The sequence below is a fragment of the Scyliorhinus canicula genome, chromosome 16 (genome assembly GCF_902713615.1).
Source record: "Scyliorhinus canicula chromosome 16, sScyCan1.1, whole genome shotgun sequence".
NCBI lineage: Eukaryota > Metazoa > Chordata > Chondrichthyes > Carcharhiniformes > Scyliorhinidae > Scyliorhinus > Scyliorhinus canicula.
The window spans coordinates 79,581,994-79,870,351 of record NC_052161.1 but is presented as its reverse complement, the minus strand read 5'-3'; the positions used below and the strand labels follow the sequence as shown (position 1 = coordinate 79,870,351).

The 288,358-nt window shown below is 47.2% G+C and overlaps 1 protein-coding gene across 3 annotated transcripts; it reads left to right on the top strand.

The window, feature by feature from the left end:
* Positions 1-85,961: 85,961 nt before the first annotated feature.
* On the top strand, positions 85,962-254,847 carry tspan15 (tetraspanin 15). 3 transcript variants are annotated; one of them, XM_038821706.1, is made up of 8 exons: positions 85,962-86,127; positions 138,259-138,444; positions 156,595-156,669; positions 161,562-161,657; positions 185,268-185,390; positions 209,465-209,512; positions 212,170-212,286; positions 253,439-254,847. In XM_038821706.1, exons 1-8 carry the CDS (start codon positions 86,020-86,022, stop codon positions 253,598-253,600), a joined length of 915 nt encoding a protein of 304 aa, XP_038677634.1. In that variant the 5' UTR covers positions 85,962-86,019; the 3' UTR covers positions 253,601-254,847. The 3 variants fall into 3 exon arrangements, with proteins under 3 accessions (XP_038677634.1, XP_038677636.1, XP_038677635.1); XM_038821708.1 differs by lacking the exon at positions 253,439-254,847 and adding an exon at positions 249,960-250,176; XM_038821707.1 differs by lacking the exon at positions 85,962-86,127 and adding an exon at positions 86,184-86,251.
* Positions 254,848-288,358: the final 33,511 nt, after the last annotated feature.

The following is a 288,358-nucleotide window of genomic DNA, read 5'->3' as shown; positions in this document are numbered from 1 at the left end:
CCCCGTGTGTGCGTGGGTTTCCTCCAGGTGCTCCTGTTTCCTCCCACAGTCCAAAGATGTGCGGGTTAGGTGGATTGGCCATGATAAATTGCCCGTAGTGTCCTAAAAAAGTAAGATTAAGGGGGGGGGGGGTGGGGTTGTTGGGTTACGGGTGTAGGGTAACCTATACGTGGGTGATCATTGTTCGGCACAACAGCGAGGGCCGAAGGGCCTGTTCTGTGCTGTACTGTTCTATTTTCTAAGTGCGGCTTGCACTCTGCGCAGACTTGGCAGTCTCTGGTGACGGTCCTGACCTCCTCAATGGAGTAGGGCATGTTGCGAGCCTTGACAAAATGTAAGAACCGGGTGACCCCCGGGTGACAAAGGTCATAGTGGAGAGCCCGGAGTCGGTCCACTTGTGCACTGGCACATGTACCGTGGGATAGGGCATCAGGGGGTTCAATGAGTTTCCGCGGACGATACAAGATCTCATAATTATAGGTGGAGAGCTCAATCCTCCACCTCAAGATCTTGTCATTTTTGATCTTGCTCTGCAGTGTATTATTAAACATGAAGGCAACTGACCGTTAGTCAGTAAGAAGATTGAATCCCCTGCCAGCCAGGTAATGCCTCCAATGGCGCACAGCTTCAACGATCGCTTGGGCCTCCTTTTCGACAGAGGAATGCCGAATTTCGGAGGCATGGAGGGTGCGAGAAAAGAAGGCCACGGGTCTGCCTGCCTGGTTGAGGGTGGCGGCCAGAGCTACGTCCGATGCATCGCTCTCCACCTGAAAGGGGAGTGACTTGTTGATCGCGTGCATCGTGGCCTTTACGATGTCCGCCTTGATGTGGTTGAAGGCCTGGCGGGCCTCAGCCGTCAGTGGAAAAACTGTGGAGTTAATGAGTGGGCGGACCTTGTCCGCATAATTAGGGACCCACTGGGCGTAAATGGAGAAAAACCCCAGGCATCGTTTCAGGGCCTTGGGGCAGTGGGGGAGAGGGAGTTCCAGGAGGGGCGCATGCGGTCGGTGTCGGGCCCTAGGACTCAATTTTCCACTATGTAGCCAAGGGTGGCTAAGCGGTTGGTGCGGATCACGCATTTCTCCTTATTGTATGTGAGGTTAAGGAGTTTGGCAGTATGGAGGAATTTTTGGCGGTTTGCGTCGTGGTCCTGCTGATCACGGCTGCAGATGGTGACGTTATCTAGGTACAGGATGGTGGCCCGTAGCTCGTACTGGTCAATCATTTGGTCCATCTCTCACTAGAAGACCGAGACCCCATTGGTGATGCCGAAGGGAACTCTGAGGAAGTGATAGAGGCGGCCGTTTGCTTAGTAGGCAGTGTATTGGCTGTCCTCCGGGCGGATGGGGAGCCGGTGCTAGGCGGACTTCAAGTCAACTGTGGAGAGGACTCAATACTGCGCAATCTGATTGACTATGTCAGATATGCGTGGGAGTGGGATGCGTCGAGCTGCGTGTACCGGTTGATGGTCTGACTGTCATCACTGATTATCCTGTGCTTCTCCCCAGTCTTCACCACCACTACTTGAGCTCTCCAGGGGCTGTTGCTGGCCTCAATGATCCCCTCCCGCAGAAGCCATTGGACCTCCGACCTAATGAAGGTCCTGTCCTGGGCACTGTACTGTCTGCTCCTAGTGGCAACAGGTTTGCAGTCCGGGGTGACGTTCGCAAACAGGGAAGGTGGATCGACCTTAAGGGTCATGAGGCTGCTGACGGTGAGGTGGGGTAGGGGTCCGCCGAATTTCAAAGTCAGGCTTTGGAGATGGCATTGAAAATCCAGGCCGAGCAACAGGGCAGCTCAGAGGTGGGGGAGGACGTAGAGCCTTAAGTTGCTGAACTCTACACCCTGGACAGTGAGGGTCGTGATATAAAAGACAGACAGAGAGCGCACACAGTAAGCGAGCACTTTTCCAGGAGACTCATCCGGAGTGAGACTCATACAGAGTGGGAGATTGAAACTTGGTAATTTGGTGCAGTGAGGTAAATCAGCAAAGGTAAGTGGAAAATCTAATTCTGCTGTTTTTCAGTTAAAAGTGCAGTGTGGAGCTTAGTGTCTGATTGGTTGAAGCTGCCCCCACCCTAATTGCTGAGAGGTAGTTATCTGTCAATCACCTGAGGCCTGTTTAGGGGCACATTGAATTATTCTCTTTGAAGTTAAGATTTTTTTTTTGAGTCATCGGTTAGCTGAGGTCTGTATAAAAGACAGACAGAGAGCGCACACAGTAAGCGAGCACTTTTCCAGGAGACTCATCCGGAGTGAGACTCATACAGAGTGGGAGATTGAAACTTGGTAATTTGGTGCAGTGAGGTAATTCGGTGCAGAGTGTGAGGAGGTGCTTTTTAACCCTGGTAAGTGACTGGTAAGTAGTCTCTCTTTTTCTTTTCATTGTCTAATTTATTTATTTTTATTTTGAAATTCTAGTTGTTTAAGTTTACCAAGGGTTTAAGACATGGCAGGAGATCCCAGACCCGTGTCATGCTCCTCGTGTGCGATGTGGGAGCTCAGGGACACGTCCACTGCCCCTGGCTCCTTCACGTGCAAGAAGTGTGTTCAGTTGCAGCTCTTGTTAGACCGCTTGACGGCTCTGGAGCTGCGGATGGACTCACTTTGGAGCATCCGCAATGCTGAGGAGGTCGTGGATAGCACGTTTAGCGAGTTGGTCACACCGCAGGTGAAGGTTACTGAGGGAGATAGAAAATGGGTGACCAAAAGAAAGAGCAAGAGTAGGAAGGCAGTGCAGGTGTCCCCTGCGGTCATCTCCCTGCAAAACAGATATACCGCTTTGGATACTGTTGAGGAAGATGGCTCACTAGGGGAAGGCAGCAGCAGCCAGGTTCATGGCACCGTGGCTGGCTCTGCTGCACAGCAGGGCAGGAAGAAAAATGGCAGGGCTATAGTGATAGGGGACTCGATCGTAAGGGGAATAGATAGGCGGTTCTGTGGACGCAATCGAGACTCCAGGATGGTATGTTACCTCCCTGGTGCAAGGGTCAAGGATGAGTCGGAGCGGCTGCAGGACATTCTGGGGGGGGAGGGTGAACAGCAAGCTGTCGTGGTGCACATAGGCACCAACGATATAGGTAAAAAACGGGATGAGGTCCTACAAGCGGAATTCAGGGAGTTAGGAGTTAAACTAAAAAGTAGGACCTCAAAGGTAGTAATCTCAGGATTGCTACCAGTGCCACGAGCTAGTCAGAGTAGGAATGTCAGGATAGATAGGATGAATGCGTGGCTCGAGAGATGGTGCAAGAGGGAGGGATTCAAATTCCTGGGGCATTGGGACCGGTTCTGGGGGAGGTGGGACCAGTACAAACCGGACGGTCTGCACTTGGGCAGGACTGGAACCGATGTCCTGGGGGGGTGTTTTCTAGAGCTGTTGGGGAGGGTTTAAACTAATGTGGCAGGGGGATGGGAACCAATGCTGGAAGTTGGAAGGTAGTAAAACAGGGACAGAAACAAAAGGAAGTAAGGGGAAAAGTGCAAGGCAGAGAAGACATAGTCAGAAATCCATAAGGGCGACAGTACAAGGTACAGTGACTGAGGGGAGCACAGTGAATAGGCCCAGTAATAACAAAAGGAATAAAACTGGAGATGTTAAGATTCAAAACAGAGGTAAAAAAACCAACATAAGTGTACTTTACCTGAATGCTCGTAGTATTCGGAATAAAGTAAATGAGTTGGTGGCACAAATCATCGTAAATGACTATGATTTAGTGGCCATTACTGAAACATGGTTAAAGGATGGTCATGACTGGGAGTTAAATATCCGAGGGTATCAAACTATTCGGAAGGACAGAGTGGATGGTAAGGGAGGTGATGTTGCTCTGTTATTTAAGGATGACATCCGGGCAATAGTAAGGGATGACATCGGTGCTATGGAGGATAAGGTTGAATCCATTTGGGTGGAAATCAGGAATAGTAAGGCGAAAAAGTCACTGATAGGAGTAGTCTATCGGCCACCAAATAGTAACGAGATGGTGGGGCAGGCAATAAACAAAGAAATAACTGATGCATGTAGAAATGGTACAGCAGTTATCATGGGAGATTTTAATCTACATGTCGATTGGTTTAACCAGGTCGGTCAAGGCAACCGTGAGGAGGAGTTTATAGAATGTATCCGCGATAGTTTCCTAGAACAGTATGTAATGGAACCTACGAGGGAACAAGCGGTCCTAGATCTTGTCCTGTGTAATGAGACAGGATTGATTCATGATCTCATAGTTAGGGATCCTCTCGGAAGGAGCGATCACAATATGGTGGAATTTAAAATACAGATGGAGGGTGAGAAAGTAAAATCAAATACTAGTGTTTTGTGTTTAAACAAAGGAGATTACAAGGGGATGAGAGAAGAACTAGCTAAGGTAGACTGGGAGCTAAGACTTTATGGTGGAACAGTTGAGGAACAGTGGAGAACCTTCCAAGCGATTTTTCACAGTGCTCAGCAAAGGTTTATACCAACAAAAAGGAAGGACGGAAGAAAGAGGGAAAATCGACCGTGGATATCTAAGGAAATAAGGGAGAGTATCAAATTGAAGGAAAAAGCATATAAAGTGGCAAAGATTGCTGGGAGATTAGAGGACTGGGAAATCTTTAGGGGGCAACAGAAAGCTACTAAAAAAGCTATAAAGAAGAGTAAGATAGAGTATGAGAGTAAACTTGCTCAGAATATAAAAACAGACAGTAAAAGTTTTTACAAATATATAAGACAAAAAAGAGTGGCTAAGGTAAATATTGGTCCTTTAGAGGATGAGAAGGGAGTTTTAATAATGGGAAATGAGGAAATGGCTGAGGAACTGAACAGGTTTTTTGGGTCGGTCTTCACAGTGGAAGACACAAATAACATGCCAGCGACTGATAGAAATGAGGCTATGACAGGTGAGGACCTTGAGAGGATTGTTATCACTAAGGAGGGAGTGATGGGCAAGCTAATGGGGCTAAAGGTAGACAAGTCTCCTGGCCCTGATGGAATGCATCCCAGAGTGCTAAAAGAGATGGCTAGGGTAATTGCAGATGCACTAGTGATAATTTACCGAAATTCACTAGACTCTGGGGTGGTCCCGGTGGACTGGAAATTAGCAAACGTGACGCCACTGTTTAAAAAAGGAGGTAGGCAGAAAGCAGGAAATTATAGGCCAGTGAGTTTAACTTCGGTAATAGGGAAGATGCTGGAATCTATCATCAAGGAAGAAATTGCGAGGCATCTGGATAGAAATTGTCCCATTGGGAAGACGCAGCATGGGTTCGTAAAAGGCAGGTCATGCCTAACTAATTTAGTGGAATTTTTTGAGGACATTACCAGTGCAGTAGATAACGGGGAGCCGATGGATGTGGTATATCTGGATTTCCAGAAAGCCTTTGACAAGGTGCCACACAAAAGGTTGCTACATAAGATAAAGATGCATGGCATTAAGGGTAAAGTAGTAGCATGGATAGAGGATTGGTTAATTAATAGAAAGCAAAGAGTTGGGATAAATGGGTGTTTCTCTGGTTGGCAATCAGTAGCTAGTGGTGTCCCTCAGGGATCCGTGTTGGGCCCACAATTGTTCACAATTTACATTGATGATTTGGAGTTGGGGACCAAGGGCAATGTGTCCAAATTTGCAGATGACACTAAGATGAGTGGTAAAGCGAAAAGTGCAGAAGATACTGGAAGTCTGCAGAGGGATTTGGATAGGTTAAGTGAATGGGCTCGGGTCTGGCAGATGGAATACAATGTTGACAAATGTGAGGTTATCCATTTTGGTAGGAATAACAGCAAACGGGATTATTATTTAAACGATAAAATATTAAAGCATGCCGCTGTTCAAAGAGACTTGGGTGTGCTAGTGCATAAGTCACAGAAGGTTGGTTTACAAGTGCAACAGGTGATTAAGAAGGCAAATGGAATTTTGTCCTTCATTGCTAGAGGGATGGAGTTTAAGACTAGGGAGGTTATGTTGCAATTGTATAAGGTGTTAGTGCGGCCACACCTGGAGTATTGTGTTCAGTTTTGGTCTCCTTACTTGAGAAAGGACGTACTGGCGCTGGAGGGTGTGCAGAGGAGATTTACTAGGTTAATCCCAGAGCTGAAGGGGTTGGATTATGAGGAGAGGTTGAGTAGACTGGGACTGTACTCGTTGGAATTTAGAAGGATGAGGGGGGATCTTATAGAAACATTTAAAATTATGAAGGGAATAGATAGGATAGATGCGGGCAGGTTGTTTCCACTGGCGGGTGACAGCAGAACTAGGGGGCATAGCCTCAAAATAAGGGGAAGTAGATTTAGGACTGAGTTTAGGAGGAACTTCTTCACCCAAAGGGTTGTGAATCTATGGAATTCCTTGCCCAGTGAAGCAGTTGAGGCTCCTTCATTACATGTTTTAAGGTAAAGATTGATAGTTTTTTGAAGAATAAAGGGATTAAGGGTTATGGTGTTCGGGCCGGAAAGTGGAGCTGAGTCCACAGAAGATCAGCCATGATCTAATTGAATGGCGGAGCAGGCTCGAGGGGCCAGATGGCCTACTCCTGCTCCTAGTTCTTATGTTCTTATGTGATACAGTATCCCCGGATTTCAACGGAATGGGATTTGGAGGCCAAGGAGATTTTCTGGGTGACGGGGTGTACCAGGAGTGAGCAGCACCTTATCGTAGTGGGGTGGATGAAACTCTCTGTGCACCCAGAGTCAAAGAGGCAGGTCGCCTCGTGCCCGTTGATCTTCACCGTCATTATGGCGGTTGCGAAGTTGCGGGGCCGAGACTGATCCAGGGTGATGGAGGCGAGCTGCGGACGATGCTGGGAGGTCCCAGGCTGATCAGCAGTGGCAGAGGTAGCAGTAGGCGGAGAACGGCCGGATGAACAGGGGTCCTGAGGTGCTGTCCAAGGTGGCGGCGCCCACGGGCCTCACGTGGCTTGCGGATGTGAAGATGGCCGTGTCCCTGGGTCGCACGTGGGGGGTGCAGAAATGCCAGGCCTGGAAACAGCGGTGACCGACCGGACCTGGCAAACGGAAACAAAGTGCCCTTTCCCACACCTGTTGCAGGTCACGCTCCGTGCCGGACAGTGCTGCCTGGGGTGTTTGCTTTGCCCACAAAAATAACACTTGGACCCCCCAGAGTTGGCTGGCTGCCACGCGGTGCAGGCTTGCAGTGAGCCGGAGTCGGCAGCTGGTGGGAACCACGATGCCCACGAGGGTGCTGCCCAGTGGGGGTGTAGGACTCCAGGTTACGGAAAGCCACTTTTAATGAATGAGCAAGATCAAGTGTACCCCCTTCCAATAGTCGTTGGCGGACGTACGTAGACTTCATGCCCATGACATAAGCATCTCTAATTAAAGGATCGGTGTGTTAGAATATAGAACATAGAACATAGAACATTACAGCGCAGTACGGGCCCTTCGGCCCTCGATGTTGCGCCGACCTGTGAAACCATCTGAAGCCTATCTGACCTGCACTATTCCATTTTCATCCATGTGTCTATCCAGTGACCAATTAAATGCCCTTAAAGTTGGCGAGTCTACTACTGTTGCAGTGTTGGACTGCCGAAACTGCCTGGCAGTCACAGTTCCTACCGAGGATCAGTAGAGCCCATCCAGAGTATCCACGGGGAGTTTCTGTCTCGTGGCCTGGAGGTGCATGGCATACACCTGATTCACTGGTTTAACATAATGTCCCTTCAGGAGCGTCATCGCTTCGGAGTACTTGGGCGCATCCCGGATAAGGGGAAAAATGTCCGGGCTCACCCGTGAGTAGAGGACTTGGAGCTTCTGCGAGTCCGAGGGTTCTTTGGTGGCTGCTCTGAAGTAGCCTTCGAAACAGGCTGGCCAGTGGTCAAAGGTGAACGAGGCGTTGGCTGCGTGAGGGCTGAGCTGCAGGCGATCAGGCTCGATGAGGAAATCCATCTTTTAAAATCTTGTGCAATAAATTGATGTACCGTCAATTACCACGAGACGAGAATGGTGGAACAATCGAGGCATTATTGAACAAGATCTTGTGCCTCCTGTAGCTGGAACCAGAATGGCTGCAATGCAGGAGAGTACACACTTTTATATGCAGTCTGCTGGGCAGAGCCAGCAGGCAGGGATTTACCGTTGTATCTAATATACGGGCAGTGCCATAACACATACAATAGACCACTAGTGATGTTTACCACAACAACGACCTACATGTCCGAGGTTGAATGTTCCGTCCTCACAAAGGTGATGACGGCACAAAGGAACTGGCTGAATCCTGCACCCAATATACGCATAGCCCTCTCCTCCTGTGAACCTGATTGGAGTGAGATCATGAGGACCAAGCAGGCTCACCTCTCACATTAAAGGTAAGACAAAATAGTGGGTCACGAATGTCAGCCGGAGTGGGTCTCAAAGGTTGGCCAGCGTGGGTCGCAGAGGTCGAGGAGAGGGTCCTGAAGATCAACCGGCAGGGTTCGCAAAAGTTGAGTGGCATGTGTCGCAAAGCTCGAGGCGCGTGGGCGCGACGGTTGAGCGGTATGGGTCGCGAAAGTCGACCACCGTGGGCTGTAAATGTCGAGCACTGTGAGTCGCAAAGGTCAGCCGGCATGGGTCCCAAAGCTTGGCCGTTTGCAAAAATGGGTCCCTGAAAAAAAAGTTTGAAAAACACTGCTTTCGGGTATTTCCCCAGTATGTCGTACAGATTCCCAGTGTCTATCCAAAAACACCCTTGTCAGTTGAAACGAAGGAATCGCAACCAGTCAAGCCCCCAGCAAATTGGGCCCCAGTCCTCCGATCACAACCAAGGGAAGTTGGATTGTAAGGATCCTTCCTGTTTAGAACATAGAACGATACAGCGCAGTACAGGCCCTTCGGCCCTCGATGTTGCACCGACATGGAAAAAATCTAAAGGCCATCTAACCTACACTATGCCCTTATCATCCATATGCTTATCCAATAAATTTTTTTATGCCCTCAATGTTGGCGTGTTCACTACTGTTGCAGGTAGGGCATTCCACGGCCTCACCACTCTTTGCGTAAAAAACCCACCTCTGACCTCTGTCCTATATCTATTACCCCTCAATTTAAGGCTATGTCCCCTCGTGTTTGTTCTTGTTATTCATGTTTATTCCCTTTTTTCCCCTTTCTTTTATTTTTGCCATTAGATTTTTGATCCATGGATGTTTAATGGACCTGTGATGTTCAGGCAAAGCATCCTGTACCTTTAATTCAAACAGAAGGGTCCAGGGGGCTGTGCTATTTTAGGCTGGAAATTACAGTTTAGATGACATCAGTGATGACTTGGTTTGATTGATTTGGCTAGTGGCCACTGAATTGGCCCTAAAGGCTGTGCTCTTCCATGCAACAGGTGGTGATCCTATCTGATCCCACTTGATCAAAATGTTCAGCGACCAACATGACCAGTTCGTCAAATGATTTGGAATCTGGTACGACTGGATGAGTTAGACTTTTATAGTTCCAAAACCCGGGGCCCTACAGGCAACCAGGAAGATGGCTTTCTGACGGTCTTCCCCAAAAATGCCATTAGCCTGGGAGAAGTGCCTCATGCATTCAGCATACTGGCTCCAGTTTTCCAGGCCTGCCTCAATGGCTTCTAACTTACTGGATTGTGGCATCTTGAACTTTTATGTCCACAGGTTCCAGGATAATAATCATCCTGTGCAGTTCCACAAGCAAGTCCGGAGTCCCCTTTGACCATGGTGCCACTTTAGTAACTTGAGGAATCCAGCAGTAGTGAAACAAGGACTAATTGAACTATGAACAATGCTCTGCCAATGGCAGTTATTCTCTCCCAATTCAGTTTCTGTTGGGACAACCAACAGTTCTGGGCCGATTTAGACTGACTTTTATATGTCGGTCTAACAAGCTCAACTGGCTGGCCTCCACCCCCTACCTGGAAAGGTGGCACTCCACGAGTCCTACAGGGAGATTGACAATGGTTTCCCGGTGGTTCTTGTGGGGGTTATTGAAGGGAGGGAGGTTCAGGGATGATACCTCTTAAAACTGAGTCATTACTTCTATAGTAAATTATATGAGTCAGAATCCCCGGCTGGGGTGGAGGGAATGAGGCAGATTCTGGATCAGTTGAGGTTCACGAGGGTGGAGTAGGACCTGGTGGAGGGGCTGGGAGCCCCAATTGAGATTGTGGAAATAATCAAGGGGCTGTGAGGGCATGCAGTCGGGCAAGGCCCCGGGGCCTGACGGCTATCTGGTGGAATTCTATAAGAAGTTTTCAGAGATATTGAGCCCACTACTGGTGAGGACATTTAATGAAGCAAGAGAGAAGGCAGTCCTCCCCCCAACAATGTTGCAGGCCTCGATTTCATTGATCCTGAAATGGGAGAAGGATCCGAAGCAATGTGGGTCATACAGGCCAATTTCTCTACTGAGTGTGGATGCCAAACTGCTAGCTAAGATACTGGCCACAAGGATAGAAGATTATGTCCCAGGGGTGATAGGGGAAGACCAGACGGGATTTGTAAAGGGCAGGCAACTCAAGACCAATGTTCGAAGGCTGCTCAATGTTATTTTGATGCCCTCAGAAGGAGAGGAGGCGGAGGTAGTGGTAGCGATGGATGCGGAGAAGGCTTTTGATCGGGTGGAGTGGAATTACCTGTGGGAGGCGCTGGGAAGGTTTGGGAGGGCTTTATTGACTGGGTGTGGTTGCTCTATCAGGCACCAGTAGCGAGTGTGCGTACGAACCGGCTGAGGTCGGGGTATTTTAAACTACGCCGAGTAACGAGGCAAGGGTGTCCCCTCTCTCTGTTACTGTTTGCTCTGGCCATAGAACCATTGACCGTGGCATTTAAAATCTCTAGAAACTGGAAAGGGCTGGTTCGGTGGGTGGGGGGGGAATGGAGCACCGGGTCTCACTCTACGCAGATGTCCCGCTCTTGTATATTTCAGACCCGCTGGAGGGGATGGGGGAAGTAATGTGAATCTTGGGGGAATTTGGCAATTTTTTGGGGTATAAATTGAACATAGGGAAAAGCGAGATGTTTGCGATGCAGGCAAGAGGACAGGAGAAGAGACTGGGAGAGCTGCCGCTCAAAATGGTAAGGAAGAGCTTTCGGTCTCTGGGAATCCAGATGGCCAGGGACTGGGAGGTACTGCACAAGTTAAACCTATCCCGGTTGGTAGAACAAATGGAAGGGGACTTTAAGAGATGGGACATGCTCCCGCTATCATTGGCGGGGAGGGTACAGACCGTGAAAATGACGGTCCTCCCCAGATTTCTGTTTGTCTTTCAGTGCCTCCCCATCTTAATCCCAAAGGCCTTTTTCAAGCAGGTGAATAAGTTTATTTTGGGCTTTGTGTGGGCTAATAAAACACCGCGAGTGAAGAAAGTGTTGCTGGATGATTATAAAGTGGGTAGTGGGGGAGGTGTCAGCATAGGAGCGGATGGAGGCGACGTCATGTAAAGACACCAGTGTGGGAGCACCGATAACGGCACATCTTCCATTCTCACCGGCCTGATACTCCACAAGTCCGGTGGTGGTGGCGGCTCTGAGAATCTGGGGGCAGTAGAGGAGATATAAGAGAGTGGTGGTACCCCGATTTATAATAACCATAGGTTTGTACCGAGCAGGCAAGGTGGCGGGTTCCGGAGTTGGCAAAATGTAAGAAGTAGAAGGGTGGGGGATCTATTTATAGATGGGAGCTTTCCCAGCTTGAATGACTTGGAGGATAAATTTAGATTGCTCGCAGGGAATGGTTTGAGGTATTTGCAGGTGCGAGACTTCCTGACAAAACAGGTGCCAGCCTTTCCGCTGCTGCCGCCACAAGGGATGCAGGATAGAGTAGTTTCCAGTACATGAGTGGGAGAGGGGAAGATATTGTATATTCACCAGGAGCTTTCGGAGGCAGAGGAAACAGCGGTAGAAAGGACGCTTGAGGACTCGTCTACTGAGGCAGTATGGGCCGAGGTTAGGAACAGTAGAGGAGAGGTCACCCTTTTGGGAGTTGTCTATAGACCTCCGAATAGTTCCAGAGATGTAGAGGAAAGGATTGCAAAGATGATTCTTGACAGGAGCGAGAGTAACAGGGTAGTTGTTATGGGGGACTTTAACTTTCCAAATATTGACTGGAAATACTATAGTTCGAGTACTATAGATGGGTCAGGTTTTGTGCAGTGTGTGCAGGAGGGTTTTCTGACACAGTATGTAGACAGGCCAACAAGGGGTGAGGCCACATTGGATTTGGTACTGGGTAATGAACCCGGCCAGGTGTTAGATTTAGATGTAGGTGAGCACTTTGGTGATAGTGATCACAACTCGGTTATGTTTACTTTAGCAATGGGCAGGGATAGGTATATACCGCAAGGCAAGAATTATAGCTGGGGGAAAGGCAATTATGATGCTATTCGGCAAGATTTAGGATGTATAGGATGGGGAAGGAAACTGCAGGGGATGGGTACAATCGAAATGTGGAGCTTTTTCAAGGAACAGCTACTGCGTGTACCTGTCAGGCAGGGAGGAAGTTGTCGAGCAAGGGAACCGTGGTTTACTAAGGAAGTTGAAGCACTTGTCAAAAGGAAGAAGAAGGCTTATGTTAGGATGAGACATGAAGGCTCAGTTAGGGCACTTGAGAGTTACAAGTTAGCCAGGAAGGACCTAAAGGGAGAGTTAAGAAGAGCGAGGAGAGGACACGAAAAGTCGTTGGCGGATAGGATCAAGGAAAACCCTAAAGCTTTCTATAGGTATATCAGGAACAAAAGAATGACTAGAGTAAGATTAGGGCCAATCAAGGATAGTAGTGGAAAGTTGTGTGTGGAATCAGAGGAGATAGGGGAAGCATTAAATGGATATTTTTCGTCAGTGTTTACACTGGAGAAAGACAATGTTGTCGAGGAGAACACTCAGGTTCAGTCGACCAGGCTAGATGGAATTGAGGTTCAAAAGGAGGAGGTGTTAGCAATTTTAGAAAATGTCAAAATAGATAAGTCCCCTGGGCCAGATGGGATTTATCCTAGGATTCTCTGGGAAGCCAGGGAGGAGATTGCAGAGCCTTTGTCCTTGATGTTTATGTCGTCTTTGTCGACAGGAATAGTGCCGGAAGACTGGAGGATAGCAAATGTTGTCCCCTTGTTCAAGAAGGGGAGTAGAGACAACCCTGGTAATTATAGACCTGTGAGCCTTACTTCGGTTGTGGGTAAAATGTTGGAAAAGGTTATAAGAGAGAGGGTTTATAATCATCTTGAAAAGAACAAGTTGATTAGCGATACTCAACACGGTTTTGTGAAGGGTAGGTCATGTCTCACAAACCTTATTGAGTTTTTTGAGAAGGTGACCAAACAGGTGGATCAGGGTAAAGCTGTTGATGTGGTGTATATGGATTTCAGTAAGGCGTTTGATAAGGTTCCCCACGGTAGGCTATTGCAGAAAATAAGGAAGTATGGAATTGAAGGTGATTTAGCGGTTTGGATCAGTAATTGGCTAGCTGAAAGAAGACAGAGGGTGGTGGTTGATGGCAAATGTTCATCCTGGAGTTCAGTTACTAGTGGTGTACCGCAAGGATCTGTTTTGGGGCCACTGCTGTTTGTCATTTTTATAAATGACCTGGAAGAGGGTGTAGAAGGATGGGTTAGTAAATTTGCAGATGACACGAAGGTCGGTGGAGTTGTGGATAGTGCTGAAGGATGTTATAGGATACAGAGGGACATAGATAAGCTGCAGAGCTGGGCTGAGAGGTGGCAGATGGAGTTTAATGCGGAAAAGTGTGAGGTGGTTCACTTTGGAAGGAGTAACAGTGTAGAAGTGGATTTCATTTGGAACTTAACTGATAGGGTTAATATAACAGTTCTGAAAAGCTCTGTGAAAGAGATGTCAACAGGTCAAGGGATGAAATAAAGGGAGTGTGTCTGACCGTATCTGTAAAAGCAAAGATGTCAGAAGGTTATGGGATGGAATATAGGGAGTGTGGCATTGGTACTAATTAATGTTCTGACCCGTATCTGTAAAAGCAGAGAGGTCAAAAAGGCAAAGAATGGAATGAATGGGAACCGTTACTTTATTTCAGAGATAAACATAATTAAGCTCGTTTGACCAGTTGGAACAATTAAACATTGAAATGTAAGGGGGACTGTCTTTGGAGTGAGTTGAGCCATATGGCCATGGGATACAAAAACCTTTGTATTAATATTGATAGTGACTTGTGCTAATGATTATGTCAAAAATAACCTCCCGACCTCGAAGAATAATTCCATATATGTACATGTTCTGGATCCTTGCAAAATCATAGGTGTATCTAGGAATTTAAAGGGACCACCTCTAAGCTGTGATTGTATAAAGATACCGTCCATATTTTGGACTTTGGCACTTCTCGAAGGTGGTTACCCGACTGCTTAGAGATTTGTCCCGGCCGTAAATAAACGAATATTCGTTACTGACGTGTTCGAGTGTTTTACTTCTGGACTGACGATCAGATACGTGAAAGCGCAATTCACATTTGGTGGCCCGTACGGGGATCTCCAGAGGGGTCTGCGCAACTAACCGGCGTAATTGACTGAGCTCGTTCAAAGTAGAGGACGAATTTGGCCCCCAACGTGAGTAAAAATTTCTTTTCCACCTTGGTATTCGCCTACTACTAGTTTGATCGTTGCTCAGCCTTGCCGTTGGTTTGTCGAGAAGCCTCTGCGAGATCCAGGTCAGTCCAGCGAACCCGTTTTAAAGAGGGTAAGTGAGTGAACCCTGTGGTTATCGTCTCTAGGGGCAGCCTGGGACTGCCGCCGTGATTCCAGGCAGCGTTCGCTGGAGTTACGGGCGGGGTTGCCAGGACTGCTAGAGGCAGCCTGAGGAGCCGCCGTGATTCCAGGCAGCGTTCGCTGGAGTTACGGGCGGGGTTCTCAAGATTGCTAGGGGACGGTTAACGGGCTGTGGGCTCCGGACGGGACTGCCGCCGTGATTCCAGGCAGCGTTCTCTGGAAGTTACGGGCGGGGTTCTCGGAGCCTATCCCCCGGTGTAACCCATACCTTCACTGAAGAATTTTACCTACTTACCCCTTAATAGCATTGGTGTCCTGGGTCCTGTGTTATTAAGGAAGTAAAGTAAGCTAATAACCACTTAAAATCTGGTCTTCTTGAGTTGTATTAGCTGTTTAAACTCGGCTGCTTTCCTTGTCTTTCTCCAGCAGGCTGTGTCTCTCTCTCTCTCTCTCTCTCTCTCTCTCTCTCCTGTTGCTGTTGCAGAGTGCTGGTGCTTCTGCTCCCTGGGTTTATATTCTCTTTCGAAGAGTTATTAAGTTTTAACGACTGTATTGTATATGGGCTTGTTTCACTTTGATAGTTTAAAAGTATCTTTGATGTAAACATCTTACTACAACTCGATTCATTTCAGGCATATCGTCTCCTCTCAGATTTGATTTAAAAAATGCTTTTGTTTCAATAGTTAACTTTTATTTCTGTGATTTCAAATCGTTTAATTTTCCAATTGTCCCCAGTTCATAACTTTGCCTTTGATTTTGACTTAAATGATGTTTCTCGTAGCCAGGTCATCTCCAATTTTCTTTTAATTAACTTGATGTTTGTAGAATTTTACCCCTTAAATTGACACTAAATTCGACTGAGCATCTTCCATTCTTTCCAGCTGTTTACTAAGAGAGTTTATTTCAATTAAGGTGTGAAACTTTGCTCTTAGCTGTATGCTAAAATTTAACTTGGTTGTGACATGAAAGACTTGCCTGTTTTAAACATTCGTCACTTAATGCAATTGAAACTCTCATCCATGCTTTTTCAGATGCTTTCTGAGATAGTTACATTCCATGAAGGTGTGAGCCATTGTTTTAGCTTACCACATGAAGCCTGTGTGTCTGCTGAAGCCTGCTTGTGAGCAGGAATCTGCATTTTATAACCCTGCTCTTTGCAGCTGCTATTAACCTTTTGTGGGCTCTTAAACCAGATATTGCCAGACTTTCATGTTTCAAATGACACATTTTTCTGTATTATCAAGAACCCACCGCAAAGAAATTAATTGCCTTGTGGAGGGAATACTGTCAGTTAATGAAAGATGCATCTATACTGGCTAGCTGGCAGGAAAATGCCTCAAAATTGGGTATTGGCCTCACTGAAGGGGGAATTGTTAGAACAGTAGAGGTCTTAAAAAGGGAATGTAAAGAATATAAGAAACGTAAGAATGCTAATCCTACCCTGGCGCCGGTCAGCAATGCGAAGCAAGGTTGGGAGGAGGGGGACGATGGGGATGAGGAACATCTGTTCAATTGCGGGGGACGTCAGAAGCCTCCACAGCCCCCACAGCCACCTCCGCCACCGCCCCTGGAATGTGATCAGTATTATGAGTAACTCAGTTCAGAACTACATTGGTCTCAGAATAAACAGATAAAGGATTTGTGCTGGGCAGTTTCGAAACTGCTGCGTTGAAATTGACACTACATGGCTCCGCAGGGTCCTAGTGCCCGCTGATCACAAACAGTCACTAGCAGAACCGCCTCAAGGAGGCACTCCTGCAGGCCCCTGCCCTTGGTCGACCCTTATATGACGCCACGGCGACCGCTGTCGCCCGGTTGCATACTACTCCTCTAAACTCGATCCGGTGGCCCTTGGCTATCCTATCTGTACCCAAATTCTTGCAGCTATCTACAACAGCCTGCAATCGGCTGCTAATATTACCCTCCAACAAGATATCACTGTCTGTAGTTCCCATTCTGTTACGGCCCTTTTGGGACAGCTACAGACTCAGCATTTCACGATGGCTCGTCAGAATAACTATGAGATTGCTCTCCTTAATAACCCGAAAGTCCAGTTTGCCCACTGCACCACTATCAACCCTGCTGACTTTTTGACGCATCCTCCCACAGACATGCTCGACCCAACTCATGACTGTCTGCAACTGTTGCAGGAAGTCTCCTCGGTTCGAGACGACCTCTCCGATATACCCATCCCGAGTGCAGATTGTTCCTTTTTCACCGATGGAAGTTCTTCCGTCGGCGAAAGGGGGGATAGACAATCTGGCTATGCAATCATCAATCAAGACGGTGACGTAGTAGAAGCAGCAGCATTTGAAGTTCCCTTTTCTGCCCAACAGGCAGAATTGTTTGCGTTAATACGAGCATGCATATTGGCACAGGGGAGGAAGGTTAATATTTATACAGATTCCCGATACGCCTTCGGGGTAGTACATGATTTCGGGCAATTATGGAAAAACAGAGGATTTCTAACCTCCGCTGGTACACCCATCTCACACCAGCAGTTAGTAACCCAGTTATTGCAGGCCCTTATGCTCCCAGACAAGATAGCGGTGATAAAATGCGCAGCGCATACAAAAGGCACAGGACTGGTGGAAACGGGCAACAGGAGAGCGGACGAGAAGGCAAAAGAAATTTCTAAATCTGGCAAACTAATGGTGCCTAGAATGATGAGGCAGACTAAAACCCCCTCGGGAAAGTCCCCCTCTGAAAAACCTATGCCAACCATTGCTGACATAATCCAAATGCAGGAGGACGCTCCTGCAACTGCTGTAAATATGTGGAAAAACTTAGGATGTATATATGATATCGAAAATAAGCTGTGGGTCACCCCGGTAGGACAAACATGTATGACCGATGCATTAGCAGCCTGGGTGACCGAATGTGTACACTTTGCAACTCACTGTGGAGCTCGTGCCACAGGGGACATATTGTTAAAAAGCTGGTGGCACCCACGACTGCAAGAAATGGCCCAACAAATTAGCAGTCGGTGCCTAATCTGTCAACAGCACAACCCCGGTAAGGCCGTCCCCTGTGATCCTGGCACAACCCCCTTACCTGAGGGTCCATTTGAGACCCTGCAAATGGATTACATTGAGTTGGAAAGATGTCAATGCTATAAATATGTGTTAGTCATTGTGGACACTTTTAGCAAATGGATCGAGGCCTACCCGACTACGGATAACAAGGCCTCGACAGTAGTTAAGGTGTTAATGCGAGAAATTGTTCCGCGATTCGGAATTCCAGCCCGGCTGAGCTCTGACAATGGTCCCCACTTCATAGGTCAAATCAATAAGGAATTCTGTGCTCTGCTAGGAATAAAGCAACAGTTTCATTGTGCCTACAGACCACAAGCCGCTGGAGTGGTGGAAAGGGCTAATCAGACTCTAAAGACTAAACTCGCTAAACTACAAGCAGACACTGGGGCCACTTGGCTCAAACTCCTGCCTTTAGCACTCTTCCAGCTACGTGCCAACCCCGCATGAAAAACTCGCCTAAGCCCAGCAGAAATACTATATGGCAGACCCTTTCGAACGCCTTGGGACAGCAGTGTTCCACGGAATGTTCAATTCCATTACATGACTACCGAGATGGCTAATTATATATTAACACTAACTAGAATTTTGAAAGGATTACACTCCCGAGTTCGTGCCACCCAGGAAGAAGTCCCATCCATTACTCATGACGTCTCCATCAACCCTGGGGATTATGTCCTAATTCGAAATTGGACACGTAAGGGTTTGGAACCTCGATGGGAGGGTCCCCTACAGGTTCTACTCACTACCCCCACTGCAGTAAAAGTGGAGGGCCGGAATGCATGGGTACATATGCACCATTGTAAGTTAATTAAGTATCCATGATGTTCTAAACTTTTCCTTTAAGTCCTAGGAACACGAGTACCAGGATGCAGTCCCTCTTCACCGTCACAATACTCGCCACCCTGCTCTCTCTCGCTGCATCCAGAAGAAGGAGATGCCCGTATGGAAGCCGACGTCCACCCCTGTGCCGAGAAGGGACCCCACGATGTGGAACAACGACAGATCTCCGATGGATCACCACGGCTATCAAAACCTGCCCAACCACCGTTCATCCCGACGACCAGAAGCCCCGATTCCGGACTACGTACATGGTTCTGATCTACGATCGCCGCACATGCCGGTGGAACCACCGGTGCATTGATAAGGACAGGGTACAAATTTTACCATCAAGGACTACTCACCCCTACTCGCCTTCCAGAAGGAAGCGGGCAACGCACCATGTAACGGCAAATTCTTTTCTGTTTATGTCCTATGTCTATGCTAAGAAAGTGGGTGTCTCCTCTTGCTGGGTATGTACACAGGTCCCGACCCATGCCCATGGAGGCATTCCCTTGATATCTGTTCCTTTCTCGATCGAACAGACGGCTGCATGGGTTATATTCCAGACAGTTCAGAGAATATCACGCGTCTGGTAACCCATATCAGAGATGGAGTACAGCGCTTGCGACTCGCCGGTCAGGCTGACTGGTGGAGCTGGATGTGGTCCAATTCTTGGGCCACTTACCTATTCCATGGGCTCATTATCTTCGTTACCATCTGTTTGTTGCTCTGTATCATAGCTACTGGTGTGAAATGCCTATGCAACCGTTTGGGTGCCACTGCATTACCACAGATGCTTCAGAGATCCGCCCTAGACGAAAGAGAAAAACTGGTTCCACCTACCCCTGACCTATATGAGGAAGTGGCATCCTGCCGGAGCCTAGTAGAGGAGGAGTACCTCCGCCTCGCTCTTATTTCCATCTAAAGTATCCTGAGTGTTATGTGATCATGGAATGATCAAAGGGGGGAATGTAGAAGTGGATTTCATTTGGAACTTAACTGATAGGGTTAATATAACAGTTCTGAAAAGCTCTGTGAAAGAGATGTCAACAGGTCAAGGGATGAAATAAAGGGAGTGTGTCTGACCGTATCTGTAAAAGCAAAGATGTCAGAAGGTTATGGGATGGAATATAGGGAGTGTGGCATTGGTACTAATTAATGTTCTGACCCGTATCTGTAAAAGCAGAGAGGTCAAAAAGGCAAAGAATGGAATGAATGGGAACCGTTACTTTATTGCAGAGATAAACATAATTAAGCTCGTTTGACCAGTTGGAACAATTAAACATTGAAATGTAAGGGGGACTGTCTTTGGAGTGAGTTGAGCCATATGGCCATGGGATACAAAAACCTTTGTATTAATATTGATAGTGACTTGTGCTAATGATTATGTCAAAAATAACCTCCCGACCTCGAAGAATAATTCCATATATGTACATGTTCTGGATCCTTGCAAAATCATAGGTGTATCTAGGAATTTAAAGGGACCACCTCTAAGCTGTGATTGTATAAAGATACCGTCCATATTTTGGACTTTGGCACTTCTCGAAGGTGGTTACCCGACTGCTTAGAGATTTGTCCCGGCCGTAAATAAACGAATATTCGTTACTGACGTGTTCGAGTGTTTTACTTCTGGACTGACGATCAGATACGTGAAAGCGCAATTCACAACAGGAATGCAGAGTACTGGGCTAATGGCAAGATTCTTGGTAGTGTAGATGAACAGAGAGATCTCGGATCCAGGTACATAAATCCCTGAAAGTTGCCACCCAGGTTAATAGGGCTGTTAAGAAGGCATATGGTGTGCTAGCCTTTATAAGCAGGGGGATTGAGTTTCGGAACCACAAGGTCATGCTGCAGCTGTACATAACTCTGGTGCGGCCACACCTGGAGTACTACATGCAGTTCTGGTCACCACATTATAGGAAGGATGTGGAAGCTTTGGAAAGGGTTCAGAGGAGATTTACTAGGATATTGCCTGGTATGGAGGGAAGGTCTTACGAGGAAAGGCTCAGGGAATTGAGGTTGTTTTCGTTAGAGAGGAGAAGGCTGAGAGGTGACTTAATAGAGACATATAGATAGTCAGAGGGTTAGATAGGGTGGACAGTGAGAGTCTTTTTCCTCGGATGGTGATGACCAACACGAGGGGACATAGCTTTAAATTGAGGGGTGATAGATATAGGACAGATGTCAGAGGCAGTTTCTTTACTCAGAGAGTAGTAGGGGTGTGGAACGCCCTGCCTACAATAGTAGTAGACTCGCCAACTTTAAGGGCATTTAAGTGGTCACTGGATAGACATATGGATGAAAATGGAATAGTGTAGGTCAGATATGCTTCAGATGGTTTCACAGGTCGGTGCAACATTGAGGGCCGAAGGGCCCATACTGCGCTGTAGTGTTCTATGTTCTATGAAACCCCGGTGGAGGAGCTTAAGGGCAAGTGGGAGGATGGGTTAAGAGGAGAGATGGAGGCGAGTCTGTGGGCAGAGGCCCTAAGCAGCTTTAATACATCCTCATCATGTGCCAGGCTTAGCCTGATACAATTGAAGGTAGTCCACTGGGCACACATGACAGCGGTTAGGATGAGCAAGTTTTTCGGGGTTGAGGATAGGTGTGCGAGTTGCGCGGGAAGCCCAGCAAATCATGTCCACATGTTTTGGCCAAGCCCGAAGCTTAGAGGGTTTTGGTAGGATTTTGCTAAAGCAATGCCCATGGTGCTAAAAACACGGGTGGTGCCGAGTCCGGAGCCAGCGATCTTTGGAGTGTCGGAAGATCCAGGAGTTCAGTGGGCGAAAGGGGCTGACGTCTTGGCCTTTGCTTCTCTGGTAGCCCGGAGACAAATCGTGTTAGTGTGGAGGGAATCGAAGCCCCCGTGTGTAGAGACCTGGGTTAGTGAAAATGCTGGGTTTCTCAGTCTTGAGAAAATAAAGTTTGCCTCAAGAGGGTCAATGTTAGGGTTCCAGCCTTTCATCGACTTTCTCGGGAAAAATTAAAATGTCTTACGGTAGCCTCACGGTAGCATGGTGGTTAGCATCAATGCTTCACAGCTCCAGGGTCCCAGGTTCGATTCCCGGCTGGGTCACTGTCTGTGTGGAGTCTGCACGTCCTCCCCGTGTGTGCGTGGGTTTCCTCCGGGTGCTCCGGTTTCCTCCCACAGTCCAAAGATGTGCGGGTTAGGTGGATTGGCCATGCTAAATTGCCCGTAGTGTAAGGTTAATGGGGGGATTGTTGGGTTGCGGGTTACGTGGGTTTAAGTGGGGTGATCATGGCTCGGCACAACATTGAGGGCCGAAGGGCCTGTTCTGTGCTGTACTGTTCTATGTTCTATGTCAGCAGATACAGTATTCCAAGGGGGGGGAGCAGATTGTTGTTGTATGGTTGAGGTGTGTGAAGATTGGGCTGGGGGGGGAAATGTTTATTTTACCATGTGGATGTCATTGTTTATTTACTGTTATAAATTTATTTTAAATACCTCAATAAAATATAATTTTTTTAAAACTGAATCGTTAGTATGCCACTAGAGTAGTTTTACATAAGTTATTTTATTAAGGATTGAGATGAATCATAGAACTGAGTAATCATTATTAACCATTAAACTTGTATTTTTAGGACATAGCAGTAACAAGTAATAAAATGGGATTTGGGATAGCTAACTTGACGAAAAGGACATTACTTCTGACATCTTGTCTTTGTGAGGGTGCTGGTTCTGTTGTTCTGTTTCTCACAGACAGTCAGTGCAAGCAGCTGTCAGGATGAGGATCAAACATGCGCTGCTTGCGATTCTATTGGGTGAAGTTTAAACACTGCTTGCCTTTCTATTGGATGAGTTTAAAAGTAACAGCTTCAGGGATCGGATCGTGTCCAACTGGGGTGGGCTATTGAATTTTGAACGTTGTATAATTACTGTGTTCGGGTCTTTGTTCGGCAGAACAGGTCTTGGCCGATATCCAGTCTGTTCTCCGTGTACACATAACAAGCTTGATTAAATAAGCCATCATGTCCAGGTTGTGGTGTTTTGTTCCTCTCTGTACTGAGTTGAGCCACAGGGAATAACCCCACATGGAAGCTGACTCAATACACAGGTCTTGAAACCGCTCCTACAGTTATGACAGTATATAAATATGAAATGTCCCAAGATGTCTCACAGGAGTGTTAAAAAACCATGAGTGACACAAAGCCACATTAGGAGACAAAGTTATCGAAACATAGAGTTTTACAGCTCAAAAAGAGGCCAATCTGCCCATCATGTATCAGGTGAAATGATCGAGAGCTTTGTCTTAGAGGTCAGTTTTCAAGAATGTCGTAAAGGAGGAAAGTGAGATCAAATGGCAGAGACGTTTCAGGGGAATTCTTCATCTGCGCCCAGTCAATTGAAGGCACGGTCAACCAATGAATGAGCAATTATAATTGGGAATGCACAAGAGACCAGGATTGGAAGAGATTGCAGGGAAAGGAAGGGGGAGGCTATGGAGAGATTTATAAACAAGGATGGGAAATTTTAAATCAAGATGTTGCTTTACCAGGAGCCAAGATAGGTCAGCGAGAGTGACACGGGAATGGAACTTTCACAGGAAGCAGAGTTTATGAACGGTAGGAGTAGGTGTTCAGCCAGGAGTACATTCCTATTGATGGTCTTGAGGTAACAAAGGCATGGATGAGGGTTTCAGCAGAGGATAATTTAATGATATGAAGCACGAGTTGGTTACGATGTTTTTTACACAGAGGATGGTGAGTGCCTGGAATTCGCTGCTGGGGGAGGTGGTGGAAGCAGGTACGTTAGTGACATTTAAGAGGCATCTTGACAAAACACAAATAGGATGGATATAAAGCAGGCATTTTCAAAGTGGGGGTCGGGACCTGCAGGTGGGTCACGGGCGAGTGTCGGGAGGATCACGGAGCCGTCCATCACGATGTTCCCGATCACGTGAATTCACACGCAAGAACCACAGCAGCCAGAGCCACAGCAGCCGGCTTTTAACATGCCGACTGCGAGCGACTTTAAAAATGGCGGCCGCAACCAGCTTAAAAAAATGCGGGCACACTGCGCATGCGTGCCCGCTTATCAGTGCGCTTGCGGTCCGAGAGAGATGGGACCTGATCCTGGGGTCAAAGTGCTATCATGGCACGCTGGCGGCGGACTGCATGGTGGTCACCAATGATGAACAAGGCTATGACCTCGATCTGTTTTGCACCCCTAAACATTACTCAAATGATCTGGATATATTCTTCTTGGTTTAATCACGCACAGAACTGAACGTTGGCAAGGGATATAATGAAAGCCACGGAAAATCATCACATTGTCGCCCTCTGTGTACTGAAGGGTGGGCATATGTTTTGCTGACCTTTTAGACTACATTAAAGCATTGAATCGAAACAGTGACCAGTCAATACCAATGATGGTGGACTTCATCTGTTTGAAGAGTTACTGTCGTGATCAGTCAACAGGGGAAATACTCAGAGTTTACGAACTGAGGTACGAAATTCACGCTTTCCTGCTTGAGAAATTGTCCTCTCTGGCTGATTTGTTTCCTGATGAACCTTTGATGCTAACTATGTCTTACCTTACAGACATATTTTCAATTCTAAATGAACTGAACCTCAAATTGCAAGGGAAGGATGATGATTGCTTTCGGCACTGTGAAGAAATCGCAGCTTTCCAAAACTCATGGAAAGTTTGGCAATTGTGAGTGCAAAGCCAAAACTACTCCATGTTCCACATACTGCTACAACTCATCGAAGAAATCAGCATTAGTAAGGAAACTGTAAAAGAACTGGGAAGCCTGACTCCAAATGAAGCTGACTGAACGTTTGCATCTCAGCTTTTACAGCTCATTAAAAACACTACAAAAGTCAATGAAACTGTTAGCATTCAGAGTAGTGTCTTAGAGGAGTATCCGGAGCTGAGTAAAACAAGCATTCTGTTGCTTTTGTCCTTCACAACGACCTCCATATCCGAGGTTGGATGTTCCATCCTCACAAAGATGAAGATGGCACAAAGGAACTGGCTGAATCCTGCACCCGATATGTGCATAGCCCTCTCCTCCTGTGAACCTGATTGGAGTGAGATCATGAGGACCAAGTAGGCTCACCTCTCACATTAAATGTAAGACAAAATAGTGGGTCACGAATGTCGGTTGGCATGGGTCTCGAAGGTTGACCATTGTAGGTCGCAAAGGTTGAGGCGTGGGCCTGAAGATCAACCGGCAGGGGTCGCAAAGGCCAAGTGGCACGTGTCACAAATCTCGAGCCGCATGGACGCGAAGGTTGAGCGGCGTGGGCCACGAAGGTCGACCGCCATGGGCTGTGGGTCGCAAAGGTCAGCCGGCATGGATCCCAAAGTTTGGCCGGTTGTAAAGATGGGTTCCCAGAAAAAAAGTTTGAAAAACACTGACATAAAGGGCTACAGACCCCGGAAGTGCAGAAGGTTTTAGTTTAGACAGGCAGCATAGTGTAGGCTTGAAGGGCCAAAGGGTCTGTTCCTGTGTTGTACTGTTCTTTGTCAGTGACTGACACAGAGCGCAGATATGCTCAAATAGAAAAAGAATGCTTGGGCTAGATAAATGGATTCACCAAATTCCATGATTGTGTATGGCCCACTGACATTCTTAGTGGAAACTGACCATAGACCACTTGTGGCGATAGTAAAGAAAAATCTAAATGAATTGTCACAAAGAACACAACGTATGATGATGAAGTTACAAAGGTAAGATTTCAATCTTATCTAAACACCAGGTAAACATCCCGTAGTAGCTGATGCACTAGCCCATACTACGGACATGAAGGAAGAACAACGTATGGATGAGGATGTGCAAGCCCATGTGAATCTTGTGGCAGAATCCCTTCCGGCATCCGACGAAAAGTCAAAATTAGTCAGAGACGAAACCATCAAGGACGAAATCTTATAGAAGATAACAAAACATCTCACTGAGGGATGGCCAAAAGGATCCTGTTCCAAATATTATATCATTAGAGCAGAGCTAAGTGCAGCCAATGGGTTTTTGCTCAGGCAAAATAGGATTGCCATACCGCAATCTTTATGATCCATGATTCTAAAGAAGATTCCTGAAGGGCACTTAAGCATCCAAAAATGTAAGCATAGAGCCAGAGAAACGGTATACTGGACAGGCATCAATCAAGACATTCAAATCATGATGGAAAACTGCAACTTGCCAGAAATTTCAGTACAAACAACGGTAAGAACCAATGCAAATGGGTGAAACAATTGTGACTCCATGGCAGAAAGTGGGAATGGGTCTGTTCTATCCAGCAGGAAAAGAATATCTGTTAGTGATTGATTATTTCTCTAACTTTCCAGAAATGGTACAATGAGCAACCATCAGCTCGGTGTGTAATCAAGCACACCAAAGACATTTGTGCTCACCATGGAATACCTCAAATTGTCATGAGCAGACAGAGTTCGCACAGAGATATGGGGTGAGATTCTCTGTTCCCCAATGATTCTGTAATGAATGATCGGACGGAGAATCCATTATTAGGACTGGGTCGGGTGGGCGCCTGTTTTACACAGGTTGCACATGCTCTTCCCCCTCCAAACGGACGTCACCTGAAGGCCCTCTCCGATGCTCCGCCCCCGATGAGTCAAGTTCACGACTGTTCAGTCATGGACCCAGCCATATGGGAATCTGGCGTGGCGGCTGCAGACTGTGCCCAGCGTCGTCACAGTCGGGCGGGAGCCGTACTGCTGGTCGGGGGGGCTTCCACGAGGACTGGGGACTGGTGGGGGGGTGGCCTGGGGGTGACCAGGCGGCGCACTATCTGGCAGGTCGGGTCCGCACACAGCCGGCGTGACCGCTGCAGGTTGTCACCGTGCGCATGCACGGCCATGGACCTAGCAATTCTCTGGTCGTTTATTTAGTGGAGGCCACGCATTTTATGTGGCGCGGCTGCTAGCCCCTCACCGGTTGGAGGATCGGTGCTGGGACGCTGCCGACGTTTCCCACGTAAAACGCCACGGATCCTCCGGACACAGACTCAAAATCCGAGTATTTAGCCCATGATCTTCGGCATATTATGTCTCGTCCTATGAATCCTCAATCCAATGGGAAGGCTGAAAAAGGTCTTCACATTTGAAGTGGCTACTCAAAAAAGCTATGGCCAGCCAGGAAGATGCATATCTCACATTACGTAACTATAGAGCAGCTCCATTGATTAATGGACTATCACCGTCACAGTTGTTGGTGAATCGACTGCTCAGAACAATCTTGCCATACATTCCAAAGGAACAAAATAATCAAATACTGATGAAGAAACTCACCTTTTAAAAAAGGAGGCAGAAGAGGTTTATGATAAATCCATAAGAAGTTTGCAACCATTGGCAAAGAATGACACCATCAGGGTAGAAGATCCCGATGGAAATGGATGGTTGAAGTGTACAACGGTAATACAGGTCCTCAGTCATATATCATCGTCATCGATGACGGGAAAGTTTAAGGTGTAACAGGAGAGCTTTGCTGGAGGTTCAGCAACCCTTTGTTTTAGAAGCACAGGATGATATTGAAAGCAATCTAAGAACAATTGAACAAATGCTTCCTCAGCTACAGAAACAGAACAAGCTGAAAATGTATAGAACACAGAAACACTGCAGGGACCACCTTCAATAACAATTGAAAATCAAGCAAACTCACAAGTTCAACAATGCTTAGAAGGTCGACAAGATACAGAAGAAAGCTAGAGAGACTGAATTTGTGATGGACTGTAGACATGTAAATAATCAAAGCAATATGCATATCATGTGTATTGAAATAATCTATGTAAATATTATACATTTCCAAAAGAAAGGGGAAGTGATGATATGCATAAGCAATCATGTAAAAAGTAGCGTATATGACCTCCAATGTCCAGGTGGCAGTGGAGATCAACCACATGTCACTGTTAGGGAGTCTGGAGATAGTCGCAGCAGTAGATCGTCATATCTGTAGTAGCTCTTACATTATTTATAATCGTTAGTAGTTTTTGATCATTCTTTCATGTTCATCTAACCCCGTAATTATTTAACAATAAATATTTAACATGTCAAGAACTAGATGTTCTCTAGTGCATGATTCTTACCAGCCAAGCACCAGAACGCAACAGCCTCCTCCTCCTCCTATTTTCTATGCATGTTTCTATGTATAAGCTGAGACAGGGACAAAGTCAACCAGTAGGTGGAAATAGGCAGACTTAGTGATTGCACGAACATGAAGCTGGAAGCTCATTTCAGGATCAGATATGACAACAAAGTTGCAAACAGAGTGAGTTAATTTTAGACTGTTGCCAGGGAGATATACAAAGGTCATTTAAGAGGTCCACTTTGATTCAGCAGAAGTGACTACAAATAACAGGAAGCCTTTCACTGAAACTGCCTCTGGCATTGTGAGTAATCAAACCAATTTTTAATCTGATTCAACTTTTCTCTATTGCATCCTCGGTGTGCCTGGCTGAGTAGTCTCAAGTTCTTGCCTCATGTCTCTTAAAAACCTCTCTCCCGACATACCTCTACCTTCATCATCACTGCCAACAAGTACAAAGGACTGATGAATTTCTTTGTTAGTAACAATGTGAACGGGGATACGGCAGGGGAGTGGGATTAGATACAATGCTCTTCCAGTGAACCAGTGCAGCCTCCTTCTGCACTCTGAAGATTCTGTGAAGCTGGAGACAATCTTATTAGCTGCCTCAGCCATTTCTCTCCTTGCTCATCGCCCACCAAACTTCTTCCAATGCTCCCGCTTCCCCTAATCCTGAATTATATCTTTTCCAGTTTCTCTCCTATCTTCTCTCATTCCCTCTCAAAGATGACCTTGTCCATAAGATCCACCTCTTGCTCCTTGATCTGATTCTCATTAAACCAATGACTACTTAAATTTCCCTGCTTAACCCATGTTAGTTGATATTATTAATGGTTCTCTCTTCTCATGTACTGTCTCCTTCCCTCAAAATACATCATCATCAGCTCTCCTCAAAAAACCAACCCTGTAATATCTCCATCCTTGCAAGCTTTTGCTGCATTTCCAATCTCCCTTTCCTTTGCAAAGTCCTCGATTGTGTTGTAACCTCAAAAACACGTGACCATCTTCCCGAGAATTCCTTGTTTAAATCCCTCCAATCAGGTTTCTGACCCACCACAGTAGTGAAAAGTCACAGATCAAATAATGTGACCACAACAAAGACTGTCCCTCTTCATCCTTCTCTTCAGAGACCTCGGAGGATAAATCAGCACAAGGGGGAGTGCCTGAGCGAGGAGACTCTGGAAGATAAATCAGTGCGCGAAGTGGAGAGAGTGAGAGCAGCGAGACCTCGGATGATAAATCAGCATGAGAAGAAGAGAGAGAGCCCACATACCATACTGTAGTTAATACTCTTGTCACAAACAGGAGAATGATAAAGATAAATTGCCTTGATTGCCCCACTCTCCCCTTCCATTAGCAGGAAGGTGTTTTTTCATTCTGATTTCCCCCTTTACGATGGTGGCATATTTTCCTCAAACCTTAAATTTGGACATGTTCCAATCCGCTATTAATACCTTACATAGCAAACTCAAGGTAAGAGGAAAATAAAAGGGCTGGTTTATTTTTAAACACACAAACAAACGCAATCACTCACAAACACACTCACATAAACACTCACACATAGACACACACACACACTCCCACAAACACACTCATACAAATACTCATACATACACATCCTCACACAGAGACAGTCACACAAATAAACACACAAACACACTCACGCAAACACATTCATGCAAACATATACACACACAAACTCACACATACTCATACAAACACAAACATACACACACATAGAACATAGAACATAGTACAGTACAGCACAGTACAGGCCCTTCGGCCCACGATGTGCTGACCATTTATCTGAATCTAAGATCAACCTAACATAAGAACATAAGAACTAGGAGCAGGAGTAGGCCATCTGGCCCCTCGAGCCTGCTCCGCCATTCAATGAGATCATGGCTGATCTTTTGTGGACTCAGCTCCACTTTCCGGCCCAAACACCATAACCCTTAATCCCTTTATTCTTCAAAAAACTATCTATCTTTACCTTAAAAACATGTAATGAAGGAGCCTCAACTGCTTCACTGGGCAAGGAATTCCATAGATTCACAACCCTTTGGGTGAAGAAGTTCCTCCTAAACTCAGTTCTAAATCTACTTCCCCTTATTTTGAGGCTATGCCCCCTAGTTCTGCTGTCACCCGCCAGTGGAAACAACCTGCCCGCATCTATCCTATCTATTCCCTTCATAATTTTAAATGTTTCTATAAGATCCCCCCTCATCCTTCTAAATTCCAACGAGTACAGTCCCAGTCTACTCAACCTCTCCTCATAATCCAACCCCTTCAGCTCTGGGATTAACCTAGTGAATCTCCTCTGCACACCCTCCAGCGCCAGTACGTCCTTTCTCAAGTAAGGAGACCAAAACTGAACACAATACTCCAGGTGTGGCCGCACTAACACCTTATACAATTGCAACATAACCTCCCTAGTCTTAAACTCCATCCCTCTAGCAATGAAGGACAAAATTCCATTTGCCTTCTTAATCACCTGTTGCACTTGTGAAGGCAAATGGAATTTTGTCCTTCATTGCTAGAGGACCCCTTCAATTTACTGCTGTCCATGTGCCTGTCCAAGAGTCGCTTAAATGTCCCGAAAGACTCTGACTCCACCACTTCCATGGCAGTGCATTCCACACACCCACCATTCTCTGTGTAAAGAACAAACATCCGACATCTCCCCTATACCTTTCTCCAATCACCTTAAAACTGCGACTCCTTGTGACAGCCATTTCAGCCCTGGGGAAAAGTCTCTGGCTGTCCACTCTATCCATGCTTCTCATCACCTTGTAAACCTCTATCAAGTCACCTCTCTGCCTTCTTCGCTCCAGTGAGAAAACCCCTAAGTCCCTCAATCTTTCTTCATAAGAGATGCCCTCCAGTCCTGCCTGCATCCTGGTAAATCTCCTCTGCACCCTCTCCAAAGCATCCACATCCTTCCTATAATGAGGCGACCAGAACTGGGCACAATATTCCAAGTGTGGTCTAACCAGGGTTTTATAAAGCTGCAGCAAAACCTCGTGGCTCTTAAACTCAGTCCCTCTGTTAATGAAAGCCAACACACCATACGCCTTCTTAACAACCCTATCAACCTGGGTGGCAACTTTGAGGGATCTATGTACGTGGACCCCAAGATCCCTCTGTTCCTCCACACTTCCAAGAATCCTGCCATTAACCCTATATTCAGCATTCAAATTCAACCTTCCAAAATAAATCACTTCACATTTATCTAGATTGAACTCCATCTGTCACTTCCCAGCCCAGCTCTGCATCCTGTCAATGTCCTGTTGTAACCTGCAACAGCCCTCAACACTATCTACAACTCCACCAACCTTTGTGCCATCAGCAAACTTACTAACCCACCCTTCCACTTCCTCATCCAAGTCATTTATAAAAACCACAAAGAGCAGAGGTCCCAGAACAGATCCTTGCGGGACACCACTGGTCACCAACCTCCAGGCGGAATACTTTCCATCCACTGCCACTCGCTGTCTTCTTTCGGCCAGCCAATTCTGTATCCAGACAGCCAAATTTCCCTGTATCCCTGTCTCCCATGCCCCCTAACTTTCTGAATGAACCTACCATGGAAGCTTTGTGCAAGTCGAGAAGACACAGCCAGAGTAAGACACAGCCAGAGTGAGGCACATCCAGAGTGGGAAGTTGGAACTTGGTAATTTGGTGCAGTGAGGTAATTCGGTGCAGAGTGGGAGAAGGTGCTTTTTCTCTACTGTTTTGTTCTCTTTCTTTTGGCCTGTAACTTTTAATCTGCAGGGAGAGAACTAGGGAGCATCTGAAACCCTGGGTGAGTTCTCCCAGTGAGACAGAGAAGACACAGCCAGAGTAAGGCACAACCAAGAGTGAGTTTGGGAATTTGAAGCTAGGTGGGAATTCGAAGCTGGGTGAGGAGGAGGTGCTTTCTAACCCTGGTAAGTGACTGGTAAGTAGTTTTTCTTTTCATTGTCTATTTTATTTATTTTTCTTTCGTTGTTTTTTTAAAAAATTGTAGTTGTATAAGTTTACCTAAGGTTTAAGACATGGCAGGAGATCCCAGACCCGTTTCATGCTCCTCGTGTGCGATGTGGGAGCTCAGGGACATGTCCACTGTCCCTGGCTCCTTCACGTGCAAGAAGTGTGTTCAGTTGCAGCTCCTGTTAGACCACTTGATGGCTCTGGAGCTGCGGATGGACTCACTTTGGAGCATCCGCGATGCTGAGGACGTGGTGGATAGCACGTTTAGCGAGTTAGTCACACCGCAGGTGAAAGTTACTGAGGGCGATAGAAAATGGGTGACCAAAAGACAGAGCAAGAGTAGGAGGGCAGTGCCCTGTGGTCATCTCCCTGCAAAACAGATATAGCGCTTTGGATACTGCTGAGGGAGTTGGCTCACCAGGGGAAGGCAGCAGCAGCCAGGTTCATGGCACGGTGGCTGGCTCTGGAAGAAAAATGGGCAGGAAGAAAAATGGCAGGGCTATAGTGATAGGGGATTCGATCGTAAGGGGAATAGACAGGCGGTTCTGCAGACGCAATCGAGACTCCAGGATGGTATGTTGCCTCCCTGGTGCAAGGGTCAAGGATGTTCTGGAGCGGCTGCAGGACATTCTGGTGGAGGGAGGGTGAACAGCCAGCTGTTGTGGTGCACATAGGCACCAACGATATAGGTAAAAAATGGGATGAGGTCCTACAAACTGAATTCAGGGAATTAGGAGTTAAACTAAAAAGTAGGACCTCAAAGGTAGTAATCTCAGGATTGCTACCAGTGCCACGAGCTAGTCACAGTAGGAATGTCAGGATAGATAGGATGAATGCGTGGCTCGAGAGATGGTGCAAGAGGGAGGGATTCAAATTCCGGGGGCATTGGAACTGGTTCTGGGGGAGGTTGGGACCAGTACAGACCGGACGGTCTGCACCTGGGCAGGACTGGAACAGATGTCCTAGGTGGGGTGATTGTTAGAGCTGTTGGGGAGGGTTTAAACTAATGTGGCAGGGGGATGGGAACCAATGCAGGAAGTTGGAAGGTAGTAAAACAGGGACAGAAGCAAAAGGAAGTAAGGGGGAAAGTGTAAGGCAGAGAAGCCATAGTCAAAAATCAAAAAGGGTGACAGTACAAGGTACAGTGACTGAGGGGAGCTCAGTGAATAGGCCCAGTAATACTAAAAGGAATAAAACTGGAAGCAAAAACATTAATGGTAAGCGAGGCGGCAGGTTGTTACATGAAAATATGGGTTCAATGACAAGGAAAATAAGGAGAAAAGTTAAGAGGAAATATAACTTAGGAGAGGTTACTGATCGAGATGTTAAGATTCAAAACAGAGGTAAAAAAACCAGCATAAAAGTGTACTTAACTTGAATGCTTGTAGTATTCGGAATAAAGTAAATGAGTTAATGGTGCAAATCATCGTGAATAACTATGATTTAGTGGCCATTACTGAAACATGTTAAAGAATAGTCACGACTGGGAGTTAAATATCCGAGGGTATCAAACTATTCGGAAGGACAGAGTGGATGGTAAGGGAGGTGGTGTAGCTCTGTTATTTAAGGATGACATCCAGGCAATAGTAAGGGATGACATTGGTGCTATGGTTGAATCCATTTGGGTGGAAATCAGGAATAGTGAGGCGAAAAAGTCACTGATAGGAGTAGTCTATAGGCCACCAAATAGTAACATTATGGTGGGGCAGGCAATAAACAAAGAAATGACTGATGCATGTAGAAATGGTACAGCAGTTATCATGGGGGATTTTAATCTACATGTCGATTGGTTTAACATAAGAACTATGAGCAGGAGTAGGCCATCTGGCCCCTTGAGCCTGCTCCACCATTCAATCAGATCATGGCTGATCTTTTGTGGACTCAGCTCCACTTTCCGGCCCGACCACCATAACCCTTAATCCCTTTATTCTTCAAAAAACTATCAATCTTTACCTTAAAAAAAAATAATGAAGGAGCCTCAACTGCTTCACTGGGCTAGGAATTCTATAGATTCACAACCCTTTGGGTGAAGAAGTTCCTCCTAAACTCAGTCCTAAATCTACTTCCCCTTATTTTGAGGCTATGCCCCCTAGTTCTGCTTTCACCCGCCAGTGGAAACAACCTGCCCGCATCTATCCTATCTTCCCTTCATGATTTATGTTTCTATAAGATCCCAGGTTTAACCAGGTCGGTCAAGGCAGCCTTGAGGAGGAGTTTATAGAATGTATCCGCGATAGTTTCCTAGAACAGTATGTAATGGAACCTACGAGGGAACAAGCGGTCCTAGATCTTGTTCTGTGTAATGAGACAGGATTGATTCATGATCTCATAGTTAGGGATCCTCTCGGAAGGAGCGATCACAATGTGGTGGAATTTAAAATACAGATGGAGGGTGGGAAGGTGAAATCAAATACTAGTGTTTCGTGCTTAAACAAAGCAGATTACAATGGGATGAGAGAAGAACTAGCTAAGGTAGACTGGGAGCAAAGACTTTATGGTGGAACAGTTGAGGAACAGTGGAGAACCTTCCAAGCGATTTTTCACAGTACTCAGCAAAGGTTTATACCAACAAAAAGGAAGAATGGTAGAAAGAGGGAAAATCGACAGTGGATAGCTAAGGAAATAAAGGAGAGTATCAAATTGAAGGAAAAAGCATAGAATGTGGCAAAGATTGGTGGGAGACTAGAGGACTGGGAAATCTTTACGGGGCAACAGAAAGCTACTAAAAAAGCTACAAAGAAGAGTAAAATAGATTATGAGAGTAAACGTGCTCAGAATATAAAAACAGATAGTAAAAGTTTCTACAAATATATAAAACAAAAAAGAGTGGCTAAGGTAAATATTGGCCCTTTAGAGGATGAGAAGGGAGTTTTAATAATGGGAGATGAGGAAACGGCTGAGGAACTGAACAGGTTTTTTGGGTCGGTCTTCACAGTGGAAGACACAAATAACATGCCAGTGACTGATAGAAATGATGCTATGACAGGTGAGGACCTTGAGAGGATTGTTATCACTAAGGAGGTAGTGATGGGCAAGCTAATAGGGCGAAAGGTAGACAAATCTCCTGGCCCTGATGGAATGCATACCAAAGTGCTAAAAAAGATGGCTAGGGAAATTGCAAATGCACTCGTGATAATTTACCAAAATTCACTTGACTCTGGGGTGGTCCCGGTGGATTGGAAATTAGCAAACGGGACACCACTGTTTAAAAAAGGAGGTAGGCAGAGAGCGGGTAATTATAGGCCAGTGAGCTTACCTTCGGTAGTAGGCAAGATGCTGGAATCTATCATCAAGGAAGAAATAGCGAGTCATTTGGATAGAAATTGTCCCATTGGGCAGATGCAGCATGGGTTCATAAAGGGCAGGTCGTGCCTAAATAATTTAGTGGAATTTTCTGAGGACATTACCAGTGCGGTAGATAACGGGGAGCCAATGGATGTGGTATATCTGGATTTCCAGAAAGCCTTTGACAAGGTGCCACATAAAAGGTTGCTGCATTAGATAAAGGTGCATGGCATTAAGGGTAAAGTAGTAGCATGGACAGAGGATTGGTTAATTAATAGAAAACAAAGAGTGGGGATTAATGGGTGTTTCTCTGGTTGGCAATCAATAGCTAGTGGTGTCCCTCAGGGATAGTGTTGGGCCCACAATTGTTCACAATTTACATAGATGATTTGGAGTTGGGGACCAAGGGCAATGTGTCCAAGTTTGCAGATGACACTAAGATGAGTGGTAAAGCGAAAAGTGCAGAGGATACTGGAAGTCTGCAGAGGGATTTGGATAGGTTAAGTGAATGGGCTAGGGTCTGACAAATGGAATACAATGTTGACAAATGTGGGGTTATCCATTTTGGTAGGAATAACAGCAAACGGGATTATTATTTAAATGATAAAATATTAAAGCATGCTGCTGTGCAGAGAGACCTGGGTGTGCGAGTGCATGAGTCGCAAAAAGTTGATTTACAGGTGCAACAGGTGATTAAGAAGGTAAATGGAGTTCTGTCCTTCATTGCTAGAGGGATGGAGTTTAAGACTGGGAGGTAATGCTGCAATTGTATAAGGTGTTAGTGAGGCCACACCTGGAGTATTGTGTCCTGTTTTGGTCTCCTTACTTGAGAAAGGACGTACTGGCACTGGAGGGTGTGCAGAAGAGATTCACTAAGTTAATCCCAGAGCTCAAAGGGTTGGATTACGAGGAGAGGTTGAGTAGACTGGGACTGTACTCATTGGAATTTAGAAGGATGAGGGGGGATCTTATAGAAACATTTAAAATAATGTAGGGAATAGATAGGATAGATGCGGGCAGGTTGTTTCCACTGGCGGGTGAAAGCAGAACTAGGGGGCATAGCCTCAAAATAAGGGGAAGTAGATTTCGGACTGAGTTTAGGAGGAACTTCTTCACCCAAAGGGTTGTGAATCTATGGAATTCATTGCCCAGTGAATGTTTAAGATAAAGATAGATAGTTTTTTGAAGAATAAAGGGATTAAGGGTTATGGTGTTTGGGCCGGAAAGTGGAGCTGAGTCCACAAAAGATCAGCCATGATCTCATTGAATGGTGGAGCAGGCTCGAGGGGCCAGATGGCCTACTCCTGCTCCTAGTTCTTATGTTCTTATGGGGACCCTTATCAAATGCCTTACTGAAATCCATATACACCTCATCCACTGCCCGACCCTCAATCAATGTGTCTCGTCACATCCTCAAAGCATTTAATGAGGCTTGTTAGGCATGATGCCCCTCACAAAGCCATGCTGACTATCTTTAATCAAACTATGTTTTTCAAAATATTGATAAATCTTATCTCTCAGAATCCTTTCCAATATTTTGCTCACCACAGACGTAAGACTGACTGCTCTGTAATTCCCAGGAATTTCCCTATTCCCTTTCTTGAACAGGGGAACAACATTCGCCTCCCTCCCATCATCCGGTACTACTCCAGCGGAGAGTGAGGATGCAAAGATCATTGGCAATAGCGCAGCAATCTCGTCCCTCGCTTCCCGTAGTAACCTTGGGTATATCCCGTCAGGCCCAGGAGACTTATCGATCCTGATGCTTTTCAAAATTTCCAGCATATCCTCCTTCTTAATATCAACCTGTTTGACTCTATTAATCTGGTTCTTGCTGTTCTAATGAGCAACAAGGTCCCTTTCTCTCGTGAATACTGAAGCAAAGTATTCATTTAGGGCCTCCTCCATTTCCTGAGATTAGGGTTAGGGTGAGGGTTAGGGTGAGGGTTAGGGTTCCCTCCACTATCCCTGATCGGCCCTACCCTCACTCTGATCATCCTCTTATTTCTCACATAAGTGTAGAACGCCTTGGGGTTTTCCCTAATCCTTCCCGCTAGGGCTTTTTCATGCCCCCTTCTAGCTCTCCTCAGTCCAGTTTTGAGTTCCTTTCTGGCTATCTTGTAACCCTCGAGAGCCGTGTCAGATCCTTCTACTTCCTCTTGACTAGAAGCTCCATTTCTCTTGTCATCCAAGGCTCCTTCACCTTACCATTCCTTCCTCGTCTCAATGGGACAAAACTATCCAGCACTCGCAGAAAGTGCTCCTTAAACAACCCCACATTACTGTTGTGCATTTCCCCAAGAGCAACTGTTCCCACTTTATGCTCCTCAGCTCCTATCTAATAGCAGTATAATCCCCCCCCCCCCCCCAATTAAATACCGTCCCATACTGTCTGTTCCTATCCCTCTCCATGACTATGGTAAAGGTCAAGGAGATGTGGTCACTTTCACCAAAATGCTCTCCCACCGAGACATCTGACACCTGGCTTGATTCATTGCCAAGCTCCAAAACCAATATGGCCTCTCCCCTAGTCGGCCGATCTACATATTGAGTCAGGAATCCTTCCTGTACACACCTGACAAAATCTGCTCCATCCAAACCATTTGCATTAAGGAGGTTCCAGTCAATATTAGGAAGTTGAAGTCACCCATGACAACTCTGTTAGAACATAGAAGACACAGTGCAGAAGGAGGCCATTCGGCCCATAGAGTCTGCATCGACCCACTTAAGCCCCTCACTTGCACCCTTTCCCTGTAACCCAATAACCCCTCCTAACTTATTTGGACACCAAGGGCAATTTAGCATGGCCAATCCACCTAAACTGCATGTCTTTGAACTGTGGGAGGAAACCGGAGCACCCGGAGGAAACCCACGCAGACACGGGGAGAATGTGCAGACTCCGCACGGACAGTGACCCAGCAGGGTATCGAAGCTCGGACCCTGGCGCTGTGAAGCTACAGTGCTATCCACTTGTGCTACCGTACTGCCCCTTGTGCTACCATGCTACCCAATCTGTTACTTATGCACTCGGTTACTTCTGCACCGTTCCAAGATCTGCCGCCCAATCTGTTCCTCCATCTCTCTGCTGCTATTGGGGGGTCTATAGAAAAGTCCCAATAAAGTGACTGCTCCTTTCTTATTTCTGACTTCCACCCATACCGACTCAGTAGACAAACCCTCCTAAACTACCTCCTTTTCTGCAGCTGTGGTGCACCCCCTAATTAACAGTGTCACTCCCCCTCCTCTTTTACCTCCCTCACTATTCTTCTTAAAACGTCTCAACCCCGGAACATCTAACAACCATTCCTGCCCCTGTGAAATCCATGTCTCTGTAATGGCCACAACATCGTAGTTCCAAGTGCTGATCCATGCTCTAAGTTAATTTCCCTTATTCCTGACACTCCTTGCATTGAAACAGACACACTTTAACCCATTCCACTGAGTGCAACTTTGCCCTAGCAACTGTGTATCCTTCCTCACAGACTCGCTGAATACTATTTCTGCCTGTTCAACAGCTACCCTATCCTCTGATTGATAGCTCTGGTTCCCATCCCCCTGCCAAACTAGTTTAAACCCTCCCGAAGAACCCTAACATACTCACACAAACGCACACACTCACTCATACGTACACTATCACACAAACAAATACAAACACACACATACACTCAGACATACTCACACAAGCACACACATACACTCACAGAAACAAACACACTCACACATACACACAAACAAACACACACACATACTCACACAAACACACACTTAAACAAACTAACATACACATACACAAGCAAACACACTCACGCATACACACACAGACTCACACAAACACACAAACAAATACACTTACACACATACACACTCACACACAAACTCACACAAACACAAACAAATACACACACAAACATACTCACACATACACACACATAGACTCACACAAACATACATACAAACACACAAACATACACTCACACAAACAAATACACTCACACACATACACACTCACACACAAACTCACACATACACAAACAAACACACTCACACAAACATACTCACACATACACACACACACTCCCACTCAGACACACACACACTGGAGGGCTTTTGCAATGTCCACCCCTCTTTACACTCGCACAATAAATGGGGGATAAGGGAAAAGGAAGAGGGTTCAGGGCACAACCATAATAAAATACAAATTTGGATTTTGCATGTAACCAGAATCACAAGTCAACTGGAATGTTCCTTCCGAGGGACGTTGACAAGACTTCCACAACAGGAGAAAACACTTAGAGCAGGTTAGTCTGGGGCACAAGTTCTGGGGTTTTAGCAGTTGGGAGGTTTGATGAGGGTTTAGGTTCTTTCTGCTGCCACCCCCACCCTCCCAGCTTGATGGAGGCAGCACAGGCAGCTGTCCAGAGTTCTGTTCATGTTCCAACATGAACATGGTCAAACAGTAACTGCTGGAATTCAGTTCCAATAGATGATATCACATTGCAGCTTGGGGGAGATCATGTCATGATCATGACCTCCTCAATGTTGGATGCAGGAAGATTGAATTCTTGAAGTTTAATTGGAGTCGGGATCCTTTTGGTTTTGGGGACACTCGGCTTGAGTTGGTAAACAGGCTCTCTCTTCTTGAGACCATTATGTCAGAATTGCTAATGCTTCAGCATTAGTACCATTATGGGAGATTAAGGCCTGCAAAGATATTTCTTTGTTTGGAGTTAGCTGGAACAGACTCACCGTCCCCATGGCTATTGTTACTTCAAAACTGTTGCAAGGCATCAGGTGACCAGCTACAGACATGTTGTAAGCTCAGCAATTTTCTATTTTTAACAGCACATAAAAAAAATTATTCTGTAAAATACTCCAAGTGAGAAATGTATATATTTTTTTATCTTTCATGTCTTGACCGTGAGACTTTTTAATAAAGTTTAAGGCATTTCAGTGCAGCTTGGCCATGTGGAATGTGCATCCTGTGAAATGTGGGAATCATGCAGGCATAAAGTACTCTTGATGACGACACATGCAGAAAGTGTCTGCACCAAGATATTGAGGGGACAATTTAAATGTTTTCAGGTGATACAAACTTGGAACAATTGCAAACTGTGAAGAGGACAGTGCAGGACGTAGACAAGTTAGTGGAATGTGCAGATAGGAGGCTGATGAGATTCAATGCAGAGACATGCGAGGTGATGCATTTTGGTAGGAATAACATGGAGAGAAAATATAAAATAAGAGGTAAAATTCCTAAGGGGGTGCAGGAGCAAAAGGACCTGTCTTGTGCATATGTGCATAGATAATTGAAGGTGGCAAGATAGGTGGAGAGAGTAGTTCAGAAAGTTTATAGTATTGTGAGATTTATTAATAGGGGAATAGTGAACAAGATCAAGAAGGTTATGTTGAACTTGTACAAGGTACTATTAAGACCTCAGATGGAATATTGTGTACAGCTCTGAGTGGAACTGGGGCTGGTTTAGCACAGGGCTAAAGAGCTGGCTTTTAAAGCAGACCAAGGCAGGCCAGCAGCATGGTTCAATTCCCGTACTAGCCTCCCCAAACAGGCGCCGGAATGTGGCAACTAGGGGATTTTCACAGTAACTTCATTTGAAGCCAACTCGTGACGATAAGCAATTTTCATTTCATTTTCATTTCACACCATGTGAAACATTGGAGAGAGTACAGAAGAGATTTACAAGAATGGTTCCAGGGATGAGAAGCTTCAGTTATTCGGACAAATTAGAGAGGTTTGAACTGTTCTCTTTGGCGAGTAGAAGGAGCAGCATGGTGGCACAGTGGTTAACACTGCTGCCTCACAGCTCCAGGGACCGGGTTTGATTACAATCTTCGATGACTGTGTGGAGTTTGCATCTTATCTCCGTGTCTGCGTGGGCTTCATTGGGTGCTCCTGTTTCCTCCCACAGTTCAATGGTCAGCAGATTGGCCATGATAAATTGCCCGTTCGTGTCAAAGAATAAAGAAAAAAGAAATGTGCAGCACAGGAACAGGCCCTTCGGCCCTCCAAGCCTGTGCCGACCATGATGCCTGTCTAACCTGAAACCTTCTACACTTCCAGGGTTCGTATCCCTCTATTCCCACCCTATTCATGTGTTTGTCAAGACATGCGTTAAATGTCACTATCGTACTTGCTTCCACCAACTCCTCCGGTAGCGAGTTCCAGGCACCACTACCCTCTGTGTAAAAAAACTTTACTCGCATATCTCCAGTTTGCACTGAAGTGCTGAGCTTGTTGCATTTGAGTGCTACAGTGAGAGTTTGGTGACTGAGGGACTATAAGGGTTCATTTTTATTTAAAGTCTAGTATTTCTTTTATTTAGTTAATTAACTTAAAAGTTGCTGTTTGGTCGAAAAGAAGGTGAATTTTGAATCAGCTTTAAACAAGGTTCTATTTGTAGGTACTTGCAGCTGGAGCTTGTTAATTAGTTAATTGGATTAGGCCAGTTTTCAGAGGCTAGAGTCACAGTATAAATCTGAGCTAATTATAGTGCAGACTTAGTTTGCACTGGAGTGCTGAGCTTGTTGCATTTGAGTGCTACAGTGAGAGTTTGGTGACTGAGGGAGTGCTGAGCTTGTTGCATTTGAGTGCTACAGTGAGAGTTTGGTGACTGAGGGAGTGCTGAGCTTGTTGAATTTGAGTGCTACAGTGGGAGTTTGGTGACTGAGGGAGTTAGGTGAGGAGGGAGTAATTTGCTCCTTACATTTCATTTCCTATATTTATCAAAGAGCGTGAAGGGAGCCAGGAGTTTAGCTGACTGGAAGGAGAGTCGGAGTGCGGAGGTCCAGTTGGTCTACGGGGCAGCTAATTCTGTAAGGTAAGAGGGGATGGAGGCTAGGGCAGTTGCATGCTCCTCCTGTAGGATGTGGGTGGTGAGGGATACCACTGGTGTCCCCGCTGACTATACCTGCGGGAAGTGCACCCAACTCCAGCTCCTCAGAGACCGTGTTAGGGAACTGCAGCTGGAGCTGGATGAACTTTGGATCATCCGGGAGGCAAAGGGGGTTATTGAGAAGAGTTACAGGGAGGTAGCCACACCCAAGGTACTGGACAAGAGTAGCTGGGTTACAGTCAGGGGAAATAAAACAGACAGTGCAGGGATCCCTCGTGGTCGTTCCCCTTCAAAACAAGTATACCGTTTTGGATGCTGTTGGGGGGGATGACCTACCGGGGGAAGGCCCTAGCGGCCAGGTCTCTGGCACCGAGTCTGGCTCTGGGGCTCAGAAGGGAAGGGGGGAGCATAGAAAAGCAATAGTAATAGGAGATTCAATGGTTAGGGGAATAGATAGGAGATTCTGTGGTCGCGAGCGAGACTCCCGAAAGGTATGTCGCCTCCCGGGTGCCAGGGCCAGGGATGTCTCGGATCATGTCTTCAGGATCCTGAAGGGGGCGGGTGAGCAGCCAGAAGTCGTGGTGCACATTGGTACCAATGAGGTAGGTAGGACAAGGGGTGTGGAGGTAATAAACACGTTTAGGGAGTTAGGCTGGAAGTTAAAGGCCAGGACAGACAGAGTTGTCATCTCTGGTTTGTTGCCTGTGCCACATGATAGCGAGGCGAGGAATAGGGAGGGAGTGCAGTTGAACACGTGGCTGCAGGAATGGTGTCGCAGGGAGGGCTTCAGGTATTTGGAAAACTATAGCGCATTCTGGGGAAGGTGGGACCTGTACAAGCAGGACGTGTTGCATCTGAACCGGAGGGGCACCAATATCCTGGGGGGAAGGTTTTCTAGTAGTCTTCGGGAGGGTTTAAACTAATTTGGCAGGGGAATGGGAACCGGATTTGTAGTCCAGCAATTAAGGAAGCCGATATTCAGGACGCCAAAGCACGTAGTGATGCAGTGGGGAAGGTAACACTGACAAAGGAGAGTACTTGCAGGCAAGGAGATGGGTTGAGGTGTGTGTACTTCAATGCAAGAAGCATCAGGAATAAGGTGGGTGAACTTAAGGCATTGATCGGTACTTGGGACTACGATGTGGTGGCCATCACGGAAACTTGGATATAAGAGGGGCAGAAATGGTTGTTGGAGGTCCCTGGCTATAGATGTTTCAACAAGATTAGGGAGGATGGTAAAAGAGGTGGGGGGGTGGCATTATTAATTAGAGATAGTATAACAGCTGCAGAAAGGCAGTTCGAGGGGGATCTGCCTACTGAGGTAATATGGGTTGAAGTCAGAAATAGGAAAGGAGCAGTCACCTTGTTGGGAGTTTTCTATAGGCCCCCAAATAGCAGCAGAGATATGGAGGAACAGATTGGGAAACAGATCTTGGAAAGGTGCAGAAGTCACAGAGTAGTAGTCATGGGTGACTTCAACTTCCCAAACATTGAGTGGAAACTCTTTAGATAAAATAGTTTGGATGGGGTAGTGTTTGTGCAGTGTGTCCAGGAAGCTTTTCTAACACAGTATGTAGATTGTCCGACCAGAGGGGAGGCCATATTGGATTTGGTACTTGGTAATGAACCAGGGCAGGTGATAGATTTGTTAGTGGGGGAGCATTTTGGAGGTAGTGACCATAATTCTGTGACTTTAACTTTAGCAATGGAGAGGGGTAGGTGTGTGCAACAGGGCAAGGTTTACAACTGGGGGAAAGGTAAATACAATGCTGTCAGACAAGAACTGAAGTGCATAAGTTGGGAACATAGGCTGTCAGGTAACGACACGAGTGAAATGTGGAACTTGTTCAAGGAACAGGTACTGCGTGTTTTTGATATGTATGTCCCTGTCAGGCAGGGAAGAGATGGTCGAGTGAGGGAACCATGGTTGACAAGAGAGGTTGAATGTCTTGTTAAGAGGAAGAAGGAGACTTATGCAAGGCTGAGGAAACAAGGTTCAGACAGGGCGCTGGAGGGATGCAAGATAGCCAGGAGGGAACTGAAGAAAGGGATTAGGAGAGCTAAGAGAGGGCATTAAAAATCTTTGGCGGGTAGGATCAAGGAAAACCCCAAGGCCTTTTACACATATGTGAGAAATATGAGAATGACTAGAGCGAGGGTAGGTCCGATCATGGACAGTAGCAGGAGGTTGTGTATTGAGTCTGAAGAGATAGGAGAGGTCTTGAACAAGTATTTTTCTTCAGTATTTACAAACGAGAGGGGCCTTATTGTTGGAGAGGACAGTGTGAAACAGACTGGTAAGCTCAAGGAGATACTTGTTAGGAAGGAAGATGTGTTGGGCATTTTGAAAAACTTGAGGATAGACAAGTCTCCCAGGCCTGACGGGATATATCCAAGGATTCTATGGGAGGCAAGAAATGAAATTGCAGAGCCGTTGGCAATGATTTTTCATCCTCGCTGTCAACAGGGGTGGTACCAGAGGATTGGAGAGTGGCGAATGTCGTGCCCCTGTTCAAAAAAGGGAATCGGGATAACCCTGGGAATTACAGGCCAGTCAGTCTTACTTTGGTGGTAGGCAAAGTAATGGAAAGGGTACTGAGGGATAGTATTTCTGAGCATCTGGAAAGACACTGCTTGATTAGGGATAGTCAGCACGGATTTGTGAGGGGTAGGTCTTGCCTCCTTACAAGTCTTATTGACTTCTTTGAGGAGGTGACCAAGCATGTGGATGAAGGTAAAGCAGTGGATGTAGTGTACATGGATTTTAGTAAGGCATTTGATAAGGTTCCCCATTGTAGGCTTATGCAGAAAGTAAGGAGGCATGGGATAGTGGGAAATTTGGCCAGTTGGATAACGAACTGGCTAACCGTTAGAAGACAGAGAGTGGTGGTGGATGGAAAATATTCAGCCTGGAGCCCAGTTACCAGTGGCATACCACAGGGATCAGTTCTGGGTACTCTGCTGTTTGTGATTTTCATTAACGACTTGGATGAGGGAGTTGAAGGGTGGATTTGCAGATGATACGAAGATTGGTGGAGTTGTGGATAGTGAGGAGGGCTGTTGTCGGCTTCAAAGAGGCATAGATAGGATGCAGCGCTGGGCTGAGAAGTGGCAGATGGAGTTTAACCCTGACAAGTGTGAGGTTGTCCATTTTGGAAGGACAAATATGAATGTGGAATACAGGGTTAACGGTAGGGTTCTTGGCAATGTGGAGGAGCAGAGAGATCTTGGGGTCTATGTTCATAGATCTTTGAAAGTTGCCACTCACGTGGATAGAGCTGTGAAGAAGGCCTATAGAACATAGAACAGTACAGCACAGAACAGGCCCTTCGGCCCTCAATGTTGTGCCGAGCAATGATCACCCTACTCAAACCCACGGATCCACCCTATACCCGTAACCCAACAACCCCCCCTTAACCTTACTTTTTGGGACACTACGGGCAATTTAGCATGGCCAATCCACCTAACCCGCACATCTTTGGACTGTGGGAGGAAACCGGAGCACCCGGAGGAAACCCACGCACACACGGGGAGGATGTGCAGACTCCACACAGACAGTGACCCAGCCGGGAATCGAACCTGGGACCCTGGAGCTGTGAAGCATTGATGCTAACCACCATGCTACCGTGCTCCCCATGTGCCTATGGTGTGCTAGCTTTCATTAGCAGAGGGATTGAATTTAAGAGTCGTGAGGTGATGATGCAGCTGTACAAAACCTTGGTCAGGCCACATTTGGAGTACTGTGTGCAGTTCTGGTCACCTCATTTTAGGAAGGATGTGGAAGCTTTGGAAAAGGTGCAAAGGAGATTTACCAGGATGTTGCCTGGAATGGAGAGTAGGTCTTACGAGGAAAGGTTGAGGGTGCTAGGCCTTTTCTCATTAGAACGGAGAAGGATGAGGGGCGACTTGATAGAGGTTTATAAGATGATCAGGGGAATAGATAGAGTAGACAGTCAGAGACTTTTTCCCCGGGTGGAACACACCATTACAAGGGGACATAAATTTAAGATAAATGGTGGAAGATATAGGGGGGATGTCAGAGGTAGGTTCTTTACCGAGAGAGTAGTGGGGGCATGGAATGCACTGCCTGTGGAAGTAGTTGAGTCGGAAACGTTAGGGACCTTCAAGCGGCTATTGGATAGTTACATGGATTAGGGTAGAATAATGGAGTGTAGATTAGTTTCTTCGTAAGGGCCGCACGGTAGCATTGTGGATAGCACAATTGCTTCCCAGCTCCAGGGTCCCAAGTTTGATTTCGACTTAGGTCACTGTCTGTGTGGAGTCTGCACATCCTCCCCGTGTGTGCGTGGGTTTCCTCCGGGTACTCCGGTTTCCTCCCACAGTCCAAAGATGTGCAGGTTGGGTGGATTGGCCATGATAAATTGCCCTTAGTGTCCAAAATTCTATGAATAACCTAGGATAAAAGTTCGGCACAACATCGTGGGCCGAAGGGCCTGTTCTATGCTGTATTTCTCTCTCTCTCTCTATCTCATCTAAACTTTGCCCCTCACACATTCAACCTATCTCCCCAAGTAATTGACTCTTCCACCCTGGGAAAAAGCTTATGACTATCCACTCTATCCATGTCCCTCATAATTTTGTAGATATCTGTGGGGTCACCCCTCAACTTCCATCGTTCCGGTGAAAACAAACTGAGTTTATCCAACTTCTCCTCATAGCTAATGTCTTCCATACCAGGCAACATCCTGGTATCTCTTCTGTACCCTCTCCAAAGCCTCCACAGCCTTCTGTCAGTGTGGCGAGCAGAATTGAACATTATATTCCAAGTGTGGCATGACTAAAGATCTATACAGCTACAGCATGATTTGCCAATTTTTATACTCAATGCTCCGGCTGGTGAAGGCAAATATGCCGTATGCCATCTGTCAAAAGGTTAGGTGGGGGTACGGAGATAGAGCAAGGGAGTGGGCCGAGGTAGGGTGCTCTTTCAGAGGGTCGGAGCAGTCTCAATGGACTGAATAGTCTCCTTCTGCACTATAGGGATTCCAAGATTCTAAGGCTGAGGTGATATTTTATAGAAATGTTCAAAATCATGAGGTGGTTGGAAAGAGTGATTAGGATGAACCTGCACCCTCTCGTAAAAGGATCGAGAATCAGAGGTACAGATATAAAGTAATTTACAAAAGAAGCAAAGATGACGCAAGAAAAAAATATTTTCACACGCGAGTGGTTCTGGACCTGGAAAGCACTTCCTGGGAGTGTGGTGGAGGCAGGTTCAATCGAAGCTTTCAAGAGGGCAGAAGATAATTATTTGAAAGAAAACGTGTACAAGGTACGAGGAAAAAGCAGAGGAATGGCACTATCATATTGGTCATTTGGAGGGCCAGTGCAGACCCAATGGGCTGAATGGTCTCCTTCTGCTCCATAACAATTCTGTGTCTCCAGCTACAGAAATATAAGCCCCAGGTTGTGGCTGGAGACACTGTGGTGCTTCCGCAAGGCCAAGGAATACTTGGAAAGCAGGTTTAGATCGCCGGTTACACTGCAACTAAGAAGTATACAGAAAAGAGGGAATGGGTGACCACAGAATAACTAAAGAAACAGGCAGGTAGTACAGGAATCCCTTGAGGCTATCTTGCATTCTAACTGCTTTTCCATTTTGGAGACTGATGAATGAGATGGTTCCTCAGAGGATTGTAGAAAAAGCCAAGTTTGTGGCACCTCAGGTGGTTCAGCTGCCCAGGAGGGAAGCAGGACGAGTGCAAGAGTTATAGTGGTACAGAATTGTGTAGTCAGGAGAGCAGACAGGCGTTTCTGCAACCATAGACATAACTCCAGGATCGAATATTGTCTCTCTAGTGCCAAAATCTAAAATATCACAGTGCAAGATGCAGGACTTTCTTCTGGCATAACATGAACAGCCAGAAGTTGTAGTCTACAATGAGACCAGTGATATAGATAGTAAAAGGGAGGAGGTCCTGCAAACAGATTTTAGGGAGTTAGGAAGGGAATTAAAGGGCAGGACCTCAAAAGCAGTAATCTCAGGATTACTTCCAGTGCCATGTAAACATAAGAATAGGAAGATTGAGCATTTCAACATACAGCGGGAGAAATGGAGTAGGAGGGAGGGGATCGGATTTCTGGGGAATTGGGACTCGTCCAGGGGCAGGTGGGACCTGTACAAGAAGGGTGGGTTCAACCGTAACAAGACTGGGATTATTGTCCTGGTGGGCAGGTTAGCTGGTGCTTTTGGGAGGGTTTAAAATAGATTGGCAGGTGAATGGGAACCTGAGGGGGCAATTCAGAGTGGAGGAGAGAAAAACCAGCAGTAAGAAAATATGTTAACTGATAAGCATGCTGTATCAGAGAGTAGTATCAAGTGAAATAGAATACTTGGAGAGTTTGATAGAATTAGAGTAGGCGTTAGATGGAGGTCAGAGAAAGGAGGAAAGTGTGAAAGAGCCTAAATCAGCATTAATGTGAATGTATGTGAATGCATAGAGTGTGGTTGATAAGACTGGTGAACTATAGGGATATGTTGACAAATTGAATTGTGATATTGCTATAACTGAGACCTGTTTCAAAGAAGAGCAAGACCTGGTGTTAAATATTCCTGGGTACAAGGTATTTAGGAGAGTCAGGAAATGAAGAAAAGGGGAAAGGGGCTGGTTTAGCACAGAGCTAAATCGCTGGCCTTGAAAGCAGACTAAGGCAAGCCAGCAGCGCGGTTCAATTCCCGTACCAGCCTACCCGAACAGGCGCCGGAATGTGGCGACTACGGGCTTTTCACAGTAGCTTCATTTGAAGCCTACTTGTGACAATAAGCGATTTTCATTTTCAGTATTGATTAAAGATGGTATTACCATACTGGGGAGAGAGGATGTTTCGGAGGGGTCAAGTATGGAATCTCTCTGGCTAGAGATAAGGAATGAAAATGGTGCAATAACATTGATTTTGATTGGTGTTAGATTAACAACTAATGGAAGGGATGTAGAGAAACACATTTGTAAACAAATTACAGAATTAGTTATAGAAAAGGATAGATATGGAAATAAGAATGGTATGAGGAATGAGTTGTCTGAGGTGAACAGGGTAAACAAGCGAAGGTACAGGTCAGTAGATGAGCAGTGGCATATATTTAAACAGCTGGTTCATAATGCTCAGCAACAGTTTATCCCAATCAAAAAGAGGGATTCCACGAGAAAGAGACAAAATCCATGATTAACAAAGGATGTCAACAATAATGTTAAATTGAAATGCAGGATATACAAAGTGGCAAGGCATAATGGAAGACTGGACTGGAAAGCTTTCAGGATCCAGCAGCAAAAGACTGAAAAGCTCATAAGGGAGAAAATTAACTTTTGAGAGAAAAGCCGTGTAGTGGCGGTCCTCCGGGCGGATTGGGAGCTGGTGGTATGCAGACTTCAGATCAACCGTGGAGAACACCCGGTAGTGTGCGATCTGATTCACCATGTCTGCAATCCGGGGAAGGGGGTACGCATTGAGTTGCGTATACCGGTTAATAGTTTGGCTGGAATCAACCACCATCCGGAACTTTTCCCCGGTCTTGACGACCACTACCTGACCTCTCCAGGGATTATTTCTGGCCTCGATGACACCCTCCCGCAAGAGTCGCTGGACCTCGGACCTAATGAACGCCCTGTCCTGCATGCTATACCGCCTGCTTCTGGTGGCGACTGGCTTGCCGTCGGCGGTGAGGTTTGCGAAGAGAGGGAGAGGGTTGACTTTTAGGGTTGCGAGGCTGCATATGGTGAGTGGGGGCAGGGGCCCCCCGAACTTCAGGGTTAGGCTCCTGAGGTTACATTGGAAGTCGAGTCCCAATAGAAGAGGAGCGCAGAGGTCTGGGAGCACATATAATTTAAAGTTAGCGTACTCGGCTCCCTATATTGCTAGGGTTGCAGTAGTGCACCCTTGGATTTGCACCGAGTGCGACCTAGAGGCGAGGGAGATGGTTTGTTGCACCGGGAAAACTGGGAGCGAGCAGCGTCTTACCATGTCCGGGTGAATGAAGCTCTCTGTGCTCCCGGAGTCGAAGAGGCAAGGCGTCTCGTGCCCGTTAACCCGGACGGCCATCATGGACCTCCTGAGGTTCTTGAGTCGCGACTGGTCCAGGGTGACCGCGCTGAGCTGCGGGTAGCCGGCGGCGTGGTCGGAGGTGCTGGGGCGGCCCCGTGATGACTGTCCATATTGATCATATGCGTCGAGCGGCGTAGCAGATGGCGGCCAAGATGGCAGCCCCCATGGATCGCACGTGGCCAGCCGCGTGGGGGAGGATGGCCAAGATGGCGGCCCCCGTTGGTCGAGCGTGGCGGGCGGTGAGGAAGGTGGCGTCCAAGATGGCAGCCCCCATGGATCGCACGTGGCTGGCCGCATGGGGGAGTATGGCCAAGATGGCAGCCCCCATCCGTCGCACGTGCTGTGAGGGCTGGAAGGTGGCCGCCCCCACTGATAGCATGAGACTGATGACGCGTCTGCAGGGGACGGAGTCGGGAGGCATGCTGCCACACTGCGGGGTCTGCGGGCCTCTGAGTCTGAGGATCGGGCCTGTGAGTTAGAGTTCTTAGACCTGGCGAGGCAAACTTTGACGAAATGTTCTTTTTTCCACAGCTGCTGCAGTTCGCGTTGCGGGCCGGGCAGTGCTGCCGAGGGTGTTGGGACTGGCCGCAAAAATAGCAGGGTAGCCCCCCATGATGGGCGGGCGGCCGTGCAGCACAGGCCTGGGGTAGTCTTTGGTCGGGGGGCCACGAGGGGGTCACGTGGTCAGCAGGGAACGCAGTAAGGCTCTGAAACACAACCTCCAGAGAGGTGGCTAACGATACCGTGTCGTCCAGGTCCGGGGCCCCCTTTTCAGCAGGCGCTGATTCACATAATTCGACCGGACCCCAGCAATGTAAATGTCTCGGACGGTGGGTTCCATGTGCTGAGTGGCCGTAACGGCCTGGTAATTATAGTTGCGTGCGAGGGCTTTGAGGTCGCGTAGGTAGTCATCAAGCGACTCCCCGGGTTGCTGGCGGCGAGTGGTGAAGATGTGTCGTGCGTAGACCTCATTCACGGGCCGTACGTAGAAGCGTTCGAGCGTCGCGAGGGCGTCTGCGTATGAGGAGGCCTCGTTGAGCTGAACAGAAATGCGATGTCTCACCCATGCGTAGAGGAGGCTCAGCTTCTGTTCATCAGTGATGGAAGGCGTGGAAGCGGCAGCGAGATAGGCCTTGAAGCATCGAAGCCAGTGCGAAAAAATTTATTTCGCCTCCGCAGCCTGTGGATCGAGTTCCAGTCGATCAGGTTTGAGGGCTAATGCCATAGTTATGTTTAAGCTGATTAAATTGATGCGACCATCAATTTGCTCAAAGACACAAGTAGAAGCAAACCGAGGTTTTAATCAGCTTAGAACAGAGCCTGCCTGCAACTAGTGCAATACTGTGGACCACCTGCAGGTCAACTGCTCTTTATACTTCCTTTCAAGGGGAGGAGCCATGGGTGGAGTCTGTACATGCCCCAACATATCCCCCTGTGGGTGAAGCCACACAATGGCCCATAGGTGGAGCCCACAAGGTCAACAACATAACATAGCTGGAACACAATGGCAGAACATCATACTAATACACTGGTGAATTACTAGTACTATACATTCACCACAGTCCCCCCTGCTGTTTGCTTTGGCAATTGAGCTATTGGCCATGGCGCTGAGAGAATCTAGAAGCTGGAGGGGTTTGGTCCGGGGACAGAGGAGCACCGCGTCTCACTATATGCGGATGATTTGCTTTTGTATATTACGGACCCGGTAGATGAGGGAGGTTATGCAGACCCTCAGGGAGTTTGGAGACTTCTCGGGGTATAAGCCTAATGTTGGGAAGAGCGAGCTCTTTGTGGTGCATGCGCGGGGCCAGGAAAAGAGGTTGGAGGAGCTGCCGCTCAAGATGGTGGAGAGGAGGTTTTGGTATTTGGATATTCAGGTGGCCAAGAGTTGGGGGGTCTTGCATAGGCTCAAACTGGCGCAGTTGGTGGACCAGATGGAGGAGGACTTTAAGAGGTGGGACATGCTTCCATTCTCCCTAGCGGGTAGGGTGCAGTCTATAAAGATGACGGTCCTCCCTAGGTTTTTGTTTGTGTTTCAGTGCCTGCCCATCCTCATCCCTAAGGCCTTTTTCAAGCGAGTGAGCAAGAGTATCCTGGGATTTGTGTGGGCCAATAAGACCCCGAGGGTTTAAAGACTGTTCTTGGAGCACAGTCCGGGGGGGGGGGGGGGGGGGGGTTTGGGTAGGTGCTGCCGAATCTGTGTAGCTACTACTGGGCAACAACTGTGTCAATGATTCAGATGATGGAGGGAGAGGGGGCAGCATGGAAAAGGCTACAGGTGGCGTCTTGTGTAGGTACTCACCTGGGGGCACTGGTGACGGCACCGTTGCCGCTGACGCGGTATACCACGAGCCCGGTGGTGATGGCGACGCTGAAGATTTGGGGGCAATGGAGGTGGCACAGGGGGGAGACAGGGGCCCCAGTTTGGTCCCCGATACGGAATAACCATAGGTTTGCCCCGGGCAGGATAGATGGTGGGTTCCGAAGCTGGCACCGGGCGGGAATTAGAAGGCTGGGGGATCTATTAATTGACGGGACTTTTGCCAGCTTAAAGGCACTGGAGGAGAAATTCGGGTTACTCCCGACAAATGCCTTCAGGTACATGCAGGTTCGGGCGTTTGTCAGGAAGCAGGTAGGAAAATTTCCATTGCTGCCTGCCAGAAGGATACAGGACAGGGTGGTTTCGGGTGTGTGGGTCGGAGAGGGTAAGATCTCGGAGATATGCCAGGAGCTGCAGGAGGCAGAGGAAGCCTTGGTGGAGGAGTTGAAGGGCAAATGGGATGAGGATGAGGCCCTGGGTGAGGGCCTGTGGGCTGACGCCCTGGGCAGGGTCAATTCCTCCTCATCTTGCACCAGGCTCAGCCTGATCCAGTTTAAAGTGTTACACAGGGCGCATATGACAGGAGCAAGGATGAGTACGTTTTTTGGGGTGGAGGATAGACGTGTGAGGTGTTCGGGGAGACCAGAAAACCATGCCCATATGTTTTGGGCGTGCCCAGCGCTTGCGGAGTTCTGGAAGGGCTTTGCAAGGTCTTGGACACTCGGGTAAAACCGAGTTGGAGGATTGCGTTATTTGGGGTATCGGAGGATCAGGGAGTGCAGGAGTCGAAAGATGCCGGAGTTCTAGCCTTTGCCTCCTTGGTAGCCCGGAGAAGGCTCTTGTTATTGTGGAGGGACGCGAAGCCCCCAAGTGTGGAGGCTTGGATCAATGGCATGGCGGGGTTTCGTAGATTGGAGAAGATAAAATTTGCCTTGCGAGGGTCCTTACAGGGGTTCTCCGGGCGGTGGCAACCGTTCCTTGACTTTCTCGTTGAACATTAGGTGGCAGTCAACAACAGCAGCAACCCGGGGGGGGGGGGCTGATTTATTTTCTTTTTTGAAAGAGGTGCTTGCCCTATTTTGTTTTGAGTTGGGTGTTAATTTGCTAAACTGTTTATTGTTTAGAGGGTTAAGTTTTTCTGTTTTGTTGGCATATTGCCCTTTTCTCTTTGTATTATTTTCCTTTTTGGAGAGTTCTGTAAAATTTTTTGAAAACTTTGAATAAATACATTTTTTTTTAAAAGATATATGTGGGACCTCTACTGAATGAGGCTGGTGAATTAATAACAGCAAAGAAATGGTGGATATGCTAAGTACATTTTTTGTATCAGTCTTCACTGTGGAAGACATTGCAAATATCCCTAAGATATCAGATGGGCCAATTTCAAATAACATGATGGGACTTCTAAAAATCCCAATCACAAGGGATAGAGTATTAGAGACTCTCAAGCTCAAGGGGCTATAAGCAGACAAATCGGAAGGTTCTAATGAACTGTACGTTCGGAGTTTAATGGAAGTGGTTGCAGAGAAAGTGGACTCATTGTTTGAAATGTTTCGTAACTTGTTAAATTCAAAAATGGAGAAAGGCATAAGGCAGGAAACTATAGGCCAGTTAGTTTAACGTTTATTATTGGCAAGACGCTGGAGTCAATGATCAAAGAGGAAATAGTTAATCAAAGAACAAAGAACAAAGAAAAGTAGAGCACAGAAACAGGCCCTTCGGCCCTCCAAGCCAGTGCTGACCATGCTGCCCAACTAAACTACAATCTTCTACACTTCCTGGGTCCGTATCCCTCTATTCCCATCCTATTCATGTATTTATCAAGATGCCCCTTAAATGCCACTATTGTCCCTGCTTCCACCACCTCCTCCAGCAGCGAGTTCCAGGCACCCACTACCCTCTGTGTAAAAAACTTGCCTCGTACATCTACTCTAAACCTTGCCCCTCGCACCTTAAACCTATGCCCCCTAGTAATTGACCCCTCTACCCTGGGGAAAAGCCTCTGATGATCCACTCCATCTATGCACCTCATAATTTTGTAGACCTCTATCAGGTCACCCCACAACCTCCGTCATTCCAGTGAGAACAAACCGAGTTTATTCAACCGCTCCTCATAGCTAATGCATTTAGGAAAGTTGAATATAATCAAACCTAGTAAGAAGTCTGACAACACAGGTTAAAATCCAACATGTTTATTTGGAATCACAACGTTTCGGAGCGAAGCTCCTTCAGCAGATGAGTGAAACAGCAATGCTGCAACAGCCTCCGTACTCAACACCAACAAATGCCAATCTTCAGGTGCAATTCTACAACTCATCCGCTTCATCCTGAATCACAACGTCTTCACCTTCAACAATAAGTTCTCCGTCCAGACACATGGAACAGCCGTGGGGACCAAATTCGCACCTCAATACGCCAACATCTTCATGCACAAATCCGAACCAGACCTCTTTACCGCACAGGACCTTCAACTCACGCTATACACCAGGCAAATCAATGACAATTTTTACCTTTGGACCCACAGCGAAGAATCACTGAAACGACTACACAATGACATCAATATGTACCATCCCACCATCAGACTCACCATGGACTACTCTTCAGAATCGGTTGCGTTCTTGGACACATACATCTCCATCAAGGACGGATCTCCATCAAGGATGGTCACCTCACCATTTCACTTTACCGCAAGCCCATGGATAACCTCATGATGCTCCACTTCTCCAGCTTCCACGCTAAGCACATTAAAGAAGCTATCCCATATGGACAAGCCCTCCATATACACAAGATTTGCTCAGACAAGAAGGAATGCAACAGACATCTACAGATGCTGAAAGACATCCTCGTAAGAATAGGATATGCGCTCAACATTCACTCACCTGATGAAGGAGTTGTTATATTCCTTGCCTTTTCCTCCAAGATAGTCAGATATGTAGTGTTGACAAAGAATATAAAAATAAGAAGTTTGAATCAAAACAAATTTATTTTACACTACTAGACTAAATGAAGTTCGCACTCTACTGAGTGAATACTAATCTAATGATACTGAATCTGCAGTACAGCATCAAAATTCTATCTAACTATTACATTACACTACAACTTGACCTCGCGCTATATCTCTACTTCAATTCTCACTCTAGACCATAGACCATAGAAGAGTACAGCACAGAACAGGCCCTTCGGCCCTCGATGTTGTGCCGAGCAATGATTACCCTACTCAAACCCACGTATCCACCCTATACCCGTAACCCAACAACCCCCCCCCCCCCCTTAACCTTACTTTTTAGGACACTATGGGCAAATTAGCAAGGCCAATCCACCTAACTCTGCTCTCATCATGTTCTCCAGCTTCTCCCAGAATTCCTAGAGATGCTGTCTTCTCTACAGTAAATTAGTAACGCCATCTAGTATTTGATTTACGCATAGTTTCAGATGTTAACCCTTTACTATGCTGACACTATATATATATCATTATAAGAGCTATGGTCTGAAAGCTTGTGATCCCAAACAAACCTGTTGGACTTTAACCTGGAGCTGTAAGACTTCTTACTGTGCCCACCTCAATCCAACGGCAGCATCTCCATAATCAAACCTAGTCAACATGGTTTTATGAAATGTTTGACAAATTTGCTCGAATTATTTGAGGATGTAACAGGGAGAGTAGATAGAGGGGAACCTGTAGATTTAGGGCGAGATTCTCCGGACTCACGACGGGTCGGAGAATAGCGGGCGTCGGAAATTTTTACGGCGACGCTGTTCCGACGCCCTCCCGCTATTCTCCGAACCCCGCAAATTGTCGGAGTCGCGTTTCCCGACAAACGCCTCCTTCCCGCCCCTGACACGACCAGAATCGCCACTGAGAGCCCCCCCGCTATTCACCGGCCCGGATGGGCCGAAGTCCCGACGTCATGGCGCCCTGTTTGGACGTCGTGAAACACACCTTCTTTTTAAATTCGTCAACCAGTCGGCCTGGCTGACGACTGCTTGGAGGAGGTCAGGGCACCACTCTGCGCACCGCTCAGCGCACCGCTCGAGTCTGGCCACAACGGGGAAGGCATCCCTGGGAACGGGAGGGGATCCAGAACGGGGGCAGTGGGAGGGAGACGGGGGAGGCAGTGGGGGAGACGGAGGGGGCAGTGGGGGAGACGGGGGAGGCAGTGGGGGAGACGGGGGAGGCAGTGGAGGAGACGGGGGAGGCAGTGGAGGAGACGGAGGGGGCAGTGGGGGAGACGGAGGGGGCAGTGGGGGAGACGGGGGAGGCAGTGGGGGAGACGGGGGAGGCAGTGGGGGAGACGGAGGGGGCAGTGGGGGAGGCAGTGGGGGAGACGGGGGAGGCAGTGGGGGAGACGGAGGGGGCAGTGGGGGAGACGGAGGGGGCAGTGGGGGAGACGGGGGAGGCAGTGGGGGAGACGGAGGGGGCAGTGGGGGAGACGGGGGAGGCAGTGGGGGAGACGGGGGAGGCAGTGGGGGAGACAGGGGAGGCAGTGGGGGAGACGGAGGGGGCAGTGGGGGAGACGGGGGAGGCAGTGGGGGAGACGGAGGGGGCAGTGGGGGAGACGGAGGGGGCAGTGGGGGAGACGGGGGAGGCAGTGGGGGAGACGGGGGAGGCAGTGGGGGAGACGGGGGAGGCAGTGGGGGAGACGGAGGGGGCAGTGGGGGAGACGGGGAGGCAGTGGGGGAGACGGGGGAGGCAGTGGGGGAGACGGAGGGGGCAGTGGGGGAGACGGAGGGGGCAGTGGGGGAGACGGGGGAGGCAGTGGGGGAGACGGGAGAGGCAGTGGGGGAGACGGGGGAGGCAGTGGGGGAGACGGAGGGGGCAGTGGGGGAGACGGGGGAGGCAGTGGGGGAGACGGGAGAGGCAGTGGGGGAGACGGGGGAGGCAGTGGGGGAGACGGAGGGGGCAGTGGGGGGCGACGGAGGGGGGGGGGGTTAGGTAGAGAGTGAGCCGTCCAACCCCGTAACAAAATGTCTGCCACCATGCCATGGTGTGCAGGTGACGAGGACACGGCCGCTGGTTCCCCTGTGGCTTCCGGCCACAGGCCACTGACGCACCCGTGAGGAGGCCATAGTTTACTGGCCGTTGGATGCAGAAAGTGACCAGGGGTTAGGCTGACCGCGTGTCAGCAGCGCGACCAGGCCACCGGGACACACTGGTATCCCATGGCTGGCGGCTGCCGAGGTGTCGACTAACGTCCGTCTAACATGTCCCGTTTCTCTGCCTCCTACCACCCTTCTGTAGGTTAGCACGATGCATGGGAACAGAACGGCTATGTTCTGCGCAGTGGTTGGGGCAGCTCTACTGGATTTGGAGATGCAGCAGCATCCACACCCACAACCCGCAGTGGCTGCAGGGCCAGCTGCAGCAGCAGAGGGAAGGGCCGAGGAGTTGCCAGTCGTCGAGCAGCATGGGGGGGGGGGGTGGAGGAGGAGGAGGAGGAGGAGGAGGAAGAGGAAGAGGAGAGAGTGAGGGTGCAGCCACGGCGTCAGAGGCGACGACCAAAGCCGAGGGTGTACCGTGTCCGGGTCTCTTTCCTAACAATGCCGGACATCACCTGCAGGAGAAGACTCCGGCTGAGTAGGCAGACGGTGATACATATCTGCGAACTCCTGTCGCACCTCGCCCCACGTGGAACGGGGGGAGGACACGCGATCCCGGTAGCCATCAAGGTGACGGTCGCTCTGAACTTCTATGCTACCGGCTCCTTCCAGTCTCCGAGCGGGGACGTCTCTGGGATCTCCCAGTCATCGGTGCACAGGTGCATCCGGGATGTGACCGACGCCCTCTATGCCATCGCCGATCGCTACATCACCTTTCCCGAGGACCGAGCAAGTCAAGGCTCACGAGTCCGTGGATTTGCCAGTGTGGCCGGGATATCGAGGGTTCAGGGGTCAATCGACTGTGTTCACGTCCCCATGCGCCCGCCTGCTGTGGACAGGGACGTGTTCACAAACAGGAGGGGGACATACTCCATTAATGTCCAGGTGGTATGCGACCCCCACATGAGGTTCATGAACGTCTGTGCAAGGTTCCCAGGGAGTGTGCATGACTCCTACATACTAGCGCAGTCGTTCATCCCTGCGATGTTTGAGGGACGTCCCCCCCGGCTGAGGGGCTGGTTGCTAGGTGACAGGGGTTATCCGCTGAGGTCTTGGCTGATGACGCCTATACGGAGGCCTCAGACCAATGCGGAAACACGATACAACGAGGCCCATGCAGCAACCAGGGGTGTGGTGGAGCGCTGCCTTGGCCTCCTGAAGATGAGATTCAGGTGCCTGGACCGCTCCGGAGGGGCCCTGCAGTACCAGGCCGACAGGGTCGCTCGCATTTTGTGGTCTGCTGTGCGCTGCACAACATCGCGATGCAGAGGGGAGATGACCTGTTGCAGGAGGCGGAGGGAGAAGCTAGTGGCAGTGGTGCCAGCACAGAGGAGGAGGAGGAGGAGGAGGAGGAGGAGGAGGAGGAGGAGGACGCTGGCGGAGTGGCGGGCGCAGCACGCAGACACGACCCAGGTGCTGGTGATGTCCAGGAGGCGGCACGACGGACCCGGCAAGGACGGCGGGCACGCGACGCCATGGTGGCAGCACGGTTCACGCATCGCATGTGACGTCCCCGATGAACACCAAACCACCACCTGCATTGCTAGTCATGCAGAGGGTCACCACACAACTGCCACCACCACAACCCCCCCCCCCCCTCAGTGTACACTGCTCCACTTCGACATGACGCTAATCACTGGGTACAGACCGAATGGCACAACATTGATGGCTGTGTCAGCGGGTGTGATCAGTGCCATGTGGAATGATGACAGCCCGCTCTGCGAAGAGCTGTGAGCTCAGAATCGTTAGAGAGAGTCTGACCCATGGCAATAGCTGAACCATCCACCTTGGTGGCCGCTGAGTTCGTCACTGACACTCCATCACGTGCCCGCGTGGGCTAGCTGTGGGAGGGGGGTAGGGGCAGGGACTGCACACCCGGCACCGAGGTTTCACCACCCGTCACCCCCAGCGACACTCGGTCACCATCACGATTCCTGTGGCTGTGGAACAATCACACGGTATTACAAGTAAGGTGGAACAGTGCGTTTAATATTAACAATTATTTACAGGTGCCCTAGCCCCTACAACTAAACTGTGCCCTTCACCCGTGCCAACTTACTCAGTGTCTATCTTAGTTGCCTTACGGGCCCTACCACTACGTCTAAGTGAATCCCCAGATGATACAGCAGGAGTGGAGGAGGATTGCTGCGAATCGCCCCCCTCGACTCGTTTCTCCTTGGCCAAGCGTTTCCTGGGGCGACCCGGCCTTGATGGGCCAGGCTGCTCTGCGGGCGTCTCGGGTGACATTGTGCCAGGGATGGGACGGGGGGAGGCCGAGAATTCCGGGACGTCCCGTGATGGAGTTAATGGGACGGGCCCCGAAACCTCCTCCTCCCTCGGGGAGCCCGGTGGCCCCCGGGCCTCACTTTGGGACAGAGGTGCGAGCGGGGAGGTTCCCCGTCGCACCACCGACACCTGGCGCTGCCAGTCCTGGAGGCCTGCAACGGTATCCACCAGGATCCGAAGGTTTGCAGAGACGGAGTCCAGGGAGTTAGACATTCCCGCCAGGGACTGTGCGATCTCAACCTGTGTGTGCACGACGCCATCCAGCACATGTGTCAGGCGGTTGATGGTCTCCGCGACTGACAGCTGGGACTGTGCTATCGACTGCTGGGACTGTGCCATGGCGTGCTGCGACTGGCCAATGACCTGCTGAGACTCGGCCATGGCCCGCAGGGCGCCGGCAATGTCGGTTTGGCTCTGGCACATTGCTGCCTGTGAGAGGGCAACCCTGTCCAGGCCCGAGGATGACGCGTGCACATTAACCCCAATGTCTTGCATAACCTGACCCATTGCCTCCACCGCGGATGCCACCCGTGCGGTGTCGGACTGGGTCTCTGCCATGAGCGGCACCACTCCCTGCTCTTGGACGCGGTTCGACTCCTCTAACAGCGTCTGCAGAGTCTGGAAGGAAGCCCTCATCCCGTCATTGTTTCCTGGGTTTCCTGAGGCATCGGCTGTGCGGGTGGGTTGATAAACTCCAGGAACTCTGAAAACGTCTGGGAGCCAGCTGCATCCTGGGCCTGGTCTGGCCTCCGCGAGTCCGGGCCCTCTGTTGCTCCGACCTCCACCTGCTGTACCTGCTCATCTGTGATGTGCCAACCAGACTGTGCCCCAGGAGACTCATCACTAAATAGGCCCGCCGGGGTGTGTATCTCTGGGATGATGGATGTGGTGGGAGAAAGCAGTGCCGCAAGCCCGACGCTCTCAATGGTTAGGTCCTCGTCCAGGGTGTGGGGCTGCTCAGCGACAGGAGGGTTGTCCCTGGCCATTTCTGGTGGTGGTGGTGGACTTCGAACCCTCTGTGCGTCCTGGTCCTCAGATTGGGTTGGGGCGGATAGGGCTGCCCGCTGATCGGGCACCCTCTGTTGTGAGGCCCCGGGTGAGGTGGCGGCAGATTCCTGTCTCCGTCTGCAGCCAGACGGCCCTGGTCGTTCGGCATCACGTCCTAGGGAAGAGAATGAGACGGGTTATTTCGATTTGCTCGGCAGGCCGCTGGACGGTCCCAGTGGGCAGGGTGTGTGAAGGGACAGAGGCTGGGGAGGTGTCCCAGTGGGCAGGGTGTGTGAAGGGACAGAGGATGGGGAGGTGTCCCAGTGGGCAGGGTGTGTGAAGGGACAGAGGATGGGGAGGTGTCCCAGTGGGCAATGTGTGTGAAGGGACAGAGGATGGGGGGGGGGTTTGTCAGGGAGGGTTGTCTCACTTGCTGCAGTTCCGCCAACCTCGCATTGCGCGATATCGCGGGTGGCAGACCCCCCAACAAGGTCCAGTGCCCTCTGTTCAAAGGTGCTGAGGGGGTGCATGTTGGGCGAACCCCCTCCAGTCTTGTGCAGCTCACGGTGGTTATGACCGGCCTTGGCCTGTTGGGGGAGGGAACATAGGTAGATCATTACAAAACGGTAGGTTTCAGCAGTCCGTTCTGATACTGGCACAGTTTGGGGGGGGCAAGTTGTCATCAGATGATTGCATCTCTCCTCGGGGCCAGAGCGCTGGGTCTGTGACAACTTTGTGAACCACCCTCAAATAACTAGGCTCCGACATCCTGCCCGACAGATTCTGTGGTCGCCCGCGCCTTTTTACGGCGTCGGGCGGCGTCACATGGGCGGGTTCGTGTCGTCGTCGCGTTCCGTCGTCATCACGCACATAATTGACGCGGCCGCGCTGCTAGCCCATTTCCAGGAAGTGAATCGGTCGGGAAATGAAGCCTTCGCGACCGTCGTAAAACGGTCCCGATTTTTACGACCGTTTGCCGACTTTCCGCAGGTGCGGAGAATTTCGCCCTTAGTGTATTTAGATTTCCAAAAAACATTTGACAAGGTGCTGCATAAGGGGCATAAAGTAAATGTCGATGGAATTGGAGGAAGTGTGTTAATATGAACATACTTAACTGTCACAGATGAGCACTGCATTCATAGATCAGTTGGAAGAGTTGAAATAAATAAGTCCTTTTCAGAGTGGAAATATGTAACTAGTGGAGTACTACAGGGATTGGTTCTTGGCCCACAATTGTTCACTATTTACATTAATGACATGGAGAACGGAACAGAATTAAGATTTCCAAATTTACCGATGATGCAAAAATAGGTGAGCACAGTAAGAAGTCTTACAACACCAGGTTAAAGTCCAATAGGTTTGTTTCAAGCACTAGCTTTCAGAGCACTGCTCCTTCCTCAGGAGGAGTGTACCTGAGGAAGGAGCAGTGCTCTGAAAGCTAGTGTTTGAAACAAACCTTTTGGGCTTTAACCTGGTGTTGTAAGACTTCTTACTGTGCTCACCCCAGTCCAATGCCGGCAACTCCACATCATGGCAAAAATAGGTGGCAGGGCATGGTGTGATGAGGATATTGTGATTCTGTAATGGGATATAGATAGATTGGGTGACTGGGAGAAAACCTGGCAAATGAAGTTTAATGTGGGGAAGTGTGAGGTCATGCACTTAGGTAGGACGAATCAAAATCAAATGATCTAAATGGAGAGAGACTGCAGGGGAATGAATTACAGAGAGATCTAAGTGTTCTAGTGCATGAATCACCAAAAGCTAGCTGGCAAGTCCAACAAGTAGTTAAGAAGGCAAATGGGGACTTCCGGTGGCTGTGATGAAGTAGGAAGCCACACATTTGGGAGCTCCCATTTTAAACGGACTTTTCGGCTCTTTTTAGAGCCCAAAACGGAAATTTTTCGACGTCTCCCGGTGGGGGAAGGTGTGCTGAACGACTTTCCCCGCAGTCCATGACTCGAACTCGGAGTGGAAAGGGGGAAAAAGCAGCAGCAACTCCCCAGAAAAAACGGGGGAAGGGATCCAAGATGGCCGCTGGCAGAGCTCCAGAGGAGTGGAAACAATGGGCCCAGGAGCAACTAGCTGCTCTCGTGCGCTGCTTCACAGACTTCAAGGCTGAGGTACTGAGCTCTCTGCAGGAAACAAACAGAAGGCTGTCGGAGATTCAGACCACCCAGGGTGCTGCCATCAAGGAGTTGCAGATGCAGGCCACTGAACGAGAGGAGGAGGCCGTGGTCCTCGTGAGTAAGGTGGAGAGGCACGAGGCACTCCACAAGAAGTGGCAGGAACGCTTCGAGGAGCTTGATCACCGCATGAGGCGGAAAAACCTGCTGATCTTGGGCCTTGCGGAGGAGCTGGAGGGGTCGGACCTGACAACCTACGTGGCTACGATGCTGAACTCGCTAGTAGGGGCCGGGTCTTTCCATCTGCCCTTGGAGCTGGAGGGCGCGCACAGAGTACTGGCCAGGAGGCCTAAGGACAATGATCCCCCGCGTGCGGTGCTGGTGAGGTTCCACCGGTTCAGTGATCGGGAGTGTGTGCTGCGCTGGGCCAAGAAGGTGAAGAGCAACAAGTGGGAGAATGGGGTAGTATGGATCTACCAGGATTGGAGTGCGGAGGTGGCTAAGCGGCGGTCCGGATTTAATCGGACGAAGGAGGTGCTTTACAGGCAAAGGGTATAGTTCGGAATGTTGCAGCCCGCGCGCCTGTGGGTAACTTATTCGGACCTGCATTATTATTTTGATTCCCCGGAGGAGGCGTGGGCCTTCGTACGGACGGAGAAACTGGACTTGAACTAGGGGTTTGGGGTTGCGGGGTCGGTTGTAATATCTTAGCGCTGGATTCTGCTGTTGCTATGTTCTTTTTTTTTGTACTTTTGCAATTTTGATATGGTTATTTATGGGGGTGTTGTTCTGCTATGTTTTTTTCTGCTGTGGGGCATTGGTTGAGTTGTGTATCTTGCGGGGAGGGTCGGGGGGGTTTGTTGTATTATGTCGGGTTGGGGTATGGAGTGGGGCTGTTATTCGGGAGCTGCGTCAGAAGGGTGTGGGGGGGGCAGTGCGAAAGCACGGGCTTTCCTCTGGTTTCCCGCGCTGCGGGGCTGGGGGGCGGAGACGGTGATGGGGGAGGCGGGGCCTTAACTGGTTCTTCCCCGTGCTGGAGCGGTGCCTGGAGGAGGGATAGATTGGGGGATGATCCCACTTTGGGAGGGGTCGGGTTATTGGCGGGAGTTTCCGGGGTCAGCAGAAGTTAACTGACCCACGTAAGTACAATGGAGGACGGTTCGCGGCTGGGAGGGTTCCTAGCCTGGGGGGGAAGGGAGGGGGGAAAGGGGAATACCGGGTTGCTGCTGGTAGGGTCAGGAAGGAGCTGGTGGGGGCTGGTGGGACAGAGGAGAGGTGTTGTCGCTTGTGGGGACTGGGTCGGGCAGGGGGTGCTGGCCTGGGGCGGGCAGTCGACGTGCTATGGCTAGTCAACGGGGGAGGGGGGGGCGGGACGCCCTCTGATCCGGTTGGTCACCTGGAATGCGAGAGGGTTGAATGGGCCGGTGAAGCGGTCGAGGGTACTGGCTCACCTGAAGGGGCTAAAGGCAGATGTGGCAATGCTTCAGGAGACCCACCTGAAGGTGGCGGACCAGGTCCGCCTGAGGAAGGGATGGGTGGGGCAGGTTTTCCACTCTGGGTTGGATGTGAAGAACCGGGGAGTGGTGATTCTGGTGGGGAAAAATGTGTTGTTTGAGGCATCGGAGGTGGTGGCGGATAAGGGGGGTAGGTATGTTATGGTTAGGGGAAGGCTACAAGGAGAGAAGGTGGTACTTGCTAGTGTGTATGCCCCAAATTGGGATGATGCGGGCTTTATGAGGCGGATGTTGGGACGGGTCCCGAATTTGGAGGCGGGAGGTCTGATCATGGGGGGGGACTTTAATATGGTGTTGGATCCTTCACTGGATCGGTCCAGCTCTAGGACGGGTAGGAGGCCGGCGGTGGCCAAGGTACTGAGAGGGTTTATGGACCAGATGGGAGGGGTGGATCCATGGAGGTTTGTGAGGCCGAGGGCACGTGAGTACTCTTTCTTCTCCCACGTACATAGGGTCTACTCTCGGATAGAATTCTTCGTGGTGAGTAGGGGACTGATTCCGAGAGTGGAGGAGGCCGAGTATTCGGCCATTGCAATCTCCGACCACGCTCCGCATTGGATAGAGTTGGAGATGGGGGAGGTGCGGGACCAACGTCCATTGTGGCGGTTGGATGTGGGGTTGTTGGCGGAGGAGGAGGTGTGTAGGAGGGTCCGGGCAAGTATTGAGGGGTACCTCGAGGTGAATGATACGGGGGAGGTTCAGGTGGGGATGGTCTGGGAAGCCGTGAAGGCAGTGATTCGTGGGGAGCTGATATCCATCCGGGCACACGGAGAGGAGTGAGAGGGATAGACTGGTGGGAAAGATGCTGGAGGTGGACAGGAGGTATGCAGAGGCACCAGAGGAGGGACTGTTGGGGGAGGGGGGCGGCCTGCAGGCTGAATTTGATTTGCTGACCACTAGAAAGGCGGAGGCACAGTGGAGGCAGGCACAAGGGGCAGTGTACGAACATGGTGAAAAGGCGAGTAGGATGCTGGCTCATCAGCTCCGCAAGCGGGATGCGGCTAAGGAAATTGCTGGAGTGAGAGACAAGAGTGGGAATGTGGTGCGGAAGGGGGTAGAGGTGAATGAGGTCTTCAAGGACTTTTACGGGGAACTGTACCAGTCGGAGCCGGGTAGAGGCGGGCTGGCGCTGCCCAACATTCTGGGGTACTATTGGGCAGCCAATGCGTCAATGGTGCGTAAATGGGTGATGGAGGGGGGAGGGGCGGCGTGGAAAAGAATGGAGATGGCGTCATGTAGAGGTACGAGCCTGGGTGCCATGGTAACGGCACTGTTGCCGCTCTCCCCTAAGAGGTTTACCACGAGCCCGGTGGTGGCGGCGACCCTAAGAATCTGGGGACACTGGAGACGGCATCGGGGGGAAACAGGGGGCTCGATGGAGGCACCACTGGGTGGCAACCATCGGTTCATCCCGGGGAAAAAGGATGGGGGATTTAGGGGGTGGCAAAGGGCGGGCATCATCAAATTGAGGGACCTGTTTATTGGCGGGAGGTTTGCGGGCCTGGGGGAACTGGAAGATAAATTTGGCCTTCCCCAAGGGAACATGTTCAGATACTTGCAGGTAAAGGCGTTTGCTAGGCGACAGGTAGAGGGATTCCCTCTGCTGCCGTCGCGGGGAACGATGGACAGAGTGCTTTCGGGGGTGTGGGTCGGAGAGGGGAAGGTGTCTGACATCTATAAGGTAATGCAGGAGGTGGAGGAGTCGTCAGTGGAGGAGCTGAAGGCTAAATGGGAGGAGGAACTTGGGGAGCAGATAGAGGACGGGACTTGGGCGGATACCTTGGAGAGAGTCAACTCTTCCTCATGTGCGAGGCTTAGTCTCATCTAATTTAAGGTGCTGCACCGGGCCCACATGTCCGGGACTAGGATGAGTAGGTTCTTTGGGGGTGAGGACAGGTGCATCAGATGTTCGGGGAGTCCAGCGAACCACGCCCATATGTTCTGGGCATGCCCAGCACTGGAAGAATTCTGGAAGGGGGTGGCAGGGACGGTGTCGAGGGTGGTTGGATCCAGGGTCAAACCAGGGTGGGGACTCGCGATTTTTGGAGTTGCGGTAGAGCCGGGAGTGCAGGAGGTGAAAGAGGCCGGTGTCCTGGCCTTTGTGTCCCTAGTAGCCCGATGAAGGATTCTGCTACAGTGGAAGGATGCAAGGCCCCCAAGTGTGGAGACCTGGATCAGTGACATGGCGGGATTTATAAAATTGGAAAGGGTCAAATTTGCCCTGAGAGGATCAATACAAGGGTTCTATTAATGATGGCAGCCTTTTCTGGACTTCCTGGCTCAAAGATAGGTAACTTGGTCAATAGCAGCAGCAACCCGGGGGGGGGGGGGGGGGTGTTCTTTATTGTAGTGTCTAGTCTGTAACTTTATATTGTGTTAATTTGCGTTGTTGTTAAAATGCTGTGTTGTTCATGGAGGTGGGGCGAATGTTTATGATTGTTAATATTATTGTTATTTTTGGTATTTTACTATGGTGCGTTATTGTTGTATAAATTCAAAATTTTTCAATAAAAATTATTTCAAAAAAAAAAGAAGGCAAATGGCATTTTGCCCTTTATTGCGAAGTTGTTGGAGGTTTTGATGCAATTGTACAGGGTGTTGGTGAGCCCTCAATTAACATACTGTTTTTGACCTTAACCTAAAAAAGGATATAATAACATTGATGACAGTCCAAAGGAGATTCGCCAGAATAATTTCTGGGTTCAGTCGTTGTCCTATCAAGAGAGATTAAAAAGTCTGAAATGTATTCCTTGGTGTTTAGAAGAGTGAGGGGTGCCCTTATTCAAGTGGCTTGACAGGGTGGATAGCGTGATGTTTTCACTACTGGGAGAGTCTCGAACAAGGAGACATAGCTACAAGATGAAAACTGAGATGCGCAGAAATTTCTTCTCATAGAGGATGGTGAATCTCTGGAACTCTCTCTCATGAGAAAAGACTGGCAGCGAACATAACAGGGAATACTTCTATAAGTATAAAAGGGTGGTTAAATAAAGAGTAGAGCCAATTAGGGATAAAAAGAGGGACTTGCACATCGAGGCAGGAGAAATAGGGGAGGTACTAAATGAATACTTTGCATCTGTCTTTACATAGGAAGAAGATGCTACCCAAGCCAATCTGAGAGAAGAGATAACTGTACATGTAAAGAATTTACAATAAAGAATGTGTGATGTTTTCACTACTGGGAGAGTCTCGAACAAGGAGACATAGCTACAAGATGAAAACTGAGATGCGCAGAACTTTCTTCTCATAGAGGATGGTGAATCTCTTAGGGCAGCAGGGTAGCATGGTGGTTAGCATAAATGCTTCACAGCTCCAGGGTCCCAGGTTCGATTCACGGCTGGGTCACTGTCTGTGTGGAGTCTGCATGTCCTCCCCCTGTGTGCGTGGGTTTCCTCCGGGTGCTCCGCTTTCCTCCCACAGTCCAAAGATGTGCGGGTTAGGTGGATTGGCCATGCTAAATTGCCCGTAGTGTCCTAATAAAAAAGTAAGGTTAAGGGGGGGGGGGGGTTGTTGGGCTACGGGTATAGGGTGGATACGTGGGTTTGAGTAGGGTGATCATGGCTCGGCACAACATTGAGGGCCGAAGGGCCTGTTCTGTGCTGTACTGTTCTATGTTCTATGTTCTAATGAGGAGGTAATAGGAAAGTTATTGTTATGGACTGGATTAGCTTGTTTAGCTTGCTGTACTTTGCAAGCTGGTACATTATGGGATTGCAGAATCCATATTGTAAGGTAGTTCGGTTGTTAAAGTAAAATAAACGGAAGATACAATATTAAATCACATCTGTGCCTACGTGTGTATTGATTCATCTTTGAAAATCTATCGGCAGAACCAGTATTAAAACATACCAAATTGGCAGCGAGGATGATGCATCTTTGCGGTAAAGCCAATCCAAAGGAAGGAATCTTCTTGTTCAACTGTGAACCCCATGTTAGATTGAACTGCACGGCAGTATTAGTGTTGCAATTCTCCTGTCAGTGAAAAGGGGGAGATTCAGCAAAAAAGTAGCAACAAAGAGGCAACGATCGACCGGCCTCATCGTGCTGGGCTCAAAACCAAACGGGCCGGATAGATCGCGGGATAGGCCGAAAATCGGCAACCGCGCCGATGGCTTTCTGATCTAACCGGTCCGCTCCCATTGGCGAGATCCGGTTCCCGCTGCAGCATGGCAAGAAACTAATAATCACCAATTAAGTCCAATCTCCATCCCATTAACGGGATCCATTGACTCCCTGTCGAATGGCCTCCTGTGATACAACTGCCTCCCCAGCGAAAGGTTGTGCAGGCAAATTTCGTACACCTTTTTCCAAACGTGAAGCTAGTGAATTGGCTACTGTGGGAATCCAAGGACATGGGTGCTTTCCATTTCTGGCTCTTCGTCTCATCCGCTTTCACAAATAGGCCATCAGTGACCTATGAAATGCAGTGCTCATCGTGTCCATGCCATCCCAAAAATACCCAGGTGTCCTTTCTAATCCCACCTGACTGCACCCAGCCCATAGTCCTGCATCTTAAGCACTTAAGGTGCAGATCCAGGTAATTTTTTTTAAAGTTTGGTGTGTCAGGCAGTGAATTCCAGACATCCACCACTCTCTGGGTGCTTCCTCAAGTCCCCTCTAATCCTTTTGCCCCTTACCTTGAATCTATGACCCCTGGTTTGAACTCTCTGCCAAGGAAAACAGGTTCCCCCTTTCTACTCTATCTGTACCCCTCACAGTTTTGTATACCTAAAGCATGTCAGCCCCTCAACCTTCTCTGTTCCAAGGAAAACAACCCCAATCTCTCCAGTCTCTCCTTGTAGCTGTAATTCTGCAGCCCTGACAGCATTCTTGCATACCTCTTTTGCACTCTCTCCAGAGCAATTACATCTTTCCTGTACATAATACTCCAGTTGTCACCTCACTAGTGTCTTATACAGTTCCACAATTAAAACCTTACTTTTATATTCTATACCTCTGCCAATTAAGGAGAGCATTCCATATCCCTTCTTTAGAATTCCAACAAAAGGAGGCGATTGGGCACATCGAGTCTGCACCAACCCTCAGAAAGAAGATCCTACCTAAGCCCACTACACTGCTCAATATTTAGAACCCCATGACCCTACCTAACCTGCACATTTCATTTTTTGGACACTAAGGGGAAATTTAACATGCCCAATTCGCCTCACCTCGTGCACAAGAAGGACGTTTGGCCCATTGAGCCAAACTGCCCTATAATTGTTTGGCATTTCCTTCGTACCTCTTTTAAATAATGAAACTGCATTTGCATTCCTCCAGTCCTCCAGCAGCTCCCCAATGTCTAGTGAAGATTGGAAAATAAGCCTCTGAGCATCTACTATTTCCTCCCTGACCTTCTTTAACATCTGAGGAAACAATCCATCTGGCCCTGGTGACTTGACTTATACACTTTTTCTCTCATTGTAATTATTTTATCCAATATTTCACACTGCTCCTATTGGACTACTATATCCACATCATCTCTTTCCTTTGTGAATACGGAGACAAACATTTGATTGAAAACTCTTCCCATATCTTTTGCATCTTCATACAAGTTCCCTTCTTCATCTCTGATAGATCCCACATTTTCCTTAACTATCCTTTTGCTCTTTGTACAATAATAAAACATCTTTGGGTTTCCCTTAATCTTTCTTGCTATATGTTTTCATGCCCTCTCTTTCATTTCCTTATTTCTTTTTTACTTGATCCCTGGACTTTAGATACTCCTCCAGGCTATCTGCAATGTTGAGTGACCATTCTAAGCTTTCTTTTTCGATTTAATCTTCCTCTGTATTTTTCTGGACAGACATGGGGGTCTAGATTTGGCAGCACCATTCCTACTTTTGCAGGGGACATAAGAACATAAGAACATAAGAACTAGGAGCAGGAGTAGGCCATCTGGCCCCTCGAGCCTGCTCCGCCATTCAATGAGATCATGGCTGATCTTTTGTGGACTCAGCTCCACTTTCCGGCCCGAACACCATAACCCTTAATCCCTTTATTCTTCAAAAAACTATCTATCTTTACCTTAAAAACATGTAATGAAGGAACCTCAACTGCTTCACTGGGCAAGGAATTCTATAGATTCACAACCCTTTGGGTGAAGAAGTTCCTCCTAAACTCAGTCCTAAATCTACTTCCCCTTATTTTGAGGCTATGTCCCCTAGTTCTGCTGTCACCCGCCAGTGGAAACAACCTGCCCGCATCTATCCTATCTATTCCCTTCATAATTTTAAATGTTTCTATAAGATCCCCCCTCATCCTTCTAAATTCCAATGAGTACAGTCCCAGTCTACTCAACCTCTCCTCATAATCCAACCCCTTCAGCTCTGGGATTAACCTAGTGAATCTCCTCTGCACACCCTCCAGTACCAGTACATCCTTTCTCAAGTAAGGAGACCAAAACTGAACACAATACTCCAGGTGTGGCCGCACTAACACCTTATACAATTGCAACATAACCTCCCTAGTCTTAAACTCCATCCCTCTAGCAATGAAGGACAAAATTCCATTTGCCTTCTTAATCACCTGTTGCACTTGTAAACCAACCTTCTGTGACTCATGCACTAGCACACCCAAGTCTCTCTGAACAGCGGCATGCTTTAATATTTTATCGTTTAAATAATAATCCCGTTTGCTGTTATTCCTACCAAAATGGATAACCTCACATTTGTCAACATTGTATTCCATCTGCCAGACCCGAGCCCATTCACTTAACCTATCCAAATCCGTCTGCAGACTTCCAGTATCCTCTGCACTTTTCGCTTTGCCACTCATCTTAGTGTCATGTGCAAACTTGGACACATTGCCCTTGGTCCCCAACTCCAAATCATCAATGTAAATTGTGAACAACAGACATGTCTGCTTTATACCCTAAAGATCTCACTTATTAATACTTTCCACTGGTTTGCCACTGATTTATCCTTTGGCAATCCTGTCCAGTCCATCTCAGCCAAATCATGTCTGAGCCTTGTGAAATTTGCCTTCCCCCAGTTTAAAACGTTTACTCCTGATTTATCTCTGTCCTCTGCCATAATAATACAAAATCTAACTGAATTGTGGTCACTATCACATTAATGGCGTTCAAAAAGCATCTCATATGTAGGATACATGTGTAGGATGGGTATAGAGGGACACGGCACTAGGAAGTGCTGAGGGTTTTGGCCAAGGGTGATATCATGACTGGTACAGGCTTAGATGGCCAAAGGGCCTGTTTCTGTACTGTATTGTTCTTTGTTCTTTATCCCCAATATGGTTCACCCATTTGCCCAATGTAAGGAACTTTTAAATCCTTATCTGGTTTCCTTTTAATACCTGTCCTGCTGGTTGTTTTTAAAACTACAAACTTTTGGTTTTGAACTTAAACCCCTTCACCCCACCCTTGCTGAAAGCTGTTATTTGAACTGGCCCAGGCACACCCCTTGATGCAGTGTGCTCTGTAGCATAGCTTGTGATGTCATTCTGAAGCAATTCCAGGACATTTTCTGTTTTTGTTCGGGATTGGTGGAACCTTTCAGAAGATTCTGGTGCAGAAGACAGGTTCCATTTTTGCTTTCAGTTTCATTCTGAGAAGGAGCTGGGCAGAAGTCTGTTAAACATCTCTCCCAGAAAGGATGGAACTTCTCTCTCTGCTATCTCAGCTCGAGCGAGCAGGTCTGGACACTCTATCAGTCCTGCGAAGGTTTAACTCCTGATTTAAATGCAGCAAGCATTATTTAAATAGCCAGTCCTGTGCCAGATTAAACCTCTGCGAGAATGGCTGGGGAAAAACACAGGCTGATATCTCTCTTGAGAATCCAAAAAAGGTCCTGAAGTCCAGGCCCTTTGCTCTCTCTCTCTCTCTACTGCAGTCGGAAACTCTGCACAAAGACCAGACAAGCAGCTGGGAGGCAGAGTGGATGGTGAACTTACTGTAAACTCTCAGGTAGAGGATATACAAGTGAAGGTGACTCACTGGAGGAATTCCTGCAGCTTGTGAGGTCTAATTGAAGGCAGATTCGAAAATATCCACAAAAAAAACGATGCTTTCAAGATCACCAACTACAAAGACTACCACCTCAGCAGCAAAGGTTCATCTCAGCGCTTTTAATCCCTGTTATTTTTGAACTTTTCCTTTCCCTCCACCGGAGTGTCTCATGTGTGTCTGGGTGGAGGATGGGACTGGGTTTGGGCAACAGTTAGATTAGTAAACCATTGTTCTATTATTTCCATTCAATGTTTGTCTCTTTTCTTATTATAAATAAACAGTTTTTTAAATGTTTTACTTACCAATCTGGTGCCTGTAAGTCATTGAAGCAGTCAAGGGTGCAAGATCTTAGGAGAACATAATTCACATATATTGGGACTCTGGGGCTTGTGGGGCTGGATTTGAACATGCACTAGAATCATAGAATCCTGACAATGCAGAATGAGGCCATTCAGCCCATCTAGTCATCACCAACCCTCTGAAAGAGCACCCTACCTAGGCTCCCACCCAATCCTCCTAACCCAGTGACCCCAACTAACTTTTTGGACAATAAGGGGCAATTTATCATGGCCCATCCTCCTAACCTATACATCTTTGGACTGTAAGAGGAAACCGGAGTACCTTAAGAAAACACAGGCAGACACGGGGAGAGCATGCAAACTCCCTACAGACAGTTAACCAAGGCTGGAATTGAAAACGGGACCTTGGCACTGTGAGGCAGCAGTGCTAACTACTGAAACACTGTACTATCCCTAGCCCAGGGTGTTATAACACCAACTTAGTTTCCAAAGACTAAATTCATAATTGCATCTCCCCTCATTGGGCTTGTCATGCATTGAGGATTCGGGGTAAACTATTTCAGACAGAGATGAGGAGGTATTTTTTCACCCAAAGAGTGGTGAGCCTGTGGAATTCATTACCACAGGAAGTAGTTCATGCTAAACCATTGAATATTTTCAAGAGGCAGCTAGATATGGCACTTGGGGTGAATGTGATCAAAGATTATGGGGAGAAAGCAGGATTCGCAGGAGTTGGATGATCGTCCATGATTGTGATAAATGGGCGGAGCAGGCTCGTAGGGCCAAAAGGCCTCCTCCTGCTCCTATCTTCTATGTATTATATATTGTTTAAAAAAGTTCCTGGGCACAGTTAATTGATTTTTCACCATCAATACCCCTTATATTTTTGGAAACCCAGTTCATATTCGCTAAGTATAGTTGTTCCCGCAGACCATGGAGAAAACCATTTCCATAGATACGCACCAAATGATCATAGGGGGTGGCGGGGGGGGGGTCTTTAACCGTAGACAAGACCCACTGACTGGCAGATCAAACCCCAACGGGGAAAACGACAGGCATGGCCTGGGAACTGGGAATGATCATGGAGCGCAGATGAGGGCAGTGGACTCATGGTGGTTCATGCACCCAGGTGAGAAGGAATTCTCATTCTTCTCACCAGTACACAAGGTCTACACCAGCATTGACTTCTTTGTAGTGGAGAAAGTGGTGCTTCCAGAAATAGTCAAAACAGAATACTCCACAATCGTAATCGCCGACCATGCTTACATTACATGGATGTGAGGTGGGAGACGGGCTGTTCCCAACACCTTATATGGAGGTTGGACATAACCCTCTTGGCCGACAAGGTCTTCTGCAGAAAACATCACAGGCCATAGGTGAGTACATTATGAACAACATGAACAGGCAAGTCTCTCCATGTTCTAGGAGGCACTGAAGGTTGCGATTAGGGGAGAAATTATTGGCTATAATGCTCACAGATATAGAGAAGAGAGGGCGGCCAGGCAACAACTGATTGACCCCATCCTGGAAGTCAACTGGAGATACTCCGAGGCCCCAAGCGGAGAGCTTCTGGCAGAGAGGAAAAGGCTAAAAATGGACTTTACTCTGCTGTCCACCAGGAAAGCAGTGGCCCAACTCCACCAGAGATGGAGGACCTTTCATGAGCATGGAGACAAGGCTAACTACCTGCTGGCTCACCAGCTGAGAAAGCAGGCAGCCACGAGCGACATACCCCAGGTAAAGGATAGGAGAGGCAGACTGGTAGCTGAACCAAAAAAGGTTAATGAAGCATTCGGGGCCTTCTACCGGGGGCTGTCCACCTCCGAGCTCCCCAACCTGGACTCAGGGATGGAACGGTCCCTCGATTGACTGGACATGCCAGTAGTAAGTGAGCTGGAAGCATCAACAAACTGGGAGAGGTCATGGAGAGCATCAACTCCATGTAGGTGGAGAAGGCGCTGGGACCCGATGAGTTCCCAGTGGACCTTTGAGAAATATTTGCACCTGCGCCCAGCACCTGCGGGAGATGTTTGCAAATTTACTAGTGAGGGGCACCCTGCCTCCAACACTAACACAGGCCACCACATCGCTGATATCCAAAAAAGACAAAGACCCAATGGAATGCGAATCATACAGACCCATTTTGCTGCTCAATGTGGGCACGAAAATACTCGCAAACATCCTGGCCAAGAGACTGGAGAACTGCGTACTGGTGGTCATAAAGGACCAGACAGGCTTTGTTAAGGATAGACAACTAATTGCGAACATCAGACGCCTGCTGAATGTGATACTGACTCCATCCGGGGAGAGAACATCAGAGGTGATCATCTGCTTGGATGCAGACAAGGCCTTTGACAAAGCTGAGTGGAAGTACCTCATTGAGGTATTGGAGCATTTTGGGCGAGGGATGGGGTTCACCTCATGGGTGAAACTTCTGTACAATGTCCCAAGCCGAGCGTTCGGACAAACACCACCAGCTCTGAATACTTCCAGCTGCGCAGAGGTGCAAGGCAAGGATGCTCCGCTCTTGTTCTGGCAATTGAGTGACAGGCGATCGCCCTGCGAGACACGGGAGGCTAGAGGGAAATCCAAAGAGAAGGCAGAGAGCACAGCATCTCACTCTATCTGGATGTCCTGCTCCTCCACAGCTCGGACCAGTAAAATGGCATGAAAGTAATCACAAAGCTCCTGGGAGAGTTTGGAACCTTCTCAGCTACAAACTCAATCTGGGGAAAAGCAAAGTTTTCCATGTGAACCCGAGAGGGGGAGGGACAGAGCTGGAGGGTCTACCGTTTAAAATAGCCCAAAACAAATTCCACTACCTGGGGATCCAGGTGGCCCACGACTGGTTACGGATCCAAAAGTGGAATCTAACCAGTCTGGGGGAGGAAGTGAAGCTTACGGTTTTATGCCTCAACCCTTCAGTCGTGGCAGCCCTTCCCGACCCACAGAATGTAAGAGGAGGCACACTCCAAGAAATGCACACAGTGATTCTGGATACGATCGGCGATAACAGAGGAGACCCGGTAGAAGGCCTAAACAAGTGCAGGCAAAAGAAAACAGAGCACCCCACAGCGTTTGCTGGACGCTTGTGGATACACTTCACAGCAGTTTTCGGAGAGTTAGCCCGCGCCCCTTTTCATAGAATTTTTTACAGTGCAGAAGGAGGCCATACGGCCCATCGAGTCTGCACCGGCTCTTGGAAAGAGCACCCTACCCAAGCCCATACCTCCACCCTATCCCCATAACCCAGTAACCCCACCCAACACTAAGGGCAATTTGGACCCTGAGGGCAATTTAGCATGGCCAATTCACCTAACCTGCACATCTTTGGACTGTGGGAGGAAACCGGAGCACCCGGAGGAAACCCACGCACACACGGGGAGAACGTGCAGACTCCACACAGACAGTGACCCAAGCCGGGATTCGAACCTGGGACCCTGGATCTGTGAAGCATTTGTGCTAACCACTATGCTACCGTGCTGCCCTCAGATAATATCCTCAGATAATATGGCCAAATGGACTCGAATCCTGGTCTCTCATGCGACAGAGGCAGGACAGAGAGCTTGCACAAATTATGACCCCTGAGACGAGGCCCACAATGAAAAATGGGTTTTGAAAAAGTTGTCCCGCTCCGCTACCTGGGGATCCCGGTGGCCCACGACTGGTTACGGATCCAGCAATCAGTCCAAGGCAAAACCGCATTTATAAGACCAGATGAAGAGCAGGTAGACATGAATCCAGTTAGAGCACACCAGAACCCCGCATGGGTAAATGAGGGCCGGAACAGCCCGCCCCCGCCCAAATCCCAAGAATGTTACAATTGTGGACAGTTAGGACACTTTGCACGAGAGTGCAACGCGCCACAAAAACAGCAGAGAAACCAACAGACAGGCACCCTAAATAAGAATAGGGCAAAGCCGATCCATAGCGTTAGCGCCCATTCAGAGAATGCAGACATGAACGGCACCGACTGACGGTGTTCGGGCTCCCCAACTTGGGTCTGCGACATCCTTTGGGACAGGTCCGGTAGACCGGTAGTTGTAGGCAAAGTCCGGGGACACCCCGTAGAATTTCTTTGGGACACAGGAGGGTCCCGCACCACACTCAATTCCTCCACGATGCTCGTGGCCCGCAACTGACACCATCACACTTAGCGGCTTTACAGGTAATTTACAACAGGGACACATCACAGCCCCTGTAGCAATACAAATAGGTAACATTACGACGAAGCACCCCGTAGGTTGATCTGCCCCAGACAGCTGAAGATATCCTAGGAATTGCTTTTATGAGCTCCCACAGCCTTTCTTTTGATCCGGTAAACAAGTGTATTTGAAAAATGGCAAAGGCAGCACGAGCCCCCGCCACGCTCACAGTTGGAGAGTATGAAAACAGGATTAGCTCAGTAGGAGACTTCTGCTTCGACCCTCGAGCCATTAGTCCAGACAAACAGTTTGGGCAATCCTGCAGGAACACAAAGCAACATTTGCACAGCCCAAGCACGACTGTTGCAAATTGGCTGGCTCTGTGCATATTACAGGTCCCGACCCCAGACCCCAGAAGCAGTACGGATTTCCCCAGGAAGCGGAGGGAGAAATCTCAAAGGTAATAGAGAGTTTACTTGACCAAGGCATACTCAGATCAATAGCCTCCACAAACAACGCACCCATTTGGCCTGTCAGGAAACCGGATGGATCATGGCGACTGACCATTGATTACCGGGAACTGAACAAAGTAACCCCAGCAACAGTCCCCACCATAGCCACGGGTCCAGAGTCCATGCTCAAACAGGGACTCCAGTCAAAATTCTTTTCGGTTTTGGACATTAGCAATGGCTTTTGGTCCATTCCATTGGATAAAGCGTGCCAATACAAATTCGCCTTTACATTCCAGGGACAACAATATACATGGACGTGCCTTCCACAAGGCTTCCACAACTCCCCCTCCATTTTCCACCGACAGCTGGCAAATGGATTAGTACGTAGATGACTTGCTACTACAAACGGACACAAAGGGAGAGCACATTTCGCTTCTCGCCGAACTCCTAGGACTCCTAAAAGAAATTGGATGTAAAGTCAACCCCAAGAAGGCCCAGATTTTGAAAGAAAAAGTGATTTACTTGGGTACAGTAATCACTCATGGTAAACGCGAGATCGATCAAAAGAGAATTGACTCAATCGTAAAATTGCCCCTTCCCCACAATGTCTCAGCCCTCCGGTCATTTCTAGGACTGGTTGGCTAATGCCAAAACCATATTGACGGTTTCACCACTAAAGCAGCACCCCTATCCGAACAGCATTCGGATGCCGTGGATGCTTTAAAAAGAGCACAACACTACAGGTCCCAGACCCCCTTTCCCCGTTCGCTATCGAGGTAGCAAGCACTGACCGAACCCTTTCGGCCGTGCTCCTCCAGGAACGCCAAGACCAATTACGCCCCGTAGCATACGCCTCACGTGTTTTAGATCCTGTCGAGCAAGGATTTTCTGCCTGTGAAAGGCACCTGCTCGCAATTTTCTGGGCAGTACAGTACTTCACCTACATTACAGGACACAACCCCATCACCATTCTCACTGAACACACCCCAACACAGCTATTGTTAGACGGCCGATTTAAAGATGGCACAGTCAGCCAAATTCGCGCAGCCCGTTGGACCCTTCTTTTACAGGGATGGGACATTACAGTAAAAAGAACCAAGACCCACACCTTCCTTACCGATAGTTTGCAATATGCAGGCACCCCTCATGAGTGTGAGGTCATCACCACAAAACACAACACAGGCCCATTTATACCTAAGACACCTCCCAGGAAAATAGGTAGTACACCCCAGAGACCCCAGCCCACAGACACGTGCGCACCCCTGAAAATTTATGTGGATGGCTCCTGTTGCACGTTTTACTTGAGTGTATTACGCGTTTATTGGAGTGTATTAACACGCCTCCGTTTAAAGGCCGTGTGCTTAACACTACTACAGCTCTGTGTATGTATTTTCAGCTCGGAGTCGCCAGGTGCCGTATTTAGACACCTCACAAGTATGTCAAGGTCAGGTTCAAAGTAATAAAACTATACACCGATTAGTAAGTTCAAACGATTGATATTTATTATACAAATATAATAAATACGCATGCATACGCTAAAGACTAATACTTATTTCTACTATTTAAACGACTAAATACTTATCTAAGTAGGAACCAGCACGGTCAGGGGACAAGGCCTTTGTTCCTTTCCGGACTGCACCTTCTGTTCTCTAATAGTCGGCTAGAGTATAGGTAATGCCGGGGTCACGTAGCGAGCGTCGTTTGGCACTTACTGAACGATGGCTGGTGCTCAACGACCGGTGATGAAAGACAGGATCTGGAGGCTGGAGTCGGAGTCAGAACAGCAGTCCAAGCCGGAGCACAAAAACAGACAGAACCATGTGCGGGGTCTACCTTTATAGGTCCCCCAATGTCCGTGCCTCTTCGGGGCGGGCCTTTACCTGCCATGTATCGATTGGGTCATTTCCCAATCGATATCTTACAAATCCCCCAATCTGAGGGTCTCTTCTCGATGGGTGGGGCGGTCTCTAGGGTCTTTTGTGATGGATACTTCTGGTGCCGTTTTGTCTGGGCGTCCACTCAAAGTATCCATTCAAACTCAAATGTTTCTATTGTGTGGGCCCAGATCTGGATCGCCTCATTACTATGCAAAGCGTTTTGCTATTTACACCTTTGGTTGAGATCTTGCACCTGGCCATAAACTGGTTTCGATACGTGCAGAATGCTAATTAGACTTTTGCAAACTGCTTGTCCTAGCTAAAACTGTTTTCTCCCTACAGCCTTAGCAGTTCTCCATTTTGTTAGCCCAGTGTCCATCTTAGGTGGCTACACTCCTCCACAGTTTTAAATGGAAAGAGAATCACTGGTTGCGGCATTTTTGTAGAGGATGCGCCCTAGATGAGACTTCATTAAAGTTGCCAGGACACTTAGGCTCGCAGGCAGCAGAACTGGCAGCAATCGCTTATATTGTAGACCACCCCGACTCGTTCCCGACCCCAGCAGACATCTATTCGGACAGCTTGTATGTCTGTAACAGTTTAACAGAATTCCTACCCCTGTGGGAAACTAGAGGATTTGTTTCCGCAGACGGAAAACCCCTACCCTCAGCCCCATTACTCCGACATATCTGAGAGACAGTGAAAGATAGAAAATATGGTATCATTAAGGTTCGCAGTCATCACCGTTCTTCCCCCCCTGGTAACGTTAAAGCAGACGCCCTAGCGAAGGCAGGTTCCAGGCATGGTCATTTTTGGAACCCCCCCTGAAAGCGCCCCAATACACGCAGTTCAGGTCTCACAGACCAACATTCAGGATCTAGCGAAAGCACAGAAAGAAGATGAGAAACTCAGGGAAGTTTTAAAGGGAACCTTCCCAGTCCCGTATGATAAGTTTAAACATGCCACACATGACGATGTGATTTTGAAAGAAGGCATTTATGTAGTTCCCAGGCAGGACAGGAACCAGATCATTTGTCAGTTACATGACAATCATGGGCACCAAGGCATTGAACCCACCTTAGCCCACCTCAGACCGCTCTGCTGGTGGCCTGATTTAAAAGCCGATGTAACCCACTACATTGAGAATTGCTTGATCTGTGCCCAGAAGAATCCGGACAGATATGCAGAAAAGGCTCAACTTAGTCATACCCGCCCCGTTAATGGCCCCTGGATGAATCTGCAGATATATTACATAGGACCCCTACCCCCTTGCAGAAATGGTTATAAGTATGTGTTGGTGGGCATCGCCACCTTCACAAAATGGGTGGAAGCTTTTCCATCAAGAACGAATACGGCGACAACAGCTAAAATCCTAACACACCACATCTTTACAAGATGGGGACTCCCCCGCAGTATACAATCCGATCAAGGCTCCCATTTTACAGGACGCGTAATGAAAAACGTCCTCACAATTTTAGGCATTAGACAAAAGTTTCAAGTAGCATACCACCCCCAGTCAAGTGGTATTGTAGAGAGGATGAACAGGACATTAAAAGCCACCCTCAGGAAAATGGTGCAGCAGAATAACAACACCTGGGATTCAGTTCTCCCATTTGCTTTAATGTTTTTATGGAACACGATATCCACGTCCACAAGATACACCCCACACTCTCATGACCGGACGCCCCATGAAAGGGCGAGAGTATTTATTAAGACTGGATTTGGCCAGCCCCGCAGTCACAGGCCTCACACATGAAAATGCTGTACAGCAGCTAATTGAGAATATAAAGGCAACCCAACTCGCAGCAGCTGTGAGACTTGGGACACGGAGGAAACAGAGCAAGGCTTGTTTTGACAAAACAGTACACACCACTGAGTTTGCAGTACGACAGCAAGTGATGCTTTCCCTATACAACCCCAGTTCATTCCTTTCGCCTAAATTTTCCGCACCGTACTCCATTTCAGACAAAGTCAGCCCCTCGGTATACAAGATTACATATCCCAATGGCAAATCTGCGTGGTTTCACATAAACCAGCTCAAGGCTTATGGCTCGCAGAATAACCATACACACCACATCTTGCTCGCAGCAGCAGATGATCACGCCCCGCCCACAGATGATGCTTTCCTACCTGCCCCCAGCGCGTCCTCAATCACGACTTCAACTCCACACCCAGAGGCACGACCCCGCCTCTCCCTTCCTTCAACCAGCAGCGACAGCGACAGTGGTAGCGATAACGATGATGACAGCCACAGCACATCACGTTATTATTCCCCTGTACCAAGCCCCACTCCTAGCGAATCCGAGCATGATTCCAGTGACCCCTTCGAAATTACGTACATCAAAGCTCCTAACCCAGACCCACCGCCCGACGATTATGGATTAAACTCTAGTAGCTCCATCCTCGACACACAATTCTGGCACCGAGACAATTCGTTCAGGCTCATCCGGAATGATGAGATGGACCCGAATTCGCCCCAAGCAGATTTAGCAAAATTACTCCAGAGTATGGCAGCCGGGCGAAGATGATGACTTAGAATCTGACTCCCACCAAACGAATCCCTTTACGACTCTGTTCGCTATTGAGCAATGAGGTGTCCAGATGATGGTAAAAAGGAACCGATGGAGAGATACAGTGTCCTTTCTGATGGAACATGCACTATGTTTGTTGTGTGTTTGTTCGTTAGTGTTACTGTTAAGTGTTGATTGTAAATTTGCACGTTTTCACGGCCCCACGACAACACTCCTTTAACGGCCACTGGCAGTTAATGGAACGAGTTTGTCCACAGACAACTGTTGAGAGGAAATAGTTTGTCAGCAGAACCCCATTTAGAGGTACAAGTTTGTCCACAGACAACAGGTCATAACTGCTCTTCTGCTTCGAGGCAGGAGATGCATAACTGCAACCCCACGACGACCACATTCATACCTGTTCTTGCCCGGTCACTCAGGCAGTGGAGTAACGGCACTGGTCCCCGCCCTGCCTGAGGACCTCCTGGTCAGCTACAGTTGGGTAGAGCACATACAGCACTGGTCACCGTCCTACCTGGGGATTCCACCCATCTCTTACCCGCCGCAGCCCATACGCACCCCATTCGGAACTTTTGGTTCAAAACACTTTTGTTTGTTTACGGCGACCCTTAGGTTGCTTCCACATGCTGTTTACATCCTCAAACACTGGGATGGTAAATCGCACAGGCTGCGAGACGGCTTGCACTGTGTCAGTATTTTTCTCGGATGTCTTGTCCAGATATTCGTTTTTTTTAAATGAGGGAGTCACAGATGGTGACCAATTATAAAGGGTAATTGGCAATAAAGGACAGACAGACAGACATACGAGATCTTAAGCAAGATAATAACAGATATTATGCTTGTGTTCACAGAACTCCGGAAACTCAGGAACCACAGAGGAAGAGAAAGAAGACCAACGACAGAAGAATGACCTCCTTCATCTTCTTCACCTGGATCTTAGCGGGATCCCTTCAGCAGGGTAGCATGGTGGTTAGCATAAATGCTTCACAGCTCCAGGGTCCCAGGTTCAATTCCCGGCTGGGTCACTGTGTGGAGTCTGCACGTCCTCCCCCTGTGTGCGTGGGTTTCCTCCGGGTGCTCCGGTTTCCTCCCACAGTCCAAAGATGTGCGGGTTAGGTGGATTGGCCATGCTAAATTGCCCGTAGTGTCCTAATAAAAGTAGGGTTAAGGGGGAGGTCGTTGGGTTACGGGTATAGGGTGGATACGTGGGTTTGAGTAGGGTGATCATGGCTCGGCACAACATTGAGGGCCGAAGGGCCTGTTCTGTGCTGTACTGTTCTATGTTCTATGTTCTAATTGCATGCAGATGCTACCCCCCTGAACCCTACCACACAAGCGGTGAATGATTCCCACCCCTACAATACACAGAACCCCGAGATAGTTAGCCACGCGACAGTTAACAATACCCTGACCTGGTATGATAAGTTTATAACCTGGTATTCATTTTTGTACGTAGTAGAAGCCCTCTTAGCACTGGCGATACTTTGCAGTGTCATGCAGACACTTAGAATCAGGAAATGGCAAAGGAGAGCCTACCACTCTCGCACCCCGGTATACACGTTTAAGTCCCCTATTTTTGGACTTCACCAAACCCCCAAACCCCTTGACATGAATTAAAGTGCATCCGTTATTTTGTGTGTGTGTTTTGTTCATTCCTGTAAAAAGAAATGCAAAACTCTGTGCTTGACTGCCAAGCCAGATAAATTTGTGTGCTGCTCTTTGTACAGTTTAAGATGTTATAGATTATTTTTGGATTGTTTGAGTGAGGATAGTTTATTGAGGATAGTTAGAGGTTCCAGTTTTTTTATTTTGTAATGCATGCTTGAATGTCATAGCGCCCCGTAGAGCTTTATAATAATTTATGTATTTAAAATGATTTTAGGTAAAATTGTGTTTCACAGGATAGAGCAGTGCAGAGCCTACTTATGGGTGCCCCGCTTGGTCTGAGAACGGAGAAGATGCAGTTATTTGATCCTTCACGCTTTCCGTTGAGGATCACAAGGAGGGAGTGTAGCCATCTGGGATGGCCACGTCCCGATTACAAAATGGACATGCTGCAAAGAATGCAGGGAAAATGGACAATACTGAGAAAGCAAGCAGGTGCAAGCTTTGTCTGTTGATTGGAGCCATAGCTCCCAGACAAGACCTATACTGCAAAGCCATCACCATACTAATGAGCCATCTCCGGGGACAAAAGAGTAACATTTAAGTAAACTGATACTAAGGCAGACACCCCGGCGCCAGAGGAGACTAGAACAAAGCAGGCCAATGGCCACCTAGGACACGCCCAGCAATCAGGGCATTATTGGAGGAAATCGATAGGAATGATCAAGATATGGTCCAATTAATCGGGCCAAGTTCAAAGTCCGCCCAAAAGCGCGCGAAGCCCCCTTTGGGTTTAAGAAGAAGCCCCCAAGAGAGACTCGCTCTCTTGGCCTTGTCTCTCAGCGAGGAGAGACCTGCCTAGCAGCTGCACCAGAACAAGTAAGTCCAAAGTCAACGCACGCTACGAGACAGACGCTCTTATCTGCTATTCCGTAACAACTCAACCCCAGCAGCCTCAGAACCGGACAACGGCCATTGTTCCTCTGACTGAGTGGGTGCCCGAAGTTAAGTATAGGCTTTAGTAGTGGCGATAGTCTAATTGGTAGAGTTTTGTGCATGAGTATACTTGACTGTGTGTAAATAAATGAGCATTGATTTCGAACTTACGAACTGGTGTATCGAGTCTTTGATCAGTATTTGGTTTTGAACCTTGTGGCAGTATCGAAAGATACCTGGCGACTCTTGAGCAAACGCAATTAGAATTAAGGAAGGCGACCATATTAATCGCCATAATTTGGGGGCAGCAGGGTAGCATGGTGGTTAGCATAAATGCTTCACAGCTCCAGGGTCCCAGGTTCGATTCCCGGCTGGGTCACTGTCTGTGTGGAGTCTGCACATCCTCCCCCTGTGTGCGTGGGTTTCCTCCGGGTGCTCCGGTTTCCTCCCACAGTCCAAAGATGTGCGGGTTAGGTGGATTGGCCATGCTAAATTGCTCGTAGTGTTCTAATAAAATAAAAAAAAGTAAGGTTAAGGGGGGGGGGGGGTTGTTGGGTTACGGGTATAGGGTGGATACGTGGGTTTGAGTAGGGTGATCATGGCTCGGCACAACATTGAGGGCCGAAGGGCCTGTTCTGTGCTGTACTGTTCTATGTTCTATAAACAGAGCCAATTAAAGAGAGAACACAATTAGCAACAATCCCCAACCCAATATCCCCCAACCCCACTCTATACCCATCATCCCCAACCCCATATCTCCATCCCCAACCCCGTATCCCCAAAATCCCCATCCCCGAACCCCATATCGCCAATCCCTCAACCCCATATCCAGCAACTCCATATCCCTCATTTCCATATCCCCATCTCATCTTCCAAACCCACATCCCACCATACCATTTCCCCCATATCTCCACCATATGTTATCCCCATCTCTTACCAATATATCACCTCATCCCCACCCCCATATCACCCCCACACCATATCTTCCCCAAATCACCCCACCCCTTACTAGAGAAAGGATTGGCCCACTTGGGAAAGGATTGGCCTACTAGAGAAAAGATTGGCCCTACTAGAGAAAGGATTGGCCCACTCAAAGTTTAAGGTTCAATCCACATTTGAAATGTGGGAGTCTTTTAAGGAAAGGTTGATTAGAGTGCAGGACAAACATGTCCCTGTGAAAATGAGGGATAGAAATGGCAAGATTAGGAAACCATGGATGGCGGTTGGAATTGTGAGATTAGCTAAAATGAAAGAGGAAGCATACATAAGATCTAGGTGCCTTAAACTGATGAAGCTTTGGAGGAATATCGGGAAAGTAGGACAAATCTCAAACGTGCAATAAAGAGGGCTAAAAGGGGTCATGAAAGATCTTTGGCTAATAGGGTTAAGGAAAATCCCAAAGCCTTTTATTTGTATACAAGGAACAAGAGGGTAATTCGAGAAAGGATTGGCCCACTCAAAGACAAAAGAGGGAATTTATGCGTGGAGTCAGAGGAAATGGGTGAGATTCTTAATGAGTACTTTGCATCGATATTCACCAAGGAGTGGGACATGACAGATGTTGAGGTTAGGAATGGATATTTAAATACTCTCGGTCAAGTCGGCATAAGAAAGGGGGACGTATTGGGTATTCTAAAAGTTATTAAGGTGGACAAGTTCCCAGGACCGGATGGGATCTATCCCAGGTTACTGAGGGAAGCGAGGGACAAAATAGCTGGGGCCTTAACAGATATCTTTGCCTTTGTCTTATATCACCCCAGCCTCCAATCTATTATATCACCACCAACGCCATATCAGCTCTATCCCCAACCCCAAAATCCCCTCATCTCCCAACACCATATCCCTGTTACCCCCATCTCAACCCCAGATCGCCCCACACCACGCGCTGTAATACTGGGCACTGCCGGCAGAGTCCGCCCGCCCTGCCTCACCAGCAGCTTCTGAAATTGGAGCTTTTGCTTATCTTTGATTGGCTGCTGCAATGTCAGTCTGAGCAAACGGGTCCGTGTATTGTAGGATATGCACCAGGGGGGCGGGTTCGCTAGGGGGGGGCGTCGCCTCGCCAGCAGGTTAACCGGAAGCGGTTTTGTTTTGAATGTTTGTTGCGGTCGCGCGGCGGAGCAACGAGTGGAGCGCGCGGCCGGGATGGAGCGCGCGCCCAGGGGGTCCCGGGCGAAAAACAGCAACCACTGTCAACGCTTCAGCTACATCTGCCTCAAATTCACCCTCATCACTTACTCTACCTTCTTCTGGGTAAGTGACAGAGGGAGGATCAGTGAGTGGAAACTGAGAGAGAAGCCAGAACAACTGGAAGCCCCACCCTGGGGAACTGAAACCCTGTCTACACTTATTACATGTTAACATGCATGAAGAATTGGTGAGCTGACAGAAAGCAAAGAGTGGAGATAAATGGGTGTTTTTTTTGATTGGTGATAAGTAGCTGGTGGTGTGCCTCAGGGGTGAGTGTTGGGTCCGCAGTTGTTCACAATTTACATAGATAATTTGGAGTTTAGGACCAAGTATAATGTGTCAAAGTTTGCAGATGAAACTAAGATCAGTGGCAGAGCCAAGTGTTCAGAGGACACTGAAAGTCTGCAGTGGGATATCGATAGTTTAAGTGATGGGCAAGGGTCTGGCGGATGGCGTTCACTTTTGATAGATGTGAGGTCAACCATTTTTGTAGGAGTAACAGCAAAGTGTACTATTATTTAAATGGTAAAAAATTGCAGCATGCTCCTGTGCTGATGGACCTGGGCATCCTTGTGCATGAATTTCAAAAAGTTGCTTTGCAGATGCAGCAGATAATTAAGAAGGCAAATGAAATTTTGCCCTATTGATAGAGGGATGGAGTTTAAAAACAGGGAGTTTAGGTTGCAGCTGTATAGGGTGCTGGTGAGGCCACACCTGAGGTAATGTGCACGGTTTTGGGTCTCCTTACTTGAGAAAAGTTGTATTGGCATTCGGCCTGGTACCAGTGGTTAGCACTGTTGCTTCACAGTGCCAGGGCCCCAGGTTCGATTCCCACTTGGGTCATAGTGCGGAGTCTGCACATTGTCCCTGTGACTGCGGGGTTTTCTCCGGGTGCTCCGGTTTCCTCCCACAAGTCCCGAAAGATGTGATTGTTAGGAAAATTGGACATTCAGAATTTTCCCTCGGTGTACCCAAACAGGCGGTGGAGTGTGGCGACGAGGGCCTTTTCACAGTAACTTCATTGGAGTGTTAATGTAAACCTACTTGTGACAATAATAAAGATTATTTTTAGTATTATTAAAGGCGATTCACTAGGTTGATTCTGGAGTTGAAGATTGGCTTATGAGGAGAGACCGAGAAGACTGAGACAAAACTCATTATAATTTAGAAGAATGAGGGAGGATCTTACAGAAACATGAAATTATGAAGGGAGTAGTTAAGATAGAAGCAAGGAAGTTGTTTCCACTGGTGGGTGAAACTGGAACTAGGGGACATAGCCTCAAAATAAGGGGCAGCAAATTGAGGACTGAGTTGAGGAGAAAGTTCTTCACCCAAAGGGTTGTGAGTCTGTGGAATTCCCTGCCCAGTGAAGCAGTTGAGGCTACCTCATTGAATGTTTTGAAGGCAAAGATAGATCAATTTTGAACAGTAAACGAATTAAGCGTTATGGTGAGCGGGTGGGTAAATGGAGTAGAGTCCACAAAAAGATCAGCCATGATCTTATTGAAAGGTGGTACCGGCTCGAAGGGACAGATGGCCTACTCCTGCTCCTAGTTACGATGTTCTTACGTTCTTTATACTCTGCTCCAGACTTGATACTGAGGGGACCTGGTAACCTGACCCCACCCTGCCCCAGAGAGCCCCTCCCATTGGAGCTGGCACCTAGTAGACCTGTTGCCGTGTCCCCATCCTGCCCCAGAGCCTTATCCTGGGGAGCTGAGTCCCAGCAGAGTTGATACCCAGTCCCCACCTAACACCAGAGTGCAGCACCCAGGGTATTTGGTGTCCAGTCCCCACCCTGCTGTTGCACCACACCCTGGGAAGCTGGCACCCAGTCTCCATCCTACTCCAGGGAGCCCCTCCGAGAGGAGCAGAAACTCAGGGGACCTGGCAACATGTTCCCACCCTGGCACAGAGTCTCACCCCGTGGACCTGGCACCCAGACTCCATCTGGAACAGAGGCCTATCCATGTTTGAAAGAGCTAAGAGTTGCCACATTCTGCTAAGTTCAAAGCTAACCACAGGGGCTAAAACACACTTAGATGTATTTGAACCATTCATGACGTCAGCATGTCCCAAATTGTGTCAGAACCAATTAAGTGCTTTTGAGGCATGAGAGGCAGTATCTGTGCTTGACAGAGATAGGTGAAAGGTACCTTGTGTGCCTCACTGTATTTACTTTGAGGTATCTGTGTGTAACGCACTGTATTTACTGTGAGGTACCTGTGTGCACTGCGCTGTATTTATTGTGAGGTACCTGTGTGCACTGTGCTGCATTTACTGAGCGATGCCTGTGTATACTGCACTGTCTGTACTGTGAGGTACCTGTGTGCATTGCACTATATTTACTGAGATCCCTGTGTGCACTGTGCAGTCTTTGCTGTGAGGTGCCTGTGTGCACTGCGCAGTATTTGAACAAAGAGAACAAAGAAAATTACAGCACAGGAACAGGCCCTTCGGCCCTCCCAGCCTGCGCCGATCCAGATCCTTTATCTAAACCTGTCTCCTATTTTCCAAGGTCTACTTCCCTCTGTTCCCGCCCGTTCATATACCTGTCCAGATGCATCTTAAATGATGCTATCGTGCCCGCCTCTACCACCTCTGCTGGTAAAGCGTTCCAGGCACCCACCACCCTCTGCGTAAAAAACTTTCCGCGCACATCTCCCTTAAACTTTCCCCCTCTCACCTTGAAATCGTGACCCCTTGTAACTGACACCCCCACTCTTGGGAAAAGTTGTTGCTATCCACCCTGTCCATACCTCTCATAATTTTGTAGACCTCAATCAGGTCCCCCCTCAACCTCCGTCTTTCCAACGAAAATAATCCTAATCTACTCAACCTTTCTTCATAGCTAGCACCCTCCATACCAGACAACATCCTGGTGAACCTCCTCTGCACCCTCTCCAAAGCATCCACATCCTTCTGGTAATGTGGCGACCAGAACTGCACGCAGTATTCCAAATGTGGCCGAACCAAAGTCCTATACAACTGAAACATTACCTGCCAACTCTTGTACTCAATACCCCGTCCGATGAAGGCAAGCATGCTGTATGCCTTCTTGACCACTCTATCGACCTGCGTTGCCACCTTCAGGGTACAATGGACCTGAACTCCCAGATCTCTCTGTACATCAATTTTCCCCAAGACCCTTCCATTGACCATATAGTCCGTTCTTGAATTTGATCTTCCAAAATGCATCACCTCGCATTTGCCTGGATTGAACTCCATCTCCATTTCTCTACCCAACTCTCCAATCTATCTATATTTTGTTGTATTCTCTGACAGTCCTCCTCGCTATCTGCAACTCCACCAATCTTAGTATCATCTGCAAACTTGGTAATCAGACCACCTGTACCTTCCTCCAGGTCATTTATGTAGATCACAAACAACAGTGGTCTGAGCACGGATCCCTGTGGAACACCACTAGTCACCCTTCTCCATTTTGAGACACTCCCTTCCACCACTACTCTCTGTCTCCTGTTGCCCAGCCAGTTCTTTATCCATCTAGCTAGTACACCCTGAACCCCATACGACTTCACTTTTTCCATCAACCTGCCATGGGAAACCTTATCAAACGCCTTACTAAAGTCCATGTATATAACATCTACAGCCCTTCCCTCATCAATTAACTTTGTCACTTCCTCAAAGAATTCTATTAGGTTTGTAAGACATGACCTTCCCAGCACAAAACCATGCTGCCTATCACTGATAAGTCTATTTTCTTCCAGATGTGAATAGATCCTATCCCTCAGTATATTCTCCAACAGTTTGGGCAGCACGGTAGCATGGTGGTTAGCACAAATGCTTCACAACTCCAGGGTCCCAGGTTCGATTCCCGGCTGGGTCACTGTCTGTGCGGAGTCTGCACGTTCTCCCCCGTGTCTGCGTGGGTTTCCTCCGGGTGCTCCGGTTTCCTCCCACAGTCCAAAGATGTGCAGGCTAGGTGGATTGGCCATGCTAAATTGCCCGTAGTGTCCTAAAAAGTAAGGTTAAGGGGGGGGGGGGGGTTGTTGGGTTATGGGTATAGGGTGGATACGTGGGTTTGAGTAGGGTGACCATTGCTCGGCGCAACATTGAGGGCCGAAGGGCCTGTTCTGTGCTGTACTGTTCTATGTTCTAAGTTTGCCTACCACTGACGTCAAGCTCACAGGTCTATAATTCCCTGGATTATCCCTGCTACCCTTCTTAAACAAAAGGACAATATTAGCAATTCTCCAGTCCTCCGGGACCTCACCTGTGCTCAAGGATGCTGCAAAGATATCTGTTAAAGCCCCAGCTATTTCGACCCTCGCTTCCCTCAGTAACCTGGGATAGATCCCATCCGGTCCTGGGGACTTGTCCACCTTAATGTCTTTTAGAATACCCAAAACTTCCCCCTTCTGTATGACAACTTGACCTAGAGTATTTAAACATCCATCCCTATCCTCAACATCCGTCTTGTCCCTCTCCTTTGTGAATACCGATGCAAAGTACTCATTAAGAATCTCACCCATTTCCTCTGAGTCCACGCATAAATTCCCTCTTTTGTCTTTGATTGGGCCAATCCTTTCTCTAGTTACCCTCTTGCTCCTTACATACGAATAAAAGGTTTTGGGATTTTCCTTAACCCTGTTATCCAAAGATATTTGATGACCCCTTTTAGCCCTCTTTATTGCGCATTTGAGATTCGTCCTACTTTCCCGATATTCCTCCAAAGCCTCATCAGTTTTGAGTTGCCTCGATCCTACGTATGCTTCCTTTTTCATCTTGGCTAGTCTCACAATTTCACCCGTCATCCATGGTTCCCTAATCTTGCCATTCTATCTTTCATTTTGACAGGAACATGTCTGTCCTGCACTCTAGTCAACCTTTCCTTAAAAGACGCCCACATTTCAAATGTGGATTTACCCTTAAACAGCTGCTCCCAATCCACATTCCCTAGCTCCTGCCGAATTTTGTTATACTCTGCCTTTCCCCAATTTAGTACTCTTCCTTTCGGACCACTCATGTTCTTGTCCATGAGTATTCTAAAACTTACGGAATTGTGATCGCTATTCCCAAAGTAATCACCGACTGAAACATCAACCACCTGGCCGGGATTATTCCCCAATACCAGGTCCAGTATGGCCCCTTCCTGAGTTGGACTATTTACATACTGCTCTAAAAAACTCTCCTGGATTCTCCTTACAAACTCTGCTCCATCTACGCCTCCAACACTACACGAATCCCATTCAATGTTGGGGAAGTTAAAATCTCCCATCACAACCACCCTATTTGCTGTGAGATGCCTGTGTGCACTACGCAGTCTTTGCTGTGAGGTGCCTGTGTGCACTGTGCAGCCTTTGCTGTGAGGTGCCTGTGTGCACTGCGCAGTCTTTCCTGTGAGGTGCCTGTGTGCACTGCGCAGTCTTTCCTGTGAGGTGCCTGTGTGCACTGCGCAGTCTTTCCTGTGAGATGCCTGTGTGCACTGTGCGGTCTTTGCTGTGAGGTGCCTGCGTGCACTGCGCGGTCTTTGCTCAGCTTTGCGCAGGTCAAGGAGACACATCCAGAGTGGGAATTGGAACTTGGTAATTTGGTGCAGGAGGTAATTTGGTGAAGAGTGGGAGGAGGTGCTTTTTCCCTACCGTTTTTATCTCTTTCTTCTGGACTGTAACTTTCAATCTGCAGGGAGAGAACTAGAGAGCACCTGAGTACCTGGGATTTTTGTTACCTTTTCAAATTGTGTAGGATGGGGGGAACTGAAGTGATATCAAAGTAAAGCTGTGACCTCATTGGCTGGTTGGGAATCTACACTAAATTTAAAAATTAAGCGTTGTTAAATTCATTAAAAATAATGTCTTAATTACTTAAATATAATTTAGAGGGGTATCTAAGCCAGAGATCGGAGAGTACTGTATTTAGCTTTCGCATTTATAGTAGAAATCTAGTGCTAGGAAACGTATAGTTAACAGCAACTTTAAAAAAAATTTAAGTTTAATTTACTAATTAATTGACACCATGTCAATTAGAGGGCTGCAGTGCTCGGACTGTGAGATGTGGCAGGTCCGGGAGGCTGGAAGCCTCCCGGATGGCTTCATCTGCAGAAAGTGCACCCAACTGGAGCTCCTCACAGACCGCATAGAACAGTAGAACATAGAACAGTACAGCACAGAACAGGCCCTTCGGCCCTCAATGTTGTGCCGAGCCATGGTTCGGTTGGAGCAGCAGATGGATGCACTTAGGAGCATGCAGGTGGCAGAAAGCGCCATGGATAGCAGTTATATAAATGTGGTCACGCCCAAGGTGCAGGCAGAGATATGGGTGACCATCAGAAGGGGCAGGCAGTCAGTGCAGAAATCCCCTGTGGTTGTCCCCCTCTCGAACAGGTATACCCCTTTGGATACTGCCCGGGGGGGGGGGGGGGGGGGGTAGCCTATCAGGGGAGAACAGCAGCAGCCAGAGCAGTGGCACCACGGCTGGTTCAGCAGGGAGGGTCAAAGCGCAATAGTCATAGGGGACTCTATACTCAGGGTCACAGATCGGTGCTTCTGTGGACGTGAAAGAGACTCCAGGATGGTATGTTGCCTCCCTGGTGCCAGGGTCCAGGATGTCTCCGAACAGGTAGCGGGCATCCTGAAGGGGGAGGACAAACAGGCAGAGGTCGTTGTACATATTGGCAGAAAGTTAAAAGACAGGACCTCTAGGGTTGTAATCTCGGGATTACTCCCTGTGCCACGTGCCAGTGAGGATAGAAATAGGAAGAAATAGAGCAGCTAAACACGTGGCTAAACAGCTGGTGTAGGAGGGAGGGTTTCCGTTATCTGGACCACTGGGAGCTCTTCCGAGCCAGGTGTGACTTGTATAAGAAGGACGGGTTGCATCTAAACTGGAGAGGCATAAATATCCTGGCTGCGAGGTTTGCGAGTGTCACACGGGAGGGTTTAAACTAGTATGGCAGGGGTACCGGAGCAATAGGTCAGAAGGTGAAAGCATTGAGGGAGAACTAAGGAACAGGATCAGTATGGCTCTGAAGAAGAGCAGACAGGGAGATGTTGCTGACAACAGCGCGTCTGGTGGCCTGAAGTGCATATGTTTTAATGCAAGGAGTATTACGGGTAATGCAGATCAACTTAGAGCTTGGATTAGTACTTGGAACTATGATGTTGTCATTACAGAGACCTGGTTGAGGGAAGGACAGGATTGGCAGCTAAACGTTCCAGGATTTAGATGCTTCAAGTGGGATAGAGGGGGATGTAAAAGGGGTGGTGGAGTTGCGCTACTGGTTAAGGAGAATATCACAGCTGTACGACGGGAGGACACCTCAGAGGGCAGCGAGGCTATATGAGTAGACATCAGGAATAAGAAGGGTGCAGTCACAATGTCGGGGGTTTACTACAGGCCTCCCAACAGTAAGTGGGAGATAGAGGAGCAGATAGGATTGGAAAGGAGTAAAAACAACAGGGTTGTTGTGATGGGAGACTTCAACTTCCCCAATTTTGACTGGGACTCACTTAGTGCTCGGGGCTTAGACGGGGCAGTTTGTAAGAAGCATCCAGGAGGGCTTCTAGATAGTCCAACTAGGGAAGGGGCTGTACTGGACCTGGTATTGGGAAATGAGCCCGGCCAGATGGGAGAAGTTTCAGTAGGGGAGCATTTTGGGAACAGTGACCACAATTCAATAAGTTTTAAAGTGCTGGTGGACAAGGATAAGAGTGGTCCTCGGGTGAATGCGCAAATTGGGGGAAGGCGAATTATAACAATATTAGGCGGGAACTGAAGAACCTAGATTGGGGGCGGATGTTTGAGGGTAAATCAGCATCTGACATGTGGGAGGCTTTCAAATGTCAGTGGAAAGGAATTCAGGACCGGCATGTTCCTGTGCAGAAGAAGGATAAATACGGCAAATTTCGGGAACCTTGGATAACGAGAGATATTGTTGGCCTTGTCAAAAAGAAAAAGGAGGCATTTGTCAGGGCTAGAAGGCTGGGAACAGACAAAGCCTGTGTGGAATATAAGGAATGTAGGAAGGAACTTAAGCAAGGGGTCAGGAGGGCTAGAAGGGACTACAAAATATCATTGGCAAATAGGGTTAAGGAAAATCCCAAGGCTTTCTACACATACATAAAAAGCAAGAGGGTAGCCAGGGAAAGGGTTGGCCCACTGAAGGATAGGCAAGGGAATCTATGTGTGGAGCCAGAGGAAATGGCGAGGTACTAAATGAAAACTTTGCATCTGTCTTCACCAAAGAGATGGAATTGGTAGGTGTTGAGTCTGGAGAAGCGTGTGTAGATAGCCTGGGTCACACTGAGATCCAAAAAGACGAGTGTTGGGCGTCTTGAAAAATACGAAGGTAGATAAGTCCCCAGGGCCTGATGGGATTATCATAGAATTTACAGTGCAGAAGGAGGCCATTCGGCCCATCGAGTCTGCACCGGCTCTTGGAACGAGCACCCTAACCAAAGTCAACACCTCCACCCTATCCCAATAACCCAGTAACCCCACCCAAGGGCAATTTTGGACACTAAGGGCAATTTATCATGGCCAAGCCACCTAACCTGCACATCTTTGGACTGTGGGAGGAAACTGGAGCACCCGGAGAAAACCCACGCACACATGGGGAGGATGTGCAGACTCCGCACAGACAGTGACCCAAGCCGGAATCGAACCTGGGACCCAGGAGCTGTGAAGCAATTGTGCTATCCACAATGCTACCATGCTGCCCTTAACACGGGATAAGGGGTGAGCTGACAAGATGGATACAGAACTGGCTAGGTCGTAGAAGACAGAGAGTAGCAATGGAAGGGTGCTTTTTTAATTGGAGGGCTGTGACCAGTGGTGTTCCGCAGGGATCCCCTTCTGGGATCTACCCCAGAATACTGAAGGAGGCAAGAGAGGAAATTGCTGAGGCTTTGACGGAAATCTTTGGAACCTCACTGTCTTCAAGTGATGTCCCAGAGGACTGGAGAATAGCCAGTGTTGTTCCTTTGTTTAGGAAGGGTAGCAAGGATAATCCATGGAACTACAGGCCGGTGAGCGTTACGTCAGTGGTAGGGGAATTACTGGAGAGAATTTTCGAGACAGGATCTACTCCTATTTGGAAGCAAATGGACGTATTAGAGAGAGGCAGCATGGTTTTGTGACGGGGAGGTCGTGTCTCACTAACTTGATGGAGTTTTTAGAAGAGGCCATAAAGATTATTGATGCAGGTAGGGGAGTGGAAGTTGTCTATATGGACTTCAGTAAGGCATTTGACAAGGTCCCTCATGGTAGACTGGTACAAAAGGTGAAGTCACACGGGATCAGGGGTGAGCTGACAAGATAGATACAGAACTGGCTAGGTCGTAGAAAGCAGAGAGTAGCAATGGAAGGGTGCTTTTCTAATTGGAGGGCTGTGACCAGTGGTGTTCCGCAGGGATCAGTGCTGGGACCTTTGCTGTTCGTAGTATATATAAATGATTTGGAGGAAAAATGTAACTGGTCTGATTAGTAAGTTTGCAGACGACACAAAGGTTGGTGGAATTGCGGATAGCGATGAGGACTGTCAGAGGATACAGCAAGATTTAGATTGTTTGGAGACTTGGGCAGAGAGATGGCAGATGGAGTTTAATCCGGACAAATGTGAGGTAATACATTTTGGAAGGTCTGGGAATGCAGGGAGAGAATATACAGTGAATGGTCGAACCCTCAAGAGTATTGAAAGTCAGAGACCTAGATGCACAGATCCACAGGTCACTGAAAGGGGCAACACGGGGAAGAAGGTAGTCAAGAAGGCATACTGCATGCTTGCCTTCATTGGCCAGGGCATTGACTATAAGAATTGGCAAGTCATGTTGCAGCTGTACAGAACCTTAGTTAGGCCACACTTGGAGTATAGTGTTCAATTCTGGTCGCCACACTTCCAGAAGGATGTGGAGGCTTTAGAGAGTTTGCAGAAGAGATTTACCAGGATGTTGCCTGGTATGGGGGGCATTAGCTATAAGGAGCGGTTGAATAAACTCGGTTTGTTCTCACTGGAACGACGGAGGTTGAGGGGCGACCTGATAGAGGTCTACAAAATTATTAGGGGCATAGACAGAGTGGATAGTCAGAGGCTTTTTCCCAGTCAATTACTGGGGGGCATAGGTTTAAGGTGCGAGGGGCAAGGTTTAGAGGAGATGTACGAGGCACGTTTTTTTACACAGAGGGTAGTGGGTGCCTGGAACTCCCTGCCGGAGGAGGTGGTGGAAGCAGGGATGATAGTGCCATTTAAGGGGCATCTTGACAAATACATGAATAGGATGGCAATCGAGGAATACGGACCCAGGAAGTGTAGACGATTTTAGTTGAGCCGGGCAGATTGGTCGGCACAGGCTTGGAGGGACGAAGGGCCTGTTCCTGTGCCGTACTTTTCTTTGTTCTTTGTAGGTGCCTTTGTGCACTGCGCAGTATTTACTGTGAGGTGCCTGTGTGCAGTGCGCAGTATTTACTGTGAGGTACCTGTGTGCACTGCGCAGTATTTACTGTGAGGTGCCTGTGTGCACTGCGCAGTATTTACTGTGAGGTGCCTGTGTGCACTGTGCAGTATGTACTATGAGGTGCCTGTGTGCACTGTGCAGTATTTACTGTGAGGTGCCTGTGTGCACTGCGCAGTATTTACTGTGAGGTGCCTGTGTGCAGTGCGCAGTATTTACTGTGAGGTACCTGTGTGCACTGCGCAGTATTTACTGTGAGGTGCCTGTGTGCACTGCGCAGTATTTACTGTGAGGTGCCTGTGTGCACTGCGCAGTATTTACTGTGAGGTGCCTGTGTGCACTGTGCAGTATTTACTGTGAGGTGCCTGTGTGCACTGTGCAGTATGTACTATGAGGTGCCTGTGTGCACTGCACAGTATTTACTGTGAGATGCCTGTGTGCACTGCCCTGTATTTACTGTGAGGTATTGTGTATATTACTGAGATAATTGTTGGCAATATGGCATCCAGTTTGCACAGTAAGGTTGCACAAACAAGGCTGGGTAACCTGTTTTTAGTATTGACTCACGGCTAAAAATTGGCCAAGCACTGGGAGAACACTTAGTGCTGTTTGTGGTGAATGTGATTCACACTATATATAGTTGCCAATATCACTCCACGTATATATGTTCGTTATCTACCCGTTGTAAGATCAATGCTGTATATAGTTGCCAATATAACTCCGTGTATATATGTTCACTATCCACCATTGTAAGTGCAATTGCACTATCCGACCACCAGGGGAAGTAGCTCTGGGAGTACGCGAGAGTTTGTACTGGGCTCCTCCCTTGGCACCGCCCAGGACTCCTCCCCCTGGGACCGATGTATAAAGATCAGTGCCTTAGAGACAGCCTGCCAGTTATCTGGAGTTCAACGACGAGGGGCCTCACGGTAGCATGGTGGTTAGCATCAATGCTTCACAGCTCCAGTGTCCCAGGTTCGATTCCCGGCTGGGTCACTGTCTGTGTGGAGTCTGCACGTCCTCCCTGTGTGTGCGTGGGTTTCCTCCGGGTGCTCCGGTTTCCTCCCACAGTCCAAAGATGTGCGGGTTAGGTGGTTTGGCCATGCTAAATTGCCCGTAGTGTAAGGTTAATGGGGGGGATTGTTGGGTTATACGGGTTGCGTGGGTTTAAGTAGGGTGATCATTGCTCGGCACAACATCGAGGGCCGAAGGGCCTGTTCTGTGCTGTACTGTTCTAAGTCTAAGACGAATAGGCTGGCTCTGTGCAACACGGTAGCATGGTGGTTAGCATAAATGCTTCACAGCTCCAGGGTCCCAGGTTCGATTTCCGGGTGGGTCACTGTCTGTGCGGAGTCTGCATGTCCTCCCCGTGTGTGCGTGGATTTCCTCCGGATGCTCCGGTTTCCTCCCACAGTCCAAAGATGTGCGGGTTAGGTGGATTGGCCATGCTAAATTGCCCGTAGTATCCTAAAAAGGTAAGGTTAGCGGGGGGGGTGGGGGGGTGTTGGGTTACGGGTATAGGGTGGATACGTAGGTTTGAGTGGGGTGATCATGGCTCGGCACAACATCGAGGGCCGAAGGGCCTGTTCTGTGCTGTACTGTTCTATGTTCTTTATGTTCTATGTTGTAAGTGTATTAAAGCCACTGTTCAGATCCAACTACACGTGTTTGCTGAATTGATGGTTCAATCACTGTTCTTTGTGTGTGCCAAGGGTCAAATGGGACTGTTTCCAACCTTATCAAAGAGATGAGAGAGAAGAATTTGTATTAATAATTAAGAATCTTTTTTAGTGTCACAAGTAGGCTTTCATTAACACTGCTATGAAGTTACTGTGAAAATCCCCTAGTCGTCGCACTTCGGCGCCTGTTCGGGTACACGGAGGGAGATTTCAGGAGGTCCAATTCACTTAACAAGCACGTCTTTTGGGACTTGTGGAAGGAAACCAGAGCACCCAGAGGAAACCCAGGCAGACACAGGGAGAACATGCAGGTTGTGGGTTCAAGTTGTGGGTTCAAGTTTAACTCCAGGAATAATTGTGCTGACAGTGCAGTTCAGCATTGTTGGAGCTACCTTGTTGGAGGCGCTGTCTCTTGTCAGAGATGTTAAACCGGGGTCCTATCAGCCATCTCAGGTGAACGTAAAAGATCCCTTGACACTATTCAAAGAAGAATCCAGTACCCAGGCTAGTATTTATACTTCAAACAATATCACTAAAATAGCTATCTGGTCACAGGACCTTGCTGTGAGCTAAACGACAGTCTTGTTTGCTACATTACAACAGTGAATAGAATTCCAAAGTATATCCCTGATATTGGGGCATTCTGTTATTGTGAAAGACACTCCCTGTCCAGTGAAAGCAGTGTGAAAGACACTCCCTGTCTAGTGAAAGCAGTGACCTGATTGGCTGGTAAGGAAAGTGCCCCAATTAGCAGTAGCTGGGAGAAATTCAACTCTTCGTGTGTTGGTAAATATTGTGTTTGGTTATTCCTTTCACTTATTCATTATTTGATATTATATTTGTACTCCGTTAAGGTAAAGTGTAAAAATGGCAGGAGATCCCAGACCCGCGTTATGCTCCTCGTGCTCAATGTGGGAGTTCAGGGACGTGGTCCAAAGATGTGCAGGTTAGGTGGATTGGCCATGATAAATTGCCCTTAGAGTCCAAAATTGCCCTTCGTGTTGGGTGGGGTTATGGGGATAGGGTGGAGTTGTTGACCTTGGGTAGGGTGCTCTTTCCAAGAGCCGGTGCAGACTCGATGGGCTGAATGGCCTCCTTCTGCACTGTAAATTCTATGATTCTATGTGCGGGAAGTGTGTCCAGCTGCAGCTCCTGTTAGACCGCATGACGGCTCTGGAGCTGCGGATGGACTCACTTTGGAGCATCCGCGATGCTGAGGAGGTCGTGGATAGCACGTTCAGTGAGTTGGTCACACCGCAGATTAGGATTGGTGAGGGAGACAGGGAATGGGTGACCAAAAGGCAGAGAAAGAGCAGGAAGGCAGTGCAGGTGTCCCCTGCGATCATCTCCCTCCAAAACAGGTACACCGTTTTGCACCCTCTCTAAAGCATCCACATCCTTCTGGCAATGTGGTGACCAGAACTGCACGCAGTATTCCAAATGTGGCCTAACCAAAGTCATATATAACTGTAACATGACCTGCCGACTCTTGAACTCAATACCCTGTCCGATGAAGGCAAGCATGCTGTATGCCTTCTTGACCAATCTATCGACCTGCGTTGCCACCTTCAGGGTACAATGAACCTGAACTCCCAGATCTCTCTGTACATCAATTTTCCCCAGGACTCTTCCATTGACCGTATAGTCCGCTCTTGAATTAGATCTTCCAAAATGCATTACCTTGCATTTGCCTGGATTGACCTCCATCTGCCATTTCTCTGCCCAACTCTCCAATCTATCTATATTTTGTTGTATTCTCTGACAGTCCTCCGCGCTATCTGCAACTCCACCAATCTTTGTTTCATCTGAAAACTTGCTAATCAGACCACCTATACCTTCCTCCAGGTCATTCATGTAGATCACAAACAACAGTGATCCGAGCACGGATCCCTGTGGAACACCACTAGTCACCCTTCTCCATTTTGAGGCACTCCCTTCCGCCACTACTCTCTGTCTCCTGTTACCCAGCCAGTTCTTTATCCATCTAGCTAGTACACCCTGAACCCCATATAACTTCACTTTTTCCATCAACCTGTCATGGGAAACCTTATCAAACGCCTTACTAAAGTCCATGTATATGACATCTACATCTACACAGTACTCCAGCTGTAGCCTCACCAAAGTTCTCTACAACTCCAACATGACCTTCCTGTTTTTGTAATCTATGCCTCGTTTGATAAAGGCAAGTCACAATACAATACAGTGTTAAGAACCCATAGAATTCCTACAGTTTGAAGAAGGCAATTCGGCCCATTGAGTCTGCACCACCCCTCCAAAGGAGCACTCTACCTAGGTCCACTCCCCCACCCTATCCCATAACCCTGTGTATTGATCATGGCCAATCCACCTAACCTGCATGTCTTTGGACTCCAGGAATGAAAGACAAAACTCCATTCACCTTGTTAATCACATGTTGCAGCTGTAAACCAACTTTTTGTGATTGATGCACTAGGACACCCAGGTCCCTCTGCACAGCAGCATGTTTTAATATTTTATTATTTAAGTAATAATCCCTTTTGCTGTTTTTCCTACCAAAATGGATAACCTCACATTGTATTCCATCTGCCAGATCCTAGCCCATTCACTTAAACTATCCAAATCCTTCTGCAGACTTCAAGTATCCTCTGCACTTTTTGCTTTACCACTCATCTTAGTGTCATCTGCAAATGTGGACACATTGCACTTGGTCCCCAACTCCAAATCATCTATGTAAATTGTGAACAATTGTGGGCCCAACATTGATCCCTGAGGGACACCACTAGCTACTGATTGCCAACCAGAGAAACACCCTTAATCCCCACTCTTTGCTTTCTATCAATTAATCATTCCTCTATCCATGCTACTACTTTATCCTTAATGCCATGCATCTTTATCTTATGCAGCAATCTTTTGTGTGGCACCTTGTCAAAAGCTTTCTGGAAACCCAGATATAACACACCCATTGGCTCCCCGTTATCTACCGCACTGGTAATGCCCTCAAAAAATTCCACTAAATTAGTTAGGCACGACCTGCTCTTTATGAACCCATGCTGCGTCTGCCCAATGGGACAATTTCCATCCAGATGCCTCACTCTTTCTTCCTTGATGATAGATTCCAGCATCTTCCCTACTACCGAAGTTAAGCTAACTGGCCTATAATTACCCACTTTCTGCCTACCTTTTTTTGAAACAGTGAAGACACGTTTGCTAATTTCCAATTCGCCTTGACCACCCCAGAGTCTAGTGAACTTTGGTAAATTATCACGAGTGCATTTGCAATTTCCCTGGCCATCTCTTTTAGCACTCTGGGATGCATTCCATCAGGGCGAGGAGACTTGTCTACCTTTAGCCCCATTAGCTTGTCCATCACTACTTCCTTCATGATAACAATCATCTCAAGGTCCTCAGCTGTCATAGCCTCATTTCCATCAGTCACTGGCATGTTATTTGTGTCTTCCACTGTGAAGACCGACCCAAAAAACCTGTTCCGTTCCTCGGCCATTTCCTCATCTCCCATTATTAAATCTCCCTTCTCAACCTCTAAAGGACCAATATTTACCTTAGCCACTCTTTTTTTTTTGTTTTATATATTTGTAGAAACTTTTACTGTCTGTTTTTATATTCTTAGCAAGTTTACTCTCATACTCTATCTTACTCTTCTTTATAGCTTTTTTAGTAGCTTTCTGTTGCCCCCTAAAAAATTCCCAGTCCTCTGGTCTCACACTAATCTTTGCCACTTTGTATGCTTTTTCCTTCAATTTGATATTCTCCCTTATTTCCTTAGATATCCGCGGTCGCTTTTCCCTCATTCTCCCGTCCTTCCTTTTTGTTTGTAAAACCCTTTGCTAAGCACTGAAAAATCGCTTGGAAGATTCTCCACTGTTGCTCAACCGTTTCACCATAAATGTTTTGCTCCCAGTCGACCTTAGTTAGCTATTCCCTCAACTCATTGTAATCTCCTTTGTTTAAGCACAAAACACTAGTGTTTGATTTTACCTTCTCACCCTCCATCTGTATTTTAAATTCCACCATTTTATGATCGCTCCTTCCGAGAGGATCCCTAACTATGAGATTATTAATCAATCCTGTCTCATTACACAGGCCCAGATCCATGACCTTTTGTTCCCTTGTAGGCTGCATTACATACTGTTCGAAGAAATTATCGCGGATACATTCTATAAATGTATAGAATTCTCCTCAAGGCTGCCTTGACGGACCTGATTAAACCAATCGACATGTAGATTAATATCCCCCATGATAACTGCTGTACCATTTCTACATGCATCAGTTATTTCTTTGATTATTGCCTGTTCCACCATAATGTTACTATAGACTACTCCTTATCAGTGACTTTTTTGCCTTACTGTTCCTGATTTCCACTCAAATGGATTCAACTTTATCCTCCATAGCACCGATGTCTCCCTTACTATTGCCCGGATGTCATCCTTAAATAACAGAGCAACACCACCTCCTTTACAATCCACTCTGTCCTTCCGAATAGTTTGATACCCTTGGATATTTAACTCCCAGTCGTGACCATCCTTTAACCATGTTTCAGTAATGGCGACTAATTCAGTCATTCACGATGGTTTGCGCCATCAACCCATTTACCTTATTCCGAATACTATGAGCATTCAGGTAAAGTACACTTATGTTGGCATTTATACCTGTTTTGAATCTTAACACCTTGATCAGTAACCTCTCCTAAGTTATTTTTCCTCTTAACGTTTCTCCTAATTTTCCTTGTCATTGAACCCATATCTTCACGTAACAACCTGCCGCGTCGCTTTCCAGTTATGATTTTACTTCCCGTTTTATTCCTTTTAGTATTACTGGGCCTATTCACTGAGCTCCCCTCAGTCACTGTACCTTGTACTGTGGCCCTTTTTGATTTTTGACTATGGCTTCTCTGCCTTACACTTTCCCCCTTACTGCCTTTTGTTTCTTCCCTTGATTTACTACCTTCTGACTTTCTGCATCGTTTCCCATCCCCCTGCCACATTAGTTTAAATACTCCCCAACCGCTCCAGCAAATAGGTAATCAGTTCCAGTCCTGTCCAGGTGTAACCCGTCCAGTTTGTACGGATCCCACGTCTCCCAGAACCGGTCCCAATGCCAGGAATCTGAAACCCTCCCAGTGACACCATCCCTTCAGCCATGTATTCATCCTATATATCCTCTTATTTCTACTCTGACTAGCACATGCCACCGGTAGTAATCCTGAGATCACTACCTTCGAGGTCCGATTTCTTAACTTCCTTCCTAGCTCCCTGAATTCTGCTTTTAGGACCTCATCCCTTTTTTTAACCTATGTCGTTTGTACCGATGTGTTCCACAACCACTAGCGGTTCATCTTCCCCCTCCAGAATGTCCTGTATCCGCTCTGAGACATCCTTGACCCTAGCACCAGGGAGGCAACGTACCATCCTGGAGTCTCGTTTGCGGCCACAGGAACGCCTGTCTATTCCCCTTACAATTGAATCCCCTATAACTATTGCATTGTCACACTTATCACCCCGCCCCTCTGCAGCAGAGCCAACCGTCATGCCACAAGTTTGGCTGTTCCTGTTTTCCCCTGAGAGGCCATTCTCCTCAACAGTATCCAAAGCGGTATATCTGTTCTGCGGGGGAATGGCCACAGGAGATTCCTGCACTACCTGCCTCGTTCTCTTGCTCTGTCTGGTGGTCACCCATTCCCTTCCTGCCTGCGGAGCCTGAGCCTGCGGTGTGACCACCCCTCTATAGGTGCTATCCACGATGCTCTCCGATTCGTGGATGCTCCATAGTGTCTCCAGCCACCGCTCCAGCTCTGAAACTTGAGCTTCCAGGAGCTGTAACTGGATACACTTCCTGCACAGATGCTGACCCTGGGGACTGGAATTGTCCTCAGCCTGCCAAATGGAGCAAGAGGAAGCAGACCACACCTTGGAGCTGTCCTGCCATGAATTTTTCCTTTAAATTAAACCTTTAAAATTAAATTTAAGATGGTTTTGTGTCAGATTAAATCCAATCCACGTGTACTATTTAATTAGCTTTATCCCTCAGTATTTATCTTGCTTGATCTTACAACACATTAAATAGTTATCTAATTGAAATTTAAAAAGTTACTTAATTAAAATTTTAAAAGTGATTTAAATCAACTTAAAAATAGTAATTTAAATCAACCCAAAATAGTTATTTAAGTGAGATTTAAAATTTAAGAAATAGTAATTCAAATCAAGTTTATTAATAGTAATTTAAGTCAAATTTTTAAAATATTGTAATTCAAATCAACTTAAAAATAGTAATTTGAATCAAATTCAAACTAGTAACTCCCCAAATATTCAAATTTAGCCCAGACTGCCTTTCAGCCAATCAGGTCACAGTCTCCTGTGACGTCACTTTACCGGATTTTTTTTTCAATTTTGCAGCTGTCCTACCTGCAGCACAGTGTCCCGAACAGATCTAACCACTCAATACTGGGCATCTGCGGGCCATCAGCAGCAGCGGAACTGTATTCAGGCGCAATCTGTAACCTCATGGCCCGGCATATCCCCCACTCTACCATTACCACCAAGCCAAAGGATTAACCTGGTTCAATGAAGAGTGCAGGAGAGCATGCCTGCAGCAACATCAGGCATACCGAAAAACGAGGTGTCGACCTGGTGAAGCTGCAACACAGGACTACCTGTGTGCCAAATAGCATAAGCAAAAAGTAATAGACAGAGCTAAGCGATTGCATAACATGCGCATCAGAGCTAAGCTCTGTACTCTTGCCACATCCAGCTGTGAATGTGGCAATTAAACAACTATTGGAGGAGGAGGCTCCACAAATATTCCATCCTCAATGATGGAGGAGCCCAGCATATATGTGCAAAAGATAAGGCTGAGGCATTCGCAACAATCTTCAGCCAGTAATGCCGAGTGGATGATCCATCTCGGTCCCCTCCAGAGGTCCCCAGCATCACAGATGTCAGTCTTCAGCCAATACGATTCACCCTACGTGATATCAAGAAACGTTGAAGGCACTGGGTGCTGCAAAAGCTATGGGCCCTGACAATATCCTGGCAATAGTACTGAATTTGTGCTCCAGAACATGCCATATCCCTGGCCAAGCAGCTCCAGTACAGCTGGAATCTACACGGCAATGTGGAAAACTGCCCAGATGTGTCCTGTGCACAAGAAACAGGACAAATCCAACCCAGCCAATTACCATCCGATCAGTCTATTCTCCGTTGCCAGCAAAGTAATGGAAAGCGTCATCAACAATGCTTTCAAGCGGTACTTCCTCAGCAATAATCTGCTCACAGACGCTCAGTTTGGGTTCCGCCAAGGTTACTCAGCTCCTGACCTCATTACAGCTTGGTTCAAACATGGACAAGCTGAATGCCAGAGGTGAGGTAAGAGTGACTGCCTTTGACATCAAAGCAATGTTTGGCTGAGAATGACATCAATGTGCCCTAGCTTAACTGGAGTCAATGGGAACCAGGGGGGAAACTTTCCATTGATAGATAGATAGAGAAATACAGCACAGAACAGGCCCTTCGGCCCACGATGTTGCGCCGAACTTTTGTCCTAGGTTAATCATAGAATTTTGGACAATTTGTCATGGCCAATCCACCCAACCTGCACATCTTTGGACTGTGGGAGGAAACCGGAGTACCCGGAGGAAACCCACGCAGTCACGGGGAGGATGTGCAGACTCCACACAGACAGTGACCCAAGTCGAAATCGAACTTGGGACCCTGGAGCTGTGAAGCAATTGTGCTATCCACAATGCTACCGTGCTGCCCTTAAGAAGTTAACCTACACTCCCTTATTCTACCCTAATCCAAGTACCTATCCAATAGCCGTTTGAAGGTCCATAAATTGGTTGGAGTCATACCTGTGACATACCTTTAAGAAAGTTTTTTGTCTTATCACATGGCTTCAATTATGTCATTTTGTGGATGGAGCTGAGCGATGGCTTCGAGGTTTGTTTTAATTTTGCTTTCAGTTTTGACTGTTGTGGACGATGACAGAGAAAATAAGTGTTTTGGTCTGTCTGTCTCTCTCTTTTCATTTTAAATATCTGTTCCATTAAAAGCCCATTGATTATAGCTACCTGCTTTGGTAACTTAATAGATTGATTTTCGGAAGGGTTTAAACCATCTGGTGAAACGGGGTCAGAATCTCAGGGAAAGCCAGTCTGATTCAAGTGCGAATGCAGAGTGCTGGGCCACGTCCTTGAAAAGGGTTTTTTGGTTTGTGATTTTGTTTTCGAATTGGAACAGTTAAGGGGGAATTCGTTAAGTGTTATACATAGATTACTGTTGCTGTGGGGTGTCTTTATGTTTGGAATTGATTAAAATTCTTGCTGCGTGTTTATATAAATGTTAACTAAGTTCTTAGAATAACACTTATTTTGATTAAAGTGTTGAATCACACCTGAAGGTACTCATCCGAGCCAAATTCGACATAAAGGTTGGAGGTCAGGTGGACTTCATAATATACTTTGGAGTTTCTAACCCCTGGCCCATAACAGCTAGCACAGCAGAAGGTGGTTGTGGTGGTCAGGGGTCAATCATCTGGGCTCCAGGACATCACTGCAGGAGTTCCTCAAGGTAGTATCCAAGGCCCAACCATCTTCAGCTGTTCATCAATGATCTCCTTTCCATCAGAAGTGGGGATGTTTGCGGATGACTGCAAATGTTCGGCACCATTCGCGACTCCTCAGATAATGAAGAAGTCCATGTCCAAATACAGCCTGACCCTGGACAATATCCAGGCTTGGGCTGACAAGTGGAAAGTTGCATTCATGCCACGCAAGTGCCAGGCAATGACCATCTCCTACAAGAGAGGATCTAACCACCACCCATGACACTCAGTGGCATTACCATCGCTGAATCTCCCACAGTCAACATCCTGGAGGTTATCATTGATCAGAAAATGAACTGGACTAGCCATATTAATACTGTGGCTACCAGGTTAGGTCAAAGGTGAGGAATCCGACGGCGAGTAACTCACCTCCTGACCTCCCAAAGCCTGTCCCACTATCTATAAGGCACAAGTCAGGAGTGCAATGGAATACTCTCCACTTGCCTGGATGAGTGCAGCCCCAATAATACTCAAGAAGTTCGACACCGCCCGTTTGATTGCTCTTCCTATCACAAACATTCAAACCCTCCACCATCGACGAACATGGCAGCTGTGTGTATCATATATAAGATGCACTGCTCTAACTCACCAAGATTCCTTAGATTGCAGCTTCTAAACCCAAGACCACAACCATCTAGAAGGACAGGGGCAGCAGATACCTGGGAACCCCACCACCTCGAGGTACTCCTCCAAGTCACTCACCACCTTGACTTGGAAATAGATTGCATTTCCTTCACTGTCGCTGGGGCAATATCCTGGAACCCCCTTCTTCAGTAACACAGTGGGTGTACACCTCAAGGACTGCAGAGGTTTAAGAAGGCAACTCACCATCACCTTCAGAAGGGCAACTAGGGATGGACAATAAATGCTGGCCTAACCAGCGACTCCCACATTCCGTAAAATGAATTTAACATAAGAAACGCCAGAAATTATCATCACCCTGGGCACAGAAAAGGCCTTTGACGGATGAATGGAATGGTTTGGGCCAGAGTTCAACACCTGGGTGCACTGTACATGGTGAGTTGATGGACGAGCACCACCAGCTTTAGATGCTACTGGCTGCACAGAGGCATGAGGCAGGGATGTCTGCTATCCCTGCTGCTGTTTGCTCTGGCAATCAAGCCGCTGGCGATCACCCTCAGGACGGCGATGTAGTAGAGAGTAGGGTGGGACAAAGAGCATCGAGTCTCACTCTACGTGGATGACCTGCTCCTCTACATCTTGAAACTCCAGCCCAGCATGGCAGGGATAATGAGCAGAATGAGTGAAGTTGGAAAATAATTCCAGCACAGGGACGTCCTCTGAGCCCTATGCGCAGCCGCTGTCTTATCCCACCCCGGCCAAATACTCAAGGAGCCTGGTGATAGTAACCACACTCTGAAAGCGGTACCAAATGAGGCAACGCTTCAGCCTAATCAAAATGCCCACCATGGCCCCCATCTTCAACAACCACACGTTCACTCCCACAATAATGGACTCAACCTTCAAAAGAGGGAGACAGGACGAGGGGCCTCTGACGATTAAGACATGTACACGGACGATAGAGTAGCCACCTTGTGGGAACTCATTGAGAGGTTCCAGTTACCAAGAGGAAATGACCTGAGATGCATTCAGTTAAAAACTTAGCCCGCAAAGAATCAACAATGTACCCTCAGATACCAGAACGCTCGTTAGTAGTAGAACTGCTGGACGTGGGCGACCTAGGGAAGGGAAACTGCGGACATATGCGGGCGACTGTTGGAGGGGGTACGTTGCCCCCCAGACGAGACGAGGAAAAAATGGGAGGAGGAACTAGGCATAGAGATAGGGGGGAGGCCTCTGACTCAAAGCACTGCACAGTATGCAGAGCTGAGCCGAACATAGCTAAAGGTGGTGCACAGAGCGTGCCTAACCAGAACATGAATGAGTGGGTCTTTCCTGGAGGTGGAGGACAAAATGAGCGATGCCAGGAGGCCCGGCCAACATGTTCTTGGTGTGCCACAGACTTGGGTACTGGGCGACCTTCTTTGAGGCCATGTCCAGGGTTGTGGGAGTCAGGGTGGAGCTATGCCCAAAAGTGGCGGTTTTCGGGGCATCATGTCAGCAAGAACTCTTCATGTGGCTGATGCCCTAGCTTTTTCCTCCATGGTCACAGGCCAGAGAATCCTGCTTGGCTGCCGAATGGCAGCACCACACCACCCAAGTCGACAGCCGGGCTGTTTAACTGGAATTTTTTTAGGCTGGAGAAAATACAATTTGCCATCCATGGGTCAGAAGAAGGCTTCCTTAGGCCGTGGAAGCCATTCACCATCTCGCTTCAGGACCTGTCTTTAGCCAGCAACCAGTAGAATAAGGGGAGGGGGGAGTGAGCCATGGGCCAGAGAGGAAAAAGATTGGGGAGCTGGGGGGTGGAGGAAGTGGGAGCGGGTGGGGGGGGGCATGCAAACAGAACAAGGGGGACAAAGCGGCAAGAGACCCATCCGAGGGCAAGCTAAGGCCCAAACCAAACTAATTAGACGCTTATAAATATGTGTTTTGGCCATATTGGGAAATGTTAAATATTTATGCCGTCTAAAGAGTGGTCTTGGCCACAGTTGTAGTGAAGATACTTGCTCGTGATTATGTTTTGGTGCGGTTTTGTAATTTATAAATTGTTGGATATAAAATATGAAAACTCAAAAACATTAAAAAAGGTCATGATTTTATTGAATGGTGGAGCAGCCTCGAGGGGCCAAGTGGCCTACTCCTGCCCCTAATTCATATATTGTCAAAAAGAGGTTAAGTGACTGGGCTAGCATTTGGCAGATGGAGCAGAAAGTGGGTAAAATTGTCCATTTAGGCAGGAAAAATAGAAAGGCAGTATACTATTTAATTAGCGAGAGATTGTTCTTGAGGGATCTGCGTGTCCTGGTACATGAGTCACAAAGTTAGCAGACTGTGATTTGGGAGGCAATGGGAATGATAGCATTTATTGCAAAAGGTATAGAATATGTGAACGGCACAGTAGCACAGTGGTTAGTACTGTTGCTTCTCAGCTCCAGGGTCCCAGGTTCGATTCCTGGCTTGGGTCACTGTCTGTGTGGAGTGTGAAAATTCTCCCAGTGTCTGCTTGGGTTTCCTCCTGGTGCTCCGGTTTCCTCCCACAAGTCTCGAAAGACACGCTGTTAGGTAATTTGGAAATTCTGAATTCTCCCTCTACATACCCGAATAGGCGCCCGAATTGGCGACTAGGGGCTTTTCACAGTAACTTCATTGCAGTGTTAATGTAAGCCTACTTGTGATAATAAAGATTATTCTTATTAATAAAAGTTTTACTGCAGCTGGACAGGGCCTAGGTGACACCACATCTGGAGTATTTAAGGAAATGGCCCGAGTAATAGTGGACCAATTGGTGGTCATTTTCCCAAATTCTTTGGACTTTGGAATGGTTTTTGCAGATTGGAGAGTAGCTAATATAACTCGCTATTGAAAACAGGGAATTATAGAACAGTGAGCCTAACGTCGGTAGTAGAGGAAGTTGTTAAGAGTCCATTATCAAGGATTTCATAGCACAGCATTTGGAAAGCATACAGTGACCCGGGCCGGGATCAAACCTGGGTCCTCAGCGCTCTAGGCTGCAGTGCTAACCGCTGTGCCACCCCACACCTGGAGTATGGTGTGCAGTTTCGGTCTCTTTATCTGAGGAAGGATGTTCTTGCTATGGACGGCGTACAGCGAAGGTTTACCAGGCTGATTCCTGGAATGGCGGGACTGTCATATGAGGAGCGACTAAATTGGTTAGGATTATATTCATTGGAGTTTAGAAGTGTGAGAGGGGATCTCCCAGAAGCTTACAAAATTCTAACAGGATTAGGCAGGGTGGATTCAGAAAGAATGTTCCTGATGGTCAAGGAGTCCAGAACTAGGGGTCATAGTTTGAGGATAAGGGGTAAAGCTTTTCGGACTGAGGAAAAATGTCTTCACCCAGAGAGTGGTAAATCTGTGGAATTCACTATCACAGAAAGTCATTGAGGCCAAACGTTGCATAATTTCAAGAAGGAATTAGATATAGCTCTTGGGGGGAAGGCGTGATCAGAGTATTGAACTTGATCACATAATTAATGGCGGGGCAGGCTCAAAGGGCTGACTAACCTCCTCCGTTTGTAGTTTCTATGTATGCTAGTCTCCACTTGTTTCCTTCCCTGTTCTCTTTCCTTTACCACTTTTGTGACTGCCATTCTCTTGCGTTAGTTTCCCTGATACTCCAGGACAGCTACTATTGAAAAGATTTTTTAAAATCGTAATGATCAAGCTTGCAGTTTTTGGGGTCAGGCATGAAAATAGTGTTCTTTAAATTATATGTTGAGATTTTTAGGTGAATTCAGACAGACATTTACTCTAAAAGGATGTTTGAAAGTTTTCTTTTGATAGCTGTGACTTCTGTTGAAGAAAGGTGTTCTTGATGGATGGTCGATAGTTCATTTGGGTATCATATTTAAATCTTATATATCAAATTTAAAGTCAGAAAACTCAGTTCTGGAAAGAGCGCACATTAAAAGGTGTACTCAAATTGTATATTTGATTTGAAATTGAAAGACACTTTATTCATTCATGTATTTGAATCTTATTCTTATTTGAGGTGGTCTTCTAAAGCTTTAAATAAAGCAAGTAGCCTTGGACATTACAAGGCAGCAATAGCAGAAGCCTTGCCACATTAGGCATGTATTACTGGACATGTGAAGGAAGAAATGAGGTTCCTATGCCAATCAGTAGTTAGTTGCAGACTAATTGCAGAGTCTGTTTAGTTGGTAATATTCAACTAAATGGAGACTTAGACAAGCGCATTTCTGGGATGATTGCACATTAGTATGCATTAGAAATGTTCTTAACTGACATTGGCATACTTCCCAGACAAATGTTTGCCTTTGCTTACCTACTTGAAATCTTTTAAACCCTTTTTTTGTTTTAATGAATCAAAATGCTCACTTTTCCCCCCTTTCATTGTTTGGACAAGCAATCGGAAGTAGGTATTTTTCTACTAATACAGTATGTGATGGGACCAAACAGTATTTGCTTAATTCGTTTTTGTAGAAATTACATGTTGATTCCACAAAGAGCAGATAAAATGTATGTATGGTGTGAAAGAGATTTGTGATCAATGATGCCTGATGGTACAGTTAAGAAGAATTGCCATGTAATATTGAGCTTTCAGCTGGTAGCTCCAGAATGGTTATTGCACAGAAGTAAGATGAGCTGAAAGGCGTGCTGGAAACCTTAAACCCAAGTGTCTCAAATTGCATAATGAGCATATATTAGCTTCAAAGTATTTTATGATGGTTATAAGATGTCAGCGAAGGTAAGCACCAACGGTTCTTTGCTAGATTGTTTTGCTCATTCGTCAAAGAACATTGAAAAGTAAACGCTTTAAAAAAAAAAATAAAAATACTACAATAACAGAAAACAGGGTCAAAGTTAAATGAATTACTTATTAACAAAATGACAAAAAATTGGTAACTAACAAGGGAGCATTTAAACTGGAGCTGTGAGAATAGGAATGACCCCTGCCACTTGCCATCCGCAGACTTTCCCAGGACAGCGTGTCTGCCGGATATGTCGATGACTGAACTCGAGGACCAGCTCCTATAACAGAAGGAAGAAACCTTTTTTGGGATGTGTGCTACAGAAGATTGTCTTGCAGTAGATTAATGGGTTGGAGAGGTACAGCAGAGGAAAGAAATTGCTTGGTCACACAGTGTGAGAGCAGGAATAAATGAGAATTCCCATTGTAAGTCATTTCCGAGGCCAGTTGGTGTCCCTCGCCCTGATATCTTGGAGGCCACACTATGGAATAGGTAATCAGGTGGGACAACTTTTATAAAGGTATAATTATGCTTGGAAAGAGTACAGCATACAAGACTGAGAAAGGATATAGACAATATAAAACAGGAACAAATTAAAGATTATCAGTTTGAATGCAGATGTTTATGTAAACAAGCAGCACAGTATAACACAAGGTTTGGATAAAGAATATCCTTTGAACAAGAACAAAGAACATAGAAAAGTACAGCACAGGAACAGGCCCTTCGGCCCTCCAAGCCCGTGCGGACCATGCTGCCCTTCTAAACTAAAATCCTCTACACTTCCTGGGTCCGTATCCCTCTGTTCCCATCCTATTCATGTATTTGTCAAGATGCCCCTTAAATGTCACTATCGTTCCTGCTTCCACCTCCTCCGGCAATGAGTTCCAGGCACCCACTACCCTCTGTGTTTAAAAAAAACTTGCCTCGTACATCTCCTCTAAACCTCGCCCCTCGCACCTTAAACCTATGCCCCCTAGTAATTGACCCCTCTACCTTGGGGAAAAGCCTCTGACTATCCACTCTGTCTATGCCCCTCATACTTTTGTAGACCTCTATCAGGTCGCCCCTCAACCTCCGTCGTTCCAACCATCGAACAAACCGAGTTAATTCAACCGCTCCTCATAGCTAATGCCCTCCATACCATGCAACTTCCTGGTAAATCTCTTCTGCACCCTCTCTAAAGCCTCCACATCCTTCTGGTAGTGTGGCGAGCAGAATTGAACACTATACTCCAAATGTGGCCTAACTAAGGTTCTATACAGCTGCAACATGACTTGCCAATTCTTATACTCAATGCCCCGGCCAATGAAGGCAAGCATGCCTTCTTGACTACCTTCTCCACCTGTGTTGCCCCTTTCAGTGACCTGTGGACCTGTAGATCTAGATCTCTGACTGTCAATACTCTTGCATTAGACCTTCCAAAATGCATCACCTCACATTTGTCCAGATTAAACTCCATCTGCCATCTCTCCGCCCAAGTATCCAAACGATCTAAATCCTGCTGTATCCTTTGACAGTCCTCATCGCTATCCGCAATTCCACCAACCTTTGTGTCGTCTGCAAACTTACTAATCAGATTTTATGCTTTCAAATTAACAGTGCCATCAACCTTTCATGAGCTCCATATCCTGGTCTGTACCATTTTTCCTTGCAACACATGAAATACATATAGTGGAAAATCATAGAAATAATGTTTTGGCACAGAAGCAGGCCAATTAACATTTGAGAGCTATCAAATTAGTCCCCACTTCTGCCTACTCTTGCTCACATTGTAAAATGGACAGAGGTACTTTGAGAGGTGCAGAGGAGATGTGCAAGGATATCGTAAGTTTGTTGGTACACATAGCAGGAAAGGATTGACAGGCTGGGCTTCCTGAAAAATAATAAAGGTGTTCAAATTTGGAAAGGTTTTGATACAGTGGATGCAGGAGAATGTTTCCTCTTGAAAGGAAGAGCACAATTCAAGGCCATCAGTATAAGATAGTCACACAGAAATTAAGAGGAATTCAGAAAAACTTCTCCATCCAAAGGTGAGAATGTGGAACTCAGGAGTGGTTGAAGTGAATGGGATCAATACATTTAAGTAGAAGTTTGACAAGTATATGAGAGAAGGAAAAATAGGGGAAAATTACAGAAGGCAGTCGTAGATGTAGAACATAGTGCAGAAGGAGGCCATTCGGCCCATCGAGTCTGCACCGACCCACTTAAGCCCTCATATCCACCCTATCCCCGTAACCTAATAACCCCTCCTAACCTTTTTGGACACTAAGGGCAATTTATCATGACCAATCCCCCTAACCTGCACGTCTTTGGACTGTGGGAGGAAACCGGAGAACCCGGAGGAAACCCACGCAGACACTGGGAGAACGTGCAGACTCCGCACAGACAGTGACCCAGCAGGGAATTGAACCTGGGACCCTGGCGCTGTGAAGCCACAGTGCTAGCCACGTGAGCTACCATGCTGCCCAGCTACAACATAAACATCAGCATGGAAATGGTGGCGCAGTGCTATTTTCACTTGACTAGTAATCCAGAGTGTCAGGGATCCGGATTCAAATCCCACCACACAATGAAAGTCTGGGGTGACCATTGTTGTAAAACCCATCTAGTTCACTAATGTCCTTTAGAGAAGGAAATCTATCTGCGTGTGACTCCGGACCCACAGGATTGAGGTTGACTCCTAAATGCCCTCTGAAATGGGCGAGCAAGATGCACAGTTCAATCAGGGATGGGCAATAATACTGAACCAGGCTGTGACACCCTCATCCTATGAATTATTTTTTAATGAGACTGATCAGGCTGAATGGCCTGCTTCTGTGCCCTTCTATCATGTGTCCTTCTATCCTGTGTAATAATAATCTTTATTATTGTCACAAGTTTCAAAAACAGAGTTAAACCATGGCTGATCTGCACATCATCTACTTCTGTCCTATATACTTTGTTACACTTGCCTTCACTTGATACCAGGCATTGGAGCACAGCTTCTGCTGGGGCTATATTCATAACATCTGTACAGTGTGAATGTAAACTATTAAGAGAGCTGGCTCCAGGCGAATTTCTATCTAGACTAAACCACAATATTAGTACAAAGCAGTATTTATACAAAAGCAAAATACTGCAGATGCTGGAAGTCTGAAATAAAAACAGAAAATGCTTGAAGTACGCCGTAGGTCCAACAGGATCTGTGAAGAGAGAAACAGATTTAATGTTTCCAATGATTTTCCATCCATGTAAAAACAATGAGTGGTGCAGTGGTTAGCACTGGAGGGAGGCAGAAGACGGGAACACTGGTTAGCCTGACTTCAGTCATTCGTAAGATTTTAGAGTCCATTATTAAAGATGAAATTGCGCAGTACTTGGAAGTGCATGGTAAAATAGGACTGAGTTAACACAGCTTCGTCAAGGGGAGGTCATGTCTAACAAATCTGTTAGAGTTCTTTGAGGAAGTAACGACGAAGTTCGACAAAGGAGAACCAGTGGATGTGATTTATTTCGATTTCCAGAAGGCCTTTGACAAGGTGCCGCATTGGAGACTGTTAAATGAGTTAAGAGCCCATGGTGTTAAGGGCAAGAACCTGGCATGAATAGAGAATTGGCTGACTGGCAGAAGGCAGAGAGTGGGGATTAAGGCATCTTTTTCAGGATGGCAGCCGGTGACTAGTGGTGTGCCTCAGGGGTCTGTGCTGGGACCACAACTTTTCGCAATATGCATTAATGATCTGGAAGAAGGAACTGAAGGCATTGTTGCTAAGTTTGCAGATGATACAAAGATCTGTAAAGGGACAGGTAGTATTGAGGAAGCAGGAAGGCTTCAGAGGGACTTGAACAGGCTAGGAGAGTGGGCAAAGAAGTGGCAGATGGAATACAATGTGGAAAAGTGTGAGGACATGCATTTGGAAGGAGGAATGGAGGCATAGGCTATTTTATAAATGGGGAAGTGCATAGGTAATCAGAAGCACAAAAGGACTTGGGAGTTCTTGTTCTCTTAAGGTTAACATGCAAGTTCAGTCGGCAGTTAGGAAGGCAGATGCAATGTGAGCATTCATGTCGAGAGGGCTTGAATACAAGACCAGCGATGTACTTCTGAGGCTATATGAGGCTCTGGTCAGACCCCATTTGGAATATTGTGAGCAGTTTTGGGTCCTGTATACATAGAACATAGAACATAGAAAAATACAGCACAGAACAGGCCCTTCGGCCCACGATGTTGTGCCGATCCTTTGTCCTAGATTAATCATAGATTATCATAGAATTTACAGTGCAGAAGGAGGCCATTCGGCCCATCGAGTCTGCACCGGCTCTTGGAAAAAGCACCCTAGCCAAGGGAAAAAGCACTCCACCCAATCCCCGTAACCCAGTAACCCCACCCAAAACTAAGGGCAATTTAACATGGCCAATCCATGGCACATCTTTGGACTGTGGGAGGAAACCGGAGCACCCGGAGGAAACCCACGCACACACGGGGAGGATGTGCAGACTCTGCACAGACAGTGACCCAAGCCGGAATCGAACCTGGGACCCTGGAGCTGTGAAGCAATTCTCTTATCCACAATGCTACCGTGCTGCCCTTCGGAACAAATTAATCTACACTCCATTATTCTACCGTAATCCATGTACCTATCCAATAGCCTCTTGAAGGTCCAGGGGCTGGTTAGCTCACTCAGCTAAATCTCTGGCTTTTAAAGCAGACCAAGCAGGCCAGCAGCACAGTTCGATTCCCGTACCAGCCTCCCCGGACAGGTGCCGGAATGTGGCGACTAGGGGCTTTTCACAGTAACTTCATTGAAGCCTACTCATGACAATAAGCGATTTTCATTCATGTTTCTGACTCAACTACTTCCACAGGCAGTGCATTCCATGCCCCCACTAAAGAACCTACCTCTGACACCCCCCCTGTATTTCCACAATTTACCTTAAATTTTTGTCCCCTTGTAATGGTTTGTTCCACCCGGGGAAAAAGTCTCTGACTGTCTATCTATTCCCCTGATCATCTTATAAACCTCTATCAAGTCGCCCCTCATCATTCTCCGTTCTAATGAGAATAGGCCTAGCACTCTCAACCTTTCCTCGTAAGACCTACTCTCCATTCCAGGCAATATCCTGTTAAATCTCCTTTCCAAAGCTTCCATGTCTTTCCTAAAATGAGGCGACCAGAACTGCACACAGTACTCCAAATGCAGCCTTACCAAGGTTTTGTACAGCTGCATCATCACCTCACGGCTCTTAAATTCAATCCCTCTGCTAATGAACGCTAGCACACCATAGGCCTTCTTCACAGCACTATCCATTTGAGTGGCAACTTTCAAAGATCTATGAACATAGACCCCAAGATCTCTCTGCTCCTCCACATTGCCAAGAACCCTACCGTTAACCCTGTATTCCGCATTCATATTTGTCCTTCCAAAATGGAGAACCTCACACTTTTCAGGGTTAAACTCCATCTGCCACTTCTCAGCCCAGCTCTGCATCCTATCTATGTCTCTTTGCAGCCGACAGCAGCCCTCCTCACTATCCACAACTCCACCAATCTTCGTATCATCTGCAAATTTACTGACCCACCCTTCAACTCCCTCATCCAAGTCATTAATGAAAATCAGAAATACCAGAGGACTCAGAACTGATCCCTGCGGTACGCCACTGGTAACTGGGCTCCAGGCTGAATATTTGCCATCCACCACCACTCTCTGACTTTATTGGTTAGCCAGTTTGTTATCCAACTGGCCAAATGTCCCACTATCCCATGCCTCCTTACTATCTGCATAAGCCTACCATGGGTAACCTTATCAAATGCCTTACTAAAATCCATGTACACCACATCCACTGCTTTACCTTCATCCATATGCTTGGTCACCTCCTCAAAGAAGTCAATAAGACTTGTGAGGCAAGACCTACCCCTCACAAATCCGTGCTGATTATCCCTAATCAAGCAGTGTCTTTCCAGAATGCTCAGAAATCCTATCTCTCAGTACCCTTTCCATTACTATGCCTACCACCGAAGTAAGACTAACTGGCCTGTAATTCCCAGGGTTATCCCTATTCCTTTTTTTGAACAGGGGCACGACATTCACCACTCTCCAATCCTCTGGTACCACCCCTGTTGACAGTGAGGACGAAAAGATCATTGCCAATGGCTCTGCAATTTCATCTCTTGCTTCCCATAGAATCCTTGGATATATTCCGTCAGGCCTGGGAGACTTGTCTATCCTCAAGTTTTTCAAAATGCCCAACACATCTTCCTTCCTAACAAGTATCTCCTCGAGCTTACCAGTCTGTTTCACACTGTCCTCTCCAACAATATGGCCCCTCTCATTTGTAAATACTGAAGAAAAGTACTCGTTCAAGACCTCTCCTATCTCTTCAGACTCAATACACATTCTCCCGCTACTGTCCTTGATCGGACCTACCCTCGCTCTAGTCTTTCACATATTTCTCACATATGTGTAAAAGGCCTTGGGGTTTTCCTTGATCCTACCCGCCAAAGATTTTTCATGCCCTCTCTTAGCTCTCCTAAACCCTTTCTTCAGTTCCCTCCTGGCTATCTTGCATCCCTCCAGCGCCCTGTCTGAAACTTGTTTCCTCGGCCTTACACAAGTCGTCGCCTTCCTCTTAACAAGACATTCAACCTCTCTTGTCAACCATGGTTCCCTCACTCGACCATCTCTTCCCTGCCTGACAGGGACATACATATCAAGGACACGTAATACCTGTTCCTTGAACAAGTTCCACATTTCACTTGTGTCCTTCCCTGACAGCCTATGTTCTCAACTTATGCACTTCAATTCTTGTCTGACAGCATCGTATTTACCCTTCCCCCAATTGTAAACCTTGCCCTGTTGCACCTATCCCTCTCCATTACTAAAGTGAAAGTCACAGAATTGTGGTCACTATCTCCCAAATGCTCCCGCATTAACAAATCTATCACTTGCCCTGGTTTATTACTAAGTACCAAATCCAATATGGCCTCCCCTCTGGTCGGACAATCTACATACTGTGTTAGAAAAGCTTTCTGGACACACTGCACAAACACCACCCCATCCAAACTATTTGATCTAAAGAGTTTCCACTCAATGTTTGGGAAGTTGAAGTCACCCATGACTACTACTCTGACTTCTGCACCTTTCCAAAATCTGTTTCCCAATCTGTTCCTCCACATCTCTGCTGCTATTGGGGGCCTATAGAAAACTTCCAACAAGGTGACTGCTCCTTTCCTATTTCTGACTTCAACCCATACTACCTCAGTAGGCAGATCCTCCTCGAACTGCCTTTCTGCAGCTGTTATACAATCTCTAATTAACAATGCCACCCCCACCTCTCTTACCATCCTCCCTAATCTTATTGAAACATCTATAACCAGGGACCTCCAACAACCATTTCTGCCCCTCTTCTATCCAAGTTTCCGTGATGGCCACCACATCGTAGTCCCAAGTACCGATCAATGCCTTAAGTTCACCCACCTTATTCCTGATGCTTCTTGCGTTATACACACTTCAACCCATCTCCGTGCCTGCATGTACTCTCCTTTGTCAGTGTTACCTTCCACACTGCCTCACTACATGCTTTGGCGTCCTGAATATCGGCTATCTTAGTTGCTGGACTACAAATCCGGTTCCCATTCCCCAGCCAAATTAGTTTAAACCCTCCCGAAGAGTACTAGAAAACCTCCCTCCCAGGATATTGGTGCCCCTCTGGTTCAGATGCAACCCGTCCTGCTTGTACAGGTCCCACCTTCCCCAGAATGCGCTCCAATTATCCAAATACCTGAAGCCCTTCCTCCTACACCATTCCTGTAGCCACGTGTTCAACTGCAGTCTCTCCCTATTCCTAGCCTCGCTATCACGTGGCACCGGCAACAAACCAGAGATGACAACTCTGTCTGTCCTGGCTTTTAACTTCCAGCCTAACTCCCTAAACTTGTTTATTACCTCCACACCCCTTTTCCTATCTACGTCGTTGGTACCAATGTGCACCACGACTTCTGGCTGCATACCCTCCCTTCAGGATCCTGAAGACACGATCCGAGACATCCCTGGCCCTTCCACCCGGGAGGCAACATACCTTCTGGGAGTCTCGCTCACGACCACAGAATCTCCTATCTCTATTGCTTTTCTATTCTCCCCCCTTCCTTTCTGTGCCCCAGAGCCAGACGCAGTGCCAGATATCTGGCCGCTAGGGCCTTCCCCCGGTAGGTCATCTCTCTCCCTTCCTTCCCCTCCCCCCCCCTCCCCCAAACAGCATCCAAAACGGTATACTTGTTTTGAAGGGGAACGGCCACGAGGGATCCCTGCACTGTCTGCCTGTTCGTTTTCGTTCCCCTGACTGTAACCCAGCTATTCTTGTCCTGTACCTTGGGTGTGGCAACCTCCCTATAACTCTTCTCTATAACCCCCTCTGCCTCCCGGATGATCCGAAGTTCATCCAGCTCCAGTTCCCTAACACGGTCTCTGATGAGCTGGAGTTGGGTCGCAGGTATAGTCAGCGGGGACACCGGTGGTATCCCTCACCACCCACATCCTACAGGAGGAGCATGCAACTGCCCTCTCCTCCATCCCCTCTTACCTTACAGAATATAGCTGCCCTGTGGACCAACTGGACCTCCGCCCTCCGAATCTGCTGCCAGTGAGCTGCACTCTCTGTAAACTCCCGGCTCCCTTCACGCTCTTTGAGGAAATGTAGGAAATGAAATGAAAAGGGCACCTTACTCCCTCCTCACCTAACTCCCTCAGTCACCAAACTCTCACTATAGCTCTCAAATGCACCCAAATTCGGCACTTCCTCAGTCACCAAACTCTCACTATAGCTCTCAAATGCACCAAATTCAGCCTTCCCTCAGTCACCAAACTCTCACTATAGCTCTCAAATGCACCAAATTCAGCACTCAGTGCAAACACAGTCTGCAATGTAGCTGGATCCCTTTTATACTGTGAATCTAGCCTCTGAAAACTGACCTAATCCAATTAACTAATTAACAAGCTCCAGCTGCAAGTACCTACAAGTAGAACCTTTGTTTAAAACTGATTGAAAATTCACCTTCTTCTAAACCAAACAGCAACTTTAAAGTTAATTAACTAAATAAAAGAGAGACTAGACTTTATATAAAAATGAACTCTTATACTCCCTCAGTCACCAAACTCTCACTATAGCACTCAAATGCACCAAATTCAGCACTCAGTGCAAAAAAAACCAAAACAAAGGAAGGATGTGCTGGCCTTGGAAAGGGCCCAGAGGAGGTTTACTAAGAATGATCCCTGGAATTAAGAGCTTGTCATATGAGGCACGGTTGAGGACTCTGGGTCGGTACTCATTGGAGTTCAGAAGGATGAGGGAGGATCTGATTGAAACTAACAGGATACTGCAAGCCCTGGATAGAGTGGACGTGGAAAGGATGTTTCCACTTGTTGGAAAAACTAGAAGCAGAGGACTCAATCTCAGACGAAGAACGATCCTTTAAAACAGAGATGAGGAGGAATTTCTACAGCCAGAGGGTGGTGAATCTGTGGAACTCTTTGCCGCAGAAAGCTATGGCGGCCAAATCACTGAGTGTTTTTAAGACAGAGATAGATAGGTTCTTGATTAATAAGGGGATCAGCGGTTATGGGGAGAAGGCAAGATAATAGGGATGAGAAAAATATAAGCCATGATTGAATGCGGCAAAGAGTTCCACAGATTCACCACCCTCTGGCTGAAGAAATACAAAGAACAAAGAAAATTACAGCACAGGAACAGGCCCTTCAGCCCTCCCAGCCTGCACTGATTCAGATCCTTTATCTAAACCTGTCGCCTATTTTCCAAGGATCTACTTCCCTCCGTTCCCCGCCCGTTCATGTATCTGTCCAGACATCTTAAATTATGTTATCGTGCCCGCCTCTGCCACCTCCGCTGACATAGAACATAGAACGATACAGCGCAGTACAGGCCCTTCGGCCCTCAATGTTGCACCGACATGGAAAAAAAACGAAAGGCCATCTAACCTACACTATGCCCTTATCATCCATATGCTTATCCAATAAACTTTTAAATGCCCTCAATGTTGGCGAGTTCACTACTGTTGCAGGTAGGGCATTCCACGGCCTCACCACTCTTTGCGTAAAAAACCCACCTCTGACCTCTGTCCTATATCTATTACCCCTCAGTTTAAGGCTGTGTCCCCTCGTGCTAGCCATCTCCATCCGCGGGAGAAGGCTCTCGCTGTCCACCCTATCTAACCCTCTGATCATTTTGTATGCCTCTATTAGGTCACCTCTTAACCTTCTTCTCTCTAACGAAAACAACCTCAAGTCCATCAGCCTTTCCTCATAAGATTTTCCCTCCATACCAGGCAACATCCTGGTAAATCTCCTCTGTACCCGTTCCAAAGCATCCACGTCCTTCCTATAATGAGGCGACCAGAACTGTACGCAATACTCCAAATGCGGCCGTACCAGAGTTTGGTACAGCTGCATCATGACCTCATGGCTCCGGAACTCAATCCCTCTACCAATAAAGGCCAACACACCATAGGCCTTCTTCACAACCCTATCAACCTGGGTGGCAACTTTCAGGGATCTATGTACATGGACACCGAGATCCCTCTGCTCATCCACACTACCAAGAATTTTACCATTAGCCAAATATTCCGCATTCCTGTTATTCTTTCCAAAGTGAATCACCTCACACTTCTCCACATTAAACTCCATTTGCCACCTCTCAGCCCAGCTTTGCAGCTTATCTATGTCCCTCTGTAACCTGCAACATCCTTCCGCACTGTCTACAACTCCACCGACTTTAGTGTCGTCTGCAAATTTACTTACCCATCCTTCTGCGCCCTCCTCTAGGTCATTTATAAAAATGACAAACAGCAACGGCCCCAGAACAGATCCTTGTGGTACGCCACTCGTAACTGAACTCCATTCTGAACATTTCCCATCAACCACCACTCTGTCTTCTTTCAACTAGCCAATTTCTGATCCACATCTCTAAATCACCCTCAATCCCCAGCCTCCGTATTTTCTGCAATAGCCGACCGTGGGGAACCTTATCAAACGCTTTACTGAAATCCATATACACCACATCAACTGCTTTACCCTCGTCCACCTGTTCAGTCACCTTCTCAAAGAACTCGATAAGGTTTGTGAGGCATGACCTACCCTTCACAAAACCATGCTGACTATCCCTAATCATATTATTCCTATCTAGATGATTATAAATCGTATCTTTTATAATCCTCTCCAAGACTTTACCCACCACAGACGTTAGGCTCACCGGCCTATAGTTACCAGGGTTATCTCTACTCCCCTTCTTGAACAAAGGGACCACATTTGCTATCCTCCAGTCCTCTGGCACTATTCCTGTAGCCAATGATGACCTAAAAATCAAAGCCAAAGGCTCAGCAATCTCTTCCCTGGCTTCCCAGAGAATCCTAGGATAAATCCCATCAGGCCCCGGGGACTTATCTATTTTCACCTTGTCAAAGCGTTCCAGGCACCCATCATCCTCTGCGTAAAAAAAACTTTCCACGCACATCTCCCTCAAACTTTCCCCCTCTCACCTTGAAATCGTGACCCCTTATAATTAACATCCCCACTTCAACATCCTGGTGAACCTCCTCTGCACCCTCTCTAAAGCATCCACATCCTTCTGGTAATGTGGCGACCAGAACTGCACGCAGTATTCCAAATGTGGCCGAACCAAAGTCCTATACAACTGTAACGTGACCTGCAGACTCTTGTACTCCATACCCCGTCCGATGAAGGCAAGCATGCTGTATGCCTTCTTGACCACTCTATTGACCTGCGTTGCCACCTTAATTGTACAATGGACCTGAACTCCCAGATCTCTCTGTACATCAATTGAAAAATGAAAATCGCTTATTGTCACAAGTAGGCTTCAAATGAAGTTACTGTGAAAAGCCTCTAGTCGCCACATTCCGGCGCCTGTTCGGGGAGGCTGTTACAGGAATCGAACCGTGCTACTGGCTTGCCTTGGTCTGCTTTCAAAGCCAGCGATTTTAGCCCAGTGAGCTAAACAGCCCCTTTTCCCCAAGACCCTTCCATTGACCATATAGTCCGCTCTTGAATTTGATCTTCCAAAATGCATCACCTTGCATTTGCCTGGATTGAACTCCATCTGCCATTTCTCTGCCCAACTCTCCAATCTATCTATATTTTTCTGTATTCTCTGACAGTCCTCCTCGCTATCTGCAACTCCACCAATCTTAGTATCATCTGAAAACTTGCTAATCAGACCTATACCTTCCTCCAGGTCATTTATGTAGATCACAAACAACAGTTGTCCGAGCACGGATCCCTGTGGAACACCACTAGTCACCTTTCTCCATTTTGAGACACTCCCTTCCACCACTACTCTCTGTCTCCTGTTGCCCAGCCAGTTCTTTATCCATCTAGCTAGTACATCCTGAACCCCATGTGACTTCGCTTTTTCCATCAACCTGCCATGGGAAACTTTATCAAATGTCCATGTATATGACATCTACATCCCTTCCCTCATCAATTAACTTTGTCACTTCCTCAAAGAATTCTATTAGGTTTGTAAGACATGACCTTCCCTGCACAAAACCATGCTACCTATCACTGATAAGGCTACTTTATTCCAGATGTGAATAGATCCTATCCCTTAGTATCTTCTCCAACAGTTTGCCTACCACTGACATCAAGCTCACAGGTCTATAATTCCCTGGATTATCCCTGCTATCCTTCTTAAACAGAGGGACAACATTAGCAATTCTCCAGTCCCCTGGGACCTCACCCGTGCTCAAGGATGCTGCAAAGATATCTGTTAAGGCCCCAGCTATTTTGTCCCTCGCTTCCCTCAGTAACCTGGGATAGATCCCATCCGGACCTGGGAACTTGTCCACCTTAATAACTTTTAGAATACCCAATACGTCCCCCTTCCTTATGCCGACTTGACCGAGAGTATTTAAATATTCATTCCTAACCTCAACATCCGTCATGTCCCACTCCTTGGTGAATATCGATGCAAAGTACTCATTAAGAATCTCACCCATTTCCTCTGACTCCACGCATAAATTCCCTCTTTTGTCTTTGAGTGGGCCAATCCTTTCTCTAATTACCCTCTTGTTTCTTGTATACAAATAAAAGGCTTTGGAATTTTCCTTAACCCTATTAGCCAAAGATATTTCATGACCCCTTTTAGCCCTCTTTATTGCACGTTTGAGATTTGTCCTACTTTCCCGATATTCCTCCAAAGCTTCATCAGTTTAAGGCGCCTAGATCTTATGTATGCTTCCTTTTTCATTTTAGCTCATCTCACAATTCCAACCGTCATCCATGGTTTCCTAATCTTCCCATTTCTATCCCTCATTTTCACAGGGACATGTCTGTCCTGCACTCTAATCAACCTTTCCTTAAAAGACTCCCACATTTCAAATGTAGATTTACCCTAAAACAGCTGCTCCCAATCCACATTCCCTAGCTCCTGCCGAATTTTGTTATACTTGGCCTTTCCCCAATTTAGCACTTTTCCTTTCGGACCACTCTCCTCTTTGTCCATGAGAATTCTAAAACTTACGGAATTGTGATTGCTATTCCCAAAGTAATCACCGACGGAAACTTCAACCACCTGGCCGGGATCATTCCCCAATACCAGGTCCAGTATGGACCCTTCCCGAGTTGAACTATTTACATACTGCTCTAAAAGACTTTCCTGGATGCTCCTTACAAATTCTGCTCCATCTACGCCTCTAACACTACATGGTCCCATTCAGTGTTGGGGAAGTTAAAATCTCCCATCACGACCACCCTATTGCTCCTACAATTTTCCATAATCTGTCTATATATTTGTACCTCTACTTGATGCTCACTTTTGGGAGGCCTGTAGTAAAGTCCCAACAACGTTACTGCACCCTTCCTATTTCTTAGCTCTATCCATATTGCCTCAGTGCCCGAATCCTCCATCGTGCCCTCCTTAATCACAGCTGTGATATCATCTCTGACCAGTAATGCAACTCCTCCCCCCCCCTTCTACCTCCCTCTCTATCCCTCCTGAAGCATCTACCCTGGGATATTCAGTTGCCAGTCCTACCCTTCCCTCAACCAAGTCTCAATAATACCAATAACATCATATTCTCAGGTACTAATCCAAGCCCTAAATTCATCTGCCGTACCTGCTACACTTCTCGCATTAAAACAAATGCGCCTCAGCCCACCTGTCCCTTTGCGTTCATCATCTCTTCCCTGTCTACTCTTCCCCTTAGTTACAATGAGTTTATTATCTAGTACCTTACTGGCTTTAGTTGCTGCCTCTTTACTGACCTCTAACTTCCTAATCTTGTTACCATCCCCCTGCCACATTAATTTAAAATCTCCCCAACAGTGTTAGAAAAAGCACCCCCTCGGACATTGGTTCCAGTCCTGCCCGGGTGTAGACCATCCGATTTGTAATGGTTCCACCGCCCCAGAACCGGTTCCAATGTCCCAAAAATCTGAACCCCTCCCTCCTGCACCATCTCTCAAGCCACGTATTCATTCTGACTATTCTTGAATTTCTACTTTGACTGTCTCGTGGCACAGGTAGCAATCCTGAGATTACTACCTTTGAGGTCCTACTCTTAATTCCCTAAATTCTGATTGTTGGACCTCATCCCGTTTTTTACCTACATCGTTGGTGCCTATATGCACCAAGACAACTGGCTGTTAACCCTCCCCCTTCAGTATGTCCTGCATTCAGTTTTATAGGATTGTCCCTTCAGCCTGAGGCTGTGCCCTCATGTTAAAATCATGAACCAGTGGAAATATCCTCTCCACATTAACTCCGTCCAGGCCTCGCAGTACCCTGTAAGTTTCAGTAAGACCTTCCCATATCCTTCTAAACTCCCAGAAGACCCAGAGTCCTTAACCGCGTTTCCTACATAAAAATAGTGATAATACTTGAAAAATAATACTTCATTAGTTGTAAAACGCTTTGCTATAGGAATGTAAGTAAGATAAGAGTCCTTCATTTTTTTTAAATGCTTGAAATGCTTTGTAATATTTGACTAATATTATTTGATGGCAGCTTCATACTTGAGATATTTCACTCAATAATAATTTCCAGATATGTTTCTTTTGCTCTGTAATCTATTATAAATCCCCAAATCTTGCTTCAAATTTCTTCATACTGGTGAAAACTGGTGTTAAATGTGTGCTTAGCTAACAAGACGGGCGTGTTTGGAAATCTGTTTTTGTCTCATACATGTTGGTGCCAGTTGCTGATTCACCGTAGTTTGAACGTACTGAGGTGCTAAAACGTACACAAAGGTTTGGCATTCAATTGATGAGTCGCAATTTTCATCGACAGTACCTCCATACCTGTACTCCTGTTCCACAGGAGGTGTAAAGTGGGCTGGCTGATGCACAACGACAGGATTTGGGATTATTCTGAAAACGCACAGCTCCTCAAACAAAGCAGTGATTGCCCTGATGGAAGAGGTCCAGAACATAAGTAACGGCCGGTTCTTGAAGCAGCTAATGCTTGTTTGTCTGGCCTATGTCCTCTCCGATTGCTCTTAACCAAGAAAAAAACAGATGCTCATGACCAAACACTCCCTTTCCATTAGTTTGCAAGATATAAAGAACACATTTCCAGATAAAGCAATTGAAGTATTTTTGTTAATTTTCTTAACATTAAAAAGGCACTACTAAAGTGTGTAATTTTTGATGACCCTCTCAGGCACTAAAGAACCTTTGAGATGAGCAAGCTGGGGTCTTCAGTAGAAATACCAGATTAGGCCACATTACAAGTCCGTATTCTCAACAGTTACTTTGATTAAGTTATTGTGCATATTCCATCTGCTGGGGAAAAATCTAGGAGTTGCAATGGTGTCCAATAACTTACAGTGGCACCGCACTCGCTCACAATTTCCGGATTAAATATAGATAGAGTTAAAGTCTTTACAAAGTGTCCCAGAATCCTTTCTCATTGTGCCCATTTCTATGACTGAGCCTGATAACCTGACTTTTTTGGTTCAGTAGCTTTCATCCATCGAGGTCAAGAGAGTTCTAGGTTTATTTCCTAGTTTCATGCTGAACTTGCTATCTTATGTTTGACGGACATTGAAACATTATATTGTTAGGCAGCACGATAGCACAGTGAGTAGCACTTTTGCTTCACAGCTCCCGGTCCCAGGATCGATTCCTGGCTTGGGTCATTGTCTGTGCGGACTCTGCAAGTTCTCCCCGTGTCTACGTGGGTTTCCTCCGGGAGCACCGGTTTCCTCCCACTAGTCCCGAAAGACGTGCTGTTGGGTAATTTGTACATTCTGAATTCTCCCTCTGTGTTCCTGAATAGGTACCGGATTGTGGCGACTAGGGGCTTTTCACATTAATCTCATTGCAGTGTTCATGTAAGCCTTCTTGTGACAAAGATTATTATTATTAATATAATGGTTTCCATGCCCCAAGCTGGGAAGGCATGTGTCAGCCAGGGTTTCATTTTTGGCTGCAATTTAGTAAACTTTTCTGCAAAGTATGTTTATATAGATGACTGCCAAAAATAGGATTTATTATGGTTGTGATGACTTGCATGACTGAAGTGTGCTGATTAAATTCATGTGAAGAGCGATGAATTGGGTAAAGTGTGAGTGTGTTGCTGATCATGAGTTCAGGAAAGAACTGGACAAAAGAATCAGAATGTGTTGTTCTGGAAAACTTTGTAGTATATTGAAAGTTTAGGTCATTACAAGTATGTTTGGAAATGTTTCTTTTGAAAATGTAGCCTTTTTAAGTACAGTAAGTAAAGTAATATTCTAAGTGCTTTTTAAATGTGATTCCAGTAAGGAATTCTTTAAATTGACAAAACTGTCCAACATTAAATCATCCATGTGATAAATGTGATTTGTGTTGAAATATAGAACAGTGTAATCTACTGCACTGTGGAACATAGAGATCAGCAGCGCAGAATGGCCCATCATGTCTGCGCCGGTCAAAACAAACCACCTAACTATTCTAATCCCATTTCCTGGCACTTGGCCCAGAGTCCTGGATGTCTTGGCATCACAAGTGCACATCTAAATACTTATTAAATGGTATGAGGGTCTCTGCCTCCACTACCCTTTCAGGCAGCGGGTTCCGCACGCCCACCACCTCCTGGGTAAAAAAAGCCATTCCTCACATCCTCTCTAAACCTCCTGCCCCTTACCTTAAATCTATGCCCCCTGGTCATTGATCCCTCCACCAAGGGGAAACATTTCTTCCTGTCTACTCCGTCTAACTCCTCATAATTTTATACATCTCAATCATGTCTCCTGTCAGTCTCCTCTGCTCCAAGGAAAACAATCCAAGTCTATCCAATCTCTCTTAATAGCTAAAATTCTCCAGCCCAGGCAACATCCTGGTAAATCTCCTCTGCACCATTTCCAGTGCTATCATATCCGTCCTATAATGTGAATTCCAGAACTGCACACAATTCTAGCTGTGGCTTAACCAAGGTTTTATAAAATTACAGCATAACCTCCCTAATCTTAAACTCTATGCCTCAGCTAATAAAGACAAGTTACCACATGTCTTCTTAACCACCGTATCCACTGCCCTAAGGGATGGGTGTACATGCTCACCAATGTCCCTCTGATCCTTGGTGCTTCCCAGGGTCCTGCATTCATATATATTCCCTTGCCTTGTTTGTTCGACTCATGTGCATCACCTCACACAGATCTGGTTGAATTCCATTTGCCACTGATCAGCCTATCTGACCAGCCTTGTCTCGTTTAAGTGATATGAGGATGGGAAAAGGTGTGAGGCGTATAAGGAGTTACTGGGCGAGATAGTCGAGGTAGACAGGGAGTATTAGAGGGCACCCACCACAGAAGAATTGATGAGAAGGAAAAGTCTACAGTGGCAATTCAATAGGTTGATGACGGAGGGCGATGGGGCAGCTGCATAGGGCAAGGGGAGTGCAAGAGGGTGCGGTATAAGTCCGGAGAGAAGGTAAGTTGAATGTTCGCACACCAACCACGGAGGCAGGCCTCGTCCAAGGAAATATTGAGGATACAGACAGATGCAGGGGAGGTGGTGTCTCTAAGTCGGGCAAGATAAATGAGCTGTTTAAGGAACTGTATGGGATGGGGGGGAAGAAGGAGGCATGGGTGATTTTTCGATGAGCTGGAGTTCCCGCAGTTGGAGGAAGGGAAGAGGCAGGTGCTAGAGGAGCCTTTGGGATTGAGGGAGGTATTGGACAGTTTAAGGGGTATGAAATCGCGAAAGGCTTAGGGGCCCAATGGTTACCCAGCAGAATTTTCTAAGAGGTTCGCGACTGGCCCCACATCGACTGGGGGCATTTAGTGAGCCGCTGGAGAAGGGGGAGCTGCCGGAGACGATGATGCAGGCGATGATCACGTTGGTAACAAAGAAGGGGAAGGACCTGTTAGAATGTGGGTTGTACAGACCCATATCGCTGTTAAATACGGATGTAAAAGTGCTGGCTAGGCTGGTGGCGGGGAGGATGGAAGGTTGTGTCCTGGGGTGGTTGTGGAGGACCAGACAGATATTGTAAGGGCAGACAGCTATCCAGTAATATAAGGCGGCTGTTAAATGTGATTATGACCTCGATGCGGAGAAGGCATTTGGAGTGGCGGTACCCGTTCGAAGTCCTGGGAAAGTTTGGATTTGGGCTGATGTTTGTGGCGTGGGTGCGCCTGTTATATGCGGCACTGGTGGCAAGTGTACGGATCAATGATGTGAGCTCACGAAGCTTCAGGTTACATGGGAACAAGGTGGGGTGGCCACTGTTGCCGCTGCTGTTCATGCCAGCAATAGAGCCTCTGGCAATGGCCTTCGGGTCGGCAGAGTGGCAAGGGTTTACAAGGGGGAGTGAGGAGCATCGGGTGTCGCTGTATGTGGACGACCTGTTACTTGTACATGTCGGACTTGTTTGAGAGCAGGGCAAGGATTATGGGCCTATTAGGGAGGTTTGGGTGGTTCTCAGGATAAAAGTTGAACGTAGAGAAAAGTGAAGTGTTCCTGGTAAACTGGGTCGGAAAGCCAACCTGGGGGGCTGCCTTTCAAAGTAGCCAGAGACAGGTTCAGATACCTGGGGATCCAGGTAACAGGAGAGTGGGAAACATTGCATAAATTGAATTTTAAAAAGCTGGTGGAGGTGGTTAGGGAGGATCTTAAGAGGTGGGATCTGCGTCTGACTCTGACAGGTGAAGATGAATGTCCTGCCAAGGCTCTTATTCATATTCCAGACAAAGAACAAAGAAAAGTACAGCACAGGAACAGGCCCTTCGGCCCTCCAAGCCTGCACCGACCATGCTGCCCATCTAAACTAAAATCTTCTACACTTCCGGGGTCCGTGTCCCTCTATTCCCATGCTATTCATGTATTTGTCAAGATGTCCCTTAAACGTCACTATCGTCCCTGCTTCCACCACCTCCGCCGGCAGCGAGTTCCAGGCACCCACTGTCCTCTGTGTAAAAAAAAAACTTGCCTCGTACATCTCCTTTATTCCCCACTTCTGTGTTGATACCACTCATCCATGTATCGTCAAAACATGACTGATCTATTTTCTGTAGGTCCTGCGCCATCACAACTTCACTTGTCAAATCGTCTATTTTCTTGCATGGCACCTGCACGCTAAATGTCTGGACCCAGGTTCACAGGCTCTCACACAGCTCAATCCCATCCACGTTCATCTGGAACATAGAACAGCACAGAACAGGCCCTTCGGCCCTCGATGTTGTGCCGAGCCATGATCACCCTACTCAAACCCACGTATCCACCCTCTACCCGTAACCCAACAACGCCCCCCCCCCCACCCTTAACCTTACTTTTTAGGACACTACGGGCAATTCAGCATGGCCAATCCACCTAACCCGCACATCTTTGGACTGTGGGAGGAAACCGGAGCACCCGGAGGAAACCCACGCACACACGGGGAGGACGTGCAGACTCCGCACAGACAGTGACCCAGCCGGGAATCGAACCTGGGACCCTGGAGCTGTGAAGCATTTATGCTAACCACCATGCTACCGTGCTGCCCATCGCTCCCTTCTTTCTCCCCTCTTGTCTCTTGCCACCGCTGCCGACAACAAAGAAGCTGTCGCCGCTTGCGCCTCCAATTGCCAGAGGTTCCACAGTGTCACCACATTCCAGTTCCCAACTGGACGCACCCACCGTCACCATACCTGCGCCAACGCCGTCAGAGCTGGACCCACCTGACACGTCTGATTTTTGTACCGAAGGCCTTTTTCCGCAAGTTGGAATCGATCATTTCAGAGTTTGTGTGGACGGGGAAGGTGCCAAGGGTAAAGGGTAAGAGTCGTTGGACTCGAAACGTTAGCTCTTTTCTCTCCCTACAGATGCTGCCAGACCTGCTGAGATTTTCCAGCATTTTCTCTTTCATTTGATAAGGGGTTGACGTGGCCAAACTTGTTGCATTTTTATTGGGCGGCGAACGTGGAGAAGGTGAGGCAGTGGTAGGAAGAAGAGGGCAGAATGGGTTCGGATGGAGGAAGAAGGGCAGCATGGCGCAATGATTAGCACTGCTGCCTACGGTGCTGAAGACCCGGGTTCGATACGGTCCTTGGGTCACTGTCTGTGTGGAGTTTGCATATTCTCCCTGTGTCTGCGTGGGTTTCACCCCCACAATCCAAAGATGTGCAGGGTACGTGGATTGACCACGCTACATTGCTCCTTAATTGGATAAAATAATTGGGTACTCTAAATTTTTAAAAAAGGATGGAGGAAGAATCTTGTAGGGGATCCAGTCTGAGGGATCTGGTCATGGCGGCATTGCCACTGGCGCCAAGGAGGTATCTGGAGAGTCCAGTCGTGTAATCCACAGTGAAGGTATGGAACCAGTTGTGGCGGCATTTTAGTATAGAGGGGATGTTGGTGTTAACACCGTCGTGCGTAAACCATGGAATTGAGCCGGCGGGGGGTGGGGGGGGGGGGGGGGGGGGGGGGGGGGGGGGGTGGGGGGGAACAGATGGTATGTATAGGAAATGGAGAGAAGTGGGATGATGAGGGTGAGCGCTGTAAGTGGAAGAGATGTTTGCCAGTATAGATGAACTGAAGGAGAGGAAAGAAAGTGAGTTTAGATATTTATAGGTAAGGGATTTTGCGAGGAAGGTCTGGAAAGAGTTCCCAAAATACTGAAATATGCCTTGCTGGAGCGCCTGCTGTTCCCGGATGTGAAAGGGGAAGGCAGGATCGGAGACATATATGGATGGCTGGGAGAACAGGGAGGTGAGCAGGTGGTGAAGATTAAGACGGAAGGGGAGCTGGGAGGAGAGATAGGTTGGGGAGTATGGAGTGAGGCGCTATGTAGGGTAAACGTGACTTCCTTGTGCGCGAGGATGAGCCTGATACAATTCAAGTTGGAACACAGGTGCATATGATTCAGGTGAGATTGAGTGCAGGCGAGTGCGAGAAGTGTGGGTGGGGACCAGGACAGAAACTCCTGTTCTGGGCTATGAGAAGTTGGAGAGATACTGGGTGGGAGTGTTCACGACACTAATGAAGATTGTGGGGGAGGAGGTTGGGCAGGACCCAATTGTAGCGATATTCGAGAGATCAGAGAAGCCGGAGCTTGTTGGGGTGGAGGAAAGCTGATGTAGTGGTCTTCGCCACTCTGATTGACCGGCAAAGGATCTTGTTGGAATGGCGGTGGCTATGGCTTTCTCTGTCTGGAAAGGATTAAATATGAACTGAGGGGTTCAGTGGAGGGCTTCGAGACAAGGCGAGGGATGTTCGTGGCCATGTTTGAGGAGCCGTGAGCCGTTGGGGGGGTGGGGGGAGGGTTCTGCAGAGGGGTGAAATTGGGGGAAAGTCTGTACAAACATCTAAGCTCTTCCATACAGCTACAACATTGGCATCTATCCAGCAATGTGGAAAAATTGCCTTGGTGTGTCTTGTACATAAGTAACAGGACAAATCCAAGCTGGCCACCTATCGCCTTATCAGTTGCACCTGGCACAAAGGAAGATGGTTTTGGTGGTTGGAAGTCACTTATCTCAGCTCCAGGACATCACTGCAGGAATTCCTCAGAGTAGTGTCATAGGCCCAACAGTCTTCAGTTGCTTCATCAATGACTTTTCTTCCATCATAAGGTCAGCGTTGGAATGTTCGCAGATGACTGCATAATGTCCACCATTCGCGACTCCCCAGATACTGAAGCAGCCATTGTCCAAATGCTGCAAGACCTGTACAATGTCCATGCTTGGGCTGACTAGTGTCGAGCAACATTTGCGCCACACAAGTGCCAGGTAATGACCATCTCCAACAAGCAAGGTTCTAACCATTACCCTTGACATTCAAGTGCATTGCATAGAAACTGAACTGGATTAGCCATATACATACAGTGGCTCCCTGAACAGGTCAAAGACTAGGAATCCTGCAATGTGTAATTCGTCTACTGACTCCCCAAAGCCTGTCCACCATCCACACGGCACAAATCAGGAGTGTGATAGATTATTCTCCGCTTGCCTGAATGAGTGCAGTTTAACAACACTCATTAAATCAATCCGGCACAAAGCAGTCTGCTCGATTGCTGCCCCTACCACAAATATTCACTCCCTCCACTCGATGGACAGTGGCTGCCATATATACCGTTACGATGACGCCATGGGCCAGTGCATGGTCAAATCCAGCCCCAATTGACCATTGACCCCGGATTCATGTGTGAAATTAACTTTTGTTTTTCTTTAATTTAAAGTGCCCAGTTCATTTTCTTTCCAATTAAGGGGGCATTTTAGTGTGGCCAATCCAAACACCTTGCACATCTTTTTGAGTTGTGGAGGTGAGACCACGCAGACATGGGGAGAATGTGCAAACTAACTTTTGTTTTAAAATACCTGAGGTCTTCAGCTGCCCAATAACTACAGTCACCAGGTTTGTAAATTTAAGCACAATTGACTTATTATTAACAGTAACTATAATTAAATAAGCAATAAAAACAACTGGCAAACTACTTTCTAATCTCTAACCCCTCTTTTTTAACTTGCCCTACCTTCTGCACACACAGACAAACAAACACAGAGAGGAAAGAGGGGCATAAAATGATGAAAGTAAAAAGATAAAAATCTTTGTTTCAGGTGGACGACTTCCAGTTAGTTGCTTCTTCAGTCTAGGCTTTCAGGTGGATGTTATCTTTCAGCTTATAATAGTTATCCCTGTAGACTCTCAGAAATAACAGACAGCCAGCATTTGAGAGAGAGCCAGCTTCTTTCCAGAGTGTAGAACCTTCTGCCTCAGACAGTAGGGAGCAGAAAGCGAGCTTCCACCCAAGGGTCCAGTGACTTCCCCTGGGTTCTCTCTGAAAAACCCCACCTGACAGGAACCAACCGCTGTCGGTCGCTAGGCAGAAAACTGTCCCTGGCCAATCCATTGTCCACCAGCCAACCATTAGAAACAAACCCACCCTAATCTCTTGGATGCCATAAAGTCTGGGTTCCTCTGCCCAAAATACAAAGCTTTATAACACAGTGTACCATTTTGACACCTTGCGTTATGTCTCCATTAATGATCCATGGACCAAAAACAATAAAAACTAAATTAAATCAATAGAAACAATGGGAATCAACAGGAAGGGCCCTTGACAGTACTATCTACAAGATGCACTGAAGGAGCTCACTAGGATTCCTGAGCCAGCACCTTCCAAATCCATGACCATTACCATCCAGACAGACAAGAGCATATCCTAGTCAAAAGTAAGTCCTTCTCATCCTTTATCCTGTCCCTATTGACTTACATTGGCTTCTTAAATCCTCAACACTCCAAATTCAATATTCTCATGTTTCCTGTTTAATTTATTTGTGGCCTTTCCCTTCCTAACAAGGGCAGCACGGTAGTACAAGTGGATAGCACTGTGGCTTCACAGCGCCAGGGTCCCAGATTTGATTCCCTGCTGGGTCACTGTCTGTGCGGAGTCTGCATGTTCTCCCTGTGTCTGCGTGGGTTTCCTCCGCATGCTCCGTTTTCCTCCCACAGTCCAAAGATGTGCAGGCTAGGTGGATTGGCCATGATAAATTGCCCTTAGTGACCAAAAAGGTTAGGTGGGGTTATTGGGTTACGGTGGAAGTGAGGGCTTAAGTGGATCAGTGCAGACCCGACGGGCCGAATGGCCTCCTCTGCACTGTATGTTCTATGTTCCTTATTCTATAATTTCTACTTGCCTGGCAATCCAATTCCAGGTTCCTGAATTCTTCTGACTTCAGATTCTTGTGCACTCATTCTCTTTATCCCATCATTAATAGCTTTGCTATGATCTCTTGGGCTCTGTATGTGATTCCATATTCCTCCTCTTAAACTCACCTCCAACCTACTACTTTGACTAACACTCCAAATCTCTCCCTTGTCCCCTTTTCTGTTTTATCATGGACCTCTAACTTGCATAGTTTCTAAGTTGCGAATAAATGTAAATGATTATAAATTATAAAGCCCAATACAGTGGATGCTGGAAATATGAAATAAAAATTTAAAATGTTGGAACTACTTAGCAGATTATCTGCAAAGAGAGAAACCGTTACTATTTCAGGTCTGTGACCTTTCATCAGAACTGGGAAAAGTTAAAGTTAGTAGGTTTTATTTGAATATTAGGTGGGACAAGGGCTGAAAGAAAGTCTGTGGTAGGTTAAAAATCAGGAGAGATTGAATGACAAAAGAGAAGAACTCCCAAGAATGGTGATTAGGCAGAAAAGAAACAAAAGATGTGCCTCAAGATGTGCTGCTGACTGAAAGAAAAGAATAAGAGAAATGAATTATAAATTATTCTGTTATTTGGCTGTATATAATTTGAATATTGCTGAAAAAAGAGATATGTCAAAGCTTTTTGGCTTGAAGAGAATGCGGATTGGTTGACAAGTGGACTTTGAGTCATAGTGATATTGCCATGGAGAATGCACCAGTTGATGATGGCTGACAGATAACTACCAAGCATCCTTTAAACCAGGCAGCTTGGACCTGATTGGTTACTGCACTTCCTCGGGGATGAATTAGCTAATGGCTGTCACTTTTGTTGTTTAACTGAAAGATATGCAATATGTATATATGTTCTTTCTATCTGCAAAGAACAGGGGCCGGTGTATTGATATGTGTTGCTTCCAGTACATGTAAATACATCACAGTGACCCTGACTTACAATAAATTGGTTGTCTTCGCAACTGAGATTTATTTAGCAAATGTTGCCCACTCATGGAATTATAACTAATGTTGGGCAATTGTTTTAAATTTTCCAAACATTGGCTGGTTGGGTATAGTGTGTACATTGCCCATTGCGAACAGTGGATGGGGCATGCTGTTTTATACAAACTGCCGTTTTTGTGACGTACGACCTGCATAACTAGCATTACACTGGCTCTGAAATTCATGTGCCATATTACTCATTTGTGTGATCGGCAGAACATCTTTTTTGGTCTGAAGGCAGCATCCTGTTCGAGGCGAATACTACTCTTGTTGCTACTGCATAGTGGCAGCGTGAACCAGCTAGCTTCACCTGTCGCTCACACTTTTGTGATACCTTGCCCTTGCAGGGTCATCTGAGGTAGACTGGGCACTTTTCAGAGCCTAAAGTGATGGCCTTGTGCCCTGGTCATAAGTACACTAAATGATCTGGGTAGCCATTATCCCACATCTCTGTGCCCTGTTTCAGCATTAGGCTTACATGGTGGGCAAATGACTTGGGCCCATTTTACAAGTATGTGAATATTGACCAGTGAAGATAATGGCTTGCGGTAGACCACGATAGAGAAGCCCCGGCAGATTTCTCAATTAGTACTTCAAATCTTTGATGCAGTTTTTATTGAATGTTTGTCACTGTACATTTTGTTGCCATAAATCAGTTAACTAATTGTAAGTAAGCCTATACTGTGTGTTAATGTTTGAGAAATTCCACCTTTTGGATTAGCAGGTGTTTTAAAAGAATTTACATGAATTCTACTGCTAAATAGGGTGACTGCTTGGCTGTGCTACCTCCATATGGGAGAGAGTGAAAGACGCAAGCTTCAAATCATAAAGGTCATGGTTCACATACTGGAGTCATGTGGCCATTTTCATGTAAAAGAAATGTTGAAAAAGCCTTCAAGTAAAAGTCGGAGCATTTTGGACTGCAGGGAAGGTTTACTTAGAGTGCCCATTATAAAGGAGGGATATTAAACTGTTGGATGGGGTTGGTCTTAAAGGCATTTTAAAAAATCATAAAAATCAACACTAGATTTTTTTTGGTACAATTTACTTGAGTACTGATTCTGTCTTTCCTATTTTTCAGTTAATAGGAGGTTTCATCCTTTGTATTGGCATATATGCAGAAGTGGAAAGGCAGAAATACAAAACGCTACAAGGTGCTTTTCTGGCTCCAGCTATAATCCTGATTTTGCTGGGAATTCTGATGTTTGTGGTGTCTTTTATTGGTGTTCTAGCATCTCTACGGGACAACTTGTGCCTACTTAAAGTGGTAAGATGTTCTTTTTCTTTTTGCATACTGTCTTTATTGACTTTTCACCTCCCAACTGCATCAGTTGCAAAAATGTATCAATGTGGAATGTGCCTCATGTATAGCCAGGGTTTCAATGTGATTTTCCTACCTAGTTGATTGAAAGTGAAATCATTGCATATTATTTCGGCTATAAACTCCTGCTGCACTTAAACGCCAGTAATTACCACGTCCAAAGTCTAAATTTTCTTCCTGGTACTGGTTATCTTCGTTTGTGATTGTGAAGAAAACTTTATTTGCTTAGCTGGCAAAACAAGGAAATCATTTTGTAAAAAACAAATTGCATCACAAGAAATAAGTCCTGCCCAAATAACTTTGATCAACCTCGACATTGAGTTATCAAGTAAACATGATTAATATTTGTATCAAATATCTCTCTCCCCTGTTTTACCAAAAAGTATTAACCAGTATATTTTAACGGTTTGATGCCTTACAAGTACATATTTAGTTGTTGGTAAGTTAGTTAAACCTTGCTACTGCTTAGCATAGTAAAAATGTGGCTACCTTTTCTACTCTTAATTTTCCGATTTTGAAAACATCAAAGCAGGACTGCTTTGGCCTGGCTGCTGTTGAGCTTCTTGAGGTGGCGTTGGAGCCCATTCAGGCACCACACTCCTGACCTGCATGTTGCAGACGTTCAGCAAGCGTTGGGGAATCGGGAGTTGAGTTACTCGCCGCAGAATTCCTAGCTTCTGATTGTTCTTGTAGCCACAGTATTCATGTGGCTAGTCCAGTTCAGTTTATGGATGAGGGTGGCCTCCAACAGGTTGATCGAGGGGATTCAGCCATTGAATGCCATGGGGTGATGTTTTGATTCTCTTTTATTGGAGGTGGTCATTGCCTGTCAGTTGTGTGGCACAAATGTCATTTCCCACTTGTCAGCTGAAGCCTGAATATTGCCCAGGTCTTGCTGCATTTGGACATGGACTGCTTCAGTATCTGAGGAGTCGCGAATGGTGCTGAACATTGTGCAAGAATCAGCAAAAACATCCCCACTTCTGACAATATGATGGGAGCAGGTCACTGATGAAGCAGTAGAAGATGGTTGGGCCCAGGACACTACCCTGAGGAAGTCAAGAAGGTGACTCACCCCCACTTTCTCAAGTGCAATTAGCAATGGGCAATAAATGCTGATCTAGCCAGCGATGATCACTTTCTATGAAATAATTTCGGAAAAATGCTTAATGGTGAGAAGCTAGTACCCATGGAGAACGGTGTCTTCTACATAAATCACAAATTTAACATGCAGGTACAGCAAGGAATTAGGAAAACAAATGTATGTTACCTTTTTTAAAAATGAACTGGAGTATATATTTAAAAAAAGTTACTATAATGTCGGACTTTGGTGGGACTACACTGTGTATAGTTTGCCTGAACAAAAGTGTACTTTCCTTACAGGAAGTGCTTCAAAGATTTTCTGGAATGAGGGGATTGTTCTTTTGGGAAGATATTGAGTAGACTATCCCTATAATTCGTTAGAATTTAGAGAATGAGGAGTGATTTTATTGAAACATGTGAAGTTCCTAAGGGCTTGGCAAGGTTGATTCTTCCCTTGGGTGGCAAGTCTAGAACTAGCGATCACAGTCTCAGGATAAGGGATCAACCATTTCAGACTAAGAGGAGATTAGAAATGTCTTCATTTGGACTTCCGGTGCGGCAGCACAAGGTAGCAGCCGCATCTCTGTTGGCTGCCGAGCATGCTCCGGAACTAGGGCTTATCTGCCCGATCACAAGAATTATTATTTTTTAAATGGACTTTCCCAGTAGTGAAACAGTGTACACAGTTATAAACAACCACGAAACAGAACACCCGGAGGTCTTGTTCATCGTGCCATCGATCAACAAAGCCAACCTCAAGAGTGTACTGCCAAACTTCCACCATCATATCTCCGAACACACCAGGGGCACATTCTTGATCACTGCTACTCAAAAATCAGGGTTGCCTACCATTCCATCCCCCAACTACACTTTGGAATATCAGACCAGAAGACGGTGCTCCTTCTCCCGGCACACAAGCAGAAGCTTAATTGGGAGAATCCAGCTAAGAAGGTCGTGCAGTGCTGGTCCAAAGAAAACGAAGAGCTCCTACGTGACTGCTTAGAGACCGTGAACTGGTCCACATTTAAGAACTCGGCGACCAACTTAAATGAGTATGCCACCACTGTCACAGACTTCATCAGCAAATGTGTGGACCACTGCGTGCCAAAGAAAGCAGTACGTACGTTCCCCAATTGGAAACCATGGCTCAATCACGAGATTGACTCCCTACTGAAGGGCAGGTCTGAGGCATACAAGTCAGACGACACTAACCTAAACAAGAAATCCAGGCGCGACCTCCGCAAAATGCCAAGAGCGAATATCAAACCAAACTAGAGTCACAGTCTAGTGTTACAGACTCTCGGCGGTTGTGGCAAGGCCTAAACAACATAACAGGCTACAAAGCGAAGCCGAGCAGTATCTCCAGCAGCAGCAGCAACACACCAATGAACTCTATATGCTCAGTTCGAGCAGGAAACCAAGGATCCGCTGTCGAGTCTCCCAGCAGCCCATAACACACCCATACCCACCATTACAGCTTCCGAAGTCAGATCGGCCTTCCTGAAAGTGAACCCTTGGAAAGCTACGGGTCCAGATGAGATCCCTGATCGTGCACTAGAGCCTGCGTGGAGCAGCTGGCAGATGTGTTCACGGACATCTTTAACCTGTCCCTACTCCACTCCGAGGTCCCCACTTGCTTTAAGAAGACCACCATCATACCGGTGCCAAAGAAGAACCAAGCAACGTGCCTCAATGACTACCGTCCGGTGGCCCTGACTTCAGTCGTAATGAAGTGCTTCGAGCGGTTGGTCATGAAGCGTATCACTTCCATACTCTCAGAACGACTTAATCCACTGCAATTCGCATACCGCCACAACCGGTCCACAGCAAGACGCCATCTCCTTGGCCCTAAGTGCATCTCGACCACAAGGGCTCCTACATCAGACTCCTATTTATTGATTACAACACCACAACTCCGCCTTCAACACCATAATCCCAGCCAAGCTCAAAACAAAGCTCCAAAACCTAGGACTTTGCTCCTCACTCTGCAACTTGATCCTCGACTTTCTGACCCACAAACCACAATCAGTAGGAATGAACAACAACACCTCCTCCACAGTAGTCCTAAATACCGGAGCCCCGCAAGGCTGCGTACTTAGCCCCCAACTATACTCCCTGTACGCACACGACTGCATGGCAAAATTTGGTTCCAACTCCATCTACAAATTTGCTGACGCAAAGACCATAGTGGGCCGGATCTTGAATACCAACGGGTCAGAATACAGAAGGGAGATAGAGACTCTAGTGGAGTGGTGCAGCGACAACAATCTATCCTCAATGCCAGCAAAACTAAAGAGCTGGTATTGACTTCAGGAAGCAAAGTACGGTACACACCCCTGACAGCATCAAAGGGGCCGAGGTGGGGATGGTGAGCAGCTTCACATTCCTAGGGTACACATCTCCAAAAGTCTATCCTGGTCCACCCACGTCGATGTTACCACCAAACAAAATCACAAACAGCGCCGATACTTCATCAGGAAACTACAGAAATTCAGCATGTCCACTTTAATTCTTAACAGCTTTTACGGATGCACCATTGAAAGTATCCTATCTGGCTGCATCACAGCCTGATATGGCAACTGCTCGGCCCAAGACTGCAAAAAACTTCAAAGAGTCGTGAACACAGCCCAGTCCATCACATGAACCTGCCTTCCATCCATTGACTCCATCTACACCCCCCCCATGCTTGTGCAGCAGCTCGGAGAGAGGGAGGCAGCCAGGGAGATCGGGAAAGTAAGGGACAGGGATGGGAACCTGGTCGGAGATTCAGCAGGGGTTAATAAGGCATTGAAGCAGTTTTATAGCAGGCTGTATGAGTTGGAACCCCCAGCTGGGCCGGAGGGGATGAGGCAATTCTTAGCAGTACTGAAGGTGGACGAAGGGTTGGTAGAAGGGCCAGGGACCCCAATCAGGTTGGAAGAAATAGCAGAAGGGCTGAAGGCCATGCAGTCGGATAAAGCCCCGGGACCGGACGGGTACCCAGTGGAGTTTTATAAAAAGTTTTCTGAGATACTGGGGTCGCTGCTGATGAGAACATTTAATAGAACATAGAACTGTACAGCACAGTACAGGCCCTTTGGCCCACGATGTTGTGCAGAACTAGTCTGGAACTAAGATCAAATCAACCTACCCCCAATCATTCTAGTGCACTCCATATGTCTATCCAATAACCGCTTGAAAGTTCCTGAAGTGTCCGACTGCACTACCATAGCTGGGAGAGCGTTCCACACCCCACTCACTCTCTGGGTAAAGAACCTATGTCTGATATCCTCTTATATCTTCCACCATGAACCTTATAGTTATGCCCCCTGTAACAGCTACATCCACCCGAGGAAAAAGTTGCTGAACGTCCACTCTATCTATCCCTCTCATCATCTTATACACCTCAAGTAAGTCACCTCTCATCCTCCTTCGCTCCAATAAGAAAAGCCCTAGCTCCCTTAACCTTTCCTCATAAGACCTACCCTCCAATCCAGGCAGCATCCTGGTAAATCTCCTTTGTACCCTTTCCGATGCTTCCACATCCTTCCGATAGTGAGGTGACCAGAACTGCACACAATACTCCAAATGTGGTCTAACCAAGGTCTTGTATAGTTGCAGCATAACCTCACGGCTCAAACTCAATCCCCCGTTAATAATTGCTAACACACTATAGGCTTTCTTCACGGCTCTATCCACTTGGGTGGCAACTTTCAGAGACCTATGGACATGAACTCCGAGATCTCTCTGCTCCTCCACATTCTTCAGAACCCTGCCGTTAATCTTGTAATCCACATTCAAATTTCTCCTACCAAAATGAATCACCTCACACTTATCAGGGTTGAACTCCATCTGCCACTTTTCAGCCCAGCTCTGCATCCTATCAATGTCTCTTTGCAGCCTACAGCAGCCCTCCACATTATCCACTACTCTACCAACCTTGGTGTCATCAGCAAATTTATTAACCCAACCTTCAACTCCATCATCCAAGTCATTGATAAAAATCACAAATAGCAGAGTACCCAGCACTGATCCCTGTGGTACACCGCTGGTGACTGGGCTCCAGGATCAAAATTTACCATCTACCACCACCCTCTGTCTTCTATGTGCTAGCCTGTTACTGATACAATCGGCCAAATTCCCCTCTATGCCATGCCTCTTTACTTACTGCATGAGCCGACCATGGCGCACCTTATCAAACGCCTTACTAAAATCCATGTATACGATTTCACCTGCTCGACCTTCATCTATGTACATAGTTACCTCCTCAAAGAATACAATCAAACTTGTGAGGCAAGACTTACCCCTTACAAATCCGTGCTGAGTATCCTGGATTAAGCTGTATCTTTCCAAATGATCATCAATCCTATCCCTCAGGACCCTTTCCAATAATTTACCTATGATCGAAGTGAGACCTAACCAGCCTATAATTCCCAGGGTTATACCTATTCCCTTTCTTGAACAAGGGGACAACATTCACCTCTCCAGTCTTCTGGCACTATTACTGTAGACAGTGAGGACATAAAGATCAAAGCCAAAGGCTCTGCAATCTCATCCCTCGCCTCCCAAAGAATCCTGGGATATATCCCATCAGGCCCAGGGGACTTATCTATCCTCAGGCTTCTTAAAATTTCTAACACATCTTCCTTCAGAATATCTACCTGTTCCAGCCTACCAGCCTGTTTCGTACTATCCTCCTTAACAACATGGCCCGTCTCCTTTGTGAACACTGAAGAAAAGTATTCATTTTGGGCCTCTCCTATATCTTCAGAGTCCATGCACACGTTCCCACTACTGTCCTTGACTGCTCCTAACTTCACCTTGGTCATTCTTTTATTCCTCACATAAGTAAAAAACCTTGGGGTTTTCCTTGCTCCTACCCGCCAAGGACTTTTCATGCCCCCTCCTAGCTCCCGAAGCCCTTTCTTGAGCTCCTTCCTAGCGATCTTGTATCCCTCAAGTGCCCTAACTGAACCTTGTTTTCTCATCCTTGGATAAGCCCCCTTCTTCCTCTTGACAAGACATTCAACCTCTTTTGTAAACCATTGTTCCCTCACTCGACCATTTCCTCCCTGCCTGACCAGGACATACATATCAAGGACACAATATTTGCTCCTTGAACAAGCTCCACATCTCAATTGTGCCTATCCCTGACAGTTCCTGTTTTCAACTTATGCTCCCCAATTCTTGCCTAATTGCATCGTAATTACCCTTCCCCCAGTTATAAACCTTGCCTTGCCGTATGTTCCTATCCCTCTCAATTGCTATAGTGAGACACCAAATTGTGGTCACTATTTCCAAAGTGCTCTCCCAGAACCAAATCTAACACTTGGCCCGGTTCATTACACAGTACAAAATCCAATGTGGCCCCGCCTCTTTTCGGTCTATCCACATATTGTGTGAGGAAACCCTCCTGCACACACCGGATAAAAACAGCCCCATCCAAAGTATTTGAATTATAGTGGTTCCAATCAATATTTGGACAGTTAAAGTCACCCATGACAACTACTCTGTGACTAGCGCACCTACCCAAAATCTGCATTGCAATCTTTTCCTCCACATCTCTGTTACTGTTTGGGGGCTGATAGAAAAGTGACCGCTCCTTTCCTATTTCTAACTTCAGCCCACACTACCTCAGTAGACAGATCCTCCTCAAACTGCCTTTCTGCAGCCATTATACTATCCTTGATTAACAATGAGCGGGAATATTGAGACCTGCCTGCGCAGGAAACCTCTTTTACCACCTTCCCTAATCTTACTGAAACATCTAAACCCCGGAACCTCCAACAACCATTCCTGCCCCTGTTCTATCCATGTCTCCGTAATAGCCACAACATTGTAGTTCCAGGTACCAATCCATGCTTCAAACTCACCAACCTTGAAAAATGAAATGAAAATCGCTTATTGTCACGAGTAGGCTTCAATTAAGTTACTGTGAAAAGCCCCTAGTCGCAACATTCTGGCGCCTGTTCGGGGAGGCTGGTACGGGAATTGAACCGTGCTGCTGGCTGCTTGGTCTGTTTTAAAAGCCAGCGATTTAGCCCAGTGAGCTAAACCAGCCCCTTATTCCTGATGCTCTAGCCTATGCAATAGGCTAGACTATGCAAGATGCAATAGCCTACTGTGAGGAACCTTATCAAACGCCTTACTGAAATCCATATACACCACATCAACCACTTTACCCTCATCCACCTGTTTGGTCACCTTCTCAAAAAACTCAATAAGGTTTGTGAGGCATGACCTACCCTTCACAAAACCGTGTTGACTATCGCTAATCAACTTGTTCTTTTCAAGATGATTATAAACCCTATCTCTTATAACCTTTTCAAACATTTTACCGACAACTGAAGTAAGGCTCACAGGTCTATAATTACCAGGGTTGTCTCTACTCCCCTTCTTGAACAAGGGGTTCGTTCGGAGATGGCAGTCGTTCGGAGATGGCAACTGTTCGTCGACTTCTTTGGGTAAAATCAACCGTCAGCTGAAGGGGGTGGTGGTTGGGGTTTAGGTTAGGGTGTAAGAAAGGTGGGATCTGCGAGGGAGGAATACGGCCTTAGTACTATATGTTTATATTTGTATGTATACTGTTTTCTTCTGTTTTTGATATAAAACCATAAATACCTCAATAAAATGTTTATTAAAAAAAGAAAATGTGTGAAACACTCCCTTCTCCCACTCACATTCTGGAAACTACCCTGTCCTGTATCCCCCTTGGTGGTCATGATGTGGAGATGCCGGCATTGGACTGGGGTGAGCACAGTAAGAAGTCTTACAACACCAGGTTAAAGTCCAACAGGTTTGTTTCAAACACGAGCTTTCGGAGCATTGCTTCTTCCTCAGGTGAATGGATTCATTGCATCCATTGCACTGAATTCTGCATCCATTGCGATCACTACCTCCACCTCCCTATCTTCCGGGGGCATCATGATCACATTTAACAGCCTTCTTACATTGGCCACAAACTGTCTGCCCTTAACAAACCCCGTCCGGTCCTCCCCAATAATATCCGGAACACAATCCTCTATCCTGGAGGACAAGATTTTTGCCAGCAACTTGGCATCTACATTCAACAGGGAGATCGGCCTGTAGGTCCCACACAGCTCTGGGTTCTTGTCCCGCTTAAGAATCAGCGAAATCGTTGCCTGTGACTTCGTCGGGGATAACACCCCTCTTTTTCTTGCCTCATTGAACATCCTCAACAACACTGGCCCCAATGTCCCCGAGAACGTTTTATAAAACTCCACTGTGTACCCATCCGGACCGGGCCTTACCCGCCTGCATGGCCATCAAGCCCTCCACTATCTCCACCAGCCTGATTGGGGCTCCCAGCCCTTCTATTCGCTCCCCGTCCACCTTTGGGAAATTTAACCCCTCCGGCCCCGTAGGGGGTGCCAATCTGTACAGCCTGCTGCAGAAATCTCTAAACACCTTATTCACCCCTACCGAATCACCAACCAGGTTCCCATCTCAAAGAACAAAGAAAATTACAGCATAGGAACAGGCCCTTCGGCCCTCCCAGCCTGCGCCGATCCATCTGCCATTTCTCTGCCCAACTCTCCAATCTATCTATATTTTGCTGTTTTCTCTGACAGTCCTCCTCGCTATCTGCAACTCCACCAATCTTAAGACCATAAGACATAGGAGTGGAAGTAAGGCCATTCGGCCCATTGAGTCCACTCCGCCATTCAATCATGGCTGATGGGCATTTCAACTCCACCTACCAGCATTCTCCCCGATAAGAATCTTAGTATCATCTGCAAACTTGCTCATCAGACCACCTATACCTTCCTCCAGATCATTTAAGTAGATCACAAACAACAGTGGTCTGAGCACGGATCCCTGTGGAACACCACTTGCCACCTTTCTCCATTCTGAGACACTCCCTTCCACCACTACTCTCTGTCTCCTGTTGCCCAGCCAGTTCTTTATCATTCTAGCTAGTACACCCTGAACCCCATACGACTTCACTTTTTCCATCAACCTGCCATGGGAAACTTTATCAAACGCCTTACTGAAGTCCATGTATATGACATCTACAGCCCTTCCCTCAGCAATTAACTTTGTCACTTCCTCAAAGAATTCTGTTAGGTTTGTAAGACATGACCTTCTGTGCACAAAACCATGCAGCCTATCGCTGATAAGTCTATTTTCTTCCAAATGTGAATAGATCCTATCCTTCAGTATCTTCTCCAACAGTTTGCCTACCACTGGCGTCAAGCTCACAGGTCTATAATTCCCTGGATTATCCCTGCTACCCTTCTTAAACAAAGGGACAACATTAGCAATTCTCCAGTCCTCCGGGACCTCACCCGTGCTCAAGGATGCTGCAAAGATATCTGTTAAGGCCCCAGCTATTTTGTCCTTCGTTTCCCTCGGGAACCTGGGATAGATCCCATCCGGTCCTGGGGACTTGTCCACCTTAATTCCTTTTAGAATACCCAAAACCTCCCCCTTCCTTATGCCAACATGACCTAGAATATTTAAACATCCATCCCTAGCCTCAACATCCTTCATGTCCCTCTCCTTGGTGAATACCGATGCAAAGTACTCATAGAATTTCATAGAATTTACAGTGCAGAAGGAGGCTATTCGGCCCATCGAGTCTGCACCGGCACTTGGAATGAGCACCCTACCCAAGGTTAACACCTCCACCCTATCCCCATAACCCAGTAACCCCATAACCCAGTAACCCCACCCAACTCTAAGGGCAATTTTGGACACTAAGGGCAATTTATCATGGCCAATCCACCTAGCCTGCACATCTTTGGACTGTGGGAGGAAACCGGAGCACCCGGAGGAAACCCACGCACACACTGGGAGGATGTGCAGGCTACTCATTAAGAACCTCACTCATTTCCTCTGATTTCACGCATAAATTCCCTCTTTTGTCTTTGAGTGGGCCAATCCTTTGTCTAGTTACCCTCTTGCTCCTTATATAGGAATAAAAGGCTTTGGAATTTTCCTTAACCCTGTTAGCCAAAGATATTTCATGACCGCTTTTAGCCCTCTTTATTGCGCGTTTGAGATTTGTCCTACTTTCCCGATATTCCTCCAAAGCTTCATCAGTTTTGAGTCGCCTCGATCTTATGTATGCTTCCTTTTTCACCTTAGCTAGTCTCAATTCCACCCGTCATCCATGGTTCCCTAATCTTGCCATTTCTATCTCTCATTTTCACAGAGACATATCTGTCCTGCACTCTAATCAACTTTTCCTTAAAAGACTCCCACATTTCAAATGTGGATTTACCCTTAAACAGCTGCTTCCACTCCACATTCCCTAGCTCCTGCCGAATTTTGTTATAATTGGCCTTTCCCAATTTAGCACTCTTCCTTTAGGACCACTCTCGTCTTTGTCCATGAGTATTCTAAAACTTAAGGAATTGTGATTGCTATTCCCAAAGTAATCGCCGACTGAAACTTCAACCACCTGGCTGGGATCATTCCCCATTACCAGGTCCAGTGTGGCCCCTTCCCGAGTTGGACTGTTTACATACTGCTCTAAAAAACTCTCCTGGATGCTCCTTACAAATTCTGCTCCATCTATACCTCCAACACTACATGAGTCCCATTCAATGTTGGGGAAGTTAAAATCTCCCATCACAACCACCCTATTGATCCTACATTTTTCTATAATCTGACTACATATTTGTACCTCTACTTCACTTTCGCTTTTGGGAGGCCTGTAGTAAAGTCCCAACAATGTTGCTGCACCCTTCCTATTTCTTAGCTCTATCCATATTGCCTCAGTGCTCGAATCCTCCATGGTGCCCTCCTTAATCACAGCTGTGATATCATCTCTGACCAGTAATGCAACTCCTCCACCCATTTTACCTCCCTCTCTATTCCTCCTGAAGCATGTATACCCTGGGATATTTAATTGCCAGTCTTGCCCTTCCCTCAACCAAGTCTCAGTAATACCAATAACATCATATTCCTAGGTACTAATCCAAGCCCTAAATTCATCTGCCTTACCTGATATACTTCTCGCATTAAAACAAATGCACCTCAGACCACCTGTCCCTTTGCGTTCATCATCTCTTCCCTGTCTACTCTTCCCCTTAGTCACATTGTGTTTATTATCTAGTACCTTACTAGCTTTAGTTGCTGCCTCTTTACTGACCTCTAACTTCCTAATCTGGTTCCCATCCCCCTGCCACATTAGTTTAAAACCTCCCCAACAGTGTTAGCAAAAGCACCCCCTAGGACATTGGTTCCAGTCCTGCCCAGGTGTAGACCATCTGATTTGTAATGGTCCCACCACCCCCAGAACCGGTTCCAGTGCCCCAAAAATCTGAACCCCTCCCTCCTGCACCATCTCTCAAGCCACATATTCATTCTGACTATTCATGAATTTCTACCCTGAATGTCCCGTGGCACTGGTAGCAATCCTGAGATTACTACCTTTGAGGTCCTACTTTTTAATTTATCTCCTAATTCCCTAAATTCTGATTGTAGGACCTCATCCCGTTTTTGACCTATATCATTGGTGCCTATATGCACCACGACAACTGGCTGTTCACCCTCCCCCTTCAGTATGTCCTGCAGCCGATCTGAGACATCCCTAACCCGTGCACCCGGGAGGCAACATACCATTCGGGAGTCTCGTTTTCGACCACAGACACGCCTGTCTACCCCCTTACGATTGAATCCTCTATGACTATAGCCCTGCCAGTCTTTTTCCCACCTTTCTGTGCAGCAGAGCCAGCCACGGTGCCATGAGCCTGGCCACTACTGCCTTCCCCTGGTGAGTCATCTCCCCCAATAGTATCCAAAACGGTAAACCTGTTTTGGAGGAAGATGACCACAGGGGACACCTGCACTGCCTTCCTGCTCTTTCTCTGCCTTTTAGTCACCCATTCCATGTCTCCCTCACCAATCCTAATCTGTGGTGTGACCAACTCACTGAACGTTCTATCCACGACCTCCTCAGCATCACAGATGCTCCAAAGTGAGTCCATCCGCAGCTCCAGAGCCATCATGCAGTCTAACAGGTGCTGCAGCTGGACACACTTCCCGCACATGAAGGAGTCAGGGGTATCGGCCACGTCCCTGAACTCCCACATTGAGCACGAGGAGCATAACACGGGTCTGGGATCTCCTGCCATTTTTACAATTTACCTTAACTGATTACAAATATAATATCAAATAATGAATAAGTGAAAGGAAAAAGGATTCTACTTGCCAATCACAATACTTACCAAACACAGAGTTAAATTTCTCCCAGCTACTGCTAATTGGAGCACTTTCCTTACCAGCCAATCAGGTCACTGCTTTGTTGTGATGTCACTCCTCAAGGTAAGTTTAACTGTCACTTGACAACAGCTCCTCCACAAACCACCTTCAAGTTCCGCTGACCGCAATGCACGTATGCAAATTTCCCCCACAACAGCCAATCAGGAGCCCCGCTCTACTGCCCTCTGCTGGATCTCCGTCCTTTACTTTTCCTATCTCTCTAGCTGCATCCCTCTTCCTGAGCTGCTGTGCAAGCATTCTGCTGGCCTTATCTCAATGTTGATAGATCCCCCCCCCCCGCCCCCTCGCCTTTCTCAGCTGCTCCACCGCCCTCCCTGTGGTCAGCAAGCTAAACTCCGCCTGTAACCTCCGCCGTTCCGTTAAAAGCCCGCCTCTGGGGTCTCCGCATTCCTCCTATCAATCTATAGTAACTCCTTTACCAGTCGGTCCGTCTCTGCCCTGTCCACCTACTCCCTATGGGCCCGGATCGAGATCAGCTCCCCCCTGACCACCGCTTTCAGTGCTTCCCACACCACTGCTACTGAAATTTCCCCCGTGTCATTGACCTGCAGGTAACTCTGAATACATTTCCTCAGCCACTCACTTCATCCGTCAAAAGTTCCACATCCAACCTCCAGTGCGTGCTCTGGTTACTGTCTTTACCAACGTGCAGGTCAACCCAGTGTGGAGCATGGTCTGATATTGTAATCGCCGAGTACCCCGTGTCCACCACCCCAACCAGCAAGGCCCTGCTCAAAATAAAGAAAACAATCCGGGAATGCACGTGTGAGTAGAAGGAGAACTCCTTCACCCTCGGCTGTCCAAATCTCCATGGATCCAAACCCCCCCCCCCCCCCCCCCATCAGCTCCATGAACCCTCTTAGTTCCTTTGCCATTGCTGGCACCCTGCCCGTTTTCGAGCTTGACCGGTCCAAGCCAGGGTCCATAACTGAGTTGCAGTCTCCTCCCAGGACCAACCTGTGCAAGTCCAGGTCCGGTATCTTCCCCAGCATCCTCTTTATAAACCCCACATCATCCCAATTTGGCACATACACATTTATTAGTACCACCTGCACCCCCTCTAGCTTCCCACTGACCATAATGTACCGACCTCCCACGTCCGAGAACATAGAACAGTACAGCACAGAACAGGCCCTTCGGCCCTCAATGTGTGCCGAGCCATGATCACCCTACTCAAACCCACATATCCACCCTATACCCGTAACCCAACAACCCCCCCCCCTTAACCTTACTTTTATTAGGACACTACGGGCAATTTAGCATGGCCAATCCACCTAACCCGCACATCTTTGGACTGTGGGAGGAACCCGGAGCACCCGGAGGAAACCCACGCACACAGGGGGAGGACGTGCAGACTCCACACAGACAGTGACCCAGCCGGGAATCGAACCTGGGACCCTGGAGCTGTGAAGCATTTATGCTAACCACCATGCTACCCTGCTGCCCGCAGGGACTATTTTACCCGTCTCAAACACCACCCGCTTATTGATCAGGATCAGGACCCCTCTCGTTTTTGAATCTAGTCCCGAGTGAAAAACCTGACTGACCCAGCCTTTCCTCAGTTTAACCTGGTCCGTAACGCTAAGGTGAGTCTCCTGCAACATTACCACGTCAGCCTTCAATCCCCTAAGATGCGCAAACAAGCGTGCTCTTTTGACCGGCCCATTTAACCCTCGAACATTCCAGGTGATCTAGTCTAGTTGCGAGGGGCTCATTGCCCCTCCACCTCTGCCGATCAGCCATCCCCTTTTTATAGGCCCGTATCCAGCCCATGCTCCGTGCCTCCACCAGTCCATCCCCAGGCAGCTCGCGCCCCCAACCTCCTCTCTGTCCCTCAGCCCAAATCCCTCCCTCGGCAGCACAATATTCCCCCCCCACGGTAACAACACCCTTTTACCCAACCCCTTTACTTAACCAAACATATGCCCATCCCCCACTGCGCTTCCGAGAGCTAGCTCGCCCAGCTATCTTGGTGACCCCCATCTCCGGCGCCAGATAGTCTCCCACCTATTGTTCCCTCCCCCACCCCCCTCATACAAACAAGCTCCAACATCAAATAATGCCCACACAATTGCCCAACAGAAATACACCAAAATCAAAACAAGCACACCTCCATCCCCCAAACAGTGCAAATGAAAACCTTAACTCACTCAGGTCTACGCTGGTTCCAAATCAATGCAAACGGCATCACAAACATCTTCCATGAAACGGAAAACGGGAAAATTTTTGCAAAAACAGAGAAACAAAAAGAAAAAACAAAAACATGAACGTTGCAGCCAAGTTCAAAAGTTCTCAATCCATCACCAGCTCTTTCTTTTTCGCAAAGTCGAACGCGTCCTCAGACGACCCGAAGTAGAAGTGCTGATCCTCATGCATGACCCAGAGACGGGCTGGGTATAACAGACCAAACTTCACCTTTTTTCTTAAAAAGGATCAACCTGATCTGGTTGAAGCCTGCTCTCCTCCTGGCCACCTCTACACTCAGGTCCTGGTAAACCCGCAGGATGCTTGTGTCCCATTTACAGCTCCGTGTATGCTTGACCCACTGTAGAATGCGCTCCTGTGGAATCTCACCACCATTGCCCTCGCCTGGAGGGTGGGGGGGTCTCCCATTCACTCTTTCCAAGAGCTGGTGCAGACTTGATGGGCCGAATGGCCTCCTTCTGCATTGTAAATTCTATGAAATGTGAGGGAATGCATTTTGGAAGGTCTAATGCAGGTAGGGAATATACAGTGAATGGTAGAACCCCGCAAGTGCTCTGTGAGCTCCATCCACCTCCCAGGGCGGCGAGAATGCCCCATCCCCCAGCTGCTTCACAAACATGTATGCCCCAGCGTCCATTCCTTCGGACTCCTCTGGGAGCCCGACGATTCTTAGGTTCTGCCAGCGGGACCTATTTTCTAGGTCCTCCCCCTTCACCAGGAGCTTCTTCTGCTGGTGCCTCAGCATCCCCACCTCCACCTCCACCGCAGTCTGATGTTCTTCCTGCTTAGCCAGCGCCTTCTCCACCTTCTAGATCATCCGGTCCTGGGCATCCAATCTATGCTCCAACTGCTCAATCAACTCTTTTATCCGGTGCAAGCAGTTCCGTTTCTGCGTAGCAAAGCCTTCCTAAATGACTTGCATCATCTGCTCCATAGACTGCTGGGTCGACAAGCCAAAGGTCCGAACCTCCGCCATGCTGTCTTCTGTTGCAGCTACAGCCCAAGCCTTCTCTAGCTTTTTGTTTCTGCCCTTACAAACACTTCTAGTCCTTCTCTCCATGCATCGAAGTGGGAATTCAGTATACAATTGCCAGTAACTATTCAATCCGGTAGAAAAACGGGGGGGGGGGGGGGGGGGGGGGGGGGGGAAGGTCCAAAAGTCCGACCAGAGCGGGAGCCACCAAATGTGTGACTTACTCCATAGCTGCAACTGGAAGTCGCCTTATGCCTTCTTGACTACCTTCTCCACCTGTGATGCCCCTTTCAGTGACCTGTGTACACCTAGATCTCTCTGAATGTCAATACTCTTGAGGGTTCTACCATTCACTGTATATTCCCTCCCTGTATTAGACCTTCCAAAATGCATTACCTCACATTTCATAGAATTTACAGTGTAGAAGGAGGCCATTCGGCCATCAGGTCTGCACCGGCTCTTGGAAAGAGCACCCCACCCAAGCCCACACCTACCCCTATCCCCACAACCCAGTAACCCCACTTAACACTAAGGGCAATTTAGCATGGCCAATCCACTTCCATCTGCCATCTCTCCGCCCAAGCCTCCAAACGATCTAAATCCTGCTGTACCCCCTGACATTCCTCATCGCTATCCGCAATTCCACTAACCTGTGTGTCATCTGCAAACTTACTAATCAGACCAGTTACATTTTCCTCCAAATCCTTTATATATACTATGAACAGCAAAGGTCCCAGCACTGATCCCTCGGAACACCACTAGTCACAGCCCTCCAATCAGAAAAGCACCCTTCCATTGCTACTCTCTGCCTTCTCTGACCTAGCCAGTTCTGTATCCATCTTACCAGCTCACCCTGGATCCCAAATGACTTCACCTTTTCTACCAGTCTGCCATGAGGTCCATATAGACAACATCCACTGCCCTACCTGCATCTCCTTGAAAAACTCTACCAAGTTAGTGAGACACAACCTCCCCTTCACAAAACCGTACTGCCTCGTGCTAATACGTCCATTTGCTTTCAAATGGGAGTAGATCCTGCCTTGAAGAATTCTCTCCAGTAATTTCTCTACCACTGACGTAAGGCTCACCGGCCTGTAGTTCACTGGATTATCCTTGCTACCCTTCTTAAACAAAGGAACAATATTGGCTATTCTCCAGTCCTCCGGGACATCACCTGAATCAGTGAGGATCCAAAGATTTCTGTCAAGGAAAATCAATTGACATGTAGCTGGGACAGTATCATCACTTCCTCGTGCCTCTGTGCAGCCAGAAGTACTTGGAGCTGATGGTGTTTGTCCATGTGCTCGCCATGGGAGCACTGTACAGCAGTTTCACTCAGGAGGTGAATCCTGGCCCAAACACAAACCGGTCCAGTATCTCTATGAGGCACTTCCATTCAACCCTGTTGAAGGCCTTTTCTGCGTCCAGGGAGATGATCATCTCTGGTGTTCTCTCCCCAGATGGGGTCATTATCATGTTCAGCGGGTGCCTTGGGTTCGATGTTAGCTGCCTGCCCTTGACAAAGCCCGTCTAGTCCTCTGTGACTACCTCTGTGTGTCGCAGCTCTTCAGTCGTAACACCAGGGCTTCGCCAGGATTTTTTCATCTGAGTTAAGGAGTGAGATGGGTCTGAGATGGCACTCGGTCGGGTCTTTGTGCTTTTTGGGTATCGGAAATATTGAGGCTTGGGCTAGTGTTGGCAACACGGTTTCCCTTACTAGCGAGTCTGCGAACATCTGCCGCAGGTGTGGGGCCAGTGCTGACGCAAATTCATCCATCCGGTTCCAGGGCCTTCCCCGCCTGCATGGAGTTGATACTCTCCATGACTTCCTCAGTTCTTTTTTGTCTTTTTCTTCAAGGGCAATTTAGTGTGGCCAGTCCACCAGCGCTGCACTTAGGTTGTAGGGGTGAGGCCTACACAGACACGGGGAGAATGTGTGAACTCCACACAGACAGTGACCTTGGGCCGGGATTGAACCGGATCCTCAGCGCCATGAGGCAGCAGTGTGAACCACTGTGCCACCATGCCGTCCTACCCACACCAGTTTGAATGGTGCTTCTAGGCCCCATTCTCATCTTCCCCCACGACAGGCATGTCCAGTCCATCGAGGAACTGCTTAATCTCCGAGTCCCCCTCCGAGGGATCAGAGGTGGGTGTATAGCCCCTGATAGACGGTTGCAACGGTCTTGTTGATCTTTTCTGGCCCGAGACTAGCCTGCTGCTTCTGTCTTTAACCTGAGCTAGTTCCCTTGAGGCTGTCTGCTTTCTCAGCTGGTGAGCCAACAGGCGCCTTGCTTTGTCTCCCAAGTTCATAAAATGTCTCCCATGTCTGGCAGAGCTGGTTGATTGTTTTCCTGGTGGGTAGCAGATGGAAGTCCTTTTGCAACATTTTCCTCTCCGCCAGCAGTTCCACAGTTGGGTCCGTCGGCCCACTTCCAGTATGGAGTCCTCTGCCTGTGCAAAAATTTAGGCCACAGTATCATATGTGCCCTGTGCTTCTGGGGAAATCTAGAATATGATTTCTAAAAATATTAGTACATTTTTAGTAAGCTTGGGATGGAGGGAAAAGAAAATTAAGCACCATTTTGTGTTTTTGTTTATAGTTTCTCTATACCCTTGCAATTGTGCTGATTCTTGAATTGCTGGGTGGAGTTGTGGCATTGATCTTTAGGAATCAGGTAAGGTTAATCAAATATATATACATATGATGGTACTGTTTACTTTCAATTGAAAGTTACTAAAGTCTAACCTTTTTGAGCCAAATTTATAACCTTGTTGATGTATTTATTGTTTAATTCAAATTTGCATATTATTGGACTTGTACAAAAGGAACAACTGCAATCTGTTGTTGATGGTGACTAGCATAAGTATGCCCTTTACTTATTGGACTATGAGGTCAATTGACAGTAGGTCTTCATCCCATTCAATTTCATGCTTCCCATGACAACCTTTAGATTTATTTGTCAGTCTTCTCCCCTCCAATTTACGAGGTTGTGAGTTCATGCTTCATACCAGAGACTTGAGGCCTAATCCAGGTCCTCACTTGAGTGCAGTACTGAGATTGCTACACTGTACAAATTGACACCTTTAGGATGCCTCGACATCCGTTCACATGGCAGATCACCTGCCACTGTTCTCTGTCTCTCTTTCCCCCCACACTGCCGAGGAAACATTGTTTGATTGACAGCAAAGGCTTTCTGATCTCGGCTCAATTTCACAATATTTGTTGACCTAAATCAAGTGGTTTCCAGTGTTTGTGGTTTTTGAAACTTCAAAGGGACTGGACAATCGACACTTTCATTAGCTTGCCATCCAGCCTTTGTTTTCCATAGTAGAAATTTTTCAGTGAATTACTTTTTTCAAAGCTTTTTCTTTATAGATCACCCTTTACATTTTCATGTTCATCGGTTCTAGAAAGTGCACAATGGGTCAATGGGCATGGATGTGGCATGGCATGGCATTGGGAAAAGGAGGGGTCTGAGAGGATGGATGGCGAGGCAGAGCCCAGCATGGCGGCCTGGTGAGTGGGAGAACAAAGCATAGTATAGAAGACATGAAAGGATCCTTTTGAACTTACCTTTTAAAAGACCTCATGCTGACTAGGGTTCATGAACCTAAGGGGACATAAACCAAGACTTTTTAAAAATTGGCGTGACTCCATGAAAATTGCAAAGCAAGACATATATATCTCTGCAATGGAGCCAGCCAGGTCAGGAGTGCCAGGTATAGGCCTCTGCGCCCTTTAAGGCGTTCCCGGTTAAGGCACTCCTGAAAATTAGACAGCCATCTCCTATAAATGATCACTCACCGGGAATAGTCTCGCTTTTCGATCAGCGCCTTGAGTTCTTGGTAAACGCTTGATAATTTATTCTGGTAAAAGTAAAAAGCTAATAAAACAGAGCAAATCCTGTTTAGTGGCCAGTTTTGGACAGGGAAGCCTCTCTCCCTCCATTAGATTTCACTTCATTTCTTAAAATTGGCGGACCCTAGACTTTTGAAATATGAGGCAAAATTTATTACGTGAATAATGAACCAGTGGAAAAATCAAACAATGATATAATTTATGATGTATTAAAACTTCTGTGTCTGCATGCAATTTTGTTTTTTCCCACTTTAAATGCCTAGATTGACATTTGCAAACTGTTAGCATAAACTAGACATACTCCATTTGCACATATCCAAGAATGTGGTGTTACTGGGTAATTGTATGAATTGATTACTCATTGTTTCATACATTTGCTTGATATTTTAAACTTCTAACCAGGTCTGATATGATCATGTAACAGGGGCAGCAGGGTAGCATGGTGGTTAGCATAAATGCTTCACAGCTCCAGGGTCCCAGGTTCGATTCCCGGCTGGGTCACTGTCTGTGTGGAGTCTGCACGTCCTCCTGCTGTGTACGTGGGTTTCCTCCGGGTGCTCCGGTTTCCTCCCACAGTCCAAAGATGTGCGGGTTAGGTGGATTGGCCATGCTAAATTGCCCGTAGTGTCCTAATAAAAGTAAGGTTAAGGGGGGGGGGGGGGGTTGTTGGGTTACGGGTATAGGGTGGATACGTGGGTTTGAGTAGGGTGATCATGGCTCGGCACAACATTGAGGGCCGAAGGGCCTGTTCTGTGCTGTACTGTTCTATGTTCTATGTAACACACTAGAAGACTGGAGAGATATTCTGGGTAAATTACAGCTGTTTAAAACTGTCATCAGGCAGCGTTTGAAGTTTCATTTCCCAAGGATAATACTGAAGGTTTATAGATCACAAGACAAGAATTGACAGACTCAGAGGTTTGAGGAAAGTGAGATTCTCCCTTGAGAATGGCATAGGATATAAAAACCAAAATAATTTACAGTTAGAAAGGATTTAAAAGAAAAAGTAAATCCAAACTGTAGAGGCTTCACAAAGAACAAAGAAAAATTACAGCACAGGAACAGGCCCTTCGGCCCTCCAAGCCTGCGCCGATCAAGATTCTCTATCTAAAACTGTCGCCTATTTTCTATGGATCTGTATCCCTCTGCTCCCTGCCCATTCATGTATCTGTCTAGATACATCTTAAATCATGCTATCGTGCACCTCTACCACCTCTGCCGGCAATGCGTTCCAGGCACCCACCACCCTCTGCGTAAAGAACTTTCCACGCATATCTCCCTTAAACTTTTCCCCCCTCACCTTGAACTCGTGACCCCTTGTAATTGAGTCCCCCACTATGGGGGGGAAAAAGCTTCTTGCTATCCACCCTGTCTATACCTCTCATGATTTTGTAGACCTCAATGAGGTCCCCCCTCAACCCCCGTCTTTCTAATGAAAATAATCCTAATCCACTCAACCTTTCTTCATAGCTAGCATCCTCCATACCAGGCAACATCCTGGTGAACCTCCTCGCCACCTTCCCCAAAGCATCCACATCCTTTTGGTAATGTGGCGACCAGAACTGTACGCAGTATTCCAAATGTGGCCGAACCAAAGTCTTATACAACTGTAACATGACCTGCCAACTCTTGTACTCAATACCCCTTCCGATGAAGGAAAGCATGCCGTATGCCTTCTTGATCACTCTTTCGACCTGCACAGCCACCTTCAGGGTACAATGGACCTGAACACCCAGATCTCTGTACATCAATTTTCTCCAGGGTTTTTTCATTTACCGTATAGTTCACTCTTGAATTGGATCTTCCAAAATGCATTACCTCGCATTTTCCCGGATTGAACTCCATCTGCCATTTCTCCGCTCAACTCTCCAATCTATCTATATTCTGCTGCATTCTCTGACAGCCCCCTTCACTATCTGCTACTCCACCAATCTTAGTGTCATCTGCAAACTTGCTAATCAGACCACCTATACTTTCCTCCAGATCATTTATGTATATCACAAACAATAGTGGTCACAGTTCTCCATTTTGAGAAACTCCTTTCCACTACTACTCTCTGTCTCCTGTTGCCCAGCCAGTTCTTTATCCATCTCGCTAGTACACCCTGGACATTAGCAATTCACCAGTCCTCCGGTACCTCACCCATGTTCAAGGATGCTGCAAAGATATCTGTTAAGGCCCCAGCTATTTCCTCTCACACTTCCCTCTGTAACTTGGGATTGAGCCCATCCGGACCTGGGGACTTGTCCACCTTAATGCCTTTTAGAATACTCAACACATCCTCCCCTCCTTATGCCGACTTGACGTAGAGTAATCAAACATCTATCCCTAACCTTGACAACCGTCATGTCCCTCTCCTCGTTGAATACCGATGCAAAGTACTCGTTAAGAATCTCACATTTCCTCTGACTCCACGCATAAATTCCTTCCTTTGTCCTTGGGTGGACCAACCCGTTCTCTAGTTACCCTCTTGCTCCTTATATATTAATAAAAGGCTTTGGGATTTTCCTTAACTGTGTTTGCAAAGATAGTTCATGACCCCTTTTAGCCCTCTTGATTCCTCATTTCAGATTGGTCCTACATTCCCGATATTCTTCCAAAGCTTTGTCTGTCTTCAGTCGCCTAGACCTTGTGTATGCTTCCTTTTTCCTTTTAGCTAGTCTCACAATTTCACCTGTCATCAATGGTTCCCTAATTTTGCCATTTCTATCCCTCATTTTCACAGGGACATGACTGTCCTGCAATCTAATCAACCTCTCTTTAAAAGCCTCCCACATATCAAATGTGGATTTACCTTCAAACAGCTGCTCCCAATCCACATTCCCCAGCTCCTGCCAAATTTTTGTATAGTTGGCCTTCCCCCAATTTAGCGCTCTTCCTTTTGGACCACTCTCGTCTTTATCCATGAGTATTCTAAAATGTATGGAATTGTGATCACTATTCCCAAAGTAATCACCGACTGAAACTTCAAACTTGGCAGCACAGTAGCAGAGTGATTAGCACAATTGCTTCACAGCTCCAGGCTCCCAGGTTCGATTCCCGGCTTGGGTCACTGTCTGTGTGGAGTCTGCATGTTCTCCCCGTGTGTGCGTGGGTTTCCTCCGGGTGCTCCGGTTTCCTCCCACAGTCCAAAGATGTGCAGGTTAGGTGGACAGGCCATGCTAAATTTCTCTTAGTGTTGGGCGGGGTAACTGGGTTATGGGGATAGGGTGGAGGTGTGCGGTTGGGAAGGTTGCTCTTTCCAAGAGCCTGTGCAAACTCGATGGGCCGAATGGCCTCCTGCACTGTAAATTCTATAAACCACCTGGCCGGGCTCATTCCCCAACACCAGATCCAGTATGGCCCCTTCCCGAATCGGACTATTTACGTACTGCTCTAGAGACTGTCACTTGACAACAGCTCCTCCACAAACCACCTTCTGGATACAGTGACTGCAATGCACTGACGCAAATTTTCCCCGCATCAGCCAATCAGCGGCTCCGCTCTGCTGCCCTCTGCAGGATGCTTGCCTTCACTTGATCACGGAGGGTGTCTTGCTCAGGTATACCTTCTGGATACAGTGACTGCAATGCACAGATGCAAATTATTGGGTCAGTCTGTGTGAACTATACCTTTAGCCATTTCATATTCAGTCTGATTATCTGTAGCTGCTGGAACTGTCCTTCAAGTTTGTGCTGCTGGTTTAATTTTGTGTCATTTATTTTCCAGACATTAGATTTTATAAATAAAAACATCCGCAAAGGCATTAAGAATTATTATGATGATCTGGATTTCAAGAACATCATGGATTTTGTCCAAGAGGAGGTTTGTGGTTTTTTTTTTTAAAACCTTTTGAGCTAACATTCTTCATTTAGCTATTTTATTGTTTTTATATCCAAACTACAAACGCAGCAGGTTCCTTGCTTTGATGCTGTATTTTTATAACTATAGTTTGAATGTACCAGAGCCATAGAATCATAGAATTTACAGAAAAGAAGGAGGCCACTTGGTGCATTGAGTCTGCACCGGCCCTTGGAAAGAGCACCCTACTTAAGCCCACACCTCCACCCCTTCCCCACAACCCAGTAACCCCACCTAATCTTCTTGGACACTAGGCAATTTAACATGGTCAATCCACCTGACCTACACATCTTTGGACTGTGAGAGGAAACCGGAGCATCTGGAAGAAACTCATGCAGACTGAGGGAGAACGTGAAAACTCCACACAGACAGTGACCCAAGCCAGGAATCGAACCTGTGATCCTGGAGCTGGAAGTAACAGTGATAACCACTGTGCTACCATGCCGCCCCATGTTCTCAACTTATTGAAAGCACTCTGACATGGATAATTTATCTATTTGTCTCTCCAATTCACCACCTTTCGATCCTATTCCCAATAAAATATTGACAACCCAGCTTACTTCTACTAATTGTAACAATACTAATCGTTATTGTCACAAGTCGGCTTACATTAACACTGCAATGAAGTTACTGTGAAAAGCCCCTAGAACATTCCGGTGCCTGTTCGGGTACATAGAGGGAGAATTTAGAATGTCCAATTCACCTTGCCTTCCTGATTTTATGTTAGCTGATATTGTTAATGGTTCTTTCTCCACCGATTCTGTCGTGCTTTTCTTCAGCTTTCCTCAAGAAAAAAACCCTTGATCCCTCGATGCTTGCAAATGACCTTTTTCCAAACTTCTTTAATGGGATGTTGCCTCCAAATCTGTACTCTCATTTCCCAAAACATATTACTCCCCCTTCAATCAGGGTGTTATGGACCAGGGTTCAGAAAACTCCAAAGTATATCATGGCGTTCACCTGACCCACGCCTTTTAATAGATTTTGGTTACGGGGAGCACAAGGGTCCACTCTCCAGGTGTTATGTAACAGAGACCGTACGTATTTTAAAAACAAAACCATGTTTATTCTGTGAACCCAGTTAACATTTTATTTATTTACTTTTTTTTAAATAATTTTTATTCAAATTTTCACATTTTCACAAAAAAGAAAACAATAACAGAAAATTCTAAGAACAAAAAGAACAGAATCCCCCCCCCCCCCCCCCCCACCCAATATACAAAAGAGAAACAATAAATTAATGCCCGTCATTGGCAAAAAACAGATATTCAACCCAAAACAAGCACGAAGAGACAGCCCCCCCCCCCCCCCCCCCCCCCCCCCCCCCCCGGGTTGCTGCTGCTGACCTTTACCGTTCTGCCAGGAGATCTAGGAATGGTTGCCATCTCCTGAAAAACACCTGCACTGACCCCCTTAGGGCGAATTTCACCCTCTCCAATTTAATAAATCCCGCCATATCGTTGACCCAGGCCTCCACACTTGGGGGCTTCGCATCCTTCCACTGAAGAAGAATCCTCCGCCAGGCTACTAGGGACGCAAAGGCCAGAACACCGGCCTCTTTCGCCTCCTGCACTCCCGGCTCCACTGCAACCCCAAATATTGCAAGTCCCCAGCCTGGATTGACCCTGGATCCTACCACCCTCGATACCGTCCTTGCCACCCCCTTCCAAAATTCCCCCAGCGCCGGGCATACCCAGAACATGTGGACATGGTTTGCTGGGCTCCTTGAGCACCTAATACACCTGTCCTCGCTCCCAAAAAGCCGGCTCATCCTCGTCCCGGTCATATGAGCCCTATGCAGCACCTTAAACTGTATGAGGCTAAGCCTCGCACAAAAAGAGGAGGAGTTCACCCTTTCTGGGGCATCCGCCCACGTCCATCTCCTCACCCAGCTCCTCCTCCCATTTATCTTTCAGCTCCTCCACCGAGGCCTCGTCTACCTCCTGCATCACCGGGTACGTTTCCGAGATCCTCCCCTCTCCCACCCATACCCCCGAGAGCACCCCACGCGGCGGCAGCAGAGGGAACCCCGCCACCTGCGCCTGACAAACGCCCTTACTTGCATGTACCTAAAGGTGTTCCCCGGGGGGAGCCCAAACTTCCCCTCCAGCTCACCCAGGCTCGCAAACTTCCCGTCTATGAACAGGTCCCCCAGCCTCCTGATACCGGCCCTATGCCAACTCAGGAACCCGCCATCAATTCTCCCTGGAACAAACCGGTGGTTCCCCCGTATCGGGGACCCCATCGAGGCCCCCACCTCCCCCCTGTGCCGCCTCTATTGCCCCCAAATCTTGAGGGTAGCTGCCACCACTGGGCTCGTGGTATACCTCGTTGGAGGGAGCGGCAGCGGCGCCGTTACCAGCGCTTCCAGGCTCGTGCCCACACAGGATGCCATCTCCATCCTCTTCCATGCTGCCCCCTCCCCGCCCATTACCCACTTACGCACCATCGCTGCGTTGGCAGCCCAATAATACCCACAGAGGTTGGGCAACACCAGCCCCCCCCCCCACTCCAAGAACACCCGTCTCACCCTTGGAGTCCCGTGTGCCCACACAAACCCCGTAATGCTCCTGTTAACCCGCCTGAAAAAGGCCTTCGGGATAAGGATGGGGAGGCACTGGAACTGGAACAGAAACCTCGGGAGCACCGACATCTTGACTGACTGCACCCTACCCGCCAAAGACAGCGACAGCATGTCCCACCACTTAAACTCCTCCTCCATTTGCTCCACCAGCCTTGTGAGGTTTAGCTTATGCCCCCTAGCTCCTGGCCACCTGAACCCCCAAGTGCCTGAAGCTCCTCTCCGCCCTTTTCAGTGGGAGCCTCCCAATCCCCCCAGTTAACATTTTATAAACACACAGTAAACATCTTATCAACTACCAACACACTTAACCACACAGATACAATACTCTATGGTAACCCTTAATACCTTTCCTTGCAACATCCATAAGTTAAACCCTTTTCACAAAGACAGCAGGTTTAAATTCTCTACAGAAACAGGTATTACTTTGAAAACATCGTGAGCTGAAGACATTCTTTAGCTTGTAAAGAGAAAGATCATTACACATCTGCTTACTTTGAATATAGTTCTACAACTCTGAAAACAAAACCAAAAACAGAGCCACAAAGCAGCTTTACAACTCAAAATGAAAGTAAAGACAGACAGACAGCCCAGCTCCACCCACACATTCACATCACTGCAGCTATTTGATAAACACCCATTTCTTAAAGGTACATCCACCTGACAGGGGTCATAGTATCTTGTGTCAGAATATCCAAATGATATCAAATATCAAAGTCACAAGTGACATTCCTTGCATGACTGCTACCAAGGTGCACGCATCATCCTTCTCAATCTGTCTGCTACCTATGACACAGTTGACAACACCATTCTTGTCTAACTAATGGTAACCAGGGAACCACCTGCAATGGCTGCTGTTCCTCCTCCTTCTGCGTCATTAAGCCTGATGTCACCCAAGGATCACTGCCTCCACTTTATCATCAACAAAACTCTGGTGCGGCCGCATTTGGAGTATTGTGTGCAGTTCTGGTCGCCACATTATAGGAAGGATGTGGAAGCATTGGAAAGGGTACAGAGGAGATTTACAAGAATGTTGCCTGGTATGGAGGGAAGATCATATGAGGAAAGGCTGAAGGACTTGAGGCTGTTTTCGTTAGAGAGAAGAAGGTTAAGAGGGGACTTAATTGAGGCATACAAGATGATCAGAGGATTAGATAGGGTGGACAGCGAGAGCCTTTTTCCTCGGATGGTGATGTCCAGCACGAGGGGACATAGCTTTAAATTGAGGGGAGATAGATATAGGACAGATGTCAGAGGTAGGTTCTTTACTCAGAGAGTAGTAAGGGCGTGGAATGCCCTGCCTGCAACAGTAGTGGACTTGCCAACACTAAACGCATTCAAATGGTCATTGGATAGGCATATGGACGATAAGGGAATATTGTAGCGGGACTTTAGAGGGGTTTCACAGGACGGCGCAACATGGTGGGCCGAAGGGCCTGTACTGCGCTGTAATGTTCTATGTTCTAGCATGTTGTCCCTTGATGAAAGCAGGCCAGTTTCCACATATATGTTGACAAATCGAATCCCTCGACAAGAACCATTGACACAGTATTTTCAATAATAATTTTTAATGACTATTTTTATTTTCTTGGCTTCTCAAGCCTAAGAGAAACATTTTCCATTCATATAAGAAATATTTATGAAACCAGCTGCATTGAAATTTCCACCAGGAAGATAAACATGTGAAGCATCGCTTTATAGCAATGATTTAATGCTCTTTGAGTCTCGTAAAGATGGGAACTTCAGTATTTAATTTTTAAATGGTTATTTGTTTTAAAAATATACTCTTAAAGTGTTTCATCTTAGAAAAGAGTGATTCTCTTACGGGGATAAGGCGGGGGAGTGGGCCGAGGTAGAGTGCTCTTTCAGAGGGTCGATGGTCCAAATGGCAGCCTCTTGCATTGTAGGGATTCTCTGGTTCTATAAGCTAGTAAGAGAAGCAAAATAAAGTTTATTCAGGTTCTAGGCAAGGATTAATTCACTTTGTCACCGTTAGAATTGTACTGTCAAAGTCCTTGCAGGTTGGATTTATGAAGTGAGGAGTGTTGAAGAGCAACTGTGTATTACAGATGTTAGGGTGGGCACTCCTGCAGCCCGAGAATGATTTTTAGAAATCCTTTTCTTGGGCCACATATTCATCGGGGTTTGATCAATCGAAACATCATTTCTGCACGTTTTTCAGACAGAAGTGTGACCAACATAAATGTCAAAATGTTGTAACGCCAATACAAAGCTCAATGTCTCCTTCTCGATGGTTGAATATTTATTTTCACAAATATTTAGTTTCCGAGAAAAATAACCGATAGGTCTTTCAATTCTTTGTTGTCTTCCTGTGTCACACCAACTCCCATATCACTCTGATCAATTGTCACCTTAAATGGCTTGGCATAATTGGGTGTCATCAACTGGTGTGGCAGTTAACACAGTCTTCAGATTACCGAATGCCTCCTGATATTCTGACGTCCCCTGAAATTTTTTGTACCTTTTCAGAAGTTCAATCAGTGGAGCAACCATGCTGATGAAATTTGGAACAATTTTCTCGTAGGAACCACTCATGCCCAGAAATCTCTCGGTGATGGTATTGGAAACTGTCCAATAGCTTTCCTTTTCACATTCCGTGGAGCCATCTGATCATGTCGAATTGAGCTTTTCGCAAATTCACTTTTGGCCACATTTACCACCAATCCAGCCTCCTGTAGTCAATCAAATAGTTATTTTAAATGCCCCAAATGCTCCTTCCACGTTTTTAAAACAATATAATTGGAACTTTTCCTTTTCATAGAATTTACAATGCAGAAGGAGGCCATTCGGCCCATCAAGTCTGCACCGTTCTTGGAAAGAGCACCGTACCCAAGGTCAACACCTCCACCCTATCCCCATAACCCAGTAACCTCACCCAACACTAAGGACAATTTGGACCCTAAGGGCAATTTATCATGGCCAATCCACCTAACCTGCACATCTTTGGACTGTGGGAGGAAACCGGAGCACCCGGAGGAAACCCGCGCACACACGGGGAGAACGTGCAGACTCCACACAGACAGTGACCCAAGCCAGGAATCGAACCTGAGACCCTGGAGCTGTGAAGCATTTGTTTTTATACACAACAAAAATAAAAATAAGCATATATGTACAAACCAATTACAATTTAGCAAAGCCCCACGTTCGAGTTAGTGTCCAAACCCCAACCCTCCCTCCACTTCGTATTGTATAGCATGTTTTCTTTATTTTTCATTATCATACATAGTAGGGTCGTATTTCGACACACATAGTACATTGTGATAAGTTGCTCCTATTCAGCTGCCTGCATTTACAAACTTTCGGTCTGGGAAGGTAAGGGAGCCATCCCCACCTTTGGTAGGCTTTGGTGGTGTATTTGCCTCTGCCCCCCCCCCCCCCCCCCCCCACCCCTTCCTTCCATTTTTGTTGATGTTTGTGGTCCATCTGTGGGACCCCACTCCCCTTTATTCAATTGATTATTGGATACAAACAGGCCCTGGAACAGGTTGGTGAATGACCTCCACGTTTTGTGGAAGTCCTCTTCCAACCCCCAGGTGGGGTGGTGCTACTGATCGCTAGCCGAACAGGATTCTTCTGGCGATTAGGGAGGCAAAGGCTAGGATGTCGGCCTCCTCCCCATAAAGAGTTTTGGCTGATCTGACACCCCGAGGACTGCCACTTTTGGGGAAGTCTCCATCCTCAATCCCACAACCTTGGACATTGCTTCGAACAAGGCTGTCCAGAACCTGACAAGTCTGGAACATGCCCTGAACATGTAGGTGTGATTGACCGGGCCTCCCTGGCACCGTTTCTATTTGTCCTCTGCTTCCGGAAAGAACCTGCTTATTCGGGTTCCGGTTATGTGTGCTCTGTGTACCACTTTCTGCTGCATTAGGCTTAGCCCTGCATATGTGGAGGTGGAGTTGACCCTGCTCAGTGCTTCGCTGCAGAGTCCCGACCCTATTTCAATCCCTAGTTCTTCCTCACGTTTTTCTCTTGTCTCCTCCAGTGGGGAGCGTGCCCTTGCCCACAGTCTCCCATCCAAGTCCCCACAGTTTTCCCACTCTAAGTTGCCTGCATCAAACAGCTCTTCTGATAGTGATTGTCTTGGCACCCAGGGGTCTTTTTTTCCCTTCGGAGGAAATTTTTGACTTGCATGTATCATAACTAATTTCCCCTGGTCATTTAGAACCTCTCCATCAGTTCTAGTGTTGTCTGTCTGTTGTCCGTGTAGAAGTCACTAACTGTCAGTGTCCCCCTGTCCTGCCTGTGAAGGAGGTGTCTATTTTGGCTGGCGCGAAACTGTGATTGTTGCAGATGGGGGCCATGGTGGACATTTCGGTCAGACCAAAGTGTTGTCTTAGTTGGTTCCATGTCCAGAGCATGACTACTACCTTTGAGCTTATAGAGTGCTTGGCCGATGGGGATGGGAGCACTGCTGTAGCCAGGCCCCAGAGGGATATCCCTGTGCAGGAACTCTCCTTTACCACATCCCCTCACTCATTCTGCTGTGGCTGCCCAGTGGTAATATTGCAGGTTTGGGAGGGCTAGGCACCCCATGCTTCTCGTTCTCTGCAAGACTTGGGGAATTCTTCTCTTCTCTCCACCCCCCCCCCCCCCCCCCCCACCCCCCAAACCCCACACAAGCCATAATCATATTTTCTACTGTGTTGAAGCAGGCCTTGGGGTGTAGATCAGTATGGATCTGAACAGAATAAGTAACCTGGACAGTACGTTCAGCCTGATCGTCTGCACCTTCCTCTCCAGAGAGTGTGGGACTGTGTCCCACCTCCACAGGTCCTTTTTTACTTCCTCCAACAGACGAGCCAGATTCCATTTGTGGATCCATGTTCAGTTGTGGGCAATTTGGATCCCCAGGTAGCATTTTGTATAAATGGCAGTCCCTCCAGGTCTGTCCCTTCCCTTGCTTGTTCACCGGGAAGATTTCGCTTTTGCGGAGGTTGAATTTGTAGCCTGAGAAGGCTCCAAACTCTTTCAAGAGCGCCATGATCCCTTCCGTGCTGCTTTGTGGGTCCGAAATGTAGAGGAGCAGGTCATCTGCATGTGCTCTTTTTCTCCCCTCTGCATCCCCCTTTTGTTGCTCTTGAGTGCGACCGCTCATGATTTGATAGCCAGGGCGAATAGCAGCGGGGACGGCAGGCATCCCTGCCTTGTGCCTTTGTGCAGCTGGAAGTACTGAGCGCTGGAGGTGTTGTCTGTACGCTCGCCATGGGAGTGCTGTACAGATGTTTTACTCATGTTGTGACCCCTGCTCCAAGCCCGAATCACTCCTGTATTTCACTCAACTCTCTCAGAGGCCTTCTCTGCGTCCAGGATCACCTTTCTCTGGTGTTCTCTCCCTGTGTAGGGTCATTATCACGTTTAGCAGGCGCCTGATTGTTGATGTTAGCAGCCTACCCTTAAAGCCTGTCTGGTCTAGTGCCACCACCTATGGTATGCAGTTCCCCTGCCACCTGGCTAGGGTTTTGGCCAGTATATTTGCCTCTATATTGAGCAGCGTGATCGGTCTGTAGGACCCACATTCTGTCAGGTCTTTGTCTTTCTTGGGTATCAGTGAGATTGAGGCTTGTGCTTGTGTAGGCGGCAGGGTGCCCCTTGCTAGCGAGTCTGTGACCATCTCCCGCAGTTGTGGGGCCAGTGCCGTCGCAAATGTTTTATAGATATCCTCTGGGAATCCACATGCTCCCACCGTGTTCCCTGCCTTCATGGGATTAGAACATAGAACATACAACAGTACATCACAGAACAGGCCCTTCGGCCCTCGATGTTGTACCGAGCAATGATCACCCTACTCAAACCCACGTATCCACCCTATACCCGTAACCCAACAACCTCCCCTTAACCTTACTTTTTAGGACACTAGGGGCAATTTAGCATGGCCAATCCACCTAACCCGCACATCTTTGGACTGTGGGAGGAAACCGGAGCACCCGGAGGAAACCCACGCACACACGGGGAGGACGTGCAGACTCCACACAGACAGTGACCCAGCCGGGAATCGAACCTGGGACCCTGGAGCTGTGAAGCATTTATGCTAACCACCATGCTACCATGCTGCCCCTAAGGGATTGATGCCCTTCATGACGTCTCTCAGTTCTAATGGTACTTCCAGCCCCCGCTTCCTATCCTCACCCACGACTGGCATGTCCAGTCCATCGAGGAACTGCTTCATCCTCAAGTTCCTCTCAGGGGGGCTCGGACATGTACATCCCCGAGTAAAAGGCCTTGAATGCGTAGTTAACCTTTTCCGACTCTGCTACTAGTCTGCCTTTGTTGTCCCTAATTTGAGCTATTTCCCTCGTGGCTGCCTACTTTCTCAGCTGGTAAGCCAGCAAGCGGCTGACTTTGTCTCCATATAGTGAGATGAGGAATAGGGAGAGAGATCAATTAAACACGTGGCTATAGGGATGGTGCAGGCGGGAGGGATTCAGATTTCTGGATAACTGGGGCTCTTTCTGGGGAAGGTGGGACCTCTATAGACAGGATGGTCTACATCTGAACTTGAGGGGCACCAATATCCTGGGGGGGGGGGGAGATTTGTTAGTGCTCTTTGGGGGGGTTTAAACTAATTCAGCAGGGGCATGGGAACCTGGATTGTAGTTTTGGGGTACGGGAGATTGAGAGTATAGAGGTCAGGAGCACAGATTTGACTTCGCAGGAGGGTGCCAGTGTTCAGGTAGGTGGTTTGAAGTGTGTCTACTTCAATGCCAGGAGTATACGAAATAAGGTAGGGGAACTGGCAGCATGGGTTGGTACCTGGGACTTCGATGTTGTGGCCATTTCAGAGACATGGATAGAGCAGGGACAGGAATGGTTGTTGCAGGTTCCGGGGTTTAGGTGTTTTAGTAAGCTCAGAAAAGGGGGCAGAAGAGGGGGAGGTGTGGCGCTGCTAGTCAAGGACAGTATTACGGTGGCGGAAAGGATGCTAGATGGGGACTCTTCTTCTGAGGTAGTATGGGCTGAGGTTAGAAACAGGAAAGGAGAGGTCACCCTGTTGGGAGTTTTCTATAGGCCACCTAATAGTTCTAGGGATGTAGAGGAAAGGATGGTGAAGATGATTCTGGAAAAGAGCGAAAGTAACAGGGTAGTTGTTATGGGAGACTTTAACTTTCCAAATATTGACTGGAAAAGATATAGTTCGAGTACATTAGATGGGTCGTTCTTTGTACAATGTGTGCAGGGGGGTTTCCTGACACAATATGTTGACAGGCCAACAAGAGGCGAGGCCACATTGGATTTGGTTTTGGGTAATGAACCAGGCCAGGTGTTAGATCTGGAGGTAGGTGAGCACTTTGGAAACAGTGACCACAATTCGGTGACCTTTACGTTAGTGATGGAAAGGGATAAGTATACCCCGCAGGGCAAGAGTTATAGCTGGGGGAAGGGCAATTATGATGCCATTAGACATGACTTAGGATGTGTAGGTTGGAGAAGTAGGCTGTAAGGGTTGGGCACACTGGATATGTGGAGCTTGTTCAAGGAACAGCTATTGCATGTTCTTGATAAGTACGTACCAGTCAGGCAGGGAGGAAGGGGTTGAGTGAGGGAACCGTGGTTTACCAAAGAAGTGGAATCTCTTGTTAAGAGGAAGAAGGAGGCCTATGTGAAGATGAGGCATGAAGTTTCAGTTGGGGCGCTTGATAGTTACAAGGAAGCGAGGAAGGATCTAAAGAGAGAGCTGAGACGAGCAAGGAGGGGACATGAGAAGTCTTTGGCAGGTAGGATCAAGGAAAACCCAAAAGCTTTCTATAGGTATGTCAGGAATAAAAGAATGACTAGGGTAAGAGTAGGGCCAGTCAAGGACAGTGGTGGGAAGTTGTGTGTGGAGGCTGAGGAGATAAGCGAGATACTAAATGAATACTTTTCGTCAGTATTCACTCAGGAAAAAGATCATATTGTGGAGGAGAATGCTGAGACCCAGGCTATTAGAATAGATGGCATTGAGGTGCGTAGGGAAGAAGTGTTGGCAATTCTGGACAAGGTGAAAATAGATAAGTCCCCGGGGCCTGATGGGATTTATCCTAGGATTCTCTGGGAAGCCAGGGAAGAGATTGCTGAGCCTTTGGCTTTGATTTTTAGGTCATCATTGGCTACAGGAATAGTGCCAGAGGACTGGAGGATAGCAAATGTGGTCCCTTTGTTCAAGAAGGGGAGTAGAGATCACCCCGGTAACTATAGGCCGGTGAGCCTAACGTCTGTGGTGGGTAAAGTCTTGGAGAGGATTATAAAAGATACGATTTATAATCATCTAGATAGGAATAATATGATTAGGGATAGTCAGCATGGTTTTGCGAAGGGTAGGTCATGCCTCACAAACCTTATCGAGTTCTTTGAGAAGGTGACTGAACAGGTAGACGAGGGTAGAGCAGTTGATGTGGTGTATATGGATTTCAGTAAAGCGTTGATAAGGTTCCCCACGGTCGGCTAGTGCAGAAAATACGGAGGCTGGGGATTGAGGGTGATTTAGAGATGTGGATCAGAAATTGGCTAGTTGAAAGAAGACAGAGAGTGGTGGTTGATGGGAAATGTTCAGAATGGAGTTCAGTTACGAGTGGCGTACCACAAGGATCTGTTCTGGGGCCGTTGCTGTTTGTCATTTTTATAAATGACCTAGAGGAGGGCGCAGAAGGATGGGTGAGTAAATTTGCAGACGACACTAAAGTTGGTGGAGTTGTAGACAGTGCGGAAGGATGTTGCAGGTTACAGAGGGACATAGATAAGCAGCAGAGCTGGGCTGAGAGGTGGCAAATGGAGTTTAATGTGGAGAAGTGTGAGGTGATTCACTTTGGAAAGAATAACAGGAATGCGGAATATTTGGCTAATGGTAAAATTCTTGGTAGTGTGGATGAGCAGAGGGATCTCGGTGTCCATGTACATAGATCCCTGAAAGTTGCCACCCAAGTTGGTAGGGTTGTGAAGAAGGCCTATGGTGTGTTGGCCTTTATTGGTAGAGGGATTGAGTTCCGGAGCCATGAGGTCATGTTGCAGTTGTACAAAACTCTAGTACGGCCGCATTTGGAGCATTGCGTACAGTTCTGGTCGCCTCATTATAGGAAGGACGTGGAAGCTTTGGAACGGGTGCAGAGGAGATTTACCAGGATGTTGCCTGGTATGGAGGGAAAATCTTATGAGGAAAGGCTGATGGACTTGAGGTTGTTTTCGTTAGAGAGAAGAAGGTTAAGAGGTGACTTAATAGAGGCATACAAAATGATCAGAGGGTTAGATAGGGTGGACAGCGAGAGCCTTCTCCCGCGGATGGAGGTGGCTAGCACGAGGGGACATAGCCTTAAATTGAGGGGTAATAGATATAGGACAGAGGTCAGAGGTGGGTTTTTACGCAAAGAGTGGTGAGGCCGTGGAATGCCCTACCTGCAACAGTAGTGAACTCGCCAACATTAAGGGCATTTAAAAGTTTATTGGATAAGCATATGGATGATAAGGGCATAGTGTAGGTTAGATGGCCTTTAGTTTTTTTCCATGTCGGTGCAACATCGAGGGCCGAAGGGCCTGTACTGCGCTGTATCGTTCTATGTTCTATGTTCTATCTGTAGAAGGTCCCCAGTGTCTCGTGGAGTTGGTGCCTGCTTTCTTGTGGCGGGCAGTCAAAATCCATTTGTAGTTTTTTCCTCTCCACCAGAAGCTATGGTGGAGGCCGCAGAGTATCATTGGTCTATCTCCAGTAAGGAGTAGACTAGCCATTGCCTAGCCACCCTCTCTTCCCTCTCTCTCTATGTGCTTTATAGACAATAATCTCACCCCTGATCACAGTCTTCTGCGCCTCCCAGAATGTGGAGGGTGAGAACTCCCCATTCTGGTTGTTGATAATATGCCCATCTTTGGCCTGTGATATTTCCTCACAGAAGGCCTTGCTGGCAAGGAGAACCGTGTCCAACACCCATGGGGGGTGCTGGGCATGCCCCATCTCCAACCTCGAGTACATGTAGTGTGGAGTGTGGTCAGAGATCACGATCGAGGATTATTCCACTCTTACTATCCTTGGAAGCACCGATTTCCCCACTACAAAGAGGTTGATGCATGCATATACCTTATGTACTTGGGAGAAAAAGGAGAACTCCTCCCCTGGGTGTGTGAACCTCCATGGGTCCACTGTCCCCATTTGCTCCATAAATGTGCTGAATTCTTTCGCCATGCTGGAGGCCTTTCCTGTTTTGGGGTTCGACCTGTCTGTTCGTGCCTGGCTGGGTAGAGCATCTTAAACTCCACCCCACTTTTAAACATTGTCGCCTTCACTCTGTTCACTTCAGCCGGCGTTTGGCCAGTTCTGCCCTAATGTCCTGACACAACCGATTTCCTCCCAGTTGCAGGTTGTTGTCTGCCTGGCTCATATCAGGTTTGGTACCAGTGCATCTTCTCATTATTACCTTTGGATGTTCTCCGGCCCTGGATTTTAGCCGGAGCCACCTGTGTGCCCTGTCTATCTCTGGCGGGCTGGGGAAGCTGTCCCTTCCGACCAGGTTTCCCAGCATCTGCGCCACGTAGTCCATGGGATTCCTGCCTTCGGTTCCCTCCAACAGTCCCACTATTCTGTGATCCTGCCACTTCGACCGGTTCTCTTGGTCCTCCACCTTTCCCTTAAGGTTCCCCAGGATCGCCACCAACCTTGCTATTTCTGCCTCTACGGCGACGATCCGGTTGCTCTGGTGAGTGTAGGCCTTTTCTAGCTCCTGATTGTGCTCCCCTGGGCCTCTAGTTACCTCTCCGCTTTGTCGAGGCTACCTACGTGGCAGCCAGTGCTTCAGTGACCACCACCTTAACGGCTGCCTGAATTCCAAGCCTTACGTCCTCCTTGAGCTCCTTTAGCTGTTTGTTGGGGAACTTCCTCCAGTCGCCCTCCGGCGAGGTGGGAGTTCCTTGCATGGCTTGTTGGCCCCTCTCCTTCAGGTACTGCCAGGGCTTCCTCACCTTGTGGGTCTGCCATTTCGCTTGCCTGTTTCTCAGGCTTCTGTTGCCTCCCGTTTCCTTGTGGCCTTTTGCGGCTGTTTAGCATTTTAGGAAATATGTTCTAAATTCACTTGAAAGATGTTTTTTTCTTCAGTTCTGGTGGGGTATTTTGGATAAAATTGCCTAAATATAATTTCCTAGGAGGAGAGCCATCTTCTGTGCGTCCGCTCAGCACATTCCTGTCACCGGAAATCCCGCTCTTTCCACGTTTGACTGAACACCACCAAATCGTCAATGGACATTGCACAATTATTTAGTCCAGAAATTACCTTGTTAGTTAATCTTTGCATTGTTGCTGGCGCATTCTTCATTCCAAATGAATGGCTCCCTGTACTACGGTGCCGTGGTCGGTTTGCTCATCCTCCCTGCAGTCTCTGTTCCCGTCCACACAGGGAGCAGGAATCTCAAACCTATTGGACAGGGATAAAGGCAACCCTACCATCTGGATCCCTGTACCTGCCTCACTCTCAGCCGCACCCTCCTGTCCCTGACCACTGGTCGAATTTAAATTAGTCATTCTAAGGGGAGTGACCGTCTCCTGGAACAGTGTCCAGGTAACTCTTCCCCCGCCCGGATGTGTTGCAGTGTCCGAAGTTCAGACTCCAGTTCATTAACTCTGAGACAGTCAGTTCAAAACCAAAAGTCTTTAGTTTTAAAAACAGACAGCAGGACAGATATTAAAAGGAAACCAGGATCAGACAATGATTCAAAATCACTTCTTAACAGTTGTGTTCTATTCAGTTTTGGTATCGTGATAATCTGCGAGCTCCAATTGCTGCAACTCACTTTGATGATATCATGCTTTAGCATGACACATCCATTATGGTCAACAGACACTGAAGGTCCCACGCAATCAATTAGAACCCTAGTAGTATTAAAGGTGCTGGTTTGATTAACTGTCTGAGGTTTCCCTGTTGTCTGACGTGTTACATGCATGGCAAAATTTAACTATATCCTTATGCAGTCCAAGTCAATAAAAATATTTTTGTATTTTTGCTTGAGTTTACCGTAGAGGAGGAATTATACAGGGTGGTTTTCTGGACCAATACGTTGAGGGACCAACTAGAGAGAAGGCCATCCTAGACTGGGTACTGTGGGATGAGAACAAAATCATTGGCAATATAGTTGTGCGAGACGCCTTGGGGATGAGCAACCATAATGTGATAGAATTTCTCATCAAGGTGGAGAGTGAAGTAGTTTATTCTGAGACAAGGGCCCTGAATATTAATAAAGGAAACTACGATGGAATGAGGCGCAAGTTGGCTATGATAGATTGGGAAACGTTAAGTTAAGAAGTATACAAATTGGCCAAGAAAAACAACAGGTCTGAGGATTGAGAACAGTTTAGAATTCAGCAAAGAAGAACTACGGGATTAGTTAAGAAGGAGAAAATAGAATATGAGAGTAAGCTTGCAGGGAACATAAAAACTGACTGTAAAAATTTCTATAGGTATGTGAAGAGAAAAAGATTGGTGATGATAGTCAGAAACAGTGGAATGTATAAAAGGGGACAAAGAAATGGCTAAGTAACTAAACACATACTTTGGTCAGTCTTGACAAATTAGGACACAAATCCGAAACCAGAAATGTTGGGAAAGCAGGGTTTAGTGAGAGGGAGGAACTGAAGGAGTTCATTATTAGTAGAGAAATGGTGTTGGAGAAATTGATGGGATTGGAGGCTGATAAATTCCCAGGGCCTGATAATCTCCATCCTCGAGAATTTAAGGAAGTGGAACCAGGAATAATGGATGCATTGGTGATCATCTTCCAGGATTCTATAGACTCTGGAACAGTTCCTGCAGAGTGAAGGTAGCTAATGTAACACCACTATTTTAAAAGGGAAATAGAGAGATAACAGGGAATTATAGATCAGTAAGCCTGATGTCGGTAGTGGGGAAAATTCTAGAATCCATTGTCAAAGATTTTATAGCAGAGCACTTAGAAAATAGTGGCAGGATCAGACAGAGCCAGCATGGATTTATGAAGGGGAAATCATGCTTGACAAATCTACTGGAATAATTTGAGGATATAACTAGTAGTGTTAATGAGGGGGAGCCATTGCATGTGGTATATGTGGACTTTCAGAAGGCTTTTGACAAACTCCAGAAAAGAGATAAGTTTGTCAAATTAAACCGCATGGGGTTAGGGGTAGTGTATTGAGATGGATAAAAAAAACTGGTTGACAGACTGGAAACAAAGAGTAGGAATTAACGGGTCTTTTGCAAATTGGCAGGCAGTGACTAGTGGGGTATCGCAGGGATCGGTGCTGGGACCCCAGCTATTCACAATATAGAGAAATAATTTAGATGAGGGAACAAAATGTAATGTCTGCAGATTTGCAGATGACTCCAAGTTGTGTGGGAGGGTGAGCTGTGAGGAGGATCCTTCAGTGTGATTTGTACAAGTTTAGTGAGTGGGCAAATGAATGGCAGATGCAGTATATTTTGGACAAATGCGAGGTTATCCACTTTGGCAGCAAAACAAGGCGGCAGGCTATTATCTGTATGGCCATAAATTAGGGAGAGGGAAATATGTAATGAGACCTGGGTGTCCTCATACACCAGTATCAGTTGGTAAATAAGACACATGGTATGTTGTCCTTCATAGCAAGAGGATTCAAAAAGGAGCAGCGATGTCTTGCTACAATTATTTAGAGCCTTGGTTGAGGCCACAGCTGGAATATTGTGTTCAGTTTTTGTCTCCTTATCTGAGGAAGGATGTTCTTGCTGGAGGGAGTGTAGCAAGGTTTGCCAGACTAATTCCAGGACTGACGTATGAGGAGAGATTGACTAGGTTAGGATTGTAATCGTTGGAATTCCGAAGAATGAGGGGAGATCTTCTAGAAACCTACAAAATTCTAACAGGAAAGTTGCAGGAAGAATGTTGTCGATGATGGGTATGTCCAGAACCAGGGGTCACAGCCTGAGGATATGGGGTAGACTATTTGGGACAGAGATGAGATTTCTTCACCCAGAGAGTGGTCAGCCTGTGGAATCCATTAGCACAGGAAGTAGTTGAGCCCAAAACAGTGTATGTTTTCAAGAAGCAGTTAGATATTGCGCTTGGGGCAAAGAGGATTACAGGATATGGGGGGAGTGTGGGATTAAGCTATTGAGTTGGATGACTAGCCAGGATCATAATGAATGGCGGAGCAGGCTTGAAGGTCTGAAAGGACTCCTGCTCCTATTTTCTATGTTTCTATGTAATGTCCTTTCCCCACAGGTCAGGTTTATTGCCCATTACTGATTGTCATGTGATGGTGGCCCATTCCTTGAACCACTGCAATCTTTAGAATAATGGAACATTCACAATAGCACTAAGGAAGGAAATTGCAGGATGGTAACCCATGAAACAAACTCTGTTCAAGTGGGGATGGAAATTGGGAAGAAAGTGTTTTCAAAAAATTACTGCACTTGTCCAACTCAATGATGAATGTTGCACAAGAGAGAAGTTTTGTGTCAGTGAACTTGGGCTGGTCTTTGCAGTGCATTCAGTAAATAGTATGTTCGACAGCAATATTCCATCAGGGGCTAGGGGTGCAGGTTAAGTTAATTTTAGGGTACTGTTCAGATGCATTTGACCCAGATAGTACCAGATTCATTAATGTCAAAGACCAGGTTGAACCATTTGCTATTCTTGGGGAAAAGAAAAATCTCATATCTAATCTAGATCAGCCGTTACATAGTTTTTCCTCATTCTCTCTGAGATGTTCAGTTAAAAAATTGGTCTGAATCCCAAATTACCTTGGGTTTGCATTTCTTTAAAATATAGTGACCCAGCTATCTAGGTAGCTGCTTCAAACTGATGATTCATCTTATCTTTGTCTACACCTTTTCCAAATACCACTAGTGTGACATTATCCACCCACTATCAGAGAGCTATGACTGTATGGCGTGAAGTCAAAAGTGTTCATGAGGATCCAAGCTGGCTGGTGAAACGAAAAATTGCGACAGAGGTTTTCTTTATCGAGAGAGTTTATTGACGTTATTAATTCTTACAGCTCTCCCACACACCCAGTGTTCTATTTGTCATGCCAGGTGTACAAATATGGGAGCAAGAAGGTAGAGTAAGGTGTAATCTTCTCCTTCTTCAATGATCACTCGCTAACGAGTATGATTGTCCACCTCTGACACTCCGTGTTACTGGTCATAGGTTCTGTGTGTTATTGCATGGCTGGGATGAGCCCTATCCTAGAGCCACATCTTTGACCACACACTTCTGGGAGGTGAACTCATCCTTGGGCTCTAAATCACTGGTATTTTTTTCTCAGGCTTCTTTTCCAGGCCTCCTCTTGCTATTGCATGTCCTCAATCAATTGTGTCCCTTCAATCAGGAGGTTCCTCCAAGTAGGTCTCTTCTGAGCAAGGGTTTCTCCAGGCATTGAAGTCTATGTTGCATTTCTTGAGGTAAGTCTTCAGGGTGCCTTTGAAGCACTTCCTCTTGTTTGCAAAGAATATTTGCTTTGGCAGCTGGGACTCTTGACATATGCAGCGGAGTTAGTTTTGGATGATCATGGCCTTTATGTTGGTGCTCTTGGCTCCTTCAAGGGCACTGATGTTAGTTTACCTGGCTTCCAAGCTGATGCAGAGAATCAGTCTTGGGACAGTGTTGATGGTACCTCCAGGGCCTTGAGATGGTGACTATACATAATCCAAGTCTCTGAACCATGTAGAAGAGTTGGGCTTGTGGACAAGGATCTTGGTGTCGCAGTTGTCAAATCCTTCGGCGTCCAAAGCAGGCGCTTGCAGATTGGATATCATGTTGGATCTCTGGGTTGATGTCAGCCTTGGAAGCGCACCAAGTCTGGGAAATGTTCCACATTTGGATTGGATAGGATTGGATTTGTTTATTGTCACGTGTATCGAGGTACAGTGAAAAGTATTTTTCTGCGAGCAGCTCAACAGATCATTAAGTACATGGGAAGAAAAGGGAAGAAAATAAAATATATAATAGGACAACACAAGGTATACAATGTAACTACGTAAGCACTGGCACCGGATGAGGTATACAGGGGTGTTGTGTTAATAAGGTCAGTCCATAAGAGGGTCACTTAGGAGTCTGGTGACAGTGGGGAAGAAGCTGTTTTTGAGTCTGTTTCTGCATGTTCTCAGACTTCTGTATCTCCTGCCGATGGAAGAAGTTGGAAGAGTGAGAAAGCCGGGTGGGAGGGGTTTTTGATTATGCTGCCCGCTTTCCCAGCCAGCGGGATGTGTAGATGGAGTCAATGGATGGGAGGCAGGTTCGTATGATGGACTGGGCTGTGTTCACGAGTCTCTGAAGTTACTTGCGGTCCTGGGCCGAGCAGTTGCCATACCAGGCTGTGATGCAGCCAGATGTGCATCTGTAAAAGTTGGTAAGAGTTAATGTGGACATGTCGAATGTCCTTAGTTTCCTGGGGAAGTATAGGCGCTGTTTTGCTTTCTTGGTTGTAGAGTCGAAGTGGGTGGACCAGGACAGATATTTGGAGATGTGTACCCCTAGGAATTTGAAACTGCTAACCATCTCCACATCGGCCCCGTTGATGCTGACAGGGGTGTGTACAGTACTTTGCTTCCTGAAGTCAATGACCAGCTCTTTAGTTTTGCTGGCATTGAGGGAGAGATTGTTGTCGCTGCACCACTCCACTAGGTTCTCTATCTCCCTCCTGCATTCTGACTCGTCGTTATTCGTGACCTGGCCCACTATGGTCGTATCGTCGGCAAACTTATAGATGGAGTTGGAACCAAATTTTGCCACACAGTCGTGTGTGTGCAGGAAAAAGAGTAGCAGGCTAAGTACGCAGCCTTGCAGGGCCCCGGTATTGAGGACTTTTGTGGAGGAGATGTTGTTGTTCATTCTTACTGATTGTGGTCTGTAGGTCAGAAAGTCGAGGATCCAGTTGCAGAGTGGGGAGCCGAATCCTAGGTCTTGGAGCTTTGATATGAGCTTGGCTGGGATTATGGTGTTGAAGGCGGAGCTGTAGTCAATAAATAGGAGTATGATGTAGGAGTCCTCGTTGTCGAGAAAATCTAGGGATGAGTGTAGGGCCAGGGAAATGGCGTCTGCTGTGGACTGGTTGCGGCGGCATGCGAATTGCATGCGTTCAAGACGTTCTGGGAGTATGGAGGTGATGCGCTTCATGACCAACCTCTCGAAGCACTTCATTACGACTGAAGTCAGGGCCACCGGACGGTAGTCATTGAGGTATGTCGCCTGGTTCTTCTTTGGCACCGGTATGATGGTGGTCTTCTTGAAGCAGGTGGAGTAGGGACAGGTTAAAGATTTCCGTGGACACCTCTGCCAGCTGGTCTGTGCAGGCTCTGAGTGCACGACCAGGGATCCCGTCAGGGCCCGTCGCCTTCCGAGAGTTCACTTTCAGGAAGGCCGATCTGACTTTGAAAGCTGTGATGGTGGGTATGGGTGAGTTATGGGCTGCTGAGGCACTCGACAGCAGATTGTTGATTGCTTGCAGATGGCGAACCGAGCATAGAATGCATTGTGTTCATCGGGGAGGGGTGCGCTGCTGCCGGAGATACTGCTCGGCTTCGCTTTGAAGCCCGTTATGTTGTTTAGTCCTTGCCACAACCGCCAAGAGTTTGTCTGTGACTCCAGCTTGGTTTGAAATTTTCTCTTAGCATCTCGAATGGCTTTGCGGTACCTGGATTTCTTGTATAGGTCAGGGTCGTCTGACTTGAACGCCTCAGACCTGTCCTTCAGTAGGGAGTCAATCTTGCGATTGAGCCATGGTTTCTGGTTTGGGAACATACGTACTGCTTTCTTTGGCACGCAGTCGGCCACATATTTGCTGATGAAGTCTTTGACGGTGGTGGCATACTCATTTAAGTTGGTCGCTGAGTTCTTCAATGGACCAGTCCGCTGTCTATAAGCAATCATGTAAGAGCTCTTCTGTTTCCTCGGACCAGCACTGCACGACCTTCTTGGCTGGATTCTCCCGCTTGAGTTTCTGCTTGTGTGCCGGGAGAAGGAGCACCATCTTATGGTCTGATTTCCCAAAGTGCGGTCGGGGTTGGAACGGTCGCCCTTGATTTTTGAGTAGCAGTGGTCAAGAGTGTTGTCGCCCCTGGTGGGACAGGAGATCTGCTGGTGGAATTTTGGCAGTACACTCTTGAGGTCGGCCTTGTTGAAGTCGCCGGCCACGATGAACAAGGCCACCGGGTGTTCTGTTTCATAGTTGTTTATAACTGTGTACAGTTTGTCCAGCGCCTTCCTCACTTCTGCCTGGGGTGGGATGTAGACCGCTGTGATAATGGCTGAAGTGAACACACGTGGAAGATAGTATGGACGGCACTTCACGGTCAGGTATTCCAGGTCCGGGGAGAAGTATATCTCCAGGGTCGCCACATCCAAGCACCAGGAGGGGTTGATGAGGAGGCAAACCCCTCCACCCTTTGCTTTGCCTGATGACATGGTGTGGTCCGCCCTGGTGAATTGAGAAGCCTTCAGGTTGTATGGCACAGTCCGGTGAAGCGGGGGTGAGCCATGCCTCTGTGAAACAGAGCACACAGCAGTCTCTTACTTCCCTCTGAGAGGTAAGTCTAGCGTTAAGTTCATGCAGCTTGTTTTCGATCGTTTGGACATTTGCCAGGTGTATGCTGGGGAGAGGGGTCTTGAAACCGCGTTGCTTCAGTCTAACCTGCAGACAACCCCGTTTCCCTCGCCTCTCGGTCGACGGCTGTGACTGAATGGTCCTGGGATCCAATGGGAGAAGTCTGAACTTGTGGAAGGTAGGTGGTTGTGTCTGGCGGGGTCCAGGGTGCTGATGGGGACCAAGGCGCTGGTTACGTTTCCGGAGTCGTGTCTGGCAGGGTCCTGGGCGCTGGTTGAGGTAGAGGAGTTGCTGGGGGGGGGAGGGGCATATTTGCGATCCGGAGTGGTCCTGGTGTTTTGCGGGCACCTTGCAGCACATTCAGGTCCTCATGCGGGGTCTCTGCCATTCCTGGATTGTGGGCAGGGGCTTCCTGAGGCAAGTTGGGCTGGGTCCCGTGGTCTGTTCCCTCCTTTGGCAAGGTTTATTAAAGGGCTCAAATTGAGGAGTCTCTGGGATTCTGTGCCATCAAGACTGTTGTGAACCTAGCTAAGAAAGTGTGCCATTCAGATAATGACCGTCTCGGGGTACTCAGATGCAACATGGCTACATGTGAATGTGACTCTAGGGTTAAATGAATTGAATGGACAAGTGAAAGATTGCACATCCCAGAGGCCAAGTTAGAGAACTTTGGAGCTGCATGATGCCACGTGATCCTTGGTGCTTGTGGTTTTGTAAGACATACCTTTGTTGTATCTATCACCATTTGAATAAATTCAAAGTATCAATTGCCTGTTAATTCATTTTTAGAAGTCTTACAACACCAGGTTAAAGTCCAACAGGTTTGTTTCGAATCACTAGCTTTCGGAGCACTGCACCTTCCTCAGGTGAATGAAGAGGTATGTTCCAGAAACACATACTATAGACAAAGTCAAAGATGCAAGACGATACAGTGAATGTAATTAAGTCTTTACAGATCCAGAGATAGGAGTAACCCCAGGTTAAAGAGGTGTGAATTGTCTCAAGCCAGGACTTTTGGTAGGATTTTGCAAGCCCAGGCCAGATGGTGGGGGGTGAATGTTATGCAACATGAATCCAAGGTCCCGGTTGAGGCCATACTCATGTGTGCAGAACTTGGCTCTTAAGTTTCTGTTCGGCGATTCTTCCTTATCGCGCATCCTGAAGGCTGCCTTGGAGAGCGCTTACTCGAAGATCAGAGGCTGAATGCCCTTGACTGCTGAAGTGTTCCCCGACTGGAAGGGAACATTCCTGCCTGGCGATTGTCGCGCTATGTCCGTTCATCTGTTGTCGCAGCGTCTGCATGGTCTCGCCAATGTACCACGCTTCGGGACATCCTTTCCTGCAGCGTATGAGGTAGACAACGTTGGCCGAGTTGCACGAGTATGTACCGCGTACCTGGTGGGTGGTATTCTCACGTGTAATGGTGCTATCAATTCATTTTTAATTCATGTTGATTCTAATCATTGTTAAACTAAAAGTTACAAAAAGTTACATTTTGTTGGTAATTACTTCATTTAGGGGTCTTTCAGTAAATGTAGTTATTTTTATGTGTGGTTCCCTCAAGGGGATTGTAACATTTTTATTGATGAGTTGCTCTTGCAGAGAGTGGATATGGGCACAAAAAGTCACACAATTAAATCCTGTGCTCTATCTGTTCCAGGGTTCTATAATGTATGATAAACTATAACGAGTATGTGTATTGAATAAAAAGAATGAGGGGTGTACACAGTGTAGATAAGAAGAAGCCGTTCCCCTTAGTGGAGGAATCAATGACCAGGAGCATTAGATTTAAGGTAAGGGGCACGAGGCTTAGAAGCACTGAGGAAAAACGTTTTGCCCAGAGAGTATTGGGAATCTGGAACTCACTGCCTGAAAGGGTAGTGGAGGCAGAGACCCTCATAACATTTAAGAAGTATTTAGATGTGCACTTGCGATGCCAATGCATACAAGGCCAAGTGCTGGAAAATGGGATTAGAATCCATAAAATCCCTACAGTGCAGAAGGAGGCCATTTAGCTCATCAAGTCTGCACCAACCTTCTGTAAAATCGGCCTACCCAGGCCCACTCCCTTCCTATCTGCATAACCCCACCTAACCTTTTGGACACTAAGGGTCAATTTAGCATGGTCAATTCATCTAACCTGCACATCTTTGGATGGTCAGAGGAATTCCATGCAGACATGGGGAGAGCGTACAAACTCCACAGTCTGTCTCCCAAGGTCGGAATCGAGCCCGGGCCCCTGGCAATGTGAGGCAGCAGTTCTAACCACTGTGCCGTCCTACGTAGAATATTTGGATGGTTGTTTTCACCGGCATAGATGCGAAGGGTCGAAGAGCCTTTTCTCTGCTGTAGACCTCTATGACTCTTAATATTTTGTATCTATATGATGTATGTCACACTGTTTTTCTTCTTAATGGTGCAATTAACTAATCAGAGCTGTGACTTGATCTGTTTCTGTCTGTAGTTTAAATGCTGCGGTGCAGAGGATTTCACGGACTGGTCAACGAACATGTACCATAATTGTAAAGGGCGTGCAACTGGACCACTTGCTTGTGGTGTACCTTACTCATGCTGTATACGAAATAAGGTATGCCTTGCTGTTCTATAATGTCATTTCTAACTAGATACAAAAATGTATTTTTGCTATTTAATGGGAGACGGAAGGAGAACAGGAAGATAAAAAGGAGGGAACAAAGTACAGAGCAAGGAGATGGAACAGAGTGGAGAGAAAAGAGGAAGGCAGAAGATAAGAAAAGGACTATGAATGGGGTAATGTAAAGAAAAGTGAGAAGAGAGGAGATAGAAGGGAGAGAAGCATTGATGGGATAGTCAAGGGCAAAAAGGAGGAGGACCGGGAGACGGACTGAGAACGGTGAGATGGGAAGAAGAGACAAAAGGTGAAAAGAATAGAGGATGATGGAGAGGGATAACATGGATGGAGGTGAGGGCAGAAAGCGTGAGGACCACTAGGAGGGAGGGAGAGGAGAGATGAAGGTGGGAAATTCGAACAGGAATATACCACGCAGCAAGTCAAGCCTGCAATGACATTCAGTTAGGTAGCTGCTGATCGTCTACTTCAATGCCACTTCCCATACTGTTTCTTGATGTTTTAAGTCTCCATAAATCTATCAACTTGAAATTAAATGAAAAGCACTTATTGTAGCGAGTAGGCTTCAATGAAGTTACTGTGAAAAGCCCCTAGTTGCCACATTCCGCCGTCTGTTCGGGGAGGCTGGTACGGGAATTGAACCGTGCTGCTGGCCTGCCTTGGTCTGCTTTAGAAGCCAGCGATTTAGCCCAGTGTGCTAAACCAGCCCCACTTCTGACATGAACCTCGATGATTCTATGTTCTATAAATGGAATAGTGTAGGTCAGATAGGCTTCAGATGGTTTCACAGGTCGGCGCAACATCGAGGGCCGAAGGGCCCGTACTGCGCTGTAGTGTTCTATGATTGAGCTTCCACAGTGCTCTGGGTTAGAGAATTACAAAGATTCACCACCATCTGAGTGTAGAAATTCCTCCCCATCTAAGACTCTGACACCTGGTTCTAGACTCACCAGCTAGCGGAAACATCTTATCCACATTCACCCTGTCATGCCCTTAGAAATGTGAGTTTCAGTGAGATAACTTTTCATAACCTTGCAATCTTAGAATCTCTAGAGAATACAGATCCAATTTCCTCAATCTCTCATAAAGCAATCCAACACTAGTCTGGTGAACCTCTGTTGCACTCTCTGTATGGCAAATATACCTTTCACCAGATAACGAGATGGAAACTACACAATCCTCCAGGGGTGGTCCCACCAAGGCTCTACACAATTGCAGTAAGACATATTTGCCTCTGTACTCAAATCCATTTGCAATTAAGGCCGACATACCATTTGCCTTCCTATTGACTGCTAGCTTCTAGTGACTTATGAACACCCAGATCCTTTTGGACACCACCTGTCAAACTCTCACAATTTCAGAAATATTGGGCTGGATTCTCCGTTCCTAAGTACTGACACCAATGGAGGATCCATGGTGTTCCATGATGAAAAATTTGGCGCCACACCCACACCGATTCTGCGACCGGTGAGGGGCTACCACCAGTGCCACGTGAAAGACTCGTGCAACGCGCAAAATACGGTTGGTGAACCTCGGGGTCTGTGCTGGACATGCGCAGGGCTGATAAGCTGCAGCCATGCGAACGCCTGCACCTCCCACACACGCACTGATGGTGCCAGTTGTGCTGAACTGCATACCCGTTTCCCCCCTACCCCACAGCCCACCAGCCAGCGGCATGGCTCTTGGCATAGAGTGGAGGTGCTGGACAGTGTCCCTCGCTCTCTCTCTCCGCAACCACCATGCCAGGCTCACGAACGCTGAGACCACAGGTGGCCCTCGCCATTGGGAATTCGGCCCATCAGAGACGGAGCATTATGGATGGGCCCTCTAATGATACTCAAACGGGTTTGCGACTGTGTGCGGCGGGCGTCTCGATGCTGATTTGAAGGGGGCCGAGCATCGCGACCCAACGTCAAACTTGCACCTGCCGTGATTTCGGTGTCGGGAGCGATTCTCTGCCCGATCGCCGTTCCCGATTTCGGCGTCGGGCAACAGAAAATCCCGCCCATTGTATTTTTTCCACCAAAGTAGATAACTGCACACTTATTCAAATTATATTCAATTTGCCATGTTCTTGCCCATTCACTTAGCACAGGGTTTTTCAAAGTGTTGGTTGTGGGATGGTATAAGAAGGGTCGCAAAGCTAAGGGTTGCAATGTTCCTACCACAGTCTGAAATCGCTTTACAATGGATTGATTGTGTATTCTTAGTATCAGGATATCATTCCCTCCTGCGCTTCATTTCTGATAGAGCAAGCATTACTTCTGCCAGCATTTGCCTGGCAGATAACATGGCAGTTCCGGCTTTCACACCATATTAAAACAAAATGTTGGATCAGCACTTTTCTCCTGAAAGCACAATGTAAATTTCCCCCAAGACCGTTCTGGAGTATTACTACGTAAGGCTGTTGCAACCACAGATACTCCACAGCTACTCTGCATTTATAATAATTCCCAGATAAAGCACATGATAATTTTAAAGCAATTTGTAATGTTAAGCGGTGGCTATATTTAGGGGAATGGGCCAGAAATCTGTTCAAGTCACTAACTTTTCCACAAGTAGTTGCAGGATTCATTGACTATTCCTCCACTAGGAACATAGGGAAAATGTAAAGGGAACAATCCCAGCCATATGCTCTCCACCAAACAAGTTTCCCACATAGAACATAGAACAGTACAGCACAGAACAGGCCCTTCGGCCCTCAATGTTGTGCCGAGCCATGATCACCCTACTCAAACCCATGTATCCACCCTATACCCATAACCCAACAACCCCCCCCCCCCCCCCCCCCCCCCTTAACCTTACTTTTATTAGGACACTACGGGCAATTTAGCATGGCCAATCCACCTAACCCGCACATCTTTGGACTGTGGGAGGAAACCGGAGCACCCGGAGGAAACCCACGCACACACGGGGAGGACGTGCATCCCTGGACATTAGGCAAGGTGGAAGAGCGCACAATGTTTTGTAAAATATTGCCATTTGGGGTAGGTAAAATTGAAACGGAACAACACAGAAAACACAGTCTCCAGCTTTGAGTCTTGAGAGATGTTTGGGGAAAGGAAACACATGTCAATGAAGTGTGAACACCTGACTTGTCAGAGACCGTCAAGGTACCTTTCTCATCTTTCAGGCTCTGAAAGATTTATTCTGAACTGATTGGAGAAATTGACTGAAATTAGTAACTGACCTCTCTTTAGTTACTGTACATCAGCATAATATTTGCTTCAGGACAATCGGAATATCTGGAAACCGAAACGCTAATAAACGGCTGGAATTCAAAGCCAGATAGTTATTCACAATGACATGAATGTTTGTGGAATGAAGGAGACAAGACTGTTCCCATGTACCCACCATAAATTTCCAATGCTTTATTCTGGTTTTAGTAACGGTTGCTGTCTCTGCAGCACAATCGGGTAGCGCATTCTGTTAGCGTGCTGCTTCAATCACACTCGAGGTCGCAATTTTGCTATTTCCCCACTTTAATGGTTTGTCTCATGTGATTTGGTTTGTATCCTTCAGTTGCATTCCAATAAATGTTGAATATTGTCACCACTGTTGTCCACCAGTCAGTTCCCATCACATAGCTTGATAGTATTCATGACAAGTAAAGGATATCGACATTGAACCAATCAGAAATATGCCACGATTGACACTGATGCTGAAAAAAATTCATCAAACCTATTTCGACAGACACACTCCAAATAGAGTGGCATTAGGTGCCAGCTGAAATTCACCAGGCAGATCCATTTTAAGCACATGGCTACATTATCAGTTTCTCTACACCTGTTGACACTTGTTTCAGTGGCAGCCCCTGCCTGCACATGGTTACAGTCCTAACACATTGGCGATTTCCAAAACCTCACCATGAGGAAAGTAAAAGCCGACCAGTGTGACGTCTATTGTGGATTTCTTCGAGAACCAATCACTCGTGACAGATTGGTCCAACACAGGAATGTCTGTGATGAAGTATCACAAAAATGTTTCATAGTGTTGAAATGTATTTTCAAAACATCAGTGGAATGCATGATTACCCACCCACCCCCAGAAAAAAAGAACCTGCTTTAATCTTACAAATATTTGAGAGATATTGTAAACATCATAGACAGGATTCCAGCTAGCGAGGGGCAATCCCTACAGATTGTCAACAATTCTGCCCCGACTGGTGGTGTTACCTCATGTTACAACCTGTATAAAACCCAACGGAATTAAAAATTAAAGTATTACATGAAGCTGCAGAACAAACCCGAATATCCGTGATAACAGATCAATCATTTCTTAGAAATGTGAGCAGCGCCGGATGGAGCAATCATGTTATTTTATCACTTTCCAAGTTCCAAATGCTTTCTGCTAGCTGTACCTCTATCTCTGGCCAAGCTCCAAAATATGCTCCATATAATTATGTTTACAATCGAAAATCGTAATTAAAAGCAGGACAAAAAAAAGTTCAAGGTTAACTGGCAGGAGTTGGCAAGAAGCCTGAAATTCAATGGAAGGTTGTCGGCAGGAAATGAAACAAAGCTGGGTAGGCAGGCTACAAGGCATGAAATCTGATTGGACTGAGATGGTGAGGACCAAGCAGGCTTACATGTCACATTAAAAGTAAGTGAACGCAGCGTGGGTCCCGAAGTTCGACCAGTTGACAAAAGTGGGTCTCAGAAAAAAAAGTAAAATGCTGACTTTGTCTATCTGTGTCTGTTTGAAGTCTCCTTGCATCTTCCTTGCAACTTACTTTCCCACCTAAATTAGTGTCATCAGATTGGAAATATTACAATTGGTCCCCATATTCAAAAATAATTTGTGTAGATTGTGAACAGCTGTGGCCCTAGCACTGATCTGTATGGTACCCCACTAGTAACAATCTCAAAGAACTACTTTAGGCAAGTATAATTTCCCTTTCATAAATGCATGTTGACTCTGCCCAACTTTGGCCATTTCTCAGATTAATTAGAATATGATAGTATGGGGTGCACAGTGGTTAGCACTGTTGCCTCACAGCGTTAATTGGAAAAATTTAAATCGAATTATTATTTAAAAAAGAATACGAGTACACTAATGAGGAAAAAATGGACTGTAAAAGCTTATTTAGGTATGTTAAAAAGCAGAGTCCAGGAGAATTTATAATCTCAGTATTGTTATGACGCAGAAGAGGCCAACTGGCCCACCATGTCTGCAAAAGCTCTCCAAACGAGCATTATGTCCGAGTGCCATTCCTCTGCCTTTTCCCGTAGTACACATTGTTTCTATTCAAGCAATCCTTAGAGATTACAAGGTGATGAGAGAAGAACTAGCTAAGGTAGACTGGGAGCTAAGACTTTATGGTGGAACAGTTGAGGAACAGTGGAGAACCTTCCAAGCGATTTTTCACAGTGCTCAGCAAAGGTTTATACCAACAAAAAGGAAGGACGGAAGAAAGAGGGAAAATCGACCGTGGATATCTAAGGAAATAAGGGAGAGTATCAAATTGAAGGAAAAAGCATATAAAGTGGCAAAGATTGCTGGGAGATTAGAGGACTGGGAAATCTTTAGGGGGCAACAGAAAGCTACTAAAAAAGCTATAAAGAAGAGTAAGATAGAGTATGAGAGTAAACTTGCTCAGAATATAAAAACAGACAGTAAAAGTTTTTACAAATATATAAGACAAAAAAGAGTGGCTAAGGTAAATATTGGTCCTTTAGAGGATGAGAAGGGAGTTTTAATAATGGGAAATGAGGAAATGGCTGAGGAACTGAACAGGTTTTTTGGGTCGGTCTTCACAGTGGAAGACACAAATAACATGCCAGCGACTGATAGAAATGAGGCTATGACAGGTGAGGACCTTGAGAGGATTGTTATCACTAAGGAGGGAGTGATGGGCAAGCTAATGGGGCTAAAGGTAGACCAGTCTCCTGGCCCTGATGGAATGCATCCCAGAGTGCTAAAAGAGATGGCTAGGGAAATTGCAGATGCACTAGTGATAATTTACCGAAATTCACTAGACTCTGGTCTGGTCCCGGTGGATTGGAAATTAGCAAACGTGACGCCACTGTTTAAAAAGGAGGTAGGCAGAAAGCAGGAAATTATAGGCCAGTGAGTTTAACTTCGGTAATAGGGAAGATGCTGGAATCTATCATCAAGGAAGAAATTGCGAGGCATCTGGATAGAAATTGTCCCATTGGGCAGACGCAGCATGGGTTCGTAAAAGGCAGGTCGTGCCTAACTAATTTAGTGGAATTTTTTGAGGACATTACCAGTGCAGTAGATAACGGGGAGCCGATGGATGTGGTATATCTGGATTTCCAGAAAGCCTTTGACAAGGTGCCACACAAAAGGTTGCTGCATAAGATAAAGATGCATGGCATTAAGGGTAAAGTAGTAGCATGGATAGAGGATTGGTTAATTAATAGAAAGCAAAGAGTTGGGATAAATGGGTGTTTCTCTGGTTGGCAATCAGTAGCTAGTGGTGTCCCTCAGGGATCCGTGTTGGGCCCACAATTGTTCACAATTTACATTGATGATTTGGAGTTGGGGACCAAGGGCAATGTGTCCAAGTTTGCAGATGACACTAAGATGAGTGGTAAAGCGAAAAGTGCAGAGGATACTGGAAGTCTGCAGAGGGATTTGGATAGGTTAAGTGAATGGGCTCGGGTCTGGCAGATGGAATACAATGTTGACAAATGTGAGGTTATCCATTTTGGTAGGAATAACAGCAAACGGGATTATTATTTAAACGATAAAATATTAAAGCATGCCGCTGTTCAGAGAGACTTGGGTGTGCTAGTGCATGAGTCACAGAAGGTTGGTTTACAAGTGCAACAGGTGATTAAGAAGGCAAATGGAATTTTGTCCTTCATTGCTAGAGGGATGGAGTTTAAGACTAGGGAGGTTATGTTGCAATTGTATAAGGTGTTAGTGCGGCCACACCTGGAGTATTGTGTTCAGTTTTGGTCTCCTTACTTGAGAAAGGACGTACTGGCGCTGGAGGGTGTGCAGAGGAGATTCACTAGGTTAATCCCAGAGCTGAAGGGGTTGGATTATGAGGAGAGGTTGAGTAGACTGGGACTGTACTCGTTGGAATTTAGAAGGATGAGGGGGGATCTTATAGAAACATTTAAAATTATGAAGGGAATAGATAGGATAGATGCGGGCAGGTTGTTTCCACTGGCGGGTGACAGCAGAACTAGGGGGCATAGCCTCAAAATAAGGGGAAGTAGATTTAGGACTGAGTTTAGGAGGAACTTCTTCACCCAAAGGGTTGTGAATCTATGGAATTCCTTGCCCAGTGAAGCAGTTGAGGCTCCTTCATTACATGTTTTTAAGGTAAAGATAGATAGTTTTTTGAAGAATAAAGGGATTAAGGGTTATGGTGTTCGGGCCGGAAAGTGGAGCTGAGACCACAAAAGATCAGCCATGATCTAATTGAATGGCGGAGCAGGCTCGAGGGGCCAGATGGCCTACTCCTGCTCCTAGTTCTTATGTTCTTATGTAATCCTCTGATGCCCACTTGAATGCCTCATTGGAATCTGCTGCCACACACTTTCAGGCTGTGGATTCCAGACCCCAACCACTTGTGTGAATAAGTTTTTTCTCACATCACATTTACTTCTTTTGCAAATTACTTTAAATCTGTGGCGCTCATTCTCAATCTTTTTAAAGTTGCTCCCTATCTACTCTGTCCAACCCCCTCATGATTTTAGACATCCCTATCAAATCTCTTACTCGGTCGTCTTCTCTCCCAAGTAGAACAGCCCCAGCCTCTCCAATTTAACTTCATAGCTGAACTTTCTCATTCCGGGAACCATTCTTGTAAACCTCTTCTGCACTCTCTACAATGTGTTCACAACCTTCCTATAGTGTGGCACCCAGAACTATACACAATTTTCCAACTGTGGTCATGTATCACTTCAGCATTATCTCTTTGCTCTTATATTCTATGCCCCTATTAATACCCAAAATATTATATGCTTTAATAACTGCTCTCTTCATCTCTCTTGCCACCTTCAATGATCTAAGAGACACAAGTCTCTCTGCTCCTGCACCCCTTTTTGAATTTTACCCCTTATTTTATATTGTATTTCCTTGTTCTTCCTACAAGATTGCATCGCCTCCGACTTCTGCATTGAATGTCATCGGCCATCTACCTGCCACACTACCAACTTAGAACATTGAACAGTACAGCACCGTATAAGCTCTTGGCCCATGATGTTGTGCCAACCACTTGTTTAAGATTATATCCTTCATCAATCATCTTTGATAAAAAACCTGATCAAGTTAGTGAGAAACGACCTCCCCTTCACAAAACCATGCTGTCTCTTGCTGATACATTCAATTGCTTCCAAATAGGAATAAATCCTGTCTCGAAGTATCCTCTCCAATATCTTCTGGACCACTGACGTAAGCCTGTAATTTCTTGGATTATTCTTGCTACCATTCTTAAAGAAAGGAACAACGTTAGCTATTCTCCAATCCTCTGGGACCACACCTGTAGCCAGTGAGGATACAAAGATTTCTGTCAAGCCCCCAGCAATTTCCTCCCTTGCCTCCCTCAGTATTCTATGATAGATCCCATCAGGTCCTGAGGATTTATTTACCTTAATGTTTTTAAAGACGTCCAATTTCATCTCCTTTTTGATTTCAACGTGACCCAGACTATCTACACACCCTTCCCCAGACTCATCATCCACCAAGTCCTTCTCTGAATACTGATGCAAAGTACTCATTCAGTACCTTGCCCATTTCCTTTGGTTCCATGCATATATTCCCCCTCTGTTCGTGAGTGGGCCAACCCTTTCCCAGGCTCCCCTCTTCCTCTTTATATATGTGTAAAAAGCCTTGAGATTTTCCTTAATCTAATTGACTTTTCATGACCCCTTTTAGCCCTCCTGACTCCTTGCTTACGTTCCTTCCTACTTTCCTTGTATTCCTCACAGACTTCGTCTGTTTCCAGCCTTCCAGCCCTTACAAATGCTTCCATTTTCTTTTGGCTTACAATATCCCTCGTAATCAAAGACTCCCTAAACCATACTTATCCTTCTTCCTCACAGGAACACGTCGGTCCTGAATTCGTATCAAGTGACATTTGAAAGCCTCCCACATGTCAGATATTGATTTATCTTCTCACATCCACCCCCAATCTAGATTCTTCAGTTCCTGCCTAATATTGTTATTATTAGCCTTCCCCAATTTAGCACCTTTACCTGAGGACTACTCTTATCTTTATCCAACAGTACCACACAACTTTTCTCAAAATGCTCCCTTAGTGAAACTTTAACTTCCTGGCCGGACTCATTCGCCAATACCAGATCCAGTAAGGCTCCTTCCCTAGTTGGACTATCTACATATTGCTTCAAGCAGCCCTCCTGAATGCATCTTACAAACTCTGCCCCATCCAAGACTCTAGCACGAAATGAGACCCAGTCAATATATGTAAGTTAAAATCACCCAGTCCTGTTCTTTTACACCTTTCCAAAATCTACCTAAATATCTGCTCCGCTATCTGCCACTGGCTGTTGGGAGGACTGTAGTTAACCCCCAACAGTGTGGCTTGCACCCTTTCCTATTCCAGAGCTCTCCCCATATTGCCTCACTGCATGAACCCTCTGAGATGTGCTCCTGCAGTACAGCTGTGATATTCTTCTTAACCAGTAGTACAACTTCCCCCACCCCTTTTACACCTCCCTCTATCCCGCCTGAAACATCTAAATCCTGGAACATTTAGCTGCTAATCCTGTCCTTCCTCAATTAAGTCTCTGTAATGGCAACAACATCATTCTGTAGGGACATAATTTCCTCGACTGTCACCATGTTCTGGGTAACATCTACCTCCTTGGCAAAGATAGATGCAAAATATCCATTTATTGGCTCACCACACCCCCAGCCTCCATGTGTCAATTCCCTTTTAGGTCCCTCATTGGCCCAAGCAGAAGACTTTACCATTCCACTACCATTTGAGCAGTGGATGAGGTGGAGGGCTGATGTAGGCTGCAAAGAGACATTGATAGGATGCAGAGTTGGGCCGAAAAATGGCAGATGGAGTTTAACCCTGATAAGTGCTAGGTGATTCATTTTGGCAGAAAAAATTTGAATGTGGATTACAGGGTCAACGGAAGGGTTCTGAGGAATGTGGAGGAACAGAGAGATCTTGGTGTTCATGTCCACAGATCTCTGAAGGTTGCCACTCAAGTTGATTGAGCCGTGCAGAAAGCCTATAGTGTGTTAGTGTTTATTAACAGGGGGGCTTGAGTTTAAGAGCCGCAGGGTTATGCTGCAACCATATTTGGAGTATTCTGGTCACCTCACTATAGGAAGGATGTGGAAGCATTGGAAAGGGTGCAAAGGAGATTTACCAGGATGCTGCCTGGTTTGCAGGATAGGCCTTATGAGGAAAGGTTGAGGGAGCTAGGGCTTTTCTCTTTGGAGCGGAGGAGGATGAGAGGTGACTTAATAGAGGATGATGATGAGGGGGTAGATAGAGTGGACGTTCAGAGTCTATTTCCTCGGGTGGATGTAGCTGTTACAAGGGGGCGTAACTATAAGGTTCAGGGTGGGAGATATAGGAGGGATGTCCGAGGTAGGTTCTTTAATTAGGGAGTGGTTAGGGTGTGGAATGGACTGCCTGCTGTGATAGTGGAGTCGGACACTTTAGGAACTTTCAAGCGGTTATTGGATAGGCACATGGAGCACACCAGAATGACAGGGAGTGGGATAGCTTGATCTTGGTTTCGGACAATGCTCGGCAAACATCGAGGGCCGAAGGGCCTGTCGAAATGAAAAAATGAAAATCGCTTATTGTCACGAGTAGGCTTCAATGAAGTTACTGTGAAAAGCCCCTAGTCGCCACATTCCGGCGCCTGTCCGGGGAGGCTGGTACGGGAATCGAGCCGTGCTTCTGGCCTGCTTGGTCTGCTTTAAAAGCCAGCGATTTAGCCTTGTGAGCTAAACCAGCCCCTGAGGAATACAGAATGTTCTGTGCTGTACTATTCTATGTTCTATTCCCCTTTATGTTGGCTGCCAGCCTTTTCTCATGATCCCTCCACCCTTCTCTAATGTGCTTTTTCGCCTCCCCTCGCAACCTTCTGTATTCCTCTTGGTGCACAATTGTTTTCTATCTGACACATGTCAAGAGCACACCTTTTCTTCTTTATCTTCATTTCTATTTCCTTGTTCATCCAGGGAGCTCTGATTTGTTTGCCTCCATTCCCCTTTTAAGGGATATATCTTGGACTCTGTCTGGACCACTTCTGTTTTGAAGGCAGCTCATTAAAGATCATAGATCATAGAACAGCACAGCACAGAACAGGCCCTTCGGCCCTCAATGTTGTGCCGAGCAATGATCACCCTACTCAAACCCACGTATCCACCCTATACCCGTAACCCAACAACCCCACCCCCCCCCCCCCCCCCCCCCCCCCCTTAACCTTACGTTTTAGGACACTACGGGCAATTTAGCATGGCCAATCCACCTAACCCGCACATCTTTGGACTGTGGGAGGAACCCGGTTCAGCTACAACCTGCCAACCTTTTGTTCTCGTCTAACTGGCCTAGCTTCGTTTTCGGCACATTGAAATCAACACTTCCTCAGTGAACTATTCTTACTCTGGATAGTATGAAAGAAATTAATGGCATTTAAATTCCCCTGGCCCAGATTATCTATATCCCAGAGTGTTAAAAGAGATACTAAATGCATCGACAGTCATTTTTCAAGATTCTGTAGACTTTGGAATGGGTTTCTACAGATTGAAAGGTGACAAATATAACCCCACTATTTAAGAAAGGAGGGAAAGAGAGGAAATGAAGAACTGCAGAGGTGTTGGCCTGATAGCAATAGTAGGTAAAATGATAGAATCTATAATAAGGGATGCAATAACAAGACTTAGAAAATAATGGTAGGATTAACAAAGTCACCATGGATTTATGAAAAGGAAACAATATTTAACAAACCTACTTGAGTTTTTTGAGGATGTTACTAACAGATTAGATGAGGGGGAACCGGTAGATGTGGTATATTTAGATTTTCAAAAAGTTTTTGATAAGGCCTTGCACAAAAGGCAAATCTGTATTCTCCCTCTGTGTACCCGAATAGGCACCGGAATGTGGCGCCTAGGGGCTTTTCACAGTAACTTCTTTGCAATGTTAATGTAATCCTACTTGCGACAATAAAAGTGTGTTTATTTATTTATTGTAACCCATCCCTGATTCTCCTGTGGCTAGTTGGAAGTCCACCACAACAGCAGTAAGACATCTTTACTCTAAAAGTCTAATCTTCTTGCAATAAAGGCCAACATATCTCTTGCCTTAATTGCTTTCTGCATGTTAGCTTTCAATGGCTCATGAACAAGTCCCTTTGGAGTTCAACACTCTCCCAGCCTCTCAACAACTAAGGTATACTCTGTATTTCTGTTTTCCCCACAAAGTAAATGATCTTGCGTTTCTCCACATTAAACACGATCTGCCAAATGTTTGCTCACTTGCTTAGCCTCTCCAAGTCCCCTTGAAGTGCCTTACCTCTTCACAACTCACACTTATTACAATCATGGACCAAACCCTAACAGTTGTGAGAATACTGGACCAAAATCCCAATATTTTACAATTTTGTAAGACTCTGAGGAGAGGATACTTTCCAGGAGAGATTGCCCAAAAAAATAGGGATATGTTATATTTAAGCAAACTTCATTACTGACAGAGTATTAAAATCTTCAACATCACACCAGAAAATAGCTTACAATTACCGCTTAAATCACAGATACAGACTGATTTATACAGGCAGTCAGTATACAGAACATTGTTTTAAAATTCTAATCCTGTCTACATAGATTTATTATTAAACCTTCACCCAAAAGCTTGACTGTAATCTTCCAGCTAGAAACTGTCTATTCTTCTAAAAAGTAAACAATTTTGCTGGCAAGTTCTGCTGATCTGAAGTCTTTGAGGTATGAGCATTTGACTAGCATGTGATTTTTACTCTAATGCAGTGATGTTAGATCTATTCCCCTTTTTACTAAAACTGCGCATTTTCCCTTTCACTGCAATTGTACTGAACTGGAACCCAGACCCCTGTTTTCACAATCCTGGTCAGAGAGGTGAGTTTCAATGGAAGATTCTTCTTGGAGCTGCTCCAATCACAGGCCATTTCTCTCTATCCTTTGCTCTGATTGGTTCTCTAGTCTGCTTACACCAGAAAATATGGGAGAGAAAATGAAGGAGGCAGAGTTTCTGTCAAGGGCCCTGGAAGATACGTTTTGCTGTGGTCAAGTCGGCCAACCAGGAAGAAACGGTGCCATGGTCGAGTTAGGGCCCGGACGACTATGGTCAAGTCAGGGCCCCAGGGAGAGACCAGTCAGAGCCTCAGGAAGAGACAATGTCATGGTCAAGTAAGGACCGGGGGAACGGTGGTCGAGTCAGAGTCTGAGAGGCTGTTGTCGCATCGGAGTCCCGAGAAAAGAGCGTGTGCCATGGTCAGGTTGGTGGCCCAGGAAGAGACTATGCCATGGTCGATTTGGAGTCTGTAAAAGAGACAGTGTCGAGATCGAGTCGGGGTCCGGGGTAGAGACCGTGTCGAGGTCGAGGGAAGAGACAGTGTCGAGGTCGAGTCGGAGTCCGGGGAAAAGACAGTGTCGAGGTCGAATCAGGCTCTGGAGAACAGACAGTTTCGAAGTCGAGTCGGGGTCCGGGGCAGAGACGGTGTAGAGGTTGCGTCGGGGTCCGGTGAAGAGACAATGTCGGGGTTGAGTTGGGGTCAAGTCAGGGTCTGGGGAAATGACAGTGTAGAGGTTAAGTTGGGGTCTGGGGAAGAGACAGTGATGCGCATCATGACCAACCTCTCTAAGCACTTCATTACAACTGAAGTCAGGGCCATCGGACGTTAGTCATTGAGGCACATTGCCTGGTTCTTCTTTGGCACTGGTACGATGGTGTTCTTCTTGAAGCAGGTGGGGACCTCGGAGCGGAGTACATAGAACATAGAACACTACAGCGCAGTACGGGCCCTTCGGCCCTCGATGTTGCGCCGACCTGTGAAACCATCTGAAGCCTATCTGACCTACACTATTCCATTTTCATCCATATGTCTATCCAGTGACCACTTAAATGCCCTTAAAGTTGGCGAGTCTACTACTGTTGCAGGCAGGGCGTTCCACACCCCTACTACTCTCTGAGTAAAGAAACTGCCTCTGACATCTGTCCTATATCTCTCACCCCTCAATTTAAAGCTATGTCCCCTCGTGTTGGTCATCACCATCCGAGGAAAAAGGCTCTCACTGTCCACCCTATCTAACCCTCTGACTATCTTATATGTCTCTATTAAGTCACCTCTCAGCCTTCTCCTCTCTAACGAAAACAACCTCAATTCCCTGAGCCTTTCCTCGTAAGACCTTCCCTCCATACCAGGCAACATCCTAGTAAATCTCCTCTGAACCCTTTCCAAAGCTTCCACATCCTTCCTATAATGTGGTGACCAGAACTGCACGCAGTACTCCAGGTGTGGCCGCACCAGAGTTATGTACAGCTGCAGCATGACCCTGTGGTTCCGAAACTCAATCCCCCTGCTTATAAAGGCTAGCACACCATATGCCTTCTTAACAGCCCTATTAACCTGGGTGGCAACTTTCAAGGATTTATGTACCTGGATGCCGAGATCTCTCTGTTCATCTACACTACCAAGAATCTTGCCATTAGCCCAGTACTCTGCATTCCTGTTACTCCTTCCAAAGTGAACCACCTCACACTTTTCCGCATTAAACTCCATCTGCCACCTCTCAGCCCAGCTCTGCAGCTTATCTATGTCCCTCTGTATCCTATAACATCCTTCAGCACTATCCACAACTCCACCGACCTTCGTGTCATCTGCAAATTTACTAACCCATCCTTCTACACCCTCTTCCAGGTCATTTATAAAAATGACAAACAGCAGTGGCCCCAAAACAGATCCTTGCGGTACACCACTAGTAACTGAACTCCAGGATGAACATTTGCCATCAACCACCACCCTCTGTCTTCTTTCAGCTAGCCAATTACTGATCCAAACCGCTAAATCACCTTCAATTCCATACTTCCTTATTTCTGCAATAGCCTACCGTGGGGAACCTTATCAAACGCCTTACTGAAATCCATATACACCACATCAACAGCTTTACCCTGATCCACCTGTTTGGTCACCTTCTCAAAAAACTCAATAAGGTTTGTGAGACATGACCTACCCTTCACAAAACCGTGTTGAGTATCGCTAATCAACTTGTTCTTTTCAAGATGATTATAAACCCTATCTCTTATAACCTTTTCCAACATTTTACCCACAACCGAAGTAAGGCTCACAGGTCTATAATTACCAGGGTTGTCTCTACTCCCCTTCTTGAACAAGGGGACAACATTTGCTATCCTCCAGTCTTCCGGCACTATTCCTGTCGACAAAGACGACATAAATATCAAGGACAAAGGCTCTGCAATCTCCTCCCTGGCTTCCCAGAGAATCCTAGGATAAATCCCATCTGGCCCAGGGGACTTATCTATTTTGACATTTTCTAAAATTGCTAACACCTCCTCCTTTTGAACCTCAATTCCATCTAGCCTGGTCGACTGAACCTGAGTGTTCTCCTCGACAACATTGTCTTTCTCCAGTGTAAACACTGACGAAAAATATCCATTTAATGCTTCCCCTATCTCCTCTGATTCCACACACAACTTTCCACTACTATCCTTGATTGGCCCTAATCTTACTCGAGTCATTCTTTTGTTCCTGATATACCTATAGAAAGCCTTAGGGTTTTCCTTGATCCTATCCGCCAACGACTTTTCGTGTCCTCTCCTCGCTCTTAACTCTCCCTTTAGGTCCTTCCTAAAGGGACAGATTAAAGATGTCCACAAGCACATCTGCCAGCTGGTCAGCGCAGGCTCCGAGTGCACAACGGGGATCCCATCCGGACCCATCGTCTTCCGAGAGTTCACTTTCAAGAAGACCGATCTGACTTTGGAAGCTGTGATGGTGGGTATGGGTGCGTTATGGGCTGCTGGGGCACTCGACAGCGGATCGTTGGTTTCCTGCTCAAACTGAGCATAGAATGCATCGAGTTCATCTGGGAGGGGTGCTCTGCCGCTGGAGATACTGCTCGGCTTCGCTTTGTAGCCCGTTATGTTCTTTAGGCCTTGCTACAACAGTCGAGAGTCTGTGACTCCAGCTTGGTCTGATATTCTGTCTTGACATCTTGGATGGCTTTGCAGAGGTCGTACCTGGATTTCTTGTATAGGTCAGGGTCATCTGATTTAAATGCCTCAGACCTGTCTTTCAGTAGGGAGTCAATCTCACGATTGAGCAGTGGTTTCCGGTTTGGGAATATACGTACTGCTTTCTTTGGCACACAGTCGTCCACACATTTGCTGATGAAGTCTTTGACGGTGGTGGCATACTCGTTTAGGTTGGTCGCTGAGGTGCAGCACGGTGGCACAGTGGTTAGCATTGTCACCTACGGCGCTGAGGACCTGGGTTCGAATCCCGGCCCTGGGTCACTGTCCGTGAGGAGTTTGCACATTCTCCCCGTGTCTGCGTGGGTTTCACCCCCACAACCCAAAGATGTGCAGGTTAGGTGGATTGGCCACACTAAATTGCCCCTTAATTGGAAAAAGTAATTGGGTATTCTAATTTTTTTTTTTAAGTTGGTCGCTGAGTTAAATATGGACCAGTCCACTGTCTCGAAGCAGTCACGTAGGAGCTCTTCTGTTTGCTCAGACCAGCACTACACGAACTTCTCTGCTGGATTCTCCCGCTTGAGTTTCTGCTTGTATGCCGGGAGAAGGAGCATCGTCTTATGGTCTTATTTTCCGAAGTGCGGTCGGGGGATGGAACGGTAGGCGCCCTTGATTTTTGAGTAGCTGTGGTCAAGAGTGTTGTCGCCCCTGGTGGGACAGGAGATGTGCTGGTGGAATTTTGGCAGTGCACTCTTGGGGTTGGCCTTGTTGAAGTCCATAGCCACGATGAACAAGGCCTCCAGGTGTTCTGTTTCATAGATGTTTATAACTGTGTACAGTTCGTCCAGCGCCTTTTTCACTTCTGCCTGGGGTGGGATCTAGACCGCTGTGATATTGACTGAAGTGATAATGGGAAGAGACAGTGTCAAGGTCATGTTGAGGTCCAAGAAAGAGACGGTGTTGAGGTCGGGTCGAGGTCCCCATGCCCTCTGATCGCCCCAAACCAGGGCGGCTGCGGACTGAGTCCACAGCCGGCATGCGAGTATCCTGACCGGCTGCACCACATTAGATCCACGTTGTTGGGACTTCAGCCGGTCGGGGGCGGAGAATGGCGGCGCAAAGGCCCCAAGTAGGTGTTAGGCTGCATTGTGTACTCCTCAAGTACACCGCTTTTCAGGCCCCACTGAATCGGGGAACCGGCACTGGTCCCGATTCCTTGCTGGAAAATGCATTCTCCGCCCCGCGCCGAGCGTGATTTTGGTGTTGGGGTGTGGAGAATCCAGCCCAGGGTCTCTTCATATGGCGTACCGTTGCTAATGACTGAAGAGACCAATCCTTGAGAGGCAGATTCTGCCACAAGTGCCACATATGATTGACTAAATGTCATTGTGGGCTGTTGTTTTCAGTGTTAAATTCTAATGCCAAGGTGCGTGGCACTTCACACCAGTTCACAGGTGGTGTTGCGCTGACTCCCATGGCCAGCGTATATCTACCATGGCTACAAGAGCAGGTCAAGAGGCTCACCTCTTGACTGACAAAAATGTGTCCATCACCTACAAAGCATAATGCATCATTGTAATAGAGTGCCCGAAACATAGCCTTCTGGCAAATTTAGAAAGTCTGTTCTCTGAAGTAAACATGAAAATGGTCAACCGAGCTATATTTCTTCAAGCATTCTGATTTCCAAACTGACAGCTGAATTTATTGTAATAGCATTTTAATACAAATCATATTAAGATCCTTCTGTGGTGAAGTAAGCTCAGATTCAAAACTGTGATGTTTTATGATGTTGGCATTATTAAAATGTGTATCATCTCATTTTCCATGAGTACTGCCGCAAGATATCCACAAGGCCTCTGTATATTTTTATTTAAAAATAGCTGTATGAAAGAAATGCTTTTAAATTATTTGGTAATATAAATAGACCTTACAATGAAGACTTTAATGTATTAATAGTGAAATGGAGCTTTTTATAATACATTTCTATAAATGTTAATGGCAGAGTAAGTGATATTTTTTCCATAATTTCAATTATTCAGGATTAGAGACGTAGAAAATAGGAGCAGGCTTAGGCCCTTTGAGCCTGATCCACCATTCAGTATGATCATGGCCGATCCTCTATCTCAACACCATGGGCGGAATTCTCTGCTCCCGGGAAAAATCGGGAAGGCCAAGTTTCACGACGGCCTCGGAGGCCGCTCCTCTCACTGTATTCACCCCCACCCGGGGGGCTAGGAGCGGCGCTCCGTTATTCTCGGTGGCCGGGCCTTGACGCTTGCGTCAAGGCGGCGCCTAGAATGACGCGACGGTGGCGCCTATGTGACGTCAGCCACGCATGCGCAGGTTGGCCATCTCCAACCCGCGCATGCGCGGCTGATGTCACGACGGCTGACGGCTCAAACCCACGCATGCGCGGTGGCCGTCTTCCCCTCCGCTGCCCCGCAAGATGTGGCGGCTTGATCTTGCGGGGCGGCGGAGGGGAAAGAGTGCGTCCCATTGAGACGCCGGCCCGACAATGGTGGGCACCAATCGCGGGTCAGTCCCCTCCCGAGCACGGCCGTGGTGCTCACTCCCCTTCCCTCTCCGCACCCCACAAGCCACAAACGGGCCTTTGGCGCCCATGTTCACAACGGCAGTGACCAGGTGTGGTTGCCACCGTCGTGAAACGGTCGCGAACGGCTGGCCGTTCGGCCCATCCGGGTCGGAGAATTGCCGGTCGCCGTGAAAAACGGCGAGCATTGATTCTTCTGAGCGGGGGGTGGGAGAATCGCGAGGGGCGCCAGGGGGTCGTGAAATGAGTCGCCCGGCCCTCCCACGATTCTCCCACCCGGCGTGGGGAGCAGAGAATCGCGCCCCATACTCCCGCACTTGCCCCATACACCTTGACATCTTCAGAGTCTAGAAATCTATTTCCTTTCTACATATATTCAGTGACTCCACAGCCTTTTGTGATGGAGAATTCCACAGGTTCGCCAGCCTCTGAGTGAAGAAATTTGTCCTCCTCTTAGTCCTAAATGGCATAGCCCGTTTCTCTCTCTTCTCCACCTCCTCTCCCCTCCTCCGGACACCACAGCCAGAGGAAAAGACACCCCTGCATCCTGTTGACCAGCCCGGATTACAAGCATCTCCATTTTCCTGTTTAATGCATTCCATACCTTACCACTATTATTTCTGCCCCTTGTTGCTTCTTAGCTCCACCCAGACTGATTCTGCATCTAGATTTCCTGAGCCATATATCCTCTCTCACTATTGCACTGTTACATCCTTATCTAACAAAGCCACCTCACCTCCATTTCCTTTTGCCAGTCCTTCCTAAATGTCGAATACCCTTGGCTATTCAGTTCCAAGCTTTGGCCACCCTGTAGCCATGTCTCCACACTCACAATTAAATTGTACCAGTGGATACCAATTTACTAATTTGTCTACCTTATTGCTATTGCTCCATGCATTCAGATAGTATCTTTAGACTTGTTGTTTTAACATTTTTACACATGGTTTTGTGTACTCTGGCCCTTGTCTAATTTGTCTCTAATTTTCTGTCTTTCATTTGTGTTTCCCTCTCTTGTATCTCCCCACTCAGGTTCCCGCCCCCCTGCCACTGTAGTTTAAACCTCCCCACCTGCACGAGGAAATACCCCTGCGAGGATATTGGTCCCGGTTCTGCTGGGGTGCAGCACATCCCACTTTTACAGGTGCCATCTTCCCCAGTATTGGTTCCAGTGCCTCAGGAATCGAAATCCCTCCCTGCTACACCTTCTCTCCAGCTACATATTCCTCTGGTCAGTTCTCCTATTCCTGCTCTCACTAGCACGAGGCCCTGGGAGTAATCCTCAGATTACTACATTTGAGGTCCAACTTTTTAATTTATTTCCTAGTTCCCTACCTTCATCTTTGAGGACCTCATCCCTCTTACGTCTGTTGTTAGGGAATATTGCAGCATGTGCCATGGTGTTTAGGAATATTGCTCTGTGTGTCCTTATGTTTGGAAATATTACAGTGAAATGAAAATTAAATGAAAATCACTTGTTGTCAAGAGTAAACTTCAACGAAGTTACTGTGAAAAGCCCCTAGTCGCCACATTCCGGCGCCTGTCCGGGGAGGCTGATACGGGAATCGAACCGTGCTGCTGGCCTGCTTGGTCTGCTTTAAAAGTCAGCGATTTAGCCCAGTGAGCTAAACCAGTGCAGCCTGCGTTTGAGAAAATTGCAGTGTACTTTTATGTTTGGGATTAATCATGATGTGAAGATGCTGCCGTTGGACTGGGGTGAGCACAGTAAGACGTCTTACAACACCGCGTTAAAGTCCAACAGGTTTGTTTCGAATCGCTACCTTTCGGAGCGCAGCCTTCACCTGGTGTTATAAGACTTCTTACCTTGGGTATAGTAGCGTGCATCCTGGGATTTGGGAATAATACAGTGTGAATTCTGGGATTTGGGAATATTGAAGTGTGTATCTTGATGCTTGGGAATCCTGGGATTTGGGAATATTTAGTTTGGGAATGTCGCAGTGTGTGTCCTGGGGTTTGGGAATATCACTGTGGAATAATAATCTTTATTGCCACAAGTAGGCTTACATTGCAATGAAGTTACTGTGAAAAGCCCGTAGTGGCCATATTCCGCACCTGTTCGGGTACACAGAGGGAGAATTCAGAATGTCCAGATTACCTAACAGCACGTCTTTCGGGACTTATGGGAGGAAACCGGAGCACCCGGAGGAAACCCATGCAGACACACTGAGAACGTGCAGACTCCGCACAGACAGTGACCCAGCCGGGAATCTGACCTGGGACCCTGCCGCTGTGAAGCCACAATGCTAACTACTGCTATGTGGTTTGGGAATATCAGTGTGTGTTATTCAAACATTGAAGGTTTTGGAATCTCGATGTTTGGGAATATTACAGAGCGTGTCCTGGGTTCTGGGAACATTGAACTGTGAATATTGCAGTGTATCCTGATTGGTAATATTAATGTCTATTATGTGGTTTGGAAATATTGTAGCGTGTAACCTGGGATTTGGTCAAATTAGTGTTTAATAATAATAATCTTTATTGTCACAAGTAGCCTTACATTGCAATGAAGTTACTGTGAAAAGCCCATAGTCGTCAAATTCCGGTGTCTGTTCGGGTACTTGGAGAAATCAGAATGTCCAAATTACCTATCGGCATGTCTTTTGGGACTCATGGGAGGAAACCGGAGTACCCGGAGGAAACTCGCGCAGACACGGGGAGGATGTCCAGACTCTGCACAGACAGTGACCCAAGCCGGGAATCGAACCTGGGACCCTGCCGCTGTGAAGCCACAGTGCTAACCACTGTGCTGACATGCTGCCCGTGTGTGTAATGGGGTTTGGGAATATTAGTGTATATAATGGGGTTTGGGAATATTAGTGTTTATCCTGATTGGGACTGTATTATGTGGTTTGGGAATATTGCATGAGCAATCTGATGTGAATAATGGGATTTGGGATTATTAGTGTATATTATGGGGTGTGGGAATATCGCAGTGAGTAATCTGAGGTTTAGGAATGTTAGTGTATTTTGGGGCTTGGGGAATATTGTTGTGTATAACCTGGAGTTTGGGAATATTAGTGTGTATTATAGAGTTTGGGAATATTCGTGTCTATTATTGGATTTGGGAAGATAATGTTTATTTTGGGGTTTGGGAATATTGTAGCATGCAACCTAGGGTTTAGGAATATTAGTGTGTATTATGGAGTTTGGGAATATTGTGCATTATGGGGTTTGGCTATATGGCAGTGTGTATCCTGATGTTTGGGAATATTAGGGCATATTATTAGATTTGGGAATATTGCAGTGTATATCCCAATATTTGGGAGTATTGGTCTGTTTATGGGGTATGGGAATATTTCAGTGCGTGATGTTTGGGAATATTAGTATGTATTATGGAGGTTGGGATTATTGCATGATGTGGCGATGCCGGCGTTGGACTGGGGTGAGCGCAGTAAAAAGCCTTACACCACCAGGTTTAAAGTCCAACATGTTTGTTTCAAACACTAGCTTTCGAAGTACTGCTCCTTCCTCAGGGCTGCACGTCAGCACAGTGGTTAGTACTGTGGCTTCACAGCGGCAGAGTCCCAGGTTCGATTCCCGGCTTGGGTCACTGTCTGTGCGGAGTCTGCACATTGTTGGACTTTAACCTGGTGTTGTAAGACTTTTTACTGGGATTATTGCAGTTTGTATGATGTTTGGAAACAATAGTGTGTATTATGGGGTTTGGCAACATGGCTGTTTGTGTCCTGATGTTTAGGAATATTAGTTTGTATTATGTGGTTTGGGAATATTGCAGTGAGTATGATGTTTGTGAATATTAGTGTGTATTATTGTTATATGGGATTTGGGACTATGTCTTGATGTTTGGGAATACTACAGTATATGCTGTGATCTTTGGGAATATTGCATTGTGCCTGGTCTTTGGGAATATTATGTCCCTTGATGTTTGAGAGTATTGGTTGAGTTCAGTAGATTGAGCGTATGTGTGTGTTGTTCTGAATCCACCCTGACCCATGCCCTGGATCCAAGTTTATTCATGTGCATTTTTCATTCCCACTCTGCAATTTCCAATTCTTAAAGGCAGCCAAATATTAATGGTGCAGCAGCATCAGATAAGGTGGCTGATGTATTCCAAAGATTAGAACAGTCTCACTGTGGGTCTGAGCTGAGTCTTCTCACCTTCAACAGGTGGGATTTTGGGGTCAGACCGGAGGAAGTGGAGGCCTTTCAGGGTTCCCTATCCAAGAAGGGGACGGAGAAATCTCAAAATCCGTACCACTGTTCCCTAGTGCCTATTACCATCTTTCCTATGACTTTCCCAGGAAGCAGCGATAAATGAGATGGAACAGCAAAAAAGTAATGACGACTGCCGTAATTTACCATAGTGGCCGGAGAAGGGGTGGTCCCGGAAATAGAAGGAAAGGGGAAATCCCAGTCAACTGATGAGTCCAAATTTTCCATAATTCTGGGTTTGATGGTGCATGAGACTTCTAGATGACATTCGAGGTGCAGAGATTGCCACCTGTACCTGACCTTTGGCTGTGTGCTGAGTATTATCAGTCGATTAGCATAAGGTGTTAGTGAGGCCACACCTGGAGTATTGTGTTCAGTTTTGGTCTCCTTACTTGAGAAAGGACGTACTGGCACTGGAGGGTGTGCAGAGGAGATTCACGAGGTTAATCCCAGAGCTGAAGGGGTTGGATTACGAGGAGAGGTTGAGTAGACTGGGACTGTACTCGTTGGAATTTAGAAGGATGAAGGGGGATCTTATCGAAACATTTAAAATTATGAAGTGAATAGATAGGATAGATGCGGGCAGGTTGTTTCCCCTGGCGGGTGAAAACAGAACTAGGGGGCATAGCCTCAAAATAAGGGGAAGTGGATTTAGGACTGAGTTTAGGAGGAACGTCTTCACCCAAAGGGTTGTGAATCTATGGAATTCCTTGCCCAGTGAAGCAGTTGAGGCTCCTTCATTAAATGTTTTTAAGGTAAAGATAGATAGTTTTTTGAAGAATAAAGGGATTAAGGGTTATGGTGTTCGGGCCGGAAAGTGGAGCTGAGTCCACAAAAGATCAGCCATGATCTCATTGAATGGCGGAGCAGGCTCGAGGGGCCAGATGACCTACTCCTGCTCCTAGTTCTTATGAAATAGTGGCAAGCTTCTGTGAAATTGTAAGGTTATCATTTGTGATGCTCGTTTTATCAGACATTAATGAGGACCAAAAGTCATTTTGTCTTCATCACTGCTCATGTTCTGTTGTGCTTCAGTTCTATATAAAGGTATGTTTAAATGAAGCTTAAGAAGAATTTCAAGACAAGCTTTGGCAACTGATAGAAAACAGTTTGCTCTTCATCAAAGTTAATGAGTTGAGTTCCTTCTCATTTCAGACAGATGTTGCCAATACGATGTGTGGATATAAAACTCTTAATCAAGATGTAAGTATTTTTAGCATGTAATATTTTATTTTCCCCTCTGTTACATCTAGTTCATCCTTTTCCCTACCTCTTCTAAGAATGTTGTTTCTGGCTACCCCTCAAACCAGCCACTTGTCACATGTGATACTCAATTGGGTCCACCTAACCCCAAAAATCACTTGGCTACAGATCTCTTTATAGCCTGAAGAAAAGAGCGGAATTCCAGAGTTTTTCTGAAATGATTTCCCTTGAGATCAAGTCAGCAACTGACCAAAAGTGATATTAAATAGCAGCCATTCACCACTCTAAGCCTGCTATTTTCAAACAAGAGTTAAGCAAACACAAAGCCTTCACTTACTGAGCTTCCACTATTGCATGGTAGCTTGGTGACATAGAAAATTGAAGCAGAAGGAGACCATTCGGCCCTTCGAGTCTGTTCCATCATTCATTATGATCATGGCTGATCGACAAGTTCAGTACGCTGAACCCGCCTCTTCCCCCCCCCCCCCCCCCCCCCCTCCACCCCATACCCCTTGATCCCTTTAGCCCCAAGAGCTGTATCCAATTCCATCTTGAAATTACACAATGTTTTGACCAAAACTTCTTTCTTTGGTAGCAAATTCCACAATTTCACCACTCTCTGGGTGAAGAAATTTCTCCTCACCTCGGTCCTAAAAGGTTTTGCTCTTATCAAACTATGTGCCCTAATTCTGGACTCCCCCACCATCCGGAACATTCTTTCTGAATCTACTCTGTCTAATCCTGTTAGAAATTTGTAGGTTTCTATGAGATTCCCTCTCGCTCTTCTAAACTCTTCTGAATATAACCCTAACCGATTTAGTCTCTCCTCATATGACAGTCCCACCATTCCAGGAATCAGCCTGGTAAACCTTTGCTGCATTCCCTCCATAGCAAGAATATCCTTCCTCAAGTAAGGACACCAAAACTGCACACAGTACTCCAGGTGTGGCCTCACCAATGTCCTATACAATTTCAGTAAAACATCCCTTTTCCTATACTCAAATCCTCTCGCTGTGAAGACCAACATACCATTTGCCTTCTTTACTGCCTGCTGCACCTGTGGGCTTTAATGCACGAGGACGTCAAGGTCTCGCTGAATATCCACCTCTTTCAATTTACACTGATTCAAATAATAATCTGCTTTCCTATTTTTGCTGCCTCACATTTATCCACATTATATTGCATCTGCCATGCATGTATCCACTCAGTCATTCTGTCCAAATCCCACTGAAGCATCTCTGCATTCTCTTCACCACATACCCTCCCACCCAACTTTGTATCATCTACAGATGTTGAGATCATACATTTAGTTCCCTCCTCCAAATCATTAATATATAATGTGAAATGTTGGGGTCCTAACACAGATCCCTGCGGTACCCCACTAGTCACTGCAAATGAGAAAAAGACCCATTTATTCCAACCTTTTTCTTCCTGTCTGATAACCAGCTTTTTATCCATCTCTAAGCACTACCCGTAATCCCATGCGCTTTAACTTTACATATTAATCTGCTTTGTGAGACATTATGGAAAGCCTTCTAAAATTCTAACTAAACCACATCCACCGGTTCTCCCTGGTCAACTACTAGTTACATCTTAAAAGAATTCTAGTAGATTTGTCAAGCATGATTTTCCTTTTGTAAATTCATGCTGACTTTGTCTGATTAGACCATTGTTTTCCAAATGCTGTGCTATGAAATCCTTGATAATGGACTCCAACTTCCATATTACCGACGCTAGGCTCACTGGTCTATAGTTCCCTGTTTTCTCTCTACCTTCCTTTTTGAATAGCGTTACATTACCCTCCAATCTGCAGGAACCATTCCAGCGTCCAAAGAATTTTGGAAAATAACCACCAAAGGATCTACTTTCTAGGGCCACTTCCTTAAATACTCTGGGATTAAGTTAATAGGCCCAGAGATTTGTCCGCCTTCAATCCCATTAATTTCCCCAAAACTATTTGTCAAAAGTCATTGGGGATTCAGCAGAAAATTTTCCAGTGACAGGAGTCATATCTGGCACCAAGGTTTGTAGTTATTGAAGGCACTGTGGAACCACCTTCACTACATGAACTAGAGTGATTCAAGAGAATACCCACAAATGCAATTTCAAAGGCAACAAGGGATGGGCAATAAATGCCATCCTTGGTAGCACCATCTAAATACTGCGAATTTCTTTCTAATTCTATTGAATGAGTGTTATTTCAAGTCTCAGCATGATGAGACCCAAACAAACAATATTGAACATGTTGTAATGATGTGGAGATGCCGGTGTTGGATTGGGGTGAGCACAGTAAGAAGTCTTACAACACCAGGTTAAAGTCCAACAGGTTTGTTTAAAACACGAGCTTTCGGAGCACTGCTCCTTCCTCAGGTGAATGGAGAGGTATGTTCCAGAAACATTTATATAGGCAAAGCTTTGTTACTGATTACTTTGTTACTGGAGGTTACTGATTCCGAGTCCTGGGCTGGTTCCGGGTCGTGGGTGTGGGGTGATTTTGGCTCCTACATTTAAAAAGTTCACTTTTTCTTGACACTTGTCTCATTGGTGGAGAAAGTTCTGATATACATTCATACGTCTGTACCGAAATGTATAGTTTATTCTGCCAGCACCATCAAGTATGAAGAGAAAGTGATCCACATTTCACATTTTATCCACAGCGTTTCAGTGTCCTTTATATCATCTATGTCGGTGGATGCACAGATGCGGTGTTGAATTGGTTCTTGGGACATTATGCAGTCATGGCTGGCCTTCTGCTCGGTATAATTGCACCACAGGTAACTTTTGCTTTATGATGGGTTTATAGCATGACTTGGACAGGTTGGGCGAGTGGGCAAACCAATGGCAGATGCAGTATAATTTGGATAAATGTGAGGTTATTCACTTTGGAAGCGAAAACAAGAAGGCAGATTACTACCTGAATGGCTATAACTTGGGGGAGGGGAGTGTGCAGTGGGACCTGGGTGTCCTTGTGCAGTAGGTGGTAAAGAAGGCAAATGATATGTTGGCTTTCATTGCGAGAGGTTTGAGTACAGGAGCAGGGAGGGACGTGTTGTTGCAGAGCCTTGGTGAGGCCCCACCTAGAATATTGTGTGCAGTTTTGGTCTCCTTTTCTGAGGAAGGATGTTCTTGCTCTTGAGGGTGTGCAGCAAAGGTTTACCAGGCTGATTCCGGGGATGGTGGAACTGACGTATGAGGAGAGATTGACCAGTTTAGGATTGTTTTCACTGGAGTTCAGACGAATAAGGGATATCTCATAGAGACTTATTAAATTCTAACAGGACTCGATAGGGTGGATGCAGGGAGGATGTTCCCGATGGTGGGTGTGTCCAGAACCAGGGGCCACAGTCTGAGGAATTGAAGTGGACCATTTAGGACAGAGATGAGGAGACATTTCTTCACACAAAGGTGGGTGAACCTGTGGAATTCATTATCACAGGAAGTAGTTGAGGCTAAGACATTGAATACATTCAAGATGAGGCTAGATATGGCACTTGAGGCGAATGGGATCAAGGGTTCTTGAGTTGGACAATCGGCCATGATCGTGACAAACGGCAGAGCCAGCTCAAAGGGCTGAATGGCCTCTTGCTCCTATTTCCTATGTTTCTATGTATGTTTCTATATCATGCTCAAAGCTTGGAATCATCAGTACTTTCCCAAATGTTGCTTGTATAGACTGACATTGGCGCCCTGATTTGCATGAAATCCCAGTCCCCAGCTCCTGTGAAGATTTACCAACCTTTAAACTACGAGTAAATGAAGTGTTTGCTTCTCGCTGTCATTCAGCACAAGAAGAAGCTCATTAATACTGAAGTTTAAGGAAATTAGACTGTTAAAATACAAAATAATTCTTAATGGGTAAGTCATGCACTTTTGTGGATCATAGAATGGCTTCAGCACAGAAGGAAGCTATTTAGCCTGTTGTTTGCACTGGATCTCTGAAGGAACACTTTGCCTATTGATGCTTCCCCACATATTCTGCCCAGCCCTGCATATTTTTCTTTTTAGATAATGACCGAATACGCTCTTGAACCTGCCTCCACCACTCTCAAACAGCACATTTCCTGGTATCGCCATCTTTATTTTGCCAATTGCCCTAAATCTGAGCCCTCTCATTTTCGCTCCCTCCTCCAGTGGGAACAGGATCTCCTTATCTACACTGTCCACACCCCTCATGATTTTGAATACCTTTATCAAATTACCTTTAATCTTCTTTTCACCAAGGAAAACTTACTGAACCATCCAACCCACCTGTATAATTAAAGTTCCTCATCCCTACAAATTCATGTGAATTTTCTGCATCCTCTCTTCACATCCTTCCTAAAGTGCGGTGCCTAGAACTGAACACAATTCTCCAGTTGAGACCAGAACAATGTTTATACAGGTTTAACTTCTCTTCCATGCTTTCGTACACTATGCTCCTATTTATAAAACCCAGGATGCTGTTTCTCATACTTCACAGGTTATGGGTGTCATGAGCTAGACTTGCATTTATTGCCCATCCTAACTGCCCTTGAGATGGTGGTGGTGGTGAGCTGCCTTTCTGGACCATTACAGTCCTCGTGGTGTAGGTCCACCTCCAGTGTTGTTAGGAAGGGAATGCTTTGCCACTTCAACTTTGTATTATTGTCATATTACGAAACCAGAATCCATAGTTTAAAAAAAATCCAGTAAGCACAGATTCTTGTGATCTGCAGACCGAGTTACAAATGATGACTTTTACACTAGTGCAAATTATGTAGTGATTTTATTCAAATCGTATTTACAGTGCAAAAGGAGGTCACTCGACCCATCGAATCTGCTCTGGCTCTTGGAAAGAGCATCACACTTAAGCCCTCAACTCCACCCAAACCCCGTAACCCAGTAATCCCACCTAACCTAAGGGCAATTTAGCATAGTGAGGGATCTCTGTGTCTATTCGGAATTAAAAGAGTTTCTAACTAGCCCTGCAACAGGCTAGTCAGTTTAATTGTCTTTAGCAAATACAGTAGTTGAGTTTTCATTCAATTACAGATCGTAGTAATTCTTCAAATCATAATACAGAGGATAAAATAACTAGGTAATTTAAACAAAAGGAAGATGGTGATTAGCAAAAGCAAGTAGCAAAGGAAATAGGTTTCAGAAATATAGATGGGGTGATCCTGGGATGAGTTTTTCCATTCTGGTAAGTGATTTTTAAGGATATTATTATCTTAAGGTCTAGCCTTTTTACTTCTGATTGGCTTTTACTAATTTATAATTTACTCAATTCAGCCAAAATGTCTGTCCATCAATTTAAGAGATATATGTATTTAAATATATTGGTGCAAATTTCCCATTCCATCGCTTGCCAATTTTCTGAATTAGCCACACCTGCAAGAAACATTAATTAGAGAAACAGTTTTCGTTAAGGCACTATCACCCTAGACTGGCTGTTACCATAGAAACGGGACTCCTCGTTCTTGGACAGCAGCCCCAGTTCTTACCATACATTTTAGCTAGTTGACATCACTGACTTTGTAGCCTCGAGCAACTTGCAGAAATAAATAAATTAAAGTCTATGATCTGGATTAACCCTTAGTGGATTCCCAGCTATTATTGCACTCACGTAATGCTTAATATGATTATAGTTAATTATTCTTAATGAGTTCTCTTTTAACCCTTTTACCTCTATCATCTCCCGTTACTCTCATGGTTCTAGCTGACTAGAAAAGTCAATTTCTAGCACATGGCCAATCCACCTAACCTGCACATCTTTGGACTGTGGGAGGAAACCGGAGCACCCGGAGGAAACCCACACGGACTCGGGGAGAACGTGCAGACTCCGCACAGACAGTGACCCAAGCCGGGAATCAAACCTGGCACCCTGGAGCTGTGAAGCAGCTGTGCTAACCACTGTGCTTCCCCCCAGGAAGGAGAAAGGCATTCATTGTAGGATAGACAAATAGTGCGATATGGGAAGGATCGGAAGATGCTGGCTGATTTGGAAGACCATTTGCTTCACCTTAAATCCTCCAACCTGAGAGATCCAACACAACCCCCTCCCATTGTATAGAATGCATCTGTTTCCTAAATAATTCTTAAGGACCTGGTCTTCATTTCTCTATCTAGAAATGTATTCAACCCGTTGATTACTCTTTGTAGATAAGAATTTTTGCAGGTGGTGGGGACAGTCAGGGGGAGGAGGGGAGGAACACGGGCCACCCACAGGGTCCGCCTATTCCTCCACCCCCCACCACAACGTCCGCCCATTTTCCCACCCAGGCCAGCCCACCCCTCACACCCATCACACAAAGCAGAACACCGAGGCAGGTTGTAACAATGGTAACATGTGTTTATTGTCGACAAATATATACAGCTTTGTGCCCTAACCCCTATAACTAAACTGTGCCCTGCACCCATGCCAGCTTAACTGGTGTCTACTTTTCTGGCCTTACGGGCCCTAACGCTGCATCTAGGTGGATCCCCAGATGGTACAGCAGGAGTGGGTGCGGCATGCTGTGATGCCCGCCCTGCGACATGGGTCCCAGTTGGCGGGCGAAACTGGGGTAACTGGGCCCGGATGGGCCCAACTGCTGCTTGAGTGCCCCAGGTGACATGGTGCAGCTTTGTTCTGCCCGCTGCCCACCAGATGCGCCCCTGCGGGAGGGGGGGGGGGAGGAGAGGAGAGGAGGAGTCCATGGTGCTGCGGTGTTCCGGAACCTCCCCTGTGAGAGTCACCGGCACAGGTCCCATCACCTCCTCCTCCCTCGGGGTGCCCGAGTTCCTCGGGCTACTCCATGGGGTGGGGGTGCAAGTGGGGCTATCCCCTGAGGCTTGCCCGATACATGGTGCTGCCAGTCCTGGAGGCCTGCTCTGATCTCGACCAAGGTCAGCATGCTTGAGGCCATTGAGCACAGGGAGTGGACCATCTACATCTGGGAATGCCCCACATCACGCTGCGACTGTGCCACCACCTTCTGATTTTGTGTCACATCAGCTAGTGACTGCGCCATCTCCTTCTGGGACTGGGCCAGGACCCCACTGTATCAGCGCCTGAGCAATGCCGCCAACATTCCTAACCATGGCCTGCTATGACTGGGCCACGCTCAGGAGCGCTACTGCAATTTCCCGGTGGCTGGGACATGTTCGCCTGCGAGGTGACAACCCTGCCCTGGTCCTCGGCCAGCTCCTCCGCATAATGTCCCAGGCCTTGGACATGCTGATCCATAGCCAAAAGCGTTGTCCCCAATGCCTCCACGGTCGCCGCCCGTGTAGTGTTGGCCTGGGTGGCACACATGGTCGGCATTACCTCCTATGCTGCATGAGGTGGCACAGTGGTTAGCACTGTTGCCTCACAGTTCCAGGGACCCGGGTTAATTTCCCACCTTGGGTGACTGTCTATGTCTGTGTGGGTTTCCTCCAAGTGCTCCAGTTTCCTCCCCTAGTCCAAAGATGTGCAGGTTAGGTGGACTGGCCATACTAAATTGTTCCTTAGTATCCAAAAGGCTAAAACATCTGCTTCCAGATGCTGCTTGCAAACCCGGCCGATCCTATAGCTCGAATATGGCCTCCAGAGGCCCTGCTCAAGCCTCACATGTACCACCTTCAAAATTACCCTGCACACCTCCCTCCAATACCCCTCCAGCTTTGGACAGGACCAAAACATATGTACATGGTTTGCAACCCTCACAAACATCCTCTACCCCCTCTGTTGCTCGTTCTGGGTGAGTGTGCTTAACACTCGATTTGGCTCTGTTTCGTTACTTAACGATACCTGGCGACTCCATCACCAGGTATCGTTAAGATACCGCCACAAGTTTCAAGGTCAAGTTCAAAGCAATAAACCATACACCAATTAGTAAGTTCAAACAAATGTTAATACAATTATAATACTACCCATGCACACGCTAAGATGATTAAACTATTCCTACCACTAAATAAACCAATACTTCTCTTAAAGGAACTGCCGAATCAGGGGACAAGGCCTCTTGCTCTGCACTGGTCCACAGACTTCAGGTTGGTACGGGTTAAAAAGGGGTCAGGAGTGTCTATCTCTGGTAGCGATCGTTGTGAGACACTTACTTGCTGGCGGCTACTGTCCAAAACCTCTCCTCTCTCTCGGTCAATGTCTTCTTCGGTAAAAGCTGGTCGAGAGGGCTGGTCAAGAGAGGAGGGCTGGTCAAGAAGAACGAACTAAGTTTGGGACCCGTCTTTTATAGGTCCTAGGGCTTTGCGCCCTTTTGGGCGGACCCTCTATCTGCTGGGAATCGATTGGGTCTCTTCCCAATCGATTTGTTTGAATCTCCCCCAATGCTGAGGCTGTCCCTCGGCTACTGGGCGGGCCTTCAGGTGCTTTGTCTTCGAACCCCGCTGGTGCCGGGGTGTCTGATTTCCCATACACTGTTGCAATCACTTCCCTATTTGTGTCCATTGTCCCTGGGATCGTTCCATTACTATGTTAACTATCCCAGAGATTGCCTCATTAGTATGCGGAATGTTCGTTTCGGTGCTGTCTGCTCTCTTAGCAGACAGAATACACATTGGCTTGGTGCAGCCTGCTTGTGCTGCAAACTTTGTCCATTTTAACCTGCAAGCTTTGCGTTCCTCCATTTTGTATTGAGGGAATGGCCAACTTCGGTGGCTACACCTCAAAGAGTCGATCATCCTCGCCTTTGTGAGGTGGGCCCTATACACTACCATAAGCTGTATTAGCCCCAACCTCGTGCACAAAGTTGTGGCATTCACCCTCCAGGGCACCTCACCACAACCCCTCCTCCATGCCCTTTCCCAAGTCTTCCTCCCATTTTGTTTTAATCCCCTCCAGCGGTGACTTCTCTTCTCTTCTCCCAGAATTGCTCCATAAATCGCCGACACCACTCCATTCCCCCTGTCGTCAGCACCTCCTCCAACAGCGTGGAGGCCGGCGCAACCAGAAAGCTCTGTACCTCCTTCTTAGCGGAATCTCGGACCTGCACATATCTAAACATTTCCTCTTGCCCTAACCCATATTTCACCCTGAACTCCTTCAAACCCGCAATCCTTTAACGCCCTTCTCCTCCTATCTCCCAAAACTCCCTTCCCACTTCCCTGGTACCCCCAAATCGGCATTTCCCTTGACCCCGCCCTCAGCCCAAAGTGCTGGCGCAACTGCCTCCAGATTTTCAACATCGCTATTACTAACGGACTCGCTGAGTGTGGTAGTATGACTAAGGGTATTACGGTACCTGGAAGTATGAGCTGCCATTGGTGCAGAGGGCTCGCTGCCCATTGGCCCAGGTATGTCATGTGCCTCTCAGCCGATTGGCTGAGAGGTATGTAGCTCTGCCTAGGAGGCGGGGTATAAAAACCCGTGTTCCCCGGCAGTCTGCCATTCTTCTGTACGTCTGCTGCCGGGTACACTTCTTGTGTATTAAAGCCTATCGTTCGGACTTTATCTACGTTTTGTATCCATTGATTGTGTATCACTGAGTATTTCCCTGGGTCTATCGGGAGTGGCGCTGTTGCTGATGCCCTCAGTCCTGACCCCCTAAACGGACTCTCCTCCATTCTAACCCACTAGGAGTCCCCCCCTCTAACCCAGCTCCTCACCTTCGCCGCCCAGTAATTATATAGTAAATTCGGAAGACCCAACCCTCCCGACTCCCGTCCTCTCTGCAACAGCACCTTCCTAATCCTAGCCCCTCCCTCTTCCCAACCCCCCCCCCCCCCCCCCCCCCATATAAACGAGCCAATCATCTTTTCAACCTCCTTGAAAAATGCCTTTGGCAAGAAAATCAACAGGCACTGAAAAATAAACAAGAATTGCGGCAACATGTTAATTTTAATCGCCTGTACCCTATCTGCCAGCGACAGAGGGAGACCATCCCACCTTGTCAGATCCGCTTTCATCCTTCCCACCAGAATAGTAAACTTATACCTATGGAAGACCCCCCCACCCGCAATCCCGTGCACCCCTATACAGCAGCCTTACCCAATCTACAAATCGTGGCCCAATCCCGAACCGCCATCAAAAATCCCCGCACTACTCAGTCAAACATCTTCTCGGTGTCCATTGTGACAACCACTTCTGTCTCCCTCCCCTCTGCCGGCACCATAACCACATTCAATACCCTCCTAATGTTCGAAAAGAGCTGCCTCCCCTTCACAAACCCCGTCGGATCTTCCCCTATTAGCTTCGGGAAGTACTCCTCCAACCTGCCCGCCAATACCTTCGCCAACACCTTTGCGTCTACATTCAAAAGTGATATGGGCCTATACGGCCCACATTCTTGCAAATCCTTATCCTTCTTGAGTGACAGGGAGATCGATAACTGCCGCAAAGCCTGTGGCAACATCCCCTTCCCTATCACCTCCTCAAACATCCCCACCATCAGTGGCGCCAATCTATGCTCCACCGGAAACCCATCTGGCCCTGTTACCTTCCCCTACTGCAACCTCTCAATCGCATGTTTTATCTCCTGCTCTGCTATCGCCCACTCCCAATATGGCCTTGTTCCCCTTCCCCGACCTCGGGTATTCCAAATCATCCAGAAATTCTTGCACCTCCCAGTCTTCCCCAGGCAGCTAGAACCTATACAATCTCACGTAAAACTCCTCAAACACCCTAGTAATCCGATCTGTTTTCGCTAGAATTTAAAAGGTTAAGGAGTGATCTGATCGAAGTTTTTACGGTACTAACAGGGAAAGACAGGGTGGATAAAGATGATAAGAGCAAATTCCTGCAGATGCTGGAATCTGAAACCAAAAGAGAAAATGCTGGAAAATCTCAGCAGGTCTGGCAGGATCTGTAGGGAGAGAAAAGAGCAAATGTTTCGAGTCCATAAGACGCTTTGTCAAAGGTAGATAAATATGAACTGTTTCTACTGGTTGGAGATTCTAAAACTAGGGGGCATAGTCTAAAAATTAGGGCCAGACCATTCAAGAGAGATGTTAAGTAGAACTTCTTCACTCAAAGGGTGGTAGATGTTTAGAACTCTCTCCCACAAACAGCAGTTAAAGCTAGATCAGTTGTTAATTTTAAATCTGAGATTTTTGTTCAGCAAAGATATTAAGGGATATGGGCCAAATGGAAATGTATATAATCTTTATTATTATTGTCACAAGTAGGCTTACATTAACACTGCAATTAAGTTATTGTGAAAATCCCCGAGTTGCCATACTCTGGCACCTGTTCGGGTACACTGGGGGAGAATTCAGAATGTCCAATTCACCCAACAAGCACATCTTTCGAGACTTGTGGGAGGAAACTAGAGCACCTGGAGGAAACCCACGCAGACACTGGGAGAACGTGCAAACTCCACACAGTCACCCAAGGTCAAAATCAACCATAGTGGGCCGGATCTCGAATGACGATGAGTCAGAATACAGAAGGGAACCTAGTGGAGTGGTGCAGCGACAACAATCTCTCTCTCAATGCCAGCAAAACTAAAGAGCTGGTCATTGAATTCAGGAAGCAAAGTACTGTACACACCCCTGTCAGCATCAACAGGGGTGAGGTGGAGATGGTTAGCAGTTTCAAATTCCTCTGGGTACACATCACCAGAAATCTGTCCTGGTCCACCCACGTCGACACTATCACCAAGAAAGCAAAACAGCGCCTGTACTTCCTCGGGAAACTAAGGAAATTCCACATGTCCACATTAACTCTTACCAACTTTTACAGATGCACCATAGAAAGCATCCGATCTGGCTGCATCACAGCCTGGTATGGCAACTGCTCGGCCCAGGACCACAAGAAGCTTCAGAGTCATGAACACAGCCCAGTCCATCACACGAACATCCCTCCCATCCATTGACTCCATCTAAATCTTCGCTGCCTGGGGAAAGTGGGCAGCATAATCAAAGACCCCTCCCACCCAGCTTACCCACTCATCCAACTTCTTCCATCGGGCAGGAGATACAGAAGTCTGAGAACATGCACAAACTGACTCAAAAAAAGCTTCTTTCCCGCTGTTACCAGACTCCTAAACAACCCACGTATGGACTGACCTCATTAACACTACACCCCTCTATGCTTCATCCGATGTCGGTGCTTACGTAGTTACATTGTGCACCTTATGTTACCCAACACGCCAAATATGGCCTCCTGGGGACCCGGGTCCAGTTTCACGTGCACCACTTTAGAGATTACCCTAAAAACCTTCTTCCAGTAATCCTCTAGCTTTGGACCAAAACATGTGAACGTGATTAGCCTCCCCCGCATCCCCCCGCAACGTTCATACGCATCTACTCCTTCAAAGAATCGGCTCATCCTCGCCTTCGTGAGGTGTGCTCTGTGTACCACCTTCAGCTGTATCAGCCCCAACCTCGCGCACGAGGTGGAGGCATTCGCTCTCCGGAGGGCCTCACACCAGACCTCCTCCTCTATAACCTCTCCCAACTCTTCCTCCCACTTTGCTTTGATCTCTTCCAGTGGTGCTTTCTCCTCTTCCAAAATAGCCCGTAAACCGCTGACACTGCCGCCTTCTCCAGTCCCCCTGTCGTCAGCACCTCCTCCAGCAATGTGGAGGCTGGCTCCACCGGGGAGCTCTATCTCCTTTCTGGCAAAATCTTGAACCTGCATGTATCTAAATATTTCCCCCTGCTCCAGCCCATACTTCACTTCCAGCTCCTTTAGCCCTGCAAACCGACCCCTAAGAAACAAACCTTTTAGTGTCTTAATCCTCTTCCCCTCCCATTTCCAAAAATATCCATCCCACCTCCCTGGCTCAAATCTGTGGTTCCCCCGAATCAGCATTTCCCTTGACCCTGCCCCCAACCCAAAGTGTTGGCGAAACTGCCTCCAAATTCTCAATGCAGCTATTATTACCGGACTCCGAGTATTTCCCCGGGGCTATCGGGAGTGGCGCTGTCTGTTGCTAGTGCTTTCAATCCCGACCCCCTGCACAAACTCTCCTCCATTCTGACCCACTGAGAATCAACCCCTCTGACCCAGCTCCGCACCTTCTCCACATTCGCCGCCCAGTAGTAATACATCAGGTTCGGAAGACCCAAACCCTTCCCCTCTGTAGCAGCACCTTTCTAACTCTGCCCGCCTTCCCTCCCCATATGAATGATTTAATCTTTCCCTCAAACTCTCTGAAAAAAGCCTTTGGCAGGAAAATCAGCAGGCATTGAAGGATAAACAGAAATCGCGGCAACACATTCATTTTAACCGCCTGTACCCGGCCCGCCAGTGGCAGAGGGAGACCATCCCACCTTGCCAGATTAGCTTTCACTCTCCTCACCAAACTAGAAATGTTGCACCTGCGGATGTCCCCCCCCCCCCCCCCACTCCCGGACAACCTGCACCCCCAGGTACCGAAAGTGAGTCCCTGCCCTACGGAATGGCAGCCCCCCCCCACCCTTGCCCCCACCCCTGGGTGAGACACCACAAAATACTCACACTTGTCCAGATTTAGTTGTACCCGAGAAAGACCCAAACACTCGAAGCAGCTTCAATATTCCCCCTATCGACACAATCGTTTCCGACACGTATAATAGCAAGTCATCGACATATAAGGACACCCTATGCTCTAAACCCGCACTATTCCTTTCCATACCCCCGAACTTCTTAATGCGACGGCCAACGGCTCAATCACGAGTGCAAACAGTAGTGGGGACATAGGACATCCCTGATAGTCCCACAGTGGGGAGAAAGGTATATCAAGTTGATGTTGTTTGTGCAAACACTCGCCCTCGACTCCTTATATAGTAGCTTTACCCAATTCACAAATCTTGGTCCAATCACAAACCGCTCCAGAACTGCCATCAAATACCCCCATTCTACCCGTCAAACGCCTTCTCAGCGTCCAGTGCCACAACCACCTCTGTTTCCTTGCCCTCTGCCGGTGCCATAACGACGTTCAATACCCTTCTAACGTTTGAAAAGAGCTGCCTCCCTCTCGAACCCTGTCTAATCTTCACCTATCAACTTCGGGAGGCACTCCTCCAGCCTACCCGCCAGTCTCCCCCAGGTGGCTCTGACCTGTACAACCTCTCATAAAATTCCTCAAAAATCTTGTTAATCAGATCCGGAGCCACCACCAACTTCCCTGCCCTATCCCTCACCTGTACAATTTCCCTTGCCGCTGCTTTCCTCCAGAGCTGAACTGCTAGCATACTTATGTTGTTATCTCCATGTTCGTAAATTGCACCCCTTGCTCGTCTCAGTTGGCGCACCGCCTTCCTGGTAGATATTCGGTCAAAGCTCGCCTGTAGTTCCTTCCTCTTTTTCAGCTTTGCTGGGTCTCCATCTTCTGCATAACTCCTAGCTACCTCCACCATCTCATCTATTACCCTCTGCTGCTCCAACCTCTCCTCTTTGTCTACCCTGGCCTTAAACAAAATCACCTCCCCCCTCACCACCTCCTTTAGAGCCTCCCAGACGACCGCCTTCGACACCTCACCCGTACAGTTCAAACCTACATATTCCTTAATTATCTTTTCAATTTTGTCACAGAACACTTGATCCCCCAAAAGTCCCACATCTAATTTCCACCCCAGCCTCTGTGCTACCCCCTTCTCCAGCACCATATCCACCCAATGCGGAGCATGATCTGACACTGCAATTGCCGAGTATTCCGCACCCTTAACCCCAGCCAGCAAAGCCTTCCCCATGAAAAAGCCGAGCATACCTTATGGACTGCTGAGAAAAACGAGTACTCCCGCTCCCTCGGGTGGAGAAACCTCCATGGGTCCACCTCTCCCATTTCCACCATTAGCCCAGCCAACGCCTTTGCCTCCCACGCCCCCCCCACCCGCAATAGGACCAACGAGCGTGGCCATGATCTGTCCAACCTGTGCTCCTGCACCATGTCCCAGATCCCCCCCGTGATCAGTTTGTGTGTGTCCAATGAGCTCATTGGAGATGACCCCAAACACCTTTGCGAATCCCACATGGTCCCACTTGAAGCCGTATACACTTAACAACGCCACTAACCTTCCCCAGCGCCCCTGTCACAATCACATATCTACCCCCCTGATCTGCAACCATCTTCTCCATCTGGAAGCGTACTCTTTTGCTGATCATTACCGCTACCTCTCGAGCCCTTCCGTCAAATCCAGAGCGAAACACCAGTCTATACCAGCCCTTTTTAAGTCTCACCTTGTCCTTCACCCTCAAGTGAGTCTCCTGCAGCATTGCCACATTGGCTTTCAAACTTTTAAGATGCACAAGCACCCTTGACATCTTGATCGGACCTCCTAACCCCCTCACGTTCCACGTGACTATCCTAATTGGGGGTCTCTCACCCCCCACCCTTCTTATCCACCATCATCATACCACCGGGCCCTGCCCCATAAGCCTGACCCGCCTTTATCCATTATTAACATCGAACCCCTTCTCTCCCCCCTCCCCTCTACATTTCCTCTCGAAAAAGCATCTCGCAGCATCAATCCCCCCCCCACTCGCCTCCTAGGCCCATCAAAACCTGCTAACCAGCCTCCAATGTCCGCAGCCCTCCTCTCACCTCACCTCCGTTCACTAGCCGACTTTAGTTAGCTAGCGCGGGTGGCTCCCCCCACCAAGATATACCGTCCCCTCCCACCCAGTCCCAGAGAAAGAGAAAACGAAATGCAACAATCCAACCCATACAATTCCCTAAACTAAGATATAACCGTCGCAACACAGAATGCCAATTAACCCAACCAATAACTTGAACTCTGTAACAATGTAAAGAGAAGTAAATTACAATACACGTCAGGAAAAATAAAGTTTTAGCATTTATACATTTTCCAACCCCAATCACAGTCCAGTCTCTCTTCCAGCACCGCTCCTCACATCTGTCCCAAGCCTTCTGCCCTCACGAGCGCCTCAGCCGCCTCCGCTGTCTCGAAATTCCTGGTAGATCCGAACTCCAGCGCCATCCCACTGCACCTCGCGCTTCTGCTTCCCCCAGTTTAACACCTTCTCCTTCATGCAGTACTTCTGGAAGCAGATAATTACTGTTCTTGGTGGCTCATTCACTTTGGGCTTCAGCCTTAATGATGAGCTCGGTCCAGCTCATACTGGGAGGGGTGCTCACCCTCCCCCTTCAGCTCCGCCAACTTCTTAGCGAAGTACTCTGTTGGCCTTGGACCCTCTATCCTTTCGGGCAAGCCCACAATTCTCAGATTACGCCGCCTCGAGCCGGTCTCCAAGTCCTCTAGCTTTGCTCGGAGTCCTCTGTTGACCTCCACCACCCTCCGCAGCTCATCCCCCATCGAGGTGAACTGGTGCAACACGGCCTCCTCCACTTCCTTTATCTTCTCACCCTGCTCTCTCACCTCGGCCGATGTCTTTGCCACAGCTATTCTCACCGGGGCGATTGCCTCCTCACCGATGACTTCAATGCGACTGCCGTCTCCTTCCTCAAAGCCTCCATGTGCCTCGCAAACTCCTTTTCCAGCTCCACCACCATCACCTCGGTCATCTTCTCCACCGTAAGTAGTGTGGCCCCACCATGCGGGCTGGCATCCGCCATCTTATCAGCACTTTTGCTCATCCCCTCATTCAACGGCGAGCCCGTGTTTCCTCCCTTTCTCAACGCTGCTTTTCGCATCATTTAACGGCTTCTTATTTATACTTTTTATTTTTTTCACCCTTCCTTCTTCAATCTCTTTTTTTTTAATAGAAAAAGCAAAAAAAATGTTTTCTTCCTTCAAAAAAAAAGTGTGAAAAAAAACTTTCACCAAATTTCTTTAAAATTTCTTTCTCTTCTTTTATGTATTCCTCCAGAATTTCCCTGGGACCAGGCTTCAGTCTTCCTACCACGTTCTAGGCGGGAGCCATCCGATGTGGGACATCTCACCTACATTGCGCCCTGGCTTCGAGCCTGTGGCCTCCATTTGGCTCCGCCCCCACTGCTCCTTTCAAATTTTCAGGAGCAAGGGGAGAAAAAAAAAAATGTTCTCCATGCTCTTTGAGCCCTTCGGCTCTCAGCTTGTTTCTTAGGGAACAAAGTCGTGATCCCCACTCCTCCTCCACTTGCAGCCGCTCCACCGATCCCACTGGGACCAGTCTCTCCTCACCGGCCCTTTCAACCCTCCGGCTCTATGAAATGGAGCTTTGACGCTTTAACAGAGTGAGGGAGGTGTTGCTCGTTACGCTTTCCTTCATTTGCTCTGTTTTAATTACCTTTGCTCAAGAGTCGCCAGGTATCTTTGTGATACCACCACCAGGTTCAAAACCGAATACTGATCAATGACTCGATACACTAGTTAGTAAGTTTGAAATCAATGCACATTTATTTACACACACAGTCAATTGTCACTCATGCACAAACTCTACTCACTAAACTACAACTACTACTAAAAGCCTATACTTAGCTTTGGGCGCCCACTCAGTCAGAGGAACAATGGCTGTTGTCCGGTTCTTATACTGCTGGCTTCGAACTGGTATAGATTAGTAGCTAGGAGCGCCTATCTCGTAGCGTGCGTTGACCTTAGACTTACTTGACTGGTGCTTGGCGGGCCTCTCGTCGCTGAGAGCCAAAGGTGAAGGTGAAGAAGAAGAGAGCGCTCTGACCTTGGGGACTCGGTTTTATACCCCAAAGGGTTTCGCTCCCTTCTGGGCGGTTCCTGAACTTGGTCCCAATTAATTGGAACATGTTCCAATCGTTTGTATTGATTCTCTCCAATAAAGTGGTCATTCCTCGATTGCTGGGCGGGCCCTAGGTAACCGTTGTCCTGCCTTTGTTTTAGCCTCCACTGGCGCCGGGGAGTCTGCCCTGGTACCGATTGCTTAAATGTTTCTCTTTTGTCCCCGGAGATAGCTCATTACTATGCTAATGGCTTGTAGTATCAGTTCTGCCTGGGATCCACAGGCAAACGTTGCACCTGCTTGTTTTCCTAGTACTGTCCAATTTTCCCTGTACTCTTTTTGTGAGTGTCCATTTTGGAATCGGGACGTGGCCACCCCAGGTGGTTACAGGAGGCAGAGACGACCCCGGAGAAGTTTAATTTTTTTTTAAACCCAGCGAGGAATCCCCCGAAAACGACCGCGATATCACGGACCGGCGGGAGCTACTCCTTAACGTGGCTGCACCGCTCACGAATGCCACCGGAAGGCCTCTTTTCATGTACTTAATGATCTGTTGAGCTGCTCGCAGAAAAATACTTTTCACTGTACCTCGGTACACGTGACAATAAACAAATCCAATCCAATCCAAAATCGAGCCCGGGTCCCTGGCACTGAGGCAGCAGAGCAGTGTTTGCCACCATGCTACCCATTCCTCGTCCTGCCTATGTCATGTGCATCTTTACCCTTCCACATCTGTTCCTTTCCAGCCCTGAGGAGATGCCCTTAACCGTAGAACCAGGCAGGCAGCACAACTTTCAAGCCTCTCACTCTTGGCTGCAGAGAACAATATCTATCTCTTTGATTATATTGTCCCCTACAACTACACTCCCCCACCAGTTTTATTATCCTCCCTGCAGTCCCTGTTCTCGTTCACACAGTCTGCAAGAGTCTGGAACCTGTTGGACAACTGTAATGGCTGAGATTCCTCAACTTACCTTTGGGAAGCGCGGTAGCACAAGTAATTAGCACTGTGGCTTGACAGCGTCAGGGCCCCAGGTTCAATTCCCTACTGGGTCACTGTCTGTGCAGAGTCTGCACGTTCTACGCCTGTCTGCGTGGGTTTGCTCTGGTTTCCTCCCACAGTCCAAAGACATGCACGTTAGGTGGATTGGCCATGATAAATTGCCCTTAGTGACCAAAAAAGGTTAGGAGGTGTTATTGGGTTACGGGGATAGGGTGGAAGTGAGGGCTTAAGTGGGTCGGTGCAGACTCGATGGACTGAATGGCCTCCTTCTGCGCTGTATGTTCTATCACCATTCCTGTCTCACTTGCAGTCACACCCTCGTGTTCCTAACCTCAGATATAATCTGCAGAACCTGTCTGCAGCCTGGAACAAAGTGTGCAGGTAACTTGTCCGCCCCTGAGTCATCAATGTCTGATGCTCAGACTAAAGCTCATTAACTCGGAGCCAAAATTCCTCAGGTAGCAGGCACTCCTGTGGGTGTGGTTGCAATGGAACACACTGGAGCCCACCAGCCACTCTACCGTCTTTACTGTATTTTATTTAACTAATTAGATTTCAAGTTGAAAAATATCACTCAATGAGTTTTTGTAGTTATATTAGAGAATTTATTGAGTTGAGCTATAAATTTAAGGCAATACTTACAGATCAGCCACGATTGAATGGTGGAGCAGGCCCGATGGGCCGAATGCCCTATCTCCCTACTGCCAGTTTAAACCACTGCCCCAATTTAGAGAGAGAGAAAATAACACTCTCCAACTACTCTACCTAATTAGTGCCTCTGTACTTGAGCTGTCAGGTTTTGCTGTCTCTGAGTCTGAAGCTTATTCAAGAGAATTGGCTCGGCAACTTAACTCTTAATACATGGTTCACCGTTGATTTCAATTGGCTGCATTATTTCTACTTCACAAGTGCAGATTGTATGTCTGCAGCAATATATCGGACAGGTTTTGTCTTGAATTATATTTGTGGGACCTGCTTGACAAGATTATTCCAGAAGAAATATCTTTTATAAAACAAAAAGCATCGCAATTCAATATTAAAACCTTTTTATTGCACACTTGTGTAAACTCTTGAGATGAAAGAAGCAATAAATTCAGAACTCCTGACGTGCAACTTCTTTAATTTTCTTGTATTAATACTGAATGATAGACAAGTGTGATTTTCCTATACTTCAGTGAGTCAGAACTGCAGCTCTGCTCCTGGTACGATGTCTCGCCTGAGACACTGGCAGGGCACAGAACCAGACTCTGCCTGCTGTAGAGCCTCCATTCCTGCCTTTCAGGTTGTTGATCTCAGCTGTGCTGTAAAGAATTACGAGAGAGGGGTAAAAAATATTCAGCCCTGTTTTGCCTGTGTCTGAAAGAACACAGAATACAGGGGAATAATAGCTGCCTTACTTCACTCACTCTCCACCCTCCGGTACCGCTATATTCCCACTCACACACCCTACAATCATGATGTGGAGATGTCGGTGTTGGACTGGGGTGGGCACAGTAAGAAGCCTTAACACCAGGTTAAAGTCCAACAGGTTTGTTTTGAATCACTAGCTTTCGGAGCGTAGCTCCTTCCTCAGGGAGAAGTCTTACAACACCAGTTTAAAGTCTAATAGGTTTGTTTCAAATCACTAGCTTTCGGAGCACTGCTCCTTCCTCAAATGAAGAGGTAGGTTACAGAAACATCAAAGCATTCTCTTGCATCTTTGACTTTGTCTATATAAATGTTTCTGGAACCTACCTCTTCATTCACCTGAAGTAGGAGCACTGCTCGGAAAGCTAGTGATTTGAAACAAACCTGTTGGAATTTAACCTGGTGTTGTAAGACTTCTTACTGACTCCACAATCAGGTACTGCTACTCTCACATCCCACAACCAGGTACCACTATACTCTCACACACTCTCACAAATCAGGTACCATAAGACATAGGAGCAGGATTAGGTCACTTGGCCCATCGAGTCTGCTCCGCCATTCAATCATGACTGATATTTTCTCATCCCCATTCTCCTGCCTTCTCCCCATAACCCCTGATCCCCTTATTAATCAAGAACCTATCTATCTCTGTTTTAAACTCACTCAGTGAATTGGCCTCCATAGCCTTCTGCGGCAAAGAGTTCCACACATTCACCACCCTCTGACTGAAGAAATTCCTCCTCATCTCTGTTTTAAAGGATCGTCCCTTTAGTCTGAGATGGTGTCCTCTGGTTCTAGTTTTTCCTACGAGTGGAAACATCCTCTCCATGTCCACTCTATCCAGGCCTTGCAGTATCTTTTAGGTTTCAATAAGATCCCCTCTCATCCTTCTAAACTCCAACGAGTACAGAGTCCAGACTCCAGAGTCCTCAAACGTTCCTCATACTACAAGTTCTTCATTCCAGGAATCATTCTTGTGTACCTCCTCTGGACCCTTTCCAAGGCCAGCATATCCTTCCTTAGATACGGGGCCCAAAACTGCTCACAATTCTCCAAATGGGATCTTACCAGAGCCTTATACAGCCTCATAAGTACATCCCTGGTCTTGTATTCTAGCCCCTTGAGATGAATGCTAACATTGCATTTGCCTTCTTCACTGCCGACTGAACCTGCACATTAACCTTAAGAGAATTGTGAACAAGGACTTCCAAGTCCCTTTCTGCTTCTGCTTTCCGAAACGTTTTCCCATTTTGAAAATAGTCTATGCCTAAATTCCTCCTTCCAAAGTGCATAACCTCACACTTTTCCACATTGTATTTCATTTGCGACTTCATTTCCCACTCTCCTAGCCTGTCCAAGTCCTTCTGCAGCCCCCTTGCTTCCTCAATACTACCTGTCCCTCTACAGATCTTTGTATCATCTGAAAACTTAGCAACAGTACCTTCTTCCAGATCATTAATGTATATTGTAAAAAGTTGTGGTCCCAGCACAGACCCCTGAGGCACACCATTAGTCACCGGTTTCCATCCTGAAAAAGACCCCTTAATCCTCACTCTCTGCCTTCAGCCAGTCAGCCAATTCTCTATTCATGCCAGGATCTTGCCCTTAACACCATGGGCCCTTAACACCATGGGTTCTTAACTTACTTAACAGTCTCCTATGCGGCACCTTGTCAAAGGCCTTCTGGAAATCTAAATAAATCACATCTACTGGTTCTCCTTTGTCTAACTTCCTTGTTACCTCCTCAAAGAACTCTAACAGACTTGTCAGACACAACCTACCTTTGACAAAGTTGTGCTGACTCAGTCCTATTTTACCATGCACTTCCAAGTGCTTCGCCATCTCATCTTTAATAACAGACTCTAAAATCTTACCAATGACCGAAGTCAGGCTAACCGGCCTATAATTTCCCGTCTTCTGCCTCCCTCCCTTCTTAAATAGTGGTGTTACATTCGCCACCTTCCAGTCCTCTGGGAACCTTCCTGCCTCCAGTGAAAGATCATCACTTATGCCTCCACAATTTTCTCAGCTATCTCTTTTAGGACCCTGGTGTGTAGTCCATCCGGTCCAGGTGACTTATCCACCTTCAGACCTTTCAGTTTCTTCAGAGCCTTCTCCTTGGTAATGGTCACTGCACTCACCTCTGCCCCCTGATTCTCTGGAGCTCTGGCATCCCACTGCTGTCTTCCACCGTGAAGACTGATGCAAAGTAACTATTCAGCTCCTTTGCCATTTCTTTGTTTCCTATTATTACTTCTCCAGCCATATTTTCTAGTGGTCTAATGTCTATTTTTGTATCTCTCTTACCTTTTATATATTGAAAAAATCTCTTCCTATCTTCCTTTATATTACTAGCTAGTTTGCACTCATATTTCATCTTCTCCATTATTGCTTTTTAGTTGTCCTCTGCTCGCTTTTAAAGGCTTCCTAATCCTCTGGTTTCCCACTAATCCTCGCCACTTTGCATGTTTTTTCTTTAGCCTTTATGCTGCCCTTGACATCCCTCGTCAGCCATGGATGCCTTGTCCTCCCCTTAGCATATTTCCTCCTCCTTGGGATGAATTTCTGTTGTGCCTCCCGAATAATTCCCAAAACCTCCTGCCATAGCTGTTCACTGTCTTCCCTGCTCGGCTCCTTTTCCAATCAACTCTGGCCAGCTCCTCCCTCATGTCTTTGTAGTTACCCTTATTTAAATGTAATAACGTTACATCTGATTGCAGCTTCTCCTTCTCAAACTGCAGGGTAAATTCTATCATATTGTGGTCACTGCTTCCTCAGGGTTTCTTCACCTTAAGTTCCCTAATCAAGTCTGCCTCATTACACATCACCAAATCCAGAATTGCCTGTTCTATAGTGTGCTCTGTCACAAGCTGCTCCAAAAAAACATCTCTTAGACATTCCACAAATCTATTTCTTGGGATCCACTACCAACCTGATTTTTCCAGTCCACCTGCATATTGAAGTCCCCCATGATTATTGTAATACATAGAACAGTACAGCACAGAACAGGCCCTTCGGCCCTCGATGTTGTGCCGAGCAATGATCACCCTACTTAAAACCACGTAACCCGTATACCCGTAACCCAACAATCCCCCCCATTAACCTTACACTACGGGCAATTTAGCATGGCCAATCCACCTAACCCGCACATCTTTGGACTGTGGGAGGAAACCGGAGCACCCGGAGGAAACCCACGCACACACGGGGAGGACGTGCAGACTCCACACAGACAGTGACCCAGCCGGGAATCGAACCTGGGACCCTGGAGCTGTGAAGCATTGATGCTAACCACCATGCTACCGTGAGGCCCCAATATTGCCTTTTTTCATGCCTTTTCTATCTCCTGATTTATTTTCTGCCCCACATCCTGACGACTGCTAGGGGGCCTGTACATGACTCCGTCTTTTACCTTTGTGATTCCTCAACTCTACCCACAGAGATTCTATGCCTTCTGATCCTATATCGCTCCTTGCTATCGATTTAACTTCATTCCTTACTAACAATGCAACCCTTTGCCCATCTGCCTGTCCATTCGATAGGACATATATCCTTGGATATTTAGATTGCAGCCATGTCTCTGTGATGTCCACAACATCGTACCGGCCAATTTTAATGTGCGCAACATGCTCATTTACCTTGTTCCATATACTGCGCGCATTTAGGTATAACATCCTCAATTCTGCATGGGCCACCTCCATTTTCACACTCTCCTCTGTCACTGTACCCTGTACTGGGCCCTTTTTGAGTTTTGACTCTGGCTTCTCTGCCTTACACTTTTCCCCTTACTGCTTTTTGTTTCTGGCCCCGTTTTACTTCCCTCCGACTTCCTGCATCGATTCCCATCCCCCTGCCACATTAGTTTAAACCCTCACCAACAGCACTAGGACATCAGTTCTAGTCCTGCCCAGGTGCAGACCGTCCGATTTGTACTAGTCCCACCTCCCCCAGAATCGGTTCAAATGCCCCAGGAATTTGAATCCCTCCCTCTTGCTCCATCTCTCGAGCCACGCATTCATCCTATCTATCCTGACATTCGTACCCTGACTAGCTCGTGGCACTGGTAGCAATCCTGAGATTACTACCTTTTGAGGTCCTACTTTTTAGTTTAACTCCTAACTCCCTGAATTCAGCTTGTAGAACCTCATCCCATTTTTTACCTATATCGTTGGTGCCAATGTGCACCACGACAGCTGGCTGTTCACCCCCCACCCCCTCCCCAGAATGTCCTGCAGCTGTTTCGAGACATCCTTGACCCTTGCACCAGGGAGGGAACATACCATCCTGGAGTCTCGATTACGTCCACAGAACTGCCTGTCTATTCCTCTTACGATTGAGTCCCCTATCACTATAGCCCTGCCATTCTTCTTCCTGCCCTCCTGTACAGCAGAACCAGCCATGGTGCCATGAACCTGGCTGCTGCTGCCTTCCCCTGGTGAGCCAACTCCCTCAACAGCATCCAAAATGGTATATCTGTTTTGCAGGGAGATGACCGCACTGACTCCCGACTCTTCTGTCTTTTGGTCACCCATTTTCTATCTCCCTCAGTAATTTTCACCTGCAGTGTGACCAACTCGCTAAACATGCTATCCACAGCATCCTCAGCATCGCGGATGCTCCAAAGTGAGTCCATCGGCAGATCTAGAGCTGTCAAGCGGTCTGACAGGAGCTGTAGCTGGACACACTTCTTGCACGTGAAGGAGCCAGGGTCGCTATACGCTATACTCACACTCTCACACACCACAATCAGGTACCACTACACACACTCATCTCACAATCAGGTACCGCTACACTCCAACTCCCATCCCCCACAATCTGGTACCGCTAGATTCCCACTCTCACCCCACAATAACGTACCGCTGTACTTCCACCCTCACATCCCACAATCAGGTACTGCTACAGTCTCACTCACACACTCCACAATCACGAACCGCTGTACTCCCACCCTCACATCCCACAATCAGGTCCCGCTATACTCCCACTCTTACACCCCACAATCTGGTATCACTACACTCCCATTTTGCATCCCACAATCAGATGCACTGTACTCCCACTCTCACTCCCCACAATCACGCTCATTCACTCATACACTCCACAATCAGGTACCCCACACTCACACTCTCACACCGCACAATCAGTTACCACTGTACTCCCACTCTCACACCCCACAATCAGGTACCGCTATACTCCCAGTCTCATACCTCACAGTCGGGTACCGCTATACTCCCACTCTCACACCCCACAATCAGGTACTGCTATACTCCCACTCACACACCCACAATCAGGAACCATTATACTCCCACTCTCACACCCCACAATAGGGTCCGCTATACTCCCACTCTCACACCCGACAATCAGGTACTGCTATACTCCCACTCTCACACCCCACAATAGGTACTGCTATACTCCCACTCACACACCCCACAATCGGGAACCACTATACTCCCACTCACACACCAACAATCAGGTACCGCTATACTCCCACTCTCACACCCCACAATAGGTACCGCTATACTCCCACTCTCTCACCCCACAATCAGGTACTGCTATACTCCCACTCTCACACCCCACAATAGGTACTGCTATACTCCCACTCACACACCCCACAATAGGTACTGCTATACTCCCACTCACACACCCCACAATCGGGAACCACTATACTCCCACTCTCACACCCCACAATAGGTACTGCTATACTCCCACTCACACACCCCACAATCGGGAACCACTATACTCCCACTCACACACCCACAATCAGGAACCACTATACTCCCACTCTCACACCCCAGTCAGGTACTGCTATACTCCCACTCTCTCACCCCACAATCAGGTACCGCTATGCTCCCACTCTCACACCCCACAATCAAGTACTGCTATACTCTCACTCACACACCCACAATCAGGTACCGCTATACTCCCACTCTCACACCCCACAATAGGTACTGCTATACTCTCACTCTCACACCCCACAATAGGTACTGCTATACTCCCACTCTCACACCCACAATCAGGAACCACTATACTCCCACTCTCACACCCCACAATAGGTACTGCTATACTCTCACTCTCACACCCAACAATCAGGTACCGCTATACTCCCACTCTCACACCCCACAATAGGTACTGCTATACTCCCACTCACACACCCACAATCAGGAACCACTATACTCCCACTCTCACACCCCACAATAGGTACCGCTATACTCCCACTCTCACACCCCAGTCAGGTACTTCTATACTCCCACTCTCTCACCCCACAATCAGGTACCACTATACTCCCACTCTCACACCCCACAATAGGTACTGCTATACTCTCACTCTCACACCCCACAATAGGTACTGCTATACTCCCACTCTCACACCCCACAATAGGTACTGCTATACTCCCACTCACACACCCCACAATAGGTACTGCTATACTCCCACTCTCACACCCACAATCAGGAACCACTATACTCCCACTCTCACACCCCACAATAGGTACTGCTACACCCCCACTCACACACCCACAATCAGGAACCACTATACTCCCACTCTCACACCCACAATCAGGAACCACTATACTCCCACTCTCACACCCCACAATAGGTACTGCTATACTCCCACTCTCACACCCCACAATCAGGAACCACTATACTCCCACTCTCACACCCCACAATAGGTACCGCTATACTCTCACTCACACACCCCACAATCAGGAACCACTATACTCCCACTCACACACCCCACAATAGGTACTGCTATACTCCCACTCTCACACCCCACAATCAGGAACCACTATACTCCCACTCACTCACCCCACCCTCAGGCACTGCTACTCCCACTCACTCACCCCACCCTCAGGCACTGCTATTCTCTCACTCACTCACCCCACCCTCAGGCACTGCTATTCTCTCACTCACTCACTCACCCCACCCTCAGGCACAGCTACTCTCCCACTCACTCACCCCACCCTCAGGCACAGCTACTCTCCCACTCACTCACCCCACCCTCAGGCACAGCTACTCTCCCACTCACTCACCCCACCCTCAGGCACTGCTACTCACCCCACCCTCAGGCACAGCTACTCTCCCACTCACTCACCCCACCCTCGGGCACTGCTATTCTCTCACTCACTCATCTCACCCTCAGGCACAGCTACTCTCCCACTCACTCACCCCACCCTCAGGCACTGCTACTCACCCACCCTCAGGCACAGCTACTCTCCCACTCACTCACCCCCACCCTCGGGCACTGCTACTCACCCACCCTCAGTCACTGCTACTCTCCCAATCAATGACCTCACCCTCAGACACTGCTACTCTCCCACTCACTCACCCCCACCCTCAGGCACTGCTACTCTCCCACTCACTCACCCCCACCCTCAGGCACTGCTACTCTCCCACTCACTCACCCCCACCCTCAGGCACTGCTACTCCCACCCACTCACCCCACCCTCAGGCACTGCTACTCTCCCACTCACTCACCCCACCCTCAGGCACTGCTACTCTCCCACTCACTCACCCCACCCTCAGGCACTGCTACTTTCCCACTCACTCACCCCACCCTCAGGCACTGCTACTTTCCCACTCACTCACCCCACCCTCAGGCACTGCTACTCACCCACCCTCAGGCACTGCTACTCTCCCACTCGCTCACCTCACCCTCGGGCACTGCTACTCTCCCACTCACTCACCCCACCCTCAGGCACTGCTACTCTCCCACTCACTCACCCCCACCCTCAGGCACTGCTACTCCCACCCACTCACCCCACCCTCAGGCACTGCTACTCTCCCACTCACTCACCCCACCCTCGGGCACTGCTACTCTCCCACTCACTCACCCCACCCTCAGGCACTGCTACTCACCCACCCTCAGGCACTGCTACTCTCCCACTCGCTCACCTCACCCTCGGGCACTGCTACTCTCCCACTCACTCACCTCACCCTCGGGCACTGCTACTGTCCCACCCACTCACCCCACCCTCAGGCACTGGACGTGGGGTTGTTGGCTGATGAGGAGGTGTGTAGGAGCGTTATGGGATGTATCGAGAGGTACCTCGAGGTCAATGATACTGGGGAGGTCCAGGTGGGGATGGTGTGGGAGGCTCTGAAGGCAGTGATTAGGGGGGAGCTGATCTCCATCCGAGCCCATAGGGAGAGGGGGGAGAAACTGGTGGAGGAGCTGTTGAGTGTCGATAGGAGGTACGCAGAGGCCCCGGAGGAGGGATTGCTGCGGGAACGGCGTAGCTTGCAGGCCAAGTTTGATTTATTGACCACCAGAAAGGCGGAGACACAGTGGAGGAAGGCGCAGGGAGCGGTCTATGAGTATGGAGAGAAGGCGAGCAGGATGCTGGCGCACCAGCTGCGTAAGCGGGACGCGGCTAGAGAGATTGGTGGAGTGAAGGATAGAGATGGGAATGTGGTGCGGCAGGGGGCAGAGGTCAATGAGGTCTTTAGGGACTTCTATAGGGACTGTACCGGTCGGAGCCGCCGGAGGTGGGAGGGGGAATGGAGAATTTTTTGGACAGGCTCCGATTTCCAAGGGTGCAGGAGGAGCAGGTGGAGGGACTGGGGGCGCCGATCGAGTTGGAGGAGCTGGTGAGTGGGATTGGCGACATGCAGTCGGGGAAGGCGCCGGGACCGGATGGGTTCCCAGTTGAATTTTATAAGAAATATGGGGACCTGCTGGGCATGGGAGGGGGGTGCTCTGCCCACGACGATGTCTCGGGCACTAATCTCCCTGATCCTGAAGAGTGATGAGGACCCCTTGCAGTGCGGTTCATACAGGCCAATTTCACTGCTGAATGTAGACGCCAAGTTGCTGGAGAAGATCTTGGCCACTAGAATAGAGGACTGTGTGCCGGGGGTGATACATGAAGATCAGACGGGTTTTGTGAAGGGGAGGCAGCTGAACACTAACGTGCGAAGGCTGCTAAATGTGATAATGATGCCGGCAGCTGAAGGAGAGGCGGAGATTGTGGTGGCATTGGATGCGGAGAAGGCCTTTGACAGGGTTGAGTGGGGGTACTTATGGGAGGTCTTGGAGTGGTTCGGGTTTGGGGTGGGGTTTATTAAATGGGTGAGGTTGCTGTACAAGGCCTCGATGGCGAGTGTAGCGACAAATGGGAGGAGGTCCGAGTACTTCAGGCTCCACCGTGGGACGAGGCATGGGTGCCCCCTGTCCCCCTTGCTTTTTGCGCTGGCAATAGAGCCTCTTGCCATGGCTCTCAGGGAGTCGAGGAGATGGAGGGGTTTGGTGCGAGGTGGGGAGGAGCACCGAGTGTCGCTGTATGCGGACGACTTGCTGTTGTATGTCGCAGACCCGGTGGGGGGAATGCCGGAGGTGATGGAGATTCTTGCTGAGTTCAGGAGTTTCTCGGGATATAAATTGAACCTGGGCATGGGTGAGCTGTTTGTCGTACACCCGGGCGATCAGGAGGAGGGGATTGGTAGGCTCCCGCTAAAGAGGGCAGTGAGGTGTTTTAGGTACCTGGGGGTTCAGGTGGCTAGGAGCTGGGGGACTCTGCACAAGCTCAATTTTACTAGGTTGGTGGAGCAGATGGAGGAGAAATTTAAAAGGTGGGACATGCTGCCGTTGTCGTTGGCGGGTAGAGTACAGTCCGTTAAAATGACGGTGCTCCCGAAGTTTTTGTTTTTGTTTCAGTGCCTCCCCATTTTCGTTCCGAGGGCCTTTTTTAGGAGGGTGAACAGCAGCATTCTGGGATTTGTTTGGGCGCACGGGACTCCGAGGTTAAGGAGGGTCTTTTTGGAGCGGGGCAGGGATAGAGGGGGGCTGGCGCTGCCCAACCTCTCTGGGTACTATTGGGCAGCTAATGTCTCGATGGTACGCAAGTGGGTAATGGAGGGGGAGGGGGCAGCATGGAAAAGGATGGAGATGGCGCCCTGCGGAGGCACGAGCCTGAAGGCACTGGTAACGGCTCCGTTGCCGCTCCCTCCAACGAGGTACACCACGAGCGCGGTGGTGGCGGCCACCCTCAAAATTTGGGGGCAGTGGAGGCGACACGGCGGAAGTGGGGGGCTTGGTGGAGGCCCCGCTGCGGGGGAACTACCGGTTAGTTCCAGGGAACATGGATGGCGGGTTCCTGGGGTGGCACAGGGCGGGCATTAGGAAGTTGGGAGACCTGTTTATTGACGGGAGGTTCGCGAGCCTTGGTGAACTGGAGGAGAAGTTTGAGCTCCCCCCGGGGAATATGTTCAGGTACCTTCAGGTCAAGGTGTTTACTAGGCGACAGGTGGAGGGGTTCCCTTTGCTGCCCCCGCGGGGGGTAAGGGATAGGGTGCTTTCGGGGGTGTGGGTCGGGTATGGGAAGGTGTCTGACATCTACCAGGTAATGCAGGAGGTGGGGGAGGCGTCGGTAGAGGAGCTGAAGGCTAAGTGGGAGGTGGAACTGGGGGAGCAGATTGAGGAGAGGAGGAGGGGACATGGGCGGACGCCCTGGAGAGGGTGAACTCCTCTTCATGTGCGAGGCTTAGTCTCATCCAGTTCAAGGTGCTGCACTGGGCCCTCATGTCCGGATCTCGGATGAGTAGGTTCTTTGGGGGCGAAGACAGGTGCGTCAGGTGTTCGGGGAGTCCAGCGAACCATGCCCATGTGTTCTGGGCATGCGCGACTGGAGGAGTTCTGGAAGGGGGTGGCGGGGACGGTGTCGAGGGTGGTGGGATCCTGGGTCAAGCCAGGCTGGGGACTCGCGATATTTGGGGTTGGGGTGGAGCCGGGAGTGCAGGAGGCGAAAAAGGCCGATGTCTTGGCCTTTGCGTCCCTAGTAGCCCGGCGGAGGATCTTGCTGCAGTGGAAAGATGCGAGACCTCCGAGTGTGGAGACCTGGATTAATGACATGGCGGGATTCATTAAGTTGGAAAGGGTCAAGTTCGCCCTGAGGGGGTCGGTACAAGGGTTCTTTAGGAGGTGGCAGCCTTTCCTCGACTTTCTGGCTCAACGATAAGGTACTAGATCAGCAGCAGCAGCAACCCGGGGGGGGGTTTAGGGGGATAGTGTTTAAGTTAATTTGCTTATTGTTAATTTATTCTGTTGTTTATTGGGGTTGGGGGGGACTGGGGGGGTTTGTAATATGCGTTGTTACGGTTACCGGGGAGTGTTTATTATTATTATTGTTATTGTTATTATTGTTTTGTTGATATATATTTTTCAAAAAATTCCAATAAAAATTATTTTTTTTTAAAAAACAACTTAGTGAGGCATGACCTGCCCTTCACAAAACCATGCTGTCCATCACTAATAAGTCCATTTGTTTCCAAATGTGAGTAAATCCTGTCTCTAAGAATCTTTTCCAATAATGTCCCTACCACTGACGTAAAGCTCACCGGCCTATAATTTCCTGGATTATCCCTGCTGTCCTTTTTAAACAGTGGAACAACATTGGCTACTCTCAGTCCTCTGGAACTTTACCTGCAGCCAATGGGGATGCAAAGATTACTGTCAAGGCCCCAGCAATTTCCTCCCTTGCCTCCCTCAGTATTCTGGGGTAGATCCCATCAGGCCCTGGGGAATTGTCTACTTTAATGTTTTTTATGATGCCTAACACCTCTTTATTAATATGAACATGACTCAAGAGTATCTACACACTCTACCCTGTACTCCTCATCCACCAAATCCTTCTCTTTGGTGAATACTGAGGCAAAGTATTCATTTAGTATCTCTCCCTTTCCTCAGGTTCCATACATAGATTCCCTTCAATATCCTTGAATGGACCAACTCTTTCTCTGGCTACCCTCTTGCTCTTTACATATGTATAAAACACCCTAGGATTTTCCTTAATCCCGTTTGCCAATGACATTTCAAGGCCCTTCTTACCTTAAGTTCCTTCCTACTTGCACTATATTCTTCAAGGGCTTCATCTGTCCTGAGCCTTTTAGACCTGACGAATGCTTTCTTTTACTTTTTGACAAGGTTCATAATATCCCTCATTATCCAGGGTTCCCTATACTTGCCACCCTTTTCTTTCATCCTCACAGGTGCATGCCAGTCCTGAATTCTAATCAACTGACATTTGAAAGCCTTCCACATGCCAGATGTTAATTTTCCCTTGAACAACCTCGCCCAGTCAACACTCTCCAGATCATACCTAATGCTGTTGTAATTAGCCTTCCCCCAGTCCAACACCTTCTCCCAAGGACCATTCTTAAAACTTACAGAATTATGATCACTGTTCCCGAAATGATTTCCTACTGAAACTTCGATCACCTGGCTGGGCTCATTCCCCAGCACCAGGTCTAATATGGCCCCTTCCCGAGTTGGGCTATTTACATATTGTTTCAAGAAACCCTCCTGGACACTCCTAACAAATTCTGCCCCATCCATGGCTCTAGCAGTAAGTGTGTCTCGGTCAATATAGGGAAAGTTAAAATCACCCACCACAACAACCCTGTTGTTTATGCATCTTTCCAAGATTTGTCTGCACATCTGCTCCTCTACTACAGACCTCTTCACAGCCAGTGGGAGATAAAGCCCCAACATTGTGACAGCACCCTTCCTATTCCTGAGCTCTACCCATATTGCCTCGCTGCCTGAACTCTCCAAGGTGATATTCTCCTTAACCAATAATGCAACTCTTTTGCACCCCTTTTTCCTGCCTGAAGCATCTAAATCCTGGAATGTTTAGTTGCCAATCCTGTCCCTCTTTCAACCAAGTTTCTGGAATAGCAATAACATCATAATTCCACATACAATCCAAGCTCTAAGTTCATTTGTCTTACCTGAAATACTCCTCGCATTGAAACTAATCCACCAGCCCCGCTGTGTTGAACAACCACTCCCTGCCTGCTCTTCCTCTTCGTCTTACTGGCCTTAATCTGTAGCTCTCCCTCAGTTATTTCTCCCGCTGCCTCACAGCGCCAGGACCCAGGTTCAGTTCCGGCCTTGGTAAACTGACTGTGTAGAGTTTGCACTTTCTCACCTGTGTGTGCCTGGGTTTCCTCCGGGTGCTCCAGTTTCCACCCACAGTCTAAAAATGTGCAAGTTAGGTGAGGTTCCGGGAATAGGGCAGGGGACTGGGCCTAGGTTGGGTGCTCTTACAGAGGGTCGGTGCAGACTCGATGGCCCCTTTTTGCACTGCTGGGATTCCATGGTTCTGGTAACTATTATTGAAAGCTGGAGCGGGCATTTAGTTAAGCAGATGTCTTTTTAATTCATAAAGGTTTCCTCACTCAATTCTTCAAATTCACATTAATTCATCTCGTACAAGGAAATGGTTCAGGTGGAGAAATCTGATAGTAACAAACCAGATTCCAAGATTTTCTCAGCCTGTTAAATTTTGTTGAATGAATTCCAAATTCATTTTTAATAAATTAAAGAGTTATTCCTAATCAAAATTGTCTTTAAATAGATACATTTTGAAACGATTAGCTAAAAAAAGCATGCAGGAAGTCCGAAACAGCCTCTTTTTAAAGTATTTAATTTTGTTTCCCTCGATTTCCATGCGGAAGCAGAGATTTGAAGAATCTGATGAGAGGTAAATGAGGAGTCAGTCACAAAGCATACAGTGCCGTCAGCTCATACCAACGGTTATAAAAAGCTTTCTTACATTTGAACGACAACCTGCAGGCATCAAACGGGCTTTCATTACCACTTATCAGTTTGGGGCAGTGGAAAAGGGTCCAACATTCTTTCAGGAGGTAACTAAGTACATAGATGAAGGTAGAGCAGTTGACGTCGTATACATGGATTTTAGTAAAGCGTTTGATAAGGCGCCCCATGGTCGGCTCATGCAGAAAATAAGGAGGTATGGGATAGAGGGAAATTTGGCCGATTGGATCAGTAACAGGCTATCACACATAAAAGGCAGAGGGTGGTGGTAGATGGTAAATTTTCATTCTGGTGCCCAGTCACCAGCGGTGTACCACAGGGATCAGTGCTGGGTCCTCTGCTATTTGTGATTTTTATCAATGACTTGGATGATGGAGTTGAAGGCTGAGTTAGTAAATTTGCTGATGACACCAAGATTGGTGGAGTAGTGGATAATGTGGAGGGCTGTTGTAGGCTGCAAAGAGACATTGATAGGATGCAGAGCTGCGCTGAAATGTGGCAGATGGAGTTTAACGCTGATAAGTGTGAGGTGATTCATTTTGGTCGGACAAATTTGAATGCAGATTACAGAGTTAATGGCAGGGTTCTGAAGAATGTGGAGGAACAGAGAGATCTCAGAGTTCATGTCCATAGATCTCTGAACGTTGCCACCCAAGTGGATAGAGCCGTGAAGAAAGCCTATAGTGTGTTAGCATTTATTAACAGGGGCATTGAGTTTAAGAGCTGTGAGGTTATGCTGCAACTATACAAGACCTTGGTTAGATCACATTTTGAGTATTGTGTGCAGTTCTGGTCACCTCACTATAGGAAGGATGTGGAAGCATTGGAAAGGGTGCAAAGGAGATTTATCAGGACGCTGCCTGGATTCGAGGGTAGGTCTTATGAGGAAAGGTTGAGGGAGCTAAGGCTTTTCTCTTTGCAGCGAAGGAGGATTGAGGTGTATAAGATGATGAGAGGGGTAGATAGAGTGGACGTTCAGTGACTTTTTCCTCGGGTGGATTTAGCTGTTACAAGGGGACATAACTATAAGGTTCAGGGTGGAAAATATAGGAGGGATGTCAGAGGTAGGTTCTTTACTCAGAGTGGTTGGGGCGTGGCGCTCCCAGCTATAGTAGTGGAGCCAGACACTTCAAGCGGTTATTGGATAGGCATATGGAGTGCACTAGAATGATTGGGAGTAGGTTGATTTGATCTTAGTTTCAGACAAGTTTGGCATAACATCGTGGGTCGAAGGGGCTGTACTGTGCTGTACAGTTCAATGTTCTATGTAACATCTGCACACTGCCAGCCAGCATTAGACGGCTCGAGAGTGAGAACAGCCTGGCAATCTCTGGTTGTGGGAGACATAATAGGCTGACAGTGAGCCTGATGGAAGGCAGGGAAATGGACTAGCAGTGAGCTGTTGGAGGACAGGAGAATAAACTGGCAGTGGACTGTTGGAGGGCAGGAGAATGGATTGGCTGTTGGAGGGCAGAAGAATGGACTGGCTATCGGCTCTTGGAGGGGAATGGACTGGCAGGGGACTGTTGGGGTGGCAGAGAAATGGACTGGCTATGGGCTCTTGGAGGGGAATGGACTAGCAGGGGGCTGTTGGGTGGGCAGAGAAATGGACTGGCAGTGGGCTGTTGGAGGGGGGTGGAATCTTAGAATTCCTTCAGTGCAAAGGAGGCCATTCGGCCCATTGAGTTTCCACCAGTCCTTGAAATAGGACTCCATCCAAGCCCACTCGCCCTGCACTATTCCAATAACCCCTTAACCAAACCTACACATTGTTGGACACTGAGGGACAATTTAGCATGGCCAATCCACCTAACTTGCTCATCTTTGGACTGGGGGAGGAAACTTGTGTACCCGGAGGAAACCCACGCAGACACGGGGAGAAAGTGCAAACTCCACACACACAGTCACCTAAGGTGAGAATCAAACAAGGGTCCCTGGCGTTATGAGGTAGCATTGCTTGCCACGGTGCTGCCCTTGGCTGTTGGAAGGCAGGGTAATGGACTGGCAGTGGGCTGTTGGAGGATGACGAGTTGACCTCCTGCAGTGAGTTCTCACTAAGTTTATTGCTGAGAATGTTAAACTCCTGGACAATATGGGACTGGTATGTACTTTGCATGCACCACATTTATCTCCATGTAAATTTTGAATTTGAATTAACTGAGAAAATGGCAGCACACTGTCCCTTCCAGGTTTTTCTTTGCTGGTTTTTCCATTTTTTGGATGAGACACATTTGACTGGTAATTAGAAATGCATGCCAGATTTTAAACGGATCTTTCTGTTTAAGGCTTAATTTAACATGAACTGTTTGAGGCTATTGCTACTTTGAAGTTCTGGCTTTGTTGCAATTTTGCTTAAGATTAAGACAAAGTAAATTTTCCATGTTATGATGGATAAATTTTCCATGTTATGATGGATAAATTTTCCATGTTACGATGAATAAATTGTCCATGTTACAATGGATACATTTTCCATGTTACGATGAATAAATTTACATGCTATGATGGATAAATTTACATGCTATGATGGATAAATTTACATGCTATGATGGATAAATTTACATGCTATGATGGATAAATTTACCATGTTATGATGGATAAATTTACATGCTATGATGGATAAATTTACATGCTATGATGGATAAATTTTCCATGTTACGATGGATACATTTTCCATGTTACGATGGATACATTTTTCATGTTACGCTGGATAAATTTACATGTTACAATGGATGGATGCGGGTGAATGAATCTGAATTGATCTCCATTTTTCCATCCTTTTCCAGTTCTGTCGGCCAGGTTTGAGAGTGAAGCCATTACAGCCCTGAGCTCATCACTTTGAGCTTTATATCCCCATATCCATTCCAATCTCTCCCACGAAGCCTATCTCCTGCTCCCTTAAACCTTTCTCCACCACTGTCTATGAACTATTTAACTTCTCTGGGCCCATGTCAGTTGACATTGTTAGCCAATTCCTTCCTATGGTGCTGCCCCCTACCATCAAAACCCCTTTGAAAAGAATTTGCATTTCAAGTACCTTGGGCAATGTTCACAGTAAAGGTGCTGTATAAATACAATTTGTTGTCCTCTGGCCAGTTGCAAAATATTGCCATTTTATATTTCTTTATACTGCCCCAGTTCTGTAGCTGCAATAATGTGCTCGTATAGCATGGTGCGACCATGATATTTTATCATCTCAGAATTTAGAAATTAAACTGTCAGATTTCAATGCTCACCAAAGGTGATTATTTATTAAAAGCTCACAGACTGTGTTTTATTATCAACAGAATAGTGTTAGAAATTTTTTTTTTTTACGAAAAGCTTCAGTTCAGCTTTTCATCTTACATTTGTAAGAACAAAGATTGTGCAATGATTTCAGTATTTGTTTTTTTTAAATGTCCTGTGTATCATGGTGTACAAAAGTGAGGTGGCAAGAGGAGAAAGACAGTACAAATGTAAATTCAACAACTGTCATCAGCAGAGACAGATTGTCAAATGGTTCATAATTTCCATTGTTTTAGGTATGTGTTCCAATGTAGATTAGTATTTATTAACATACTATTTTTAAACAAGAGTTAAGCAAACACACAGGCTTCACTTACTGAGCTTCCACTATTGCATGGTACCTTGGTTACATAGAACATAGAACATAGTGCAGAAGGAGGCCATTCGGCCCATCGAGTCTGCAACAACCCACTTAAACCCTCACTTCCCCCCCCCCATCCCAATAATCCTTCCTAACCTTTTTCTTCGCTAAGGGCAATTTATCATGGCCAATCCACCTAACCTACACATCTTTGGACTGTGGGAGGAAACCGGAGCACCCGGAGGAAACCCACGCAGACACGGGGAGAACGTGCAGACTCCGCACAGTGACCCAGCGGGGAATCGAACCTGGGACCCTGGTGCTGTGAAGCCACAGTGCTATTCACTTGTGCTACCATGCAGCCCTACATAGAAACATAGAAAATAAAAGCAGGAGGAGACCATTCAGCCTTTCGAGCCTGCTCTTCAATTCATTATGATCGTGGAAGATGTCAAGTTCAATGCCCTGATCGTGCCTTCCCCCATATCCTTTGATTCCTTTAGCCCTAAAAGCTATATCTAATTCTTACTTGAAATTACACAATGTTTGGGCCAAAACTACTTTCTGTGGTAGTGAATTCCACAGATTCACCACTCTCTGGGTGAAGAAATTTCTCCTCACCTCAGTCCTAAAAGTCCTCTTATCCTCAAACTATGACCCCTGGTTCTGGACTCCCCCACCATCGGGAATGTTCTTTCTGAATCTATCCTATCTAACCCTGTCAGAATTTTAGTTTCTCTGAGAACCCCTCTCACTCTTCTAAACTCCAATGAATATAATCCTACCAATTTAGTCTCTCCTCATATGACAGTCCCGCCATCCAGGAATTAGCCTGATAAATCTTCGCTGCACTCCCTCCATATCAAGAACATCCTTCCTCAGAAAAGGACACCAAAGCTGCACACAATACTCCAGGTGTGGCCTCACCAATGCCCCATCTCAAGACACTACCCATAATCCCATGCACTTTAACTTTACATATTAATCTGCGATGAGGACCTTGTCAAAAGCCTTCTGAAAGTCTAAATAAACCACATCCACCGGTTCTCCCTGGTTAACTCTACTAGTTACATCTTCAAAGAATTCTAGTAGATTTGTCAAGCATGGTTCTCTGACTTATTTATCTCTTCCAGCGTAACTTGAGATGGTCGGTTGATGTCTGAGGCACAGTGTTCCTACTGCCAGCAACCTTAATTTAAAGGTTATGCACTCCTCTGAGAGGGCTCGGAACACAAATTATTTTTGGTCTCAGGAGCTGCCATCAAAGGCTGTACAGTGTTATAGGCAACAGGAAGTGATGGTCAGGGACACCATGACCAAGAAGACAACCTTAGATATTTGACTTTGCCCATGTTATAGGTTTTCTAATTACAAGTAAAATTGGATAACACAACTGGTGTGAGTTTTAAGAAACATACCTTATCGGGTTCTATACTCCAGAGATTTTCAAAGTGCAGGTGTTGGGAGGGTCACGGAGCGATCAGTCGCGGTGGTCGCCAATGCGGCAGAAGCGCCCAATGGCCACAACCAGAATTTTAATTGAGAATATCGGCTTCCTTGACTTTTAAATCAGAACAAAATGAGGTGGTGTGCAATCTTCCAACCATAAGCGGCAGCAGTGAGCAGGTCATGCATCCTGTAAGCATCCTGTACGTACGTGCCTTTGGTGCCAAATCACAGATTAGAGCTTATTCCATTTTCTGCCTGCTAGCAAGGAAGGCAAGAGGACCGTGAAGATGGATTGTTATGTTAGAAGGATGTGACAGCCAGAGACACAAATAGACCATGTATCTACTGGCCAGGATCTCTCATCTGAATCTGCGGGACAGAACTGCTCAGGAGAATCTATGGCAGGACAGGGCAATGCTAGTGTTAGCTCTGTACAGAGCTCCAGGGTCTCCAATGTACAGCCTACAAAAATGAAACTTAACTCAGGAACAAAACAGTATAAAGATGATTTCTTGAGTTATGGTTTTGTCAATTTGGCCAGTGCAAATAAGGGTGAAACTCCCATGTGTGATAATGCAGGGAAGTACTGGCAATTGAGAGAGGTTTCATATTTTGAAAGATAATTGGTGGGTGAAAAATTTATTTTTGAGGTTGACATTGCAGAGTCAGTGATTAATTTCCAGCTGATTCCAAATGAAAAGACTAAGCTGCCGTACCTGACCTGCGACAGCACATTAAAAACACTCCAAAACATAGAAAATAGGTGCAGGAGTCGGCCATTCAAACCTGCACCACCATTGAGTATGATCTGGCTGATAATGCAAATTCAGTATCCCACTCCTGCTTTCTCTCCATACCCCTTGATCCCTTCAGCCGCAAGCGCCACATCCAGCTCCCTCTTCAGTAACTAATCCTCTATTGAAGGATGGTAGCACAAGTGATTAGCGCCAGGGTCCCAGGCTCGATTCCCTGCTGCGTGGGTTTCCTCTGGGTGCTCCGGTTTCCTCCCACAGTCCCAACAGTCCAAAGACATGCAGGTTAGGTGGATTGGCCATGATAAATTGCCCTCGGTGACCAAAGAAGTTTAGGAGGGCTAATTGGGTTACGGGGAAAGGGCTTAAGTTGGTCGGTGCAGACTGGATGGGTCGAATGGCCTCCCTCTGCACTGTATGTTCTATTCATGATAATACCTTGTCCTCATAGTTTGTAGACTAACATTTTAGCAACCGTCTTTTAAATCCAAGGGCAGCACGGTAGAATTGTGGATAGCACAATTGCTTCACAGCTCCAGGGTCCCAGGTTCGATTCCGGCTTGGGTCACTGTCTCTGCGGAGTCTGCACATCCTCCCCGTATGTGCGTGGGTTTCCTCCGGGTGCTCCGGTTTCCTCCCACAGTCCAAAGATGTGCGGGTTAGGTGGATTGGCCATGCTAAATTGCCCTTAGTGTCCAAAATTGCCCTTAGTGTTGGGTGGAGTTACTGGGTTATGAGGATAGGGAGGAGGTGTTGACCTTGGGTAGGGTGCTCTTTCCAAGAGCCGGTGCAGACTCGATGGGCCGAATGGCCACCTTCTGCACTGTTAAGTCTATGATAATCTCAAGGTGCCCCTTTATCCATGTTGCTTGTTACTTCCTCAAAGAACTCTAATAAATTAGCCCTCAGTTAACAGCACTGAAGTTACCTGCTGTCTATCTACCTACTTTCTTGAATAGATGAGATATATTTGTTAACTTCAATTTGATTGGATCTTTGCAGAATCAAGAAATGTAAAATTACAACCGAGCCAACTACTATCTCAGCAGCCACTTCTTATAGAATCCTTGTCAGCCTTTAGTTATGGGTTTTCTCAGTACCTTTTCCCTGATAATTGTTTTAAGTTGCCCTCTCCCTTTTCACTTTTTGATTCGCAAGTATTTCTGGGATGTCATTTGTGACTTCATTGTGCAAAATACCAGTTCATCGTTTCCACCATTTCTTTATTTCCCATTATTAATTCTCTAGAGCAGTGTTTCCCAAACCTTTCCAGCCACAGAACCCTTTTGACTTCCCAAGAGTACGAATAGAACCCCGAAGAAACATTTTCATTGTGTTGAAGAACCAAAAAACAAAAGATTTATTGTTTTCATGCAATTGGTACAAAGGCCAGAAACTTAATTTATAGAAGTCTTTTCTATTTCTTCTGTGTATGTTTACTATAATTAAAAAGCTCTCTTATTAAGAAAAGTGCTTGGTTTTTTGGTCATTTTTAATGGAAGGAATGATGCTATTCCTTTGGTTCAATTGGTTAATGGGAAGAGTGCTGCTGGAAAGATGCATTCCCATATTAATACACGCACACCTCTATCAGGCACAGACTCACACACACACACAGACACACACCAGGCACATACACACACGCACCTCTCTCACACATACCTTCAATTCTCTCTCACACTCCCTCATCTCTCACACATGCCTCTCTCTCTCACGCACACCTCCTCACACATACACAAAACCTCAACTCATACACACATACCCTCAACTCCCAGAAGTGTACCCTCAACTCACACACACCCTCGACTCACACAAACCTCTCTCTCTTGCACACATCCTCCATTCTGTCTCACACACCTGCAACTCTCTCACACACACCCTAAATTCTTTGAGGAAGTGACAAAGTTAATTGATGGGGAAGGGCTGTAGATGTCATAAAGTTTCCCATGGCAGATTGATGGAACCAGTGAAGTCGTATGGGGTTCAGGGTGTACTAGCTAGATGGATAAAGAACTGGCTGGGCAACAGGAGACAGAGAGTAGTGGTGGAAGGGAGTGTCTTAAAATGGAGAACGGTGACTAGTGGTGTTCCACAGGGATCCGTGCTCGGACTACTGTTGTTTGTGATCTACATAAATGATCTGGATGAAGGTATAAGTGGTCTGATGAGCAAGTTTGCAGATGATACTAGGATTAGTGGAGTTGCAGATAGCGAGGCGGACTGTCAGAGAATACAGCAAAATATAGATAGATTGGAGAGTTGGGCAGAGAAATGGCAGATGGAGTTCAATCCAGGCAAATGCGAGGTGATGCATTTTGGTAGATCTAACTCAAGAGCAGACTATATGGTCAATGGAAGAGTCCTTGGGAAAATTGATGTATAGAGAGATCTGGGAGTTCAGGTCCATTGTACCCTGAAGGTGGCAACACAGGTCGGTAGAGTGGTCAAGAAGGCATACAGCATGCTTGCCTTCATCGGACGGGGTATTGAGTACAAGTGTCGGCAGGTCATGTTACAGTTTTTTCGGACTTTGGTTAGGCCACATTTGGAATACTGCGTGCAGTTCTGGTCGCCACATTACCAGAAGGATGTGGATGCTTTAGAGAGGGTGCAGAGGAGGTTCACCAGGATGTTGCCTGGTATGGAGGGTGCTAGCTATGAAGAAAGGTTGAGTAGATTAGGATTGTTTTCATTGGAAAGACAGAGGTTGAGGGGAGACCTGATTGAGGTCTACAAAATTACGAGAAGTATGGACAGGGTGGATAGCAACAAGCTTTTTCCAAGAGTGGGGGTGTCAATTACATGGGGTCATGATTTCAAGGTGAGAGGGGGAAAGTTTAAGGGAGATGTGCGTGGAAAGTTTTTTACGCAGAGGGTGGTGGGTGCCTGGAATGCTTTGCCAGCGGAGGTGGTAGAGGAGGGCACGATAGATTCATTTAAGATGCATCTGGGCAGATATATGAACGGGTGGGGAACAGAGAGAAGTAGACCTTGGAAAATAGGCAACAGGTTTAGATAAAGGATCTGGATCGGCGCAGACTGGGAGGGCCGAAGGGCCTGTTTCTGTGCTGTAATTTTCTTTATTCTTTGTTCTCAATTGCCCCATACGAGCCCTCAACTCCCACACAAGCCGTCAACTCACACACCCTCCGCTCTCACGCACACGCTGTCTCGAAGCTCACTTCCCCTTTTACTATTTTGCCTAGTCTCCTCGTCACTCTGCTGCTTTGGAATTTTGAGTTTTGTGCTGTTTCCAGCTCGCCCAGTCAGAGGCTGAATTTTGGAGAAGCCAGTCTCTGATTGGACAAGCCGCTCCCTAGCATTTTCCAAATTTTATACACGAGCCTGGTCTGCCGCGAGGTCCCTGGGAGCCTCTGGGGTTCCACGGAACACAGTTTGGGAAACCCTGCTCTAGGGGACACAAACTCACTTTAGTTACTCTTTTCTTTTTTAAATAATTGTAGAAACTCCTATTTTCAGTTTTTATATTTCTAGCTATCTTTGATGCTCTAATTTCTCCCTTTTTTAGTCATCATTTGATTTTTTTTTAAACCAGGCCAGTCTTCTGACCTATCACTAATCTTCGCAGAATTGTACATTTTGGATACTATCTTTAACTTCCTTAGTCGGCTATAGATGTGCGAAAGAGAAAATGCTGGAAAATTTCAGCAGGCCTGGCAGCATCTGTAGGGAGAGAAAAGAGCTAATGTTTCGGGTCCAGATGAGCCTTTGTCAAAGCTAAAAGACAGAAAAAGTGTGAAATGTTTATACTGTGGAGTGAGAATGAAAGATGAGTCATCACCACAGAAACCCAGGGAATGCTATCGTTTTTCTCGCAGAAGTGTATCTTGGCTGAATATTATGAAATATATCCTTAAATATCTGCCATTGAATTTCTTTCAACGTACACAACTTATTTTCTAAGGTCATTTTAGCCAGCTCCATCTTCATACCCTCGAAGTTGCCCTAATTTAAGTTTAAAACACAACCAAAGAACCATAAAATTCCTACAGTGCAGAACACGGCCTTTTAGCCCATCGGGTCTGTACCGACCCTCTTGATAGAATACCCTACCCAAGCCCACTGCCCTGCCCTATCCCCGTAACCCCACCTAACCTGCATATCTTTGAACTGAGAGGAAACCAGAGCACCCGGAATACATCCACGTAGACACAGGGAGAAAGTGCAAACTCCACACGGACAGTCACCCAAGGCTGGAATTGAACCCGTGTGGCAGCAGTGCTAACTGCTGTGCCACCATGCCACCCTAAGTCTTAGTCCTACTCTTACAAGACTCTACAAGTCTTGATCCTACTCTTCTCTTCTGAATCTGAATGAGAAATTCAATAATGCTATGATCACTTCTACCTAAAGCCTCCTAAATTTAATGACCTATGATGTCATTAATTAATCCACCCTCGTTGCACATTATCAGGTCTAGAATAGTCTGCTCCCTGGCTTGCTCTAGAACGTGCTGCCGTGAGAAATTGTCCCAAAATCTCTTATCTGTTTTTATATTTCTGGCTAGCTTTCGCTCATACTCTAACTTCTCCTTTCTTATTACTCTTTCGTTACTTTGCTGGTGCATTGTTATTGTTGTTGGTTGTTCCAAAATCCATAAGTTTTCCTGGGATAATATGATGATTATGACTAGAAATCAATATCGTGACTGTCTAGCCCTGCAGTTTTATGTTGCCTTTCATTTCTTGTTCATTTGTCTTCTATCTTTCAGTTTTTGGGCGTTTTATTGACTTGGCTGTACATCAGCCGGCTGGAGGATATCATCTATGATTATGACACCGTGGATAGTTGCCTGACGAGTCCCGGTGAAGGTGTAAGCACATCGGGGACGGGGTGCTGCTTGTGTTTACCGACTCTCGATACTGTTGTATGAAATTTGTTGTATATTATATAACCACAAGTGCCTGGGGAGGGCAACACAAGGCTGTAACACAATCCAGGAGTTCTGATAGTGATAAAAGAATGAGAGTTCACATTGCAGCTGTTTAAATCCATCATAAAAACAACATTTTGGAATTGCACAGCAGGTTTCTCAGTATTTCAACAGAGAAGTCTTTGCACAGTTTGGCTAGAGATCAGTGATAACTATTCCATATCCAAATTATAAATCTAGGTTTTCAGATTCTGGAAGATCTGGGGTGTATTGCCCAGTATCTTCTGTTCTCTTTGATTTCTTACTGCCTTGTAACACTTCCAAAGTCCTGTTCTTTCAATTTAATGTATATGAAGCACAATATCCCATTGCACTTTGTGAAAATGCTTTCCTGTGAACAGCACATTTTAGTATAAGGTCAAACATCCATCCTTGTCATGTTGTAACCTTATATTTGCTAATTTTCCATCTTGTTACTGCTCCTTAGAAATAGTAGAACAATTTCTAGCAGTGACGACTGTTTCATACTTGCACTCCACCACATTGTGACATTGAACAACACCTTATAAACTGAGACAAGAATCAGGAAGAAGTACGATTATAATCCGGGATGAAGTGCAGGTATGGACTTGTATCCCCACAGTTGACTGTATTCAACTCCCTCCTCTACAAACTGTGGGTTTATGTAGTTCATTCCACACCAATCTGTGTTTCCTCAAGTGAGTGCTCAGAATTTGAGGGTGTAATAGTACTGCTACTGACAGGCAACCTACTGCTCTTTATTTCTTTATTTTGACTGCAATGTGTATCTAATAGTTCCTGAGATTCCAGGTACATAGGTTTTTGTTTATATTTAAATTTAAATGGTTTATAAATTTCTTAAATATCAGCAGGTTTATGTTCCACAGATTGAAAATGTTGATGAAAAGTTTTACTTGAATATTTTATACTCCTGAGAACCACTGATTTTTTAATTCATTTCTTAAGAGTTGAATGCGGGCCTAACAATTTCATACTGATTAACTTATTTTGTTTATAATATATGAGTAGGCTAATTGGCAAACATTCACTTTAGGATGCTACGATCTTCTTCTCTTGTACTTGCCTCCACTCCCACCTGTTTGGGCAGGAGTCTTTTCCTGCATAGCTGGACCTTTTACCCCTTTCCAGTGTGCGCTTTCAACCTGGATCCCTCTTTCTGGCCTCCTACCTTCTCAAGATCATTTTATTGAGAACTGTTCCCCCCCCCCCACTTCCCTCTGAAATTGCAGAAATCCATGTTCTCCGGCCAAATGCGAAACTTATTATTAAACCTGATGACAAGGGTGCTGATTTTGTTTTCTGGCACACCGTCCTCCACCTTGCAGAGGCAGATTTCCAATTCTCCCAGCATTTTCTTCCACCTCCCTCAGACCAGACCATGCCTCCAGCACTGAACATCAAACCATTGTCTCCAAGTCTGTCACTGACCTCATCTCCTCTGGAGATCTTTTCTCCCCAGCTTCATTGTCCTCCAACTCCAAACAGCCCACTTCTATCTTCCTTCCAAGGTCCACAAACAAGTCTGCCCTAGTAGACAAAAACAGAAGTACCTGGACAATCTCAGTAGGTCTGACAGCATCTGTGGAGAGAAAAGGGAGCTAACATTTTGAGTCAGGAAGACTCTTTGTGAAAGCTAGAGAGAACTGGAAATGGGGTCAGATTTATACTGTAGTTGGGGGAGCCAATGATAGAACAAAGAAAAGTACAGCACAGGAACAGAACTTTTGGCCCTCCAAGCCTGCGCCAATCACGTGTCCTATCTAGACCATCCGCCTGTAATTCTTCTATACCCCATCTGTTCATGTGTCTATCCAGATAAGTCTTAATGGTCGCTGTGTTTAAAAAAAAAAAATTTTAAAAAATTGCCTCACACAATCCAATGAACCTATCCCCCTCACCTTGAACTTGTGCCCCCTTGTAATTGTCATTTCCACCGTGGGAAAACGCCTTCAACTGTTCACCCTCTCTATGCCCCTCATAATTTTATGAACTTCTATCAGGTCACCCCTTAGCCTCCGTCTCTCTAGGGACAACAATCCCAGTTTATTCAATCTCCCCTCATAACTAATACCCTCCATACCAGGCAACATCCTGGAAACCCTTTTCTGTACTCTCTCCAAAGCCTCCGCGCCCTTCTGGTCGTGTGGTGACCAGAATTGGACATAGTATTCTAAATGTGGCCTAACCAACGTTCTATGTATCTGTAACATAATTTGTGAACTTTTATGTTCAGTGGTCCATCCGATGAAGGCAAGCATGCATTGTGGGTGTTTCTCTGGTTGGCAATCAGTAGCTAGTGGTGACCCTCAGGGATTAGTGTTGGGCCCACATTTGTTCACAATTTACATAGATGATTTGGGGACCAAGTGTAATGTGTCCAAGTTTGCAGACGACACTAAGATGAGTGGTAAAGCAAAAAGTGCGAAGGGATTTGGATAGTTTAAGTGAATGGGCTAGGGTCTGGCAGATGGAATACAATGTTGACAAATGTGAGGCTATCCATTTTGGTAGGAATAACAGCAAAAGGGATTATTATTTAAATGATAAAATATGAAAACATGCTGCTGTGCAGAGGGACCTGGGTGTCGCAAAAAGTTGGTTTACAAATAGATGATTAAGGAGGCGAATGGAGTTTTGTCCTTCATTGCTAGAGGGATGGAGTTTAAGACTAGGGAGGTTATGCTGCAATTGTATAAGGTGTTAGTGAGGCCACACCTGGAGTATTATGTTCAGTTTTGTTCTCCTTACCTGAGAAAGGACGTACTGGCGCTGGAGGGTGCGCAGTGGAGATTCACTAGGTTAATCCCAGAGTTGAGGGGAAGGTTGAGAGGAAAGGTTGAGTAGAATGGGACTGTACTCGTTGGAATTTAGAAGGATGCAGGAGGATGTTATAGAAACATATAACATTATGAAGGGAATAGATAGGATATATGTGGGGAGGTTGTTTTCACTGGCAGGTGAAAGCAGAACTAGGGGGTATAGCCTCAAAATAAGGGGAAGTAGATTTAGGACTGTGTTTAGGAGGCACTTCTTCACCCAAAGTGTTGTGAATCTATGGAATCCCGGCCCAATGCAGCAGTTGAGGCTTCTTCATTAAATGCTTTCAAGATAAAGATAGATAGATAGTTTTTGAAGAATAAAGGGATTAAAAGGGTTATGGTGTTTGGGAGGGAAAGTGGAACTGAGTCCACAAAAGATCAGCCATGATTTCATTGAATGGCGGAGCAGGCTCGAAGGGCCAAATGGCCTACTCCTGCCCCTAGTTCTTATGTTCTTGCTTTCTTTACATTTCCACTTGTTCTGCCGTTTTTAAGGATCTGTGGACCTGCACACCCAGATCTCTGTTTGTTTATGCGCCTGATGGTTCTGCCATTTATTTTATAGCTCCCACCTGAATTGGATCTACCAAAATGCATCACCTCGCATTTGTCCGGGTTAAATTCCATCTGCTATTTCTCTGCTCAATTTTGCAGCCTACCTATATCTGCTGTATTCTCTGACAATCTTCATCACTATCTGCAACTCCTGCAATCTTAGTATCATCCGCAAAATTGCTAATCAGACCAGCTACGTTTTCTTCCAAATCATTTATATATATATATATATATATATATATTACAAACAGGAGATGTCCCAGTACTGATCCCTGCGGGACACCACTAGTTACAGACTTCCATTCGGAAAAACACACTTCCACTGTTATCCTCTCTCCTATGGCCAAGCCAGTTCTGGATCCATCTAGCTAGTTCACCCCTGACCCCGTGTTATCTATGATAATCTATGATAAACAACATCCCACAGCCCTTCCCTCTTCAATCAGTTTTGTTACCTCCTCAAAAAACCCAATTAAATTAGTGAGACATGACCTACCTCGTCCAAAACCATGCTGTCCATCACTAATAAGACCATTGACTTCCAAATGTGCATAGATCCTATCTCTGAGAATCTTTTCGACAATTTCACTATCACAGACATCAAGCTCACTGGCCTATGCTTACCCTTATCCTTGCTACCCTTCTTAAATAACGGTACAACATTGGCTGTCCTCCAATCCTCTGGGACCTCACCTGTGGCCAACGAGGAAACAAAGATTTTTGTTACAGGCCCAGCGATTTCATCTCTTGTCTCTCTCAGTAATCTGGGATAGATGCCATCTGGCCCTCGGGATTTGTGTACCTTAATGATTTTTAATACACCTAACACTTCCTTCCGCTTAATAGTGACTTGTTCTAAAGTGTTTACATATCCCTCTGAGACACCACCAATTAACGTGTGAATACTGATGCAAAGTACAGATTAAAGATCTCATCTACTTCCTTTGGGCAGCACTGTAGCATTGTGGATAGCACAATTGCTACAGGGCTCCAGGGTCCCAGGTTCAATTCCGGCTTGGGTCACTGTCTGTGCGGGGTCTGCACATCCTCCCTGTGTGTGTGTGGGTTTCCTCCGGGTGCTCCGGTTTCCTCCCACGGCCTCCTTCTGCACTGTAAATTCTATGATAATCTATGATAATCATTTGGTTCTACGCATAATTTCCCTCCTTTATCCTTGAATGGATCAACTCTTTCTCTAGCTACTCTCTTGTTCCTAATGAACGTATAAAATGCCTTGGGATTCTCCTTAATTCTAACTGCCAAGGGCATTTCATGATCCCTTTTTGCCCTCCTAACTCCCTGTTTGAGGTCTTTTCTACTTTCCCTGTATTCTTCAAATGCTTCATCTGTTTTTAGTTGCCTAGACCTCTTGTATGCATCCTTTTTCTTTTTGACTAGACTCTCAATTTCCCTGGTCATCCACGGCTCTTGAATCCTGTCTTTCCTTTTCACCGGCACATGCCTGTCCTGCACTCCCATCAACTGCGCCTTAAAAGACTCCCACGTGCCAAATGTGGATTTACCCTCAAAAAGCCTCTCCCAAACAACTGCCTCTAAATCCTGCCTAATCTGGTTGTAGTTAGCTTTCCCCCAATTTAGCACCTTAACCCTTTTCCTTTTCCAGTACCGAATTGTGGTCACTTCGCCACATGTTCCCCCACTGCAACTTTGATAACCTGGCTGGGCTCGTTCCCTAGTACTAGGTCCAATGAAGCCCCCTCTCTAGTCGGATTATCCACATATTGTTCCAAAAAACCTTCCTGGACACATTTAACAAATTACTCACCATCCGGAACCCTAGCCCTAAGGGATTTCCAGTCAATATGAGGAAAATTAAAGTTTCCCACCGCAACAACCCTATTCTTTCCAGAATCTGCTTACACATCGGTTCTTCAACTTCCCGTGGGCTGTTAGGAGGCCTGAAGTACATCCACATGGTAGTGACTGCCCCTTTTGTTTCTGCGTTCTACCCACAGTTCTGCTTGATTCTTCCAAGGTGCCCTCCCTCTGTTCAGCTGTAATATGTTCTCTAACTAGTATTGCAACTCGCCCACCTCTTTTACCTTCCCATCTGTCTCTTTTGTTAACCAAGTCTCCGTTTTAACGAAGTCTCCGTTACCACATCCAAGTTCCATGCATGAATCAAGGCTCTACGGGCAGCATGGTGGCGCAGTGGTTAGCATTGCTGCCTCACGCGCCGAGGTCCCAGGTTCGATCCCGGCTCTGGATCACTATCTGTGAAGTTTGCACATTCTCCCCATGTTTGCGTGGGTTTCGCCCCACATCCCAAAGATGTGCAGGGTAGGTGGATTGGCCATGCCTTAATTGGAAAAATGAATTGGGTACATAAAAAAAAATTTTTTAAGAAAAAAAGAATGAATCAAGGCTCTAAATTCATCTGTCTTACCTGTTATACTCCGTGCATTGAAACAGGTGCACTCCAGACCTCCTGGCTCACTGAGTTCGCCCTCCCCCAGACTGCCTTTCCTCTTAGCCAGCCTAGTCCTGATGCCATGCGCATCCCTAGTCTGGACACTTGCTGGCTTACTGTTCTGATTCTTCTCTCCCCCCCCGGACACATTAGTCTAAACCCACTCGAACCATACTAGCAAACCTCCCAGCCCCTCCAGTTCAGGTGGATCCCGTCCTTCTTGTACAGGCCCCACCTTCCCTGGAAGACATCCCAGTTATCCAAAAAAACTGTGGAGATTGACAAAGGTGTCAAGGACAAAAAAAACAAAAGGAGTGTAAATGGGGGTGATTAAGGCTAAGACTGTCCTCGTAGAACTACCATTGCAACCTGTTCCTGCTCAACTGAACTGATTTCTTCCTCTGTTTTCTCCCCTTGTGCAGACCGCCAACATCCATGATTCTTCCAGTGCCCTATGTAGGTCTAACAGTTTCTAGTTTCCTGAGTTAAACTATCTGTGTTTTACCACAATCATCCAATCACTCTGAGTACTCTCTAAACCTTTCCTAAATGGAAGTCCAACCTGTCTCCATCCACCATCAAACTCCATTGCTGGAAAAAAGCTACCAAAGAATATTTGTTACGAGCCAACTATCTCCCACGGCTACCTGAACTACACGTCCTCACACCCCTCAGTGTGCAAGGATTCCATTCTCCCAATTTTCCATCTCTCTCTCATCTGTTCTATAGCAACTTTCCATAACAACTCTTCTAGTATGTTTTCTTTCTCTCTCAGCCAAAGATTTCCCCGCCTCGCAACATGGTTGAAAGGGTCCTTGTGCTTCCATTTCTTGCACTTCTTCTCTCACCCCTTTCCCTTCTTCCCGAAATCGTTGCAGGGTTCCCTTTCTCTAGATCTTCAAACCCACCAAATTTCTTTTTCAGCAGATCATCTTGTATCATTCCTGTCACCTCCAGCGCGATGCTGCTGTGAAATGCTTCTTCCCTTCCCCTTTCAACATTCTGAAGGGACCATTCCACCAGTGACATCATGGTGCATTCCTCAATTCCCTCATCCCAGCAACTCTCCACGATTCCTTCCATGCAAGTACAGGAGATATAACACCTGCCAATTCACCTCCTCAACATCTAAGACCCCCAAACAATCCTTCCAGTGATCTACGTGTACTTCATTTCAATTTTAGTACACTGTATTCTCTGCTCACAGTGCATTCTGCTCTCCATCAGAGAGACTGTCTTACAAAAAAATCTCTGTTCATTCTGCAAGCATGACCCTGACTTTCCAGTCAGCTGTCGTTTATTTTTATGCTGATCTCCCTGTCCTTGGCCTCCAGTGGTGTTCCAGTGAAGATCAATATAATGTCAAGTAACAGCACCTCCTCAGCTTTAGATTAGACATTTTACAACTTTTCAACATTGAGTTCAACAATTTCAGACCGTAACCGCTGCCCCTAGTTAGTTTCTTTCTTGTTTGCAAATTTTGGTTTTATTCTTGTTCATCTTATTTTTGCTTTTGGACTTCAACTGTTCATCCTTTGTCATTCACGCCACCTAGAGACAGACAGATCTTTTCTTTACTTGTCCCATTACCAATCCATTTGGCCTTATACCGATAACTCCTCTGTCATTTAACCTCTTTGTCTTCCACCCTATTATTAACCTTCCTTTTGTTCTTTTTCCACCCTCCCCTACGTTTACTTGCTTAAAACCTATTACATTTTTCACTTTCCCAGTTCTGATGAAGGTCATTGATCTAAAACGTTGGGCTGGTGTTTTCTGCTGGGTTTGTGACCCTAACGTCAGGACCAAATAGGAGTCTTGCGTCCACACTTGCCAGTGCAGTTTTCACAAGGTGACCTCCTAAATAGCCTCCTCCATGCTCGCCATCCTAATTCCAGTGAGCAGGTCCTAATGCTGGAGGCCCAATCAAAGGGCTGGCGGTCTGGAGCTTCGACAGCCCCACTGGGAGAGCTGGCTGCAGTTAAGGCATGTTGAGGATTGTGAGGGTGCTTCAACATGGAGGTATCCTCACTGGCCTATGCAACAGTGAGTAAATAATCAGGGCCTAGTCCAATGTGTACATTGGGATGGGGGGAAACCCCTCTACTGGAATGAGCTTTTGATTGAGTAATTGTAGCCCTTCATGCCCACTGTCCTATCAGTGGGACATGGATGCTCCTACTCTCAAGACCCGCAGCTTGCTGCAGACAGGCAACCTCCATTGAGCTGGCAGCTTCCACACGCGATGGTCGGTGATCAACCGGCAGGAAAATTGCAACAAAGTCTTTCAAATCAGTTAATACAGCAATTCATGTTTTAAATACATTTTAATTATTAAAAAGTCTTTATTATTGCAGAACTAGCTAGTTGTTTAATGCTTATTGTGGTGCAGTTTGATAAGTGTATCAAACAATGACTAACCTGATGTGTTTTAAATGCAAGGTAGTGAGATAAGCTGCTTGTAACAGCGTGCAGTGATGTACAGCAAAGTTCATTCTGCTCTCTGCCCATCGGATGGAGTGCAGCATTTGAATTTTTAATGTCAGGCTCCCAAGCAAAGAGTGGGTCACAGTCTCATCAAAAAGTAGAGGAAATTGTGTTGCACTTCTTGCAGGTAACTGTTGCCAAATTGAATCTCTATTACACCACAAAAACAACAGGTACCCATAGAGCATAACTGTGCTGTCCAAGAACTGGACTGACAGAGGGAAATAGAAAAGAAGTGGCTCCATAGCGAAAGAAAAGAGAAAAAGATTTTCATTTTTTGTTCCCCACTCTTGAATTGACCTGAGGAAAGAGCTGCGCTCCGAAAGCTCGTGTTTGAATCAAACCTGTTGGACTTTAACCTGGTGTTGTAAGACTTCTTACTGTACTCTTGAATTGCATAGCAATGTGCCCAAAAAGACCTGGAGTCTGTGCTGCCCTCTTATGCATTTGCAATCCTGTCTGTTAGGAGGAGCAGGTAGCCAGAATCTCTGCACTGCTGTCCTTTTTATGCAACAGTATAGCCTATCACAATTGATGAGGACAATCGGTCAGCATTGCAGAGTGCACCTGCTCCCACAATAATTAAGCTCTGAATCACGTCAGACTCTGTTTACTTGACAGTTGAACGTTGGTGCCTTTAAAAAGTGAAATCAAAATGAAAACCTCTTGGATTTCTCTCTGACCTATCTACTAAATCAGAGCAAATTCACCTTGTAGCCTTAAACATGCACATTGGACTTTACTAGCTGACTAATTCACTGTGCATGACATGCTCCCTTCCTTATAAAACAGCAAGACTTGGCATGAGCAGCACCACAAGATCCATTAATGATATGTTGAGAAGTTAATGCTGCTGCTTAAGTTGCTCCAACCTGCTGCTACATAAAGAGGACCACCCTTTGGGGGTTTAAATCAAAGCTCTGACTACCTTTTCGGATGATTTCAGATTATGTTTAAAATCACAACATTATTGGAATAAAATCAAGAGACTGCCCTGATGTTATGGTCAGTCTTTCCCCTCCTCAACCAACACCACCAAGAACTGAGTATGTTTACCTAAGGATCTCAGCTACTCAGTACATTGCACTGTTCTGATGCCTTCACCAACATTCTCTTCAATACTCCCTCAAATACCTTTGGTCTGATACCTTATTACACATTAGCAAAATGAAATTCCTCAGAAAATGTTGAAATAAAGTGAAGCTGGATTGAATACACTGGAAGTAATGAGTGTATTACCTGATATTTCACCTTGGTGACATTGTATGCTGTGTGTTTCATCAGTCTTTACAGAGTCAACATGGATTTGTGAAAGGGAAATCATGTTTAACCAATTTGTTGGAGTTCTTTGAAGGTGCTGTGGATAAAGGGGAACCAGTGGATGTACTGTACTTAGATTTCCAGAAGGCATTTGATAAGGTGCCACCTCAAAGGTTATTGCACAAAATAAAAAGTTCATGGCATAGGGGGTAACATACTGGTATGGATAGAAGATTGGCTGGCTAACAGGAATCAGAGCAGGCATAAATTGGTTTTTCAGGTTGGCAAGCTGCAACAAATGGCGTGTCCCAGGAATTAGTGTTGAGCCTCTACTTTACAATGTATATAAATAACTTTGATGAAGGGACAGTTGCTGATGACACATATAGGTAGGAAAGGTAGATTAGGGCGGCACATTGGTTAGCACTGTTGTCTCACAGTGCCAGGGACCGGGATCCAATTCTGCCTCGGATGGCTATCTGTGTGGTGTTTGCACATTCTCCCTGTGTATACGTGGAGTTCCTCTGGGTGCTCATGTTACCTCCCACAGTCCAAAGATAGGCAGGTTAAGTGGATTGGCCATGCTAAAATTGCCCCTTGGTGTCCAAGGGTGTGCAGGTAGGGTTGGGTTATGGGGATGGAGAGGGTGGGTGGAGTGCTCTTTCAGGGGTCAATGCGGATTTTATGGGCCAGGTGGCCTCCTTCTGCACATAAGGATTTGATGGTTCTATGAAGCTGTGAAGAGGACATGAGGCTACAATACAATATTGATAGATTGAATGGCAAAGATCTGGCAAATGGAGTATGTGGGAAAATGGGAAATTATTCATTTTGTCAGGAAGAAGAAAAAATAAACATATATAAATGGTGAGAGATTGCAGAGCTCTGAGATGCAGAGACAATCTAGGTGTCCTAGTGCATAAATTACAAAAGCAGATAGAGCAAGTAATTAGGAAAACTAATAGAATGTTATTATTTATTGTGAGGGGAATTGGTTACAAAAGTAGGGAGGTTATGCTTTAGTTATACAGGGTTTTGGTGAGACTACATTTATAGTACAGTGCACAGTATTGATCTCCTTATCTAATGAAAGATAGAAATGCGTTGGAAGCAATTCAGAGAAGGTTTACTAGACTAATACCTGGAATGGGTGGGTTGTCTTCTGAGGAAAGATTAGAAAGACTAGGCTTTTATCCACTGGAGTTTAGAAGAGGCAACTTGATTGAAACATATGAGATCCTGAGGGGTATTGTCAGGGTGGATGTGGAAAGGATGTTTCCTTTTGTGGGAGAATCTAGAACTGTGGGTCACTTTAAAAATAAGGGGTCGCCCAATTGAAACAGAAATGAGACAGAATTCTTTCTCTGAGGATTGAGTCTTTGGACGTCTCTTCCTGAAGAGGTAGTGGAAGCAGAGTCTTCGAATATTTTTAAAGCAGAGGTGGATAGATTCTTGCTAAGCAAGGTGGTGATAGGTTATCGAAAGAGGCAGGATGCAATTTTGAAGTGGCTATCTGATCAGCCATGATCTTATTAAATGGTGGAGCAGGCTCAAGATGCTGGATGGCTTACTCTAGCTCCTTGTTTATATTTAACCTGACATTAGTGCTTTTTAGAGATGATTCGTCATTGGAAGCAGTAAATAAAAGTAACAATACTAAGAAATTCTATCAAAATAATCTCTTTGATCACAAATATGATGCACTGAATGGTGGACTCTGCATTTTCTATCACCTAAGCAGGCGAGGTTGGGTGGGCCAGATGTCGCATCACCCTGAAAGACGGCAACCTGATCTGTGTCCACAAGGCATTGGTGAGACCACACCTGGTGTATTGTGCAGTTTTTGTCCCCTTATTTGAGAAAACATGTAGTGGCATTGGAGGAAGAGAGATTGAAGGATTCAGGTTTATACTCTCTGGAGTTTAGAAGAATGATGGAAGGTCAAATTGAGGTATACAAGATGATAAAAGGTATGGATAAAGTAGACTTGAAGCGGATGCTTCCTCTTGTGGCATTCCAGAACGGGAAGTCATAGTCTTAGGAAAAGAGGTAGCAAGTTTAAAACTGAGTTGAGGAGAAACTGCTTCTCCCAAAGGGTTGTGAATCTGTGAAATTTGCTACCCCAGAGTGCGGTGGATGCCGGGACAGTGAGTAAATTTAAGGAGGTTAGACAGATTTTTAATTGGTAGTGGGATGAAGGATTATGAAGAATGGTCAGGATGGTAGAGTTGAGGCTCGGATGAAATCAGCCATGATCGAATGGCGGAGCAGTCTTGATGTGCCAAATTGCCTAATTCTGCTTCTATATCTTATAAACTTCTTTCATGACCCTACTGCTAGGCATTCCTTCACTTTGCTCTGCATAAGAGCAAGCCCCCAAGGAGCAGTGTAGTTCTGCTCTCCTCTGCTAGAACTTCTCACTATTCCAGGATCATTTAATTCCTGGTTTCTACAAAAACCATGGACTACTTTGTACTGAAGATTGAGACCATCCACTCTGTTGTCACAGCTATTCCCCTCCTTTCTCATAGCTCTATCCAAACTTTCTGAAGTTTACAAAACAGAAAATGCTGGAAAAACTCGAAACAGATTTTACTTTCATTCCTTAAGTTTGCTCCTGCTCTAGCTCTGAACTCGCACAAGGGTATGAACTCTTGTGTGAATTACACAAATGGTGTAAACTGTACATACTTGAAATTTTTAATGCAGCTTTTCAATTTAGGCCTTATGGGTGTAAATATGGGAAACCTTTTGAGATGGAACCAGATGCAATAAGCCCACCTCAGTAAACATCACAGCTTGGAATAAGCTTAATTTTGCTACATTGTGAAATGCATTGCAACTCTTAACTACCCATAGAGACTACTGGTTGAGAGATGGTTGGTCCACAATAACCCTGACAGCAGTCTCCACTCGCAGTTAGTCATGAGGGATTGATAAAATGACCCACCCTACCGTAGGGATTGCAGTTTCATCTTGGAGCATTTCATCTCACAAAACATTTTTGTTAAGTATGGGTATTTAAGGTTGTGGAACCAAGGCAAATAAATGGAATTCAGCCAGAGGTGAGTTATGACCTAATCACGTTCCTGACCAGGTGTGAGTGATTGGCTTGCTCTTCTTTGTGTTCCAAAGCAAGAGTTTTTTGCAACACAATTTAGTACATCATGTTTTAAGTTGTGAATAAAATAACATTTTGGTACATAAACTGATTTTTTTTCATCGGTCCATCTAATTATTGTCTCATTGGCTACATTCATGTTGTACTGTTCAGAACGATAATTGCATTTTGTGCCTCTTCTACTGTTTTTTAATATGCTGACGCACAACGAAAGTAATGTTCTGACTGCACTATTTTTAGATAGCACAGTGATTCTGACTAATAACGCAAATACTTTAAATTATGTTAACTTATGGATTTTATGATTTTAATTATTTGATTTTGAAATGAAAATGTTTTATAAAAATCTAATGGAAGTGGTTTATTTCTGTATAATGGTTTAACAATAAAGTCTTTGTGTGCAAAAGACATTCGTTCTCAGTGAATAAAAAATGTTATATTTAGTAACATGCATGTGGTTCCAGGTTTATACTCCCAGCAATGACTGGTACCTCAAGTGTCTCAGTAAATTGCAGTGATTTGTTTTACATGACACTCCCAAGATGAGCTTTTCGACATCACTGACTAGAGTTAAACAATTAAAGAAAGCTTTAGCGGCATGAATTGCACTATTATATATGTTTCCAAATCACCATATTAACAGTATAACAAGCACCATCCTAGAATGGATGGCAACATACACTTTTCACTGTAAAATACCATTCAGGAGATCAGCAATTATTCCAGATATTCATTTGATTTTTTGTTAGATTAAAGTTTGGACGGTCTTCATTCCTGATGATAACCGACTTCTTACCAGCCCTAATGCAGCACAGGTTGCTGAAGATTAATTAGAACATAGGTTTTCGACTTCCGGGCGGCGAGCGAGGAGGTCGCAGGGAGAGGGGCTCCCGCAAGCGCCAGACAAGGAACCCCCCCGACAGGCCGGACGGCGGAGGAGAAGGAGCGAGCGGAGGAGAAGCGGCAGCGGAGGAGAAGGAGCGAGCGGAGGAGAAGCGGCAGCGGAGGAGAAGGAGCGAGCGGAGGAGAAGCGGCAGCGGAGGAGAAGGAGCGAGCGGAGGAGAAGCGGCAGCGGAGGAGGAGCGAGCGGAGGCGGAGAGGCGACGCAGAGGAGCGGCGGCGACACCCCCAGCCCAACAGCGGCAGGTCCAACCCCTCTCCCTCCCCCCCCCCCACGCGGGCCAGGAGCGGTGCGGCAGCGGCGGACCCTCTTCTCTCTCTCCCCCCCCCCCCCCCCCCCCCCCCCCCCCAGACGCGGGCCGGGAGCAGTGCGGCAGCGGCGGGCCCTCTTCTCCCCCCCCCCCCCCCAGACGCGGGCCGGGAGCAGTGCGGCAGCGGCGGGCCCTCTTCTCTCTTTCCCCCCCCCCCAGACGCGGGCCGGGAGCAGTGCGGCAGCGGCGGGCCCTCTTCTCTCTCCCCCCCCCAGACGCGGGCCGGGAGCAGTGCGGCAGCGGCGGGCCCTCTTCTCTCTCTCCCCCCCCCCCCCCCCCCCCCAGATGCGGGCCGGGAGCAGTGCGGCAGCGGCGGGCCCTCTTCTCTCTCCCCCCCCCCCCCCCCCCCAGACGCGGGCCGGGAGCAGTGCGGCAGCGGCGGGCCCTCTTCTCTCTCCCCCCCCCCCCCCCCCCAGACGCGGGCCGGGAGCAGTGCGGCAGCGGCGGGCCCTCTTCTCTCTCCCCCCCCCCCCCCCAGACGCGGGCCGGGAGCAGTGCGGCAGCGGCGGGCCCTCTTCTCTCTCCCCCCCCCCCCCAGACGCGGGCCGGGAGCAGTGCGGCAGCGGCGGGCCCTCTTTTCTCCCCCCCCCCCCCCCCCAACCAGCAGCGGGGACCCCCCCCCAACCAGCAGCGGGGACCCCCCCCCAACCAGCAGCGGGGATCCCCCCCCCAACCAGCAGCGGGGACCCCCCCCCCAACCAGCAGCGGGGACCCCCCCCCAACCAGCAGCGGGGACACACCCCCCCCAACCAGCAGCGGGGACACCCCCCCCCAACCAGCAGCGGGGACACCCCCCCCCCCCAACCAGCAGCGGGGACACCCCCCCCCCCCCCCCCCCAACCAGCAGCGGGGACACCCCCCCCCCCTTACCGGCAGCGACCACCGGCCCACTCGCCCCTCCCCCCCCAACTGCAGTGACCACCACGTGGCAAGGACAAAGGGACTCTCTCTCTCTCTCTCTCCTGGGCGAGTGGGGAGAGAAAACAAAAGAAAAAAAAGAGACTTATATTTCTGTTTTTAAAAAAAAAACCCCAAAAGAAAACTGGTAAAGAGAAAAGGGGTAAAATAAAGGGGTAAAGGAAAGAAGGGGGGAAATAAATTTTTATTTAAAAAAAAAATAATAATATATATATATATATATATATATATATAAAATAAAAATAGGGTGCGGAAAAGGGGGAAAAGAAGAACAAGGAGAGAAGAAAAGATGAAGGGGAAGGGGGAGAAAAAAATGCCAGAAGGGAGCCAAGAGAAAGGGGGCACCGGAAGTAGACGGGGCAAAGGGCAAACCAGCTCGGGCGAACGAGTCAACACGCGAAGCAGCGGGAAGGATGTATCGCCGCATCCAAAAGAGCTGGACGGGCGGGCAACCTCTCCCCTGGGGTTAGAGGGGGGCGTGAATTGGAAGGAAGCCATTGCCGAGGTGGTAAGGGAGCAGCTGCAGGCAATCAAGGCAGAGTTAAAAGCAGACGCAGAGGCCGCAGCACAGGCAGCAGTGACCAGGGCCATATCAGGGGTGCAGCAGACTCTGACCAGATTGGAGGAGAAAGTGGATGCCCAAGGGAAGATACTGGAAGCCCAGGGGGCAACCATTAAAGAGCTGGAGAAGGCAGCGACTGACGTGAGCGACCGGGTCATGTCCCTGGAGAGGGAAATGGCGAAACTGAGTGCAACACAGGGGAGCCTGAAGGGCAGGGTAGACGATCAGGAGAACAGCTCGAGAAGGCAAAATATTAGGATAGTGGGCCTGCCAGAGGGGATCGAGGGTAGAAATCCCACAACATTCGTGGCTGCGATGCTGGGCTCCTTAGTGGGGCGGGAAACTTTTCCCACCCCACCGGAAATGGACAGAGCTCATCGGTCACTGCGCCCGAAGCCCAAGGAAGGGGAAAAACCGAGAGCAGTTATAACCAAACTGCACCGGTACCGGGATAGGGAGACAATCCTGCGCTGGGCCAAGGAGAATAGAGCCTGCGAATGGAACGGGCACGCCATCCGAATCTACGAGGATCTTGGAGCGGACATAGCTAAGAGACGGGCGGAGTTCAACAGAGCGAAAGCAGCTCTTTACAAGAACAAAGTACGTTTTGGTATGCTGTACCCAGCAAAACTCTGGGTCACATACCAAAACAAGGAATATTTCTTTACAGCCCCTGCCGAGGCGAATAGATTCGTCGAGGAGCACGGGCTGGAAAAACGCCATGGGAAGTAGGGACGAGGGGCCCATGGCAAGGAGAAACGTCATGCCGACGGGGGGGGTGGGGAGAGGCGAGGCAAAGCCAGCCCCCTCCCCCCTGGCAGGAACACCCAGAACGAAAAACAACCCAATGCCCACGGGCCCGCTCCAGGTGGGAGGCCAGGCCCCGGCACGAGGGAACGGGAGTACTGGAGAGGGGAGAGGAGAAGCGGGACAGCAACCTCCGAGAGGGGAGCCACCGTGCTAGCAGGAAAGCTAGCGACGGGGGCGCGCAACAGAGCAGGGCCGCAGCGCACCCCCAACAGGGGGGAAGGCGCCAGGCAGGGGAGGGGGGGGGATCACCCATCAAAGGTGGGAGAGCAAATGGGGACAGGAATGGGGGAGAGAGGGGCAATGGAGGGGTATACAGGGGAGGGGGGGAAAAGGGATAGAGCGGGGGGGGGGGGGCACTCGGGGGGCGAGAGACCAGGGAGGGGAAATGCAGGGACGAAGGGACAAAAGAGGCCAGAAAGGGAATAGGGCCACAAAGTGCCACGGACAAGGGCCCGAAACAGGGAACCGCTGCAAGCACCCACCCAGTACGGTCTGTGGGTGAAGGGGCCCCCCGGAGTGCAGGGGACTACCCGCGTGGTGGACACACAGTGGACGGCCATGGCGGGTGTCCCCGGGACAAGGGGGAACACCGGAGCGCAGGGACCCGATCGCATGGGGAGAGCAGTGATAGTGGACATCCTGGATGGCCCCCTAACAAAGGGAAACCCCAGAGGGCAGGGGCGCGTCCACCGGACAAATATGGTTAACCCCACAGGAGCAAGGGGGCAGAAGCCCCCCACCAGAATAGTCACCTGGAACGTAAGGGGACTTAACGGCCCAGTGAAGAGATCTAGAGTCCTCACCCACCTTAGAAACATGAAGGCCGACATAGTCTTCCTCCAAGAGACGCACCTGAGGAAGCAGGACCAACTGCGGGTAAGAAAGGGCTGGGTGGGACAAACCTATCATTCCTGTTATGGGGCAAGGGCCAGGGGGGTGGCGATCCTGATTGGCAAGAGGACAATGTTTAGGGCGACAAAGACGGTTACGGACCCAGGGGGACGGTATGTCATGGTCAGCGGGGCCCTGGATGGGGCGCCGGTAGTTCTAGTTAACGTGTACGCGCCCAACTGGGACGACACGAGCTTCATCCAAAAGACCATGGCAGAAATCCCGGACAAAGCGACGCACCGACTAATCATGGGGGGGGACTTCAACTGTGTACAGGACCCAAAGACGGACAGATCAAACCCCAGAACGGGGAAAACCTCAAACATGGCAAGGGAACTCAGTCACTATATGGAGCAGATGGGAGCAGTGGACCCCTGGAGATTCGCCCACCCGGGGGAGAAAGAATTCTCTTTCTTCTCCCCAGTACACAATGTGTACACCAGAATTGACTTCTTTGTGGTGGGGAAAACGGTGCTTCCAGGGATAGACAAGGTGGAATATTCCGCAATTGTGATATCAGACCACGCCCCACACTACATGGACGTGCGGCTGGAGACGGGAAGGGCCCAGCGCCCCACATGGAGGCTGGACGGTGCCTTACTAGCTGACAAGGCCTTCAGCGAAAGGATAGCGCGGGCCATAGCGGAATACACGGAGAACAACCAAAACGGGGAGGTCTCATCCTCCACGTTCTGGGAAGCGCTTAAGGCCGTACTAAGAGGGGAAATCATTGCCTACAAAGCGCAAAGAGATAGGGAGGAAAGGGTGGCTAGGCAGAAGCTGGTCGACTCCATACTGGAGGTAGACCGTAAATACTCCGAGGCCCCGACCGTAGAGCTCCTGGCGGAGAGAAAAGAATTACAAAGGAACTTTGACCTGCTCTCCACCAGGAAAGCAGTACACCAACTCCGCCAGGCACGCGGGGCCCTGTACGAACACGGAGACAAAGCCAGCCGCCTGTTGGCACACCAGCTGAGAAAGCAGGCAGCCAGCAGGGAAATTGCGCAAATCAGAGGTACCAGAGGCACGTGGGAAACAGAACCAGAGAGGATTAACGAAACCTTCAAGGCCTTCTACCAAGAGCTATACACCTCGGAGCCCCCAACGGGGAAGGCTGGGATGAACCGGTTTCTTGATGGACTGGACATACCAGTCGTGGGAGAGGGCAGAAAACGGGATCTGGAAGCACCACTAGCACTGGGAGAGATCATGGAGAGCATTAGCTCCATGCAGACGGGGAAGGCGCCGGGACCGGACGGATTCCCGGCGGACTTCTACAAAAAATTCGCGACAGCGCTGGCCCCGCACCTGCGGGAGATGTTCACAGACTCGCTAGCTAGGGGCACACTGCCACCCACGTTAGCACAGGCCTCAATCTCGCTGATACCTAAGAAAGACAAAGACCCAACGGAATGTGGGTCATACAGACCCATATCTCTGCTGAACGCAGACGCCAAAATACTGGCCAAAATCCTAGCCAAAAGGCTAGAAGACTGTGTACCTGAGGTGGTCACAGAGGACCAGACGGGCTTCGTCAAAGGTAGACAGCTTACCGCGAACATCAGGCGCCTGCTGAACGTGATAATGACCCCCTCCGGGGAGAGAACACAAGAGGTGATCGTCTCCCTGGACGCAGAAAAGGCCTTCGACAGAGTCGAATGGAAGTACCTCATAGAGGTACTGGAGCGGTTCGGGCTTGGAACAGGGTTCACCGCTTGGGTAAAGCTCCTATACAACGCCCCCATGGCGAGTGTACGGACCAACAATACCAACTCCCAATACTTCCAGCTGCACAGGGGCACCAGACAAGGATGCCCACTGTCCCCGCTGCTGTTCGCACTAGCAATCGAACCGCTAGCAATCGCGCTCAGGGCAGCAAAAAATTGGAGGGGGATCCGAAGGGGAGGTAGAGAGCACAGAGTCTCACTCTATGCGGATGATCTGCTCCTCTATATCTCGGACCCACAAAGCAGCATGGACGGAATCATAGCGCTCCTGAAAGAGTTTGGAGCCTTCTCGGGCTACAAACTCAACATGAGCAAAAGTGAGATCTTCCCAGTACACCCGCAAGGGGGGGGGGGGGGCAGCACTAAAGGGCCTGCCGTTCAAACAAGCCCGAAATAAATTCCGCTACCTGGGGATCCAAATAGCCCATGACTGGAAAGGGATCCACAAATGGAACCTCACCAGCCTGACGGAGGAAGTAAAAAAGGACCTGCAAAGATGGAACACACTCCCGCTCTCCCTCGCGGGGAGAGTCCAGACGATCAGAATGAACGTACTGCCCAGGTTCCTTTTCCTGTTTAGATCCATTCCGATCTACATCCCCAAGGCCTTTTTCAAAGCGCTGGACAAACATATCATGGCGTTCGTATGGGGGGGTAAAAATGCTAGGATCCCAAAGAAGGTCATACAAAAAACAAAATCCAGGGGGGGGCTAGCCCTCCCGAATCTACAATTCTACCACTGGGCGGCAACAGCCGAGCGAGTAAGGGGATGGATCCAGGAGCCATAAGCCGAGTGGGTGCGTGCGGAGGAGGCCTCCTGCATGGGAACCTCCCTCCGGGCCCTCGCCACGGCAGCACTCCCATCCCCACCCAAAAAACACTCCACCAGCCCAGTGGTGACGGCCACCCTCCAATCCTGGAACCAACTGCGGCAGCAATTTGGCCTGTACAAAATGTCGGACAAGGCTCCCATCTGCAACAACCATAGGTTCACACCAGCACTGACTGACGCCACCTTCAAAAGGTGGAGGCAGGACGGGGGGACACTGACAGTCAAGGACCTATACACGGACGACAGGATCGCAACACTGGACGAACTGACAGAGAAATTCCAGCTAGCTGGGGGGAACGAGCTACGGTACCTGCAGCTCAAAAACTTCCTACGAAAGGAGACAAGGACATACCCACAACTGCCACGACGGACACTACTGGAAGACCTACTGGACGCAAGTATCCTACAGAAAGGGAACTGTAGTGACATGTATGACCGACTGGTAGATAGGGACGACACCGTACTGGACGCAACAAGAAGGAAATGGGAGGACGACCTGGGGATGGAGATAGGGTGGGGACTCTGGAGTGAAGCACTGCATAGGGTCAACTCCACCTCCACGTGAGCAAGGCTCAGCCTGACGCAACTAAAAGTGGTACATAGAGCCCACTTAACGAGAAACCGTATGAGTAGGTTCTTCCCGGAGGTGGAGGACAAATGTGAGCGGTGCCAGAGAGGCCCGGCCAACCACGCCCACATGTTCTGGTCTTGCCCCAGACTTGTGGAGTACTGGACAGCCTTCTTCGAGGCTATGTCCAAAGTGGTGGGGGTGAGGGTGGAGCCATGCCCGATAGTGGCGGTCTTCGGGGTTTCAGACCAGCCAGATCTATTCCTGGGGAGGAGGGCGGACGCCCTTGCCTTTGCCTCCCTGATTGCCCGCCGTAGAATCCTGTTTGGCTGGCGGTCAGCAGCACCACCCAGAGCTGCAGACTGGCTGTCCGACCTCTCGGAATCTCTCCAAATGGAGAAAATCAAATTCGCCATCCGAGGGTCGGACGACGGCTTCCACAGAACGTGGGAGCCATTCATGCAACTGTTCCGGGACCTGTTTGTGGCCAACGTACAGGAGGAAGAATAGTCGGGTGGCCAAGAACCAGGGGAAAATGGACGGGAATTGGGGGAAGGTAGCCGGGGGGAGGGAGGGGGGGAGGGGGGGCTACGGGCTCGGTATGGGGGTTTGATGGCAAGCCAAGGCCCAAAACCAAACTATAAATAAATGCCTATAAACATGTGCCTCGGCCATATTGGGGAATGTAAATTATGTATGCTGGCTAAAGAAGGCGGCCACAATTATTGTTATGAAAATGCTTACCTGTAAATATTCATGTTAAATTTTTGTGTGTTCCTTTTTTTTTTTCTCTCTCTCTAATAACTTGTAATTTGTCATATATAAAATATGAAAACTCAATAAAAAAACATTTAAAAAAAAAAATTAGAACATAGAACATACATAGAACATAGAACGATACAGCGCAGTACAGGCCCTTCGGCCCTCGATGTTGCACCGACATGGAAAAAATCTAAAGGCCATCTAACCTACACTATGCCCTTATCATCCATATGCTTATCCAATAAATTTTTAAATGCCCTCAATGTTGGCGTGTTCACTACTGTTGCAGGTAGGGCATTCCACGGCCTCACCACTCTTTGCGTAAAAAACCCACCTCTGACCTCTGTCCTATATCTATTACCCCTCAATTTAAGGCTATGTCCCCTCGTGCTAGCCACCTCCATCCGCGGGAGAAGGCTCTCGCTGTCCACCCTATCTAACCCTCTGATCATTTTGTATGCCTCTATTAAGTCACCTCTTAACCTTCTTCTCTCTAACGAAAACAACCTCAAGTCCATCAGCCTTTCCTCATAAGATTTTCCCTCCATACCAGGCAACATCCTGGTAAATCTCCTCTGCACCCGTTCCAAAGCTTCCACGTCCTTCCTATAATGAGGCGACCAGAACTGTACGCAATACTCCAAATGCGGCCGTACTAGAGTTTTGTACAACTGCAACATGACCTCATGGCTCCGGAACTCAATCCCTCTACCAATAAAGGCCAACACACCATAGGCCTTCTTCACAACCCTATCAACCTGGGTGGCAACTTTCAGGGATCTATGTACATGGACACCGAGATCCCTCTGCCCATCCACACTACCAAGAATTTTACCATTAGCCAAATATTCCGCATTTCTGTTATTCTTTCCAAAGTGAATCACCTCACACTTCTCCACATTAAACTCCATTTGCCACCTCTCAGCCCAGCTCTGCAGCTTATCTATGTCCCTCTGTAACCTGCAACATCCTTCCGCACTGTCTACAACTCCACCGACTTTAGTGTCGTCTGCAAATTTACTCACCCATCCTTCTGCGCCCTCCTCTAGGTCATTTATAAAAATGACAAACAGCAACGGCCCCAGAACAGATCCTTGTGGTACGCCGCTCGTAACTGAACTCCATTCTGAACATTTCCCATCAACTACCACTCTCTGTCTTCTTTCAACTAGCCAATTTCTGATCCACATCTCTAAATCACCCTCAATCCCCAGCCTCCGTATTTTCTGCAATAGCCGACCGTGGGGAACCTTATCAAACGCTTTACTGAAATCCATATACACCACATCAACTGCTGTACCCTCGTCTACCTGTTCAGTCACCTTCTCAAAGAACTCGATAAGGTTTGTGAGGCATGACCTACCCTTCACAAAACCATGCTGACTGTCCCTAATCATATTATTCCTATCTAGATGATTATAAATCGTATCTTTTATAATCCTCTCCAAGACTTTACCCACCACAGACGTTAGGCTCACCGGCCTATAGTTACCGGGGTTATCTCTACTCCCCTTCTTGAACAAAGGGACCACATTTGCTATCCTCCAGTCCTCTGGCACTATTCCTGTAGCCAATGATGACCTAAAAATCAAAGCCAAAGGCTCAGCAATCTCTTCCCTGGCTTCCCAGAGAATCCTAGGATAAATCCCATCCGGCCCCGGGGACTTATCTATTTTCACCTTGTCCAGAATTGCCAACACTTCTTCCCTACGCACCTCAATGCCATCTATTCTAATAGCCTGGGTCTCAGCATTCTCCTCCACAATATTATCTTTCCTCCACAATATTATCCACAATACAGTGCAGAAGGAGGCCATTCGGCCCATCGAGTCTGCACCAACCCACATTAAGCCCTCACTTCCACCCTATCCCCGTAACCCAATAACCCTCCTAGCCTTTTTGGACATGAAGGGCAATTTAGCATGGCCAATCCACCTAACCTGCACGTCTTTGGACTGTGGGAGGAAACCGGAGCACCCGGAGGAAACCCACGCAGACACTGGGAGAACGTGAGACTCCACACAGACAGTGACCTAAGCCGGGAATCGAACTTGGGAGCCTGGCACTGTGAAGCCACAATGCTATCCACTTGTGCTAACTTGATGCCCCAATTGCAATTGGTGTAGAGAATGTGAGGACACAAGGAAACTTGTCAGGAGATAATAAAGGTAAGTGTAAGGAATTTAATGGAGTGTTATAGAGGTGAAAGTCAGCAGTCTGATCGATAGGATTAGGTTACTTAACACTCAGCTCAGGGGTGACACCATGCCAAGATTTATAAATGGTTCTGTCTGAATGAGTGGCTGACAGAATGATGAGTGACTGAAGATGATTGCTTCAGTTTTCTCTGTTGAACTGGAGGAAATTGTGATTAATTTAAGACAAAATGTCGGAACAGATAGTTGGACAGCATAGAGGTATCAAGGATTTGAGCGAAGTGATAGGCTGAATATCGCAATGTACATGTGGAAGTTGGCCCTCTGAGGCACAAAGCCATTAAAGGTCAGCCTACAGATAAGGAAAAGGGGGCAGACATACTTGAGAAACACCAGACGTGGTAGTTTGCGGGAAAAAAGATAATTTATTGTTGGAAATTTATTCAACCAATAGCTGTAAAGATGATCACAGTAAGGAGTCTTACAACACCAGGTTAAAGTCCAACAGGTTTGTTTCAAACACGAGCTTTCGGAGCACGGCTCCTTCTTCAGGTGAATGAAGAAGGAGCCGTGCTCCGAAAGCTCGTGTTTGAAACAAACCTGTTGGACTTTAACCTGGTGTTGTAAGACTCCTTACTGTGCTCACCCCAGTCCAACGCCGGCATCTCCACATCATGTAAAGATGATGACATCCCTAAAGTTCCAGGATTCCTCAGAGTATATAGAGTGGTAAATAGAACCATGTGGCTCATCTCAACATACAGCTCGATTCTGATCAGGAACATTACATTCCGTTGCAGCTACCATAGTGGAGGAGAATTGGTTCTCTTTGCACTTCTTTTCCAGTGGGCTATGTCCTGTGTCTCAAGAATGCCTGAAATAGCATCAGACAATATCCCACCAGCGCACGGTGGCACCTTAGTTGGCACTGCTGTCTCAGCGCCAAGGACCCAGGTTCAATTATGACCTCGGGCAACTGTGTGGAGTCTGTACATTCTTCCCATGCCTGCGTGGGTTTCCTCCAGGTCACCATTCCCTCCCCCCCCCCCCCCCCCAATGTCTATTTGAGGACTACAGATAGTGAGGTAAATGGCCCAAATTGGATTGCTGTGCTCTGATGAGCTGCTTTTAGGAGTGCAATGTGTGTCAACAACTGGTCTCTGTTATTCTGGGCCAAGGCCCAGTTTCTGACCAGCCTTAGGCTTCTCACTTTAGTGCTAGAAACAGCACTAATTAGGCTTCTGAAAATACATCATAAAGTTTTGTGACCATGTAAGCTGTGAAGAGAGCTCGCCATGCCAACCCTCTTTTAGTAAGAAGTCTTACAACACCAGTCCAACAGGTTTGTTTCAAACACGAGCTTTCGGAGCACTGCTGCTTTCTCAGGTTCCTGCACCTGAGAACATAAGAACTAGGAGCAGGAGTAGGCCATCTGGCCCCTCGAGCCTGCTCCGCCATTCAATTAGATCATGGTTGATCTTTTGTGGACTCAGCTCCACTTTCCGGCCCGAACACCATAACCCTTAATCCCTTTATTCTTCAAAAAACTATCTATCTTTACCTTAAAAACATGTAATGAAGGAGCCTCAACTGCTTCACTGGGCAAGGAATTCCATAGATTCACAACCCTTTGGGTGAAGAAGTTCCTCCTAAACTCAGTCCTAAATCTACTTCCCCTTATTTTGAGGCTATGTCCCCTAGTTCTGCTGTCACCCGCCAGTGGAAACAACCTGCCCGTATCTATCCTATCTATTCCCTTCATAATTTTAAATGTTTCTATAAGATCCCCCCTCATCCTTCTAAATTCCAACGAGTACAGTCCCAGTCTACTCAACCTCTCATAATCCAACCCCTTCAGCTCTGGGATTAACCTAGTGAATCTCCTCTGCACACCCTCCAGCGCCAGTACGTCCTTTCTCAAGTAAGGAGACCAAAACTGAACACAATACTCCAGGTGTGGCCGCACTAACACCTTATGCAATTGCAACATAACCTCCCTAGTCTTAAACTCCATCCCTCTAGCAATGAAGGACAAAATTCCATTTGCCTTCTTAATCACCTGTTGCACTTGTAAACCAACCTTCTGTGACTCATGCATTAGCACACCCAAGTCTCTCTGAACAGCGGCATGCTTTAATATTTTATCGTTTAAATAATAATCCCGTTTGCTGTTATTCCTACTGAAATGGATAACCTCACATTTGTCAACATTGTATTCCATCTGCCAGACCCTAGCCCATTCACTTAACCTATCCAAATCCCTCTGCAGACTTCCAGTATCCTCTGCACTTTTCGCTTTACCACTCATCTTAGTGTCATCTGCAAACTTGGACACATTGCCCTTGGTCCCCAACTCCAAATCATCTATGTAAATTGTGAACAATTGTGGGCCCAACACGGATCCCTGAGGGACACCACTAGCTACTGATTGCCAACCAGAGAAACACCCATTAATCCCAACTCTTTGCTTTCTATTAATTAACCAATCTTCTATCCATGCTACTACTTTACCCTTAATGCCATGCATCTTTATCTTATGCAGCAACCTTTTGTGTGGCACCTTGTCAAAGGCTTTCTGGAAATCCAGATATACCACATCCATCGGCTCCCCGTTATCTACTGCACTGGTAATGTCCTCAAAAAAATCCACTAAATTATTTAGGCATGACCTGCCCTTTACGAACCCATGCTGCGTCTGAGGAAGGAGCAGTGCTCCGAAAGCTCATGTTTGAAACAAACCTGGTGTTGTAAGACTTCTTACTGTGCTCACCCAAGTCCAATGTCGGCATCTCAACATCAACCCTCTTTTAGCCAGAAAAACAAGTGATGGCTGATGGCAGATTGGCCCTTCCAAGTCACAACTGAACTCCATTATGACAAGGTCTATTCTTCCACCAGAGTCATTGTTGAGCATGTTGAAGACATCCATTTTAGAATGGATTGGTCCCTGGAGGATATCTGCAGGAATGGCTCAGTTTGAGCCTCTAGGATAGTTGTAGTCTCTGGGATTCTACCTGCTGAAAAGTGTGACCTTATAGGAAGGCCTCCTCATGGATCCATGCAGGAGAAACCAGCCCTGAGGTAAGAGGAGAATTAGGAAGGTGATCAACGCACCCTGAAGAGGATATATTGATGACATCCCATTGCGAGAGATGTTTTTGTCACAAAAGCAGAAAATACTTGACAATCTGAGCAGGTTTGGTAGCATCTGTGGAGAGAGAACAGCTCTAACGTTTTGATTATGTGTGACTCTTTGTAAAGCGCACATCTCTCAGATGCTGTCAGACCTGCTGAAACTCCAGCATTTGTTTCAGATTCCAGCATCCGCAGGAATTTGTTTTTATCTTAGACATTTTTGTCAATCTGACATGGAAAAGCTCTTGACCACACATCTTTCCCCTTTCGCACCACACAAATGGCATCATCTTCGCAATCCTCTCTGCTTCTTCAGCTCATATGGTTCGCTAGTAATGTTTCCATGTACAATAATTTCAGGATGGGAATGTGCTAAGTGATGTAACAGCTCAGTGGTCAAGAAGGTTGCATCTTAGTGATTTATATTGACTTCTCCGGTAACGTGGGACAGAGAGAAGTGTTTGAAACTGCAAGTTACATTTGTCCAAAGATTAATGGTAGTCTGGGCACAGGTAGGTGGATAAAGAGCTCTCAGTAAATGCTTTTCCATTTAAAAGTCCATGGCCCACATATTCTGAGCCTTGGGAGCCCTTTAAAAACAACAGACGGGGCCCAATTCTGGGATATTGATCCTGAATGCTATTTCCAACCATTTTTACCAATCTGGGATAGGAATGTTTACTCGCAGGCAGTACTCCCCGCCCTTGCTGGCTCCATTGTAAGGATGGGAGGGGAGGTAGTCCAACCTTCCTCCCACTAACATTTTTTGTGGAGTTGGGCAACTTCTGTAAGAATACGTGGTTCGCGGCACTTCAGAGGAGTGGAGAACCACTGGGAACTTCAGTGCCAAGAAGGGAACCAAAAGAAAACAGTCACTCAATAAAAGCAAATTACTGCGGATGCTGGAATCTGAAACGAAGCAATCGCAAAAGGTGTAACACCTGCCCCTTTACCTCTTCCGTGCTTAACATCCCAGGCCCAAAACACTCATTCCAGGTCAAGCAGCGTTTCACTTGCCTCTCTTCCAATTTGGTCTACTGCATTCGCTGCTCCCAATGTGGTCTCCTCTATATCGGAGAGACCAAACGCAGACTGGGTGATCGCTTTGCTGAACATCTTCGGTCTGTGCGCATTCAGGACCCTGATCTTCCTGTTGCTTGCCATTTTAACAAAAGACCCTGCTCCCGTGACCACATGTCTGTTCTTGGTCTGCTGCAATGTTCCAATGAAGCGCAATGCAAACTAGTGGAACAACATCTCATCATCCGGTTAGGCATGCTACAGCCTTCCGGCCTGAACATCGAATTCAACAACTTCAGATGATCAGCTCTACCCCACCTCGACCCATTTGTTTTCATTTCATTTTAACTGTCTTTTACCGTTTCTTAATATATATTTAATTCTTCCTCTCTCCCCCCCCCCCATACTTATCCACCTTTCCGTCACCTTTTTCCTCTTTGCTTCCCCTTTACCCTCCTCCCACATCTACAGTTAATCCTCTGATTTTAGTTTCCCTGCTGTTTGACCTTTCACATCTTTTCCATTTAAAAGTCCATGGCCCAGATATTCTGAGCCTTGGGAGCCCTTTAAAAACAACAGACGGGGCCCAATTCTGGGATAAACAAGGGCTGTTTAGCTCACTGGGCTAAATAGCTGGCTTTGAAAGCAGATCAAGGCAAGCCAGCAGCACGGTTCAATTCCCGTAACAGCCTCCCCGAACAGGTGCCGGACTGTGGCGACTAGGGGCTTTTCACAGTAACTTCATTTGAAGCCTACTCGTGACAATAAGCGATTTTCATTTCATTTATTTTGTCCTCTCTGGGGAAAGCACTCTTTCCCTTTGGTTTCTGTGGCCATTAGCACCCGGTTTCCCTGGGTTTCTGTGGCAATGACTCAGCTTTGACCAAGGGTCATCGGACTCGAAACGTTACCTCTTTTCTCTTCCTACAGATGCTGCCAGACTTGCTGATATTTTCCAGCATTTTCTCTTTCGAAAACAGTCACTCACTCGTGGAATTCTTTCAGTGGCAGGCTTTGAAATACAAAAGTTCTTTACATTCAATAGTTTAGCTGCTGCATTGGTCTTTCAGTTTCAATAGTTGGCTGTTGCATTGTAAAATAGATGTGTTTTCACTGCAATGATTAGATAAAGGGCACTGTCCAAAGGTAAGTTGATCAGCATGATGTAAAGAGATACATTAGTCTTTATTTATGATTGAAGAAAGCAGTGTGTGGAAACTTAAAGTTTTATGATCTGAAGTTATTTAAATGTTCATAGCTCTTTAACGTTGAAAGAAGCTTTCCCTTTGTGGGAGAAAAGGACACCTGCGCCTGAAGTACATTGATTGAAGGTCATCTGGTATAGTTTCGGAAAAAAACATAGACATCTGCTATTTACAATTTCAATAGACTCCATTGTTTGAGTTGCAATGGTTAAGAGAGCTGAGCCCATTGTGAATGCTTGGCTGAATTTCAAATTTTGTAATCATGTGGTGTGTGATTAAGTGCTTGTTTTTACAACAGATTAACCGCTTGAAGGGATTTCCATTTTTTGAGTGGGCTTTATTTTTGTTTAAATGCCGTTTCAATGAGAGCTCTGTCAGATTGTTTGAAGTTTATTTTGTTTTAAGTCCACTTCAAAGATATAACTCCTGAGGTCTGCCTATGGAGAAAACTGGCTTAGTGGCACTGGAGAATACATGGGACTTAATGAGGGCACGTGAAGAATGTGGAGGGGCATGGCGGGGGCAGGTGGGGGGGTTGTGAGAGTTTAAGGGAGTTTAAGAATGGGGACCCACGTTACAGAAACCATGGCTCCAGCTGTCTGTAAGAGATTCATTGTCCAGCCCAGAGCAGGGAATAAAAACACATTAACACCCTATCAAGGAGTTCAGGTGAAGGGAAATATGTTGATCAGAAACCAGGAGATTGCAAAGAAGCATTGTATTAGTTGATAATTTTCCCATTAAAGGGCCCACAAAATATGCATACTGATCCCCTTGTATTGTTCTGAATGAATCGATGACATCAATGCCTATTTGTAACTCTGAAAGAAGTTTAAATATATATGCATGTAACCCTGAATATGATCAGTGAGAGATTTGAACAGACTACTACCCTGTGACTACTGCACCTTTCCAAAATCTGTTTCCCAATCTGTTCCTCCACATCTCTGCTGCTATTGGGGGGCCTATAGAAAACTCCCAACAAGGTGACTGCTCCTTTCCTATTTCTGACTTCAACCCATACTACCTCAGTCGGCAGATCCTCCTTGAACTGCCTTTCTGCAGCTGTTATACTATCTCTAATTAATAATGCAACCCCACCACCTCTTTCACCATCCTCCCTAATCTTATTGAAACATCTATAACCAGGAACCTCCAACAACCATTTCTGATCCTCTTCTATCCAAGTTTCCATGATGGCCACCACATCGTAGTCCCTAGTACTGATCAATGCCTTAAGTTCACCCACCTTATTCCTGATGCTTCTTGCGTTGAAGTGTCCACACTTCAACCCATCTCCGTGCCTGCAAGTACTCTCCTTTGTCAGTGTTACCTTCCCCACTGCCTCACTACACGCTTTGGCGTCCTGAACATCGCCTACCTTAGTTGCTGGACTACAAATCCGGTTTCCATTTCCCTGCCAAATTAGTTTAAACCCTCCCGAAGAGTACTAGCAAACCTCCCTGCCAGGATATTGGTGCCCCTCTGGTTCAGATGCAACCCGTCCTGCTTGTACAGGTCCCACCTTCCCCAGAATGCGCTCCAATTATCCAAATACCTGTAGCCCTCCCTCCTACACCATTCCTGCAGCTACATGTTCAACTGCACCCCTCTCCCTATTCCTAGCCTCGCTATCACATGGCACCGGCAACAAACCAGAGATGACAACTCTGTCTGTCCTGGCTTTTAACTTCCAGCCTAACTCCCTAAACTCGTTTATTACATCCACACCCCTTTTCCTACCTACATCGTTGGTACCAATGTGCACCACGACTTCTGGCTGCTCACCCTCCCCCTTAAGGATCCTGAAGGCACAATCCGAGACATCATGTACCCTGGCACCCGGGAGGCAACAAACCATCCAAGAGTCTCACCCGTGCCAACAGAGCCGCCTGCCTGTACCTCTAACTATTGAGTCCCCTATAACTAGTGCTCTCCCAATCTCCCACCTTCCCTTCTGAGCCTCAGAGCCGGACCTCGTGCCAGCGACCCGGGCACTGCAGCCTACCCCTGCTGGGAAATGCCCCCCCCAACAGTATCCAAAGCGGTATACTTATTGTTGAGAGGAACAACCACAGGGGATCCCTGCACTGACTGCTTCCTCCTCTTCCCACCTCTAACTGTTACCCAGCTACCTTTATTCTCAGGTGTAACTATGTACCTGTAGCTTCTATCACCCGCTCAGCTTCCCGAATGATCCTCAGTTCATCCAGCTCCAGTTCCCTAACAAGGTCTATGAGGAGCTGGAGATGGTTGCACTTCCCACAGGTGAAGTCAACAAGGACACCGGTGGTCTCCCTTACCTGGAGCATTCTGCAGGAGGAACATTCCACTGCCCTAGCTGCCATCATCTCTACTTAGTCTCCCAGTAAAAAGAAAAAAGAAATAAATAGCATACCTGCTCACAGCACTGAGTCTTTTTTATAGGTTAGAGGAGGAGGGAGGGTGGGAGACATTACATGTGTAGTGTTTCGGGTTTCCTCACCTTTCAAATTTATTGGGTAATACAACCTTCCCAGGTCTCCTCACGGCCGACTTCCGAAAAAGTAAGTGAAAAATTCCACTTTCCTTCTCCGAAAAAGTAAGTGAAAAATCAAAAACTCAGCTTAGCTTCCAGCGCTCCCCTCTCTGCCCGCTCCGCTGGAAGAATGAGGCCAAAACCTCGGAGGTAAGTGCCTTTTTAAAGAAAATACAAACCTTCCCAGGTTTCCCCACGGCCGACTTTCGGTTTCCTGCTCCGAAAAACTAAGTTAAAAATCAAAAACTCAGCTTACCTTCCAGATCTCCCCTCCAAAGATCACTCCCCTCTCTGCCCTCTCCGCTGGAAGAATGAAACTCAAAGAGATGATGCATTGCGACTGCAAAGTAAACAGCAGCGCCACCATGAGGATTCTCATCTGTACCAAGTTTCATGTCTCCTCAAACACCTTGAGGGAGTTTGCACACATAGCAACATTCTATGTCGAAGTATCCATTGCTGGGAAAGTCCTGCAGACAGTTGGTGTCTGCAGCTTTGAAAGTGTACCTTCCAAAAGGATTCTTAAAGAAAATGACATGGTTGAGGAGTGTACCTCCTTCACTGTCGTTCATCACCACGCTAACAGTGTTACATATCCCCAGGTTTGGGCCTTGGTTGCCGGCTGAAGGCATCATCTGTTTTGAGTTTCCCTGGATAGACACTGAAGGCCCACCAGAAGGAAAGCAAACAACACAGTTAAGCTTTCCACACTAAGGGAGCTATTCACCCCACTGCGTTGTGCCCAGCACAGATCTGGACGCGCCAGGGGAATCGCAGGAGAGACCAAAAACAAGATTTGGGCTGGGTGCGAACCATTTTGCAATTCACCCTGCTTGCTCCCGATGGCAAGTTTCAGATCCTGCCCAAAAATGGCGAGAAGATTATTCAGCCTAATTTACATTCATTTCAATCTCATTGAAGCTGGCACAATGGCTGCTATGGGGAAGTGAGGAGGTGAATAGCCTCCATTTCCGGCATACAGCTCAAGGGCACCAGAACTGCTACCAAGTGCTCGTGGAGGGGTGTCCCTCAGGGGGTTGGGATTGTTCGGGGGGCCGAAGCATTCCAAGTCAGGGGGCGCCCATGGCCAGGGGGTGAGGGGCTTTGCGTCTGTGAGACTTTCAAGCCATCTTTAAATATTGTGGAGACCTGTAACAGGGGCAATCACAGCTGGAGCCTGTGGGTCTTCCCGAACACTTCCAGGACAGAGCCCTGCTGCTGCTTCTATCCTGATGGTCCATTTCACTCCCTTTGACTGTGAGCAGCCTCTAGCTTCACAGTTGAAGGCAATTTCAAAAGAGGAATTAGCCTTGTTAGCTGTGATAGTACTTCACGCTCCTGAACTCTGAAGTGCCTCCTTGAAGGCATAGGTGCCATGTCTAAGAGGATGATTAGTGAACTGGATGTCCAGCAACTTTGAGGCCTGAACAGTGTGCCTGAACTCTAGAAGCATCAATACTATAGAGGAAGCTGCCAGCAATCAAACACTAAAGAGCAGGGATTCACCACTGAGGATCCTCTCGAGGCCAATGGGTAGGTGGCTGAATGAGTGGAGGACAGCTGAGAACAACCTCCCTAATGTTGCCGGCCGAGCTCTAGGGGTTCCTGATCTGACCAGGTGGGAGTGTAGCACACCCGGCTTATTGGATGGCACTCTGAGAGAAGATGGGGTCGGTCTGGGGGATTTGAGGAAACTGGAATGGGAAGCCTAACAGATTGTTGGTCTTTCTGCGCCAATTTGTTCCAGATGCCGGAGATGATGCCGACAATGCTGTGCTTGTCGCAGCCGAGGCAGGCAGACACCAAAGAAGACTGGAGGTGGCACCATAAGTGCAGAGGACCTCCATACACCCTGAAGACCCGGCTGCCCATTAGGCTGAGGAAAGGGCTAGAAGGGGAGACCAGTGACATGCCAGGGTGTACAGGAGTTGTTGGTCCTTCCATGAGACAGACAGTATATGCTGCAGGAGACTCCGTCTAAACAGGGAGACAGTGCGGCACCTGTGCCATGCCCTCGCGCACATTGTATCCTGTGAAGGAGGAGGACACCCGCTCCCAGTGGCCGTGAATGTCACTGTAGCACTAAACATGCGCCACTGGGTCATTCCAGGGCTCGAGCAGGGACCTATGTGACATTTCCCAATCTTCCAGAGGTGATGGATGCTCTGTATGCCCAGGCATCTGACTATATCACCTTCAACATGAATCAGGCCCACCAAGATGCTGGCGGATTCACAGTCATTGTCAGGATGCCGCAGACCCAGGGGGCTATCGATGGCACAAAGGTCAACCTGTGAGCACCAGGGCATCAGAGAGTGCCCTATATCAACAGGAAGGGGGTTTCATGCCCTGAACGTTCAAATAGTGTGCGACCATCACCCCAGGACCATGCATGTGTGCGCCTGCTATCCTGGGAGCATGCAAGATAACGATATCCTGGGGCATTTGGAGATCCCCAGTGTTTTAGAGGACCACCACAGGATGACAGGTTGGCTAGTGGGGGACAAGAGTTACCAGCTGAGGACATGGCTGATGATGTTGACGCAGAGGAGGAAGGACAGGCGGCATCAAGGGTCTGACATGCCAGGAGGACGAGAAAGGCCCTCATCGTCTCCAGGTTCTCCTGGGACAAGGCTGTGTCTGTCAGCTCAATCCCCTTGTCCATTTCCCTCCCTCCATTTCCCGCCCTCCGCCTCCATTCCCCTCCCCCAAATCCCCCCCCTCCCCCATTTTCCCTCCCTCCCCAGTCCCATTCCCCCCCATTCCCCTCCCCTCCCAATCACACTGCCAATACCCCAAGCACTCTGTTCCCCCCTTCCTAGGGTGCGTGTAACATCACTCCAGGGTGATGGGCCTGTGTCAACACTGTCAGCGGGTCACTGTACAATGTAGGAGTTAAGCTCTGGTGAGCTGCAATTTCTGCTGTAGTCTTTCTGCTGACAGCACGCTCACACCCATCCTCTGAACGGGGTCTGTATCGGGAGCTTTTGACCACTATGCTGGGGGGACAGGGGACGGGCATGCAGGCAGGTGCACCGGAAACATATGACAGAGGCTTCACATATGTCAAGTGTGAAATGTTTTAATGGTGAACATTTTAATGTGACAGATTTCCACTCCCCCTTAGCAGATAGTGACCTCAGTCGTGCTCACTCAGTGCTCCTCAACCTTTTTGAGCTTTCGTGGCCTAGGTGTGTTCCCAGGATGTATATCAGAGGTGGAGGCAGCCTGCTGCTCCACGCGTCCTGTTGCCTTTGATGCCCTTGGCCAACATCCTGTGCCGGTCTTGGGACTGGAGGGCCCCAGGCGACATACCAGAGACACAGGCAATGCTGTGCCACACTGTTCTACCCACTGCCCATGAGATGTGCCGTTGTCAGGACAGGGTGGGGGATTCTGGAGACCGCATTAGTCTGCTTGGTGGAAGGCCCCGGGGTTGGCCTCCAGCTCTTCCTCCTCTCTGATGGTGCTCATAGGGGTGTGTCTATGGAACAAAGAGGCAGCTGGAATGAGCTCCCAAAGCCTCTGAATTAACTGGTGTTGGCCTGGGTGCCACCCATTGTCAGCACCGTCTTCTGTGCCTGAAAGCTTCGGGACTCCTCCAATCGGCCTTTCAGCCACTGGAATATCACTGATGCCCCCGCCTGAATGTCACGGCTGTGACCTATCATCTGCATCAGCTCTGATAGAACCTGCTTCCACCTGATGTGCATCAGCGGGTCGGGGGC

What these genes read in the sequence shown, in the direction of transcription:
- tspan15 (XM_038821706.1), top strand. Translation starts at nt 86,020, where the DNA reads ATGGAGCGCGCGCCCAGGGGGTCCCGGGCGAAAAACAGCAACCACTGT. An exon ending in TGGATTTTGTCCAAGAGGAG is followed by an intron (nt 161,658 to 185,267) that starts GTTTGTGGTTTT and finishes TTCTGTCTGTAG; the next exon opens with TTTAAATGCTGCGGTGCAGA. An exon ending in ATAAAACTCTTAATCAAGAT is followed by an intron (nt 209,513 to 212,169) that starts GTAAGTATTTTT and finishes TTTTATCCACAG; the next exon opens with CGTTTCAGTGTCCTTTATAT.